This window comes from Bufo gargarizans, chromosome 1 (genome assembly GCF_014858855.1).
Source record: "Bufo gargarizans isolate SCDJY-AF-19 chromosome 1, ASM1485885v1, whole genome shotgun sequence".
NCBI lineage: Eukaryota > Metazoa > Chordata > Amphibia > Anura > Bufonidae > Bufo > Bufo gargarizans.
Genome location: NC_058080.1, coordinates 384,347,212 through 384,635,569, shown reverse-complemented (window position 1 = coordinate 384,635,569; position 288,358 = coordinate 384,347,212). Strand labels below are relative to the sequence as shown.

Here is a 288,358-nt window from a genome sequence, read left to right as displayed (position 1 = left end):
GGGACCCACATCCTCTCCTCAGGACCATACCCCTCCCAATGAACAAGGTACAGAAGAGAACCGCGGACAAGACGAGAATCCACAATCCTAGAGACCTGAAATTCAAGATTCCCATCAACCATAATCGGAGGAGGAGGCAAAGGCGAGGGTACAATGGGTTGAACATAAGGTTTCAATAAGGACTTATGAAAAACATTATGGATCTTCCAAGTCTGAGGAAGATCAAGACGGTATGCAACAGGATTGATGACAGACAGGATTTTGTAAGGCCCAATAAACCTAGGACCCAACTTCCAGGAGGGAACCTTCAATTTGATATTCTTGGTAGACAACCACACCAGATCACCAACATTCAGGTCCGGACCAAGCACACGTCTCTTATCTGCCACACGCTTATATCTCTCTCATGCTCTTTAGATTATCCTGAATCTTTTGCCAAATAGATGACAAAGAGGAGGAGAATCTGTCCTCATCAGGTAAACCAGAAGACCCCTCTCCCGAGAAAGTCCCAAACTGCGGATGAAACCCATATGCACCAAAAAATGGTGACTTATCAGAGGACTCCTGACGACGGTTATTTAAAGCAAACTCAGCAAGGGACAAAAACGAACACCAATCCTCTTGATTCTCCGCCACAAAACAGCGCAGATATGTCTCCAGATTCTGATTGACGCGCTCTGTCTGGCCATTCGACTGCGGGTGGAAAGCAGAAGAGAATGACAACCGAACCCCCAAGCGAGAACAGAAAGCCTTCCAGAATCTGGAAACAAACTGCGTGCCCCTATCAGAGACTATGTCTGAAGGAATACCGTGCAATTTGACAATGTGATCAATAAATGCCTGCGCCAGCGTCTTAGCATTGGGCAAACCAGGAAAAGGGATGAAATGCACCATTTTGCTAAAACGGTCCACCACCACCAGAATCACGGTCTTCCCCGAGGAACGAGGCAGGTCCGTTATGAAGTCCATGGACAGATGTGTCCAAGGACGGGAAGGAGAGGACCTGATGGCCGTGAATGAGGGACTTTGGCACGAGCGCAAGTCTCGCAGGCTGCCACAAAACCCTCAACCGACTTACGAAGCGCAGGCCACCAGAATCTCCGAGCGATGAGATCCAGTGTGGCTCTTACCCCTGGGTGCCCAGCAAGGACCGTATCGTGGTGTTCTTTAAAAATCTTGTGTCTTAAAGCGAGAGGCACAAACAACCTCCCAGGAGGACAAAGATCAGGAGCCTCTGACTGGGCTGCCTGCACCTCTGCCTCCAATTCAGGAAAAAGAGCAGAGACCACCACACCTTCAGCCAAAATGGGACCCGGGTCTTCAAAATTCCCGCCTCCCGGAAAACAACGTGACAGGGCATCTGCCTTCACATTCTTAACTCCAGGGCGGAACGTGACAACAAAATTAAACCTAGAAAAGAACAAAGACCATCTGGCCTGTCTCGGGTTCAGACGCTTGGCTGACTCCAAGTAGGCTAGATTTTTATGGTCAGTAAATACTGTAATAGGGTGTCTGGCTCCCTCTAGCCAATGGCGCCATTCCTCAAAAGCCAACTTGATGGCCAACAATTTCCTATCTCCCACATCGTAATTTCTCTCTGCGGAGGAGAGTTTTCTTGAGAAAAAGGCACACGGTCGCCAATTGGCAGGAGAGGAACCCTGAGACAAGACCGCACCCACGCCCACCTCAGAAGCATCAACCTCAACTATGAAGGGTAAAGAAACATCAGGTTGCACCAAGATGGGAGCGGAAGAAAAACTCTCCTTGATATCAGAAAAAGCCTTACGCGCCTCTACTGACCAAGAAGAAAAATCTACCCCCTTTCTGGTCATATCAGTGAGTGGTTTAACAATAGAAGAATAATTCAAAATGAACTTCCTGTAATAATTGGCAAAGCCCAAAAAACGCATCAGCGCCTTCTGATTCTCAGGAAGCTCCCACTCAAGCACAGCGCGGACCTTCTCGGGGTCCATGCGAAAACCAGAAGTGGAGAGAAGAAACCCCAGAAATTGAATTTCTGGAACCGCACACACATTTTTCCAGTTTCGCATATAATTTATTCTCCCGCAGGATGAGCAAGACCTGACGTAAATGTTCCTTATGAGTTTTGAAATCGGGAGAAAAAAATCAAAATGTCATCCAAATACACCAAAACAAATTTTCCCATCAAATGATAAAAAATGCTGTTCACGAAATGCTGAAAAACGGCTGGGGCATTCATCAAACCAAAAGGCATAACCAAATTTTCAAAATGGCCCTCAGGGGTATTGAAGGCCGTCTTCCATTCGTCTCCTTCTCTGACCCTGACCAGGTTGTATGCCCCTCTTAGATCTAACTTGGAAAAGACTTTAGCCCCAACAACCTGGTTAAACAGGTCCGGGATCAGAGGAAGCGGATAAGGGTCACGAATTGTGATATTGTTCAGCTCCCTGAAATCCAGACATGGTCTTAAAGAACCATCTTTTTTTTTAACAAAGAAAAAACCAGCGGCAACAGGTGACTTCGAGGGTCGTATGTGTCCCTTTCTCAGACTCTCAGAGATATAAGCACGCATAGCGATCCTCTCAGGTTGGGAAAGATTGTATAAACGAGATTTAGGCAGCTTGGCGCCTGGGATGAGATTAATAGGGCAATCGTACTCCCTGTGCGGGGGCAAATCCTGAACTCCACTCTCAGAGAAGACATCCGAAAATTCAGAGAAAAGATGGTACAGTCTTAGTAGCAACCTCAGAAACAGATGTCATGAGGCAATTCTCTCTGCAAAAGTCACTCCAACCATTTATTTGCCTCGCTTGCCAATCAATGGTGGGGTTATGCTTAGTGAGCCAGGGTAGCCCCAACACCAGAGGGGTGGGTAATCCGCTAAGGACGAAACATGACACATCCTCAACATGAGCATCACTCACAATTAAACGGATATTGTGAACTATGCCCTTTAATGATTTTTGAGAAAGTGGAGCGGAATCGATAGCAAAAACAGGAATATCCTTTCCCAAAGTGCAGGTGGGCTCTGAGTTTCCGGAGTCCACTCGTAGAGGGAGGGGTACTGTCACCGCCAGGTCTCTGAGAAGTTCTGACATACGTTCTTCAGTACCTCCTGCATGATGTTCTTTTGTTTTGGTTTCGCTTTGACATCTCTTCTCCCTCTTCCAGCTGTCATCTATTAGCAGTGATTGCCTCCCTTTATATCCCCTCCCATATTGCCTCACTTTGCGATTTATACTACTTCCTGGATTGTGCTCACTGCTGGAAGTTTGCTACTGCTGGTTTCTCAGATAAGTCTATCCCTTTATTTGTGTTTTCCTGTTGGCTTGATTCTAGGTGACCCTGACTCCCTCCGTATTAAGTGCAGGGAGCCGGTGGTCGTGTCCCCTCACTATTATAGGGTTTTCAGGTGTCACTCAGTCTTAGGTACGTGGACATGCAACTTTCTATCACAGAGATCTTTGCATGGGCTGAGCAGTCAAGGAGAGCTATAGAGCTTTAATAGGGCTCACCCTTTTGTTCCTTAGTTTGGGATCAAGTCAGTCAGATCTTTATTTGTTACTTCTTGTTTTCTGCAACACCATCTGTGGCAAAGTCTTTGAGTTTGCCACATCTTGCCACTGGGATTTTTGCCCATTCCTCCTTGCAAAACTGCTCCAGCTCCTTCAAGTTGGATGGTTTGCACTTGTAAACAGCAATCTTTAAGTCTGACCATAGATTTTCTATTGGATTGAGATCTGGGCTTTATTGAGGCCACTCCAACACATTTATATGTTTCCCCTTAAACCACTCAACTGCTGCTTTAGCAGTGTGTTTGGGGTCATTGTCCTGCTGGAAGATGAACCTCCGTCCTAGCCTCAAATCACGCAGTGAGTGGTACAGGTTTTGCTCAAGAATATCCTATTATTTAGCACCATCCATCTTTCCCTCAACTCTGACCAGTTTCTCAGTCCCGGCTGCTAAAAAACATCCCCACAGCATGATGCTGCCACCACCATGTTTCATTGTGGGGATGGTGTTCTTTGGGTGATGTGATGTGTTGGGTTTGCGCCAGACATAGCATTTTCTTTGATGGCCGAAAAGTTCAATTTTAGTCTCACCAGACCAGAGCACCTTCCTCCATACATTTTGGGAGTCTTCCACATGCCTTTTCGCAAACTCACAACATGCCTTATTATTTTTAGCTGAAAGTATTGGCTTTCTTCTGGCCACTCTGCCATAAAGCCTAACTCTATAAAGCATACGGCTTATTGTCGTCCTATGTACAGATACTCCAGTCTCTGCTGTGGAACTCTAGAACTGCTCCAGGGTTACCTTAGGTCTCTGTGCTGCCTCTCTGATTAATGCCCTCCTTGCCTGGTCCATGAGTTTTGTTGGGCGGCTGTCTCTTGGCAGGTTTGCTGTTGTGCCATGTTCTTTCCATTTGGTTATGATAAATTTGATGGTGCTCTTGGGAATCATCAAAGATTTGAGTATTTCTTTATATCCTAACCCTGACTTGTACTTCTCAACAATATTGTCCCTTACTTGTTTGGAGAGTTACTTGGTCTTCATGGCAGTGTTTGGTTAGTGATGCCTCCTGCTTAGGTGTTGCAGCCTGTGGGGCCTTTCGAAAAAAGGTGTGTATATGTAATGACATTTCATGTGACACTTAGATTGCACACAGGTGGACATCATTTGACTAATTATGTGACTTCTGAACGGAATTGGTTGCACCTGAGCTTTTTATGGGCTTCCTAACAAAGGGGGTAATTACATATGCACATGGCAATTTTACATTTTTTATTTCTAAACAATAGTTTTATTTATATATTTTTTTCATATTTCACTTCATCAACTTAGACTATTGTGTTCTGATCCATCACATAATAATCAGATTAACAAAACATTGAACTGAAGGCTGTAATGTAACAAAACACGAAAAAAGTCAAGGGGGGGGGTGAATACTTTTGTGAAATTACTTTAGTATTTCACTTCCTTGGGTTGATGCAATATATGCACTGTATACTAGAGAGAGTTTTCCCAATTTTTATGCCTAGGTATGTAATATGTGATGATACTGGTATCCATCCTCTGTCCAAATTCACCCAGAAACGTGGTGAAAGAGGCTTTTCTCATTGGGTTGATGCAATATCCTGAGGAAGCATCAAAATCTGATATAAATTGTAACACTTGTTGAAGGTCCTTTTGACAGTCGTTAAAAAATAAAAGGACATTGGGGGACATTTACTAAGCATGTTGCACCAGAATCATGGCGTAAAATGCACCAAAAAGAATGGCACTTTGATTTGCGCCAAATATATCAATATTTTTCTCCAGAATTTTTGCAATAAAGAATGCAGTATGGTAGAAATGAGTTATAAATGCCAGAGTGGGCGGGCCTATTAAATTGGCCCATATTACGCCTCATTTATCATCAGCTTATCAACAGAAATGGCTCAAATTGTTGCAGACAATTAAGCCAGCTTATGTGGTGGTGTTTTGTGTAAAAAGTCGCATTTATGGCATAAAGATGCTACTTTTTGTCAAAAAGTTGCATTTATGAAAAGAAAAACCAACTTGTCGTGGGAGCAAGTAATAAGTTAGTGTTAAAACAGGGTGCAGTTATTTTTACCTAATATAAATGAACTAAACAACAGGGTTCTGTCAGTAACCTGACAATCAACAAAAACAAAAAAATAACAAAAACATCCTGAGTCTGATACAAAAGTCGCAATTTAACCCTTGAAATGTTGCAAATATTCTTCAAAAGTCGCAAATATGCTTCAAAAATCCCCAATATGGTTCAAAAGTGTGGTCTGGCAGGTTTAAAATGTCGCAAATCAAGAGAAATAGGCAGATAAATAAGTTTATAATTAAAAAAAAGTCACATTTTAAAAGTGGGGTGAAACAAATCACCATTTTTGATTTGTAATGTTAGTATTTTTTGGTGTAAATTACACCATTATTGATAAATGTCCCGCATTGTCAGCAAACAGCGTGACTTTTATGCCCTTATATAAAGTAGATGATTCCAAGTAACGAGCTAGAGTTTCTATTGCCATATTAAATAATAAAGGTGAAAGCAGGCATCCCTGCCTCATGCCTTTATTTAAAGGGAAGGGGTAAGATAAGAAACCTTGAGTGTGGATCCCAGTTGTTGGATTAGTATAAAATGCTGATAAAAAGGTACAAAAAGGTCCCCTGATGCCCATTTTGTCCAGTACTTCTCCTATCCATGGCCATTTGACGTTGTCAAATCACTTTTCAGAATTTAGGGCAACTATGGTAGGCTGTTCATCAAGACCTGGGGAAGTATGCATCCTATCTAAGACAGCTGACACTTTTCTAAAGTTTGTTAAAGCCTACTTGAGCCTGTCCGATAAGGCTCGGGAGAAATAAGGCCCAGCGATCTGCCATAATCTTGCAGATCAATTTGAGATCTTAATCAATCAGTGAGATCATTCTATAAGAATTGGGATGTAGGCTATCTTTGCCCGGTTTCTGGAGCATTTTAATATAGGCTACTTTAGAGGCATCTGGGTTCCCTCCAGTGTTCAATGTGTCATTAAAGTAATCACATAGGGTCAGGGTAACTTGATTCACCAAGATCTTGTAAAATTCTCCCAGAAAACCATCTGGGCCTTGAGTTTTTGAATTATGAAGACTTGTAATGGTGGATTTGACCTCTTCCTCCATGATCTGCCAATTCAGCACAGATAACTCTTCCAAGGAAATAGTTGGTAGGACCATTCTGTTTAGGATGTTCAGCCCGTTGTGTGCAGAGTCAAAGAAGCAAAGACCTGTTGGAAGGTTTCATTTATCATATGGGGGTCTGATAGTAGGGTTCCCTTGGAAAACCAGTGTGTTTGTATATGAGAGGGAGGTTGTTTCCACTTGGTTAATCTCGCCAAGAGTTTCCCTGAGTTGTTATGAAAATAAAGGAGTTTCTCCTCCATGGATATCCTATAAAAATACTCCCTCCATTCTAGCCAAAGATTGCCCGCCACCCATCTATCTTTATTCTCAGGGTTAGGATATTTTAATTGCATTGTGCGTTTTATGGAGGTAACATAGGAGATCAATCTCCCTCTAAGTACCACTGTAGCAGCGGCCCAAAAAAAGGAAGGATTTTCCCAGTGAGCAACATTATCTCCTGCATACTGAGGCAACCATCCCTTAACCACTTCAACCCCCCTAGCTGAAACACCCTTAATGACCAGACTACTTTTTACACTTCTGCACTACACTACTTTCACCGTTTATTGCTCGGTCATGCAACTTACCACCCAAATGAATTTTACCTCCTTTTCTTCTCACTAATAGAGCTTTCATTCGGTGGTATTTCATTGCTGCTGACATTTTTACTTTTTTTGTTATTAATCGAAATTTAACGATTTTTTTGCTTACGTTGAAAAATTTTGCAAAACAAACGACATCCATATATAAATTTTTCGCTAAATGTATTGTTCTACATGTCTTTGATAAAAAAAAAAGGTTTGGGTAAAAGTTATAGCGTTTACAAACTATGGTACAAAAATGTGAATTTCCGCTTTTTGAAGCAGCTCTGACTTTCTGAGCACCTGTCATGTTTCCTGAGGTTCTACAATGCCTAGACAGTAGAAAACCCCCACAAATGACCCCATTTTGGAAAGTAGACACCCTAAGGTATTCGCTGATGGGCATAGTGAGTTCATAGAACTTTTTATTTTTTGTTACAAGTTAGCGCAAAATTATGATTTATTTATTTCTTTTTCTTTTTCTTACAAAGTCTCATATTCCACTAACTTGTGACAAAAAATAAAAACTTCCATGAACTCACTATGCCCATCACAAAATACCTTGGGGTGTCTTCTTTCCAAAATGGGGTCACTTGTGGGGTAGTTATACTGCCCTGGCATTTTAGGGGCCCAGATGTGTGAGAAGAAGTTTGAAATCAAAATCTGTAAAAAATGACCGGTGAAATCCGAAAGGTGCTCTTTGGAATGTGTGCCCCTTTGCCCACCTAGGCTGCAAAAAAGTGTCACACATGTGGTATCGCCGTACTCAGGAGAAGTTGGGGAATGTGTTTTGGGGTGTCATTTTACATATACCCATGCTGGGTGAGAGAAATATTTTGGCAAAAGACAACATTTCCCATTTTTTTTATACAAAGTTGGCATTTGACCAAGATATTTCTCTCACCCAGCATGGGTATATGTAAAATGACACCCCAAAACACATTCCCCAACTTCTCCTGAGTACGGCGATACCACATGTGTGACACTTTTTTGCAGCCAAGGTGGGCAAAGGGGCACACATTCCAAAGAGCACTTTTCGGATTTCACAGGCCATTTTTTACACATTTTGATTGCAAACTACTTCTCACGCATATGGGCCCCTAAAATGCCCAGGCAGTATAACTACCCCACAAGTGACCCCATTTTGGAAAGAAGGCACCCCAAGGTATTTCATGATGGGCATAGTGAGTTCATGGAAGTTTTTATTTTTTGTCACAAGTTAGTGGAATATGAGACTTTGTAAGAAAAAAAAAAGAAAAGAAAAAATAATAATTTTCCGCTAACTTGTGACAAAAAATAAAAAATTCTAGGAACTCGCCATGCCCCTCACAGAATACCTTGGGGTGTCTTCTTTCCAAAATGGGGTCACTTGTGGGGTATTTATACTGCCCTGGCATTTTAGGGGCCCATATGCGTGAGAAGTAGTTTGCAATCAAAATCTGTAAAAAATGACCGGTGAAATCCGAAAGGTGCTCTTTGGAATGTGTGCCCCTTTGCCCACCTAGGCTGCAAAAAAGTGTCACACATGTGGTATCGCCGTACTCAGGAGAAGTTGGGGAATGTGTTTTGGGGTGTCATTTTACATATACCCATGCTGGGTGAGAGAAATATCTTGGTCAAATGCCAACTTTGTATAAAAAAAATGGGAAATGTTGTCTTTTGCCAAAATATTTCTCTCACCCAGCATGGGTATATGTAAAATGACACCCCAAAACACATTCCCCAACTTCTCCTGAGTACGGCGATACCACATGTGTGACACTTTTTTGCAGCCTAGATGCACAAAGGTGCCCAAATTCCTTTTAGGAGGGCATTTTTAGACATTTGGATCCCAGACTTCTTCTCACGCTTTAGGGCCCCTAAAAAGCCAGGGCAGTATAAATACCCCACATGTGACCCCATTTTGGAAAGAAGACACCCCAAGGTATTCAATGAGGGGCCTGGCGAGTTCATAGAAAAAATTTGAGGAAATTGATTTCTTTTTTTTTTTTCTCACAAAGTCTCAATTTCCGCTAACTTGGGACAAAAATTTAAATCTTTCATGGAATTAATATGCCCCTCAGCGAATACCTTGGGGTGTCTTCTTTCCAAAATGGGGTCATTTGTGGGGTGTTTGTACTGCCCTGGCATTTGAGGGTCTCCGCAATTATTACATGTATGGCCAGCATTAGGAGTTTCTGCTATTCTCCTTAGGCCTCATGCACACGACCGTTGTGTGCATCCGCGGCCGTTGTTCCGTTTTCCGTCTTTTTTCGCGGACCCATTGACTTTCAATGGGTCCGTGAAAAATTCGGAAAATGCACCGTTTGGCTTCCGCGTCCGTCACCCGTTTTTCCAGTCCGTGAAAAAAATATGACCTGTCCTATTTTTTTCACGGATCACGGTTCGCGGACCCATTCAAGTCAATGGGTCCGTGAAAAAACACGGATGCACCTTATAAGCCTTCCGTGTGTCATCCGCGTCCGTTTTTTCTGCGGATTGGTTGCCGGGAAACCTATCTCCAAGTCATTTTGCACAAAAAAAAAAAAAAAGGAGACAGGAAGTTGAAAGTAGACGATTGGCAAGCCTTGTTTGTGAGGAGATTTACCTCAGACAAGAATTGTCATCAGGAAGTTTGGTGCAAGGTCACTATCAAACCGACAAAATGCCCAAATGGAATGTAGAAAAGTTGATAACTTTAGTACAAGAAAGGCCCGAGCTATGGGACACTCGCTCCTCCGCCTATCAGGACCGCGTACGGAAGGAGATCTCATGGGAGAAAGTGGCCCGTCGCCTCAAGCCACGCGAGTGGGAGAAAGAGGATAACAGAGGTCGTGCAGATCTAGGTACGTGCAAGCAATGTCGCAAAGAGGTTTGGTACTTGTGTAGTCCCTTAAGAAAAAGTAAATTACTTCAGAGAATTCCCAATCATGTCCCATAGGAGGCCTGGCTTAATTTTGTATTGCAGGGATGCTCAACATGTGGCCCTCCAGCTGTTGTTAAACAACACCTCCCACTAGGCCCTGCTGTACCTGAAGGCCTGCTGGGAGTTGTCATTTTGCAACAGCGGAAGGGACGCAGGGTGAGCATCCCTGCTCGCGTGGTATGTACATGTAGGGGCCCAGCTGTAGGCGAAGCAGGTGAAGCAGCTACATTGTGTCCATGAGCTTGAAAGGCCCTATCCGGGAAGAGGGGGGAGTAGATTAAAATACTTTGTCATGGACCCCTCCACAGTGTCTGCACAGTTAGATATACAGGAACAGTATAGGTAATCTAAAAAAGCTAGAAACAGCATCCTGAGAAAAGAGAGTGTTCATTACTAGCCACTGGACTCGAGTCGGCTTGTAAGGAAGGTGTTGCAAACAAATTACTGTGGTAGGGGGGCCATCTTTGACATTTGTCATTGTGGCCAGTCATTTATCTTTACGCCCCTGGGTATGTTTGTACTACTTTTCTAGTATTATTTTACGCCCCCTTCCTGTTTTAATGTCTGTTCCCACCTTACCTTCTGCCCACCGTTGTAATGTATTCTGTGGCTTTTTTGGGCAAGTTTGAACACATGTGCCATGTTGAACAGTATCTTTAATCTGCTCTCTCTTGGCAGTTACATGAAATAGTCTTTTGAAAAGCCAATATCCCCATATTTTCGCCATTCCTGAAATTGTCTACCATTCTCTTTCACCCACAAGTGGAGATGTGCATATTTTAAATTTGAATCATTCCATAAATTCAACGCGCTTTTCTTTTGAAATAAATAAATTTGAGTAATTCTCAGTTTATTCAACTTTGGATGCTTGTTTTGACAGTGAAAAATGTAAAGGTCCGCTGGAACAGCTGTAGGGACCAGTTCCGGAGGGAGCTAAACGAAAAGGGCCGCAGCGGAGAAGGGACGTCGCGCAAAAGGCCCTACATCTATACTCAGCAGCTGAGCTTCCTTCGTCCGGTGATGGAGTTGAGGCCGTAAGTTTTATTTGTTACCGTCATAAAAACATTTTGATTCAATTCATGTCCGAAAACACCATGCAAACATATATGTGTTATACCTTTAGGCTCGGTCTGCACGACGACATTTGGTGCGCATCAAAAAGTCAACCAACAGATAGGATGCAACAGTTGTGGGGCAACATTTTGATGCCATCATCTTGTGCGACAACTTTTAAAAAGGCAGTTTTTGTTGTTGCACTCTAGCATGCGACATTTGACGACTGCGATGTGTCTTTTGCTCTAAAATCAGTCGACAATGGATTTTAGGCGACAGTGGCGTTGCAATCGCAGCATGTCGCATGTTGCAGTGCGACACCCTTGACTGCCTGTAATGACCGGCGTCACACACAGGGAGGAAAACAGGGAAAGCCCTGGCCAACGGAGAGGGAAAGGTGGTGACCCCTAACTCACCTTGCGGCAGGCACCTGACGTCCCTACACGGGTTCCTCACCCGTGCGGCAATCACGTGGCTAAACCCTGGCTTTCACAGAATTGAGAACTAGATAGTGAACGGGCCAGTGGGATCGCTAGTCCTCACCACTGCACTAAGAGGGAAACACCAGGGAGAGGACAGTCAAATACAAACCAACACAAAACACCCAGGTGGACGACCACAGCAGTCCACAAAGGTCCAACAGGGATCCGGAGGGTAACGTTCTGAAACAACCATCCGTGAACGCAGCAACACAGCTCCAGTGGGTCAGGATAGATGTCCAGGCAGGAAGCTCTATCTCTGGCAACCAGAGAAGTGTGAGAGGGGAATATAAGGAGGTTGGGAGTGCTGGACAAGGAACAGCTGAGAGAAGGAGCTACGGATCCCTGAGTGAGCGAAAAGGGTTTTCATTGCTAACCCAGAAAGCTACCATAAGGAAAACAGCCCTATCTTACATAGAGCGCGCAGCCAACCGCTGCGACTTCCTGACCCCGGGTATAACGGAGTCAGGCGTGGTTCTTGACACCCTCGTGACACTGCCATTCTAAAAATTGATGCGCAACATTGGTGCTACAAAATGGCTCGCCACAAATGTCGTCGTGTAGACCTTGCCTTTCTCCAAGTGTGTGATGCAATTTTTGAAGTTGCAGGTTTTCTTCACACATAAGGGGGTTGCCTTTCCACAGGATCGCCAGAGCCACCAATGTATCCCTTACATTTGAGAGAAATCTCCCTTTTTGTTGTGTATTTTGAAAATGATGCCTACTCATTGTTGGTTTTTAGTGTAACCAACTTATTCAAAGTAAGTTACCTACCTCCTCAACTATGGGCATTTTGAGAGGATATGCGGCTATTGGCTTACAGCAAATCGTCTGTCCGATGGCAGTTGGAAAAAATTCACCAGCATACCCCTGATTGGGAAGGTGGACACATTGCTCTTGCGGCACATTTAAATATTTATGCAAAACCGAATGCCTAAATTTGCTGTGTGCATGTTCCTTGACTAGCATCTGACCAGTATAATATCCAAATTTGTATAACTTATATCATGATTTATAACGGATTGTCAGTACACCCTGGAACTCTATCAAGGGGTTCTCTTACCCCATTGTTCTTGGTTTACCAGAAATCAAAGTCCGGCCTGACCCTTGAGCTGGACGAGTAAATGTCGTCAGGCACATCCATACTGGTACACTCTGGCAACGTTAAAAATGCATCCACCAGCATCAGGGGAATATTTTCAGCTATTTGGACATTAGAACATGCTGGTAGTGAAATTTACAACCAGTTAAGGTGGCACATTTCTTCAGTACGGATGGCCGAGAAGGCCAGAATCTCTTCTGTTGGCTAAGGCAAAACCTGCAAGATTCTAATCTGGCTCCCAAACAACACCCCTTTGTTTAGTGGTTTAAACGTACGCTACTGAAACACTGTACATATCATATGTGCCCAAATGAGTAAAGTATGCAAAGTGTCATTTGTTTGAAAATCTCAAATAGATGGTTTATTAGACCTTTTGTGATATATGTTGCATGCACATACATATATTAGCCATATTCATTGTCCAAAAATAGTTTGGGATGTGGGATGTTGGATTGGCAACTTGAAAAATCTTTATTTATTTACATTTGTGTGATTTATATCTACAGAACTGTGGACAATCTGGAGGACAGTGACGAATCAGAGGAGGGCGGTGAAGAAACCCCTGCTGTATTTTCCCCGGATTCAAGCCCCCAACATTCCCCAGTGTTGGAAACCACTGAACCACCCATGGGAACCAGTGGTGGGGAACCTGAAAGGCCTGAAACAAGACCACAGCCCAGGAGGAGGAGGAGGAATGCCCCTCAGTCGTCCTCTGAGCTAGCGAATCGGGAAATGATAGATGCCCGAGTCATCCAGTTCCTAGCTCAGAGGAGGACTGATGGGCATGAAGAAACTATGCTTAGGGGGCTTGCGCCAATGTTGAAGCTCGTTCCCCAAGCGAGCCAGCAACAATGCATGGCCTCTCTTTTGTTGGTCCTTAAAATGTTCTCCCTGCCATACCAGGGAGACATTTTAGGGGATATCAATAATTTATTGAAGAAATACATGGTGGCTACGAATCAGCAGCCACCAACTTTTCAGCAGGCACCGCATCCTTTCCATGGACAGCAATCTGGGGGTCCCACTTTCCAGGGCTCCCAAGAGCAGAACCCTACCCTTGCCCAGTCCTTTAATGTGGGCATGTTTGCTGCTGCTCCCCCTCAACCAGCCCAGGTGCGTCCGGCGTCGTCGTACGCCCCTGGCTCGTTTTCCCGAGACTTATTTGAATTGTAAATTTTAGTTTATTTGGTTTGTGTGCTGCTATTGCTTGCATTATTAAGTGACAAAATTACTCTTTTTGAAATCAAAAAAAAGTTTTATTGTTTTTCAGTTAAAATATTTATCCAACAATCAATTGACTTATGTTTTTTCATTTATACAACACAGTGGAACACTTCAACCAGTTTTAGTCACAACAGATATTACCCAAAAAAAGCCCCAAACACACTTCATCTTGCAAGAGAATTTTTTGAATTAAAAATTGGTAAAGAGGTATTAGAAGGTTTGGGGATTCTAAGTTTAAAATCAAAATTCCTTGATGTTAGTCATCGCCCCAAAGAAAAACGGGAAAAAAATGCAAAGATTAGGAATTTTAAAAATAGAATTCTCCAAACCTCAGCCCGCAAGCCCACGTCAAGGGTCCTCAGTGTCTTGCGAGTCCCTACACTCAACTATACCACAGTAAATATTTGCAAACTAGCTACAAAATAAAAAAACACTAATGAGACCAGAAGATTTCAAAAACTGCCACGAATTGCGTCCCTCTGCCATGGCAAGGACCCCTCGGGGCTTGAAAAGTAGTCTGCATAGAGTTCCCGAACTGCAAGTCCAGCAGTCCCAAGTCGCCTATGCAGGGTCCGATCCAAACCCAATTCTGATGACGTCGGAAGGTCTTCCATGTCACCAGAAGAGGAAGCCTCATGAATCCTGGTGAAGTTGTGTAGAACAACACAAGCTTGAATCACCAGGGTAGCATTATCCGGATTCATCTGTATGGATGACAAAAACACCCTCCACTTGCTGGAGAGTATCCCGAAAGCGCACTCCACATACCGACGGGCACGAGTCAACCGGTAGTTGAAGATACGCCTCCTGACATCCAAACCACGCTTTGGGAAGGGCCGCATAACATGGGTAGTTAATGCAAACCCTTCATCCGCCACGATGACAAATGGAGCCGGCGGACCAGCAGATCCGGGCAGTCTTCTGGCCTCAGGCAGGGCAAGCTGGTTGGCACGAAGCCGCTCACCCATTCTAGAAGCACTAAAGATGCGAGCATCAGCAGTGCTTCCATAGGCCCCGATATCTACCATTATAAACCGGTAGTTACTGTCAGCAACAGCCATCAGTACTACCGAACAAAACTGTTTATAATTGAAGAATCGGGACCCTGAGTGAGGCGGCTTCTTCACACGGATGTGCTTGCCATCCATTGCCCCGATGCAGTTTGGAAACTGCGCAGAAATTTGGAAGCCCTCAGCAATCCGAAACCAATCGTCCGCCTTGGGCTGCGGCATCATCGTCTCTCGGAGTTGCTGCCAGATGACTTGACAAGTGTGACGGACTATCCGAGATATCGTCGAGGTTCCGAGTAGAAACTCAAAATGCAGGGATGCAAATGAGTTACCAGTAGCAAGGAATCTGTAGGCAAATGGAAAAGAAAGTTAAAATTCGACACAAAAACAAAGTGCACAGCAGATGCAGGAATCACATTTAATCTTTTAGATCCAAATAATTTTCAAAAAACAAGGGCAATGGAGTCCAACCTATGGCACGGACGCCAGAGGCAGCACTCTAGGGCCTGTCTTTGGCCACACGCTCACCCTTAAATCTCAATTGAAAAACCCAAATCAAATAACTTTGCATTTGCATACCATTCATCAGCAGAGGCCACACTAAGAACGGGACATACAGCACTGAATGTAGACAGTCTATTATAGTTGTGATGAATAATACATGGAATCAAAACGAATTCTGAAAGTCGAATATGTGGTAAGTTGTGGGTTAAATTTGGGGATCACATTGTTAACTAAACAGCTCCATCACACTACCTAATGGCCTTTGGTGAATAAGCCAAACCCCTTTAAACCCGTAGTAAAGGGCTAAGAGCCAAACAATACCAGCTATTGGGATGAGGCCAGTATTAACACAAGTGCACAACTGTGTTTGGAGCCTTGGAAATTATGACATTTTCATGCCACTTCAGAAGTATGTTAACATTGCACACAATTAGTATGGTACCTGAAAAACCCTTGAGTTTCATTGAACCAAAACTCACTCAAAATAACGTCCTGCACGGTATTTAGGCGACAAACTGGGGGATGCATGCATAAAGGGCTCCTGACTGAGGGCACCAACTCTTCAAGCCAATATAATAATACACAGCACTCGACAGTAGTTTGAAACCAAAAAGAGAGTTATTCACTCATACAGGCAGGTTACTGCCTGCTGGAACCTGGCTGACTGACGAAATAAATCAACTTTATACACAAACTACTGTCCAGTGCATTGGATTATTGCATTGTCTCTTAAACGTTACCTGAACACAGGTTGCAAACTTGCAGAAAGGTGGAATACTGAAAGTCAATTTAGAATGTCATATGACAGTGATTACCTGGATTTTAAAGCACAAATTAAATTTAGCAATCAGACAAATTAAGCTTACTTTAAGCAAACAGTAGCACATGTCTAGCAGCAGCCATTTTCTGGCACATGTTCCTCCAGATACAAGCACGGCACATTACTGGGGTTACTTTACAAGTACTATACTGCTTACCTCAACGTGACGATGAGCCTTTCCTCAGGTGAAATGCTGCGCCTCATAGTGGTGTCCATAAAGGTAAGGACAGTACGTAGAGACGACAGCAAGCGATCAAAGGTACCCACTGACATCCGACAGAAGGAATAGAACTTCTCAGGATGCAGCCGCAGATCTTTGTAGAGGGTATGGAAGTGTCCTTTCCGGTAACGTTGTGAAACAATCGGATGGACCCAAAATCGTCGCCTTCTACGCGGTTCCTCCTCCAACAAAGGAGTGCGCTGTCCCCAACGCCGAGAAACCAGCCAATGCAGCACGACCTCTTCCTCTGAATCCGACATGGTGATACAGCAAAGAGTAGCAGCCAAAATAACCTCTGTACTCTGGAAAGACTACAGAAAATGGCCACAAAACCAAACTCAGGTGCCCTTGATTTATACCAGTTTCTAGGGTGGAGTTAGTAAAAATTCATTTTTTTCAACAGACCATGATTTTGTACGGTCCGCAAAAAAAACGGACACGGAGACACACGGAAGCACAACGGATGAAAAAACGGACACGGATCACGGAACAACGGAGGCCCGTTTTGCGGACCTTAAAAAAAAACGGTCGTGTGCATGAGGCCTTATATTGATATTATTGAGCATACAGGTAATGAGATTTTTTTTTTCCGTTCAGCCTCTGGGCTGAAAGAAAAAAATGAACGGCACAGATTTCTTCATTCGCATCGATCAATGTGGATGAAAAAATCTCTGCCCCCCCAAAAAAAGGAGGGGAAAGGCGTCTGCCAGGACATAGGAGCTCCGCCCAACATCCATACCCACTTAGCTCGTATGCCCTGGCAAACCTGATTTCTCCATTCACATCAATCGATGTGGATGAATAAATCATTGCCAGGATTTCTTTTTATTTTTTATATACAAAGTGTTTGCCAAAGCATATGAACACCGCCACCTCCTCAGCGCATATGCCTCGGCAAACGTATCTTTTACTGCAGAGGAGAAATCTCGTCTTGCAGCGCCGCATACACCAACTTGTGTGTAATCTGACAGCAGCGCAAAGCTTCTGTCAGAATGCACATCAGTGCTGCAGCTAGTCGATCGGTTGGGCCACCTGGAAGGTAAAAAAAAAACTAAACAAAAAAGAAAAAACCAGGCCGCAACGCAATCAATTTTATTAACTTTATAATAACTTTAGAACAGAACATATAAACTTTATTTAACTTTTGAAACTGAACTTTAACTTTTTTGCTTACTGGTGTTTTTTTTTTTTTACCTTTTATAAGACAAACCTCTTCTTCCCCATGGGACAATGTGCAAAGCGCAAATCACCTAAAGATGTGGCGAAGTACATTATGCACTTTATCCCAGGTGAAAGGAGAGGTTTGCAGCAGCTCTGTGTGTATATGGGCCCTAATAGCCCTGTGTGCCTGTCCTCTGAGATGCAATCCCTATGCTAAGTGTACCTGTGTGTGGTACTTCCAGAAACACTCTCCAAAGCATAGGGCAGGGTGGTCAGGGCAGTCAGGACAGAAATAGCGGGTGTCACGCCTTTTCCACTCCTGCTACAGACACGACATCTTTTTCGGGGTGACGGTTGGGTTGAGGTACCAGGAACGACATTGGGGAAATGTCGCTCGTGTAGACGGCTAACTACACTGGTAGATGGGGCCACGGAACCTCCTGGGTACAGGAGGTTCTCGATGATCTCTTCCTGAAATTTGAGGAAGGATCCTGTTCTCCCAGCCTTACTGTAGAGAACAAAACTATTATACAGAGCCAATTGAATCAAATATACAGACACCTTCTTATACCAGCGTCTGGTGCGTCGGGAAACTAAATACGGAGACAACATCTGGTCATTGAAGTCCACTTCTCCCATGTGAAGGTTATAGTCATGGACTGAGAGGGGCTTTTCAATGACACGGGTTGCTCGCTAAATTTGTATTGTCGTGTCTGCGTGAATGGAGGAAAGCATGTAAACGTCACGCTTGTATCTCCATTTCACCGCGAGAAGTTCTTCGTTACACAAGGCAGCCCTCTCCCCCCTTGCAAGACGGGTGGTAACGAGCCGTTGGGGGAAGCCCGCGCAATCTGTTCTAGAAACAAATGCCTGAAGAGGGCCACACTTGTGTAGAAATTGTCCACATAAAGATGGTACCCCTTGCCAAATAAGGGTGACACCAAGTCCCAGACTGTCTTCCCACTGCTCCCCAGGTAGTCAGGGCAACTGACCGGCTCCAGGGTCTGATCTTTTCCCTCATAGATCCGAAATTTGTGGGTATAGCCTGTGGCCCTTTCACAGAGCTTATACAATTTGACCCCATACCGGGCGTGCTTGCTTGGGATGTATTGTTTGAAGCCAAGGCGCCCGGTAAAATGTATAAGGGACTCGTCTACGCAGATGTTTTGCTCAGGGGTATACAAATCTGCAAATTTCTGGTTGAAGTGGTGTCACGGCTGAGGATGGGGAAAACCCTCAGCCGTGCGATGCCCGAAGATGTTAAGCGCTGCTTGGCCAAGACGACAGTATTAGGGAGCAGGTCACCTCCTATCACGTCCCTAAACTGACCCTGACTCCTAACCATATGAGTCAACCCTGAAGGTGGGAGGACTCATACACCGGATGCCTTGGGGTCCCTGCTAGCCCTCAGGATTGCCCTGGAACAAGGAGCAGGGTAAGACCACCTGTTCTTCCTAGGTACGTAGGAACAGGAGTCTCACTAGCCAAGCTGCAAAGGGAAGAGAACATAAACGGCCTATGGATATGGCAGGAGGATGAAAAGCACTTCCACACCTACCTGCCACAGACACACAGACTGGATCCCGTGCAATACAGCAAGTGTCCACACCCAAACACCAGTGGACACAGCACACACACAAACACACAGGAACCCAGATCCATAGGTGCATAAGATCACAAAGGAAAACATCAACAGAACATCGTGTATAAAAATATATAACAATAATTTTTATGACCACAAGGGTGGCCCCCACTGGCAGGTGGAGTTACCAGGAGGGTGTCTCCAGCAAAGCATGGCTGAAGAACCCCTCAGCTACTGAACTCCAAAGAGGCTTAATAGCCCATAGTGGCGACACCCACACAGACACACAAGGAGAGGGAATTAACCCTTCCAACACTTACAGGGAGTGAAACCACTTAAAGGGGAAGTGTCCAAATGCACATCACACTGCGGCTGTAACCGCTGGCAACGACATGGGTGGCAACCATGTCCTGGGAGTCAGCCAGAAGGCCGAGACACTGCCACCACATGTACATCATACCAAACGTTGCCACGGGCAGCCACAGTGAAGGGAAGTGTCACAGTGCACACCTAACATAAGACCAAGTGCACACCATACATACAAAGTGCATAACATAAACACACACCTAACAGAGAGGTTGCTAGGTGTAACTGCATGCCATTGCAGCAAGCTGCCTAGCACCAGCTCAGGCTGCTATACTGCGACAATACAACACTTGTTGCCCGCGGCAACTACAAGTGAGGCAGCACACTAGCGGCCCTCACCTGTGGTTGAACAACCAAACCAAAACCGCAGGCAACCGCATGCGGATCAGGAGTCACGACCATGACCATGGCCGTGACACTCCCACCCCTCAAAGCCCCCCCCACCCAAAAAAAAAAGAAACTGGTGCGGGACCCAACAAGGGGATAGGAGAAAAGGAATCAGAGTCATATCATGCGCGTCTCCCCAGGACTGCTGCCGGCCCCTGGAACAACACACAGGAACCAGGAGCCGACTGCCAGGCTCCGGAACAACACACAGGAACCGGAGACCAGCAAAGAAACAGCTCGGGGAGAGCGCACTGACCCTGCGTCCCTTCTCCACTCACGTCTCCACTCCAGTCGCTGCCAGCAGACACCCCTAACCAGCACGCAGCCGGACCACTAACAGAATGCTGCCAGCAGACGACCAGAGATAGGAACATGGAGAGGGACGAGGGATCACCAACACGGACATGGAGGGTAAGGTGGCGGGGAATAAGCCACCAACCGCGCCGTTAATGGTGATCGCCAAAACGCTCTCCCTCCGGAGAACGCGCATGCAGGCTGAAAGTAAAAGGCGCTGCATGCTGCACCCTCTTTCGAAGGCCTGCAACCACACACCAAAAAACACCACGGTGAGGGAATAAAAATAAGGGGACGCCAAAACAGACAACGGTGAAGGAATGGCAGGGAATGCCACTCACCGCGCCTTCAGCGGTGAAACCCCCACAACGCTCTCCCTCCGGAGAACGCACATGCATCCCATCCGCAGATGGCGGTACATGCTTCACCCTCTTTCGAGGGAAGGCCATGTGAGGAACCCTTGTGGTCATACTGTCACGGCTGAGGATGGGGAAAACCCTCAGCCGTGCGATGCCCGTAGATGTTAAGCGCTGCTTGGCCAGGACGACAGTATTAGGGAGCAGGTGACCTCCTATCGTGTCCCTAAACTGACCCTGACTCCTAACCATATGAGTCAACCCTGAAGGTGGGAGGACTCATACACCGGATGCCTTGGGGTCCCTGCTAGCCCTCAGGATTGCCCTGGAACAAGGAGCAGGGTAAGACGACCTGTTCTTCCTAGGCACGGAGGAACAGGAGTCTCACTAGCCAAGCTGCAAAGGGAAGAGAACATAAACGGCCTATGGATATGGCAGGAGGATGAAAAGCACTTCCACACCTACCTGCCACAGACACACAGACTGGATCCCATGCAATACAGCAAGTGTCCACACCCAAACACCAGTAGACACAGCACACACACAAACACACAGGAACCCAGATCCATAGGTGCATAACATAAACACACACCTAACAGAGAGGTTGCTAGGTGTAACCGCATGCCATTGCAGCAAGCTGCCTAGCACCAGCTCAGGCTGCTATACTGCGACAATACAACACTTGTTGCCCGCGGCAACCACAAGTGAGGCAGCACACTAGCGGCCCTCACCTGTGGTTGAACAACCAAACCAAAACCGCAGGCAACCGCATGCGGATCAGGAGTCACGACCATGACCATGGCCGTGACAAGTGGTCTATGAGGGGCAGAATTTTGTGGAGCCGGTCAAAAGCTGGGTGGCCTCTGGGACGGGAGGTGGTGTTGTCGCTAAAGTGCAGGAAACGCAGGATGGCCTCAAAACGTGCCCTGGACATAGCAGCAGAGAACATGGGCATGTGACGAATTGGGTTCGTGGACCAATATGACCGCAATTCATGCTTTTTGGTTAGACCCATGTTGAGGAGAAGGCCCAGAAAAATTTTAATTTCAGAAACTTGGACTGGTTTCCACCGGAAAGGCTGGGCATAATAGCTTCCCGGGTTGGCGGATATAAATTGAGTGGCATACCGATTTGTTTCTGCCACAACTAAGTCCAAGAGCTCCGCAGTCAAGAACAGCTCAAAAAATCCCAGGGCCGAACCGATCTGAGCTGTCTCAACCCGAACTCCAGACTGGGCGGTGAAAGGGGGAACTACAGGTGCGGCTCAGGATTTGCCAGCACCTCAGGGATTCTAGGGGGTCTACGGGCCCGTCTGTGCGGTGGCTGCGACGGGGTAACTAATGCACGTGCCACCGTACCAGCTTCAACTGCCCTTCTGGTGCTCGCCACTTCACCATGTTGTACGGCAGTGCTGGTACTAGGTCCAGGGAGGGCTGCGCTGCTGGTGTATGCCTCACCACGTAATCCGACAGCGCCAGCCCCACTCTGCTGCCCTTGAAGCGGATCCTGCACAACCTGTGGTCTAGCGACACGGGTCGGGTACGCCTGGTGGTATCAGGGACCTCAACCTCCTCGTCCGAACTTTGGGTCAGACTGCAACTGCTTTCTACAGGTTCATATTCTGACCCGCTAGATTCATCAGATGAGGGTTCCCATTCCTCATCCGACTGGGTCAGAAGCCTGTAGGCCTCTTCAGAAGAATACCCCCTGTTTGACATTTGGGCAACTAAATTTAGGGGTATTCCCTGAGACTACCCAAGAAAAAAAGCAAGCCTGTCTTACAAATGGGAGGCAAAGTACAAAAGCTGATTAGCGATACGCTAATCAGCGAATAAGTGACTGCGGTGCGGGGCGCTAACTGATCGCTAAACTACCTAACCAAGGGGCCTAAACTATCCTAAAACCTAACAGTCAATACCAGTGAAAAAAAAAAGTGACAGTTTACACTGATCACTTTTTTCACTTTCACTAGTGATTGACAGGGGCAAGAAGGGGTGATCAAGGGGTTAATTGGGGTGCAGGGGGGTGATCTGGGGCTATGTGTAGTGTTTGGTGCTACTCACTGTGAAGCCTGCTCCTCTGCTGAGACCAACCGACGAAAAGGACCAGCAGAGGAGCAGGGAAGCCATTTAACACATCATATTTGCCGCCTCCGGAACGCGATTCTGCGTTAGGCGGTCCAGAGGCGGTTAAGCAGGTATTTTAAGACATCATCCTCTGCAAGACAAGCTGGAAAAGGCCATAATATGTCAGTCTCTTTGGGAATATTATCATATATGGTGAGTGAGATTGGGATGTGGTCCGAAATGACCATATCATGGATAGATCTGACAAACACATGGTGCAACAGCACTCTACAAACCAAAAGTAGAGTACAAAAGTATATTACATTGCAAATGCTATGCTAATAACTTAGAGATGCTTAGCAAATACATTTTGTACAAAATCATTTGAGCCCGTCTGCCGAACGCCAAGGCAATCTCTATAAGATGGGTCCTAACACTAAAGCTCACCTGTTGGGTGCCATAACAGCGACCATGAATCCAGGAAGTGCAGGTCCCACATGCATGGTGGGCCCCCTTGATTTTTGTCTATGTGGAGCCAAAATGGCCTTCATTGAATCCAGGGGCTACAAGTACCAGCATGCATGCTGAGCAGACTATGTACTCAATGTAATTAAAATCAGCCTGTGAGGCAGGAGAGGGGCAGAAGGGAGTGCACGACCCAGCATATAGGAGTCAGCCACTACTCCTATATATAATACTAGAAACACAAAAGGGGGGGTCAGCACATCCCAATACGCAGGTGCACGTTGCTTGTGGCTGCAAATATACATCTGACAAACACATGGTGCAACAGCACTCTACAAACCAAAAGTAGAGTACAAAAGTATATTACATTGCAAATGCTATGCTAATAACTTAGAGATGCTTAGCAAATACATTTTGTACAAAATCATTTGAGCCCGTCTGCCGAACGCCAAGAGCCCAAGTACTCCTCTTCCAGCATAAGTAACTGCCCACACCTGAACACTTTGCCGCTGCCCCCCCTTCCCGTTATGTCATTATTTGGATGTAACTACACCCACAGATTCCTTGCGTCCGCTCGATGAAATCTCATGCAGGCACAGCACCGTGGACTGCCTGCGCGATGTACAAGCTCCTGAGGGCAATAGCTTTAAATTTGTCACTGGGCTCGGCGATTCCTTGCATCACAGAGCGGACGCAAGGAATCTGTGGGTGTAGTTACATCCAAATAATGACATAGCTGAGGAGGGCGGGTGGCAAAGAGTTTGGGTGTGGGCAGTTACTTATGCTGGAAGAGGCGTGCTTGGGCTCTAAAGGAAGGCAGGCTGGGCACTGTAGGGGGGAGTTACTAGGCTCCAGAGAAGGATAACAAACGCCCCTCTGGGCACCTTGGACACTCATTTGCATAACAGAAAAAGTGTTTTTTATCGATAATGAAACCATGAAACAAAAAATTAAGACTACAGCAAGAAATAAGGTAATTTATTGTACATGGCAGTAGTAACACTTTAATATGCTCAAACCATGTGACAGATTCCCTTTAAGTACATGTCCGGGCCCATCTGAAATTTGCTAGAGAGCATTTGGATGATCCAGAAGAGGATTGGGAGAATGTCATATGGTCAGATGAAACCAAAGTAGAACTTTTTGGTAAAAATCAACTCCTCGTGTTTGGAGGAGAAAGAATGCTGAGTTGCATCCAAAGAACACCATACCTCCTGTGAAGCATGGTGGTGGAAACATCATGCTTTGGGGCTGTTTTTCTGCAAAGGGACCTGGACGACTGATTCGTGCAAAGGAAAGAATGAATGGGGCCATTTATCGTGAGATTTTGAGTGAAAACCTCCTTCCATCAGTAAGGGCATTGAAGATGAAACGTGGCTGGGTCTTTCAGCATGACAATGATCTCAAACACACCGCCCGGGCAACGAAGGAGTGGGTGCGGCCTGCACCTTGCATTCCTTGACATCCCCTTGGGCACCTTGTTTCTTTGAGTGACAGGTTAGTAAAACCAGTTTTTTAGCAAAATAAGGCTATGGATCACATTTAGAAGCCCACATTAGGAATCCTGATGAGGCCCTGAACATCAGCATATGTTTAGCTGACAGGGGTGAAACCTGGTGACAGAATCCCTTCACACATAATCCTGAGTTCTACAGTTGTTTTTCTTCGATTTGATTTCACCAAACGTTTAAGTGATCGCCAATCACGATCATTCAGGATTTTTTCCCCGCAACATTTCTTCCTCGAATACGGTGGGTCCCCACTATCCTTCCAGTTTTTAATAATGCGTTGGACAGTTCTTAACCCAATTTTAGTTGTTTCTGCAATCTCCTTAGATGTTTTCTCTGCTTGATGCATGCCAATGATTTGACCCTTCTCAAACAGACTAACATCTTTTCCACGACCACAAGATAGGTCTTTCGACATGGTTGTTTAAGAAATGAGAAGCAACGCATTGCACCAGTTGGGGTTAAATAACTTGCCAGCTGAAAGATAATCCCCATGCAGTAATTATCCAATAGGAGGCTCATAACTATTTGCTTAGTTAAATCCAGGTGGCGACTTTTTTTGGGGACAGGCAGTGTATATGTATATATATATATATATATATATATATATACACACACACAAGGGAGTAATTATATATATATATATATATGTATATATACTTTATATATACAGTGGATATAAAAAGTCTACACACCCTTGTTAAAAATGTCAGGTTTCTGTGTTGTAGAAAAATGAGACAAAGATAAACCATTTCAGATTTTTTTTCCACCTTTAATGTGACCAATAAACTGTACCACTCAATTGAAAAACAAACTGAAATCTTTTAGGTCGAGGGAACAAAACCAAAAAATCTAAAATAATGTGGTTGCATAAGTGTGCACAGCCTCTTATAACTGGGGATGTAGCTGTGTTCAGAATTAAGCAATCACATTTAAAATCATGTTAAATAGGAGTCAGCATACACCTGTCATCATTTAAAGTGCCTCTGATTAACCCCAAATAAAGTTCAGCTGCTCTAGTTGGTCTTTCCTGAAATTTTCTTAGTCACATCCCATAGCAAAAGCCATGGTCCACAGAACGCTTCCAAAGCATCAAAGGGACCTCATTGTTAAAAGGTACCAGTCAGGCGAAGGGTACAAAAGAATTTCCAAGGCATTAGATATACCATGGAACACAGTGAAGACAGTCATCATCAAGTGGAGAAAATATGGCACAACAGTGACATTCCAAGAGCTGGACGTCCCTCCAAAATTGCTGAAAAGACGAGAAGAAAACTGGTCTGGGAGGCTACCAAGAGGCCTACAGCAACATTAAAGGAGCTACAGGAATATCTGGCAAGTACTGGCTGTGTGTTACATGTGACAACAATCTCCCGTATTCTTCATATGTCTGGGCTATGGGGTAGATTGGCAAGTCGAAAGCCTTTTCTTACGAAGAAAAACATCCAAGCCAGGCGACATTTTGCAAAAACAAGTCTCCCAAAAGCATGTGGGAAAAAGGTGTTATGGTCTGATGAAACCAAGGTTGAACTTTTTGGCCATAATTCCAAAACGATATGTTTGGCGCAAAAACAACACTGCACATCACCAAAAGAACACCATACCCACAGTGAAGCATGGTGGTGGCAGCATCATGCTTTGGGGTTGTTTTTCTTCAGCCGGAACTGGGGCCTTAGTTAAGCTAGAGGGAATTATGAACAGTTTCAAATACCAGTCAATATTGGCACAAAACCTTCAGGCTTCTGGAATTCTGGGAGGGAAGGGATGCAAATGAGCTCTTAACAAGCTCTGCCTCTAATGCCACCAGATATAAGGCAGCTATCCTATAAGTCAATGTTCAGCTCAAAATGTTCAGCTCTTAAAATAAGCCTTGAGACATGACTTGGATATTAAATAAGCCAGCACCTTATCTGCAGACAGCTGTTTCAGGGTGATTGCCCCTCATCAGTGCAGAGCTCTTATTTTAAGAGCTGAACATTGACTTATAGGATCGCTGCCTTACATTTGCATTAGAGGCAGAGCTTGTTAAGAGCTCATTTGCATCCCTTCCCTCCCAGAATTCCAGAGGAGCATGTATGGCCTATGAGTTTAAGGCCTCATGCACACGACAGTATTTTTTCACTGTCCGCAAAACGGGGTTCCGTTGGTCCGTGATCCGTGACCGTTTTTTCATCCGTGGGTCTTCCTTGATTTTTGGAGGATCCACGGACATGAAAAAAAAGTTTTGGTGTCCGCCTGGCCGTGCGGAGCCAAACGGATCCGTCCTGAATTACAATGCAAGTCAATGGGGACGGATCCGTTTGACGTTGACACAATATGGTGCAATTGCAAACGGATCTGTCCCCCATTGACTTTCAATGTAAAGTCTGGAGTCCCTTTATACCATCTGATAGGAGTTTTCTCCAATCCGATGGTATATTTTAACTTGAAGCGTCCCCATCACCACGGGAACGCCTCTATGTTAGAATATACTGTCGGATATGAGTTACATCGTGAAAACTCATATCCGACAGTATATTCTAACACAGAGGCGTTCCCATGGTGATGGGGACGCTTCTAGTTAGAATATACTACAAACTGTGTACATGACTGCCCCCTGCTGCCTGGCAGCACCCGATCTCTTACAGGGGGCCGTGATCAGCACAATTAACCCCTCAGGTGCCGCTCCTGAAGGGGTTAATTGTGCGTATCTTAGCCCCCTGTAAGAGATCAGGGCTGCCAGGCAGCAGGGGGCAGACCCCCCCTCCCTAGTTTGAATATCATTGGTGGCCAGTGCGGCACCTGAGGGGTTAATTGTACGGATCACGGCCCCCTGTAAGAGATCGGGTGCTGCCAGGCAGCAGGGGTCAGTCATGTACACAGTTCGTTGTATATTCTAACTAGAAGCGTCCCCATCACCATGGGAACGCCTCTGTGTTAGAATATACTGTCGGATCTGAGCTTTCATGAAGTGAAAACTCAGCTCTGAAAAAGCTTTTATGCAGACGGATCTTCGGATCCGTCTGTATAAAAGTAACCTACGGCCACGGATCACGGACACGGATGCCAATCTTGTGTGCATCCGTGTTCTTTCACGGACCCATTGACTTGAATGGGTCCGTGAACCGTTGTCCGTCAAAAAAATAGGACAGGTCATATTTTTTTGACGGACAGGATACACGGATCACGGTCTCGGCTGCAAAACGGTGCATTTTCCGATTTTTTCACGGACCCATTGAAAGTCAATGGGTCCGCGAAAAAAAACTGAAAACGGCACAACGGCCACGGATGCACACAACGGTCGTGTGCATGAGACCTAAGGGTGTGCACACGTATGCAACCATATTATTTTAGTTTTATATTTTTTTTCCCCTCTACCTAAAAGACTTCTGTTTATTTTTCAATTGAGTTGTACAGTTTATAGGTCACATTAAAGGTGGAAAAAGTTCTGAAATTATTTATCTTTGTCTAATTTTTTTACATCACAAAAACATGACATTTTAACTGGGGTGTGTAGACTTTTATATCCACTTTTTATATCCACTGTGTATATATATATATATTTACTCTGTGTGTGTATATATATATATATATACTCTGTATATCCACTGTATAAATATATATATATATATATATATATATATACATACCGCACGGGTGATTAAAGGAGTTATTTTTTTATGATCCATTGGAGTGCTGTTCATTTTTCTGGACTATATCTATATATATATATATATATATATATATATATTTTTTTTTATATATATATATATATATACACATATACAGAGTGAGAGGGAGGGGGCCACTGACAATACAACACTAGGACTTTGGCAGTAACCATGAGGTCCATGACCTAGACTAAATGTACAGTCGTGGCCAAAAGTTTTGAGAATTACATAAATATTGGAAATAGGAAAAGTTGCTGCTTAAGTTTTTATAATAGCAATTTGCATATACTCCAGAATGTTATGAAGAGTGATCAGATGAATTGCATAGTCCTTCTTTGCCATGAAAATTAACTTAATCCCCCAAAAAACTTTCCACTGCATTTCATTGCTGTCATTAACCACCTCAGCTTAAACCCCCTTAATGACCAGACCACTTTTTACAATTCTGCACTACACTACTTTCACGGTTTATTGCTCGGTCATACAACTTACCACCCAAATGAATTTTACCTCCTTTTCTTCTCACTTATAGAGCTTTCATTTGGTGGTATTTCATTGCTGCTGACATTTTTACTTTTTTTGATATTAATCGAAAATGACCGAAATTTTAGCCAAAAAATGACATTTTTCACTTTCTGTTGTAAAATTTTTCTAATAAAACTACATTTCTATATACATTTTTCTCTAAATTTATTGTTCTAAATGTCTGATTAAAAAAATGCAATAAGTGTATATTTATTGGTTTGGGTAAAAGTTATAGCGTTTACAAACTATGGTGCAAAAAAATTTATTTACACACTTTGACTTTCTGAGCACCTGTCATGTTTCCTGAGGTTCTACAATGCCCAGACAGTAGAAACACCCAACAAATGACCCCATTTCGGAAAGTAGACACCCTAAGGTATTCACTGATGGGCATAGTGAGTTCATGGAAGTTTTTATTTTTTGTCACAAGTTAGCGGAAATGGAATTTCTTTTTATTTATTTATTTTTTTCTTACAAAGTCTCATATTCCACTAACTTGTGACAAAAAATAACATTTTACATGAACTCGCCATGCCCCTCACGAAATACCTTGGGGTGTCTTCTTTCCAAAATGGGGTCACTTGTGGGGTATTTATGCTGCCCTGGCATTTTAGGGGACCTAAAGCGTGAGAAGTAGTTTGGAATCCAAATGCGTAAAAAATGCCCTGTGAAATCGTAAAGGTACTCATTGGAATTTGGGCCCCTTTGCGCACCTAGGCTGCAAAAAAGTCGCTCATGTGGTATCGCCGTACTCAGGAGAAGTAGGGCAATGTGTTTCGGGGTGTATTTTTACATATACCCATGCTGGGTGAGATAAATATCTCTGTAAAAGACAACTTTTCCCATTTTTTTATACAAAGTTGTCATTTTACAGAGATATTTCTCTCACCCAGCATGGGTATATGTAAAAATACACCCCAAAACACATTGCCCTACTTCTCCTGAGTACGGCGATACCACATGTGTGACACTTTTTTGCAGCCAAGCTGCGCAAAGGGGCCCAAATTCCAATGAGTACCTTTAGGATTTCACAGGGCATTTTTACGCATTTGGATTCCGTGAGGGGTATGGTGAGTTCATGTAAGATTTTATTTTTTGTCACAAGTTAGTGGAATATGAGACTTTGTAAGAAAAAACAAAAAAACAAAAATTTATTTCCGCTAACTTGTGCCCAAAAAAATTCTTCTATGAACTTGCCATGCCCTTCAAAAGTGATCTTTATAGCGCCGCAGCAATTTTACGGTGTTTTTGCAGTGATCAGAAAAAAAATATTCTGTCATTGCGGTGGGGCGAAGTGTGCGCACAAGATCAGGCCTGATCGGGCGAACACTGCGTTTTTTGTAGAGCCTATAGAACATGTACTATTCTTGTCCGCAATTGCGGACAAGGAATGGCATTTTCTATATAGTTCTGGCAATGTACGGATCTGCAAAATGCGGGAAGCACATTGCCAGTGTCTGTATTTTGCGGATCCGTGGATCCGCAAAACACATACGGACATCTGAATGGAGCCTTACAGGGGGGTGATCAATGACATGGGGGTGATCAGGAGTCTATATGGGGTGATCAGGGGTTAATAAGTGACAGGGGGGGTGTAGTGTAGTGTGGTGATTGGTGCTACTTACAGAGCTGCCTGTGTCCTCTGGTGGTCGATCCAAGCAAAAGGGACCACCAGAGGTAGCAGGTATATGAGACGCTGTTAACAAAACAGCGTCTAATATACCTTTTTGGGGTTAAAAATAATCGCATCTACAGCCTGCCAGCGAATGATCGCTGCTGGCAAGCTGTAGATCAACTTCTCAGGTCAGCGTCACTGTAAACGCGAGCGCATGCGCGCGTTCACGCGAAATCTCGCCTCTCGCAAGATGACGCGCCGATGCATCTACAAAGAATAACCCGGCCGCCCGCAGGACGCATCCCTGCGTTAGGCGGTCGGGAGATGGTTAAAGGACCTGCTGAGATCATATCAGTAATCGTCTTGTTAACTCAGGTGAGAATGTTGACGAGCACAAGGCTGGAGATCATTATGTCAGGCTGATTGGGTTAAAATGGCAGACTTGACCTGTCAAAAGAAGGGTTATGCTTGAAATCATTGTTCTTCCATTCATGCAGCCATCATTGTGTTGCATAAAAATGGCTTCACAGGCAAGGATATTGTGGCTACTAAGATTGCACCTCAATCAACAATTTATAGGATCATCAAGAACTTCAAGGAAAGAGGTTCAATTCTTGTTAAGAAGGCTTCAGGGCGTCCAAGAAAGTCCAGCAAGCGCCAGGATAGTCTCCTAAAGAGGATTCAGCTGCGGGATCGGAGTGCCACTAGTGCAGAGCTTGCTCAGTTATGGCAGCAGACAGGTGTGAGCGCATCTGCACGCACAGTGAGGCGAAGACTTTTGGAAGATGGCCTGGTGTCAAGAAGGGCAGCAAAGAAGTAACTTCTCTCCAAAAAAAACATCAGGGACAGATTATTCTTCTGCAGAAAATATGGTGAATGGACTGCTGAGGACCGGGGCAAAGTCATATTCTCAGATGAAGCCTCTTTCCGATTGTTTGAGGCATCAGGAAAAAGGCTTGTCCGGAGAAGAAAAGGTGAGCGCTAGCATCAGTCCTGTGTCATGCCAACAGTAAAGCATCCTGAGACCATTCAAGGGAGTGAGTTCACTCACAATTTTGCCCAAAAACACAGCCATGAATAAAGAATGGTACCAAAACACCCTCCAACAGCAACTTCTTCCAACAATCCAACAACAGTTTGGTGAAGAACAATGCATTTTCCAGCACGATGGAGCACCGTGCCATAAGGCAAAAGTGATAACTAAGTGGCTCGGGGACCAAAACGTTGACATTTTGGGTCCATGGCATGGAAACTCCCCAGATCTTAATCCCATTAATCAATCCTCAAGAGGCAGGTGGACAAACTAATTCTGACAAACTCTAAGAAGTGATTATGAAAGAATGGGTTGCTATCAGTTAGGAATTTGCCCAGAAGTTGATTGAGAGCATGCCCAGTCGAATTGCAGAGGTCCTGAAAAAGAAGGGCCAACACTGCAAATACTGTCTCTTTGCATAAATGTCATGCAATTGTCGATAAAAGCCTTTGAAACGTATGAAGTGCGTGTAATTATATTTCACTACATCACAGAAACAACTGAAACAAAGATCTAAAAGCAGTTTAGCAGCAAACTTTGTGAAAACTAATATTTGTGTCATTTTCAAAACTTTTGTCCAGGACTGTACATTTCATTATATAATCAGACATCCCTTTGGAAGTGGGGTTTAAAGAGGACTGTTCATGTTTTTTTGTGTGTGTTTAAGGCCTCATGCACACGACCGTTGTGTGCACCCGTGGCCGTTGTTCTGTTTTCCGTGATTTTCTGCGGATCCATTGACTTTCAATGGGTCAGTTGAAAACTCGGAAAATGCACCGTTTGTCATCCGCCTCCGTGATCAGTGTATCCTGTCCGTCAAAAAAATAGGACCTGTCCTATTTTTTTGACGGACAACGGTTCACGGACCCATTCAAGTCAATGGGTCCGTGAAAAAACACGGATGCACACAAGATTGGCATCCGTGTCCGTGATCCATGGCCGTAGGTTACTTTCATACAGACAGATCCGAAGATCCGTCTGCATAAAAGCTTTTTCAGAGCTGAGTTTTCACTTCGTAAATACTCAGATCCAACAGTATACTCTAACACAGAGGCGTTCCCATAGTGATGGGGACGCTTCTAGTTAGAATATACTACGAACTGTGTACATGACTGCCCCCTGCTGCCTGGCAGCACCCGATCTCTTACAGGGGGCTGTGATCCGTACATTTAACCCCTCAGGTGCCGCACCTGAAGGGGTTAATTGTGCGTATCATAGCCCCCTGTAAGAGGTCCGGGGCTGCCAGGCAGCAGGGGGCAGACCCCCCTCCCTCCCCAGTTTCAATTTCATTGGTGGCCAGTGTGCGGCCCCCCTCCCCCCCCCTTTATTGTATTTATAACATTGGTGGCCAGTGTGTGCCCCCTCAGCCCCCCTCCCTCCCTCTATTGTATTTATAACATTGGTGGCCAGTGTGTGGCCCCCCCGGCCCCCCTCCCTCCCTCTATTGTATTTATAACATTGGTGGCACAGTGTGCGGCCTCCCCTCTCCCCCCCCCCCCCCCCGATCATTGGTGGCAGCGGAGTTCCGATCGGAGTCCCAGTTTAATCGCTGGGGCTCCGATCGGTAACCATGGCAACCAGGACGCTACTGCAGTCCTGGTTGCCATGGTTACTTAGCAATATTAGAAGCATCATACTTACCTGCTGGCTGCTGCACTGTCGTGACCGGCGGGGAGCTCCTCCTACTGGTAAGTGACAGGTCTGTGCGGCGCATTGCTTAATGATCTGTCACTTACCAGTAGGAGGAGCTCCCGGCCGGTCACAGACAGCGCAGCAGCCAGCAGGTAAGTATGTTGCTTCTAATATTGCTAAGTAACCATGGCAACTAGGACTGCAATAGCGTCCTGGTTGCCATGGTTACCGATCAGAGCCCCAGCGATTAAACTGGGACTCCGATCGGATCTCCGCTGCCACCAATGATCGGGGGGGGGGAGAGGGGAGGCCGCACACTGTGCCACCAATGTTATAAATACAATAGAGGGAGGGGGGCCGGGGGGGGCCGCACACTGGCCACCAATGTTATAAATACAATAGAGGGAGGGGGGCCGGGGGGGCCGCACACTGGCCACCAATGTTATAAATACAATAGAGGGAGGGGGGCCGGGGGGGCCGCACACTGGCCACCAATGTTATAAATACAATAGAGGGAGGGTGGGGGGTCGGGGGGGGGTCGCACACTGGCCACCAATGTTATAAATACAATAGAGGGAGGGAGGGGCCGCACACTGGCCACCAATGTTATAAATACAATAGAGGGAGGGGGGGGCCACACACTGGCCACCAATGTTATAAATACAATAGAGGGAGGGAGGGGGGGCCAAACACTGTGCCACCAATGATATTCAAACTGGGTGTCACTACCAGAGCTTTGAGACGTTCTCACAGCTCTGTTTCTCCACCCCTGTGATGATGTCACTACTAGAGCTTGGAGGAGTTCCCTCTGCCCTGTTTCTCCGCCCCTGTGATGAGGTCTTTATTTTCTGTTTCCTTCCTCCCAGCTGTCTCTCCTGTGTTTGATTTTGCTGCCTTTAAATCACCCCTCCTCCTTTGTAGAGGTGCGGATTATACTTTTCATTTGAGCTGTATCTCTCGCTTGAGTAACTTCACCTGTGTGATATCTTTTCACTGGATCTGTGTTCTGCTGAAGCAAGTACTGCGGATATTGTCTGCTGACTTCGGATCTGTTTTCACTGCAGCCGCAACTCCTTCAGTTAAGTGTTCATACTTTGTGTGTTTTTGTTTCTTTGCTGACTGGATCCGAGGCGACCCCGGTTCCGTCCATATACTGAGCAGGGCACCGGTGGCCGTGCCCCTTCCACTATTGTAGGGGTTTCAGTGGTCATCCGCCTAAGGTACGCGGGCATGTCTCGATCCACCATATGGATCCGGACATGTGCATAGCAGCTTAGGGAGAGCTTTTAGGGTCTGACAGGGGTCACCCTTTATCCTCCCTAGTTTGGGTCCGGTCAGTCGCTATTCACTGTGTGTTGCTCACTTACAGCCGTGACACTGGGGAGGGAGGGGGGTCTGCCCCCTGCTGCCTGGCAGCCCCTGATCTCTTACAGGGGGATATGATACGCACAATTAACCCCTTCAGGTGAGGCACCTGAGGGGTTAATTGTGCTGATCACAGCCCCCTGTAAGAGATCGGGTGCTGCCAGGCAGCAGGGGGCAGTCATGTACACAGTTTGTAGTATATTCTAACTAGAAGCATCCCCATCACCATGGGAACGCCTCTGTGTTAGAATATACTGTCGGATATGAGTTTAAACTATGTAACTCAAATCCGATGGTATATTCTAACATAGAGGCGTTCCCATGGTGATGGGGACGCTTCAAGTTAAAATATACCATCGGATTAGAGAAAACTCCGATCCGATGGTATAAAAGGGACTCCTGACTTTACATTGAAAGTCAATAGGGACGGATCCGTTTGCAATTGCACCATATTGTGTCAACGTCAAACGGATCCGTCCCCATTGACTTGCATTGTAATTCAGGATCGGATCCGTTTGTCTCCGCACGGCCAGGCAGACACCAAAACGACTTTTTTTTCATGTCCGTGGATCCTCCAAAAATCAAGGAAGGCCCACGGACGAAAAAACGGTCACGGATCACGGACCAACGGAACCCCGTTTTGCGGACCGTGAAAAAATACTGTCGTGTGCATGAGGCCTAACTGAGTACCTCTACAAGCAGAGTACCCTCCACTGATGCTGCCAGAATTTTTTATTTATTTTTTAAAGATCCCTCATCTGCCCCACTTGGTGCCTAATATGTTAATACTGAGCATCGGTACAGGGAGGAGGAGACGCCAGAATTTTTAAGTGGGCGTCTCTTTCTCCCCAGTTGTGATGCAGTCCACTGCCATTGGACTGCTCAGTATTAACATACTGGAAACCAAAACTTTGGGGGAGCACAGCGGGGCAGACGAGGGATCTTTAAAAAAAATCATAATAATAATTCTGGAAAATTCTGGCAGCATCAGTGGAAGGTACTCGGCATGTAAAGGTACTCCGTTAAACACAAAAAAAACTGTGAAGGGTTCTCTTCAAGGATCTGCTTGCATATAGTTATCTGTAAGACTGGGTGCAAATCAGCATTAGCCTTTCCATTCTTCTGCTCCGTTATTGGAGCAGGAGAACTGAAAGGACGGATTTGGCACATAACTTAGCCGAACGGAGCCTACGGACTCCATAGACTATAATGGGATCCATTATGTTTCCTGCATGCAGTACTTTTGTCTCAGCTACAAAATCAATCCCCTGAGCATAAGAACGAAAAGCAAGACAAACTAGCATTATTATATTAGGCTACTTTTACATATGCGTTTTTCTTTTCTGAATTTAAGATCTGGCATAGAATCTCAAAACCAGGGGAAAACACTCAAAACCATTTATTGTCAATGGGGGCAAAACTGAACAAACCGGAACGGAGTGCACCAGAATGCATTCTGTTCTGGTTTGTTGCATACCCATGCAGGACACAAGCAGCGGTTTTGTGTTCGGCATGGAAAAATGAACATCCGGCACCAAAAACCATGTAAGTCAATGGTGATGAATCTTTTTTTTCGGACCGAAAAACCCCCATTGACTTACAATGGTTTAGTACCGGATCCGGCATGTTCATTTTCGATATAATACAAGCAGATCCATTCTAAACAGACGCAGTCTGTTGTATTATTCAAATGGATGCGTTTTGCTGTGGTTTTGAGATCCCATGCCGGATCTCAAAACCAGACAACAAAAACACATAAGTGAAAGTAGCCTTATTTATGCACCTTTGAGTTGTCAGTATAAGGGTGCAAAAACACTTTGCTGAAACGCTGTGGCCTCTTTCACATGGTCAGTATTTGGTCAGTATTTTGAATCAGTATTTGATCAGTATTTGTAAGCCAAAACAGGAGTGGGTCCAAAACAAATATAAAATGTTATGGAAATATTTGGATCTCATCTGTGTTTTGAACCTACTCCTGCTGTTGGCTTACAAATTTTGATCAAATACTGATGCAAAATACTGACCTTGTGAGAGAAGCCTAAGTCTATGGGTAAAGACACAGAAAATCTGCTACATAAATTGACATGCACGTGCAGCTGGCGCCATGTCTGCCGGGTTTCTGCTGTTTAAAACACCAGACACCTGCTGCACATGAATGCGATCAGCTATAAGACTAATTGCATACATTTTCCCAAGCAGATGCCGTGGTCAAAATGTGACCACGGCATCTGATCAGTACGGAAGCGGAAGACGCGCACTCCCGCTCTGGTAACAGCATTCCTCGGCTGAGATCGGGGAACCTGTTACACTGATCTAATATCCGGAAGCTTCAAGCAGGCTTTGGAGGCTATTAGATGAATATACCAATACAGGCCACTAGGTGATAGCATTGTATTGTTATATTGAAAATGAATTGTTCACCCAGGGTTTATAACCACGTCCTGATCGCCCATTGACTATAAACATCCTGGGCGGTTGGGTTTATCTTTGAATGGACGTTTTGGAGCATCCATTCAGAGATTGCAGCTGCAAGCTAATCGTGCAGCTGCCGAGTGGGGGGGCCCTCTGTCAGTGACGGCAGGGCACCCCAGAGAGAAGGCAGGGACCGTTCATTTAGATCGCTCTGTACACAGCGCTGAAGGAGCGCTATGTATACAGATCATGAAGCGATCTGCTGCTTCCTGTCCTGGCCCGATGGTCATGCAGCAGCAGCTGCGGGGTCTTCCACAGATCTGGATCAGCCCTGCACTGAAGCTGTACAGCACAGTATTCTGCTGTACAGCCTCACTGGGGGGGTATTTCCCCTGTAACTGGAGCACCTACGTAAGCCCTAGTTACAGGAGAAATCAACATTGCACCAAAACAGATTTTTTTTTTTTGTTAGCTCACCTCCCAAAAAACATAATTTGAATCAATCCAAAAGTCGTATGTACCCCAAAATGATAGCAATAAAAACATAACCTCATCCCGCAAAAAATGAGCCCCCCACACAAGACCATAGCCAGAAAAAAAAATATGGCTCTAAGAAAATTGCAACACAAAAACATTATTATCTATAAAAATCCCCAAATAACAGTTTACGACCACAATTGGGGACTTACTGTATTCAGGAGAAAATATGTAGCAAATTGTGGGTGATTATTCTCCTGTTATCTTTTGTGAAAAATAAAGTTTGGGCCTAAAGCACCATTTTTTTGTAAAAAAAAAAAAATATTTTCTTCACACCCAAGTATTAAAAATTCTATGAAACACCTGTTGAGTGTAGTGCTCGCTACACCCCTTAAAAATTCCTCTGGTGGTGTAGTTTACAAACTGTGGTCACTTTTTGGGGGTTTTCACTGTGGGGATACCTTGGGGTCTCTTCAAATGCAACATGGTGCCCAAAGACCATTCCAGCAAAATATGCCCTCCAAAAATCATATGGTGCTCCTTGCCTTATGACCCCTGCCGTGTGCCCATACAGCGGTATACGACCACATATAGGGGTGTTTCTGTAAACTGCAGAATCAGGGTAATAAATATTAAAGATTGTTTTGTTGTTGACCCTTGGTGTGTTCCAGGAAAAAATTTATTAAAATGGAAAATCTGCAAAAAAATTGGAAATTTCACCTCTTTTTTGATTTAATTCCTGTGGAATACCTAAAGGGTTAATCAAATTTCTAAAAACAGGTTTGAATAATTTGAATAGTTTGAGGGGTGTTGTTTCCAAAATGGGGTCATTTATGGGTTGGTTATATTATGTAAGCCCCACAAAGTGACTTCAGAACAAATACGGTCCTTAAAACAGCTGACTCAAAAATTGCTTCTAAACCTTCTAACGTCCTAAAAAAATAAAATGACATTACCAAAATTATGTCAACATAAAGTAGACATGTGAAATTTTAATTAATTAATATTTTATGAGGTATCACTATCTGTCCTAAAAGCAGAGAGATTCAAATTTAGAAAACAGTGAATTTTTTCAAATTTTCGTTACCTTTTGGATAAAAAAATAAAATAAAGGTAACAAATATTGACTCAAATTTACCATTAAAATGAAGTACAATGTGTCACGAGAAAACAGTCTCTAAATGGCTTGGATAAGTAAAAGCGTTCCAAAGCTATTACCACATAAAGTGACACATGTCAGATTTGCAAAATTAGGCCTGGTCAGGAAGGGGGCAAATGGCCCGATCTGGAAGTGGTTAAAAATATTAAAAAAAAGTTCAAATCACCCCTTTCCTTAAAATAAAAATACTTAACCAACAAAAAAATAAACATCATGGGCATCGCCGCGTGTGAAAATGCCCATAGAATTAAAATATAACAATATTAATGTCATATAGAAAATGGTGTAACGGGAAAAAATAAAAACAGCCAATTTGCAATTTTTTGTTACTTCAACTGCCCACAATTTTTTTTATAAAAAGTGATCAAAAAGTCACACACACTTCAAAATGGTATCACTGAAAAGTAGAGATGCATACACATAACTACAAACAAGTTATGGGGGTCAGAATATGGTGGTAAAAAAAAATTCTCAAGGCTTTTTATTTTTTTTACAACTTGTCCCGCAAAAAATAAGCCCTCATAAGGCTATGTAAATAGAAAAATAAAAAAGTTAGGACTATGGGAAGGCAGGGAGTGAAAAATGAAAACGCAAAAATTGAAAATTGCAAGGTCCTCTAAGGGTTAAAGAACACATTTGGGGTGTTTTGGAATATCTACTAATAGCAAGCAAGGGACTGGATTATAATGCAGAAACATGTAAAGAGGCCCTCTGAACCTCCTTAAATAGCCTAATAAAGCAAAATACCACATGTATCGCCAATATAGTATGTATGATTTTATGTTTTGTGCAAATCACATACCACTTATCCAAACAGCACAAAGTTCAAAAGTCTCCACATAAAAAGTCCAAAAGTGCAATAGTCCGAAAGGGACAATTATGTCCAAAGTATATACTTATCAATCACGATGAAAGGAGACTATCCACATAGAAGTGGAGGGTCAGCGTTCCCATGCTGCTGACGTTTCGGGGACCACTCCCCCTTTCTTGAGCATGCATGGTATCAACACATATTCTATTTACTGTTTTATAACTAAAATAATAAACTGTTGCATACAAAACTATATACTATCTAATGGCACAAACATAATAAGTGATACAATCAGCATTTTAGTAGAGTGCCATCATCAGCCACCATACCTCCTCATCTGGGGAGAGAAGTTGCACTGTGTACAAACTACTGCTGGGTGTATTGTTGCTCTCATCTAGCATTTAGTAAAGAGAGACTTTTGTTATTTTACTTCTGGCTTGAATTCTTTATATCACCTTTTCAGTGCATAGATCACCAGGGAGCAATGGCCTGAGGGAGCACAGGGTGATACAACATCTCATTAGGGCCATTACCACTCTCATGCTCTGCTCCGGCTCCCCCAGGGGCTCACTGCATATGTGAATAGTCTCCTGGACTCAAATGAGTGAATTATCTTAGTAACAAAATAACCCATTTATTCTACCTTTCTAAATGCTTAATTGTATTTATTTATACTTGCATTATGCTATAACATGGTTTAATATTATACTAGCATTGTATAGCACACCATATACTATGAATTTGATATTCATGTTTTGGATTTTTTGTACGCAAAAAGAAGCAAATAACCAGTACCACAACATGGATAGTCACACCGCCAGCTCCCTTAATCCACTCCTGGACACAGAGTGACTGTTGCTCAGCGATGTAAAAGTCTGTATCTATACATAACATAAAGGAAATAAAGATTGCAGCACTCACCACTTAAAACTGCCTGTGGCAGGCCAGGAGGAGGTGCAGGAGCATGAAACAGCTGTTGCCTACTCCATACCTCGCGTCCTGTAGCACTATGGCAATTATTTTTTTTTTATTGTCTTTTTATTAAAGTATTATTTGCAAAACACAATACAATAGTGTTGTCATTTTTTGTATAGAAAACAAAAAAATAAACTGTGATATTCTAGTTAAGAACATTAAGCAAATAAGCACAAGTGATAGTATCAGCCTAACACACACATAAGATTGTACAGAACGCCCAGAAGTTGGAAGAGTATGTCTTGTGTCAATTTCCAGAATGGGAATTCCCCAAAAATGTGAGATCCCACACCCCTTTCCACACCTCCAACACCTGAAATATTGGGGTTGAGATGTCTCAACAATTGTGGAGAACGATACCAGAACATCAATATTTTATAAGAGTTCTCTCTATGAGTAGTGCAAATAGAAGTCAAGGCAGCTCTTCTCCAGATCAACCTTCACTCTTTGAAAGTAATAGTACGATCCAAGATGTGGAAGAGGAGATGGAAGAGAGAATAACATAAATCTCAGCGATAAGTCCCTTGGTCGAATCCGAAAGCCTGAACAATTTCCCAAACGATGTTGGAGTAGATACCTGCGGGGAATTAAATAAACTGGTGAGCAGGTGTTGTATTTGCAGGTATTGGTATCTGGAAGACCCCGGCAGCTGGAATGAGGATTTACGGGGTATCAAATGGCAACAGTTGCAGGGTTCTATAATCTCCCATATCTGCAAAGCGAAATATCTTATTAGAGAACCAAGGCCTAAAAAAGGAAGAGTGCATACCCGTAGGAAACAGTGGATTAAATAAAAAGGAAGTCATAGAAGACTTATCAGAGGCTAAAGAGAATCGCTGCCTAGACATCTGCCAAATGTTATATGTGAAGGACATTGGTCCCAGCAATTTCAGTATTAGCGTAGTTGGTACAGGAGACCATAGAAGAGAATTGGGATGTACAGGTGGCATCCATAATTTTTCTATTTCCATCCATCTAGAATACGCATAAAGGGTGGACCGCACTGGGAGCCGTCTAAGGTGTGTATCCCAGTAGTATCTGGTAACATCTGGGACCGCCAATCCCCCCTGTGTTTTAAGAGCTGTGAGGGTACTACATTCTATTCTATGTTGTTTCCCATTCCATATAAACCGTAATATAGAAGATTGAAGGGCTCGCAAGTCCTTTCCAAGCATTGGAACCGGAAGGGTTTCAAACATGTATAATAGTTTAGGAAAAATAGACATTTTAACCGTTGCTATACGGCCAAAAAGGGATATAGGTAAGGACATCCACCTATTTATAAGGGCTTCAAAGGGGTTTTCCCATCTCAGACAGCGATATGCCCCCATTGTCTGATAGGTGCGGATCCCACCGCTGGCACCCGCACCTACAATGGGGAAATGAACGGAGGCTCGGCTATTTCCGTCTGCCCCATAGAAATGAATGCGAGCAGGGGCCGCGTGTGCGCGGTGCGCTCCCATTCACTTCTATGGGAGCAGCGGGGAGCAGCGCTTGGTGGTGAACGGACCCCAGGAAATCTGGGTCCTCCAGCCACAGCTCTCCCCGCTCCATTCTCGTTGTAGGTGCGGGTTCTTGCAAGAGAGTTGGAACGTTTTGGGTGTACAGAGCAGAGTATGTCGAGGTTAATTGTACTTCTAGATAGCATAAGGTCTTAACACTCCATCGAAAGTGAAAATTGGTTCGTAGTACAGCTAATCTGTCAGGGGATAGGTTAAGTGGTAGGGCCTCTGTTTTTGTAGTATTTACTTTATACCCTGATAGCCTACCATATACTGCAGCGGACTACTGATGACATGGGCCAGGGGTCCCTTTAAGATGTTTTTTCGTGACGCCAGTTGCATTTCAGCGACGAGGAACTAGGTCCCCCTATGTAGAAGGTGATGGTGGAACCCAGGGGTAGGAATGCCAGAGTGGTGTAAGGGCTGTCTATAGTGTCCCTTTAGGTGTGGCTGCACGTGTCACGGTGCTCCTAAATGGATATCCTGGAACGCTAGGCGTTGTAGTCCGAAGCACTGCAAATAGGGTTGTGGATGAAGTGGGTGAAGAAATGAATTGAGTCAAGACTTGAAGTTCAACTTCAGCTTTACTTTGCATAAACTTGCACCAGGGAACAGTCTTCCATCCTTATCTTAGTTACCAGCAGGTTTTGGCATGAAGTTCTGACAGGCAAACACTTTTAGCACTCCTACATCTGTACTCCTTCAGCTCTGCTATGTTGGCTGGATTAAATAGGAACTTTTCCTTTGGCTGCTTTCTGCTGCAACTTAATCTTCTGTAGTCTGACTCTATCTTTATCTTGATCTGTATCTGGGTCCATGGGACCTTTCCTCCTGGTTTCTAGATCTTGTAGCATGGGCCCTTATGCCCAGCAGAGCAGACATTGCTCTTCTGGCTGGAACACTGCCTTGCCCTCGCAGGGACTGCTCTCAACTAACGCTAACTAACTCCAGAGAGGGAGCTAGAATGGAAGAAAGGCCCCATTCTAGTTAACACAGCTCTGCCAGAAGTGCCGCCATCTGCTGGTAGACCAGGTACATTGCACTTAAACTATTGCAAAATCATAAATACAGTTACATTATTATGTAGGACCTAGGAGTAAATACACATGATGTTACAGGATGCACCATTAAAGATAGTAATGGGGTTTATAGAGTGGTAATGCCCCCTTGCAAAAGAGGTTTGGAAGAGTAACATGCAGGTCCGTAAAATTAGAATTTAAAGTCTCTTTATTTGCAGATGACATTCTTCTACCTGATTGACTTTAACCACATGTATGTTAGGATGAGACCTAATAGCTGCAGCAAGGGGTTCCATGCATAGCACGAAAAAGAGAGGGGAGAGCGGACATCCTTGACATGTACCATTATAGATGGGAAATGTACTAGACTGAGCATGAAGCATTTTGATGGTGGCCGTAGGCTGGGTATAAAGTGTACGGAGTGCAGTGAGGAAAGGACCTGTAATGCCAAAAGCTTGCAGAGTGGAGAACATAAAAGGCCAACTCAAGAGATCAAATGCTTTTTCTGCGTCAAGGCTTAACAATAAAGCTTGATGGTTATGCTTATTAATAACATCTATCAGGTCTATGGTTCTGCTCGTATTATCTCGACCCTGACGAACCCATAACAAAACCTACTTGGTCCTTGTGTATTAATTGAGGGATCCAGTATGAGAGTCGATTAGCGAGGCTTTTAGTAAATATTTTTAGATCAGAATTGAGGAGGGCAATAGGTCGGTAATTTGAACAGTCCAGTGGGTCTTTACCGGGTTTTGGAATAAGGGTTATGTATGAATGTAAAATCAATGCAGGTATCGGAGATCCCTGTAAAAAGGAGTTAAATAATGTTAACATATACGGTAGAAGGATAGGGGAAAAGGTTTTATGGTAGAGGTAAGATAATCCATCCAGCCCAGGGGATTTGTTATTGGGAAGTTGATTTATCACCTCTTGAATTTCTTCTGCCGTAATCTGGGCATTGAGTGAGGATAAATCCTCTCTCGACACCTTTGGTAGGTTGCATTGAGTAAAAAACAATGTGAAGAGATTTTGGCATTCCGCCTGGTCGGATGGTACTTGCTGTGGGAGGGAATAAAGAGATGTATAAAACTCTTGAAAAAGTTTTCAATTGGGATTCTAAATCTTTCAACTGAGTAGTGATGGTAGCATGCTGCAGATCTTTTTTCAATCTGGAACGCAAAGCAATACAGTTGCCTCTAAAGACTGCTTTATGTGCCTCCCACAGTGTAGAAATAGAGGAAACAGAAAACTGGTTGAGAGAGAAATATTCGGAGAGAGTGTTATAGAGTTCTTGTAATGGCCTGGCAAGGAAAGTGTTATTTAATCACCAGTGGCATACTGTATTATGGTTTCCAGACGTTTTAATGGAAATGGAAATCGGAGCGTAGTCCGACCATGTGTCACGGAAGGTGTACAGGAAACAAGACAACACAAAATGAATATACAACTCACTGGATCCAAAACTAAGGAACAAAGAGGGAGACCCCTGCATCAGACCTGGCACTCTCCCTGACTGCTCAGCCTATGCAAAAATCCCAATGGTAGATGATCGCATAGCCTCGTACCTCGACTGTATAACACCTGAACCCCCTATAATAGTGAGGGGACACGACCACCGGCTCCCTACACTAGATACGGGGGTAGTCAGGGTCACCTGGGATCCAGCAAACAGTAAACACAAAAGAATGCACAACACTTATCTTGTAGAAGACTGGGAAGTAGGATCAGCATGCACACACACTCCAGGAAGAAATATAAACCGCACACTGATGCACTATGGGGAGGAATTTAAAGGGATGCAATCAGTACAACTACATGACAGCTGAGAGAGGCTAACGAGATGAGGAACTGAAAGCAAAACAAAGGAAGCTCAAGGAGGAGGTTCTGAAAGGCATCTGTCAGAGCTTCTCAGATGTCTGGTGGTGACACCATGTGATATTTCCCACCTCTGCTTCACTTAGCATTCGAAGGGTAGACATATTACCAGAAAAATAACCGATACGGGTATGCGTACGGTGTGGATAAGAATAAAAAGTGTAAGACTTAGATGTAGGGTAGTTTATCCTTCACAGGTCGTATAGTGAAAAATTCAGGATTAGATGTCTAGACGTGAGAGTCTGCGCTGGGAGTGTGAGGGTGCGACCCCAGTAAGGGAAATTCTATCCTGGTGTTCAGAGAAAGAGACATTGAAATTGTCCCCTATAATCACTGCCGCTGATAACTAAAGAGTTTCAAGAGTACCTTGTTCAAGAAGGGAATTTGGGCAGAGTTTGGAGCATAAATGTTACAGAGTATGAGTGGATTGCCATTAAGATTAGTTTTGAGGATAACAAATCTGCTATTTACATCAGAAACATAAGATTCAACTTGTAATGGGCAACTAGCAGACAAAAGAATAGCCACTCCTGCAGTTTTCTTGTCCACTGATGCAGAATATACTCGCGGAAATGATCTAGCTGCATATTTAAAAGAGCCACCTCGATCAAAATGGGTCTCCTGGAGGAAAACTATATCCGCCTTTTGAGAGCAGCATTCATTGAGGGCTAGTCTCCTTTTAGTATTGGAGTTGAGGCCCTTTACGTTCAATGAAATACATTTAATCATCCTGTAGGTATTGTGGGGATCCGCTCTGGTAGGCAGTGGTAGCGAGTGCAGTATAGAGGCAACACAGAATGGTCTTGGTGTAAAACACGATGCTTTGTTTATTCACACGGTGCATACAAGTGAAAGACGGTGCAGTTCATAGGGAGGGTGGTCACACACAACAGCAAAATAATAATTCAAACACAGCAAGTCCCTGCTGCCGGCTACTTGAGGCCTGTTTCAGTCACATAAAGCAAAGTCTATTTAAAGCCAGGAGTAATGTCACCTTTTTCTCCTTGGTGAAGTAAGTCCATGGGTCTTGCTTCTAGCCACAGGACACGGATCCCTCCTGGGTTCAGCTGCAGGATCCTGCACAGTCCTCCACAGGCCTCAGCACACAGCCCAGCTCACCTCCACTTCTCACTCTCACAGCCAGAGAACACAGAAGCTTCACATTGCACACCACACCCTTGTTGCTGGTCAGGTTTTAACCCTTCCCTGCAAAACCTGGCCTGGACCGTGGGGAGACAGGCACCCGCCCGCATATCTGCCTGCTCCCAATAAGAGCCGGCCCGGATCCGCTGTGTTAACAGCATAACCGCTGCAATATGCACTTTTCTGGCTCTTACTCCACTGGTGCCAGGACCCCCGGTGGCACGTACCTGCCGTCTATTACCACCCCAGGTACTCTCCTACATATCCCCCCCCTTTGTTCAACCCTGAAGGGTTGCACACCCTGTTCAATCCTGAGGGGTTGGACACATGTACAACAGTGTACCCGGGAAAGGGCATCGGCATTCCCCTGTAAGCGGCCTGCCCTGTGTTCAACACTGAACTTAAAATTCTGGAGGGACAAGAACCATCTGGTGACCCGGGCACTCCCCTCCTTGGCCCGGCTCATCCACTGGAGAGGGGAATGGTCGGTCACCAGACGGAACCTTCTCCCTAACAGATAGTACCTAAGGGACTCGAGGGCCCACTTAATGGCCAGGCATTCTCTCTCTACCACACTGTACCTGGTTTCCGCTGGGGTGAGTTTGCGACTCAGGAAGACAACAGGGTGTTCCTCCCCACTGATTTCCTGAGAGAGTACTGCCCCTAGGCCCACTCCAGAGGCGTCCGTCTGAACGACAAATTCCCGTGTGAAGTCGGGTGTCACCAAAACCGGGGACCCACACAGAGCCGACTTCAAATGGGAGAATGCCTCCTCCGCCTGCTCATCCCAGCGGACCATCACCGTCTTCCTCCCCTTTAAAAGTCTTGTCAATGGGGCCGCTACTGTGGCAAAGTTGGGGATAAAGCGCATGTAATATCCTATCATCCCTAGGAACGAACGTACTTGCTTGGTGGTAAGAGGTCTGGGCCAGCTCTTGATCGCCTCAACCTTGTCTACCTGGGGTTTGACAACTCCCCGCCCAATCACGTATCCCAGGTACCGGACCTCCTCGAACCCGAGCGAACACTTTTTTGGGTTGGCCGTCAGTCCAGCTTTTCTAAGTGAATCGACTACGGCCTGTACCTTGGGCAGGTGACTCTCCCAGTCCTGGCTAAACACGATGATGTCGTCCAGATATGCCGAAGCATATGGACGATGGGGCCGTAGGATGACGTCCATCAATCGCTGGAAGGTGGCTGGAGCACCATGTAGGCCAAAGGGCAAAACTTGATACTGAAATAACCCCTCGGGGGTGACAAAGCCAGTCTTCTCCTTTGCCGCCTCCGTGAGAGGCACCTGCCAATATCCTTTTGTGAGGTCGAGGACCGAGAAATAGCGAGCTTTCCCTAGCCGTTCTATGAGCTCGTCTACCCGGGGCATGGGGTAGGCATCGAATTTCGACACTTCGTTGAGCTTTCTAAAGTCATTGCAGAAGCGCAGAGTACCGTCAGGTTTTGGGATGAGGACTATGGGGCTGGCCCACTCGCTCCTTGACTCCTCAATCACCCCTAACCTCAACATGGACCTTACTTCTTCTGAAATGGCCTGTCGCCGGGCCTCCGGTACACGATACGGCTTTAACCGTACCCTGACGTGGGGCTCGGTGACGATGTCATGTCGGACTACCGAAGTTCGACCAGGAAGCTCAGAGAATACGTCCCTATTTCGACTCACCAACTCTTTGGCTTCCTGAGCTTGTTTAGTCGACAGACCACCCGCTATCTTTACTGCGGAGGTGCCCTCCCGGACCTCGGGTGGAGCTGGGATCTTCCCCGCAGACAAGACAGTGCTTGGGCTGTCCCCAATGAGACACTCCCTATCACTCCACGATTTCAGTAAATTTACATGATATACCTGTTCTGGCTTCCGCCGGCCTGGCTGGGATATCTTGTAATTCACTGACCCTACCTTCTCTTTCACCTCGTAGGGACCTTGCCACCGTGCCAAAAACTTACTGTCAATGGTGGGGACTAGCACCAGTACCCGGTCACCCGGGTTAAATGTCCGGACCTGGGCACTCCGGTTGTATACCCGGCTCTGTGCCAGTTGGGCGGCTTCCATGTGTTCCCGGACGATTGGTAGGACTATCTCTATACGGTCCTGCATCTTTTCTATGTGCTCTATAATACTCTTGTGGGGTGTGGGCTGTTGCTCCCACGCCTCTTTTGCGATGTCCAGCAACCCTCTTGGCCGTCGCCCGTATAATAGCTCGAAGGGCGAGAATCCCGTAGATGCCTGGGGCACTTCTCGCACTGCGAACAATACGTACGGCAGCAACAGGTCCCAATCCTTTCCGTCTTTGGCTACGGTTCTTTTAAGCATAGTTTTTAGGGTTTTGTTAAAGCGTTCCACTAGTCCGTCGGTCTGAGGATGGTATACGGACGTGTGCAACCGTTTAACCCCTAAAAGCTTGCAGAGCTCCCTCGTCACCTTAGACATGAAGGGCGTCCCCTGGTCGGTCAGGATCTCTTTTGGAATCCCCACCCTTGCGAACATACCCATGAGTTCTTTAGCTATGAGCTTAGCAGAAGTATGACGTAGTGGGATCGCTTCAGGATATCTGGTGGCATAGTCTAAGACCACCAAGATATGCTGGTGCCCTCTGGCCGACTTGTTTATGGGGCCTACCAGATCCATCCCTATTCTTTCTAAGGGAACCTCGATGATGGGCATGGGTACTAGGGGACTGCGATAGTGGGGCTGGGGGCTCGTCATCTGACACACTGGACAGGATTGGCAAAACCTTTTGACCTCCTCATAAACTCCGGGCCAATAGAACCTTTGCAGAATCCGCTCTTGGGTTTTTTTTACGCCCAAATGTCCTCCCAGCACGTGGGGGTGGGCCAAGTCCAGTACCACACGGCGGTATGGCTGGGGTACCACCAGCTGCTCCACTACCTCGTGCTGCACTTTGTCCACCCTATACAGCAGGTCCTGGTTAAAAGCCAGATGGGGAAACACAGAGTCGGCCCCTGGGTGCTGAGCCACCCCATTTACCACTGTCACCCCTTCCCTCGCCCGTAATAATGTCGGATCCTGGAGCTGGGCGGTCCCGAACGTGTCACGGGATACCTCCAGGTCTGGGATGGTCGGGGTTTCCACGGATTCGCCTGCCAACACCTCTAGGGGAAACCTATCGGGATGACACTCTACGGGTGATGTGGTGACCCCTACAGCTGGTATCCCTGCATCGGGATCCTCGGGCACTGGGCCCGATTGTCGTCTGTCCCTAAGGGAAGGCATATTGCTCTTCCACAGAGTCCAGAACAAAGGAAAATCCCTTCCCAGTATGGCGGCATAAGGGATTTGGCGTCCCACTCCGACGACATGCTGCACCTCTTTGCCCAACACGGACATGGTAACCCTGGCAGTGGGGTACTCCCGGCGGTCCCCATGGATACAGACAATGGACAGGGTTTGCTTCTCTGGGAGTGTCTCAGACACTAAGGACTCATGCACTAGGGTCACCAGGCTCCCAGAGTCCAGCAAAGCATTAATCAGATGCCCATCGACCAAGACTTGGCACAGAGGTGGCATATCGGTGGTCGGCCTGGCATCCGCGGTACATACAGGCCGGGCAAAGAAAGAGGACCGGCGAGCGAACCCGCAGTCCATGGGTTCAGGTGTTTGAGGACAGTTCGCTGCCCTATGTCCCAGGCCGTGGCAGTGCCAACATTGAATCCCCGTGGTCCCTCCCCGGTCTCTCTTCCCTGGAGTAGGACTAGCCTTCCCCCCCCTTTGTGGTTGGGTCCCTTTTTCCGGATCCCTAGCCTGAGAGGGAGCCCGACGGGATTCCTGCGCCTGCGTTGAGTCCCGCACCAAGTCCTGGGTTGCCACATACCTCTCGACAAGGCTTACTAACTGATCCAGGTTGCCGGGGTCTCCCTGACCAACCCAGCGCTGTATGGCCCTTGGCAGTGTGCGCACCAAACGATCAACCACCACCCGTTCCACCACCTGCGAGGGGCTCAATGTCTCAGGCTGCAGCCATTTTCTTACCAGGTGTAACAGGTCATAGGCCTGGGACCGAGCAGGCCGGGACTCGGAGAAGGTCCACCGGTAGACTCGATGTGCACGCACATAGGTATTAACCCCAAGACGAGCCAACACCTCCCCCTTCAGCCTCTTATAGCTTTTGGCTTCCTCCTGACTGAGGTCGAAGTAGGCCTTTTGTGCGTCTCCCACTAAAAATGGCGCCACTACTTCGGCCCACTGTTCTGCCGGTAACCTTTCCTGTTCCGCAGTGCGTTCGAAGACCATCAGGAACGCCTCGATATCCTCTTCGGGGCCCATCTTTCTTAACGCTGAGCGCACCTTATCCCGGGCAGCAGGTAGGATTGCGGTCCCCCCCGGGACGGCTTGTTGTTGTAACACCCGCATGGACTCCTGCATAGTCGCCAGTTGCTGGGCCAGTAGACTATTCAACTGCCGCTGGTCTCTCAGGGCTTCCTCATGTCTCTGAGTAGCCTCCTCATTACTTTGCACCAAGTGTCTAATAGCCTCCTCCATCTTGTCTGGAGCCACAAAACTTGCTGGCTTAATATATGACATACAGTCCAAACAGCACCATTTTCAGCCTCACTGCCGTTTGCCCGCTGAAGCCACCAATTGTAGGGATCCGCTCTGGTAGGCAGTGGTAGCGAGTGCAGTATAGAGGCAACACAGAATGGTCTTGGTGTAAAACACGATGCTTTGTTTATTCACACGGTGCATACAAGTGAAAGACGGTGCAGTTCATAGGGAGGGTGGTCACACACAACAGCAAAATAATAATTCAAACACAGCAAGTCCCTGCTGCCGGCTACTTGAGGCCTGTTTCAGTCACATAAAGCAAAGTCTATTTAAAGCCAGGAGTAATGTCACCTTTTTCTCCTTGGTGAAGTAAGTCCATGGGTCTTGCTTCTAGCCACAGGACACGGATCCCTCCTGGGTTCAGCTGCAGGATCCTGCACAGTCCTCCACAGGCCTCAGCGCACAGCCCAGCTCACCTCCACTTCTCACTCTCACAGCCAGAGAACACAGAAGCTTCACATTGCACACCACACCCTTGTTGCTGGTCAGGTTTTAACCCTTCCCTGCAAAACCTGGCCTGGACCGTGGGGAGACAGGCACCCGCCCGCATATCTGCCTGCTCCCAATAAGAGCCGCTGCAATATGCACTTTTCTGGCTCTTACTCCACCGGTGCCAGGACCCCCGGTGGCACGTACCTGCCGTCTATTACCACCCCAGGTACTCTCCTACAGTATATAAAAAGTACCATACTTGCTGTTAGATGTGTGCAGAGTGTCCCTCCATGAGAGCCAAGACCAAGGACGCAAACCAAATTTCAGGTGCAGACGAGGAAAACCCAAAATGCCTCGTGTTTAGAAAGGTGGGAGAACACACAAGGAGAAGGGGGAACACACAAGAATTCAGATACATAACACAAAACCACAGAACTTTCCAATCATTGGGCAACAGTGCCCAGGTAGGGAGCAATAGAGTACAACAAGCAAACCCAAAGTCACCCTGCGATTTTCCCCTATTTTCAAAGGAAACAGGGAACGAGAAAGGGCAGAGAAAAGAACCCCATCTATAGGGGTGTGACTGAGCGCCTTCAAAGGTGGAGCGCTTAGACAAAAAGAAAAAGGAAAAAAAAAGAATAAAAAAACAGCTAAACAGCTAAAGTGACGAGACAGTCTCTCCATACGTTAGAGATGCCGCTCAGTATTGTAACTCTGAACATGGGACAGTCAGTTGGGGGTCATCCCATGGCTGATTATTTTGATGGAGGCGCATCCCGGGGACCAGGTCCAGACAGTTCATCTTGTGGAGGAGAACGATGCCTCTTCTGTCGTACAGTACGCCATATCGAAACAGGAACAGGTGGCAGTTCAGGAACTTCCCAGTCATCAACGTGAGGAGCAGAAATGTCCAAGGCAGAACAGAACGCTGGCAGGTCCGCATGTGTTCACAGAACAGATGTCTTGCCATTCTTCAAAACTATTAATGCAAAGGGGAATCCCCAGCGATATGGTATTTTCTTGTCCCGTAAAAAGGTCAGTAGAGGTTGCAGTGACCTCCTTTTCTGGAGTGTCAGCCAGGAAAGATCTTGGTAAAGTTGTACAGCAGTACCATGAAAATTGATGGATCGCAGAGAGCGGGCTTTGGCCATGATGGTTTCTTTTAGCTGGAAATTATGCACTCAGCAGATCACATCATGAGATTGTGTGGAGGAATTTTTGTAATGCCCTGTAAGCTTGGTCCAGCTTAATAGCCTGAGGCTGTTGAGAGCCCAGCACTGCATTAAAAAGTTCTCCCAATAAGTCATGCAAATTCTCATCTGTCTCAGATTCAGGCAGGCCTCTGACTCAGATATTATTTCTGAGCCCTCGGTTATCAAATCTTCCAGGCGATGGGAATTGTCCCTGATAGTCCAGGAGTGACAGGTAATTATAGATTGTAAGTGAGCAATATATCTACGAGTATCATCATGAGTCAATGCGGGTGGACATCTGTTTAAAATCTTGACGCAGAGAGGATATTTCAGATTTACATGTGCTCCTCACCTCTGCTATTAAGGCCTTGAAGTCTTCTTTAGTAGGCAAATGCTGTAGGATCTGGTGAAGTATTATGGAAGCCTGGGAATGCGGTAGTGTACCTTCCTCTCCATCCTCCATCGAGTCTGAGAGCTGCTCCCAGTTAGCAATGTCCCCTTTATTCCGCTCCAGGGTCTGTGCTGGATCTATAGGGCCGCGGCGACGCTCAGATGGTGTTGCGGCTTGCCTAGCCTGTTTGGCTGCTGGCTTGGACGGCATGGCAGACGTCAGGAAGGCCTGATTATGGGGCCCTAACAATGCCTCTGCAAGGTCCCCTGAAGCGTGACTGGGAGGCTTGAGAATAAATTCCATTGCTGCTGGGGACAGAGGAGAGCGTGAGCTACTGCCTCTAGTAATCTTTAGAGGCTGAGGGCGTAAGTAGGCCACAAACAGAAGATGGAGAAGCAAGGCCCCGATTAAGGTACACGTCCAACGTTCAGCTCACCAGATTGGTGACCGGGGTGTTCCTGGGCTTTTTGGGGTTCAATTTCTTCCCCATGGGATGCATGGCCGGTGCTAATGGTTCTCTTTAATGAAGCGAAGTGACAGAGCTCAGCACTTACGCTGCCATCTCCTCAGACGTCCAGGCCATGCCCCCTAGCACTATGGCAATTTTGATTGTATCCAAGAATAAAAAAGCTGTTTTTAAGTGGTAAGTTCCGCAATCTTTATTTTCTTTATGTCATGTTTTTAATTTTGCTGTTTTTATTTTTTGCTACTTTGCTAATACAGGTCCTTCTAAAAAAATTAGCATATTGTGATAAAGTTCATTATTTTCTGTAATGTACTGATAAACATTAGACTTTCATATATTTTAGATTCATTACACACCAACTGAAGTAGTTCATCCTTTTATTGTTTTAATATTGATGATTTTGGCATACAGCTCATGAAAACCCCAAATTCCTATCTAAAAAAATTTGCATATCATGGAAAGGTTCTCTAAACGAGCTATTAACCTAATCATCTGAATCAACTAATTAACTCTAAACACCTGCAAAAGATTCCTGAGGCTTTTAAAAACTCCCAGCCTGGTTCATTACTCAAAACCGCAATCATGGGTAAGACTGCCGACCTGACTGCTGTCCAGAAGGCCATCATTGACACCCTCAAGCAAGAGGATAAGACACAGAAAAAAATTCTGAACGAATAGGCTGTTCCCAGAGTGCTGTATCAAGGCACCTCAGTGGGAAGTCTGTGGGAAGGAAAAAGTGTGGCAGAAAACGCTGCACAACGAGAAAAGGTGACCGGACCCTGAGGAAGATTGTGGAGAAGGACCGATTCCAGACCTTGGGGGACCTGCGGAAGCAGTGGACTGAGTCTTGAGTAGAAACATCCAGAGCCACCGTGTACAGGCGTGTGCAGGAAATGGGCTACAGGTGCCGCATTCCCCAGGTCAAGCCACTTTTGAACCAGAAACAGCGGCAGAAGCGCCTGACCTGGGCTACAGAGAAGCAGCACTGGACTGCTGCTCAGTGGTCCAAAGTACTTTTTTCGGATGAAAGCAAATTTTGCATGTCATTCGGAAATCAAGGTGCCAGAGTCTGGAGGAAGACTGGGGAGAGGGAAATGCCAAAATGCCTGAAGTCCAGTGTCAAGTACCCACAGTCAGTGATGGTCTGGGGTGCCATGTCAGCTGCTGGTGTTGGTCCACTAGTGTTTTATCAAGGGCAGGGTCAATGCAGCTAGCTATCAGGAGATTTTGGAGCACTTCATGCTTCCATCTGCTGAAAAGCTTTATGGAGATGAAGATGTCATTTTTCAGCACGACCTGGCACCTGCTCACAGTGCCAAAACCACTGGTAAATGGTTTACTGACCATGGTATTACTGTGCTCAATTGGCCTGCCAACTCTCCTGACCTGAACCCCATAGAGAATCTGTGAGATATTGGGAAGAGAAAGTTGAGAGACGCAAGACCCAACACTCTGGATGAGCTTAAGGCCGCTATCGAAGCATCCTGGGCCTCCATAACACCTCAGCAGTGCCACAGGCTGATTGCCTCCATGCCACGCCGCATTGAAGCAGTCATTTCTGCAAAAGGATTCCCGACCAAGTATTGAGTGCATAACTGAACATAATTATTTGAAGGTTGACTTTTTTTGTATTAAAAACACTTTTCTTTTATTGGTCGGATGAAATATGCTAATTTTTTTAGATAGGAAATTTGGGTTTTCATGAGCTGTATGCCAAAATCATCAATATTAAAACAATAAAAGGCTTGAACTACTTCAGTTGGTGTGTAATGAATCTAAAATATATGAAAGTCTAATGTTTATCAGTACATTACAGAAAATAATGAACTTTATCACAATATGCTAATTTTTTTAGAAGGACCTGTATGTACATATTTATTGTCAAAATAAATTATTATATAACCATTGGTCTTAAGGGTTTAGGACATAATTTGTGCACTCATACAACCATGTCCCAGAATTGTCCAGAAATTCCTGGACAGTACATAAAAATAGAAATCTTGTTTCCAGTGTTTGTTAAAAAAAAATAGACTTGTCTCTGATTTTTTGATGCTCGAGGTATGAGTAGGTCATTTTGATCATAATTATCATTATTTTATAGTTCGCAGTAAATGCTGGTAAGGAGTTCATATCAGTTTATTGAGCTATAGATATGCACTCTTTAGGGTCCTTTTACATGGACTGATTATAATCAGACAGATTATCAGGGATGAGCGTTGGTATAAATGCTCCTTCCTGATATTTGGCCTGTGTAAAAGGTGCCAGAGATCACCGGAAAACTCTTGTTTATTGGGTAATCTTGCTGTTCTGCCAGTACCAAAAACCATTGTTCCTGTAAAGCAGATTGTACTGTCTAAACAGGGATCTTCTCTGCCCAGGAACAATTTAGTTCTATGAAGACAAGCGATCACTCTATTGATCAATTATACAGTGGAGAGACTGCTGATAATCAGACAATTATTGGAAATGTCTGGATCATTCCCGATAATTGCTTGACACATCATTTTATGTAAAAGCACCCTTTTTAATTATGGTTTTCCAGTTTGTGTGCAAAAAATGTTGGCCATCTGTGATTTATTGATAATTTGCCCAGAGGAAAAATCTAAGGTTGGCAACATTGCCTTGTCCAAACAGTTGGTGAGCCAACCTAAAATAAGTACCCAACGTTTTGGACAGGGGTTCCTCGGGCCCACCAGAGGAAATTATTGCCAGGCCCAAACCCTATATCATCATTAAAGTCTAATAGGTACCATTGACAAAATCATGTTCACAAAGGGGAGAATATTCTATTCTATTTGACATGTTCTCCAGTGTGCATCTCCTCTAGTCTCTGCAATAACAGGTTTGTAAAGCATAGAAGAAAATCTATAGTTTAAATGTTATTCAAAATGCTGTCAGCATCAAGGGGTCATTGTAGCTGTAATTGACTTTCACACCTTTCTAGAGTCTTCTCATTGAATGCATTTTCATCCATTTATGCTGTTGTTTGTTTGGCCCCCACAGGGGAGATGTGCTGCATGAGTAATAGCACAAATCCCCATAGGGATTGTTTTGATTTCATACTAATAAAATAATGTTGGGGATAAAGTATGAAAGCGTCTATTTCTGTGAGTTTTCTTTGTCTAATAGAAGCATCTTGTGCTTTTTGATTTTTGTATTTTAACTGATTACAGTATACATTGTTCCACACAAAACAGATACAAACAGCACAACAATGCAAGCAAAATATAGACAAATGGGACAAAACAGTGATGGTGTAAAATGTTCCTTAATCCCTTGGCCCCCTAGTAACGTATATATAGGCTATAGAATGCTTTTAGTTAAAGGGGCTTTCGACAGAAGCTGTATTTATGTAAACACCATTGGAGCCCAGTGATCCAGGCTATTTACAGACGTGGACAAAATTGTTGGTACCCTTTGGTCAATGAAAGAAAAAGTCACAATGGTCACAGAAATAACTTTAATCTGACAAAAGTAATAATAAATTAAAATTCTATAAATGTTAACCAATGAAAGTCAGACATTGTTTTTCAACCATGCTTCAACAGAATTATGTAAAAAAATAAACTCATGAAACAGGCATGGACAAAAATGATGGTACCCCTAGAAAACACAGAACATAATGTGACCAAAGGGACATGTTAATTCAAGGTGTGTCCACTAATTAGCATCACAGGTGTCTACAACCTTGTAATCAGCCATTGGGCCTATATATATGGCTCCAGGTAATCACTGTGTTGTTTGGTGATATGGTGTGTACCACACTCGACATGGACCAGAGGAAGCAAAGGAAAGAGCTGTCTCAAGAGATCAGAAAGAAAATTATAGACAAGCATGTTAAAGGTAAAGGCTATAAGACCATCTCCAAGCAACTAGATGTTCCTGTGAGTACAGTTGCACATATTATTCATAAGTTTAAGATCCATGGGACTGTAGCCAACCTCCCTGGACGTGGCCGCAGGAGGAAAATTGATGACAAATCTAAGAGACGGATAATCCGAATGGTAACAAAAGAGCCTAGAAAGACTTCTAAAGAGATTCAAGGTGAACTTCATGCTCAAGGAACATCAGTGTCAGATCGCACCATCCGTCGTTGTTTGAGCCAAAGTGGACTACATGGGAGACGACCAAGGAGGACACCATTGTTGAAAACGAATCATAAAAAAGCAAGACTGGAATATGCCAAACTACATGTTGACAAGCCACAAAGCTTCTGGGAGAATGTCCTGTGGACAGATGAGACAAAAATCGAAGTTTTTGCCAAGGCACATCAGCTGTATGTTCACAGACGAAAAAATGAAGCATATCAAGAAAAGAACACTGTCCCTACTGTGAAACATGGAGGAGGCTCTGTTATGTTCTGGGGCTGCTTTGCTGCGTCTGGCACAGGGTGTCTTGAATCTGTGCAGGGTACAATGAAATCTCAAGACTATCAAGGAATTCTAGAGAGAAATGTACTAGCCAGTGTCAGAAAGCTTGGTCTCAGTCGCAGGTCATGGGTCTTGCAACAGGACAATGACCCAAAACACACCGCTAAAAACACCCAAGAATGGCTAAGAGGAAAAAATTGGACTATTCTAAAGTGGCCTTCTATGAGCCCTGACCTCAATCCTATTGAGCATCTTTGGAAGGAGCTGAAACATGCAGTCTGGAAAAGGCACCCTTCAAACCGGACACAACTGGAGCAGTTTGCTCATGAGGAGTGGGCCAAAATACCTGCTGAGAGGTGCAGATGTCTCATTGACAGTTACAGGAAGCGTTTGATTGCAGTGATTGCCTCAAAAGGTTGCGCAACAAAATATTAAGTTAGGGGTACCATCATTTTTGTCCATGCCTGTTTCATGAGTTTATTTTTTTACATAATTCTGTTGAAGCATGGTTGAAAAACAATGTCTGACTTTCATTGGTTAACATTTATAGAATTTTAATTTATTATTACTTTTGTCAGATTAAAGTTATTTCTGTGACCATTGTGACTTTTTCTTTCATTGACCAAAGGGTACCAACAATTTTGTCCACGTCTGTATCTCTTAAATGCCTAAAATGGCTTTCTTTGCCAGTCCATTGGCATCCGCAATGCAGCTGTCATTCATCTGGCAGGTGTTTCCATCACACGATGAAATGCAGGGGAAAAATTCAAAAACAATAGTAAATAAGTTTTTTTTGCATCTCCTCCAACCCCCCAGAAAATGGAGAAAGTAATAAATAAATGAAATATACTCCACAATTGTGCCAATTAAAACTTTATCCCATCCTGCAAAAAAACAAGCATACATTGACCAAAATCTATAGAAAGCTATGGCTCTTCTAATACAGTGAAACAAAAATGACTATTTTTCCATAAAACCTGATTTTAAATTGCAAAAGTGCTACATCTTTAAAAGGGGTTCCAGGACTTAGATATTGATGACCTCTCCTCGGGATAGGTTCTCAATAGCAGATTGGTGGGAGTCTGACATCTGTACCAATATTGATCAGCTGTTTTGGCTGCCGCCAGCGCCAGAAACTATACAGTGGAAGGATGGCTTGGTCAACTGTGTAGTTTTAGTTGCGTAGTGCAGCTCAGCATAGGCGCTGAGATGCAATACCTTGGCATGGCCACTATACAGTGGATTGGAATCTCTGTCCAATGTAAAGTACTGGCACTGGCAGCTACCTGAAACAGCTGATCAGTGTGCATGCCAGGTATTGGATCCTCACCAATCTGATATTGATGACCTATCCTGTGGGGGAAGAAAATGTCAGAATTTTATTCCTCCCATAAAAGCTAATCAATACATTATATGTACAGTACCACAATATGGTACCTCTGAAAAAACAATGGGGCTCACAATCTAAGGTCCAGTATGTCTTTGGAATGTTAGAGGAAACACAGGGAGAACATACCAACTCCATGCAGATGATGTTCTTGTTCGGATTTAAACCTAGGGCCCCAGCGCTGCAAGGCACCAGTGCTAACCACTGAGCCACTATGCTGCCCAGCTACGTTAATGGAAAAATGAAAAAAAAATTCACTTTTGCAATGTAACAATAAAAAAAAAAAACAATTGCTAGGTCCTTGAGGCCCAAAATAGGCCTGTCCTTATGGAGTTAATGTGTTGAAATGTAATTTGCAGTCTGCAGGGATTTCACCAATAGACCATTTAGAGGTAATGTATACAATTCGTCAATAACACTTAAATGACAACTTACATTAGTTTTGTATTATCTATGAAGTATAAGGATCAATTCTAGCCAAGCAATTTGGCAGCTAATAATATTTTTTATGTTATGGTAGTAGTAATTGAAGATGAATGAAAATGAGCCCCTATTCTCAGTGCTTACAAAATTGTCTCCAGATGGGAATTTATTAAGATGTTTGTATTGGCATTTGCTTCCTGTTTAGTCATGTGTTTAGAGCTACATTTGAAATTAACATAACTTGTAAATTGGTTTCCTGTAGAGAAACAGATTTCTATAAATTCATATCAACAATGATATCTTGTCTCTTATAACATAGAATGCACTTCATTTATCCCTTTTATATAACCATAAATCTGGCTAGTTGTAGATTATATTTGTAATCATACCAGAGTCATTTGAGGTCAATCTAATAGAAAAAGGACATCGGACGGCGGTGTACAATAACTTCTTTCATCTATATAAAGGCAATTCTGTATGCGGCTATGGTTTAGATACTACGTGATGCAATGCCAGTGCTGTTCCATGAGGATTAATTACATCTAAAGTAGTTTTTTTTCTGAAGGAACTGCATTCCAGTAACTATATTTGTCAAGAGTCATCACATTCCCATTATAGTTAAAGGGGTTGTGCAGCGATAGGTTATCAATATCTGATCTGTGTGGGTCTGACACCTGACAACCCCACCAATCAGCTGTTTGAAGAGGAAATGGGGCTCTATGCGAGTGTCGCTTCCTGTTCATTACACTGCACTTCATCTCGGAAGTGCAGTGTAATGACGAGTACTCGCTCCATTCACTTGTAATTACACTACACTGCTGCTCCACAGTAGACGACACCAGGGGGGCACCAACAATGAGGCGTGGTGAGGCGATTGCCTCAGGCAGCACAAGGTAGGGGCAGGAAGGGGGCAGCAGAAGAGGGATTATCTGTTTCTGCAGTATAGTATTGGGGTAGCACAGTGGGTACATAATGTGGCGTTGTATTACCCTGTATGTTTTGTAGCTCTGTATGTAATGTTTTCCAAGTATGTCTTTAACCCTTTCAGTACCGAGCCTTTTTTCACCTTAAATCCCATGCCAATTTTCTCTATGTGGTAATAACTTGGAACTCTGTCACTTATCCGAACCATTCTGAGACTGTTTTCTCGTGACACATTGTACTTCATGAAAGTGGTAAATTTGAGTTGATATATTTCACCTTTATTTATAAAATAATCCAAAATTTACCAAAAATTTGAAAAAATTCGCAATTTTCTAAATTTAAATTTTTCTACTTTTAAGACAGATGGTAAAACCTCATAAAATAGTTATCAATCAACATTCCCCATATGTATGCTTTATGTTGGCATAATTTTGTAAATGTCATTTTATTTTTTAAGGGCGTTAGAAGGCTTCGAATTTTAGAAGCAATTTTTCAAATTTTCAACAAAATTTCCATAACCATTTCAGTTATAAAGTGATTTTTAGCGGTTTACGTAATATAAACCATCCATAAATGACCCCATTTTAGAGACTACACCCCTAAAATTATTCAAAACTGATGTTACAAACTTTTTTGTTAATCAATTTTTTCTTGCAATACAGCAAAGGTTAACAGCAAAATAAACCTCAATATATATTACTCTGATTCTGCAGTTTACAGAAATACACCATATGTGGTGGTAAACTACTCTATGGGCACGTTACAGTGGTCAGAAGCAAAGTAGCGCCATATGGATTTTGGAGGCAGATTTTGCTAGAATGGTTTTTAGGCACCATTTTGTATTTGAAGAGAATCTGACATACCCCTACAGTGAAGACCCTCAAAAAGTGACCCTATTTTGGAAACTAAACCCCCTTAAAGAATATATTAAGAGGTGTACTGAGCACTTTGACCCCCTAAGCATTTTACAGATTTTAGAAACACTTGGATGTGAAAATGAAAAGTTTGATTTCTTCCAATAAAATTATGCTTTAGCCCCAAATTTTTCATTTTCACAAGGGGTAACAGGAGAAAAAGCACCCCATAATTTGTTACTCATTTTCTCCTGAATACGGCAACACCCCATATGTGGGCACATGGCAGGACTCAGAATAGAAGGAGCGCCATATGGCTTTTGAAGCAGATGGATTGGCTTACGGGTGCCATTGGTTTTTATTTTTTGAGTGATTGTCTTAGGCTACTTTCACACTAGCGTTCGGGTTTCCGTTCGTGAGCTCCGTTTGAAGGAGCTCACGAGCGGACCCGAACGCAGCCGTCCAGCCCTGATGCAGTCTGAATGGAGGCGGATCCGCTCAGACTGCATCAGTCTGGCGGCGTTCAGCCTCCGCTCCGCTCGCCTCCGCACGGACAGGCGGACAGCTGAACGCTGCTTGCAGCGTTCGGGTGTCCGCCTGGCCGTTCGGAGGCGTGCGGATCCGTGCGGATCCGTCCAGACTTTCAATGTAAGTCAATGGGGACGGATCCGTTTGAAGATGCCACAATGTGGCTCAATCTTCAAGCGGATCCGTCCCCCATTGACTTTACATTGAAAGTCTGAACGGATCCGCGCAGGCTACTTTCGCACTTGCGCACTTGCGAATTTTTTTAAAGTTATTAATGCAGACGGATCCGTACTGAACGGAGCCTCCGTCTGCATTAATATGAGCGGATCCGTTCAGAACGGATCCGCCCGAACGCTAGTGTGAAAGTAGCCTTATGTGGTAGCTCATATTTTATGGCATGAGGTGACGGATTGATTGGTACCATTTTGGGGTACATAAAACTTTTTGATTCCTTGGTGTTACACTTTGTGTGAGGCAAGGTGACAAAAAATGGCATAGTTTTATTTTATTTTTTTACAGCATTCACCTGAGGTCATCATGTGATATTTTTGTTTGTACAGCCCTATATATATTTTTTGGGGGGGGAGATTGTCTTAGGTAGGATCTAATTTTTTGTGTGGATGAGATGGTTTGATTGGTACCATTTGGGGATACATAAGACTTGGTATTACACTTTTGTGAGGTAAGGTGACCAGAAAAAGGCTGTTTTGGCACTGTTTTTATAATTTTTTTGATGGCATACATCCAGGGGCGTAGCTATAGGGGGTGCAGAGGTAGCAGTCGCTAACGGGCTCAGGAGCCTGAGGGGCCCAAAGACCCTTGTGCCACATAAGACACTGGCATTATAGAAAGTGCATGCTGGTCAATTTACACCTCTGGCTGGAGGGAAGGGGTTAGGTCAAGAATTTGGCATGAGGGGGTGCCCTTTCAATGTTTGCCTCAGGCAGCAACAAGGCTACGTGCTCCCCTGCCCCTTTCCAACAAGCACTGAGGGAAGGGGGGCCCAAGCTGAACTCTTGCACTAGTGCCCATGAGCTTTTAGCCACGCCCCTGCATACACCTGACGGGGTGGATCATGTAATATTTTTATAGAGCCGGTCGACACGCATGCGGCGATACCTAATTTGTATACTTTTCTTTTTTTCCCCATTTTTTACAATTTCTTTTAATTTTATTTTGGGAAAATGAAGCTTTTTTTTACTTGAAACTTAAAAAAATTTATTTGCAAAACTTTATTTTTTTTTACTTAATTTTGATTTCCACAATAACCTGCCCCCTTAACAGTGACCTTCACAGAGCTCTGTTCCCTTAAAATGAGACCTCTACAGCACTGCGCCCCTTAACACCGAGCTCCATAGCGGACCATCCCCTTAACTGTGACCTTCACCATTCCCTGCCCCCTTAACAGAGACCTCCACAGTGCCCGCCCATTAATACTGACCTCCGCAGCAGTCCACCCCTTTAACAGTGACCTCCACAGCATCCCGCCCCTTTAACAGTGACCTCCACAGCATCCCGCCCCTTTAACCGTGACCTACACAACGGTCGCCCCTTTATTAGTGACCTCCACAGTACCCCTTCTCTACAGCAATCTGCCCCTTAACACTGACCTCCATAGCGGACCCTCCCTTAACTGTGACCTCCACAGCAGCCTGCCCCTAGGGTGACCAGAGGTCCGGTTTTAAGCCTGACAGTCTGGCGCAGGGCCTGGACGGACACAGGGATGTCCTTTGTAACAGCCCATTTACAGACAGCAGCACAGTGCTGTCTGAGCGTGAGCTGCAGGGAGATAGTCATAGGCGCCGATGATGTAATTGAGCCTGGAAGTGGTATTCTTCTGTCCTGAAGCCAAGGGAACAGCAGCAGCAGAGCTATAGTGCAGGCACCAACTTTTGGAGACGCAGAAGACAGGGCAAGCAGAGATGTGTTGTGAGCACCAGGTCATAGCTATGGTGGTGCTCATAGTGCTTCTCGGAGCTCCAACCAAGTAATTAGCATGTATATAAAAGTAATGATTTCTCTGCATTAGTAATACATATACAATATACACTCATCTAAAGAATTATTCGGAACACCAGTTCTATTTCTCATTAATGCGATTATCTAGTCAACCAATCACATGGCAGTTGCTTCAATGCATGTAGGGTTGTGGTCCTGGTCAAGACAATCTCCTGAACTCCAAACTGAATGTCAGAATGGGAAAGAAAGGTGATTTAAGCAATTTTAAGCGTGGCATGGTTGTTGGTGCCAGACGGGCCGGTCTGAGTATTTCACAATCTGCTCAGTTACTGGGATTTTCACGCACAACCATTTCTAGGGTTTACAAAGAATGGTGTGAAAAGGGAAAAACATCCAGTATGCGGCAGTCCTGTGGGCGAAAAATGCCTTGTTGATGCTAGAGGTCAGAGGACAATGGGCCGACTGATTCAAGCTGATAGAAGAGCAACGTTGACTGAAATAACCACTCATTACAACCGAGGTATGCAGCAAAGCATTTGTGAAGCCACAACACGCACAACCTTGAGGCGGATGGGCTACAACAGCAGAAGACCCCACCCGGTACCACTCATCTCCACTACAAATAGGAAAAAGAGTCTACAATTTGCACGAGCTCACCAAAATTGGACTGTTGAAGACTGGAAAAATGTTGCCTGGTCTGATGAGTCTCGATTTCTGTTGAGACATTCAAATGGTAGAGTCCGAATTTGGCGTAAACAGAATGAGAACATGTATCCATCATGCCTTGTTACCACTGTGCAGGTGGTGGTGTAATGTTGTGGGGGATGTTTTCTGGGCACACTTTAGGCCCCTTAGTGCCAATTGGCCATCGTTTAAATGCCACGGGCTACCTGAGCATTGTTTATGACCATGTCCATCCCTTTATGACCACCATGTACCCATCCTCTGATGGCTACTTCCAGCAGGATAATGCACCATGTCACAAAGCTTGAATCATTTCAAATTGGTTTCTTGAACATGACAATGAGTTCACTGTACTAAAATGGCCCCCACAGTCACCAGATCTCAACCCAATAGAGCATCTTTGGGATGTGGTGGAACGGGAGCTTCATGCCCTGGATGTGCATCCCTCAAATCTCCATCAACTGCAAGATGCTATCCTATCAATATGGGCCAACATTTCTAAAGAATGCTATCAGCACCTTGTTGACTCAATGCAACGTAGAATTAAGGCAGTTCTGAAGGCAAAAGGGGGTCCAACACCGTATTAGTATAGTGTTCCTAATAATTCTTTAGGTGAGTGTATATATATCATTTTTATCAGCATGATTAACCCTACCATGCACTATGCTTGCTTTTGTAGGGTTGATTAGGCTCCATTCACACATCCGTGATGTGTTGCGGACCCGCAAATTGCGGGTCCGCAACACACCAGCCCGGCACCCCCAGCCCGGACCAGAATAGGACATGTTCTATCTTTTGCGGAGCTGCGCCCCACTGTTAATTTATTCACTCCTCTCCGGCCTTTTTTTTTTTCTCAGTGTGCCGTAATCCTGTGCATGTGCCGATCACACTCGAGGCTGCTGCCAGGACACCGCGCAGGCCCGGACATGTGTGACATCGGCGCATGCTCATTACGGCGCACTGAGAAAAAAAAAGGCCGGAGAGGAGTGAATAAATTAACAGCGGGGCGGAGCTGGGCTCAGAGATCAGTGGCGCGGCTGGGCACAAACGGCCGGTGGGACAGCCCCTTGGCCACGTTAAGAAGGTAATTACTATATACATAAAACCTATTTTTATCAAAAATGAAACGACAGGTGGGGGTAAAAGTAGTATATTTTTAATGAGATAATGGAGACTAATATGATAATACCAAAATCTCAGTATCGAAAATCCAGCTGACAGAATCCCTTTAATTTTGTGATAACATGTAACCTTTGCGGCCATATCTGTACAAAGGCGAAAATAAACATTTTAAAAAAAAATAATAGAGATTACTCATGTAAGAGTTGCCCAGACTGAAGGGACATCTGTAGTTCTATACACTTTGTTAATTACTGAGAACAAATCTGACCTTACTTGGTATCCTATTGGACCCACAAAAAGCAGTGCCCGGAAACTCTTTGCCAAATATCTTAGGCTACTTTCACATCTGCGCTTTGTATCCCAGTTTAGAGATCCAGCAGAGGATCCCAAAACCTGAGCAAATGGCTTCCGTTTTGTCCCCATGCATTGTCAATAGGGACAAAACAGATCAGGATGCATTCCGTTCTGGTTTGTTCCGTTCGGTGAACGGACTCAAACCCGCTGCAAGATGCTGTTTTGTGTCCAGTCTGCGAATGGGAACAAACAGGATCCAGCACTAAAAGCATTTTACTGACAGATATAGTTTGTTCAGTTTCGATTTAATACAACCGCATCTGAACTGAACGGATGCATCAGGATGTATGAAATCTTACAAAAGTGTTTTGCTCCAGTTTTGAGATCCTCTGCTGGATCTCAAAACTGGAATACAAAGCGCAGATTTGAAAGTAGCCTTAGCTCCTTATGGGAACTAAAATCAATGGAAACCCTAATGCAGAGGGGTGTGATATTGCTGGCATTGCAGAACAATTGTCACATCTGCGGTCTGTAAATGCAAACATTTCCATTCTCGGCTGCAGGAATGCTCACCTATCGCCAAAGGTGGACACCCACCATCATAGCTCTGCTCCTTCATGGAGGGTAGAGTACTATTGGGCCTGTTCACTCCATGCTGGGGCTGCAGCCTCTCACTTCTTACCTGCAGTACTTTATGCTCTTGCAAAGAAGCTTGGTGTCGTTTGATCTTATGTGACTGACCTCTGCCTGTTGACCATATTGTACTTGTTCCACCCACGCTGGCCTCTGCCTGTTTATCGTACTGACCTCGTGCTACCTGCCCCAAGCTTTAGCTGGTTTACCAGATTGAACAAATTCTGCTTACCTTGACCTTGGCTTGTCCACTGACTATGATTCTGCCTGTCCTCTTTGGTGCCACACACTGGTGTCTCTTCACCCACCCGCTGTCACTGAACAGAGACTACTCCGAGAAGTAAAAGCCTGGTGGTTCCCCTGCAGCAGAGACCATATTCCTGTATAAGGGTGAAAGGCTGAACACAAGGGGGACCACTTAGATAATGTTGTTAGGAGTAGCTTTGAAGGAGTTATTGGCTCCGGGAAACGGTTATTTTGTGTGTCAGCGGCAGCTAGTGCTTTTTTTCTTAGTGTGGCTGAAAAGCCGATCCGGGCCGGTTCTTATTGGGAGCAGCCAAAGAGCAGGGTGGGTGGCTGTTCCCTACGTCCAGGCCAGGTTTTGGGCTGGGTTTTAAAAAGTGATAGTGATAGTGGAGCTGGGGAATCTCTGTATTGGAATCTGAGGCTGTGTCTGTGTGTGAGACTTGTAGCTGGATGCATGCCTGTGACCTGTCTGGAAGGACAAGGGAATGACATCCAGGTCTGGGACTCTTTATGCGGTACCTGCAGCATGGTGCGAAGTGAACACCAGGACTTGACCTTCTATTGCGGTACCTGCAGCAAGGTGTGAATGGAACGCCAGGACTTAAACTAAGGTGACTTTGTTTATATTTTCTTTTCTGCCTTTTTGTGTGAATAAACACAGAACTTTTGCTTTTCAACCGTGGTTTTGCCTCTGTATTGTGTCCGCTTACCCTGCCTACTAGAGCAAATCCCTACAAAGGCTACATTTATGAATATGATATGGTCCTGTATGGTTATACAGAGATATTTGTCTGATGTCCTTAAATTCATAAGCACAAACCTTTGTCTACCAGAAGTTTTCTCTCCTGTCATAAGTCTTAGTTCTGACAAGTTCTGACACAGAATTTTAAAGTTTTCTCAACTGGAAACCACTCAACACACCTTTAGTTTCCCTTTACGTGCAGAGTTAAATGATGCAGATCTGTCAGAGTGGAAATTAATGTTCCTGCTAAAGGGCCCCAGGATAAATTTACTCGAATATGATCATGGCTTGATCATCTTAACAACTTGCAATTTGATGTTAAGTGAAGGTGGTGTGAATGTGCACCAGTCAAGAAATAAACACTGTTTGGTCGCTTCCGGAAAAACAGTTTGACTAGGCTATAATCATATATAACTATATATGTCCTGATCCACTTTTATTTCTTATTACATTAAGATATGAAAATCAAAATCAGAAAATGAATCAATCGGAGATAGACCTCCAGAGACAGTTAAAACTGCTAACATGACTGTTATAATTATTTTGTAGATGTATATCTTTATGCTTGTATGTCCCAATACTGTTGCAGCATACTCATCAAAGTCGGCAGTAGATATGTGAGAGCTGGCAGCATGATAATATACTGCTAGCTCCACTGTAGTACAGTATGTGGTTATTCTTTCTTTATTTGTAAATGGGGTAAGTATAAGAGATTATTTGCTAATCACCCTAATATTAAATAGAGATACTATAACAAAGGGGCTGCTAGTTTATGTCTTCACATCCACTCTAGCAGGTTAGACAAGTAGGAGAGGAAAGAAGAGGCAGGATAGCAGGGTGTTGGTATATATCTAGACACAATATAAGGCTACTTTCACACTAGCGTTCGGGTGTCCGCTTGTGAGTTCCGTTTGAAGGGGCTCACAAGCGGCCCCGAACAGATCCGTACTGCCCCAATGCATTCTGAGTGGATGCGGATCCGCTCAGAATGCATCAGTCTGGCACCATTTGTCTTCCGCTCCGCTCAGCAGGCGGACACCCGAACGCTGCTTGCAGTGTTCGGGTGTCCGCCTGGCCATGCAGAGGCAAACGGATCCGTCCAGACTTACAATGTAAGTCAATGGGGACGGATCCGTTTGAAGTTGACACAATATGGCTCAATTTTCAAACTGATCCGTCCCCATTGACTTTCAATGTAAAGTCTGGACGGATCGGTCTGAGCAACTTTCACACTTAGAATTTTTTCTAAACTATAATGCAGACGGATCCGTTGTGAACGGATCCCATCGTCCGCATTATAGGAGCAGATCCGTCTGTGCAGACACCAGACGGATCCGCTCTGAACACAAGTGTGAAAGTAGCCTAAAATATAACCTAAGGATCGTGTCAGTCAGAGAAATAGTCCCCTCATCTCAAAATATATTATGTTGGCGTATTAAAGGTGTGGTTTCTCATTTATTCAGCATGAAACATGTAACCACAAACCCTCCTCCTACGGCAGAAAAGAGGAGCTTGTGACTAGTAGCTGACTTAAAGAGCTGAGAATGCCACTACAGTATGTCAGCATGGAATCTTCCTTAGTAAGCTCTAATGTCCGCATGTAAAGAGGAGATTGTCATTATCAGTTTGTTTACCAATTTATGGAGAACAGCATCAGATGCTTTGCAAGTCAAGATATATGTCATCCAAAGATTAACCCATGTCTAGCCTAGAATATATCTCCTTATAGAAGCAGATTAGATAAGTTTTGCTGTACTGGTCCCTCATAAGCCCATGTTGATACAGAGTTCTACACTTATTTTCATTGGAATATCTCTTAGAAAACTTTCAAACTATTTACCTACAATAGAAGTTAACCATACAGGCTTATAGTTTCTGTGCTCACTTTTTGCTCACTTACATTCTTTCTTATAAGTGCTCCATCCTTACCTCCCTCTACCTCACTGACAAGCCTTACAACTCTCTTGCTACCTATGTTCTTTCTTTGATTTCCCAAAGAAGACTCCAATTGAGGATCTTCTGTGCTTGTTCTGTTTCTATTACCGAGGCATTTCCTCTCGCCAGCCTACACATTCCTTATCACTCTACCTCCTTATGATTTGCATGTCCTGTAACCTGCTCTAATAAAAAAATTGGGAATTAAATCTTCACTTCACATTCACCTTTGAGCAGAGAGATCACAAGACCTTTATCAGCAACAGATGCTAGATACAAACGTCTGGCCCATTAGTTTGTTTCCTTTCTAGCTGTTTGAGACTCATCCTTCTTGGGTAGAGTTAAGCGGACACCTGGATGTTCGGGTTCAACGAGTTTGGCGAACTTCACAAAAAAGATTGGGTTCGGAACCCGAACTTGACCCCGAACCTGAATCCCATTGAAGTCAATGGGGACCCGAACTTTTGGGCACTAAAAAGGCTCTAAAATAGTCCTGGAAAGGGCTAGAGGGCTGCAAAAGGCATCAAAATGTGCTTAAGAGCATGGTAACTGTTCTGCAAACAAATGTGGATAGGGAAATGACTTAAAATAACATAAAATACTGAAAAATAAAAAATAACAATCTGGAGTAGGAGTAGGAGTAGGAGGTTGAGGAGGCAGTGGATGGGTTGACGTGGCGGTGTAGGTTGACGTGGCGGTGTAGGTGGAAGCGGCGGTGAAGGAGGAATAGGTAGCCAACACTGATTTGTGTTATTTCTTTATTTTTAAATTGGGGTATCGCCCAAAATATTGGGACATATAACAAAATAAAACAAAGAATAAGTGCACTTGAGTACAAGAATGAATGGTTGAGGCTGGTATAAATGTCTATTCTGCACAAGGTACAGACAAGTCCTGTGGGATCCATGCCTGGTTCATTTTAATAAACGTAAGCTTGTCCACATTGACTGCGGCCTGTGATAATGCTCTCTGCTGTGCTAAACACACGTTCACACTATACACTTGCTTCAGGGCAGGTCAGCACCTCCAAGGCTGACAAAGCTTTTCCACATTTGGCCATGCTAACCCTGCCTTCTCAGGTGCTGGCGGTGCCCCAGCTGCGTTGACGACCTCTTCCTCCTCCTCTGCCTTCGCCGTGTGCTTCCACTGTGCCCCCGCTGTCAGGTGGGAATGCCATCAGCAGCATGCGCTTGTAGTCGCGCATCTTCCGATCAGTAACAGATGTTTTCACTAAATTTAGTTCCCTGTCAGCAATGCAGAGCAGGGGTTCATTCACGGCAAAAGGGGGTTCTTGTCACCCAGCAATAGAACAGAGGTTTTTGAGAGAATGAGGCCCATGTCACCCAGGCACAGCAGGGGTTCATTCACGGCAAAAGGGGGTTCATGTCACCCAGCAATAGAACAGAGGATTTTGAGAGATTTAGGCCCCTGTCACCCAGGCACAGCAGGGGTTCATTGACGGCAAAAGGGGGTTCATGTCACCCAGCAATAGAACAGAGGATTTTGAGAGAACGAGGCCCGTGTCACCCAGGCACAGCAGGGGTTCATTCATGGCAAAAGGGGGTTCATGTCACCCAGCAATAGAACAGAGGATTTTGAGAGATTTAGGCCCCTGTCACCCAGGCACAGCAGGTGTTCATTGACGGCAAAAGGGGGTTCATGTCACCCAGCAATAGAACAGAGGATTTTGAGAGAACGAGGCCCGTGTCACCCAGGCACAGCAGGGGTTCATTCAGGGCAAAAGGGGGTTCATGTCACCCAGCAATAGAACAGAGGATTTTGAGAGAACGAGGCCCGTGTTACCCAGGCACATCAGGGGTTTGTATATGCCAAAAATTGTAAAGTGTCACCCGACAATTGAAAATAAGAATATTTTCAATTTAGGGCACTAAAATTGCAACTTTTTTGCATTAAAATGGCTCTAAAATAGTCCTTGAAAAGGCTAGAGGGATGTAAAAGGCAGTAAAATTACAAATTATTAACCTGCAACTCAGAGAAGGAGGTGGATATGGAGTCGGAGATTGAGGAGGCAGTGAATGTGGTGTTGTAGGTTGAGGCAGCAATGGAGGAGGTAGCCAACAATGTTTTTTTTTTATTGGGGTAGGTAGCCCCCAAAATATTGGGACAAATAAAAAAAAAAAAAGAAAACAAAGAATCATTGCACTTGACTTGAGTACAAGAATGTATGTTTGATGGTGGAATAAATGTCTATTCTGCACAAGGTGCAGACAAGTGTTGTGGGATCCAAGCCTGGTTCATTTTAATGAACGTGAGCTTGTCCACGTTGGCTGTGGACAGGTTGCTGCGCTTGTCTGTGATGATGCCCCCTGCCGTGCTAAACACACGTTCAGATAATACACTGGCTGCAGAGCAGGCCAGCACCTCCAAGACGTAAAGGGCAAGCTCAGGCCATGTGCCCAATTTGGAGACCCAGAAGTTGAAGGGGGACAGACCCGTCATTTAGTACGTGTAGGAGTGTGCACACATACTGCTCCACCATGTTGGTGAAATGCTGCCTCCTGCTAAGATGTTCCATATCAGCTGGTGGTGCTGGTTGTTGTGGTGTGCTGACAAAGCTTTTCCACATTTCGGCCATGCTAACCCTGCCTTCTGAGGTGCTGGTGGTGCCCCGGCTGCGTTGGCGACCTCTTCCTCGTCCTCTGCCTTCGCCTTGTGCTTCCACTCTGTCCCCGCTGTCAGGTGGGAATGTCACCAGCAGCGCGTCTACCAGCGTGCGCTTTTACTTGCGCATCTTACGATCACGCTCCAGTGACGGAATTAAGGACGGTACGTTGTCCTTGTAACGGGGATCCAGAAGCGTGGCCACCCAGTAATCAGCACAAGTTAGAATGTGGGCAACTCGGCGGTCGTTGCGGAACACTGCAGCATGTAATCGCTCATGTGTGCCAGGCTGCCCAGAGGCAACGAAAAGCTGTCCTCTGTGGGAGGTGTATCGTCTGTGTCCTCTGTATACCCCCATCCACGCACCAGTGATGGCCATGAGCTGGTCTGGATGACACCCTGCTGTGAACATGGTTCCTCCTCCTGCATCTCCACCTCCTCATCCTCCAGAACTGTGCCCTGGCTGGACAATTCTGTACCTTGGGTTTGTGGGTGCAGGAACCCACCCTCGGAGCCACTTGGGAATGACTGGCCGGAAACCCTACGAAATTATCCCTCTTCCTCCTCCTGCTCCTGTGCCACATCCTCTTCCATCATCTCCATGAGCGTTTTTTCAAGGAGGCATAGAAGTCAGATAGTAACGCTGAGAACGCCGTTATCGGCACTGGCCATGTTGGTGGAGTACTCGAAACAGCTCAACAAGGAACACAGGTCTCGCATCCAGGCCCAGTCATTGGTGGTGAAGTGATGCTGTTCCGCCGAGCGACTTACCTGTGCGTGCTGCAGCTGAAACTCCACTATCACCTGCTGCTGCTCGCACAGTCTGGCCAGCATGTGCAAGGTGGAGTTCCACCTTGTGGGCACGTCACATATGAGGCGGTGAGCGGGAAGGCCGAAGTTACGCTGCAGCGAAAGCGCGCACAGACGGCCTGCACTTTATGCAGCAGCTCTCACATGTCGGGGTAATTTTTAAGGAATCTCTGCACCACCAAATTCAGCACATGCGCTAGGCAACGGATGTGCGTCAAACCGGCTAGTCCCAGAGCTGCTACGAGATTTCGCCCATTATCGCACACCACCAGGCCGGGCTTGAGGCTGACTGCCACAAACCACTCATCGGTCTGTTGTTCAAGGCCCGTCCACAGCTCCTGCGCGGTGTGGGGTTTGTCCTCTAAACAGATACGTTTTAAAACTGCCTGCCTGCTGCCCTGGCTGTGCTGAAGTTGGTGGTGAAGGTGTTACGCTGACCGGATGAGGAGCTGGTAGAGGATGAGGAAGCGGAGTAGGAGGAGGAAGCAACAGGAGGCAAACTGAAGCGCCCTGCAATCCTCGGTGGTGGAAGGACATGTGCCAAACTGCTATCCGCCGCAGGCCCAGCCGCCACTGCATTTACCCAGTGTGCTGTTATGGAGATATAATGGCCCTGACCGTGCTTACTGGTCCACGTATCTGTAGTCAGGTGCACCTTGCCACAGATGGCGTTGCGCAGTGCACACCTGATTTTGTCCCCTACTTGGTTGTGAAAGGGAAGGGATGGCTCACCTTGAAAGTAGTGGCGGCTGGGCACGACGTACTGTAGGACAGCCACCGCCATAAGGCCTTTAAAACTATCCGTCTCCACCAGACGGAATGACAGCATTTCAAAGGCAAGTAATATAGAAATGCTGGCATTCAGGGCTAGGGATCGCGGGTGGGTAGGGGGGTACTTCCTCTCCAGCGTTTGGGATATGGAGAGCTGAACGTTTCCATGTGACATTGTGGAGATGCTTGGTGACCCAGGTGTTGGTGTTGCTGGCAGATCCTCTGTTTGTGGGGTGCCAGGTGGCACTGTCACTCCAGAGGTGGATGAAGAGGCCGCGACTGCAGCAGAAGAGGAAGCAGGAGGAGCCAGAGACCTTTCTTGGTTTTTGAGGTGTCTACTCCACTGCAGCTTCTGCTTTGCACTTAAATGCCTGGTCATGCAGGTTGTGCTCAGGTTGAGAACGTTTATGCCTCGCTTCAGGCTTTGATTGCACAGCGTGCAAACCACTTGTGTCTTGTCGTCAACACATTGTCTGAAGAACTACCACGCCAGGGAACTCCTTGGAGCTGGCTTTGGTGTGCTCGGTCCCTTGCCGTGGTGGGCAGTAGGAGGCTTACTGTCTAGAGGACGGCCGCTCAGCTTTTACACCCTGCTCCCTCTTCTGCTATGCTGGTGGCTCATTGCGACCACCGCCTCTTCCTCCGAACTACATCGGTCACTCGCATGACCTTGATTCTATGTGGGGTCGAGGACCTCATCGTCCTCCACATCTCCCACCCAGTCTTCACCCCTGACTTCCTTGTTGGTCTGCACGCTTTCGAAAGCCCCAGCAGTTGGCACCTGTGTTTCGTCATCATCCGAGACGTGCTGCGATGGTCCTCCCATGTACTCATCTTGAAAAATAAGTGGTTGGGCATCGGTGCACTCAATCTCTTCCACTTCTGGGGCAGGGCTAGGTGGATGGCCCTGGGAAACCCTGCTTACAGAGTCATCAAAAAGCAGAAGAGATTGCTGCATGACTTGGGGTTCAGACTGCTTGGCTGATTTGCAAGGGGGTGAGGTGAAAGACTGATGGACGTCGGCTGCAGATGCCAACTGTAGTCTTTCAGCGGGAGACTGGGTGGGAGACAATGTGACAATGTGAAGGAACTGGATCCACTGTCAGCAACCCAATCTACTATCGCCTGTACTTGTTCAGGCCTCACCATTCGTAGAGCAGCATTAGGCCCGACCAAAAACCACTGCTGGTTTTGTCGCCTACTCTCACCTGAGGAAGGGGTTTCACTTGTGCGTGTAGCTGGCACAGATCGACCACATCCTGTCCCTGCAAGAGGAGCTCAACCAGCAGCACCACGACCTGGGCCACGTCCCTTATTTGACGCTCTCCTCATATTTTTTGAATTTAGGATCTTGCCCTAAATGGGTGTTTAATTAATAGTAAAAAATAACGAGAGTATGTAAAGGGTAAAACTCACACAGCCTGAACCAGACTAGGCCTCAATTAAAGATTTCTTTACACAAAATGGCTGCATTTCAAATGGCTGTATTTCAAATGGCTGAATCAAACCCCTGTATGTATAGGGGGGATCACACACGCCCTGAATCAGTGAAGGACTGAAGTAAATATATCTTTGCACAAAATGGCTATATTTGAAATGCCTGATTCAAACCCCTGTATGTATAGGGGGGATCTCACACGCCTTGAATCAGTGTAGGCCTGAAGTTAATATATCTTTGCACAAAAAGGCTGTATTTCAAATGACTGTATTTCATATGGCCTAATTCAAACCCCTGTATGTAGAGGTAGTATCTCAGAGGGCCTGAACCTCTGTAGGCCTGAAGTAAATATATCTTTGCACAAAAAGGCTGTATTTCAAATGCCTAATTCAAACCCCTGTATGTATAGTGGGGATCACAAACGCCCTGAATCGGTGTAGGCCTGAAGTAAGTATATCTTTGCACAAAAAGGCGGTATTTAAAATGGCTGTATTTCAAATGCCTAATTCAAACCCCTGTATGTATAGGGGGGATCTCACACGCCCTGAATCAGTGTATGTCACGGATGGTGTTGCAGAAAACTAGAAGACAACAAACGAAGATCCGACTGACTTGATCCCAAACTAAGGAACATAAGGGTGAGCCCTGTAAAAGCCCTAGCACTCTCCCTGACTTCTCAGCCCATGCAAAGATCTCTATGATAGATAATTGCATGCCCTCATGACTCGATTGTATGACACCTGAACACCCTATAATAGTGAGGGGACACGACCACTGGCTCCCTACACTTAATATGGAGGGAGTCAGGGTCACCTAAGATCAAGCAAACAGGAAAACACAAATAAATGAACAGACTTATCTGTAGAAGCATCAGTTGCAGCATCCAGCATGCACACACTTCAGGAAGTTGTATAAACCGCAAAGTGATGCAGTATGGGAGGGGATTTAAAGGGATGCAATCAGTGCAACTAGATGACAGCTGAGAGAGGGAAACGAGATGACTAAATGAAAGCAAAACAAAAGAACCTCAAGCAGGAGGTTCTGAAGAACGTCTGTCAGAGCTTCTCAGATATCTGGCGGTGACAGTGTAGGCCTGAAGTAAATATATCTTTGCACAAAAAGGCTGTATTTCAAATGACTGTATTTCATATGGTCTAATTCAAACCCCTGTATGTAGAGGTGGTATCTCAGCGGGCCTGAACCTCTCTAGGCCTGAAGTAAATATATCTTTGCACAAAAAGGCTGTATTTCATATGGCCTAATTCAAACCCCTGTATGTAGAGGTGGTATCTCAGAGGGCCTGAAGTAAATATATCTTTCCACAAAAAGGATGTATTTCAAATGACTAATTCAAACCCCTGTATGTATAGTGGGGATCACAAACGCCCTGAATCAGTGTAGGCCTGAAGTAAATATATCTTTGCACAAAAAGGCGGTATTTAACCACCTCAGCTCCCCTAGGTTAAACTCCCTTAATGACCAGACCACTTTTTACAATTCCGCACTATACTACTTTCACGGTTTATTGCTCGGTGATACAACTTACCACCCAAATGAATTTCACCTCCTTTTCTTCTCACTAGTAGATCTTTCATTTGGTGGTATTTCATTGCTGCTGACATTTTTACTTTTTTGTTATTAATCGAAATTTACCAAATTTTTAGCAAAAAATGAAATTTTCCACTTTTAGTTGTAAACTTTTTCAAATAAACCTACATTTCTATATATATTTTTCTCTAAATTTATTGTTCTACATGTCTTTTATAAAAAAAATGCAATACGTGTATATTTATTGGTTTGCGCAAAAGTTATAGCGTTTACAAACTATGGTACAAAAATGTGAATTTTCGCATTTTGAAGCAGCTCTGACTTTCTGAGCACCTGTCATGTTTCCTGAGGTTCTACAATGCCCAGATAGTAGAAACACCCCACAAATGACCCCATTTCGGAAAGTAGACACCCTAAGGTATTCGCTGATGGCATAGTGAGTTCATAGAAGTTTTTATTTTTTGTCACAAGTTAGCGGAAAATTATATTATTTTTTTAATTTTTTTTACAAAGTCTCATATTCCACTAATTTGTGACAAAAAATAAAAACTTCCATGAACTCACTATGCCCATCACGAAATACCTTGGGGTGTCTTCTTTCCAAAATGGGGTCAATTGTGGGGTATTTATACTGCTCTGGCATTTTAGGGGCCCTAATGCGTGGGAAGTCCAAATGTGTATAAAATGCCCTGTGAAATCCTAAAGGTGCTCTTTAGAATTTGGGCCCCTTTGCCCATCTAGGCTGCAAAAAAGTGTCACACGTGGTATCGCCGTACTCAGGAGAAGTAGGGCAATGTGTTTTGGGGTGTCTTTTTACATATACCCATGCTGGGTGAGAGAAATATCTCTCTAAAAGTCAACTTTTCTAAAAAAAAATATACAAAGTTATCATTTGACAGAGATATTTCTCTCACCCAACATGGGTATATGTAAAAAGACACCCCCAAACACATTGCTCAACTTTTCCTGAGTACGGCGATACCACATGTGTGACACTTTTTTGCAGCCTAGGAGGGCAAAGGGGCCCAAATTCTAAAGAGCACATTTAGGATTTCACAGGGCATTTTTTACACATTTGGATTTCAAACTACTTCTCATGCATTAGGGCCCCTAAAATGCCAGGGCAGTATAAATACCCCACAAGTGACCCCATTTTGGAAAGAAGACACCCCAGGGTATTCCATGAGGGGCATGACGAGTTTCTAGAATTATTATTTTTTTTGGCACAAGTTAGCGGAAAATGATTTTTTTCTTTTTTTTTCTTACAAAGTTTAATATTCCACTAACTTGTGACAAAAAATAAAATTTTACATGAACTCGCCATGCCCCTCACGAAATACCTTGGGGTGTCTTCTTTCCAAAATGGGGTCACTTGTGGGGTATTTATACTGCCCTGGCATTTTAGGGGCCCTAATGCGTGAGAAGTAGTTTGAAATACAAATGTGTAAAAAATGCCCTGTGAAATCCTAAAGGTGCTCTTTAGAATTTGGGCCCCTTTGCCCACCTAGGCTGCAAAAAATGTCACACATGTGGTATCGCTATACTCAGAAGCAGTAGGGCAATGTGTTTTGGGATGTATTTTTACATATACCCATGCTGGGTGAGAGAAATATCTCTCTAAAAGTCAACTTTTCCAATTTTTTTATGCAAAGTTGTCATTTTAGAGAGATATTTCTCTCACCCAGCATGGGTATATGTATAAGACACTCTAAAACACATTGCCCAACTTCTCCTGAGTACGGCGATACCACATGTGTGGCACTTTTTTGCAGCCTAGGTGCGCAAAGGGGCCCAAATTCCTTTTCGGAAGGCATTTTTAGACATTTGGATTCCAGACTTCTTCTCACGATTTAGGGCCCCTAAAATGCCAGGGCAGTATAAATACCCCACATGTGACCCCATTTTGGAAAGAAGACACCCCAAGGTATTCCATGTGGGGCATGGCGAGTTCATAGAAGATTATTTTTTTTTGGGCACAAGTTAGCGGAAATTGATTTTTTTTTGTTTTCTCACAGTCTCCCTTTCCGCTAACTTGGGAAAAAAAGTTAAATCTTTCATGGACTCAATATGCCCCTCAGCGAATACCTTGGGGTGTCTTCTTTTTCCAAAATGGGGTCATTTGTGGGGTGTTTGTACTGCCCTGGCATTTGAGGGTCTCCACAATCATTACATGTATGGCCAGCATTAGGAGTTTCTTCTATTCTCTTTATATTGAGCATACGGGTAATGAGATTTCATTTTTTCGTTCAGCCTCTGGGCTGAAAGAAAAAAGGAATGGCACAGATTTCTTCATTCGCATCGATCAATGTCAAAAAAAAAAAAGAGGGGAAAGGCGTCTGCCAGGACATAGGAGCTCCGCCCAACATCCAAACCCACTCAGCTCGTATGCCCTGGCAAACCCGATTTCTCCATTCACATCAATCGATGTGGATAAATAAATCATTGGCAGGATTTGTATTTTTTTACATACAAAGTGTTTGCCAAAGCATATGAACACCGCCCTCCGCTCATAAACAAACATATCTTTTTTACTGCAGAGGAGAAGTCTCGTCTTGCAGCTCCGCATACAGTGACTTTTGTGTAATCTGACAGCAGCGCAATGCTTCTGTCAGAATGCACATCAGTGCTGCAGCTGGTTCATCGGTTGGTCCACCTAGAAGGTAAAAAAACAAAACAAAAAAAACAAAACAGGCTGCAACGCAATAAATTTATTAACATTAACTTTATATAACATTTGAACAGAACATTAACTTTTATAAACTTTATTGAACTTTTGGAACAGAACATTAACTTTTTTGCTTACCAGTGATTTTTTTTTTTTTTTTTTTTACCTTTATAGGACAAACCTCTCCTTCCCCATGGGACAATGTGCAAAGCGCAAATCGCCCAGAGATGTGGCGAAGTACATTATGCACTTTGTCTCAGGTGAAAGGAAAGGTTTGCAGCAGCTGTGAGTGAAAGGGCCATAAGAGCCCTGTGTGCCTGTCCTGTGTCACGCAATCCCTATGCTAATAGTGTACCTGTGTGTGGTACTTCCGGAAACACTCCCCTAAGCATAGGGCAGGGTGGTCAGGGCAGTCAGGACAGAAATAGCGGGTATCACGCATTATTCCACTCCTGCTACAGACACAACATCTTTTTCGGGGCTGCGCTTGGGTTGAGGTACCAGCAACGACATTGGGGAAATGTCGCTCGTGTAGACGGCTCACTACATTGGTGGATGGGGCCACAGAACCTCCTGGATACAGGAGGTTCTCGATGATCTCTTACTGAAATTTGAGGAAGGATCCTGTTCTCCCAGCCTTACTGTAGAGAACAAAACTATTGTACATAGCCAATTGAATGAAATATACAGACACCTTCTTATACCAGCATCTGGTGTGGCGGAACACTAAATAAGGAGCCAACATCTGGTCATTGAAGTCCACCCCTCCCATGAGCAAATTATAGTCGTGGACCGAAGGGGCTTTTCAATTACACTGGTTGCTCGTTCTATTTGGATTGTCGTGTATGCGTGAATAGAGGAGAGCATATAAAAACGACTAGGTTGCGCGGTGCCACAGCAGCCAATCTGTTCTATAAACAAATGCCTGAAGAGGGGCACACTTGTGTAGAAATTGTCCACATAAAGATGGTACCCCTTGCCAAATAAGGGTGACACCAAGTCCCAGACTGTCTTCCCACTGCTCCCCAGGTAGTCAGAGCAACCGACCGGCTCCAGGGTCTGATCTTTACCCTCATAGACACAAAATTTGTGCGTATAGCCTGTGGCCCTTTCACAGAGCTTATACAATTTGACCCCATACCGGGCGCGCTTGCTTGGGATGTATTGTTTGAAGCCAAGGCGCCCGGTAAAATGTATAAGGGACTCGTCTATGCAGATGTTTTGCTCAGGGGTATACAAATCTGCAAATTTGGTGTTAAAGTGGTCTATGAGGGGCCGAATTTTGTGGAGCCTGTCAAAAGCTGGATGGCCTCTGTGACGAGAGGTGCTGTTGTTACTAAAGTGCAGGAAACGCAGGATGGTCTCAAATCGTGTCCTGGACATGGCAGCAGAGAACATGGGCATGTGATGAATTGGGTTCGTGGACCAATATGACCGCAATTCATGCTTTTTTGTCAGGCCCATGTTGAGGAGAAGGCCCAGAAAAGTTTTAAATTCGGAAACTTGGACATAAAAGCTTCCCGGGTTGGCGGCTATAAATTGAGTGGCATACCGATTTGTTTCTGCCATGACTAAGTCCAAGAGATCCGCAGTCAAGAATAGCTAAAAAAAAAACAGTGCCGATCCGATCTGAGCTGTCTCAACCCGAACTCCAGACTAGGCGGTGAAAGGGGGAACTAATGGTGCGGCTGAAGTTGGGGGCTGCCAATCAGGGTTTGCCAGCACCTCAGGGACTCTACGGGCCTGTCTGTGCGGTGGCTGCGACGGGGTAAGTAATGCACGTGCCACCGTACCAGCTTTAACTGCCCTTCTGGTGCTCGCCACTTCACCATGTTCTACGGCACTGCTGGTACTAGGTCCAGGATGGGCTGCGCTGCTGGTGTATGCCTCACCACGTAATCCGACAGCGCCAGCCACACTCTGTTGCCCTTGAAGCGGATCCTGCACAACCTGTGGTCTAGCAACACGGGGCCGGGTACGCCTGGTGGTATCAGGGACCTCAACCTCATCGTCCGAACTTTGGGTCAGACTGCCACTGCTTTCTACAGGTTCGTATTCTGACCCGCTGGATTCGTCAGATGAGGGTTCCCATTCCTCATCCGACTGGGTCAGAAGCCTGTAGGCCTCTTCAGAAGAATACCCCTTACTTGCCATTTGGTCAACTAAATTTAGGGGGTATTCCCTGAGACTACCCAAGAAAAAAAAGCAAGCCTGTCTTACAAATGGGAGGCTAGCGAAGTACCGGAAGCCGCTGCGATTGATAAAAAATATCAAAACTGTTTTTTTTTTTTTATCGCTGCAGTGCTTGTAAAGTAATTGTGCAGTGATAAATAAATAAAATAATTTTTGTCACTGCGGCGGGGCGGGTGTGGGTGAACGCACGTGTGGGCGACCGATCAGGCCTGATCGGGCAAACACTGCGTTTTGGGTGGAGGGCGAACTAAGGTGGCGCTAATACTATTATAGATCTGACTGTGATCAGTTCTGATCACTTACAGATACTATAAAAGTACCAATGCTGATTAGCGATACGCTAATCAGCGAATCAGTGACTGCGATGCGGTGGGCTGGGCACTAATCGACGCTAACTACCTAACAAAGGGGCCTAAACTAACCCAAAACCTGACCGTCAATACTAGTGAAAAAAAAAGTGACAGTTTACACTGATTTTTTCCCTTTCACTAGTAATTGACAGGGGTGATCAAGGGGTTAATTGGGGTGATGGGGGTGATCTGGGGCTATGTTTAGTGTTTGGTGTACTCACAGTGATGTGTGCTCCTCTGCTGGGACCAACCGACGAAAAGGACCAGCAGAGGAGCACAGAAGCCATTTAACACATTATATTTATATTTTGAAAATCACCAGCCTGCCAGCGATGATCATTGGCTGGCGACGAACTCCTCCTTTAACTTCTTTAGCGTCAAGGAGGAATGAATCTACCGCCTCCGGAACGCAATCCTGCGTTAGGCGGTCCGGAGGCGGTAAAATGGCTGTATTTCAAATGCCTAATTCAAACCCCTGTATGTAGAGGTGGTATCTTACAAGGCCTGAACCTCTGTAGGCCTGAATTCAATATTGGTGCACTAAATAGCGGTATTTAAAATCTCTGAGTGTAACCCAAATGTATCAAGGGTGTATCTCACAATGACATCTGCATCATAGGCTGCCAACTAAATTTTTTGGAGCCTAAACTACTGTTTGCTTAACAACTGAATTTGACAGCAGTATATAAGCCTGTAATTTCACACGTGCTGATGCTGCAAGGCCTCAAAATAGTGTTTTTTGTCAAATAAGTGTGTTTTTCAAACCCCAGCAAATGATGGGTGTATTTCTAGCTTAAATTGCACAGTGACTAATACAGATGTTGTAGATTGCCCAAAAAGTGTTTTCTTGCTAACAGAATATGAATGCTGTATATATTAAACTTGAATTTAACACTTGCAGATCTGGCAAATACTGTTTTTTGAAGAAAAAAATGTGTTTTTCAAACCCCAGAAAATGATGGGTGTATTTCTACCTTAAATTGCACACTGACTAATCCAGATGTTGTAGTTTGCCCCCCAAAAATTTAGATTTTCAATGTCCAAAAAGCTCAGATGCAGTGCTGGTGCACTGAGCATGCATAAAATGGCCGCCGCCGCCGCCACCCACCTAACTAACAGAATTCTAAAAGTTAGTATTTTTGGTCAATGAGCTCAGGGCAGGATAAAATGATAGTGCCCTGCACCCACCCAACTATTTGTTTGTAGATCGCTGAGTTAGATTCTCTCCTATGCTCTCTCTGAAATCACAAGTCCAGCAGCATCCTCTCCCTACACTTGTAACAGCAGAGTGACGTGCAGCGCTACGTGTCTCCAGCTTATATAGAGGCTGGGTCACATGCTGCTCTGGCTCTTGGGGCAAGTAGTATGACGCTTGTTGATTGGCTGATCAAAAAGCGCCAAGAAAGCGCCGAACACCGAACCCGAACTTTTACAAAAATGTTCGGGTTCGGGTCCGGGGTTAAAAAATCCTAAAGTTCGGCACGAACCCGAACTTTACAGTTCAGGTTCGCTCAACCCTATTCTTGGGAACCAGGAAAAGAGGTGACTTTTCCACCACTCTATATATTAGTAAGTTGGTATGAACACTCATTGATATGGCTAATGCTGAAAGGGTGTTCTTAGAGAGGTAGAGAAAAAATGACCCTCCTTCTAATACGCTGGAGCTCACCATTATATTAAAGTGGTTGTCTTGCTTCAGTAAGAAAGTGGACAATGCTGTGGAATAGCCTGCAATTAGAAATAGAGCATTACTTACCTTGCAGATCCAGAACCATCTCTCTAGTTCTCCTGGCCAGGCACTGTCTAGTATGTCACAAACTTACCTGTCCAGGCAACAGGGGAGAGGTCTCTAGCTTTGGCGCAACTGCACTGGGAGAGACACGCCGCTAAGCCACGCCCGCTGGTGATGCAACATCGTCACATGCTCTTTCTTCCCACAGGGGGTCTGTGCTGGAGGAGTCTAGCTGTGGGTTGATTGCTCAGCTGACTTATTCCTGTGTGCTAGTATTCTGACTAATAGAGCGCTGAGTCATGACCTATTAGGTTCTGATCCTGGAACTCGGTACTCTATTTAAACACCTTCCTGGCCATACACCAGTGCCAGTAATAGTCTCTGATGCACTAGCTGTGTTCCTGATTCCTAGTTGCGTATTTTCAATCACTAGTGTTTTGACCTGGGCTTATCCTTTTGACCACTCTCTGTCTAAAGTATTGGTACTGATTTTCACATCTAGTTCTGATGTTGGCTTGGCTATTTGACTACTTTGTTGTTCTCCTGGTTTTGACCCATTTCAGTACAACTCTGTCTCTGTGTCTTGTTTTTGTCCCTTGGTGTTGTTTTGTCTTGCACCTTAGCAGAGTATGGAACGTCAACCAGTTGCAGACTTGCTAATTAGAACTTGCACTGCAATTAGACAGGGAAAGCAGATGGGGTTCTAGTTAGAACTGTCTGTGTCCCTCCCTGCCTACTGAAAATACATAGTAATGCATACATCCACCTTATGAGCTGGTTGCACATGCACAGTACTATACTTCAATTGTCACCAGCTCTATCTGATAGCCATACTGAGCATCCACTGAGCTGCCTGTCTAAAGAGACTCTATAAGAGCAATTGCAGCAATGAATGGGGAATGTTAAGGATCCATGTAAGGTACAGGATTCGTTGTAGCTCTGTTAGAAAAAGATTGTCATATATTAAATTACTGTATGTCCATTTTATTTATATCAATCAATGCATAAACCCTTTAATCTCTTTTACTATGCTTTTTTTCTTCTGTTCTTTTCTTCCATCTCCTTTTCATCTTCATTTGCCTTCTATGTTTTATATAATATTTTTGCTTTTCTCTATATAGAAACAAACTTGTTCCCATCATGACAAACAAATGAAAATCACACATACTGTAAGATTTCCTCTGACTTTGCATGATAATTTTTAAATAATTGTGCAAGCAAAAACACAATGGTGTAAAACTGTTGCTTAGATCCATGAAATCCTTTTAATATATTTCACTTTTCCATATGGAAGCAAAAGAAAAGGTGACTGCTAAAGTTAAGATGTATTCACTGTGTGGAGAATACAAATTGTCTGTCATACTTTGTATCTGATCCAATGAGATTATTGCCTTAAAGTGTAGGAAATATGCCAGCAATCAAGAATTTCAGGGGTTTCCTAGGAGGTAAAAAAAATTCAAAAGGGATGGAAATGGTAAAACATAAATAAATTACTCACCCTTACTGAACCCTGTTGATACTGTTCTAACACTGCTCCAGTCCCCTCTACTCTCCACCTGGTCCTAGCTCAACACACAGGAAATAGCTTAGCTTAGAATGTCCATTCAGCCAATCAGTGTGGGTCAACACTGTGACCAGTAATTGGAGTCAATACCAAAAAGCAACCATAGATGCCCCTATTGCCAAAACTTAGTATATCAATAAATATTGTGGCTGGTAGAGGGTCCTACTAATCAAATAACCCGGTACAAGTGCAGAGTCCCACTAGTGTACGTGGGCAATGCAAAAGCCTGTTATGTCATATGTTTTATCATGCTGTATTTCATTCTCATGTGAAATCCCTGTTACCAAGCTGTTAGGTGCATTACACACATTCCACCACTAGATGGGGGTAGCACCACAGTATATATATATATATATATATATATATATACCACAGTTCAGGCCTAGTCAGGGAGTTGGAGGCAGAGTGTGGTAGTTGAAAGAGATAGAGCGAGGAGCAAGGGGGAAGGAGAGGACCCCTCTCCTCTTAGCTGTCTTGGGCTCCACGGCCCAGAGGAAGCCAATTCATGGGATCAGTGTCAAGCCAGGAAAATAGGCAGAGGTGAAGTCTGTATTCTACCGTCTACTCTTCCGGAGTGCCAAGTGGATTTTACTAAGTTTATTGTGGAAAGACAAAGGAAGGACAATAGCCATTATTCTAGGCTTTAGGCGCCTTTATAATAAGGTGAAGGTGTATTAGCTTCCGGCAGCCTCACCGTTACTTCAAGGACAGATCAGACATCTGTTACATCATTTGTGTGTAGAAGACAAAGACTTGAACTACCTTTACTGAGACTAAAGCAAGGCAAAGAGCTGAATATCAGTAAGTATACAACCTCCTACTATAGCCTAAGACATAACAACATGTACAGCCTGTTACTGGGATTTACCACATCCAACCTGCAGGTTTTATAGAGACTGTTTTATAACTGGATGTAAACTGCTGTCAAGTTCCTGGTTACAGTAAAGTTCTTAGTTGGATTCAACCCTGCCTCATTCTTCTATCTCCATATCACCACTACACTCATCATTTTGCACCATCAAGGTCGTCACGACATTACTTAAGTAAGGGGCCCAGCCGCACAAGCACCCAGAAAAGCCAATCACCATCAAGGGCACCTCGATCACCACCTGGCCGGTGTCCCCTGTAATAGAGTGTGCCCCGGAGAATCCAGTGCTGTTCTCCCCTTCACTGCACTGCTGGCCCAGGGAGGCACCTGCTAACCGTGAGTACCGATGAACTGTTGCACCCGTAGGCCCACGTGAACCAAACGCATTCTCCCCTGGGAACCAGCATGTTGCACAAGCTCCCGAGTATACAAAACAACTAAAACAAAGAATGGAGCACATATTACCCATATAAAAGTCATGATGTATAACAAAATATACCATTAAAAAGGGGAAAGTGGCAGAACAGACATCATCCCGGCAATACACAAACCACAAAAATATGTCATGTATAAGAATAAATAAATAAAAGTCAATGTCCCATACGTATAAATGGATGTTAGAAGTAGTTTACTAATAAAAGTTAACATTGGAGTGAGTCAATGATAGCAAGAGTCATAAACAATACAAAGTATGAGGATATTGGCAAACTGAACATATAAATGCGGACAAGTCCTGCAAAAATCTAGGCCAAAACTCCAAAAGGACAATAGCATAAGCACGACTCACCCAAGAAGCAGAGTGTGTATACCAGGATGGCGCTACCCCGACACGTATTTCAGCGTGCCTTCATCCGGGAGTAATGCCATCACTGTAGGATCAGGTATTTAACCTTATGCCCACCAATAGGATGCTGGAGTTAAAAATGATAATTTCAGTCAGAATGCCCGTGCTCCGCCCCCCTCCTGACCAGCGTCACGCCCACAAACACATGACACAAGTCATGTGATGCGGCGGGTACCGCGCGTGCCCACATCCCAGAGAGAAAACACCCACAAATACATACAGGGCTCCCTCTGCTTGTCCCATAAAGCCAATGCATAGAAACAGCATCAAGGAGCAACCGCAATCAATATCATTAATATTCAGAATATTCCATATATATTATATTATATACCAGTGATCAGCATGGTTAGAATATAAATATATACTATAGAAATAGGCTAAAAGAGAAGGGGAAATACCATTATCTAAAATACACAAAGTAACGTGAAAAACATTAAATTGAAGGATAGATGAATGTGAATAGCCTGCAAAAAAGCCACACAATATAGAAAAATGAAAAGAAGTGAATAAAATTGAGAGAGTAAAGTGCTATGTGCAAAAAATCTACATGTATAGGTAGTCTTGCTGCCTAAAAAAAAAATCAAACATATGATCAATGTATAAAAATCGTACACAGATAAAAAAAAACGTCCAAGGTAAGTTGCATCCAAAATAACACTGGATCAGAAGAGGAAACGAGTAAGAATGAAGCTCAGGACTTGCACTGTCAATAAACAGCATCCTATAAAAATCGGAAAGAAAGGAAAAAGTAAATGAGACTTAAATAGGGGTACTTTCACACTAGCGTTTTTCTTTTCCGGTATTGAGTTCCGTCCTATGATCAGTTTTATCATAATGCATTCTGAATGGAGAGCATTCCGTTCAGTATGCATCAGACTGCATCAGTTCAGTCCCTCTTACGTTTTTTTGGCCGGAGAAAATACTGCAGCATGCTGCATTTTTCTCTCCGGCCAAAAATCCTGAACACTTGCCTAAACCGGATCCAGCATTAATTTCCTTTGAAATGTATTAGTGCCGCATTGACGGATCCTTTTTTTCGGTCCGCGCATGCGCAGACCTTTAAAGATGTTAAAAAAAAATTACCGGATCCGTTTTTCCAGATGACAACTGGAAAGACGGATCCGGCATTGCAATGCATTTGTCAGACAGATGGGTTAATTTCTTTGATATATTTCCAGCTCTTAAATCAACCTTAATGCAGTCAATTCCTCTTACCTTTAAGAGTCTTGGATTGCATGCATGAAATTCCTTGAAGTGTTTGGCAATCGGTTTCAAGTCATTAGTCCTCTCTGTATACTTTGCAGAGATGATATCCTTCACATGTTCTCGTACCCGAATCTTAAATTCCCGAGTAGTTAAACCCACATATATTTTGGGGCACGATCAGGAAGAGTAATAAATCACCCTGGAACTTGAACAGGTGAGGTAGTGTTTGATTTTTTTTTTTTATTGTCGCCAAGAGTCCACAAAATTATATGCCCGCTCCATATTAGGGCAAGCAACGCATTTACCACAGGGTTTAAAACCCCATTGTGGTCTACTTTGTCCAGGAAAGATCTGTGGAGATATTGGTTCAAGGTAACTCCTCACCAAAGTGTCACGTAGAATGTTAGCTCTACGGGCCGTGGAGGTAAGAGTTTCTCCAAGGTTGGATCAGTTAAAAGAACAGACCAATGTTTGGCTAAAGACCTTCTCATCTCCTCCCACCGTGAATGGTAAGTGGTCACATACCTGATTTTATTATTCGAAATTCTATGTTTCTTTGGCTGTAACAAGTCTGATTGTTTCTGTGTCTTTGCACTCAGGTATGCCTTCTTGATAGACCGATGGCTATAGCCTTTTCTCAGAAAGCGACCTTTTAGGTCGTTGGCCTGTTTTTCAAAAGTTGTGTCGTCTGAACAGATTCTCCGTATACGTAAGAATTGACCAATGGGTATGGCATTTATGGTGCTTCTAGGGTGTAAAGAGGATGCATGTAACTATGCATTCACAGCAGTATCTTTCCGATAAACATTGGTTTGTACATGATCCCCTGTAGCTCTAATCACAGACACATCCAAAAACTAAATTTTGTCCCTGTGATATGCATAGGAGAGCTTAATGTTCCGAGCAGTGTTATTAAGAACACTAAAAAATCATGTAATTGTTCTTCTGTACCCTGCCAGAGCATAAAGACGTCATCAATGTACCACACCCAAAAAATGTCGCAGTCCATGATGACATGTCTGTCTGACAGGAATAGGTCCCTTTCCCACAGCCCCAGGAAAAGATTAGCATATAAGGGCGCACAAGCCGCCCCCATTGCAATTCCCTGGAGCTGTAGAAAAAAGGACCCATTGAAAGTAAAAAAAAATCTTCGTATGGACAAAATGTAACAACTGTAACAAAAATGAGGCCAACTCCTTCATCACATTGTTGGCTATAAGGAAGAATTCTACCGCCTGGAGACCATCAGAATGTTTAATACTAGTATACAGGTATTCTACGTCACACGTCACCAATAGGGTATCTTCCTCCAAACAAATCCCCTGTAATTTTTGTAATAAATCTTAAGAAATTTGGGTGATTGCTTTTAATTTTCCAAAAATGTTTTATTCTTTGACCTGTAGTGAAGGTAATTTTCTTACCAGCGACTGTATTTGTGAGTCAAAACCTCCCTTCTGTTCCTCTCTGTCATGTGAGTGACATTCTGACTTTCCAAATAAAGCTACATGCACAAGACCGTATGTGTTTTGCGGTCCGCAAAAAAAAGGATGACATCCTTATGCCATCAGTGTTTTTTTGTTTGGGCGGATCCATTGTAACAATGCCTAAAACGGACAAGAATAGGACATGTTCTATTTTATTTGCGGGGCTATGGATCGGACATACTGATGCGGACAGCACACGGTGTGCTGTCTGCATTTTTTGCGGACCCACTGAAATTAATGGGTCCGCATCCTATCTGCAAAAAAACGGAACGGACACGGAAACAAACAATGTTTGTGTGCATGTAGCTTTACACAGCATCTTATGTGTGGAGAAAAAGCCAATTTCTCAATGTATTCCCATGGGAGCCTCAATGTCAATGTCATTGGAATGAACAGAGAAGTAAATGACTTACCGTCTTGTGTCAGTTGGAGATAAGATTGTCAGTCACATGACACAGCTGAGGATCAGAATGGAGGTTATAACTCACAAATACAGTCACTGGTAAGAAAATTACATTCACTACAGTTTACATCATGTACCTTTCAAGCAGGTCAGAGAAAACATTTTTTGTGTGACTGCTTCTTTATTGTTATTTATAATGTTATTTCATTATTTGCTGGGTATTTGACTTTTTTATTTCAGCAAATGTTGTCTTTATTGCATGCTATATAGAACATCTGGAAAATGAGCTCAGTTTGCAGATTAGGAGATAACCAGATTTGCTCTTACATTTTGCTCAGATCACATGCCTTTTATCAAGAATACTGCTGCCTTCCCAGTGCTATGAATTGTACACAACTTGACCCTGACACTCTTTAGAAAATACAAATCCATTTCTTCCTCCAGGGATGGCTTCTCTGCATTGTAAAGCTTCAGTGACATACAAAACAGTGCTTCACAGAGAGGGAAGAATTGAAGCGGAGACCAGACTGCTCTTCATTAGTAACAATCACCTGAGAATGAAGCATCTAATATTAGAAAATATCATTATCTATCTCAATTAAATTTAATGAGCAGAGACAGCTGATATGTTTTACCATTAATAACTTTAAATTAGGTGTACTCCTTGTCCTCCGATTGAGTTTGGGTGAGCTGTAAAGCTGAGTTTACATGTTCAGGTTTTCTGATGTAGCCAAAACAAAAAGTAAATAAAAAAAAAGAGTTGAGGTAGTATGTGTCTTTTAAACTTATGCTGGGGCTAATCGTGACACTGGATATAATGATTGTCAATGGTGTTGCGGTGCAAAATGCAACAGACACAAAAAAAAGACATGATAGATTTTGTGTTGCAAGTGGCAAGTTACACGCAACCGTTAGGATGAGGCTACACAACGATATGTGTTGTGCAGCAGGAAGTTGCCGAAAATCTTGTATGCAACATGCAGTTGCTCTAATATTTTAGAGCTGTGATTTGGCTGTAAAAACACAACCTAGTCACAGAAAAGGCGCAGGTGAGTCATACGTCATATGCAACTTACATTAAAGACAATGAAGTAATGCTGAGGCTTTTGCAGTCGCAAAAAATCCAGACCTGATGGACTTTGTGTCTCAGGTCGCAAGTTGCAGGCAACTTTTACTCTATTGACTTTAATGTAAGTTGCGTTCGTCATGCGACTGGCCTGTGACTTTTCTGTGACTCCTCTGTGTTTTTACAGCCAAGTTACAACTCTAAAATAGTTCTGCAACAGCAAGTTGCTGTACCGCGACACATGTGGCCATGTAGCCCCAGCCTTACTCTTCCTGCATCAGTAAGCTTGGACGTGGAAACCCAGCCAAAGTCGGATTTATCTTCATGTACGCCAGTTTTATGGAGTAAAAGAAGCCAGAAATCTATGGCATCTCTGAGCTCTTATAGATTTCTGGTTAGGCACATGGACTGTAAGAGGATGAGCCTAATGTATGACAAGGCATGCGCCTTTCCATAAATTAGATGTCAAGACAAATCTCCCCTAGTGTGTTTAATTACTCTGTATCTGTGCTCTATTTTTTAAGGCTATGTCCATTGTGTTTTATAATGAAAAAAAAAAAAAACACAGTAGCTGAGTTTTTTAATATGAGAGGAAAGGACAAAAACTCTTCCAAATACAGTCCACAAGTACAGTGCCTTGAAAAAGTATTCAAACCACTAGAACTTTTCCCAAAAAATTTCCTGTTACACCCACAAATTAAATGTATTTTATTGGGATTTTAAGTGATAGGCCAACACAAAGTAGCAAGTATCTGTGAAGTAAAAAGAAAACTATACATGGTTTTCAAAATTTATTATAAATACAAAATCTGGAAAGTGCATTTGTATTCAATCCTTTGTAGGTCTAACTTTCCCTGCAATTACCGTTAAAAGTCTTTTGAGGTATGTCTTACTGGCTTTGCACATCTAGTTAGTGCTTTTCTTTCCTGGGCTGTCAGTTTAGGTGGACGGCCATGTCTTGGTAGGTTTGCAGTTGTGCCATACTCCTTCCATTTTAGGTTAATGGATTGAACAGTGCTCAGTGAGATGTTCAGAGCTTGGGATACTTTTTTATAACCTAACCATGCTTTACACTTCTCTACAACTTTATTCCTGACCTGTCTGGTGTGTTCCTTGGTTTTCATGATGCTGTTCGATCACTAATGTTCTTTAACAAACCTCTGAGGCCTTCACAGAACAGCTGTAGTTATACTGAGAATAAATTACACACAGGTGGACTATTTACTAATTAGGCGACTTCTGAAGGCAATTGGTCAAATTGGATTTTATTTAGTGGTATCAGAGTACAGGGGGCTGAGTACAAATGCACACCACACTTTTTCAGATTTTTATTAAAGAAAATTTTTGAAAACGATGTATGATTTTTTGTCATGTGACATATACTTGCTACTTTGTGTTGGTCTATCACATAAAATCCCACTAAAATAAAATACAAATAAGTTTGTGGGTGTAAAAAATGTGGAAATGTTCAAGGGGTATGAATACTTTTTCAAGGTACTGTATGCCAGTGAGTCCAATTCTGTAGGTATGGCCTTGATGGATAGAAATACCAAGGTAATAATTACATTGGCTGCATAGTTGAGTTCACCACTTAAAGGGGCTATCCCATTAATAATGTAAAAATCAGACATCATATAGTACATGCCATCCTTAGGGCAGGCATTCAATATCAGATTGGCAGGAATCTTACACCATGCATGCACACTTATCAGCTGTTGAGCTGATAAGCAGAGTTCTGGTGTGTTGGACCCCTGCCCATCTGATATTGACGGCCTGTCCTTTGGATAGCTATCAATATCCAAATACAGGAAAACCCCTTTAACTCTTAGAAGATTGGTATTCTCTAAGTTCCTTGGAGGCTATATAGACAGAACCAGAACTCACAAATGAATCAAAACACCAGCAGCCAGTGGATCCTTCCTCAAGATGTACTGTAATCTGGATGGTGGCTGACCTATTTTCTAAAATGGCTCACTTTGCATGTCTGTCCAGTCTTCTTTCTGCTAGTCAACTGGCCAACTTGTTCCTGTAACACATTTTTTGGCTACTCGGTTATGGCCTGACACATTGTATCTGATCGAGATCATTAATTTACTTCTGAATTCTGGAGGCAGATGGACTTTTCCTTGACTTATCAGTCACAAGCCAAATGGGCACATGGAACGTATTAACAAGACTTTAGTTAGTTGCTTCATTTCTTCATCTCTGCAAACCATGATGACTGGGTTTTGATCCTCCCTTGGGTGGCTTTCTCTTAAATAACTATCCCAGTGAGTCAAATGCAATATCTCCTTTTTTTGTCATCTATGGTCAAGATATATGTATTCCTCTTCCTATACCTGTCTCCTCCAGAAGTTGAAAATGCTGTCTGTCAGTCGTTACCTTCAGATATGGCAGGAGACTAAGACTTTTATCTTACAGGCTTCTGCTTGCACAAGGAGGTCCACTGATCGTAGACGCAGAACTCCACTGCAGTTTTCTCTGGGGGACATGATCTGGCTCTCCTCCAAAAACATCAGACTCAAGCTACCCTCGTACAAGTTGGCCTACCTTTCATTGGTCCTTTTGAACTTTTGAGATGGTAGAACCTGGTCAGTTACAAGTTACGTCTTCTTTCATCTCTGTGCATCCTTTATTCTTTTAAAGTTTCCCTTCTCAAACCAGTTGTGTTCAACAGTTACTCCAGATGTTGGATCCTGCTCTTACTCCTGTTTGCAGAGCGGATAGGTATGAAGTCAAGGTTTTTCTAGATATGAAAAAAGTCAGAGGTGAAACCTTGTTCCTGGTGGATTAGAAAGCTTTTGGCCCAGAGAAAAGATATTGGGAGCTGCCTGAAAACATGTCCTTCCCAAGATATTTCTACTGCAATGTGAACCAAAGTGGGTAGGGGGTACTGTAACAGCTGCGACTCGTGGCCACTGTTTTCTTGCTTACCAAATCCGACACATCAGATTCCGGCAGCCCAGACCTGCCTCTCACTCTCCTCTCCCTCCTAATGGGCCCGGCTGCTGAAGTAGCTCTGCCCCTCCATGCAAACTGCTGCTTGCTTGCTGCCAGCAAGGCCTCTCCTCCTATGCAATCAAGCTATGCTGTTTCTGAGATAGAGAAAAGACGTAGCCTTTTGTATTATACTGTTTCCATAGTTGCCATGCCATGCAATTGGAACTACAGAAACAGTGAGCGTCGGACCACTTCACTGTTTCCCAGCCACCTGGTGGTTGGGAATTAGTCTAATTTTTCCTTAGTAATGGCAAGATGAGATAACCACTTTCAAGCACCTCCCCTATGGTAGGTGCCAGAGCAAAAAGTTTTAGTTCGCTAGTATCCTGTACACCGGTTTCCGTTTGTTTGCCCATGTACCGACTTCTGCCTGTTGACCCTTCACTACCTAACCTCTGCCTAATCACCATACTGACCCAGAAGTGCCCAGCCAGACCTCGGATTGCTCATACTCTGCCTGCGCTGAGCTTATTCTGCCCCTAACTATGGTTTTGCTTGAGCCCTCGGTGCACTGTAATGAAGTCCAGATCTCTGTGAAGAGGTTAAAGGGTGAAAACTCGGGGGAACTGCCAGAATAACGACCTTAGGAGTAACACCAAGTTAAAAGTATTCAGTTGACACAATGGTTCCACACCAACTATCAATGTATTACTACTCCTATCTTCCTTTATGGCCTGTGGTCATATGACCATGCCCATGCAGTTCTTTCTTATTTCCTGCGCTGTTATGTTCATGGACGTGTCAAAGCAGCAACTGGGACAGTGATAGGGAAATTTCTATATAACTAGCTGGGTGTCGAAAGGGGCGGTGTTGGAGCTGTGGTAGAGAAAGGAGAAGTGCATCATGGGTTTGGTTGGATACAGCAACAGGAAGTGCTACATGTAGGATGCAAACAAGCCAAGTGAAACATGGTGAAAACGGGTCAGGAGAGTCCAAAATAAAAAAGAAAAAGCATGGGGAAGATGTACATGAGGTATGCAACTACATTAGCAGATATGTGTAGGGAACTGCTAATACTACTGAGATGTAGTGTATCTAGCCCCTGTTGCTTTGATTCAGAAACCCCAGAGATTCAGTACAAGGTTTGTTTTGTAAACACAGTGAGTCCGAGCCATGAGGGACAGAGCTGCAGTAAGGAGACATCTTATGTCTCCATAAGTCTAAGGCCCCTTTCATACGGGCGAGTTTTCTGCGCGGGTGCAATGCATGAGGTGAACGCATTGCACCCGCACTGAATCCGGACCCATTCATTTCTATTGGGCTGTGAACACGAGCGGTGATTTTCACATATCACTTGTGCGTTGCATGAAAATCGCAGCATGCTCCTCTTTGTGCGTTTTTCACGCAACTCAGGCCCCATAGAAGCAAGTGTGGATGCGGTGCGATTTTCACACACGGTTGCTAGGAGACGATCGGGATGAAGACCCGATCATTATTATTTTCCCTTATAACATGGTTATAAGGGAAAATAATAGCATTCTTAATACAGAATGCATAGTACAATAGGGCTGGAGGGGTTAAAAAAATTAAAATTAAAATTTAACTCACCTTAATCCAATTAATTGCGCAGCCCGGCTTCTCTTCTGTCTTCTCTTCTGTCTTCTTTCTTCAGTCACTACGCTCATCACATGGCCCGTCACATGATCCATCACCATGGTAAAAGATCATGTGACGGACCATGTGATGAGCGCAGTGACGTCACCAGAGGTCCTTTACCCAGGCCGGGCTGCGCGATCAATTGGATTAAGGTGAGTTAAATTATTATTATTATTTTTTTTAAACATTCTCTTTTTATTATGTTTGTCATCAACAAAAAGCGTATAAATACATATACACTAGATCTTTGGAAAAGACAGGACCAGTGCAACTGGTCAATAAAGCATTACATCGTAAGTCACAAGTATAACCTACATCATAATTAAGCAAAAGGATCTTCCGACCTAACTTATCTTGCATTGTGAATCTTGCGAATTCTTATACACTTATGATTCCAAAATTTGTAAAAAGGAAACAATAACATAAATAAAAGAAAAACATAAAACAAAAAGTCGAGTAAGTTCACTCCATTAGCGAGCTTTACATGAGCTTAAATCAAAATACTGCAGTATGTTATGTCTAATCTCACATCACTTTCACCTGATCAGAAACCTACAGGAATTGGTAGTAGGGTCTAGCAGGTTGACTCCTAGCTTGTCTTTTCTCAAGGTAATCTCGTGCCCCAACTCCCTAATTCCCAGTCGGGGGGTGGGGGGGGGGGGATCTCTGAACACTCTGATCGGGATAGTTGACCCTTCTCTGTTGTGTTTCAATATGTGACAACCATGGTTGCCAAATGTTCAAAAAGCTTTGCCTGTTATGAGTCTCCCAGCTTGCCAACTCCTCCATTCTACACAGGTGCTTCATCTTCTTGTACCACATGGATACGCTTGGCGGATCGGGAGTTCTCCAAAGCACTGGAATGAGTAACTTGGCAACCATAATCATATGTGTCTGTAAATTATTTTTATGGGGAGTGAATTTGCCTTCGGGCTTCCATAACAATACTAGTGGAGCAGTGAGTGTCAAGTGACCAGGGCATATCCTGTTCATGATGTCCTCCACAGTATCCCAAAACTGCCTAATTTTCGGGCAGGACCACCATATGTGGGAAAGGCTGCCCAGCCCCTCCAGACACCTCCAACAGTCACTTGATTTACCTAAGTGAATCTTGTATAGGAATTCAGGTGTGCAATACCATCTAGTGAGGGTTTTAAGTGAATTCTCTTGCACCCTGACGCACCTGGAGAATCCATGTGAATGTGACAGAATGAAGGCTCTACTAGATTCTTCCAGACTTATATCTAATTCCCTTTCCCATTCTCTCAGGTAAGAGGGAGGCGTATCATCTCTTTTCTATAAGATCTGCCTATATATCAGTGATAGGCCCTTAGGTGGTAATTTTGGTAATAAGACCATGGTCTCCAACCAAGAGGGATCTGTCATCGGGAGGTGTTTAGATGACTTAAACTTCCTGAATGTAACCTCAAAATCCCATTTTTGTATATCAGTACCCACTTTCGGTGGTTCACCTCGGAGGGATTTATAAAAATCAGAGGAGTTGGGCAACCTCAAGAGATCCCCCAATCTGAGATCAGAAACTGAGTCCTGTCAGAGAGAATATAAGGCAATGCATCAAGAGGAGTTACTGGGGATAAACAACCTTTACTGAGGATTAGCGCAGGTGACCTCTGGCACCCCTTAATCATGCTGTTGGTAATAACACTTATGAGCCCCAGGGAACCTGATGTAGGGGGTTTATGCCAAAGCAAATGTTCACCTTGTTTCCCCAGCACTTCTCTTTCCATGCGCACATGCAGGGAAGTATCCCTCGGTCTAGCTAAAGCTAACCATCTCTCTAAATGAATAGCCTGGACATATGCATATATGTCTGGTAGTGAGATCCCTCCATGTTTCCTCTTTCGTGTAAGTAGGGAATAAGGTAGTCTAGCTTTCTTGTTGGCCCATAGGTACTTTCCCATAATTGACCTCAATTTATCTAGAAAGTTTTAGGTATCGAGATTGGAAGGGAACCCAGTACATATAATAGTTGGAGAAGAATATATGAGGTTAACACATTTTTCCTACTTATCCAGGAAATCCTAGGTGTCAAGGATTTATTCAAGAACATTTTAACTTTTGCTATCAGGAGAGAGTAATTTCAGATGAAACATGCGGGCAAGGTTGGCTGATATCAAAACTCCCAGATATTTTATTGCTGTGGTGGGCCACTTAAAATGGGGACATACCTTTAATCCGTCTCAATTGGGTGGGGGTTAAAGAAACTCCGATGGCCTCGGACTTCTCAAGATTGATTTTAAAGTTGGAGATTTCCCCAAAGGTTCTGAAGGTGTCTAATATTCGCGTCATAGCTTCATTAGGGTTGGTGACCATAAGTAGCAAATCGTCAGCAAAAGCCGCCATCTTATGTGTATCACCCCTTAATTGAATTCCTCTGATGTCAGGATCCTGTCTAAATTTCAACAGTAATGTTTCTAGGACTAGTATGAACAGAGTTGGGGAGAGGGGACAACCCTGCCTAGTACCATTCCTAATACTAAAAGGGTCAGATAGGGAGCCATTTACCAAAATGCGGGCTGTGGAGCTGAATACAAGGAGAAAATAGCTGTTACGAATACCTCTGGGAAGCCAAACGCTAATAATGTGCTACGCATGTAAGATCATCCTACCCTGTCAAATGCCTTTTCGGCATCAGTCCCCAGTAAGATTAAAGGTATTTTTTTCTTCCTGGCATAACAGACCGCATTTACCACCTGGCTAATATTATGCCTACCTTCTCTGCCTGGCACAAATCCTACTTGCTCCTCCCCCATCAGTCCAGGTAACAAACTGGCCACACGGTGGCTTGGCAGTTTAGCCCACCATTTTAAATCTGTGTTAAGGAGTGAAATTGGACGATAACTGCCACACGCTTCTGGATCTTTCCCCTCTTTGGGAATAATAGTGATATTTGCCATCTAGGCCTGTGGAGGAAGAGCTGAACCACAAAATAGGGAGTTGCAAAGCTTAGTAAAATACGGTATCAGTACGTCCGCAAATTTTTTATAATAAACTATAGGGAGACCATCCGGTCCTGGGCTTTTCCCTGATGGAATGCTATGGAGAACTTTAGCAACTTCATCATCTCTGAACGGTTTTAGCAGATCCGTTTTATCATTGGCAGACAAGGTAGGCATAGCAATGGATTTTAAAAAGTAGTTAATGCGGGTTTGCAGGGGAATATTATCACTAGTATCACTAGTTTCAGTCCCACCTTCGTCCTCCAGATTATATAGAGAGGTGTAAAACCTACAGAATTCTTTCGCAATTGCCGGGGTAGCAGTCAATCTATGCCCTTCCTTAGATTTAATTACCGGGATAAAGGATTTATTCCTCTGGGTCAACATTAATTTGGAGCCTTTGTCCCCATGCGAGTAATATTTAAAACGCAGTGCCTGAAGTATTTCAGTTTATCCTTTAGTTGAGACATTAGGGATTTTAGTTGGTTCAAGTACCTCGTCGGTCTGGGCAGTTTTGTGTAATTTTTCCAATGTGGAAATTTGCAAGAGCAGGGAATTTATAATCTGTGTCCTTTGTCATTTGACTTTAGATCCTAAGCTAATAAATTCCCCCCTTACTACTGCCTTGTGGGCTTCCCACAAGATCGGGCTCGAAATCTGAGGGGTTTCGTTCAGACTAAAGTAATCTAAGAGTAATCTAAGAGTATTTTATTAACCCTTCACATTTTCCTCCAGTAAAGTGGAGTTCAACCTCCAGGACCAGGACTTCCCAGGCATGTCCCTAATTTGCAGCTTCATGCTCACAGGGGCATCGTGATAGACCCTATGGAGGCTTCCACAATCGCGGGTATAGCACTGTTAGATAGAAATATATCATCTAGGCACTGGTAAGTGCCGTGGACCTTAGAGAAAAAGGTAAAGACCTTAACCTCCGGGTGAAATAATCTCCACACATCAGTTAGACCCACGTCCGCCAGAGCCACTTAAAATCTACGTTTTTGTTTCTCTAAAAAAATAAGGGGTGGCAGACGTGGAGTCTACCACATGATCCAGTGTGAGATTAAAATCCCCACCTAATATTAAGATTCTTCAGCAAAAATTTTCAAGGATTCTAACATCTGAAGAAGCCATTTAATTTGTCCCTTATTTGGGGCATATATAGCGGCTAGGGTGACTAATGAGTTTAGGACTTTCCCCTTAACGAATATAAACCTGCCATTGGGATCTATCAATTTCGATGTCATCTGAAATGGGAGGTTTTTACTGAAACCAATGGAGACACCTCTTGATGCCGAGGAGTACGTGGCATGATGACATTCTGGAAAATGCTTACTAGTCATATTGGGAACATGGTCGTGTCTGTAATGCGTCTCTTGTAAAAACACAATATCAGGATTTTCTTTCCTAAGTGTATGGTACACCTGACTACGTTTCTGTGGTATATTCATTCCATTCACATTAAGTGAGTAAAGTGTGATGTGCGCCATATCAATGTATCTTAGTACCTGCACCAACCTCAAATCTGATGGCTGTGAACCATGTAACTCGACTCCGAAAAACTAAATAAAAAGACAATAAAACAGATATTAACAAGGTCAAAGGGCATAAAAGCCCCATAGGCACTACAAGGCGCAGTAGAGCCATGACATACTGAAGATAAGAGATTGGGGAGGGGACATAGGTAGAGACTTCTAGAAAAATCTAGATATTCCACTCGCCCGATCTCTTAGATAAAATCATGTAAGCTGACCAATTAACTTAAGCCATCTAAGCTTAGGAACTGACAGGCGGGATGTAGAGACAGGAATATTGCTATCCCACCATCTCCTTAAGGCATGAGGTGATGCTAAAACATCAAAACCGCTCTCTCAGTTCCAAGGCATGTCATTTTAAACATATGAGCGAAATGCTAGGAATGTCTGGGTTTGAACACTTATGACTGGAGCTAGAGACAGCAGTGAGGAAAGCTGAACCTGAACACGATAACTTCAGGAATAAGCAACTCAGTCCCCTGTCAGCGGCTTTTTCTTCAGATGCTTTTGCTTGGACATAGCTTGCCAAGGTGTCGGAGCAGTAAGCTTGGGTAGCTTCTCCATGTTGGCAGAAGGGAGCCACGAAGGGATATCCAGCGGGGAGATCTCAAGAGCCTCCCAAATTTTGGGAATTTCATCTGGATGGGAATAACTATCTGTCAGCCGTTGATTGTGGTGCTAAGACCAAAGGGGAAAAGCCACCTCATGGGCAGCCTCCTCTCCCTCAATTCAGCCGTAAGGGGTTTCAACACCTTGCGCTTAGCCAGGGTGCTGGCAGCCAAGTCCTGAAACAGCAGGATTTTTTTCCCTTCAAAGATTACTTCTTCCCTCTCTCTTGCTGCTTTGAGTACTGCAGCTGTATCAAGGTAATTCAAGAGGGCGCATATGGTATCTCTAGGTGGTTCACTTGTAGTAGGCTTAGGCCTAAGCGCTCTGTGCGCTCTTTCAATGGTGATGTTATCAGCCCGCTCTGCTCCCACAAGTATGGCGAATATCTGCCTTACACTGTCCATCAGTACTTCCGCCGCTACAGATTCGGGAGATGCCCCTTATCCTCACATTTTTTCTTCTCACCCTGTTCTCTTGGTCTTCCAGGTGGAGATAAACACTGTCCACTTGGGAACTGAGGGATGTCAATTGATTTTGAAGACCCTTGCTGTGTTGTATCACAGCTGTCTGAAAGACCTCCAGCGCCTCTACTCTTTGACCCAAATGCATTACCTCAGGTTTAATGGCCGCCAATTCTGTCAGCACCGGGGACAAGGCTTGAGCTAAAGACTGCTGCAGGGAATGTTGCAGAAAAGTTCTGGTAATCGGTGCAGGGTCCGGATCATCAGGCAGAACTGAAGGAGCACAGGAGCTGGCATCATTAGACTCAATATCTAGGGCAGCCGCGTTGTCCTCAGCCGCCGCCATCTTCCCTCTAACTGCCAGAGACGCTGCCTTCTTATTAAGGTATTTGTTCATGTCTCCATGAGTTTTCTTTGCTCTAGCCGCATGCCCGACATCTCCACTTCTCTCTTTGCTGAGTTTGCCCATATTTAAATCGGTCAGGGATTTGAAAAAGCTGTTAGATCGGGTGATATGGTGAGGAGCTCAGAGCTCACACGTCTTCCACCATGCTCAGTTGGCCCCGTCCCCCCATTATTATATTATTTTTTAACCCCTCCAGCCCTATTGTACTATGCATTCTGTATTAAGAATGCTATTATTTTCCCTTATAACCATGTTATAAGGGAAAATAATACAATCTACAGAACACCTAACCCAAACCCGCCGATTTTTCTCAAGCGCGTGCAAACGCATTACAATGTTTCGCACTCGTGCGGAAAAATTGCGCATTTTCCCACAACGCACCCGCATCTTATCCGGGCAAAAAACATGATGCCCGTGTGAAAGAGGCCTAAGGCAAGTGGCATGTGTAATCTTTATAACTAGGAGGAATAGATAAGCAGAGCTTTGAGTATCTATATCCTTAAGATCAGCTAGTGAGGCTGGAGTGTATAAGAATAGATTGCCACCTGCTTCTCTTTATCTCCTTCACACAGAGCCAGTATATATTCACAGAACTTAGCTAGTAATTGTAGTTAGGGATCAGTATATAGTTCAGGGTAGTGATAGGTTAGGTTTCCGATAGCCAACTAGATAGTTAGAGGCCCGGTTGCACTGGTAGATTAGTTGGCAGGTTAAGGACTCAGTGTTAGAGTAGTCAGGCCTGCATCTACTACTGTTCCTGCCCTGTTTGCTGCTTGGAAGAAATCCTTTCATCATCGTCATTGTCTTCTTCTGATTGGCTGTCTGTCATCTGAAAGTTTCCTGAATCTACAGTCATCTCGTGGTCGTGGAAAAGTAGTTAGTCTGTTTGAGAAGGGGCAAATCATTGGCATGCATCAAGCAGAGAAAACATCTAAGGAGATTGCAGAAACTACTAAAATTGGGTTAAGAACAGTCCAACGCATTATTAAAAACTGGAAGGATAGTGGGGACCCATCGTATTTGAGGAAAAAATGTGCTGGGAAAATAATCCTGAATGTGATCGCCGAAAACAACAGTAGAACTCAGGGCTATGTTTAAAGAGGACCCTTCACTCGTATACAAACTAAAAACTAACTCTATCTGTGGGCAGTGCGGCGCCCAGGGGTCCCCCTGCACTTACTAGTATGCCTGGGCGCCGCTCCGTTCGCCCGGTATAGGCTCCGGTGTCTCAACTCCGTCTGTTGTATTGGACAGATTTTTTTGTAGGAGGCGTGTCCCTTGCTGCAGTGCTGGCCAATCGCAGCACACAGCTCATAGACTGGCCATCATGCCTAGTGCCTACTGTACAAGCCTGTACAAGGTTATTCCATCAATAGATTATTTCTTCCCTGATGGCACGGGCATATTCCAAGATGACAATGCCAGGATTCATCGGGCTCAAATTGTGAAAGAGTGGTTCAAGGAGCATGAGACATCATTTTCACACATGGCTTGGCCACCACAGAGTGCAGACTTTAACCCCATTGAGAATCTTTGGGATGTGCTGGAGAAGGCTTTGTGCAGCAGTCAGACTCTACCATCATCTTCGTGAAAAATTAATGCAACACTGGATGGAAATAAATCTTGCGACATTGAAGAAGCTTATCAATACAATGCCGCAGCTAATGTGTGCCGTAATCAAAGCTAAAGGCGGTCCAACGAAATATTAGAGCGTGTGACCTTTTGTTTTTTGGGGGGGTGACTTTATTTTTTGGACAGGCAGTGTATATATGCCCGGGTATATAACTTAAGATTGTTGCAGGATCTCTGGTTATTGCAATAGTGCTGCGTTCTCAGTATACTGCATGTATGTATTATCATCATTCTTACCCTTATAACTGTTACTGTTATAACCTTATGTGGTATCTATACGTATTCTTCAGACTGTGAGATTAGTACAGTAATCCTTGTTAAGGCTGCTAACTTTACTTCATATGTAAGTCCCAGGAAGAGATCCTCCCTGTAATACAGAGGCTATAACCTGGGTGGAGGCACTGATATACTTTACCTATGTTCCCACTCTTCCATTCAGCGAAGGCTCTAGGTCCCATTATACACACAGGTCAGCGCCAGAGTCTGTTGTGGGAGGGATATTACTTCCCCCCCAAATAGGGATAGATATGTAAAAAAACAACAACATAGTAATCCCAGAAAAAACATTTAAAGTGTATAGAACCTTTAAACAAACTTTGTATTAACCAATACTAGCATATGTGTACATGAAGAATAAAAGTATTTCGGTATATTATATGGCGTTTGTTAGCAGCCTTCTAATCTGTATGCTACAGTATATCTCTAGTTTGCTGTTTTCCCACAACTGATGGGTGAATAGCTTTCATACACTACATACAGAAGGTAAAGGAGAATCTTCTTCCTAACTTTTTCTTACCTATATAAGCAGCCAAAGGATCATGTAGGACATTAAAGAGAATTACTGACCTGTAATGATGTGAAAAAAAGATCTCTAGCTGGTGCAGTTTTTTGTGTGTGTCTCTCCTGTCTTATTCAGCTCCTGCTTACTTGCCCCAGTAGACTTTTATTGACGTGTAACCTGATACTTTCGTGAGATGGTCTTTCTCTAAACAGATTCTGCAGAAAATGAATTTAAAATTTAGTTTAGGAAGGGGGGGGGGGCAGCTGATAATAGGAGAAATATTTTTATATACAAAGTTTCTTATAGTCACTTGTACTACTGATTTATGCAAAGTTGTGTGAAAAAGTTAGTGACCATTTAAACAGTTTATAATGTAATAAAATAATTTAATAAACAGTCTTTGATTGTCTATATAGTCCATAATATGAGAATAACAGTTCAAATGCGCAAACATGCAGAACATTCAATCATTACTTTAAGAAATTAAGTTGTCAATCTAGGAAATTACAGCAATTTTAAAGAGCAAAGTTGAAGCGGCAATAACTATAAAGCACTATGATAAATCAGAGCACTACATGAAAGGCATTGTGTTGCACAATGTAAGTTTATTACACTCGCCAGTCTCTGAAATGGCTTAATAACAGCACCTCAGATTAGCGGCCAAATAAATGCTTCACTAAATTTAAGAAGCCAATGTGTCTCAATGTGAATGATACAGAAGGTACATAATTTAGGCCATCGTGGCAGAATTGCCCCAAAGAAACAACGACTGAACCACTAAGAAGAAGACACTTGCTTGGGTCAAGGAACAGTGGAGCGCTGGAAATCCGTTCTTGGAGCTAATGATAAATTTGAGATTTGTGATGTCAGTCCGCATATCTTCATAAGCGTAGGAGATCAGATAATGTTGAGTTATGTGGTTCCAATGGTCAAGCAGGAAGGAGGTGTGATGATGTAAGGGTGCTTTGATGATGACACTGATTTATTTAGAACTATAGGCACACTTACACCCCTTACCAATTAGAAAGTCAGCCAAACCCACCAGAATTAGGGGGTTCATCTGTCATTTATCTAATGGTTATGACCACCTTAACATGGATTTAAGCATACTATGCTTCCCTATGTAAGGGTATCATATTATAGCTACATGTCTTTACTACTAGTAGTTAAAACTACATAAACAGATGTGTCGTTTGGCTACTAGCAGTGCTGAAAGAATACAGTAGACTCATAGTCTGAGTCTGGATGTACAGGGTGGTCCAAAAATATGGGGACACTTGAATAAATAGAAAACATTGGTTGGGAATGCAATCCTGTGTGTGGCTTGTTGCTAAGTAGAATGGGCAAATCTGTGAAGGGTGGTGTCCAACGTGGTGGCCATTTTGAAAGCTGCCATCTTGGAACCTAGTCGATATTTTCAAAAGGGAAGTGGTGCATGTGATATATGTATCTGACAGAGATTTTGATTAGTATGTGACACACTTGCTTCTCGATCAGATCGGGACAGCCATTTTTGGGATTGTAGGGGTCCAAGCAGTTGGACCACCATGATCCGTTAGTTATCCCCTATATGGGTTAACTTTAAAACTTGAAAAAAACAAAACTTTAAAACATAATGTCAATTACAATTTTTGCCATAATAGCAGCACTATGGTGATGTGACATAACATGGGATGAAGCCAATTGTATTTTTTTTATCATTTCTTATCTTAATATACAGTATTTCTTATGAAAACGTAATATATAATGTATAATATATGATAAATGAAACTATTGTACGGCACGCAGGGTGTATGGTGGTTCTCACCTCACTATGACACAGTGCCTCCACCCAAATCTTGCTTGGAGCTCTATGTCATATATCTTCTATATAAAAAGAATCTTCATATAAAAGAGAGGACAAAAAAACATAAAAATTATATTATCCTTCAGGCGGACATAAACACGCCTCTAAGTTCTTTTTATCAAGTATCTTAATTTGATTTGTGCAAGCAGTGAAACAAAGGGACAATTGTATATGCAAAAATATATAATCGTTTATTATAAAAACTAAGAATATAAAAACAATACAATTGCAAAACAAATGATGAAATTACAAAATAATACCCAAAATGTACCACACGGTGGTGTTAACACACCCCTATCTCACCAGCACAGTATGATTTAGTGATTTATGACAACCAGTGTCATACTTTTAACAACCAGACTCGTATACCAAGAGAAACTTAGGATCTTCTATTTATCAAACAGGCTATAACAGCAAAACACGGATATGCAGGAAAATAACTGTTATCCCTTGACTCTGTTTTCCTATAACCAATCAAAAATATATGATATTTATATAATAAAATATTCAGCTCGACAATCAGACTATGGAAAATACCTTTCCAAGGGTTTTAGTCCTCTTTTCAAATAATGTCAGATCTTCCATTAACAATATACATCTTTGCTAAGAGAATAATCAGCATTATGGAGGCACCTAACACTATATATTCCCACAGTATGGGAACTCTTGGCTATATACCGAGAGAAATATCTTATTCATATCACGAGTAGTAAAAAAAATATACGTTACCGGGTCAAAGGTAGACAGAGTTCAGATGGGACCAGTTCTGAAGAACTTTCCTAGTAATCCAAAAAAATAATCCAAGTTTCTTCTGGTAAAGTTTTCTTTTTGATTGAATGAATGGTTCAATGGCTTAATATGGATCAATATGGATCTCTCTTGCTACTCCGCACACAAGTAATTATCCCCCCCCCCCTTATCTAAGAATCATCCCCTTTAGATTAGGGATTCCCAATCAGGTAAGGTGGGTGTATTCGCATGCTAATAACACCATGATGTCATATTAACTCCTAATATGGTATAGAACAAATAATGAAATAATATAATATTGTCCATCTGCCTCCAGATGGCACTGCGGTACTGCAGATGAACATCACAACTTTTAGGCATTAAAATTAAATATCTAATAATACGTTCTCATGACCTGCTTGACCTTCTTAACCACTTCCCATCTGGGCCATTTGCCCCCTTCCTGACCAGGCCTAATTTTGCAAAACTGACATGTCTCACTTTATGTGGTAATAACTTTGGAACGCCTTTATTTATCCAAGTCATTCAGAGATTGTTTTCTCGTGACACATTGTACTTCATGATAGTCATAAATTTGAGTCAAAATATTTCACCTTTATTTATGAAAAAATCCCAAATTTACCCCAAAATTTGAAAAATTCGCAATTTTCTAAATTTCTATTTCTCTGCTTTTAAAACAGAAAGTGATACCTCATAAAATATTTATTACTTAACATTCCCCATATGTCTACTTTATGTTGGCATCATTATGGAAATGTCATTTTATTTTTTTAGGACGTTAGAAGGCTTAGAAGTTTAGAAGAAATTCTTCAAATTTTTAAGAAAATTGCCAAAACCCACTTTATAAGGACCAGTTCAGGTCTGAAGTCACTTTGTGGGGCCTACATAGTGGATACCCCCATAAATGACCCCATTGTAGAAACTACACCCCTCAAGGTATTCAAAACCGATTTTACAAACTTTGTTAACCCTTTAGACGCTCCGCAAGAATTAAAGGAAAATGGAGATCAAATTTTTAAATTTCACTTTTTGGGCAGATTTTCCATTTTAATCAAATTTTTTCTTTAACACATCGATGGTTAACAGCCAAACAAAACTCAATATTTATTACCCAGATTCTGCGGTTTACAGAAACACCCCACATGTGGTCATAAACTGCTGTATGGGCACACGGCAGGGCGCAGAAGAAAAGGAACTCCACATGGTTTTTAGATGCCATGTTCCATTTGAAGCCCCCTGATGCACCCTTACAGTAGAAACTCCCAAGAAGTGACCCCATTTTGGAAACTAGAGGATAAGGTGCCAGTTTTATTAGTACTATTTTTGGGTACATATGATTTTTTGATCATTCATTATAACACTTTATGGGGCAAGGTGACCAAAAAATTGGTTGTTTTAGCACAGTTTCTATTTATTTATTTTTACAGCGTTCACCTCAGGGGTTCAGTCAAGTGACATTTTTATAGAGCAGATTGTTACGGACGTGGCGATACCTAATATGTATACTTTTTCTCATTTATTAAAGTTTTACACAATAATAGCATTTTTGAAACAAAAAAATTATGTTTTAATGTGTCCATGTTCTGAGAGCTATAGTTTTTTTTTTTTTGAGAGATTTTCTTATGTAGGGGCTCATTTTTTGCGGGATGAGGTGACGGTTTTATTGGTACCATTTTGTGGGACATACGCATTTTTGATCACTTGGTGTTGCACCTTTTGTGATGCAAGGTGACAAAAATTGCTTGTTTTGACACAGTTTTTTTTTTTTTTTTTTACGGTGTTCATCTGAGGGGTTAGCTCATGTGATATTTTTATAGAGCTGGTTTTTACGGACGCGGCAATACCAAATATGTCTATTTTATTTTATTTTTTCTATTTTTAAATTTATATTTTTTATTCCTTACTTGGGGACCTTTTTTTTTTTACATGTGAAACTTTTTTTAATTTTATTTTTTCAACCCTTTATTTTTTTTAATTTTATTTTACACTTTTCGTCCCCCTCTGGGGGACATTTGCTTCACTTTTTCACTGTTGATTTCTCCTGTAACTGGGGCTGACATAGTAGCCCCAGTTACAGTGGAAATACACCCCCCAGAGAGGCTGTACAGCGCAATACTGAGCTGTACAGCCTCAGTGCAGGGCTGATCGAGGTCTGTGAGAGACCTCACAGAGCTCCTGCACTCTCTGGTCCCGGCGGTCACATGACCGCCGGGCCGGAACAGGAAGCGCATAGCGCTTTCTGCTCTGCATACACAGCGCTCGGTGAGCGCTGTGTCTGCAGCGATCTAGAAGGCAGGGACACCTGGGAACTGTCCCTGCCTTATCTCTGGGTTGCCCTGCTGTCACTGACAGCGGGCAACCCGATCAGCAGCTGCATGATTAGCGTGCAGCTGCTATTTCTGAAAGGACGTGCTTTCAGAAATAGAGGTCCACCCATAGGACGTTTATATCCTATGGGCGGACGTAAAGTGGTTAATATAAATCATTGAGGAAGGTCTTTTCCTGACCCTTTTAATTACCTATATCCTTGACTTGTTGGAGTTGGCTGTCTTCTCCTATCTTTTTGAAATATAGGTTGACTTGATGAAAATTTTATATAACGGCTTTGATGCTTGGCATCCGAACTTGTACATTTCACTTATCTACATCCATGAATAACTATTGTTTTGAAATAACATTTACTCTTCTCAGAAATCCAATTAACATAAACTTAGTTCAATGTTTCTGTACATTCTACAATACCTTCTAAATGATAAATACATGGTATAACATATATACACTCACCTAAAGAATTATTAGGAACACCTGTTCTATTTCTCATTAATGCGATTATCTAGTCAACCAATCACATGGCAGTTGCTTCAATGCATGTAGGGTTGTGGTCCTGGTCAAGACAATCTTCTGAACTCCAAACTGAATGTCAGAATGGGAAAGAAAGGTGATTTAAGCAATTTTGAGCGTGGCATGGTTGTTGGTGCCAGACGGGCCGGTCTGAGTATTTCACAATCTGCTCAGTTACTGGGATTTTCACGCACAACCATTTCTAGGGTTTACAAAGAATGGTGTGAAAAGGGAAAAACATCCAGTATGTGGCAGTCGTGTGGGCGAAAAATGCTTTGTTGATGCTAGAGGTCAGAGGAGAATGGGCCGACTGATTCAAGCTGATAGAAGAGCAACGTTGACTGAAATAACCACTCGTTACAACCGAGGTATGCAGCAAAGCATTTGTGAAGCCACAACACGCACAACCTTGAGGTGGATGGGCTACAACAGCAGAAGACCCCACCGGGTACCACTCATCTCCACTACAAATAGGAAAAAGAGGCTACAATTTGTACGAGCTCACCAAAATTGGACTGTTGAAGACTGGAAAAATGTTGCCTGGTCTGATAAGTCTCAATTTCTGTTGAGACATTCAAATGGTAGAGTCCCAATTTGGCGTAAACAGAATGAGAACATGTATTCATCATGCCTTGTTACCACTGTGAAGGCTGGTGGTGGTGGTGTAATGGTGTGGGGGATGTTTTCTGGGCACACTTTAGGCCCGTTAGTGCCAATTGGCCATCGTTTAAATGCCACGGGCTACCTGAGCATTGTTTCTGACCATGTCTTTCATGACCACCATGTACCCATCCTCTGATGGCTACTTCCAGCAGGATAATGCACCATGTCACAAAGCTCAAATCATTTCAAATTGGTTTCTTGAACATGACAATGAGTTCACTGTACTAAAATGGCCCCCACAGTCACCAGATCTCAACCCAGTATAGCATCTTTGGGATGTGGTGGAACGGGAGCTTTGTGCCCTGGATGTGCATCCCTCAAATTTCCATCAACTGCAAGATGCTATCCTATTCACCTTGTTGAATCAATGCCACGTAGAATTAAGGCAGTTCTGAAGGCAAAAGGGGGTCCAACACCGTATTAGTATGGTGTTCCTAATAATTCTTTAGGTGAGTGTATATGAAGAAAAAGGAAATTCAGCAGCTCTCACCTGCCCCTCCTTCAGCTGTGAGCACGGAAGGCCCGTGTCAGGTAACGCGCAGCAAATGCGAAAAGCGGTTGATTGAAATCCAGCTCCACTTGAATAAAGGAATCAGGGCTCCAGATGGCGACCAAAATGGTCGCCAAAGCGCCTTAAAATTTGCAGATGGCGACAAGACTTTTTAGTCTTGTCGCCATTTGCGACTGTACCGCCGCGATCCTGCGCAGCCCAAGTTCTCTTCAGTAGCGCAGCACAGTCAGTGGAGAAGGAAGGAGTCCCTCCCTCTCCACTGTGACGCGGCCGCCACTACCACCAATGGGGAGAGAGCAGGGAGGAGGAGGGGAGGAGCTGTCGCCACTGCGCCACCAATGAATGTAAAACATAAGTATAGGCAGCGGTATCACAGACCCGGCACCCGGCCTCAATAACAGGGCATGACGCGGCACCCCTCAGGTGCCACAGATCGCATGCCCTGTTATTGAGGCCGGGTGCCGGGTCTGTGATACCGCTGCAGACAATTGTATAAAGGAGTTAAAGAGGACCTTTCATGGGTCCAAAGAATATGAACTTAGTAGTAGGCTGCATAGAGCGGCGCCCAGGGATCTAAGTACACTTACTATTAGTCCTGGGCGCCGCTTCGTTCGTCCGCTGTGGCCCCCGGTATTTTCAACATTCAGAGCAAGGAGGAGGAGACGCCAGTGTCTCTCCTTCTCCCTGACAGCAGCGCTGACCAATCACAGCGCAGGGCTCAGATCGAGGGAGAAAAAAAACTGAGTGCACTTAGATCCCTGGGCGCCGCTCTATGCAGCCTACTACTAAGTTCATATTCTTTGGACCCACGAAAGGTCCTCTTTAATTACATTAATTGCTGATGCAGTGCGCCCTCCCCAAAGCCTCATCCCCCCCATTATCACTGGCCACAAGTCCCCCCCCCCCCCCATTGTATTATGGTGGCCACAGGGTCCCATCCCCTCCATTGGTGGCAGTGGCAGATTACACTGCTGGGGCTCAGATCGTTACCATGGCAGCCAGGACACTACTGAATCCCTGGCTGCCATGGTAACCTCCTTGCTGCTGTGTGCACAAAGCACAGGGAGATGTGAGATCCTATTCACCCTGATAGATCTCTGAATAGAATAGCACAAGGGATGAAAAGATCCAGTTTCGAATCCCTAAGGGTAGAAATGGTTATTAAATACAAAGTTAAAAAAAACTAAAAAAATACCAAAATACTAAAAGTTTAAATGGCCCCCTTCCCAGTTTTACATATAAAATTTACAAACAATAAAGAATAAACATATTACATATCGCCACGTCCCAAAAAGTGTGAGCTATTAAAATATAAAAAAATATTTCCGCTCGGTGAAGGCCGTAACAGAAAAAAAAAAAAAAAAACTCTAAACCACGCAATTCGCCATTTTTAGTCACCTTGTCCCCTAGAAGATGTCCCTGGATGTGAGAGCTCTGTGGTTTTCTCCTATATGTAGTGCTGGCTCACTACTGTGACCTGCGTCTCATCTTCTCAAAGTCCTTTTTCTTTAAAATTATATGCATTTTAAATTTGGCGACTAAAAAATGTAATTTGGCTCCTACATTTTTTAGTTTAGGAGCCAATGGCTCCTGGTCATTTTTTTTTGTCTGGAGCACTGGGAATGTAGATTTATTTTGCTTGCGGTAAAAACTCATCCATGAATTTCAAAAATAGCAGTCTTGTCTAAGCTTTTCGGGCTACCAGAGACAATTCCAGCCCTTCCTCATGTGTCATGAGGATTGGAAGGGCTGGAATTGTCTCTGATAGCCCGAAAAGCTTAGACAAGACTGCAATTTTTGTAATTCATGGATGAGTTTTTACCGCAAGCAAAATAAATCTACATTCCTTTATTCAAGTGGAGCTGGATTTCTTTCAACCTCTTTTCGCAACATATATATATAGATCGATACATTGTTACACATAGATAACACATTATATGAATTATTGATTAACATATGTTATAAACTAAATATACCATACAGAGATGTATATAATATAATTATGAATATATAAATTGAACCTCATACAGCAGGTGTGCCTCAAGGGTATGAATCTTTATCAAGTCATTACTTATCCACAAAATAACCTTGTTCCCTCCAGACAGACATGTCTTAGGAAGTTGGTATACTCCCCCTAGATAAAGCCATATCCTTAGCAATAACTTTTAAATACAATGTCCGTTTATGTTCACAATTATTTTTATATAAACTGAACTTGCCATGAACTCATCTTGGCTTCCTCAGCCACATAATAGAACTTTGGTTCAGGCTGATTTTATTCTTAAAGGCAATGAGATGAGCATTCATTTTGATTATAATGTCATTAGATAATATTGTATACGTATGAAAATGCACAACATCTATAGGGTAGCAGGAAGGTCTTCCTCTTATGCCAGCAGCCGACTTAGGAAACCCCTGCCCAGCTAAGTACACACTCACCCCAGGAAGGGGTTAACTGATCAACAGATTTATTTAGGAAATGGTGAACAATGGTGAAGAACATAAAGAGAATGCAATAAAAGGAACAAAGCGGATACGAAGATGACACAAATTACTCATATATGCATCATGGCAGCAAAACGATGCATTCTTAAAAATTGGTTACTCCAAGCTGTCCCATCAATCGGGGAGGTCGTTACCCAAATAAAATGGTGTCTAAATAGGGAAATCTTTGCAGCGGAGCAAGGCACGGAAATAGCTCTACAGAAACTGATGAACAGGTGGAGAGGATTTATCAGTAAGGTATTAGATCCATCAGAAATAAAGGCTATTATGGTCCCTTTGAAGCAGACGTCTTGGTATCTACTAGAACAAGTGAAGGGCACTCTAGGTAATTTGGAACAGTAGGGCCTGGGGGAATAAGTTTAGGGTTAAAGCAACGTCAAGGATGAACTAGGGAATAAAGGGAGTACTGGCACAGGTTACTATAGGGGTTACTTTTGGGGCTTATTCAAAGTAGGGTGGGAAGGGATGGGGGTGGGAAAGTATGTTTATGTATTTACACTTACCTAAGATGTTAAGCGTACAAGATCGGAATTTTGCCGTCTAATTCTACCAGTGTACGATGCAATGTGAATATTGGATATATGTATCTTGTACATGCTACGGATGATTGATGATCTAAATAAACGAATAAAAATTTGGTTAAAAAAAAAAAAAAAAAAAAGGAACAAACCGCAGATTGCAATTCTGTCTAAGAAAAACTCCAGGTGAAGGGAGTAGGCTATCTGTAACAGTGATGGTGGTCACACACTCTCCTTTAGAAGATATAGACAGTATGCACTTCCCAGCTATCTACTCCTAGCACTCAGCTTACTATACCCTACTGTCTAGCAATTAACCCAGTCCGAATGTTGGGGCCTGGTTGCAGAAAGTGTTGGCACGGTAATGTTGGTGCATGTACAATTGTCCTGCCTGGGAACCAGCTGGGGGTTGCAGCATTCAGAAGCCTGGATGGCAGTGAATTCGGGGGTAATATCCTCCAGGGATGCAGGCTGGGCTGTAGGTGTAATGCAGCAGCTGCGTTTTCTCTTCTCACACTGGAAACACAGGAGCTGTCAGGACTCAGGACTGTGCTGTAGGGTTAATGCAGCAGCTGAGCTTTCTCTTCTAACACTGGAAACACAGGAGCTGTTAGGACTCAGGACTGGGCTGTAGGGTTAATGCAGCAGCTGCGTTTTCTCTTCTCACACTGGAAACACAGGAGCTGTCAGGACTCAGGACTGGGCTGTAGGGTTAATGCAGCAGCTGAGCTTTCTCTTCTCACACTGGAAACACAGGAGCTGTTAGGACTCAGGACTGGGCTGTAGGGTTAATGCAGCAGCTGCGTTTTCTCTTCTCACACTGGAAACACAGGAGCTGTTAGGACTCAGGACTGGGCTGTAGGTGTAATGCAGCAGCTGCGTTTTCTCTTCTCACACTGGAAACACAGGAGGTGTCAGGACTCAGGACTGGGCTGTAGGGTTAATGCAGCAGCTGCGTTTTCTCTTCTCACACTGGAAACACAGGAGGTGTCAGGACTCAGGACTGGGCTGTAGGGTTAATGCAGCAGCTGCGTTTTCTCTTCTCACACTGGAAACACAGGAGCTGTCAGGACTCAGGACTGGGCTGTAGGGTTAATGCAGCAGCTGAGCTTTCTCTTCTAACACTGGAAACACAGGAGCTGTTAGGACTCAGGACTGGGCTGTAGGGTTAATGCAGCAGCTGCGTTTTCTCTTCTCACACTGGAAACACAGGAGCTGTCAGGACTCAGGACTGGGCTGTAGGGTTAATGCAGCAGCTGAGCTTTCTCTTCTCACACTGGAAACACAGGAGCTGTTAGGACTCAGGACTGGGCTGTAGGGTTAATGCAGCAGCTGCGTTTTCTCTTCTCACACTGGAAACACAGGAGCTGTTAGGACTCAGGACTGGGCTGTAGGTGTAATGCAGCAGCTGCGTTTTCTCTTCTCACACTGGAAACACAGGAGGTGTCAGGACTCAGGACTGGGCTGTAGGTGTAATGCAGCAGCTGCGTTTTCTCTTCTCACACTGGAAACACAGGAGCTGTCAGGACTCAGGACTGGGCTGTAGGTGTAATGCAGCAGCTGCGTTTTCTCTTCTCACACTGGAAACACAGGAGCTGTCAGGACTCAGGACTGGGCTGTAGGGTTAATGCAGCAGCTGCGTTTTCTCTTCTCACACTGGAAACACAGGAGCTGTCAGGACTCAGGACTGGGCTGTAGGTGTAATGCAGCAGCTGAGCTTTCTCTTCTCACACTGGAAACACAGGAGCTGTCAGGACTCAGGACTGGGCTGTAGGGTTAATGCAGCAGCTGAGCTTTCTCTTCTCACACTGGAAACACAGGAGCTGTCAGGACTCAGGACTGGGCTGTAGGGTTAATGCAGCAGCTGAGCTTTCTCTTCTCACACTGGAAACACAGGAGCTGTTAGGACTCAGGACTGGGCTGTAGGGTTAATGCAGCAGCTGCGTTTTCTCTTCTCACACTGGAAACACAGGAGCTGTTAGGACTCAGGACTGGGCTGTAGGGTTAATGCAGCAGCTGCGTTTTCTCTTCTAACACTGGAAACACAGGAGCTGTCAGGACTCAGGACTGGGCTGTAGGTGTAATGCAGCAGCTGCGTTTTCTCTTCTCACACTGGAAACACAGGAGCTGTCAGGACTCAGGACTGGGCTGTAGGTGTAATGCAGCAGCTGAGCTTTCTCTTCTCACACTGGAAACACAGGAGCTGTCAGGACTCAGGACTGGGCTGTAGGGTTAATGCAGCAGCTGCGTTTTCTCTTCTTACACTGGAAACACAGGAGCTGTCAGGACTCAGGACTGGGCTGTAGGGTTAATGCAGCAGCTGCGTTTTCTCTTCTTACACTGGAAACACAGGAGCTGTCAGGACTCAGGACTGGGCTGTAGGGTTAATGCAGCAGCTGAGCTTTCTCTTCTCACACTGGAAACACAGGAGCTGTTAGGACTCAGGACTGGGCTGTAGGGTTAATGCAGCAGCTGCGTTTTCTCTTCTCACACTGGAAACACAGGAGCTGTCAGGACTCAGGACTGGGCTGTAGGGTTAATGCAGCAGCTGAGCTTTCTCTTCTCACACTGGAAACACAGGAGCTGTCAGGACTCAGGACTGGGCTGTAGGTGTAATGCAGCAGCTGCGTTTTCTCTTCTCACACTGGAAACACAGGAGCTGTCAGGACTCAGGACTGGGCTGTAGGTGTAATGCAGCAGCTGCGTTTTCTCTTCTCACACTGGAAACACAGGAGCTGTTAGGACTCAGGACTGTGCTGTAGGGTTAATGCAGCAGCTGAGCTTTCTCTTCTAACACTGGAAACACAGGAGCTGTCAGGACTCAGGACTGGGCTGTAGGGTTAATGCAGCAGCTGCGTTTTCTCTTCTCACACTGGAAACACAGGAGCTGTCAGGACTCAGGACTGTGCTGTAGGGTTAATGCAGCAGCTGAGCTTTCTCTTCTCACACTGGAAACACAGGAGCTGTCAGGACTCAGGACTGGGCTGTAGGGTTAATGCAGCAGCTGCGTTTTCTCTTCTTACACTGGAAACACAGGAGCTGTCAGGACTCAGGACTGGGCTGTAGGGTTAATGCAGCAGCTGTGTTTTCTCGTCTCACACTGGAAACACAGGAGCTGTCAGGACTCAGGACTGGGCTGTAGGGTTAATGCAGCAGCTGAGCTTTCTCTTCTAACACTGGAAACACAGGAGCTGTCAGGACTCAGGACTGGGCTGTAGGGTTAATGCAGCAGCTGCGTTTTCTCTTCTCACACTGGAAACACAGGAGCTGTCAGGACTCAGGACTGTGCTGTAGGGTTAATGCAGCAGCTGAGCTTTCTCTTCTCACACTGGAAACACAGGAGCTGTCAGGACTCAGGACTGGGCTGTAGGGTTAATGCAGCAGCTGCGTTTTCTCTTCTTACACTGGAAACACAGGAGCTGTCAGGACTCAGGACTGGGCTGTAGGGTTAATGCAGCAGCTGCGTTTTCTCTTCTTACACTGGAAACACAGGAGCTGTCAGGACTCAGGACTGGGCTGTAGGGTTAATGCAGCAGCTGTGTTTTCTCGTCTCACACTGGAAACACAGGAGCTGTCAGGACTCAGGACTGGGCTGTAGGGTTAATGCAGCAGCTGAGCTTTCTCTTCTCACACTAGAAACACAGGAGCTGTCAGGACTCAGGACTGGGCTGTAGGGTTAATGCAGCAGCTGCGTTTTCTCTTCTTACACTGGAAACACAGGAGCTGTTAGGACTCAGGACTGGGCTGTAGGGTTAATGCAGCAGCTGTGTTTTCTCGTCTCACACTGGAAACACAGGAGCTGTCAGGACTCAGGACTGGGCTGTAGGGTTAATGCAGCAGCTGAGCTTTCTCTTCTCACACTAGAAACACAGGAGCTGTCAGGACTCAGGACTGGGCTGTAGGGTTAATGCAGCAGCTGCGTTTTCTCTTCTCACACTGGAAACACAGGAGCTGTCAGGACTCAGGACTGGGCTGTAGGGTTAATGCAGCAGCTGAGCTTTCCCTTTTCATTCAGGAGCTGTCAGGACTGTGCTGTAATGTCTGCACGGAAACAGGGCAAACTTCTGTGTGACTCTCAGTCTCTCTATTTGTTGGCCATGCTGATGTTTCTAAGATGGCTGCTGTTCCCCTTCCTTCCTTAGCCTTTCCCCTTGGTCCCCCTGCATTTGGCTGCAGGGAGTAGCAAGTGCTCATGGGATTTGTAGTCCACCACCTCAGAAGGATGAGCAGTAATGTCTTCTGCTGTGAGTCCCTGCTTGTAATTGACAGCAGCGGCATTCACTAGACTCACTGCTTTCTTTGCAGGGGTTACACTATTAACAAGCTTTTCTATGTTGTACATCTGCAAGACAATACAAGGCCTATATAAGTTACAAAATTAAGCAAAAAACCTAATTCCATTCTAAATTAACACAAGCCAATTATTGGGAACTGGCGTTCGTACTAACATTTCTTCCTGATAATTAGCCCAATCCTTGGCCAGTGCAAAAACGCCCTTTTACTCAGAACAATGATTGGGAGTGAGACGTTCATTCCTAATCATTGACCACTTCTCCTTCAGCTCCATTCACATGAAGCAAGTATCCCCCGTATATGGAGATAATAACTACTGTGATTGCTTGCCCCCGCACATATCCACTGTCAATAGCACATCCATGTTAATGCAGCAGAAGTGCTGCCCACCTAAAATGTTTTAGGTGCTGCATGAAAGATGCAATCACCCAAGGAACAGGCATTTTATTATTGTTCATTGTGTGATCAGCAGCAACTTTACATAGGACAATTATAAGGAATCATTTGTCCACAATAATTGGCCCGATCCTCACCCTATGAAACAATCCTTACTCTTAAAGGGAACCTGTCATCAACTTTATGCCGACCGCACTGAGGGCAGTATAAAGTAGTGACAGAAATGCTGATGTCAGCGGTGTGTCACTCATGAGCTAAAAGTAAGTGGTTGCTGAGAACCAACATCATAATCACTGCAGCCCAGGCCTGGAAAAGAGTCAAATCTACCTTACAGAGGGGTAAAGAACCTGATGGCAACCCATGCTCCTCCGAGACCTACAGGAGATAATCCATAAGCCAAAATCCACCCTTTTCTTAAGGTGGAAACAGCAAAACCTCTTGTTGTTGCCTTGATTCATTCTCGTCTTGACTACTGCAACGCATTACTAATCGGTCTCCCTCTCACTAAACTCTCCCGTCTAAATGCTGCAGCCAGGCTCATCTACCCATCCAACCGCTACACTGATGCTACTAGTCTGTGCCAGTCACTTCACTGGTTGCCTATCCACTACAGAATACAGTTCAAACCTCTCATCCACAAAGCTCTCCACGGTGCTGCACCTCCATACATATCCTCCCTCATTTCCGTCTACCACCCTACCAGGGGTCGGACTGACAACTCACGGGGCCTCCGGGCAATAGGAGATTATGGGGCTCCGTGTCCCGGCCCACCCTTAAAGCCACACCCACATATCGCTCTGCCCATATCACCTAAACTTGGTACAGAATTACTAATTTTAAAAAAATCATGCCCTCCACCACAACACAAGTGTATTGCATAGCTCCACAGCAATACAACTCACAGTAATGTGTGATGTGCAAGTACATCACAGATCACCTTAGCAATAAAATGCAAAGGAATGTGCAGTGTGTGAGTATATCATAGCCAACCCACTGCTTTCCCATAGGGAAGCATTGGGAGGCTATTGCGCATGCGTGGCTTCATAGAGATGCTTTGAATCAATGCATTTCTATGAGGAGTGTTTAGCGTAAATGTGCAACACTGGACTAGGAAGCACCTCTAGTGGCCATCTGATGAGTGGCCACCAGAGGTATTCCTTGGCAGTAATGTAAATACTGCCTTTTTTTCTGAAAAGGCAGTGTTTACATTAAAAAGCTTGCAGAGACATGCTATAGATACCAGAACTACTACGTTTAGCTGTTGTGGTTCCGGTGACTATAGTGTCCCTTAATATAGAGAAATAAATATTTCAGCACAAAAGTATCAAATAAAATGGCTGTAACATTATTCTAAAAAATTATAAAGCACAACTTCTGAAAAAATACAGTGGATATAAAAAGTCTACACACCCCTGTTAAAATGTCAGGTTTCTGTGCTGTAAAAAAATGAGACAAAGATAAATCATTTCAGAACTTTTTCCACCTTTAATGTGACCTATAAACTGTACAACTCAATTGAAAAACAAACTGAAATCTTTTAGGTGGAGGGAAGAAAACAAAAAAAAACCTAAAATAATGTGGTTGCATATATAGTGTGCACACCCCCCTTATAACTGGGGATGTAGCTGTGTTCAGAATTAAGCAATCACATTCAAAATCATGTAAAATAGGAGTCAGCATACACCTGCCATCATTTAAAGTGCCTCTGATTAACCCCAAATAAAGTTCAGCTGCTCTAGTTGGTCTTTCCTGAAATGTTCTTAGTCGCATCGCACAGCAAAAGCCATGGTCCACAGAACGCTTCCAAAGCATCAGAGATGTCATTGTATAAAGGTATCAGTCAGGAGAAGGGTACAAAAGAATTTCCAAGGCATTAGATATACCGAGGAACACAGTGAAGACAGTCATCATCAAGTGGAGAAAATATGGCAGTGACATTACCAAGAACTGGACGTCCCTCCAAAATTGATGAAAAGACGAGAAGAAAACAGGTCTGGGAGGCTACCAAGAGGCCTACAGCAACATTAAAGGAGCTGCAGGAATATCTGGCAAGTACTGGCTGTGTGGTACATGTGACAACAATCTCCCGTATTCTTCATATGTCTGAGCTATGGGGTAGAGTGGCAAGACGAAAGCCTTTTCTTACGAAGAAAAACATCCAGGCCAGGCTTCATTTTGCAGAAACACATTGGAAGTCTCCCAAAAGCATGTGGGAAAAGGTGTTATGGTCTGATGAAACCAAGGTTGAACTTTTTGGCCATAATTATAAAAGATATATTTGGTGCAAAAACAACACTGCACATCACCAAAAGAACACCATACCCACAGTGAAGCATGGTGGTGGCAGCATCATGCCAAGGGGCTGTTTTTCTTCAGCTGGAACTGGGGCCTTAGTTAAGCAAGAGGGAATTATGAACAGTTCCAAATACCAGTCAATATTGGCACAAAACCTTCAGGCTTCTGCTAGAAAGCTGAACATGAAGAGGAACTTCATCTTTCAGCATGACAACAACCCAAAGCATACATCCAAATCAACAAAGGAATGGCTTCACCAGAAGAAGATTAAAGTTTTGGAATGGCCCAGCCAAAGCCCAGACCTGAATCCGATTGAAAATCTGTGGGGTGATCTGAAGAGGGCTGTGCACAGGAGATGCCCTCGCAATCTGACAGATTAGGAGTGTTTTTGCAAAGAAGAGTAGGGCAAATCTTGCCAAGTCAAAATATGCCATGCTGATACTCATACCCAAAAAGACTGAGTGCTGTAATAAAATCAAAAGGTTCTTCAACAAAGTATTAGTGTAAGAGTGTGCACACTTATGCAACCATATTATTTTATTTTTTCTCCCCTCTACCTAAAAGATTTCAGTTTGTTTTTCAATTGAGTTGTACAGTTTATAGGTCACATTAAAGGTGGAAAAAATTCTGAAATGATTTATCTTTGTCTCTTTTTTTACAGCACAGAAACCTGTCATTTTAACAGGGGTGTGTAGACTTTTTATATCCACTGTATATAGTATTTTGCAGATTACTTTTTTTTTTTTTACACTGTGCAGATGGTACTGTACCCCTCCCTCCCCCTTCTCCAACCACCCAGCACCCTTACTCACATAAAACAAGTTATATATATATATATTCCATCTGTTCACACATTTCCATCTTCCTGGACCGCATACTCCGCACTTATGCCATCAATACAAAATCATATATCAGAGACACAGAGGATTTCTTGGAAAAGATCTCAACCGTGGTATTACCTGATGGATGTCTGGTGGCATCATTCGATGTCACCAGTCTTTACACCTCTATAGACCATGAACGTGGAGTCAATGCGGTCAGGAGATGTCTGGAAAGTAGTGATTACTCTGAAGATTGCCGTGAGTTTATTCTTCAACTATTGAACCTGGTACTCAGGCATAATTATTTTATGTTTGGGGAGCAGTTTTTTCTGCAATTACGGGGGACTGCGATGGGGTCCAACGTGGCCCCAACGTATGCAAATGTGTTTATGGCGTCACTCGAGGAGGACCTTGTCTATGTGTCCCACCACTTCAACAAAGTATTGGGGTGGTGGCGATACATAGACGACGTCTTCCTCGTTTGGCAAGGTGACACAGAGTCTCTAGAGCAATTTCACTGTTATCTCAATGAGATGGACAGTGATATTGCATTCACATTAACATACTCTAATGAACGGGTCCAGTTTCTCGACACAATGGTGACAATAGTTGGCAATATGTTGTCTACTGACATCTTCACCAAGCCCACTGACTGTAACACACTGCTGCGGTATGAAAGTTGCCACCCTAGACCCTGCATTGAGTCCCTACCGCTGCAGTCAATTACTGCGTGTGAGGAGAATCGTGCAGGATCCAGAAAAATTGCCTGTGAGATATGGACAGATGATCAACAAATTTAGACAACGAGGGTACCCACAAAAAAATCTTGAAAAACATCTAAGGAGGATACAGCTCCCGCAGGGTGAAGAGGGAAAGAAATCAAAAATGAGAGCTAAACAGATTCCATTTGTATCAACATATTCGGAACAGAGTAGTGATATAGCGAATATACTGAGAAAACATTGGCCTATTCTGCAGAGCAATTTTCCTAAGATCGAATTACTAGCTAGACCTCCGCTCTTTTCATATAGACGGCCAACTAACCTACGTGATAGGCTGGTGAAGGCCGATGTCCCTACCAAAAAGAAGACACAAACATTTCTCGGCACAAGGAGAACGGGATGTTTCCCGTGCCTGACGTGCGTGAATTGTACATACATGATGAAGGGCAATGTGTTTACACATCCAGATACTGGGGTCCAGTATGATATCCGCCATTATCTGACATGTGATAATTTGTCATATATGTGCTTAAATGCCCATGTGGCCTCCTCTATGTGGGGGAGACCACATGTGACATGAAAACGCGTCTGAACAATCACCGTTTCTCAATAAGACGTAAAAGATTGGATTTACCGGTTCCGAAACATTTTGTAGAACGTGGCCATACGGAAAAAGATCTGAAATGTATGATCATAGATCAGGTCCAAAGAGGCAGACGAGGGGGTGACCGCACATTGACCCTTAAACAACGGGAATTGCAATGGATTCATCGCCTACAGTCACTCAAACCACAGGGTCAAAATGTGGACTTTAAATGGAATATAATGTAGAATGTTGGAGAGTGTGTCTCTCTTATTTTTTCAATGTATATGAACCCCTGGGGTTTTCTTTCCCCTGACTCTTTTGGTTATGTGATCACCTTTAGTGTCTGGCATTTTACTAATTACTTTTCTATTTTCCCTTTTTTTCAGAAGGATTCAACTCTGAAAGGGATTCTATTATATTTCAAGTACATTGTGCGGCGGAGGAGGATGATGGCGAACGCTTAAAGAGGTCCCATAGGAGAATAGGGTTGGAACTATGACTTTACACTTAACAAAATGGATGAGTCGTGAATGGAGGAAATCATATGTTGTGGGGATGAGGGGGTGGATGCAGACCATAGGGGTGAAGGGTGTGGAAACACTTGGCACCAGGGATCTGCGGGTCTGCATGGAATATCACTTTGTGAGACGTCCATGTAGGCCACACCCCTTATTCTCCTTGATAAATACACCCTATACTAGGACTATATCCTCTGATATTTACGGCTTGATATCCTTATATTCATAACAATCACCTAGGAAGATTTGAATTCAGACTGATGCACAACCCGCTTGCTCCCTATATGTGGCCTCCGTTCCCCCTATATGTCTCACTGCCTGTTTCTCTCCGGCCCTGGAGATTGTGATAAGTGTGGGTGGGCGCTTCCCTGTTGCTAGGCTACGGCTACCATGACTAGTCATGTGACCCGGGGGCCGGACACGGAGGCGTCCTCTCGCATCGTCACGACTCAGGGGCGGGTCTTGGCGGCCGGTGCGAACGTCATGGCTGACGTCACTATGGAGCGCGGCCTGGGAGTTTGTGCTTGGTTGCCATGATATGGAGCATGCGCAGTGGAGAAAGGGGAACGCTGAGACGGCTGCCGCCATCATCTTACCTCTTGCTGTAAGTTTTAAATCACGCGGCCTGTTGACCGCATAATTAGCACATACAGGTGACCACATTGATTGAAAGCACGAGGCACTTTATTAATATGTTAATGTCTATATATATATTTATATATGACTTATGATATTCGACTATGTACAAAATTGCTGCTTCGGTATATGAAATTAAGTCAGGTTTCCACAGATGAATTTGAAAGGAATTTATATGTTATTTGTCTTTTTATATGAAATTGATCATGTTATTGTTAAATCACTCTGTTAATTGAACTCACTAAGGATTGTGGGTATATAAATATATGCTGTGACACTGATTGCTATGCTTGAAAAAGACTGCAAGGAGCAGTTGAAACGTTGCACAGGGGAAATTAAAGTGGGTCGTTTTTACCGAAATTCTGGAGTGCTGCCTCTTCTTTGAAAATTCTATATATATATATATATATATATATACAGTGCTGCCCATAATTATTCATATCCCTGGCAGACCAAGGAGGACGCCACTTCTCCAGATAAGGCACACAAAAGCTCGCTTGGCCTTTGCAAAAGCTCATCTGGACAAAGAAGAAGACTTCTGGTCTTCTATGTCATGGTCACATGAAACAAAAATTGAATTGTTTGGTCACAATGATGTTTCCTTCATTTGGCATAAAAAGGAGAAGCCTTCAACCCAAAGAACACCATCCCCACTGTCAAACATGGTGGTGGGAACCTAATGCTTTGGGGGTGTTTTTCAGCCAATGGACCAGGGAACCTAATCACAGTAAACGGCACCATGAAAAAAGAGCAATACATGAGGATTGTCAACGACAACATCAGGCAGTTTGCAGAGAAACTTGGCCTTGGGCACCAGTGGACATTTTAGCATGACAATGACCCAAAACACACAGCAAAAGTGGTGAAGAAATGGTTAGCAGACAACGACATTAACATTTTGGAGTGGCCCAGCCAGAGTCCAGACTTGAATCCAATTGAGAATCTGTGGAGGGAGCTAAAGATAAGGGTGATGGCAAGAAGACCCTCCAACCTGGAAGATTTGGAGCTCATTGCTAAAGAGGAATGGGCAAAAATACCTGTGGAGACATGCAAAAAGCTGGTCTGCAATTATAGGAAGCGTTTGATTGCTGTAATAGCCAATAAAGGCTTTTCTATTGATTATTGAGAAGGGTATGAATAATTTGGGGCTGGACACTTTTTGCTCAAATGTAAATAAAAGCTGACAAATGTTTTGTTCCCACAATAATGCCTCTTGTCCATCGTCTTATTATCTTTTGGGAGACACCTATGTCATTTCCCGTCAAAAAATTACTTGCTGGTTGAATAAAAGTAACTTTAAGTCAAAATTTGCCAGGGGTATGAATAATTATGGGCAGCACCATATATATATATATATATATATATATATATATAGTGTACAGTAAATTACTGTAAATACTTCCAGTTCTGAAGACTCCAGCAGGCTCAGGATCAGTGCTCTGGGCAGCTGGGCTCAGGGCTGGAAGTGGGCACCGCTCTGCAGTTCAGGAAGGAGACCTATAAGACGCACCTAGGTTTTGGAGGGGGACAATAGGAAAAAAAAAATTCATTACACCTCAGGTCAGACCACCAATCAGACCCCCAATGTTAATCAGACCTCAGCTGACAGTCCCAATCAGACCCCCAATGTTAATAAGACCCCAAATCAGACCCTCAATCAGACCTCAGCTCAGACCCCAGATGAGAGCCCCTTGCCTCTCATCACCCCCATGCCTCTCATTAGCCCCCGTTATCAGCCCCTATGCCTTTCATCAGCTCCCATTATGCCGCTCCCAGACCCAATTATGCCTCTCAGCCATCCCCCATTATGCCTCTCAGCCAGCCCCCATTATGCCTCTCAGCCAGCCCCCATTATGCCTCTCAGGCCCCCCATTATATCTCAGCCCCCAGCAGCCTGGCCATTATGCCCCCTGCAAAAATTATTAAAACACTTACCTCTCCTGCTCCTGGACTCCGCCACTCCTCACCGGCACCACGATATTCTTCATCCTGCTGACGGCTGGCGCGCACAGCGTGACGTCACAGAGCGACTCACGCTGTGCGCAGCCTAGGACCAGGAAGCGGTGAGTACCGATCCTTCACCGCTTCCTGGTCCTCCGGTACTAATTTACCATTTTGGAAGCGCTGATTAGTATCGGTCCATGCCCGAATGGTCAGTCCGCCCCTGCACCCTACTCGTGCTCTGCGTTCTGTTAGTGAGTGACCCAAGATTAACATCCTCCATAATTCGTACCTCTAACTCCCGTCTTCAAGGCTTTTCTCGAGCTGCACCTACTCTCTGGAATGCTCTGCGATGGAATATCAGTATAATTCACAACTCCTCCACCTTCAAACGTGCCTTAAAAACGCATCTTTTCAGGCAGGCTTATCAAGCTACCTAAAATGACTGTTTCTCAAGTAAACCCCTACCCCCACCAACTCCTCTGGCCTGAACTCGATCCTCTAGTAGTCCCAAACCCGAAGCAGATCGGCCTACACCACTGCTTTCAGTACAATAATGGCTTGAATCCTACTTATCACAGTCAACTACCTTATGTGTTACCCCAATTCCTCATAGATTGTCAGCTCTTGCGAGCAGGGCCCTGTCTCCTAGTGTTTCAGATGTATATTAGCCAGTTACTTTTGTTTTGTCCATAAACCCTATGAATTTGTAAAGCACTGCAGAATATGGTGGCGCTATATAAATAAATATTATTATTATTATTATTATCAGGGTGCCACAACCTGAAAATTCCTTGTGACAAAGTGGACGGCGAACACACTGACAAAAAATAAATTAGAGTGATATGCGCCTTTACATCCTGGATCTACAGCTGGAATTCTAAAAATTCCATATCTCGCCTAGCCACAAGACCCGGGCAAAAAGAGATGAGTGCGCAAAAAATCTGAGAACGTGAAGTGCATGAAAAGGTGCCATCACTCAGTGGGATACCACCGCCAGCGAGCCCAGGCACACCAGGGTCAACACTCCTGGGGCACATCTGGAGCTTTCAAACAGTCCATGGCTTCTATCTGGAGGGACCTAGAAGTAGCCATCGGCAGGGGCGTAACTAGAAGTGACTGGGCCCCACAGCAAATATTTGTAAGGGCCCCCCTCAGCGCGCTTCGCACCTCCCTCCTCCTGTGTAAACCCCACTCCTTTGGCACAGTGTAGCGGTATACTGTATATTGTGTGGCACAGTGTAGAGGTATACTATATATTGTGTGGCACAGTGTAGCGGTATACTGTATATTGTGTGGCACAGTGTAGCGGTATACTGTATATTGTGTGGCACAGTATAGAGGTATACTGTATATTGTGTGGCACAGTGTAGCGGTATACTGTATATTGTGTGGCACAGTATAGAGGTATACTGTATATTGTGTGGCACAGTGTAGCGGTATACTGTATATTGTGTGGCACAGTGTAGAGGTATATTGTGAGGCACAGTGTAGCGGTATACTGTATATTGTGTGGCACAGTGTTGAGGTATATTGTGAGGCACAGTGTAGCGGTATACTGTATATTGTGTGGCACAGTGTAGCGGTATATTGTGAGGCACAGTGTAGAGGTATACTGTATATTGTGTGGCACAGTGTAGCGGTATACTGTATATTGTGGGGCACAGTGTAGCGGTATACTGTACATTGTGAGGCACAGTATAGAGGTATACTGTATATTGTGTGGCACAGTGTAGCGGTATACTGTATATTGTGTGGCACAGTGTAGGCTATATGTGTATAACATAAACATACTCCACATGAACACTTACAGTTACATGGCTTGGTCCTTGGGGATCTCGGACACCACTTCCACACTTTGGCCGGGGGCTCGGCGGAGCTGATGTTGTGTTTTATCCTAATGAGAAAGATTTTATAATAAGGATTTGGAGAAGGGGCAGAGGGATAGCAGAGCAGGGAGAGGCTGGTGCCGCTACTAGGGGGTCATACCATGGGGCAGTAATAAAACCCACCATAATGCCCCCCCCCCCCAGTAGTAATAATTCTCCTTATAATGTGACAGTGCAAAAAATACCCCCTTGTAATGCCCCCAGTTGAGCTAATGTCCCCATAGTGCCCCAAAAAATGTGCCAGTATAAAATACCCCTATATAGTGCCCCCAGTAACTTCCCCCATAGTGCTCCTCTCCCCCCTTCCTGCTAGTGCCCCCCCAAAATGTACCAGTATAAAATGCCCCATATATAGTGCCCCAGTAGATGCCGCTCAGTGTCCGGCCTCTGATAGGCTGCCGGCCTAGTGTCCCCCATAATGCCCCCCAATAATGTGCCAGTAAGTGCCCCTATCATGTGCCAGTATCAAGTGCCTCTCCCCCCCCACATGTCCCAGTATCATAGTGCCATCTCCCCCCATGTGCCAGTATCAAGTGCCTCTCTCCTTCCCACCCCCCATGTGCCAGTATCAAGTGCCTCTCTCCTCCCCATGTCCCAGTATCATAGTGCCATCTCCCCCCCCCCCCCCACTAAAAAGTGCCAATATCAAGTGCCTCTCTCCCTCCCCCCTCCCTATGTGCCAGTATCAGGTGCCCCCCCCCCATGTGCCAGTATCAAGTGCCAACCCCCCCTCTCCCCTCCAGGTGCCAGTATCAGGTGCCTCCCCCCCCCCTATGTCCCAGTATCATAGTGCCATCTCCCCCCCCCCACCACCACCACAAAAAAAGTGCCAGTATCAAGTGCCTCTCTCCCTCCCCCCCCCAATGCCAGTATCAGGTGCCTCTCTCCCTCCCCCCCCCATGCCAGTATCAGGTGCCAACCCCACTCCCATGTGCCAGTATCAGGTGCCAACCCCCCCCCCCCCAGGTGCCAGTATCAGGTGCCAACCCCCCTCCCCCCATGTGCCAGTATCAGGTGCCTTCCGCTCCCCCATGGCAGTAACAGTCGGGTATTAAAAAAATAATAATAAACACTTCTACTTACCTCCATGTCAGCGATGCGATGCAGCCTCTTCCTGTGTCCCGCCTTGTATTCTGTCCCGCCCTGTATGCCCTTATATGGAGTCAGTGCTTGTATTTCAGAAAAGAATTCTGTCCCGCCCTGTATGCCCTTATATGGAGTCAGTGCTTGTATTTCAGAAAAGAGTCTGCTGGGATTCGAACCCAGGACCTTCTGCTTCAGAGGCAGAGCAGCTATCCACTAGACCATAAGAGCTGCCTTGAGGCTGAGTGAAAAAATATGAGACTTCTACTGTTATAGCTGGCTAAGTGTACATCTATACACATGGCAGCTGTTCATATATAGAGATGTAGCAGAGCTGAATGTGCAGGGACAGCTGTCATATACAGATATAGCAGTGCTAGGTGTGTTTGGGCAGCTGTCATGTGTATAGATGTATTTTTTTTTTTTTTTTTTTTTACAGTCAGTTGTAATGCAGCCTTTATGGCTGTGAGGGTAAATGCTTTGCCACTGATTCACTTATAGATTGGAGGTTGTGGGTTCGAATCCCAAACCAGGAGACTTCTAGCAGACAGTAAAATAAGATCACTCTAGCGGCTGTGAAGGGGCCCTGAACACGATATTTATCTAACTTGAAATAAACTGTCACACACGCTGCTTGGGGCGCCGGGCCCCCTTGGCAGCCCGGGCCCCGAAGCAGCTGCTTCCCCTGCTTCCCCGGTAGTTACGCCACTGGCCATCGGCTTCCTGCATGGGGTTCCGCATAAACTACCCCAATCACATGGATTGCTTGCAGAATGCTAAAAAAAAAAAAATAATCAGAAATCCAACTGGGTATAATAAAAACTGATTTTCTTTACTAAAAGACTAGATACTGTGTCACAGAGACCTGGCTGGAAATCCCAAACATCTCCCACTCTTCTTCCATCTACATTTCAGAGAAAGGATAAAAGCGGGGGTCAGTAAAAAGCCGACCCTTTAGCTGCCGGCAGAGGGAGACATGGAGCCTGGAAAGTGACTGGAAATAAAGTGAGGCGAGCAAGGCAATCTATGGCACGGGGCAGCTGGATGAGGGAGGACAACAAAGGGGAAAAGGCATCACTACAGGGATCTTTGGGCACTGCCAGGGCACCGCGACCCCCTGCTGGCTATCGTGCCAGCCTGGAATACACAGCAGCAGGGACGGCTGTGGCCGCTCGGGGGACATTTTAGCAGCGCCTCCTGGATTGGGTATGTCAGTCAGGGTCCTGCCCTGATGGATGCCACAGGAAAGTGACTGAAAGTTCTTGTGCCACACAAGGAGGCGGAGAAGGTGGCAGCTTCCCGGGCAGCAGCTGTGTCTGCTCAGTCCTGCTCGCTCAGCCCTTTGTGTCTGGAAAGAGAAAGGGCAGGGGGGGTGGCTATAAAGCAGCTAACGGGTCTGGGAAGTGGGACATTGACAGGAAATTTGGAGAGCATCCGGCACCACAGAGAGAGGGAAGAAGTGACCGGAGGCATGAGAGACACGGACATGGACACGGACCGCGCGTAAGTCACTGCATGTAATGGACGCGGCAGACATGAACGGGTTACCGGCTGTGTGCATGGCTGACAGGACGGGCATTCTGTTATCTCATGTGCTGGAGGTACTTGGTATTGTCACCTATCACTGCTACGGATGTTAACAGACATTATCTATCTATCTATCCATCCCCTATCTATCTATCTATCTATCTATCTATCTATCTATCCATCCCCTATCTATCTATCTATCTATCTATCTATCCATCCCCTATCTATCTATCTATCCATCCCCTATCTATCTAATATAATATCTATCTATCTATCTATCTATCTATCTATCTATCTATCTATCTATCTATCCCCTATCTATCTAATATAATATATATCTATTATCTATCTAATATAACATCTATCTAATACAATATCTATCTATATATCAATCATAATATCTATCTAATATTTATATCTATTATAATATCTATCTATCTTTATATATATAGAAAGTTCCTCAGCCTCTGAACTGCTGCCCTCCTCTACCCCTCATACACTGACAGCTGCACAAATATCCCAGAGTGCTGCACATACGGTATATACCACAGTCCTGCACATATATACCACAGTCCTTCACATATATACCACAGTCACCACAGTCCTGCACATATATACCACAGTCCTTCACATATATACCACAGTCACCACAGTCCTGCACATATATACCACAGTCCTGCACATACAGTATATGCCACAGTCCTGCACATATATACCACAGTCCTGCACATATATACCACAGTCCTGCACATACAGTATATGCCACAGTCCTGCACATATATACCACAGTACTTCACATATATACCACAGTCACCACAGTCCTGCACATATATACATATATACCACAGTCCTGCACATACAGTATATGCCACAGTCTGCACATATATACCACAGTCCTGCCATATATACCACAGTCCTGCACATACACGGTATATGCCACAGTCCTGCACATACGGTATATTACCACAGTCCTGCACATATTATCCACAGTCTCACTATATACCACAGTCACCACAGTCCTGCACATATATACCACAGTCCTGCACATACAGTATATGCCACAGTCCTGCACATATATACCACAGTCCTGCACATATATACCACAGTCCTGCACATATATACCACAGTCCTGCACATACGGTATATGCCACAGTCCTGCACATATATACCACAGTCCTGCACATATATACCACAGTCCTGTAATATGTTTATAGCCATTATCTGCCCACCCTTGTCTTATATCTGAGGTCATGATATGAATCATGATACCATTGCTTATACCTGGGTTTTGCTGTCAGTACTTTAGTATGCAGTCATGATGGGGTAACTGCTTTCTTTTAAATGGTTGGTTCATTACATGGCATCAAAGTTCCTTTTTAGACTTTAGAAGGGTACAGTCACACGGTCAGGTTTTCTGATGCAGTTTTGGAAGCCAAAATCAGGAGTGGTTTATAACTGGAGAGAAGTATAAAGGACAGATACGACTTCTCCTGGTTTTAGCTTCCAGAATTGCATGCAGAAGCCTGACCATATGGCCGTACCCCTGAAGAGCATCATTTATTAAGGTAGAACCTTTTAACAAATATGGGCACCTACATGAGATGACCTAGACCAGTCGTGGCAAACCTATGGCATGGGTGCCAGAAGTAGAACTTGGGGCCCTCTTTGTGGGCACCCGGACCCTGGAAAAAGTCTATGGTGTACCAATTTGCCTTAGACTTTTCCTGCCATTTATCAGCGCAGGGTGCACTATGTACAGCACAGGCAGTGCACTGAATGTAGGCAGGCTGTTATAGCTAAGTGATAAACTACATGGAAGATATACTATATTAGACTGCAGTATTCAGGTTATATTGCCGAGTTGTTTTTTTGTGATAAATAAGTGGGTTTTGGGTTGCAGTTTGGGCAGTCGGCCTGTCCTAGACCAGTGATAGGCAAACTGCGGCTCTCCAGCTGTTGCAAAACTACAACTCCCACCATGCCCTGCTGTAGGCTGAAAGCTGTAGGCAGTCTTTGCATGCTGGGAATTGTAGTTCTGCAACATCTGGAGAGCCGCAGTTTGCCTATCACTGACTTAGACCAATGTATGCATTAAACTAGACACCCTTCTTCCGAACCTTCAAAGGTTCGCCGAAACGCGCATCGGGGTTGTCGCCATCCCGGAGGAGGCAGACTATGGGTAATTGATTCTGTCCTGTATATTTTTTGGCTATACTTTCTTGCACTTTATTTAGGTTCTCACTTTGTTGGATTAGTATGAATTATTGCCATTGTGTCTTCTTCCGGTTGATGCCGCCATTTCCCTGCACTTGTTTTTAATATATGTATTTTACCTATATGAAATTCGCAAATAAAGTGTATGATTGATTTCATACGGTCTGGCAGTCTTCTCATAGGTATTTATATTGTTTATTTGCCATAGGCATGTGCTCACTTGAGCAATATATGGTAGTCGATTAGTGTGAGATCTTTTTCTCACCTTTTGTTATAAAGGGCTGAGCTTTCTAATGTTTGGTTTGTATAAGTGTCCATGAAGCCTAGCCCCCAGGATGGGTCTCATATACAACTGTCAACGTAAAACGGACATTTCTGATGCCTGTATTGTACTGCATTGAACCAGCGATCAGACCCTCAAAAGTGGAAGTCCTCTAGTGGGACTAAAATAAAAAGTAAAACATTTTTTTATTTATTGCAAGTTTCTAGTGCAAAGAAGCCTCCTTTCCCGCATCCACACGTTTACTTAGGGGTGGGCGATATAGGCTATATGCAATATAAATTTGTGCCACGATATGGATTTTGTGCATATCGCCTATATCGCCGGACCGCGATATGACCACGGAGCGGTAGTGAAGATCGGTTACCATGGCAGCCAGGAGTCACTCTACTGAAGTCCTGGCTGCCATGGTATGTTAGTGAGCAGCATTATACTCACGTGCGCCGTGGCCGCCGGTCGCTCCTTCTTCCGTCTGTGCTGTGCATTGCTAATGCTTATAGCATTAGCAATGCGCCGCACAGACCTATGAGAAGAAGGAGCGCTCGGCGAACACGGCGCACGTGAGTATTATGCTACTCACTAACATACCATGGCAGCCAGGACTTCAGTAGCGTCCTGGCTGCCATGGTAACCGATCGGAGCCCCAGCATTACACTGCTGGGACTCCGATCGGAACTGCCCACTGCCACCAATGATGGGGGGGGGGACCCTGTGGCCACTGCCACAAATGATTAATACCGGGGAGAGAGGGGGGGGTGGGTTTGAGTTACCAGAGGGGGCTGATAAGAGGGAGAGGCTGGGGGGCTGATCAGAGGCTGGGAGGCACATAAGAGGCTGGGGGGCTGATCAGAGCCTGGGGGGCACATGAGAGGCTGGGGGGCGGATCAGGGGCTAGGGGGCTGATCAGAGCCTGGGGGGCACATGAGAGGCTGGGGGGCACATGAGAGGCTGGCTGCCATGGTCAGCTCCCTGCTCTTGTGTGCACAAAGCACAGGGCAGCAGGGAGAGTGTAAAGTCCTATTCACCCTTATAGAGCTCTATTAGGGTGAATATGACAAGGTTTCTAGCCCTTAAGGAGGCTAATAGTTATTAAATAAAAAGTAAAAAAAAAAAAAAGTTTAATAAACCCCCCAAATATAGAAAACAATATATTGCGATATATATCGCATATTGCACATGCTTAAAATTATATCGCAATATAGATTTTAGGCCATATCGCCCACCCCTACGTTTACTATTGTAAAAAATAGACAAATTTGGTGTCGCCACCTCCGTAACGACCGGCACTGTAAAAATATCACATGATTACCCCATGAGGTTAATGTCGTAAAATAAATAAAAACTGTGCTAAAACACCCATTTTGGTCACCTCAGCTCCCACAAATCATATTAAAAAAATATGTACCACAAAATGGTATCAATGTAAGGCCTCATGCACATCGCCATTGTTTTGGTCCACATCCACTTCAATGGGACAGAACTCTGTGTGCTGTGCGCATCCATTGCTCCGTTCCGTGGTCCGCAAAAAAATTATAACCTGTCCTATTCTTGTCCGTGTTTTGCGGACAAGAATAGGCAGTAATATTAATGGCTGGGCGTGCCATTCCGCAAATTGCCATCGATGTTTGGCGGATCCGTGTTTTGCGGACCGCAAAACACACAACGGTCATGTGCATGAGGCCTTAATGTCATGTCAACTCATCCTGCAAAAAACGAGCACTCACAAAAAGAAAATTAGCTCTCGGAAAGTGGCGAAACAAAAACATGACTTTTTTGAACTGCTTTAATTATGTAAAAGTAGCAAAACTTAAAGGGAGCCTGTCATGTGGATATTTGATTATAATCTAACTATTTATATACAATCATTAACTACTAAAAAGTGCCTTAGATGTATTCACTTACTGGTGTGAAAGATGGTTACCTCATAATATACCGTATTTTTTGCCCTATAAGACGCACCGGCCCATAAGACGCACATAGGTTTTCGGGGAGAAAAATAAGAAAAAATATATTTTTAACCAAAAGGTGTGCTGTGTGTTTGGTGGGTTTGGAACTAATGGTGGACTGTGGATGGCACTATTACTGGGGATCTGTGGATGGCGGACACTGTTATGGGGGGGATCTGTGGATGACGGACACTGTTATGGGGATCTGTGGATGACGGACACTGTTATGGGGGATCTGTGGATGACGGACACTGTTATGGGGGGATCTGTGGATGACGGACACTGTTATGGGGGGATCTGTGGATGACGGACACTGTTATGGGGGGATCTGTGGATGACGGACACTGTTATGGGGGGATCTGTGGATGACGGACACTGTTATAGGGGGGATCTGTGGATGACGGACACTGTTATAGGGGGGATCTGTGGATGACGGACACTGTTATAGGGGGGATCTGTGGATGACGGACACTGTTATGGGGGGATCTGTGGATGACTGACACTGTTATGGGGGATCTGTGGATGACTGACACTGGTATGGGGGGGATCTGTGGATGACTGACACTGTTATGGGGGGATCTGTGGATGACTGACACTGTTATGGGGGGATCTGTGGCTTGCACTGTTACAGGGGGGGGGATCTGTGGCTGACACTGTTACAGGGGGGATCTGTGGATAGCACTGTTACAGGGGGGATCTGTGGATGGCACTGTTATGGGCTGGGGGGATCTGTGGGTGGCACTGTTATATATGTGCCATCCACAGACCCCCCAGCCCCTACCAGTGCCATGCACAGACCGGCCCCCCAGCCCATAACAGTGCCATTCACAGATCCCCCCCCTGTAACAGTGCCATCCACAGATCGCAATCCGAACCCCCCCTTCCCCGCCCGCCGCCGCCATACAAATATAAGATGTCATATTGAATTAATAGTTATTAAACATGCCCCCCAACTCCTATTACTACCTTACATCCTAATCGCTTCTGTAAAATTCAGGCCGGCCGGACGGACGGCCGGCGCATCTCACTGACGTCACTTGCCTGCGCCACCTACTTCATTCATAAAGTAGGCGGCGCAGGGTGACACGAGTTACGCTGCCGCCCACCCGGCCTGCCTGAATTCTACAGCAGCGATTAGGATGTAAGGTAGTAATAGCAGTTGGGGGGCATGTTTAATAACTATTACTTGAATATGAGATCTTATATTAGTATACTGGAGCGGCGGGGCGGTGCTATACTACACTGACTGCACCGCCCCGCCGCTATTGCCGATGTAAAACTGGCAGCATTCGCCCCATAAGACGCAGGGGCATTTCTCCCCCATTTTGCGTCTTATGGGGCGAAAAATACGGTACACACAAAGAGGCAGCATGCCGCATGCTAATGAGCTGATTTGAGTCCAGCGTGATGTCATTGAGTCCAGCGTATATTTAATTCAGATCTATAGCCACTCCCCTGCCCACCTGCTGCTGATTCATATGGAAAAGAACTGTCAATCAGCAGCAGGTGGGTGGGGAGAGTCAGGAGCTCATGAATATTCAGGACTCATCATTATGAGCTGCAGCTTTTCTATACAAGAAATTGGCAGATTGACTGGGTCAATTAAAGAAAGTGACCCAGCATTTTGCTAAGATAATCAGTCACTTATTTATGTTGCCCTTAGTTAGGATGCCATAAAACTGATGACAGGTTCCCTTTAAAAACTACGGTATATAAAATTGACCAGCAGAATAAAATACATTTTTTTCATATTTCTTGCACGGTGTATGCCACAATAATAAAAGCAATGGAAGAATTGCTGCCTTTTCTTTAGGATACTTTTACATGGCGACATGTGTACTGTCATGGGGGGATCTGTGGATGACTGACACTGTTATGGGGGATCTGTGGATGACTGACACTGGTATGGGGGGATCTGTGGATGACTGACACTGTTATGGGGGGATCTGTGGATGACTGACACTGTTATGGGGGGATCTGTGTCTTGCACTGTTACAGGGGGGGGGGATCTGTGGCTGACACTGTTACAGGGGGGATCTGTGGATAGCACTGTTACAGGGGGGATCTGTGGATGGCACTGTTATGGGCTGGGGGGATCTGTGGGTGGCACTGTTATATATGTGCCATCCACAGACCCCCCAGCCCCTACCAGTGCCATGCACAGACCGGCCCCCCAGCCCATAACAGTGCCATTCACAGATCCCCCCCCTGTAACAGTGCCATCCACAGATCGCAATCCGAACCCCCCCTTCCCCGCCCGCCGCCGCCGCCATACAAATATAAGATGTCATATTGAATTAATAGTTATTAAACATGCCCCCCAACTCCTATTACTACCTTACATCCTAATCGCTTCTGTAAAATTCAGGCCGGCCGGAAGGACGGCCGGCGCATCTCACTGACGTCACTTGCCTGCGCCACCTACTTCATTCATAAAGTAGGCGGCGCAGGGTGACACGAGTTACGCTGCCGCCCACCCGGCCTGCCTGAATTCTACAGCAGCGATTAGGATGTAAGGTAGTAATAGCAGTTGGGGGGCATGTTTAATAACTATTACTTGAATATGAGATCTTATATTAGTATACTGGAGCGGCGGGGCGGTGCTATACTACACTGACTGCACCGCCCCGCCGCTATTGCCGATGTAAAACTAGCAGCATTCGCCCCATAAGACGCAGGGGCATTTCTCCCCCATTTTGCGTCTTATGGGGCGAAAAATACGGTACACACAAAGAGGCAGCATGCCGCATGCTAATGAGCTGATTTGAGTCCAGCGTGATGTCATTGAGTCCAGCGTATATTTAATTCAGATCTATAGCCACTCCCCTGCCCACCTGCTGCTGATTCATATGGAAAAGAACTGTCAATCAGCAGCAGGTGGGTGGGGAGAGTCAGGAGCTCATGAATATTCAGGACTCATCATTATGAGCTGCAGCTTTTCTATACAAGAAATTGGCAGATTGACTGGGTCAATTAAAGAAAGTGACCCAGCATTTTGCTAAGATAATCAGTCACTTATTTATGTTGCCCTTAGTTAGGATGCCATAAAACTGATGACAGGTTCCCTTTAAAAACTACGGTATATAAAATTGACCAGCAGAATAAAATACATTTTTTTCATATTTCTTGCACGGTGTATGCCACAATAATAAAAGCAATGGAAGAATTGCTGCCTTTTCTTTAGGATACTTTTACATGGCGACATGTGTACTGTCATACTCATATAATGTCATTTTTTATTTCATGTCCCAATCTTAAAAAAATGATATGAAGCATCTGTGGGGTCAAGCCATTCACTTTTAACCTAGGTGAATCCCTTGAAGGGTTTAGTTCCCAAAGTGGGGTCACTGTTTCTGGATTTACACTGTACTGGTACCTCAGGGGCTCTACATTTGTGACATAGCACCAAGAATTATTCCAGCAAAATCTGCCCCCCAAAAACCAAATGGAGCTCTTTCCCTTCTGAGCCCTGCAGTGTGCCCATACAGCAGTTTGCAATCACATATGGGGTGTTGCCGTATTCAGGAGAAAATAAGTATCCAGTTGTGGGGTGATTTGGATAATCTCCAAAATGGGGTCACTTTTGGGGTGTTTTTCTCAGGGTCTCTTCAAATGCAACATGGCACCCAAAAACCATTCCAGCAAAATCTGCCCTCCAAAAACTGGTGCTCCTTCTTTTCTTAGCCCTACTGTGTATCCATACATAAGTTTGTGACCACATACCGTATGGGGAGTTTCTATAAACTTCAAAATCAGAGTGATAAATATTAAGGTTTGTTTTGCTGTTAAAGGATAACTGTCACACTTAGACCCTAATTTAAATTTTCATATATGTAGTTACTAATAACATGATATTCCAGAATCAGTTACTATTAGACTGACTTACCCCATATTTAATAAGATTCAGCCCTTAGCAACCAATCTGCATAAAACTGCATTTTCACTATTCAGTTAAGATGGCCGCCACTGCCCTTACCCTGAGGCTAATCCCGCCTGCCCTCACTAGCCAGTAACAATAGCCCCCCCAAAAGTGTCAGTAACCAGAGCCCTCCCCCCTAAAGGGTTAATCTCCTGCACAAAGGGGTCCTCTTACCACATGTTGCTTTCATTTATACACTGAGCAGATGGCAGATCTCCCTTCCCTCGTCTGCGCTGCTTCAGCTCTGCATTGTCCAGCTCTGCTCTCTCAGTCCCTGGCTGTCAGTAATCTGACCCTGCACGCTGCCTGCTTCTGTGTCCTCCGTCCTTCAACAGAAAGACGGACCATGCCTAGCAACCTTATTTTAAGCACAGGTAAAAGTAGGCAGTACAGGGAACAAAACTGTGGAATTAAGGGGTAATTAAATACACAGTGAAAAGTTGAAATGGGGCCACCAAGGTGATATTTATCACCACAATCCAATACTCCAAAAATATATATACGACAGTTATACTTTAACATTTGCTGTGTTGCAGGAAAAAAATGTATCAAAATGAAAAATCTGCACACACAAAAATGTATTTTTTTTATTTTTATTTTAACCCCCCCTTTCGCTATAATTCCTGTGGATCACCTAAATAATTTGAGGCGTATGGTTTCTAAAATAGGGTCATTTATTGTGGTTTGAGTTCAACTGAATTGGTCCATTTTGAATTAGAAAAATTGCTTCTGAAATTCTAAGCCTTCTAATATCCTAAAAAAATAAAATGACATTTACAAAATGATGCCAACATAAAGTAGACAAATGGGGAATATTAATTACTATTAACTATTTTGTGAGGTCTTAAAAGCAGAGAAATTCAAATTTAGAAAGTTGCAACTTTTTTTAATTTTCTGTAAATTTAGGATTTTTGTTTTAAAAATAATGGTAAGGCCTCTTGCACACAAAAGTGTGCTGGTCATGCCTGTGCTGCGGTCCGCAATGCACGTGCACCGCCTACGGGGATGCCGTATGCGGATCGCGACCCCATTCCCTTCAAGTGAATATATATATTTTTTTTTTGTAGAAATGACACTATTGATCTTTTACTTTCCATGTCTATCATATATCTTTCCGGGTAAGGTAAGAATATTGACACTATTTCTTTTATTCTCCAGGTGAGTATCTATTAGGCTACTTTCACACTAGCGTTTTTGCTAGATCCGGCAGGGTCCAGCAAAAACTCTTCCATTACTTATAATACAACCATCTGCATCCGTTTGAATGGATCCGGTTGTATTATCTTTAACTTATTTTTAACATTGCCAAAACAGATCCGTTTTGAACTCCATTGAAAGTCAATAAAGGACGGATCAGTTTTCTATTGTGACAGAGAAAACGGATCCGTCCCCATTGACTTGCATTGGGGGTCATGACGTTTTGCTCTGCACCCCAGGGACAGAAAGAAAAAAGCAGCATGCTGCGGTTTTCTCTCCAGTCTGGAAACTAAATGGAACGGAATGCATTTTGGAGCATTCCGTTCTGTTCAGTTCAGTTTTGTCCCCATTGACAATGAATGGGGACCAAACTGAAGCGTTTTTTTTCCGGTATTGAGCCCCTATGACTGATCTCAATATTGGAAAACTTTAACGCTAGTGTGAAAGTACCCTTAGTCTTACATTGCGTTCAAAGCAGCAGCATCTGGTCACTGTGTGAGTAGGTATTTTTTTTCTCCAGTCGGCTCTTTGAAGCTAAGTACTTCTGTCCTTTCTCTATAACAAGACTCCATGCAGCTCTGTACGTCATGCAATCTTAAAATGTCGCAGGACGTCTTTCTTTTTGGTGTATAATTTATGTTCCAGCAATTTACAGAACATATAATTTGCGGCACAGAGTTCTCTTTCCCATCAACATGGGTGTTATTGTATTTAATCTTCTTCCAGACTTTTTTTGTGGCACTCAGAGAGAAGTGTAGAACAGCATAGAAGCATGTAGGTTCAGAACATTTATAGTGGCACTCGAAAACTGTCACCAGCTTTTTGCATATGAAATAAACAGTAGGGTATGCAGGTCCTCCATACAAGGTTAGCTACATCTATAGGGGTGATGTAAGCTCTGAATCTTTTTTTTAAAGGGGTTCTCCGGGAATTAGGAAAATGAAAATACTTAAAAATTGCTTTAATATCAATATATTCCCAAATACCTTTCATTAGCTATAATGGTTCATTTTGTCTAGGGAGCAATCATTAGGAGAAATAAAATGGCCGCCATCCTATTAGTACACACAAAATCTGTCCTAATCAGTGATCACACAGCAGTACAAGTTACTTTACAACACTGAGCTGAAGAGCTGCTTCATCCTCCACTCTGCTTTGCTTGTCAAGGATTATGACCCTGAATAAAGATGATAAGATCTTCAGCTGACCTTTGTGGGAATGGAGTCCATAAGGAGACATGAAGTACAGAGAGGACAAACATGACAGACTGCGGTAACGGAGACTGCATACAAGTGCTTCTGCTCATTATCTACACCCCCACTATCCTCTCTGTACTTCATGTCTCCTCATGAACTCTAGTGAAAGGTATTTGGGAATATATTTATAATAAAGTAATATTTAGGTATTTGAATTTCTTCATTCCCGGAGAACCCCTTTAAGGAGTCCTGGGCACAGAGGAGCTCTGTTGTCCTTGTTATATGCAGCTTTTTATCTAGTCACCTGATGATTAGGGTTATTTGTCATGTGACTAAGAAGCTCCATGGCCACATGAGAATATCATGGGATGCTCAGACAGTGGGTGGTGGAAGTAGCAATGAGGTTGTGGTATTGTTTATTGTGGTTCTGTGTGGTTCCTTGTGTGTGACTCTTGCAAGCTATGGATTTGGGACTATCCATTGTAAGGCAGTTTATAAAATGAATGAAGTATATCTAGGACCTTTGCACTCTGCTATCTTTGATTTAGGGTGGTGGAAGGTCCTCTTTAACCGCCTCAGGACCACCGCACGCAGGATTGCGTCCTGGCGGCGGCCCTGTTATTCCCCTTGGACCCGCCGGCGCATGATCTCGCGAGAGGCGAGATTTCCTGTGAACGCGCGCACACAGGAGCGCGCGTTTACAGGATCTGGAGGTAAACGAGTGCATCTACAGCCTGCTAGAGGCGATCATTCGTTGGCAGGCTGTAGATGCGATTTTTTTTAACCCTTGAAAGGTATATCAGACGCTGTTTTGTTAACAGCGTCTGATATACCTGCTACCTGGTCCTCTGGTGGTCCCTTTTGCTTGGATCGACCACCAGAAGAGACAGGCAGCTCTGTAATAAGTAGCACCAAGCACCACACTACACTACACTACACCCCCCTGTCACTTATTAACCACTGATCACCCCCCTGTCATTGATCACCCCCCATTCAGACGTTCGTATGAGTTTTGCGGATCCGCAAAACACGGACACCGCGGATCTGCAAAACACGGACACCGGCAATGTGCTTTGCGCATTTTGCGGATCGGCACATTGCCAGAACTATATAGAAAATGCCTTTTCTTGTCCGCAATTGCGGACAAGAATAGGACATGTTCTATAGGCTCTACAAAAAACGCAGTGTTCGCCAGATCAGGCCTGATCTTGTGCGCACACTTGCGTTCAGTCCGCCCCACCGCAGTGACAGAAAATGTTTTTTTATGATCACTGCAAAAACACAGTAAAATCGCTGCGGCGCTATAAAAATCACTTTTGAGGGACATTGCGAGTTAACAGATTTTTTTTGTTTTTTCTTTTTTTCTTACAAAGTCTCATATTCCACTTACTTTTGACAAAAAATAAAATCTCACATGAAATCACCATACTCCTCACGGAATCCAAATGGGTAAAATTTTTTAGACATTTATGTTCCAGACTTCTTCTCACGCTTTAAGGCCCCTAAAATGCCAGGGCAGTATAAATACCCCATAAGTGATCCCATTTTGGAAAGAAGACACCCCAAGGTATTCCGTGAGGGGCATGGCGAGTTCCTAGAATATATATTTTTTGGCACAAGTTAGCGTAAAATTATTATTTTATTTTATTTTTTTTCTCTTATAAAATCATTTTCCGCTAACTTGTGCAAAAAAAAATAATATTCTAGGAACTCGCTATGCCCCTCACGGAATACCTTGGGGTGTCTTCTTTCCAAAATGGGGTCACTTGTGGGGTATTTATACTGCCCTGGCATTTTAGGGGCCCTAAAGCATGAGAAGAAGTCTGGAATCCAAATGCCTAAAAATGCTCTCCTAAAAGATACTCATTGGAATTTGGGCCCTTTGCGCACCTAGGCTGCCAAAAAGTGTCACACATGTGGTATCGCCGTACTGAGGAGAAGTAGCGCAATGTGTTTTGGGGTGTCTATTCACATATACCCATGCTGGGTGAGAGAAATATCTCTGTCAAATGACAACTTTGTATAAAAAAATGGGAAAAGTTTGTCACTGGGCTCGGCGCATGCCCAGTGACACATTTGAAGCTGTTGCCCTCAGGAGCTTCTACATCGCACAGGCAGTCCACGGTACTGCCCCTGCGTGAGATTTCACATAGCAGAGGGAGGCGGCGGCAAAGAGTTCAGGTGTGGGCAGTTACTTATGCTGGAAGAGGCGTACTTGGGCTCTAAATGAAGGCGGGCTGGGCACTGTAGGGGGGAGTTCCTGGGCTCCAGAGTAGGATAATAACGCCCCTCTGGGCACCTTGAACACTCATTTGCATAACATAAAAAGTGGATTTTATCGTTAATGGAACCATGAAACAAAAAATGAAGACTACAGCAAGAAATAAGGTATTTTATCGTACATGGCAGTAGTAACACCAAGGTGCTCAAACCAGGTGACAGATTCCCTTTAAGGACTATTGTTGTGTGTGGCAGCAATATATTTTTTTAGCGCAACCTGCCCTAAATTGCGTGTGATTAGAGACCCAAAAGTCCTTTTAAGGACTATTGTTGTATCTGGCGGCAATATATATTATTAGCACAACCTGTGCTAAATAGGTTGCAATTGTTTGGCCTCTGCAGACAGCGACATTATCTGCGCTACATCTCCTGTATAACGTTTGCGCATCCTTAAAATATCTGTGACATCCAGTGTACTTTTTCTGTAGACGCTGCAGACAGCGACATTACCTGCGCTACATCTCATGTATAACCTGTGCGCATCCTAAAAATATCTGTGATATCCAGTGTACTTTTTCTGTAGACGCTGCAGACAGCGACATTACCTGCGCTACATCTCATGTATAACCTGTGCGCATCCTAAAAATATCTGTGATATCCAGTGTACTTTTTCCATAGACGTTGCAGACAGCGACATTTTCTGCGCTAAATCTCCTGTGTAAAGTGTGCGCATACTAAAAATATCTGTGACATCCAGTGTACTTTTTACATAGACTGTGTCCGCTGCGGACAGTGACATTACCTGCGCTACATCTCCTGTATAACGTTTGCGCATCATAAATATCAGTGATATTCCCTGTCATTTTTTATTAGCCACTGGTGACAGCGATATTGCCTGACCTGTGGTACCTCTCCTGTATAACGTTTGCGCATCATAAATATCAGTGATATTCCCTGTCATTTTTTATTAGCCACTGGTGACAGCGATATTGCCTGACCTGTGGTACCTCTCCTGTATAACGTTTGCGCATCATAAATATCATTGACATCCTGTTTAATTTTTTTGCTGCTGGTGACAGCGACATTACCTGCTCTACATCTCCTGTATAACGTTTGCGCATCATAAATGTCAGTGATATTCCCTGTAATTTTTTATTAGCCGCTGGTGACAGCAGCGACATTACCTGTGCTACATCTCCTGTATAACGTTTGTGCATCATAAATATCAGTGATATTCCCTGTAATATTTTATTAGCCGCTGGTGGCAGCGACATTACCTGCGCTACATCTCCTGTATAACGTTTGCACATCATAAATATCAGTGATATTCCCTGTAATTTTTTATTATCCGCTGGTGACAGCAGCGACAGTACCTGCGCTACATCTCCTGTATCACTTTTGTGCATCATAAATAATGAGCAGGGTCGTGAACACTAGCAACCTCACCACCACCAGCATGATTCGCCACATGGCATCAAAGCACCCTAATAGGTGGGCCGAACGCCTGGCTCCACAATTAATGTCTACGGGTCACACCACTGCCTCCTCTTCCCCTGTGTTACGTGCTGGCCAATCCCCTGTACAAGACGCAGACCCGGATGCCTCCCGCCCTTCATCTGCACCATCGCAAGCACCATCAGCTAGCACATCCACTTTTGTGCCCCAGCGCAGCGTACAAATGTCCATACCCCAGGCATTTGAACAAAAGCGCAAATACCCAGCCACCCACCCACAGGCCATAGCACTAAATGTGCAGCCTGATGGCGGCGGCGGTTCCTCGATACTCAGTCCCCAGCCGCCAGTATTTTTTTCCGGTGTGCTGTCCCCGCCTTACACCAGCATGTGTCCCGTAACATCAGCCCTGCCCTGACCAACTTAGTTATTGGGAAGGTCCACTTAACGACTGACACATGGACAAGTGCTTGTGGCCAGGGATGCTACATTTCCCTGACGGCACACTGGGTGAACGTTGTGGAGCGAGTTGTACCCTGGGATGACACAGGTGCTACCGACGCCAAGAATCAGTCAGTAGCTGGCAGCAGTGTAGCACTGTAGTGGGGAAGCGGCAACAGGCTGTGCTTAAACTATTATGTTTAGTTGACAAACAGCACACCGCCGCAGAGCTGTGGCAGGGTATAAGGGACCAGACTAAGCTGTGGCTCTCGCCACTCAACCTACAACCAGACATGGTTGTGTCTGATAACTTGGTGGCAGCTTTGGAGCTTGGCAAGCTCACACACATACAATGCCTAGCCCACATGTTCAACTTAGTGGTTCAGCGTTTTTTCCAAAACCTACCCCAATTTGCCTGAGCTACTGTACTGGTGAAGGTGCGCCGCTTGTGTACCCATTTCCGAAAGTCATCTACAGCTGCCGCCGGTCTGGCAACGCTGCAGCAGCACTTGCAATTGCCAGCTCACCGACTGTTGTGCGACGTGAGTACGCGCTGGAACTCCACATTCCACATGTTGGCCAGGTTTTGTGAGCAGCAGAGGGCAGTAGTGGAATAACAGCTGCAACATGGTCGTTGCCTTTCCAGTCAGCTTCCGCTCTGTGAGGTTTTACGCAACTTTGAGGAATCAACACAGATGGTGAGAGGCGATGCCGCTATTATCAGTGTAACCATCCCACTTCTGTGTCTACTGAAACGCTCGCTGCTCACAATGAAGGAGGACGCTTTGCATGTGGAAGAGGTGGAAATGGGGGAAGACAGTACACAGGGTGATAGCCAGACCACCCTCCGTTCATCTTCTCAGCGTGAATTGGATGATGAGGAGGAGCAGGAGACGGTTGCCTCTGCTACAGAGGGTAGTACCCACAGCAGGTTTATTCCATCTGTTCATCGTGGATGGGCCGAAGAGGAGGATGAGGAAATTGAGAGTCATCCTCCTGATGAGGACAGCGAAGTCTTGTCTGTTGGGACTCGTGGCTGACTTTATGTTATGCTCCATTTCCCGTGACCCTCGCATTATACACTGATTACTGGTTGTTCACCCTTCTCGACCCCCGCTGCAAAGAGAACTTCTTATCTCTCATTCCTGTGGTGGAGAGGACTAGCAAAATGGTGCAATACCAGAAGGTCCTTCTGGAAAAATTAATCCAAAAGTTTCCAGCTGACAACGCTGGCAGCAGAGTATGTAGTTCCTTGGGCAACTGAGGAGGGGAGACAAGGGTAGCACAGCAGTTCCAACAGAGGCAAGGTAACACTCTCCAAGGCCTGGGACAGTTTCATGACACCCCGCCAGCACCCTCACGGCCTAGTGTCACAAGGAGAGAAATTTTTGGGAAGATGATGAAGGAGTACGTAGCAGACCGTGTCAGCGTCCTCAATGATCCCTCTGTGCATACAACTATTGGGTGTCCAAGCTGGACACGTGGTACGAACTCTACTCTACACCTTGGAGGTGCTGGCCTACCCTACCGCCAGCGTTTTGTCAGAGCAGGTATTTAGTGCTGCTGGGGATATAATAACTGATAAGTGCATCCGACTGTTAACTGAAAATGCTGACAGGTTGACTCTTATCAAAACGAACAAGTCCTGGATTGCCCCTGACTTCTCTATGCCACCAGAGGAAAGCGGCTGAACATAAAGGCACTTTAAATGTGGCTTTTATGGTGTATTGAATACACTGTATTCCAATGCACCCCTTCCACCACAAAAAAGGGTATATGGTTCAATCTTTATTTTCTCGTCCTCCTCCTCCATCATATCAACATGCTTATTAGGCTGCCCTCACTCCTAATGTTTTAGAAGGTCAGCTCAGCAGCAGGCCCTCGCCCATAATTTTTTCCATGGTTAGATCAGCAGCAAGCCCTCGCCCCTAATGTTTTAGAGAGTCAGCTCACCAGCAGATTCTCAACCATAATTTTTTAGATGGTCTGATCAGCAGCAGGCCCTCGCCCCTAATGTTTTAGAGGGTCACCAGCAGGCCCTTGCTCCTAATGTTTTTGAGGGTCACCAGCAGGCCATCAATCTTAATTTTTCAAGGGTGTGTATGATGCCCTTCTTTATGTGTAATAAAGGGTGTATTGGAGTGCCGGTTCCTTGTAATTTTTGGCAGCCCTTTCACTTAGTGCATAGGCTTTGTGGGTGTAGGAGTCCCACTACCTGAACAATTGTACCACAATGTAAATGAGGACACAGACATTTTCTCGTTTTTGTGTAGTTGTGTTTCCATAGCAGTATGAGGGTTTGTATTATTGTGGGCCAAATTGTATTTTTAGTGACACCATTTTGGGGTACATAAAGCTCTTTGATCAAATTTTATTACCTTTACTGGGATGGTAATGGAAAAAAACAAGCAATTCCACCATTGCTTTTTGCTGTTTAAATATATGATGTTCATCATGCAGCATAACTATCAAGCTCATTTTATTCCATGGGTCAGTACGATTGCCGGAATACCAAATAAGTGTGTATCTTTTTATTTGGTTTTTTTTTTACTACTTTTGCACAATATTAGCATATCTCACAGCATATGTTTTTTATGTGGATGCATTTAAAGAGCCATAACGTATTAATTTTTCCGCTCACCAGTCACTTCCATCCACCTTTTGAATGCCACTCTTCCACCACTAAATCTCCCATCCCCACTCCCTCTGGTCCCCTGCTGACCAGAAGTGATTAAGTCTCATCCATGGTACCTGGAATGCTTCATTCGCTGCTGTATCCACGAGTGGTCAACATGACCACAGAGAGGATATCATCATTTCTGGTCCATCGGGCCAGGGAGGAGCAAGGGTGCGTCAACCTATGTCAACCTCTATAGAGGATATTACCCTTGCGTTATCAATATCGCGATTAGTACAGTGGTTAACATAAACTATCACAGGGTAAATATATATAGGTATACCGACCATGTTGAAGCTTTTCCCCTGAAGAAGCATTTAGTGGCGAAACACGCGGGGTGCATTCACACATAGGCCTCTTTCACACGGGCGTCCTGTATTTGCTCCTGATGCGTCGCGTGTGCATTGCGGGAAAACCACGCGAGTAGGCACGCAATTGCAGTCAGTTTTGACTGCGATTGCGTTCCGACGTTCAGTTTTTACCGCCCGAGTGCAATGCGTTTTGCACGCGCGTGATAAAAAACTGACTGTGGTACGCAGACCCGAACCCGGACTTCTTCACTGAAGTTCGGGTTTGGGTTAGGTGTTCTATTCATTTTATTATTTCCCTTATAACATGGTTATAAGGGAAAATAATAGCATTCTGAATACATAATGCTTAATAAACTGTTGGTTGAGGGGCTAAAAAATAAATGAACTAACCTCATTAACTTGTTCGCGCAGCTGGCATCTTCTTCTTTCAGGACCTGCAAAAGGACCTTTGATGATGTAATCGTGCTCACTGTGAGGTGACGTCAGCGCAGCTCCTGCTGAATGAAGATAGAAGATCCTTCTATCTTCATTCAGCAGGACCTGTGCTGATGTCACCGCCCTCACCAGGTGGTGAGTGCAATTACGTCATCAAAGGTCCTTTTGCAGGTCCTGAAAGATGAAGAAAGAAGACGATGCTGGCTGCGCGAACAAGTGGATGAGGTGAGTTAATTATTATAATTTTTTTTAACCCCTCAAGCAACATTTTAGTAAGCATTATGTATTAAGAATGCTATTGTTTTCCTTTAAAACCATGTAATAAGGGAAAATAATACAGTAAATTGACTTTTATCAATTTATTAACATCTTCTCCTAGCAACCATGCGTGAAAATTGCATTGCATCTGCACTTGCTTGTGGATGCTTGCGATTTTCACGCAGCCCCTTTCATTTCTGTGAGGCCTGCGTTGCGTGAAAATTGCAGAATATAGAGCATGCTGCGAATTTCATGCAATGCACAAGTGATGCGTGAAAATCACCGCTCATCTGAACAGCCCCATTGAAGTGAATGGGTCTGGATTAAGTGCGGGTGCGTTCACCTCACTCATTGCACCCGCGCGGAATTCTTGCCCGTGTGAAAGGGGCCGTAGGTTTTTTTGGAGCCATTTTTGCACCTGCATTTTTAGTGCAATTTTGGCATTAAAATCCTCATTAGATGTTAGCTGTAAGTCTATGGAAAACATGAAATGCAGGACACACAGAGGGCAGCATGCTAAAACCTTTAACAGTTTTTCTCATGTTTTTAAATCTCCTTCGCTATTGAAAAAAAAAAAAAAACGCAGAAAGAAATGGGGTTTCATACAGTCATTTAGAAAAACCGCTGCTACAAAAAAAGGCATATAATGGTCATGCAGTATGGAGACCAGGGCAGGTGTGTAGGGAAACTAAGACAGTCTGCTTCCCATGATTTTCCTGATGTCTCATTATCGAGATCACTTGGAAAGGGATAGCCTCATATGAGGGAATTTATAGTCATGTCACTCCCTCATACTCTATACTAAAGTGGTTTTAATCCACAGTATAGCTGCACTGACAAGTGAGCTTTACCTTCACATTGCTCGTTACCAATGCTCAGAATTGGATTGTAAAGTGTCATGTGAGAATGTTGTTAAATTTGTGTCGAATTTAAGAGATCTTTTCCATTGATATCAGTGGAGTTGTAGTCTTTCATCAACTACAAAGAATTCAGCTGGTGAAGCAAGTTTAATACTTTGTAGCCAGACGAGACCTTGTGACTGGAGCCATTTCCCTGAACCCTCAGCAATCAGATACAGTTTCTCCTTACAATCTGGTTTGGATTATGTTTAAACAATGAGCAGATGTAAGAGCTCTTGCAGTTGGATGTAATAAATCTGAAGACCAAAAGCAGATTTTCATCTATGCAGTAATAGGTCATACAGTCTGCATTCCATTATGCATCATCCTCTTTTAAAGGGACAGTAAGTATGTAGTATCTATTTCTTCTGCATATACATGCTATCAACCATGTCTGATTAGGGAAGGTTGTAGTGTTTCACAATAGGTTTACAGACAGAAAGTCAATGAAAATTAGTAACACGGTCAGTGCCATTGTGACAAAGTCAAGGACGGCTGATGGTGTCCCGTGTGGATATTTGAGGTCTATCACAGGATATGACATACATTTCCATTTCTGGGACCCCACACCTATCTCAAGAACTGGGGCACCACCGTGAATAGAGATGACACAGCAAATGCATAGCTTTCTCAATTCATTGCTATGGGACTTCCAAAAATAGCCTAGTAAATGCACTGGGCTATTTTCGGATGTCCCATAGCTGTTAATGGAGAAAGCTGCACATGTGTGGTTGCCTTCTCCATTGAAGACGGGACCACGTTCTTGAGAAAGGAGCGGGTCTCAGATGTGCCTGTGCCTACTGGACAATATCATATCCTGTGAACAGGCCATAAATGTTTAGATGGGACAGCACTTTTAAGAGTGGTGAAAAGATCACCATGCAACTAGCGTCCGGTAAATTTGAAGGTATTATAAAATATGAGCTGCAAAAGTATATGGTGGCGAATAAATGAATAACTGATAACCAGCATGGGTTCATACAAAATAGATTTTTCCTAACCCTAACTAACATGCTGGGTTTCTATGACGAAGTAACTGTAAATCTGGATGATGGTCATGGTGCAGATGTGATATATCTGAATTTTTTTAAATCGTTGGATACTGTACCACACCACAACCTTGTGCCAGTGGTGTACCTCCAATGGAGGCAGACCACACAGCTGCTATGAGGCTCATGGTAGAAGGGTGTAGACAAAAGGCTCTGCCCCCTAACTACACTTAATACATGCTCCCATCGAGTCCATGCTTGGGCCCTGGGCTCTGCCTTCTGGCTCCCTGCTTCCTCTGTTCTGTTCTCACCCCAATTTACCCAGCAAATCAGTGGCTAGCTGCCTAAGCCTAAGGGTCTATTCACACATCCACAATTCCATTCTGCATTTTGCGGAGCGGAATTGCGGACCCATACATTTCTATGATCCGGAATTGCAGAACGCACATTGCCGCTGTCTGTGTTTTGCGGATCCGCAGATCCGATCCGGAATTGCGTAACGCACATTGCCGCTGTCTGTGTTTTGCGGATCCGCGGATGTGTGAATGGACCTTTAGTCTGTCTTGTCTGTTAGGCAGCGGACTGGCTAATCAGCATCAGTATTAGCAGTGCTAGCACAGTCTGCTGCTAATTGGCTTGCCTAGCACCTAGCAGAAAAACCTAAGGGCTCTTTCACACTTGTGTTGTCCGGATCCGTCGTGTACTCCATTTGCCGGAATTACACGCCGGATCCGGAAAAACGCAAGTGAACTGAAAGCATTTGAAGACGGATCCGTCTTCAAAATGCGTTCAGTGTTACTATGGTAGCCAGGACGCTATTAAAATCCTGGTTGCCATAGTAGTAGTGGGGAGCGGGGGAGCAGTATACTTACCGTCCGTGCGGCTCCCGGGGCGCTCCAGAATGACGTCAGAGCGCCCCATGCGCATGGATGACGTGTCCATGCGATCACGTCATCCATGCGCGTGGGGCGTCCTGACGTCACTCTGAAGTGCCCCGGGAGCAGCACGGACGGTAAGTATACTGCTCCCCCGCTCCCCATGACACTTTACCATGGCAAACAGGACTTTAGCGTCCTGGCAGCCATGGTAACCATTCAGAAAAAGCTAAACATCGGTAATGCGCCGAAACGACATTTAGCTTAAGGCCGGATCCGGATAAATGCCTTTCAATGGGCATTAATTCCGGATCCGGCCTTGCGGCAAGTGTTCAGGATTTTTGGCCGGAGCAAAAAGCGCAGCATGCTGCGGTATTTTCTCCGGCCAAAAAACATTCCGGTCCGGAACTGAAGACATCCTGATGCATCCTGAATGGAATTTCTCTCCATTCAGAATGCATGGGGATAATCCTGATCAGGATTCTTCCAGCATAGAGCCCCGACGACGGAACTCTATGCCGGAACAGAAGAACGCAAGTGTGAAAGAGCCCTTAGTGAGCTGAGCCATGCCACAGGAGTCCGGCCTTAATTCCTCTGCCAGCAAGCGATGTCAGCACTGTCTGTTGCAGCATCACCCGTCTGGCAAATGCTGTGAATATCTGCCCCAGGCCCTGACTGCTGCACTTTGAGATGGCCAGCACACTGTAAAAAACGTTAGCACAAAATAAAAGTTCATAGTGGCTGGGGCCCAAGGCTGTCGATGGGAGGGTGACAGTCCACCCACACTGTATTAAATAGCAGCAACAGCAGCATGCACAGTTCATAGGGGGGGCGTTATGGTGAAATATAATATAACTAAGCAGCAGCCGGCAGTGTTCATGGGGCGGTATGGTGCACTATATAATAAGCAGTAGCAGACACAGTTCATAGGGAGTATAGTACACTATATAATAAGCAGTAGCAGACACAGTTCATCGGGGGTGTGGTGCACTATATAATAAGCAGTAGCAGACACAGTTCATGGGGGTAAGGTGCACTATATAATAAGCAGTAGCAGACACAGTTCATGGGGGTAAGGTGCACTATATAAAAAGGCAGTAGCAGACACAGTTCATGGGGGGTATGGTGCACTATATAATAAGCAGTAGCAGACACAGTTCATGGGGGGTATGGTGCACTATATAATAAGCAGTAGCAGACACAGTTCATGGGGGGTAAGGTGCACTATATAATAAGCAGTAGCAGACACAGTTCATGGGGGTATGGTGCACTATATAATAAGCAGTAGCAGACACAGTTCATGGGGGGTAAGGTGCACTATATAATAAGCAATAGCAGGCACAGTTAACTGGGGTATGGTACACTATATAATAAGTGGTGTTGCGTGAAGTGAACTTCGGCTCCTAGATCCAAAGTCGATTCGCTCCAAACTTCATTTTAATGCTGCACGGACCCCCGCCTCCGTACAGCATTCACCCTTTCTACCCTGGAGTTTTTTTTTTCCGTTCACATAGTCGTGTGATCTTCATTCTCCAGGTCAGTACAAATCCAGCGATACCGCATATGTTTACTTTTCCTTTGCATTTTGATGCTGAAAAAATAATTGGGAATGGCATAGAAACGAAGAGTCGTTGTGCACAGTACATACTCAAAATGGGCTAAAGTCAACTTCCTGGTACCACTAGGATGTGTATTCGGTCCAATTCTCTTTATCAATGATCTTGTGAAAGTAACGTTGTTGTTTTTCTGATGACACAAAACTTTGTATTACAGAAACATTTTAGGGTGTATAAAAGAGAGAAAAAACTGTGATCCCAATGTACTATTAGACCTTTATAAATCCCTTGTAAGGCCACATCTTCAATATGGGATTCAGTTTTGGGCTTCATATACTGTAAAGAATATAGGAGAGCTAGAAAGGGTTCAGAGACAGGCAACCAGATTATTAAATGGGATGGAAGGTCTCTCTCATAATGAGAGGCTTAAAAAAAATTGAACTTGTTCGGCTTGGAAAGAAGACAACCTCCTTTATATATATATAAATGTAAGTGATCAGTACAAAGAACTGAAACATGATTTATTCATTCCAAGGATTTTACAATTACATTCATTACATGTGGAGGAGGAAAGGTGATTTAGACATCAGTACAGGAAAGGATTCTTTACAGTTAAACTGTGGAATGCTGTACCCCAAGAGCTGGTAATGGCAGATACCGAGTCAGCATTTAATAAAGGGCTAAATGCTCATCTAATAGCAAACAGCATTGAGAGTTTATAATTAATCTAACAAATAATGTTGTATAATTGATCTGAGAAAGATTGAACTTAAAGGGGTTCTGCAGTTTTTTCCTCCGGATAGATCATTAGCATCTGATCAGTGGGGGTCCGACACCCATGAACAGAGCTTAGCCGCACCCAGGCCAGTTGATACTAGTCGTGACGTCACTGGGCCTGCGGTAAACAGTGAGAAGGCCGCAGTGCTTCTGGAGCGCCGCTGCCTTCTCAAACAGCTGATCGGCGGGGGTCCCGGGTGTTGGACTCCCGCCGATCAGATGCTGATGATCTATTCAGAGGATAGATCATCAGTTTAAACAAACTGCAGAACCCCTTCAATGGACCTGTCTTTTTCAACCTATGTAACTATGAAATATCTGCCCCAATGATTACTGTGTTTTCTCACATATGTCAAGTTCTTAGACCCTAAGGCCCCTTTCACACGAGCGAGTTTTCTGCGCGGGTGCAATGCGTGACATGAACGCATAGCACCCGCACTGAATCCGGACCCATGCATTTCAATGGAACTGTGTACATAGGCAATGTTTTTCACGCATCACGTTCTATAGAACATATCGCAGCATGTTCTATATTCTATATTGCATACGGATGCACTGTGTTGTGTTGCGTTTTTCACGCAAGTAACTTGATAGGAAGACAGGAAGTAGGAGTTTCTCTGCGTCTGGCTTGAGGCAGCACATAAGTTGAGCCAGAAGTTTGCTGCACCATTTTACTGCCCTTGCGGAGCCAAAAAAATCCAAAATGCCAAAGACACCACGGCAATGGACGTGAAGAGGCTCATTGTCCTCGTGCAGGACAGGCCCTGCTTCTGGGATCTTCGTTCTGGGGAGTACCAGGACCACTATAAGAAAGATGCGGCCTGGGTGGAGGTAATCCAGGATCTATTTTCCACCATTTGGGAGAAAACCCTAAGGCCAAAGTCGGAAGAATTTGAGTAAGTAGACAATGTATACATGTTTGATCCTTGCTGTCCTCCCTAGTATATATGTATGTCATATGTTATCCTTCCTAGTATATAGGCCATGTCATATGTTATCCTCCCTAGTATATAGACCATGTCATGTTATCCTCTCTAGTACATAGGCTATGTCATATGTTATCCTCCCTAGTGTATAGGCCATATCATACGTTATCCTCCCTAGTATATAGGCCATGTGATATGTTATCCTCCCTAGTATATAGGCCATGTCCTATGTTATCCTCCCTAGTATATAGGCCATGTCCTATGTTATCCTCCCTAGTATATAGGCCATGTCATATGTTATCCCCCTAGTATATAGACCATGTCATACATTATCCTCCCTAGTATATAGGCCATGTCATACATTATCCTCCCTAGTATATAGGCCATGTCATACATTATCCTCCCTAGTATATAGGCCATGTCATATGTTATCCTCCCTGGTATATATGCTATGTCATATGTTATCCTCCTTGGTATATAGGCCATGTCATATGTTATTCTCCCTAGTATATATGCCATGTGATATGTTATCCTCCCTAGTATATAGGCCATTTCATTCGTTATCCTCCCTAGTATATAGGCCATGTCATATGTTATCCTCCCTAGTATATAGGCTATATCATATGTTATCCTTTGTAGAATTATATATTTGCCTACATTTTCCTTTCTTGTCTTTTTATTACAAGTTGAAGAGGTGAATAATCGTTGGCGGAGCTGCCGGGACCAATTCAGAAAAGAAATTAAGCACCATGGGTGGAGTGGTTACGACCCACCCAAGAAAAGGCCCTATATATTCAAGAAGCAGCTGATGTTCCTCCGTGATGTCATGAAGCTGCGTCCATAAGTACATTCTACACACTGACCACTACATGTTAAGCAATACACACTGTATGTAGACTGGTTAGGTATTCTGATTGGTAACAATTGTTAAATGTGAAATGTCATAGTTGCCGATAGCAACCATTCCCATTCCTCCTTTCTTTAGCAAAAGTAGGTGAAGAACATGACAAGTGGAATAGGAATTGTTGGTATGGCCACCTATAACACTTATAATTTACCCAATGTAGCTAAATGACCACATATGTCATATGTAGTTTAAGTCATGTGGTACTATGTGACAAATATATTTTGCTCATGATAGGAATATGTTAAATTCTTATTTTGAATTCTAAATAGTGTTCATATAGTTATATTTTTTGTAGAACGAAGGACAACCTACAGGAGGAAGGGGAAGAGTCAGATGGAGAGTGTGGCAGGACCGAGCACTGCAACATCCAGGCCTCCAGCTGCATCGGGAGGCGATTGCCCCCCCCCCCCCCATTTGGCTCTACCCAGCAGGGCCAGGCGATGAGCAATGCCTCCTGCCAAAGCAAATATAAATACGCAAGTTCTAGATTATTTTAATATTATTATCTAGAGCCCGGCAGGAGAATCATCGCGATCTGTTTGCTTGGAGTCTGGCCCATTATTTGCGTCTGCTGCCTCCAGAACGATTACTGAGAACCAGATCAACTCTAGAAATCGTTCTGGAGACAGCCACTCCCCCCATGACCCTACTGAGATGTTTTCCACCCTGGAAAATTGGCGCCTCCATAGGCACATATTTTGCCCCCGGCCAATGCAAATGTCTCAGGCCTTACAGGGTCCCCACCAATTCGCTCCTCCAAGGGATCATTATGGGCCACCTATGCCGCCATATGGGCCCCAGTATCAGGGGGAATCTAGCTATGGCCAGTATGTCCCCTTCTTATCTCAAGCTGGGCCATACCAGTACACTGGGCCCCCTTCCCAAACAGCCTACCCTGTCCCTCAGTATCAGGGCCCCCCTTGCTATCTAGGCATTTTGTAAATTTATATATTTTTTCATTTTCTGAGTATTTTATTTTATTACATTAAAAACAAAATATAGTCTAGTGTAAATAAACAGAGTTTCTTGTTCAACTGTTTTTTATTGTTTGTTCCCTTTATTATATACAATGCATAATTGCTTTATTAGACATACATACATAACATGTTAGAAATAATATAATGTCCTTTAAGCACACAATAGTCAAAACATTACAGATGGAGTTTTATCGTCATGACACATGTAGTGATAGTTTTTATTACATGAGAATGAGCCCCACTACAACTTTATTAATGATGATGGGAAAACATGTATACATTTCAGGCAAAATTGTACACATTCTATGAATGAGGTATTAGTACATATTTCACCTACCGTGTTTTAAACAATATCTGTAAGCAAAATATGTAAGATTGCAACCCACGTCAAGGGTCCTCATTATCTTGCGAGTCCATAACTAAAAATTCACAGTAGAGAAAAAATATATATGATGTAGGAATATAATCTGTATATCACTGAATAATTATCCTACTTAAAACTTAACTTTTAGTCATTATTAATTAAAATAAGTCCCACAAAAGAAGTATATTATTGATAGCTGCATAAATCAGATACAATGGATTTATGTACAATAAGACACAGGGTAAATGTACAGGATCAAGAGCTCGGATTTGGACCATGTAGTCCCACTCACGGTTTGATGGTTATTCTGTTTATGGAGATGGATCATACCACAGCAGGAAGGAACGTTGTGGGAGGGTCCACCGGAATCTTGATGAAAAGGTAAACGGCTCTTCTTAAACAGGACAGTAAAAAAGTGTCCTGTTTAAGAAGAGCCGTTTACCTTTTCATCAAGATTCCGGTGGACCCTCCCACAACGTTCCTTCCTGCTGTGGTATGATCCATCTCCATAAACAGAATAACCATCAAACCGTGAGTGGGACTACATGGTCCAAATCCGAGCTCTTGATCCTGTACATTTACCCTGTGTCTTATTGTACATAAATCCATTGTATCTGATTTATGCAGCTATCAATAATATACTTCTTTTGTGGGACTTATTTTAATTAATAATGACTAAAAGTTAAGTTTTAAGTAGGATAATTATTCAGTGATATTGCGAGTCCATAACTAATTAAAAAAATAACCATCAAGGTAAAAAAAAAAAAAAATGGCAAACATAAACTTCCATGAGTTGAGTACTACTGCTGAAAAGGGAATATTCCGAAAATAAGTCCCTCACTCTCAGTCCAGCAGATCCAGATTTTCCAAGTTGGAAAGTGTCTCTTCCTGATGGCGGACTGTGGCCTTATAGGTGCGTATGTAGTTGTTCCGCACTACACACGCTTTGATGACCACATTGACATTTAACTGGGGCCAGCTGGATGGGCGAAAGAAAAGCTCGCCATTTATTAGAAAAAATCCCAAAGGTACACTCCACAAACCTTCTGGCCCTACTTAACCGATAATGAAAAGTTTGCATCCAAATCTCGCCTAGAAAAGGGACGCATCAGGTGGGTAGAAAGGGCAATACCCTCGTCCCCTACAACCACATAAGGCGCTGGTGGCCCAGTAGAGCCAGTAAGGTTTGCTAGCTGTGGTACGTCCAGTTGGTTGGACTGAAGCCAGCGACCCATTCTGGAAGCCCTGAAGATGTGAGTACTGCAGTACTTCCATAGGACCCAATATCTATCTATCGCATACTAAACTGACAGCACTCGCAAGCAAAATCGCACGATTTTCCCTGAACGCACCCGCAACACATCCGAACCAAATCCGTGACGCCCGTGTGAAAGAGGCCTAAAGACATTTTTCAGTTCATACACGTGTATGATAATAGCAGCACATTTATAATTAATGCTTTACATGTCTTATGACCTTTTACTGGGCTTAGTTTTAAGAGGATATTATAACAACGCCAACAGCACTGAAAGTGCCTTATAACACTAAAATGCTTTTTATCAAGAGGGTGTATGGCTGTTTAAATTGGCCAGCACGTCATGTGCAGAGATTCATCACGTATGTATATTTATAGGTGGTCTTGTGTGACCTCATGTCACTTACTTTATGCATTCTTATGGTATCAGAATACCCCTGCTTGGCACTTGTGAAACGCTGCAGTCAACGTTCCTGGCAAAATGACAGCTCAGAACTTTGCAGAGGACAACAACTCGGTTTAATAGCTGTGGTAACGTGACTCTGCTCTCTGAGAACATTGCTTTGCAGAGAGATTAAAGGTGGATTGATTGTCGCTATGTATGGTTTTAGTACAGTAAACCTTTACATGAATATATTACTGTTTGTTAACTACACTGTAAAATCACATAGTTATGTTCCTTTTAGTACTAAAATTAAATGGGTTCTCTGGGCTTTTCATAAAATCCTGGCTTCTTCCGTCCTGTGTAGGAAAGATACAGTCCTGATCAAAAGTTTAAGACCACTTGAAAAATGGCAAAAAATCATATTTAGCATGGCTGGATCTTAACAAGGTTCCAAGTAGAGATTCAACATGCAACAAGTAGAAATGGGAGTGAGACAAAACATTTTTTGAGCATTCAATTTAATGAAAACAACGAATAAACTGAAACAGGCTGTTTTTCAGCTGATCAAAAGTTTAGGACCACATGCCTTTAAAAGGCCAAATCTGTGCAAAGATGTGGATTCATTGTCATTTTCTGTCAGGTAGTCATACGTTGTGATGGCAAAGGCAAAAAAACTCTCCCTTTTTGAACGTGGTCGGGTTGTTGAACTGCATAAGCAGGGTCTCTCACAGCGCGCCATCGCTGCTGAGGTGGGACGCAGTAAGACAGTCATTTGGAATTTCTTAAATGATCCTGAGGGTTATGGAACAAAAAAGTCAAGTGGAAGACCCCAAAAAAATTTCATCAGCACTGAACCGGAGAATCCAATTATCTGTCAAGACACTGGACGATCCTTGACCCAAAATAAGGCCCTTACTGGTTCTGACTGCAGCCCCATAACCATTAGACGGCATCTGAGACTGAAGGGCTTCAAAAACAAAAAAGGTCTTCAAAAACCTCATCTCCTTGAACGCCACAGAACTGTTCGTTTGGACTTTGCAAGAGAGCACCAAACATGGGACATTCAAAGGCGGAAGAAAGTTTTATTCTCTGATTTGAAAAAATGTAACCTTGATGGTCCTGATGGTTTCCAACATTACTGGCATGACAAGCAGATCCCACCTAAGATGTTTTCTACACGTCACAGTGGAGGGGGCGCCATAATAGTCTGGAATGCTTTTTCCTTCAGTGGAACAATGGAGCTTTAGGAAGTGCAGGGGCGTCAAACGTCCGCTGGCTATGTCCAGATGTTGCAGAGAGCATTCCTCATGACTGAGGGCCCTCGTCTGTGTGATAACGACTGGGTTTTTCAACAGGACAACGCTACAGTACACAATGCCCGCAGGACAAGGGACTTCTTCCAGGAGAATAACATCACTCTTTTGGCCCATCCTGCGTGTTCCCCTGATCTAAATCCAATTGAGAACCTTTGGAGATGGATGGCAAGGGAAGTTTACAAAAATGGACAACAGTTCCAGACAGTAGATGGCCTTCGTGTGGCCTTCTTCACCACTTGGAGAAATGTTCCCACTCACCTCATGGAAACGCATCAAGCATGCCGAAATTAATTTTTGAAGTGATAAACAATAACGGCGGAACTACTCATTACTGAGTTCATGTTTGGAAGTTGGATTTCTGTTTTGGGGGGGGTTATTATTTTTTTTGAAGGTGTGGTCCTAAACTTTTGATCAGCTGAAAAACAGCCTGTTTCAGTTTATTCGTTGTTTTCATTAAATTGAATGCTCAAATATTTTTTTGTCTCACTCCCATTTCTTCTTGTTGCATGTTGAAGCTCTACTTGGAACCTTGTTAAGATCCAGCCATGCTAAATATAATTTTTGCCGTTTTTCAAGTGGTCTTAAACTTTTGATCAGGACTGTAGTTTAGTCAGTACTTACACATCCAACACCGCTCCAATTAAACTGGTTGTGGGCAGTGATGGTCAGTTTACATTGTTCGCCAGCGAACACATGCGGGCTGCCATCTTTAGTGAGGTAGACTCACCCATCCGGCGATGCACAGGTAAGCCCTTACCTGTGCCTGTGCCAGGAGCCAGTCTGAAATCAAATGCAGTCACCCGGAGCAGGCAGTTGCGAGAACAGCCGCTGGGGCCTTCATCGGGCTGTTCTCGGAACTGCCTGCTCCCGGTGACTGCATTTGATTTCAGACCGGCACAAGAACAGGTAAGGGCTTACCTGTGCATCGCCGGACGGGTGAGTCTACCTTACTAAAGATGGCAGCCCTCATGTTTTCGCTGGCGAACACTGCAAACTGACCATCACTGGTTGTGGGCTCTTCCACTATATAGTTGCAAGAAAAGGTATGTGAACCCTTTGGAATGATATGGATTTCTGCACAAATTGGTCATAAAATGTGATATGATCTTCATCTAAGTCACAACAATAGACAATCACAGTCTGCTTAAACTAATAACACACAAAGAATAACATTTGACCATGTTTTTATTGAACACACCATGTAAACATTCACATTGTAGGTGGAAAAAGTATGTTAACTAGACTAATGACATCTACAAGAGCTAATTGGAGTGAGGTGTCAGCCAACTGGAGTCCAATCAATGAGATGAGATTGGAGGTGTTGGTTACAGCTCCCCTGCCCTATAATATACACACACCAGTTCTGGGTTTGCCTTTCACAAGAAGAATTGCCTGATGTGAATAATGCCTCGCATAAAAGAGCTCTCAGAAGACCTACGATTAAGATTTGCTGACTTGCATAAAGCTGGAACGGGTTATAAAAGTATCTCCAAAAGCCTTGCTGTTCATCAGTCCACGGTAAGACAAATTGTCTAAAAATGGAGAAAGTTCAGCACTGCAGCTACTCTCAATAGGAGTGGCCGTCCTGTAAAGATGACTGCAAGAGCACAGCGCAGACTGCTCAATGAGGTAAAGAAGAATCCTAGAGTGTCATCTAAAGACTTACAAAAGTCTCTGGCATATGCTATCTACGATACGTAAAACACTAAACAAGAATGGATTTCATGGGAGGAAGCCACTGCTGTCCAAAAAATACATTGCTGCACGTTTACAGTTTGCACAAGAGCACCTGGATGTTCCACAGCAGTACTGGCAAAATATTCTATGGACAGATGAAACCAAAGTTGAGTTTTTTGGAAGAAACACACAACACTATGTGTGGAGAAAAAGAGGCACAGCACACCAACATCAAAACCTCATCCCAACTGTGAAGTATGGTGGTGGGGGCATCATGGTTTGGGGCTGCTTTGCTGCATCAGGGCCTGGACGGATTGCTATCATCAAAGGAAAAATGAATTCCCAAGTTTATCAAGACATTTTGCAGGAGAACTTAAGGCCATCTGTCCATCAGCTGAAGCTGAACAGAAGATGGGTGTTGCAACAGGACAATGACCAAAGCATAGAAGTAAATCAACAACAGAATGGCTTAAACAGAAGAAAATACGCCTTCTGGAGTGGCCCAGTCAGAGTCCTGACCTCAACCTGATTCAGATGCTGTGGCATGACCTCAAGAATCGGTCTGCTATCAGAAAGCAGGATATACCAGAGGGTATAAGCAAAATCACAGAAGAAAAGAATAACCCTCCCTAAAATGTTACCTTTATTAATGACATTTAAAATAGGTAGTGCCTAATCATGGGAATTCTAAAATTGATTGAAAGATAACAGTAGTGTGCCCTTGGCCCACTAGGTAAACCATAACCCCTTGAGGATGTGTTCTGGAAGGTAACACCTATATGAGAGTCGGGCAGGTAAGGAGGTATCCCTGCCTTTCCTTACCTAAAGCTGAATAGCTGCCCTGATAAAAGCCATCCAACTGTCTTCGAAGGTGGGCCTGGGAAACCCTGACCTAGCAAACAGATGGTAGGAGACTAATGAGATGCTTAACTGGAGGGTGACATGGCAGATGGAGCCAGCAGTATAGGGGATGTAATAGTATGTTGTAGGGAGAAAGATGTGTATAAGGCCCCAGGGTCTCGTATATCCAGATCCAATCAACCAAGAGTAACCTTGAAGTGGATAACCCCCCACTCTGCTGTGTGGTGGAGAGATCCGACCCAATAGGCCCTACTGGAGCGGTACAGCCGTCCTAGGTAATGACCCCCACTAGTTAGAGATACGGTCAGGAAACCCTGACTAATTCTCAATCAGGTGAAAAATAGTGGAGAACCTTAATACCCCCTGAGTAGGGTCAGGAAAGTCTAAAATTGTAGATAGTTATATTGTACTCTAATGATATGACCGGTTCATCAGGGGCTTGTGCCAGAGTGACAAAATAAAAAGAGTACTGTTGATAACTATTCCAAAGATAACTTAGTAGTCAAAAATCTACCCAATGTGTCTAGTTGCCTATATATCTGTATATATATAGCATTACAATGAAGGGCTTTTGAAGATCCTGCCCATTCATGTATCCTTAAGATGAGCTAAAATGCAAAGGACAAGATACAAGGATGTGGCGACCATATTTAGTGCAAACTTTTAACCCAGTGTGATAATGGGTAAATGTTAAGTGCATACCAAAAGTCACTATTGTGCTAAGGTATGCATTCATATGGGAGACACAGCAGTCAGTACACAATATATAGCAGGCAGCGCAAAAGCAAGTAATAGAGTTGTAATGTGTCTGTCTGTTTGACTGGGCGTGTCCAAAAGGGTTTAAATGTAGGCAGTCATGAGCCATGATATAATGAATAATGGCACTAACCTTACAGTATAAAGGTAGATAAAGGAGCAGTATAGGATAGTGCCATAAAGATAAACACAATACACAGTACATGTGTAGATCATTTCTAGACCACCAATACTTCTCCTATCAGAGGAGATGTGGTGTCGATCCAGGGTTGCCCAGAGAGGTGCTCGACTCAGGGGGAGGAGCTAACTTCCATCGTCGGATACAAACTGCATGAAAAAAATAAATCACAAAAAACAGATAATAACACACTAATACAATAGATTCAAACATAATATATGGACTAAGCCCTCACTCTGATATGATAAAATCCGAGACTCAGCCAATATATTTTGATGAACTCACATCTTTGCCCGCCTACCCGCGCCAAGGTGGTCTCAGTCAGACATTCAGGAGCGCAGACCCTGCACATATAGTGTGCTGCTCCTAGTCACCACTATGTGCATCCAGCAACAAATGAGAGGAAGAGCACACACACCTATATGTACCACCTAATCAAGGTCGCCTGTTAAATAGGAGGGGCAAAAGTGCACAGGAATGCTACGCCCAGGATAAAATAGAAGCTCACTCACACTTGAAGGTGCCACTCCCTCAAGGGTATACTACAAACTAGTCAAAAATTACTGAGAAAAGAAAAAAAAAAACAATAATAGAAACATCCTGCACGATATGATAAATAAATATGCGGATGTCCATGGCTACATTTATGGGAAAAAAATGAAAATCACAGAAAACAGATAATAACTAATACAATAGATGGAATGTGTTGGCTGCTGATGAGCTGATACTCTTTATGTCAGCCCTCTACAACCCTGTCTTTTCTTGTTTTCAGACCTTCATATCTTGTACTTTGTGGCTAATCACGTTCTATATCTTTCTTCTTGATGCTGGAAAGATATATTTACATATGTAGCCATTTAGAAAGTTGCAGATTATGTTAAAATATATTCACATATACTTTTTAGTGCAGCCATTCTACCAACTTTTTTCTTAAAGGGGTTGTCTGACCTGTGACCTCTTCAGCCAGTCACTGGCCTTGGTGGTCGCATGTGCTTGAATGGCAGATCACTAGCAAGTCACTAGCAGCGATGTGCTGTGCAGGCACATCTGACCTCAGAGGTCAGTGATTAGTTATCATAGGACCTTTTTCGGTCTGAAGAATAGAGTAGCAGCACTGTAACTGGCAAACCGTCTATTTTTAATGGCTGTTTTTTTACTGAAGCTTTTCTGAAAAACGGACATTAAAAACAGCTCCCTTCAATTGAATGGGGGCTGTCGGCCCGTGAAAAGACATAAAGTAGGACATATCCTACTTTTTGTATTTTCAGAATGCAGAAGCATTTTTTTAATTCTGGTATCTTAACTATCTTTGCTGTTATGATTCAATAAGGCCTCATACACACAACTGTTGTTTTGGTCCGTATCCGAGCCGCAGTTTTGGAAGCTTGGATGCGGACCCATTCACTTCAATGAGGCAGCAAAAGATGCGGACAGCACTCCTGTGCTGTCCGCATCCGTTGCTCCGTTCCGTGGTCCACCCACAAAATATAACATGTCCTATTCTTGTCCATTTTGCGGACAAGTATAGGCAGTTATATCAATGGCTGTCCGTGCCATTCCGCAAATGGCGGAACGCACACGGACGCCATCCGTGTTTTGCAAAACACACAACGGTCGTGTGCATGAGGCCTAAAGCAGATGATAAGATATTACTGTGTATTTAATCAATGGTCCCACTGTTGTAATGGAGTCTCAATCACTTTTTCCCATTCATCAGATGTTAAAAAGCCCATTTTTGGTGGGAGACCTGTTCTTATTCTCTTATGGTGTTGATGATCTCACATTCAGGAGCATTATGGCAGGGAAGTGGTCTTAGATGCTGAACGTTACATTTGCGTCAGACTAGAATTCAACTACTAGCCCCATTTGTTAGACTTTTTGATGTATGACAGTAACGTGTCATACATTAAAAAGCCACATTGAGCCTGTGCCGCACATTGAAGCTCCTTAGAGGGCAGTTCAGGGAATTCTTTTAACTGTCTTATATTTAATGTACAGATGTACAGTATATAAAGGTAAAAATGACAGGGAAATGTAGTACACTCATTGACAAAAAATGAATGCTCTAGAAGAAGTTGGAATGGAATGAGACTTTCTATGTGTGAATGGAATGATGGTATATATACACTACGTGCAGAATTATTAGGCAAATGAGTATTTTGACCACATGATCCTCTTTATGCATGTTGTCTTACTCCAAGCTGTATGGGCTCGAAAACCTACTACCAATTAAGCATATTAGGTGATGTGCATCTCTGTAATGAGAAGGGGTGTGGTCTAATGACATCAACACCCTATATCAGGTGTGCATAATTATTAGGCAACTTCCTTTCCTTTGGCAAAATGGGTCAAAAGAAGGACTTGACAGGCTCAGAAAAGTCAAAAATAGTGAGATATCTTGCAGAGGGATGCAGCACTCTTAAAATTGCAAAGCTTCTGAAGCATGATCATCGAACAATCAAGCGTTTCATTCAAAATAGTCAACAGGGTCGCAAGAAGCGTGTGGAAAAACCAAGGCGCAAAATAACTGCCCATGAACTGAGAAAAGTCAAGCGTGCAGCTGCCAAGATGCCACTTGCCACCAGTTTGGCCATATTTCAGAGCTGCAACATCACTGGAGTGCCCAAAAGCGCAAGGTGTGCAATACTCAGAGACATGGCCAAGGTAAGAAAGGCTGAAAGACGACCACCACTGAACAAGACACACAAGCTGAAACGTCAAGACTGGACCAAGAAATATCTCAAGACTGATTTTTCTAAGGTTTTATGGACTGATGAAATGAGAGTGAGTCTTGATGGGCCAGATGGCTGGATTGGTAAAGGGCAGAGAGCTCCAGTCCGACTCAGACGCCAGCAAGGTGGAGGTGAAGTACTGGTTTGGGCTGGTATCATCAAAGATGAGCTTGTGGGGCCTTTTTAGGTTGAGGATGGAGTCAAGCTCAACTCCCAGTCCTACTGCCAGTTTCTGGAAGACACCTTCTTCAAGCAGTGGTACAGGAAGAAGTCTGCAAGGTAAGAAAAACATGATTTTCATGCAGGACAATGCTCCATCACACGCGTCCAAGTACTCCACAACGTGGCTGGCAAGAAAGGGTATAAAATAAGAAAATCTAATGACATGGCCTCCTTGTTCACCTGATCTGAACCCCATTGAGAACCTGTGGTCCATCATCAAATGTGAGATTTACAAGGAGGGAAAACAGTACACCTCTCTGAACAGTGTCTGGGAGGCTGTGGTTGCTGCTGCACGCAATATTGATGGTGAACAGATCAAAACACTGACAGAATCCATGGATGGCAGGCTTTTGAGTGTCCTTGCAAAGAAAGGTGGCTATATTGGTCACTGATTTGTTTTTGTTTTGTTTTTGAATGTCAGAAATGTATATTTGTGAATGTTGAGATGTTATATTGGTTTCACTGGTAAAAATAAATAATTGAAATGGGTATATATTTGTTTTTTGTTAAGTTGCCTAATAATTATGTACAGTAATAGTCACCTGCACACACAGATATCCCCCTAAAATAGCTAAAACTAAAAACAAACTAAAAACTACTTCCAAAAATATTCAGCTTTGATATTAATGAGTTTTTTGGGTTCATTGAGAACATGGTTGTTGTTCAATAATAAAATTAATCCTCAAAAATACAACTTGCCTAATAATTCTGCACTCCCTGTATGTTATATATTATAGAGAAAGGATAATTTATTGGGAATAACTGTGCTATTGAATGGAGGATGTAGTTCCCTGTTTGGCCTCCTCCAGCCTGGATACAAGATGAGATACGGTGGGCATGGAGACATACAGGTTCCTTATGGTATCCAGAAGCACATTCACCCACAGATGTTGCAGCTGGATCCTGAACACTTGTAGGTTGGTGAAGCTGGAGTCCTAATGGTCCCATAAATAGTATTTTGGTGATAAATCTGGTGATCGGGCAGGCCTAGGAAGTGTTGTGATCTGGCGGAGACATTCCTGGGAAGCCCTTGCTGTGTGTGGGCAAACATTATCCTGCTGAAAAATGCCATTTGGAAGCCCTGTCATGAAATAGACATTTCTATGTGGGTTTTGTCAATGAGTGTATTATGACATTTTTACCTTAGGTATGGGTACGGCCACATAGTTAGGTGTCTGCATGCAGTTTTGGAAGCCAAAACCTGGAGTGAATAAAAAAAAAAAGAGAAGTCGTATCTGTCCTTTATACTTTGTCTCCTTTTATGATCCACTCCTGATTTTGGCTTCCAAAACTGCATCCAGAAGCCTTACAGTGTGGCCGTACCCTAATACTGCAATACGCGTGGAAGAAAATGCGTAAAAACTGTACATTTGGGCTCTTTTCAAAGGCAGTGCTGCCCCGACGGTCACATTGCTCACTAGCTCTATTTTGTATTTATTCGCTTTGAGAAGAGGTTTTATTTTTTACCTCTGTGGTTCAGTACGCCAGGATGGAAAATTATTCAGAACACTCATTGTGACTTTAGAAGAAAACACAACCAAATGAATAGGGCAAATATTGTATATTAGCATTTGTAACTGTATGTCTCTTAGGTGGTAAGATTTTGACTTTCCTCAGTTCAGCATCACTTTCCCACTTCTGCCTTGCTAATAACTGTTAGAAGATAGTGAAATATTTAAATTTAAGCGGTGTGAAAGAGAGGTGTAATGTGTCCTTAAATGAATCACACGACGTTTCTGCTGACTTTCCTTGGCTGTTTGTTTTCCATAAGCACTGCAAGCAGCCACTGAATTACCACGTGGCATCTGTCAGTTGTTTAACAGCAACCATTTATTAGGCTACTTTCACCCGGCAGGGAACAGCCTGCAGGATCTCTCTACATTCCAACATTTATCGGAAGTGAAAGCGTCACCATTCGGTCCCATTAACTTTAATGGAGACCGGTGGAGATCCAGATGCAACCCGGCAAATATGCTGAGAATCGGCTGAACAAAAACCGTTAACACAATGATTTTGAGTTGCTTTTTACTGGATCCGGCATTAAAACATTTCAATTAAAAAATTATAGATCATGTCCTATTCTTGTCCATTTTGCGGACAAGAATAGGCATTTCTATAATGGGCCACCTGTTCCGTCCTGCAAATTGCGGATCTGCAATTTGCGGACCGCAAAACACGGTACGTTTGTGTGCAAGAGGTCTTAAGGGAAAGATGTGCCCCTGTTCTGTGTTTAGAGACGCAATCACTGATGCTAAACACTGGCTATATGAAAGTCGCTTTAGGCCTTGTTCACATTTCCGTGTCAGTTTGACATAGGTGAAAAAATGTGTCGGTGTTGCATCCGTGAAGATTACTGTGAAGGATCCTTGTTTGGTCCGTGTGTCCATTTTTACCCTCCCTGTCTCATCTGTATTCCACGGACACTGCTCAGCTGAAAGTTTATTCCCAAAGCATCTCCTATCGGTCTTCATTGAAAAAAGGATGCAACATGGATGACATCCGTGTTGTGTCTGTGATTTTCACGGACCCATAGACGGTCGTGTTTAGTCCACTTCACGGACCAAAGTAGTGCATGTCTCCCAGATTTTTTTACTGACCCAAGGTCAGTTAAAAAATACTAATGTGTGCACAGACACATTCAAATAAATGGGTACGTGTGCTGTCTGTGAAAAATGCGGACAGTACACGTTAGTGAAAAAAGGAATTGTGAATGAGTAAAATTGTGTAAAAAAAATACAAGGAATTGTGTAAAAAAAATACATGCAATTGCGGTAAAAATGCATGACTTTTTCATTTTTAAATGTGTTTTCCATGCATTTTCAAAATGCAACACAAAAGAAATGTGTAAACTTACCAAAATGAAGTCTGCCAGCTCCATACTGCCCCTGTCATTTCTCTGCTTGGTAGAGGACATGGATAGTTCTACAAACAGAACTTTGTGTCCATTGATAGAGGTTCAGTGACAAGATGAAGTCAGATCCGACATGCAGATGACCAGCTCTCCAAGCATGGCTCCTCCTTGGTGCTTATTGAAAGCTCCCACACTGCTTAGCCCTGCAGAGAAATCTTCTGATTTGTGATCCTGTAGTGCGTGTGTGCAGATCGTGATCGAGCTATCTGTTTGCAGCAGTGGTGCATACTACATTGTAAGGTTTGGTCTTCCCTGGGGCAACAATGCAGTGGTCACAGCTTCGTCCATCCATGGTGGCTGGTGGTTGCACAAATCAGTTAGTAAATGACCTCCTTTGTCTACTAGTTTGGTAGTTGAAAGGTTGAGATTAGGGATGAGCAAATCAACTTCGGATGAAACATCCAAAGTCGGTCCGCATAAAACTTTGTTTGAATACTGTACGGAGCGAGCGCTCCGTACAGTATTAGAATATATTGGCTCCGATGAGCTGAAATTATTGCTTTGCGAAGTCTCATGAGACTTTGTGTAATAACGTCAGAAAGGTATTTCTACAGTAAATTTTTTTTTACCGAAGTGGTACCTTGAAACTGAATCTGAGTTAATGGTAAATGTTTTTTTACAGTAGTAATTAATTTCTCAAGTTATTACGCGAAGTATCGCGAGACTTCGCTAAGCAATAACTTTGGCTAATCAGAGCCAATACATTCTAATACTGTATGGAGTTTGGTGCGAAGTTAAGATCTAGAACATTGCCTACATCATGCAGCTTCTTCAAGCGCAACGCCAGGAAGTGTATGTGTTGTAAATATGACAAAAAACTAAACAATTTATTCCACACAATATTAAATAATTCCTAAATTGCAACACCACACATATTGTTTATGTAATTCACTGCATTACCTGCAATTTAATCTTGCAGCGCTGGGGTCCTAGGTTCGAGTCCGACCAAGGACAACATCTGCATGGAGTTTGTATGTTCTTCCTGTGTTTGCGTGGGTTTCCTCCAGTTTCCTCCCACACTCCAAAGACACACTGAGAGGGACCTTAGAGTGTGAGACCCATTGGGGACAGTAGGATGCTAATGTCTGTAAAGTGATGTGGAATATAGTAGTGCTATATAAGTGCATAAAATAAATAAATACTATCAAGATACCAATAAGCTCAGAATCCATCAAATGTATCAAAGAACTTCCTGCAGTCACAAGCAGGAGCTCTTTCAGGCCTTACTTTCTTGAAATTGAGAGGGTTAATCGCCCTACACGTGGTGGTGACTCAAGAGCAGCCTTATTAAATCATGAAATTTACTGTTAACATTGCATATAGTTAAAGGGAACCTGTCACCGGGATTTTGTGTATAGAGCTGAGGACATGGGTTGCTAGATGGCCGCTAGCACATCCGCAATACCCAGTTCCCATAGCTCTGTGTGCTTTTATTGTGTAGAAAAACTGCTTTGATAGATATGCAAATTACCCTGAGATGAGTCCTGTCCCTGACTCATCTCACCTACAGGACTCATCTCAGGTTAATTTGCATATCTATCAAAGCAGTTTTTCTACACAATAAAAGCACACAGAGCTATGGGAACTGGGTATTGCAGATGTGCTAGCGGCCATCTAGCAACCCATGTCCTCAGCTCTATACCCAAAATCCCGGTGACAGGTTCCCTTTAAATCTGAGAATTTACAGTATTAATGTTATTCTGTGATTTTCATGTTTGCTGATATGTTTTTAATAACTAATCTGCATATTACTGGTGTATTTTAGCAGAATGCAATGGATTGGGGGAGAAGTTTTTCGCCCATATGTGTATTTATTCCCCAATGTCTGGCAGTTTAACCCCTTAAAGACTGGGCCTATTTTCCTTTTTGTATTTATGATTTTTTTTCCCTCCACATTCCAGTTTTTTGCGGGACAAGATGCATTTTTTATTGGCACCATTTAATTTACCATGTCTTGCATTGGATAACGGGAAAAACATTCTTGACATCATGATGTCCTTAGTCTGACGCTCAATACGATTACAGCGATAGCAAACTTGTATAGTTTTTATTTTGTTTTATAGCTTTTTAAAAATATATTAATATTTCAGACATTTTTGAACGTGGCAATACCTGATATGTTACATTTTTTATTGTTTTTGTGTACAGCTTAGCAGAGAGGTTACTAAGACAGCCCTGGGAAGCCTCAGCAGGCCCAGGCTGTTATGGTAACCAGTTTCACTGTGGGTCTCAGACTGGAAGGCAGAGGGAGCTCACTGCAGCAGCCCACTCGATGCAATTGCGGACGCGTAGTACTGTGCATGTACAGCATTATGCATTAAAGGGTTAAGCAGGTTATGAGTAGAGTAGCAGATGATTGTCGGGAAGAAAGCATTCGTTCCCAAAAACTGCCTGCTTGTTAGTGGAGGTGAAGCACTCAATCACCTGCACAGTATGGGTGCGAGCGATCGCTTCTGCTATCGCTAATCCTCATACAACGGCATTGTTCTTGGGGAGCAGAGTGCTGTTTAGTCAGCATGATCTGCTGCCCAGAGATGATGATTGAGGTGTTCACACCTCAGAACATTTCACCCGATCAACAAACGTTTTGCCCGTTCTCCAGGTGATCTGCGGCACCTTTAGACAGCCAGATTATCGAGAACAAGCGTTCCTAGGAACATTTGTTCCCGATGATCAGGCCAAACATTGGGCCATGTAAATTCAGCTTAAGAATCAGAACCTGATCCGAAAGGCGTCACGCTGAGTGTGGTTTCTACATCGGTTCTGCATGGCTGCTGTTTTCATCTTACTACTGGTGAGATGATATTTTTAATTATGGATTAATAAAGAACCTTCTTTTATGCACATGGCATATTGTGCTGAGTCTCCGTTACAAGCCTGTTAACCACTTAGGCTATTGTTTGAAAAGCCTCTAATTGCCAGCATGTAATCTCTTGTATGCCACAATTATTACTGATCTGATTTATAGGGGCAGAGACAGATGAGACCCTCTCTATGTCAGTGGGGTTACTATCAAGGGTTAAAGGAGTTGTGTCATCGGACATAATCCTTCTAATAAGCCATGCTGGGTTTACATGTTGCAGTAGTGTGCTGCGCAACCATGTTAAAAAATAAATAAAAATAAGTGTGTCACTTGTAAAAAGTACACAACCAAATCCAGCCAAGGGAGTGGCAAAATGAATGAGATTTCAACCACAACAATTTTCCTGATGCTGTTTTAGAAGCCAAAACCAGGAGTGGATCATAAAAAGGGCTAAAGTATAGTGGACAGATATTACTTTTTTGAATCCACTGCTAGTTTCAGTTTCAAAAACTACATCAGAAAATTTGAACATGTGGCTCTACCCTAAGGCCCCTTTCACACGGGCGAGATTTCCACGCGGGTGCAATGCATGAGGTGAACGCATTGCACCTGCACTGAATCCGGACCCATTCATTTCTATTGGGTTGTGCACATGAGCGGTGATTTTCACGCATCACTTGTGCGTTGCGTGAAAATCGCAGCATGTTCTATATTGTGCGTTTTCACGCAACGCAGGCCCCATAGAAGTGAATGGGGCTGTGTGAAAATCGCAAGCATCCGCAAGCAAGTGCAGATGTGGTGCGATTTTCACACATGGTTGCTAGGAGACGATCGGGATGGGGACCCGATCATTATTATTTTCCCTTATAACATGGTTATAAGATAAAATAATAGCATTCTGAATACAGAATGCATAGTACAATAGGGCTGGAGTGGTTAAAAAAAAAAAATAATAATTTAACCACTTCAGCCCCGCTAGGTGAAACCCCCTTCATGACCAGAGCACTTTTTACACTTCGGCACTACACTACTTTCACCGTTTATCGCTCGGTCATGCAACTTACCATACAAATGAATTTTACCTCCTTTTCTTCTCACTAATAGAGCTTTCATTTGGTGGTATTTCATTGCTGCTGGCATTTTTACTTTTTTTGTTATTAATCAAAATGTAACGATTTTTTTGCAAAAAAATGTCATTTTTCACTTTCAGCTGTAAAATTTTGCAAAAAAAACGACATCCATATATAAATTTTTCGCCAAATTTATTGTTCTACATGTCTTTGATTAAAAAAAAATGTTTGGGCAAAAAAAAAATATGGTTTGGGTAAAAGTTATAGCATTTACAAACTATGGTACAAAAATGTGAATTTCCGCTTTTTGAAGCAGCTCTGACTTTCTGAGCACCTGTCATGTTTCCTGAGGTTCTACAATGCCCAGACAGTAGAAAACCCCCACAAATGACCCCATTTCGGAAAGTAGACACCCTAAGGTATTCGCTGATGGGCATAGTGAGTTCATAGAACTTTTTATTTTTTGTCACAAGTTAGCGGAAAATGATGATGATTTTATTTTTTTTATTTTTTCTTACAAAGTCTCATATTCCACTAACTTGCGACAAAAAATAAAAAATTCTAGGAACTCACCATGCCCCTCACAGAATACCTTGGGGTGTCTTCTTTCCAAAATGGGGTCACTTGTGGGGTAGTTATACTGCCCTGGCAATTTAGGGGCCCAAATGTGTGAGAAGAACTTTGCAATCAAAATGTGTAAAAAATGACCGGTGAAATCCAAAAGGTGCACTTTGGAATATGTGCCCCTTTGCCCACCTTGGCAGCAAAAAAGTGTGACACATCTGGTATCGCCGTACTCAGGAGAAGTTGGGGAATGTGTTTTGGGGTGTCATTTTACATATACCCATGCTGGGTGAGAAAAATATCTTGGTCAAATGCCAACTTTGTATAAAAAAATGGGAAAAGTTGTCTTTTGCCAAGATATTTCTCTCATCCAGCATGGGTATATGTAAAATGACACCCCAAAACACATTCCCCAACTTCTCCTGAGTACGGCGATACCAGATGTGTCACACTTTTTTGCTGCCAAGGTGGGCAAAGGGGCACATATTCCAAAGTGCACCTTTCAGATTTTGCAGGCCATTTTTTACACATTTTGATTGCAAGGTACTTCTTACACATATGGGCCCCTAAATTGCCAGGGCAGTATAACTACGCCACAAGTGACCCCATTTTGGAAAGAAGACACCCCAAGGTATTCCGTGAGGGGCACGGCGAGTTCCTAGAATTTTTTATTTCTCGCCCATATTCATTGGGGGACACAGAGACCTTGGGTATAGCTATGTCCTCTAGGAGGCGTTGACACTAGATAAAGCTGTTAGCTCCTCCCCTGGCAGCTATACCCCCTCCAGCCTGGAGAGAGAGCTTCAGTTTTCTCTAGTGTCAATAGGAGGCAAGACCTCCCTGCTCTGCAGGGATCTCCTGAAGATTTTATTTTTTTCCTTCCTTTTCAGATGGGACAACAGTGGTCGCCTCGCCTCCCTGTTCTCCCGGGGTCGAGTTGCGCCAGTGCCGATTCCGCACTGCTGCCTCCCCCACAGAAGACTCTGCTCTCCCATAGGGTACAGGATTGCCATATGCACTAGTTTTCACCGTGGGTATTAACCCCCCTTCCTGGTGGGGTGTCTGCCTGTGGCACCAGTTTGGATACGGTCCGGCTGTCGCACTATCCTTCCTTAGGCGGAGTGTTGCGCGTCATTGTGCTTACTACTTGCCTTACTCTCTTTCGCTAGTGATCACTAGCGGGGGGAGTATCTGTACATCTTCAGGTTCTGCAATTCAACTGCGCCACGGCTCTAGGTGCCTGCGCTTATTTCATTGGGGGCGTGGCGACAGTCGGTACTTGACGGTGCTCGGTACGCTTACTCTAGTACTATATGAGTTCCGCCAGTACATACGGTGGCTATTCCTCATTGTGTTCCTTTGGAGCTGGGTTTGGGCAGGATTATAACTCCTGCCCAAAACCACTTGTGTCCTAGAGACTCCCATCTCTATGGGTTTCCATTGTCCCAGTCGGTAACGGTATTGTCCGCATCGTAGTGGTGCGTACACCATTGCACATATATGGTTTACGTGCCAACAGGGCCAAGTGTTACACTGACTCCTTACTCTCTTCCACCATTCCTGATGTGGGAAGTGTTTGGGTTGGCACTCTGGTTTAGCTTTGCAGCCTGTTCAGCCTGTGCGGGTACTAGCGTTCGCAGTCGCTACAGTGGGGCATTCTAACAGGTAGGGGTTCTACCCTGACGCTTGCTGGGCAGTTGTTCCTGTTCAGCGCCCTTCCCGGGTGGAGCGTTTTAAAGTTAGCTCTCCTTCCCTGGGGCTGTATGGTACCGTGGCTTCTACCGGATTCCTCTACGGTATGGGGGTCCTGTGGTAGCCATTGCGTAATCTGGCTCCTCCTGTACGGCTCCTTCGTCAGTTGACGGATTCTTCTGTCTCCGTATTCGGTGGCGTACGCTGCATAGGCTCCTCTTTTGGCGGAGTATGGCATCCCTGCTTTCATCCGGTGGCTACTTCTGTATACTGCTGGTCTCGGATGGGAAACGGGCTTCGTCCTTCCCCCTTTCTCTTTCCGTTCTTCCTTCTCTGGCTCGGGGTTCACGGCCATTCCGCAAACCTTGGTGGTTCCTCTGTTGCTACTCCCCCTCATCTATGTGATGCAGGGTTTTTGGTTCTGTGGTTTTTTCTTTTTCTTTCGGTCTCGTTCCGGACCGACTGTTGGCCTGTGACGTTCCTGTATTCCTCCTTCTACAGGTGACTCCTACCGTTGGTCCTGGGCGCGCTTTTTTTTTTTAGGTTATCTGATGCAGTTTTGAAGTTAAAACCAGTTGTGTAAAGTGAGAGAAGGTACTAAAGGGGTTTTCTGAGTCTTAGATATGGATTGCCTGTCCTCAGGATAGATCATTAATGTTTGATACCCAGCATCCTTACCGATTAGCTGACGGATCCGGAAGCAGAAGGTTCCGTCCACTGTTTAGTTTCTGGTGGTGGCTTACTGCAGCTCGGTTCTCATTCACATGAATGGGAGCTAATCTGAACTATGGAATTGTCACCGATCTGATATTGATGGTCTATCCTGAAGATAGATCATCAATATCTAAGTACTGGAAAACCTTTTAAGGCCAGCAACCGCTGTTGCTCTTTTTTTTTTATCCACTCTTGGTTTTAAATTCCAAACTGCACCAGAAAACATGATCAAAACCCAAACGTGTGCAGGCAACCTGAGGGGCCGTTCACACAGTGAGTTATATCAGGGCCTGGACAGCTGCGTCGAAATTTCACCACTATTCTGCCGGCATCCCGGTACTTTATGCCTCCCATTTATTTCCTCCGCTGAGATGTGTCTTAAAGCAACAGACGTTCCTTCTCACGCTGGGTTCACACCTGAGCGTTCGCGATGGAGCGCTCTGTATGCGCGATTGTACGGGCGTTTGCAATCTCGCATACAGAGACAAGCGAACGCCCATTGTTGCGCGTTCCCGAAAGTCTATATACGGGAACGCGCGACAAGACGCCCCAAAGAAGCTCATGTACTTCTCGGGGCGTCGGGCGTTTTACAGCGCGATCGTACGCGCTGTAAAACGCCCAGGTGAGAACCATGCCGATAGGGAAGCATTGGTTCCTCCTTGTTGAGCGTTTTAGGCTACTTTCACACTTGCGTTCAGAGCGGATCCGTCTGAGACGGATCCGCTCATATAATGCAGACGGTGGCTTCGTTCAGAACGGATCCGTCTGCATTATATTGTTAAAAAAAATTCTAAGTGTGAAAGTAGCCTGAACGGATCCGTCCAGACTTTACATTGAAAGTCAATGGGGGACGGATCCGTTTGAAGATTGACCCATATTGTGTCATCTTCAAACGGATCCGTCCCCATTGACTTACATTGTAAGTCTGGACAGATCCGCACGCCTCCGCACGGCCAGGCGGACACCCGAACGCTGCAAGCAGTGTTCAGGTGTCCGCCAGGCTGAGCGCTGCCAGACTGATGCATTCTGAGCGGATCTGCGTCCACTCAGAATGCATTAGGGCAGTACGGATGCGTTCGGGGCCGCTTGTGAGAGCCTTCAAACGGAGCTCACAAGCGGACACCCGAACGCTAGTGTGAAAGTAGCCTTACAGCGCGTAGGAACGCGCTGTAAAACGCTCAGGTGTGAACCCAGCCTCAGTGCTGCCACGAGCCTCAGAAAAAAAATCTGCATGAGTGCCTGCACCAAAGTTGCATGGCACAAGAGGCCATGTGAACGTACCATAAGGAGCATCAGGAGTTTACCCAATTGAAATCCTGTGCATAGCTGTGCTGGGAGGGTTGCCATGCTGACCAGTCAGACCTATCAGTGAGACAGGAAGCAGAGCCAATCAGTTCCCTGGCTCAGCGTCCAATCCTGGAGCTAGGAGGGGTATTTCAGTCTGCTATTTAGTCATTGCCGTGCTAATGAATCAGTATACTAGATTTGTTTATGCCACATTACTGTGAACCTGAACCATGACTAGTTTCTGGATTAACCTCCTTATTGGCTTCTACTGATTCTCCAGGTATTCTGGCTGTGGCTTGTTTCTGGTTTAACCCTTCATGTGCGGTTTGAGCCATCTCTGTCTCCTGTGCTTCTGGCCCTGCTTGTATGCTACTCCTTGCACCCTGATCATTCTAATTGGTCTTTTAGCAAATTCACACCAGTTTTGAACTAAAATACTGTAATCTGGGTCCCTAGTAGCCAAGTCCATTTGTCCTTGCAGCAGGCTTTGGTGAAGAACCTAGGGGCAGCCTTACCTTCCCACCACCTTGAGAAGACTAGTATCAGTTTCTGAGTTTACTGGTTGTGGTTCCTGACAGTGACCTTAGTATCTCCCTACACTGAGGCTACCTGCACACGTGGGAAAAACTTAGCATAGTACAGTACCAGTAAAGTGTATAAGATTAAACAAATCACATGTACACTTTGCGGATGTTTTCTGTGTGGAAATCCAGAGCATGTCAATCATGTTTTTGGTTTGAACTGTGGATTTGATCCTTTTAAGGCCCCTTTCACATGACCGTGTGGCTTTTTCAGTGTTTTGCAGTCTGTTTTTCATGGATTTTCAATAGATTGTTCTGCAAAAATAGAACGGATATGGAAGACCTACTGATGCATTTCCGTATTTGTTTTTTTTTTTTTCAGAACCATTGAAATGAATGGTTCCGTATACGAAACGCAAAAAACGGCCCATAAATGGGGGGGGGGGGAAACGATTGTGTGAAAGAAGCCTAAAAAGAAGGGTGAGATAAGAAGCAAAACTGAATCAAATCTGCACCCAAAAAACGCAGTTATAGGCCTCATGCACACGGCCCATGTTGTGGTCCGCATCCGAGCCGCATTTTTTTTGCAGCTCTGGGGCGGACCCATTCACTTCAATGGGCCCGCAAAAGATGCGGACAGCACTCTGTGTGCTCTCCGCATCCGTTGCTCCGTTCCGTGGCCCCGCCAAATTTTTTTGCATGTCCTATTCTTGTCCGTTTTGCGGACAAGAATAGGCATTTCTACAGTGGGCCGACCGTTCCGCAAAGTGCGGAAGGCACACGGGCGGATTCCGTATTTTGCGGACCGCAAAAAAATGAACTGTTGTGTGCATGAGGCCATATAGTGTGCTTTTTGGTGTAGTTTGGGCGAGAAGGCACACATAAATCCGCATGGAAATTTATGTGCATCTTCTACATGTTCACCCGCAAAATCTGTTCCATTCACCTGAATGGGGCTTACAGAAATGCATGTGCATCCGGCCAAAACAACCCCATTCAAATAAATGGAACGGATTTTTTGCTGCAGACATTTCTGTAACCTAATCTGTTGCATGTGAAGGCACCCTAAGGCCCCTTGCAGACGAGCGTTCCTCATGCAGCGAGTCCGCATGGCAGCACTCATCCTGACCTCCCATGGCTGCCGGGGGTCACACAGCATATAGTGATTTATGATGCTATGTAACCCTTACAGTTCTGGAATGTATTGGATAACACTGGCAGCATTATGTCAGTGTTGTCCAATACATTCCAGAACTGTAAGGGTTACATAGCATCATAAATCAATATAATGCTGTGTGACCCCCGGCAGCCATGGGAGGTCAGGAAGAGTGCTGCCATGCGGACTCGCTGCATGAGGAACGCTCGTTGTAAGGGACGTTAGGGCATGGTACACAGTTTTTGGACGAGGTTTTGAGGCAGATCTGCATGCAGCATATTCTGATAAATCCAGAAGTGGATTAAGAGAGAATCTGAAAAATAAAGGAGGAAATTACCGTATTCTCCTTCCTGGTGGATCCACTTCTGTCCAAAAACTGTGTGGCTGTACCCTTAGGGGATTCAGCAATGTGGAGAATTTTGTGAGTGAGAGCTAAAACATTCAATTAAATTCTAAAGTGATCAGACAACCAATGCAGGGACTGACATAAGGTAGAGGCATTGGTATGGATGATTGCTTGAATACCACCCCATGTGGCTGCACCCTTAGGCCCCTTGCAGACGAGCGTGAGCGGATTAGGTCCGGATGCGTTCAGTGAAAAATGCGCGACTTTGCAAGCAAGTTCAGTCAGTTTTGCCTGCGATCGCGTTCAGTTTCTATCGGGCAGGTGCAATGCGATTTCATGCGTTTTGCACGCGCATTATAAAAAACTTAAGGTATACAAACATCTCTTAGCAACTCTATTCATAATAAATTGGTCAGGATTCCGTGCGGGCGCAATGCTTTCGCATCACGCATTGCACCTGCGCGGAATACCCTCTTGTGTGAAAGGGGCCTTATAGTTTGTCCAGTACAGGCTATGTAGAGAGAAAAGACCCAAGACTGAACCACGAGGAATCCAAGCAGCAAGGGAAAGAGCAAATGTGATTGATCCGAGAGTAGGAATAACAAAACGAGCAGGGTAATTCCCATTTCAGACATTTGTGGGATAGTCACAGGATATGCCATAAATGTCTGCTAGACAAAGGCTCCATCTCTGGGAAGCGTAGCACACAGCTTGGCACTCTCCATAATCCCTTCCACTTTTGGCCAAAGCGTCCATCTTGTCTTGATCATCTTCTGATATATCCTTTACTACTCACTGTGGCCATTTTATGTAATATAACACTTTGCTTAGGTGTTTGCGTAGGAACCTGGTCATCTACTCAGATTCTGGTCTTCTATCTGATCTTCAACTGACAATTTTTTTGTTGATTTTTATTTTTATATACTTTATACATGATCTCCTCCTCTCCTCCCCGTGTTTCCACCCTGGTTCAGAACTACTGTCCCCCATGGGTTCACAGAAGAGATCACCATGGGCAGACGTAGAGAATCATATTGTACATCTATGGAGTGGAGGAGAATATTTGAATGGGTTCATTGAGGAAAGGTGAAGCACCAAGAATATGAAGGACCTTTTAAAACTAGATTATATTAGGTAGCGTGATTTTTATTTTTTACCAAAAATGTAGTTGTTTATCAGGAGGTGGTTTGATTTCTCATCCCTAAAATGTTACACACAGTACATAATGCCCAGTAATTCATAGTTAACTAGTGAGATCTTGGTGATATTTTGGAGCAGGGTCATGGTAACACTCCTAATCACTTATACATAGGCACATGTGGGAGAATTGCTCAAGACTTGTACTCCAGAATTATGGCTGCAAAAAGTTACAAAAACAGAGATTTTTAGACTTTTTGGGCTTATTTGCTCAAAATATTTTGCTACAGTTTGCATTTTTACACCACTCTTTCCAGTTTTTACAAATAGATGAGAAAGTGGGCATGGTTAGCGGTACAGCGCTGGCCGGAACTTTTAAACCGCAGACACCTAATGTCCGCGACCAGCGGTAATGCAAATCGCTGACTTTTTAACCCTTCAAAAGCCCTGTGCAAATGTGACCAGATCTGTACTAGCAAAAACTCGGAAGCACGTACTTCCAGGTGTGCTCCGCCTCCACATCGAGGATTGCGGGATCCACAGTGTACGGCAGCCTCTGTCCTCCAGAGTGACAAGAGGCTGCCACACATCAGTTCCTATGGAGCCCCTGCCTGTAGCAGGACTCCATAGCAATACAGTGTATTTCTCATACACTCTAAGGCTACTTTCACACTTGCGGCAGAGTGATCCGGCAAGCAGTTCCGTTGCCGGAACTGCCTGCCAGATCAGGCAATATGCATTGAAATGCACAGCATCCGGATGCGGATCCGTCTCACAAATGCATTGCAAGAATGGATCCATCTCTCAGTTTGTCATATGGAGAGACGGATCCGTTTCTATTTATTTATTTTTCAAATTTTTACCGGTCTGCGCAACTGATCCGGAATTTTGGATGGGTGCAGCATTTCCTCTGTTCAAAACGCTGTTCAGTGACTGAACTGAAGACATCCTGATGCATCCTGAACAAATTTCTCTCCATTCAGAATGCATGGGGATACAACTGATCAGTCATTTTCCAGTATAGAGCCCCTATGACGGAACTCGGTGCCGGAAAATCAAAACGCTAGTCTGAAAGTACCTTTAGGCCTCTTTCACACGACCGTATGGCTTTTTCAGTGTTTGTTTTTGCAGTCTGTTTTTCACGGATCCGTTGGTCTGTTTTTTTTTTTTTTTGTTTTTTTTCAGTTTTTCCAGATGGCATAAACTCTATTCACATATCTGCAATTCTGTTCTGCATTTTGCGGAACGGAATTGCGGACCCATTCACTTCTATGGGGCCACTCTATGCGCTGTTCGGATCTGGAAATGCGGATTCGCACTTCCAGGTCCGCAATTCCATTCCCAGAAAAAATAGAACATGTCCTATTCTTGTCCACAATTGCGGACAAGATTAGGCATTTTCTATTGTAGTTCCGGCGATGTGCGGTCCGCAAAATGCGGAACGCACATTGCCGATGTCTGTGTTTTGTGGATCCGCAAAGCACAAACGGATGTGTGAATGGACCCATATACAGTATACAGTAATTACATCGAAAAAATAGGGCTGGGCATAAAACTTTCAATAGATGGTTCCACAAAAACGGAACGGATACGGAAGACATACGAATGCATTTCCGTATGTGTTCCTTTTTTTGCGGACCCGTTGAAATGAATGGTTCCGTAAACGGGGGGGAAAAAAGTTTGTGTGCATGAGGCCTAATGCTAATGCATTGGAGTGTATGAGAGAAGCAATCTGATGATTGCTTGTTATGATTCCCAATGGGCACTATAAAAATATTTAAAATGTTTTAAAAAATATATATAAAAATGAGACAATAAAAAATACATATCATGGGCATCATTGCGCCCGTACTATTAAAATAGTCACTTAACCTCCCATAAAAAACTAAATAAGTGATCAAAAAGTCATACACACCTCAAAATGTTATCAATAAAAAGTAAAGATCGCCCCGCAAAAAATGAGCCCTCACACAGCTCCGTACAAATAAGTACAAAAAAGATATAGGGGTCAGAATATGGCGACCAAAAAAAAAAAAAAAAAAGTTTTTATTTTTTTCTGTATTAAAACACAAGAAAACCTGTATGTGGTATCGCTGTAATCCTACTGACCCAGAGAATAAAAGCAACAGGTCAGTTTTACCTTTATAGAGTGCTGTAAAAACACATACAACTGTAGTGGAATTGTGTTTATTCCAATTTCACCCCATTTGGAAATTTTTTCAGCTCCCCACTACATCGTATGCAATATAAAATGTTGGAATTAGTGCAAAAAACAAGCCCTGATACAGCTATGTGAACAAAAAAATTTAAGTTATGGCAGAGAGTGAAAAAAACATCTCCAGGGCCGAAAGGGTTAAGACAGATTTATCAACTTTGACTATTGTTTCAATCTTACTCCAGTGGCTTAGAAAGTGCAGTAACATCTAATGACAAAAGTGTTAGATGGCACGCGGGAACCCCGTTGATCAGCCGTTTCAGAAGGTACCAGTACTGCAAGCACAGTGAGTTACATTGTATTGCGGCTGTGCCTAGTATCGCAGCTCAGCCCCTTTCACTTCAATGGTGCTGAGCTGTGCCTAGGCCATGTGACTGATGACCGTGACGTCACTGGCCTAGGCTTAGCAGCGAGAAGGCCACATTGCTGCGGACACTGCTGGTGCCTTCCCAGGACCCCCACCGATCAGTATAAAAGTTTCAGAAAACCCTTCTAAATTACGGCAATGCAGACCCCTGCAAAACTGACTATAAAAATTCCCCTAAAGTTAAATCTTCCATAATTCACATTTTTACAGATTTCTAGAGATCCATATAGAACAATGTGCCTTGTGATGACCACCAGTAACCTGCTCTACTCCTCATCAGCTCCGCCCATGGATGTAAGCAGCGAACAGCAGGGCAAAGTAGGTGTGTGGTCATACTGCTTGCCTGGAAATTGGGTCTTTACTTGTATGCATTAATCATCTGGACATTTGCATAGAGAAAAAGAACCTTTGTGTTCCCTGTAGGCATCTTGAAGCGGACCTGTAGCCTCTCCTCGTATCTATATTTTATAACTACTTGCATTCCCCATGTAATAATTCTGGAGCCTCCATTTTTATGACTCTATGTTGTGTCATTCCTTTTATTATTTCTACTAGAAGTTATATATGAATTACTAGCAGTTTGCAGTGAAGGTTCATCTGGTTGTTACAAGTTGAGGGAGGGGTTTCCCTGCACAGTTTGATGTTATCCATTCAGTGTTTCCAGTGTCTAAGCAAGGACACCCCCAACTGGTAACATCCAGATGGACTGGTGAGTGATGTGGCCTTTTCCTAAGTCAGTGATGTCACATTCATTGGTCACTTGGCCTATTTGCAACCCAGTCCCAGCATAAGAGCCTTGGCTCCAATACCAAGTACAGCCAACATACAATGTATGGCGCTGTGAGGGGGCCATAGAGCTTCATGGAGCGCCGCAGCCTCTTCAAACAGCTAATTGGAGCTGAGCTGCAATACCAAGCACAGCCGATATCCAATGAACTGTCTGGTATGCTCACTGGAGCGCCACCGCGTCTTCAAGCAGCTGATCGGCGGGGGTGCTGGGTGTTGGACCTCCACTGATCAGATGCTGATGACCAAGGCCTCGTGCACACGACCGTTGTTTTGGTCCGCATCTTCAATGGGGCCGCAAAAGATGCGGACAGCACTCCGTGTGCTGTCTGCATCCATTGCTCCGTTCCGTGTTCTGCAAAAATTTAACCTGTCCTATTCTTGTCCGTTTTGGGGACAAGAATAGGCAGTTATATCAATGGCTGTCTGTGCCGTTCCCCCAAATTGCGGAATGCACACGGACGCCATCTATTTTGCGGTCCGAAAATTGCTGATCCGCAAAACACACAATGGTTGTGTGCATGAGGCCCTATACTGAGGACAGCTCAACAGTGTTGAACTCATGGAAAACCTTTCATGTAGATGGCTCTGCAAACCCATGGGGACTGTTTAGTAACAGAGGCTAGCACAGAACTAGCCCAGGAATTAGAGGGGCTGTGGTTGCTCTTGGTCTGAAGGGGCCGGTGCAGCCCTAAAACGCGTCACTTAGGAAGAGATTAACACAATACTTATTGTTCATCACATTGTGATCTGGAACTTGCCTGGTTGCGCGGCCGCCAATCCCGATTCCTCTGTCAGTCTGCACATCAAGGCAGACAGTGAGTGAAGAGCGGTTCTAATCTGCTGTCAGCCGCTATAACCTTTACCAAGGAAGCCCCTGCTATGCTACTGATGAATGTTTTATTAGTAGAGGGATCAAACACAGTATTTTCTAAGCTTTCCTCATTTATCAAAACTGCTTTATAGCAACTGCCCATAGCAACCAATTAGAGCTCAGCTTTCACTTTCTTCAGAGCCCTTTAGGAATTGAAAGCTGAGCTCTGATTGGTTGCTATGGGCAACTAAGCTTTGCCGGTAGACAGGCCCTAGGTTTCTTAGCTTTGCATGTTTATAGCTAGAGATCTCTTGCATCAAAGACCAGACATACTGCAGTTATTTTCTAGAGCAGCATGGAGCGTGTATGGATTTCCTGAAGGCTTGTTGGTGTATCTTCTTCCTTCCAAATAGTCTGTGAGCCCCGCTGAGGACAGAGAAATCGCCACAAACTGCAGGAGGTAACGGTGCTATATAACATGTAATTCAGTCCAACCAGAATTCCCTAGTGTTTGTACAAATAGTGTGAACATTACGACAGTCTGCACTATATAAACACTAATTTGCCAAGCAAACATCAACATCATGTCCCAAGATCAGTAGCGTGCATGAGAAGTAAGGACCCCATAGCAGGGATCAAACTGGGCCCCCCCACACAGGACAGAAGGGTTTTCGCCTAAGCCCTTTTCAATGACCCTTGGGCCATTTTTTTTTTCATTGCCTCATTTGCCAAGTTGTTCCTTTAGGGGGCATTCACACATCCGTATGTGTTTTGCGGACCGCACATCGCCGGCACTCATAGAAAATGCCTTTTCTTGTCCACAATGAATGGGTCTGCACCTGTTCCGCAAAATTGCGGAATGGATGTGGAAGTGGGAATGGACCCTTAAAGGGTAGAGTCCTGACCAAGTTTTCACCTCCAGTAGAAGAGGAGATAATCCCAGCTAAGACTGGGCCCCCTCTTGCCCTGGGCCCCATAGCAGTCGCATAGTCTGCCGCTATGGTAGTTACGCCCCTGTTCGAGATTAAAGGGGAACTGGAATCTGGATAAATCTGGATTCCCTGCCATGCTTTCATTGGCTGAGTTGGTTATACTGCATATAGACTCTGGTATAGTCTTCAGCGATGGCAAAACTGTATTCTCCGGAGTCACCTCTCGCGGTTATTAACTGCATTGCCTGTGAACTACATACTATCTCACACAATATTAGAATATTTATTCTAATACAGGTCCTTCTAAAAAAAAATTAGCATATTGTGATAAAGTTCATTATTTTCTGTAATGTACTGATAAACATTAGACTTTCATATATTTTAGATTCATTACACACCAACTGAAGTAGTTCAAGCCTTTTATTGTTTTAATATTGATGATTTTGGCATACAGCTCATGAAAACCCAAATTTCCTATCTAAAAAAATTAGCATATTTCATCCGACCAATAAAAGAAAAGCGTTTTTAATACAAAAAAAGTCAACCTTCAAATAATTATGTTAGGTTATGCACTCAATACTTGGTCAGGAATCCTTTTGCAGAAATGACTGCTTCAATGCGGCGTGGCATGGAGGCAATCAGCCTGTGGCACTGCTGAGGTGTTATGGAGGCCCAGGATGCTTCGATAGCGGCCTTAAGCTCATCCAGAGTGTTGGGTCTTGCGTCTCTCAACTTTCTCTTCCCAATATCCCACAGATTCTCTATGGGGTTCAGGTCAGGAGAGTTGGCAGGCCAATTGAGCACAGTAATACCATGGTCAGTAAACCATTTACCAGTGGTTTTGGCACTGTGAGCAGGTGCCAGGTCGTGCTGAAAAATGACATCTTCATCTCCATAAAGCTTTTCAGCAGATGGAAGCATGAAGTGCTCCAAAATCTCCTGATAGCTAGCTGCATTGACCCTGCCCTTGATAAAACACAGTGGACCAACACCAGCAGCTGACATGGCACCCCAGACCATCACTGACTGTGGGTACTTGACACTGGACTTCAGGCATTTTGGCATTTCCCTCTCCCCAGTCTTCCTCCAGACTCTGGCACCTTGATTTCTGAATGACATGCAACAGTCCAGTGCTGCTTCTCTGTAGCCCAGGTCAGGCGCTTCTGCCGCTGTTTCTGGTTCAAAAGTGGCTTGACCTGGGGAATGCGGCACCTGTAGCCCATTTCCTGCACACGCCTGTACACGGGGGCTCTGGATGTTTCTACTCCAGACTCAGTCCACTGCTTCCGCAGGTCCCCCCAGGTCTGGAATCGGTCCTTCTCCACAATCTTCCTCAGGGTCCGGTCACCTCTTCTCGTTGTGCAGCGTTTTCTGCCACACTTTTTCCTTCCCACAGACTTCCCACTGAGGTGCCTTGATACAGCACTCTGGGAACAGCCTATTTGTTCAGAAATTTCTTTCTGTGCCTTACCCTCTTGCTTGAGGGTGTCAATGATGGCCTTCTGGACAGCAGTCAGGTCGGCAGTCTTACCCATGATTGCGGTTTTGAGTAATGAACCAGGCTGGGAGTTTTTAAAAGCCTCAGGAATCTTTTGCAGGTGTTTAGAGTTAATTAGTTGATTCAGATGATTAGGTTAATAGCTTGTTTAGAGAACCTTTTCATGATATGCTAATTTTTTTAGATGGAAATTTGGGGTTTTCATGAGCTGTATGCCAAAATCATCAATATTAAAACAATAAAAGGCTTGAACTACCATATATACTCGAGTATAAGACGAGTTTTTTGGCACATATTTTTGTGCTCAAAAAGCCCCCTCGTCTTATACTCGAGTCTAGGTCTTGATTGCGAAAATTCGCAAAAACAAATCTCATTCAAATTTTCGCATAAAAATTTGCATGAACTGGTATTTTCCCAAAAATCGAATATTCGCTTTAGTTGGTTTTTGTACTGTTAAAGTTATTGTTGATACCATATTGTTTTTCTCTGAAATAAATATTCAAAAACCTTTAACCTACTGATGCCTCAATTAATGTAATTTTATTGGTACGGTATCTATTTTTATTTTTGAAATTTACCAGTAGCTGCTGTATTTCCCACCCTAGTCTTATACTCGAGTCAATAATTTTTCCCATTTTTTGGGGGGTAAAATTAGGGGCCTCGGCTTATATTCGGGTCGGCTTATACTCGAGTATATACGGTACTTCAGTTGGTGTGTAATGAATCTAAAATATATGAAAGTCTAATGTTTCAGTACATTACCGAAAATAATGAACTTTATCACAATATGCTAATTTTTTTAGAAGGTCCTGTATATCAGCTGGTATACCTCTAATCTGCGGGTGCACTATACGGCTGTGTTCACATGTGCTTAGGAGACTCCACGAGGAGTCAAAATAGCCAGTCAAAATGTAGTTTAACATGCTGCTCTACTTTGTCCGGTTGGAAATCCAGCAGACCCTGATGTAGTCACTCGGGTCTGTTGGGCAAAATTTGTGACCGATCTGATGCATTTTTATTGTTCTGTTCCTATAATGGAGCAGAATAAGGCTACATGCACGCGACCGTATGTGTTTTGCGGTCCGCAAATTGCGGATCTGCAAAAAAGGATGAAATTCCGTATGGCATCCTTTTTTTTTTTTTTTTTTTTTTTTTTTTTTTTTTTTTTTTTTTTGTGTGGATCCATTGAAATTAATGGGTCCGGATCCTATCCGCAAAAAAAAGGAAGAGACACGGAAGCAAACAACGTTCGTGTGCATGTAGCCCAACAGAAATGTCAACGTGCATGTGAACACAGCCTTAAGAATACATCTTTCATTCAGGAATGTCCATTTATAAGCTAAGGCTGATTAGAGACCACATACAGTAGGCACGTAGGACACTTGGTCCAGCATCTGGACAGGACTTTTACTATTGTTACTGTGCCTGAACTCTGTAATTTTGGACCAAAATTGGGAGCTTTTTCAGCTCAAGTCTTGTTACACAAAGTTATGATGCAAGTAACTAAAAAAAATACTGTTTCACCTGCCAAGGGAGTGTGGTTTAACAAGAAAGGAGACATAGCTTAAGGTGTACCATGTGGTGCCAAAGTTTGGCCACAGAATTCTGGCGCAAAGGAAGCCAACCAGTATCCAATGTATTATCCAGCCTGAGGCACTGATAAATTGGCACATCTTTAGATTTATATAATGTATCAATCCAGTTGGTGTGAATAAAATCTCATGTGTTTCCTACAAGCAGAGGATATGTGGGTTGAATCTCCTGACTGCAGAAAACACCATGGCTCGCTTCCTAGCAGCACCCAATCCCCTGACGTTCCATGACATTACACGTATTTCTGATATGTTGATCTGATATAAAAGGCCTCAGACACCTCCACTTCTCCCCACCACTTTGCAGTATGACTGATACAGCACAGAATACATAACATTTGAACCGACAGGTACAGCCTGACACATACTACAAGTGCCTGCATGGTGTAACCTTGAACCATTCGCAACACACTTGTCGCACAAAGAAAAGAAAACAATAAACCTTGTCTGTTAGGTGGCACTTCAGGTAAACTGGGTGTGCTTATGGTAATTAACCAGTAGCACCATAAATCTTACAACTTGTATAGAAGTGATTCTTAACACAACCAGGGACCTAATCCCCAACTTCTGATGGGACCCCGGGACCGAACATGAACATCTGGGCCAACGAGGACTCTCTTTAGTGAACTGGGCAACATATGAGCCACTCAATACCTCCCAACATGTGTGACGACCTCCTACCCAGATTATTATCTACCCATCACATTTGAACACTTATGGCAGACCATGAGCTGATGTGGTCTGGCACACCAAAGAATCAAAGCAGACAGGCATTAATCAAACTCCTGAACGTTCAACTGATCGTATACTTAGTCAGTCCAGATGTTACCGTTGGCCCCAACGTCCAGCCCCTGGGGTCCCGTCTCCTCGCGCAAACAATGACACAAAAAAGGGGGGGGAAATATGCACACTGTTATCTTGGGGCTCTTGCGTTTCTTCCCCTGCCAGCCAGCCAGTTAGTGGCCGCCTCAGGATTATTAAACCGGCTCGCATCACCATCCACTACTCTCAGACGGGCTGGATACACCATAGAATATGGCAAATTCTTCTCCCGTATCCTCCGTTTCACCACGCTAAACATGGCTCTGCGTTTCTGCAATTCGGATGAAAAGTCCGGAAAAATCATAATAGTGCTATTTTCTAACTTTAACTCCTGTTTGGTGCGTGCCATCCGTAGCACATGATCTCTGTCAATAGAGTTCAGCAGCCTCGCAAGCAAGGGTCTCGGAGGAGCCCCCGGTGGAAGGGGTTTGGCGGGAATGCGATGCGCTCGTTCAATGATGAATGCCACCGAGAATGCCGCATCTGGAAAGGAATCCCGGAGCCAGGTAGTGACAAACGCACACGGATCATTGCCCTCTGCTTTTTCAGGCATACCGATTATCTGCAAGTTATTGTGCCATGTACGGTTCTCCTAGTTGTCACACTTCTGTTGCCAAAAATTGACTTTCTGCTCCAATTCCTGAATCTTTGCGGGAAGTGGCTGCAGGCGGTCTTCCACGTCAGAGATCCTGGTCTCTGTCTCTTTAACGCGTTCCCGGATGGCCTGCATGTCATGGCGGAGCAGGCCAATATCCACCTTCACCTCCAATTTGCCCACCATGGACGTGCAACAGATATCGCTTGCAATAACTGTTAAGTAACCTGCTTGAGAGAAGGCTCGGCAGCCGAGTGTTCCGCCTCTCCAGACATAGGCTCCTCCCTCGTCCTCTCTACAGACAACGATCGAGAGCCCGCGCCATCTTGGTCTTCCACGCGGGCAAACTCTCGGAGCCGGTCCGCTGCAGATTGCGCTCTATTTCGGGCCATATTCGGGTTGGGGGTTTTTCCCGACCAGACCGGTTCTAGAGGTAATGTTTGTGGCGGTAAATTATCAGGATAATGCAGAAGTTAGGGCAATTGGGTCCGGAGCTCCTCTACATGCGTCCGCTCATATCAACTTCCGGCCACGCCCCCTCCTTGAGCACCAGATTTACTCTCCTCTCTTTTAGCTTTTTCCATAGCTTGAGGAGAATATCCCCATATTCATAACCTTAGTTCTATTCTAATACATTCCAGAATGTTATATTGGATGACGTCTCCTCAAATATCAGGAATCGTGTTTGTTTTTATTTTTTGGACTATCGGATCGAGAACACGGTGTACAAGCCATATGCAGATTATTCTCTGATACAGTCAGTCTAGAAGTATGGTTGCGTATTTTCACAAACACGCTGAACATTCTTGGATGGCATGACATTAACAGCTTGTAGGTAATCAGTGTAGCTTGGCTTGTGCATTGTGACAGAGAGCAGATCATATGTTCAGTTGTATCACTATCCGCACCACAAGTTTTGGAATGTAGGAAGAAGTTTATGTCAAAGCAACTATATATATTTTACTTATCTAGTACTTTGAGGCAATATGTTCTTTTAAATTATCAAGTAGCTGCCGACTTAAAGGGGTAGTCCCACAAAAAAATTCTAGTTTTCAAACCAGCACCTGGATCAAATTTTTTTTTGTCATTGCATGTAATAAAACATTTTGCATAGCCACTGAGTTATTCAATAGAATGTATCTATGGATCCATGTGAGGTACAGGGCTGGTTCTAACTTTGTTAGAAAGAGATTGTTATGTATTATATAGTATCTGATTTTCTCTTTTTACATTAATCATGGGATAACCCCTTTTAAAGTGTAACTGTCATTCATAATTTTATTTTTATTTTTTGTAATACGTAGAGGTAGTAACACATACCATTTTTTGTAATATACTTTAATAACTTAAATTGAACCGTTCTATTATAAAATTGGCTCTAAAGTGGCCCATTTTGAGCCTTAGCTACGCTCCTCTGTCTTTTTACATAACTTTGGAGACCTGCTAGCACTGACTGTTATGTAAACAGAAGACAGAGGAGCGTTGCTAAGACTCAAAATGGGCCACTTTAGAGCTAATTTTCTAATAGAAATGTATGATTTCACTAAAGTATATTACAAAAATGGTCAGTATCACTGCCCCTATACATTACAAAAATAAAGAAAAGGATGACAGTTACACTTTAAGGATAACAACTGCATAGACTTTTCATGTTCTCCCCGTGTTTGTATGGCATACTGATAGGGAATTCAGATTGAGCCCCACTAAGTATGGGGAGTGATGATGTCTGTAATGTGCTGTGGAATATGTTGGTGCTATATAAGCAAGAGGAATAAGTGTAGCTGAAAGGAGAGTCTGGGAGTTTAGTTGCATAAAAGACATGGATATGACCTGTATTGTAACATGTCTTTGCTTTTTTTTTTTTTTTTTCTGTCTAATGCATAAAGAGCATTGACAATTTTAACACATCATGGCTGCATGGTATAACATCAGTAAGAACTGGCTGATGTTGGAAGCTGGAAACGTCGTTCTATTTCTCGTCAAAGGTCTTCAGTGCAGCCCAGTCATGTTTCTCACCAAACGCATCATTTTTTGATAGATTTTGTTGTGTATCAATGCTTTGCCAGGTTGAAAAAGCAAAGGGCTGTTCTGAAACTGTTTGCATAAGTAAAATCGGACATCATATAGTACATGACAATCTCTTTCTAACAAAGCTAGAACCAGCCCTCTACCTCACATGGATCCAGAGATCTCACCATTCATTGTTCGCTAAATTTATTTTCGACTGGCAGCTAAAGGGGTGTGTCCTTTATGCTGCAGCTCTCCTTGTCACATCTCAGGGGTGTGTCCCTTCCCATTGACAGCTTCTAACAGTACATCTGGCTGGTGGCAGTTGAAGGATAGAACTGAGCATTTGCATCCACCTCAGCAAGGCGGGTGGAGAAATAAGGAAAAGAACAAACAGCAGGTGGTGCTATACAGATACATTGTATTGAATAACTCGGTGTCTATACAACATTTTGAATTACATGCAAAAGTATTTAGATCCAGGGGCTGGTTTGAAAAATGGGACAACCCTGTTAAGACCTCCAAACTAAATGAGGAAAAACTGTTATTCTTGCAGCAGAGTGATCCGACAAGCAGTTCAGAATTTTCAATGCTTTTGCCTGGTATCGACCTCAATACCAGGATTTGCCTCTTTTCAATACTAGGCTTCGCTATTGCGCAGTCTAGTATCGGAGAACAAGGAGCGTGCTGCTCTCAGCGTGCTCTGTGTTCTCCTCAGCAGCACAGGGGAGAAGGAAGCACTATCTCCCTCCCCCTGTGCCGCTGCCACCAATGAGGGGAGAGGGGTGGACGTACTGCGCCATCAATGAAAGTAAATGTTTAATACAAATCCCAGAGGCGGGTGCTGGCGGGGAGCTGCGATCAGCCGCACCCGTCTCCTGTATTAAATGTTAATTATATGATCATTTGTGCAGTGCGCCCCCCCCTCCCCAGTATTAAAATCATTGGTGCAGTGCGCCCTAAACCCCCAATATTAAAATCATTGGTGGAACAGTGCACCCCCCAGTATTAAAATAATTTGTGGCAGTGGCCACAGGGTCCCCTCCTCCTCATTGGTGGCAGTTGCGATCGGAGTCCCAGCAGTGTAATCCTAGGGCTCCGATCGGTTACCATGGCAGCCAGGACGCTACTGAAGCCTTCCATGGTAAGCTCCCTGCTGCTGTGTGTACTATGCACAGGGCAGCAGGGAGAGTGTGAAGTCCTATTCACCCTGATAGAGATCTACTAGGGTGAATAGGACAAGGGATTAAAAGATTCCAGGTTCTAGCCCTCCAAGGGGGAAAATAATTATTAAATTAAAAGTTTAAAAAAAGTTTAAAAAAGCATCAAAAGATTAAGTATAAATCACCCCCTTTCTGATTTTCAGCCTTCATCTCCGAACTGAGCCTATGGACCCCATAGACTATAATGGGGTCCGTTAGGTTCCCGCCCAGAGGAAGATTTTTGAAGCGGAGATAAAAATCCTGCATGCACTACTTTTATCTCCGCTCCAAAATAATCTTCTGAATTAGTCTATGGGGTCCGTAGGCTCCGTTCGGCTCGGTTATGTGCCGAATCCATCCTTTCCGTTTTTCCTGCCCCCATGACTGAGTAGGAAAATGGACAGGCTGAACGCTGATGTGAACGAAGCCTAAGTGACAAATGATGCAATACCAACATGGATAACCTGGAATAAAAAGCAATGTCTGCTGTATTATGATCCTATGGTACCATGTGAGGAGGACTTTTCCACGCGTATCACCGGAAAAACATCTCCATAAGAGGTGATATCCCCTAAAGTGTTGTCTGTTTATATGGTTTCAAGGCTTATTTGCAGAACATGAATACAAATTATACCTGTACAGCCATAAGTCCTAACCTATGGCTCTCCATCTGTTGCAAAACTACAACTCCCTTCATTCCCTGACAATCTGCAGCTATCATTGCATGACGGCAGTTGCAGCTTTGCAACAGCTGGAGAGATCACTGGCCACATGGTCAAAACCAGGAGTGACTTAAAAAGAGAAGTCGAATCCTTTATACTTTCTCTCCTTTTAAGATCCACTCCTGATTCTTGCTTCCAAAACTGCACCTAAAAACCTGACCGTGTGACCATACTCTTAAAGAGGCTCTGACATCATTCTGCTCCAGACCCAAATAGAACAGGTGGAACCATCTCCCAGCATGGTGCATGTGTATCCTGACGTTTGGTCATGAACAAAATGAACTGGACACTGCACATGCCCCATCAGCCCAAAAAATGTGAGTTTTTGGCATGTCTACCTTCTTGTATTAAATTGCATGTATATCCACACAATTTAAATGCATGTGCAGTTACAAGTATCTTGGGGAAAAAAAAAAGTTATTCACATCTTAAACAGATGTATGGTAAAAGTATCTTGCGTTGGCGGACCTAAGTTCCAGATTTATCAAACAGTTTTGTGTAAACTATAATAGTATTGGCATATACAATGTATGCACGACAGAAGCAACCATATTATATTCATAAAACACCCAAAATGTGTCAATTAAAAATAAATGATGAATACAGTAGTAGTCCTGAGGATGCAGATATCGTTGAATGCAATCGTGAAGCAGGGAGTTGTCTGCTGCCTACTGATTTGATTCAACGTTATTGTCATTACACATGTATAAATGCTGAGTAACGAAATACAGTTTGCATCTAAGGCTACTTTCACACTGGCGTTTTGGCTTTCTGTTTGTGGGATCCGCTCAGGACTCTTACAAGCGGTCCAAAACGGATCAGTTTTGCCCTAATGCATTCTGAATGGATAAGGATCCGCTCAGAATGCATCAGTTTGGCTCCGTTCTGCTTTAGAGGCGTTTTGGTGTCCGTCTGACAAAACTTAGCCAAATGGATCTGTCCTGGCACACAATGTAAGTCAATGGGGACGGATCCGTTTTCTATGACACAATCTGGCACAATAGAAAACGGATCCGTCTTCCATTGACTTTCAATGGTGTTCAAGACTGATCCGTCTTGAACATGTTAAAGATAATACAAACGGATCCGTTCTGAACAGATGCAGACGGTTGTATTATCTGAACGGATCCGTCTGTGCAGATACATGACAGACTCGCACCAAACGAGAGTGTGAAAGTAGCCTAATCAGTGCAAAGAGCAGCAAGTGCAATAAACGGGTTATATACAGATAATGGTAGTGTAGACGGTAGGAATAGTTAAGTATACAGGTGTTTATATTGCTATAGAGGGCAAATATACAGATGTACTATGGACAAATATACAGATGTACTGATGTATACATATATGCAGATGTGCTAATGTATACGTATATAACAGACTTATGCTATAACGGTCTCCCAAAGTATAGCAGCAACCAATGTGGACATAAAGTGAATATTGAGAATAAATGACAGTCATGGTCATGGGAGGGATGGAGAGGAGGAGTGTAGGGGGTTAAATGAGGGTGGATGGAAAGATTCAGCGGGGGACTGAGTTCAGTAGAGTGACAGCTGTGGGACAAAGCTGTTCCTAAACCTGCTGGTTTTAGTCTGGAGGGTCCTGTAGCGCCTTCTGGAGGGGAGGAGCTGGAAGAGTTTATTGGCAGGATGAGAGGGGTCCCTAAGAATGATGCATGCCCGGCGTAGACATCTCTTCTTGTGAACATCCTCAATGGCAGGAAGTGGAGTCCTTGTGATGCGTTGGGTGGTTTTCACCACCCGCTGCAGTGCCTTACGGTCAGCCACAGAGAAATTCCCATACCAAACTGTAACACAGTAGGTCAGGATGCTCTCTATCCTACAGCGGTAGAAGTTACCCAGTATGTCAGCAGACAGGTGGTTTTTCTTAAGTGTCCTCAAGAAAAAGAGGCGCTGGTGTGCCTTCTTCACCAGGCTGGAGATGTTGGTTGACCAGGACAGATTCTCAGATGTGGGTCCCCAGGAACTTGAAACTGGAGACCCATTGAACAGCCGTGCCATTTATGTGGATGGGGTCATGGGTGTCTTCTCCTTCCTGAAGTAGACAATGAGCTTTTGTTTTGCTAGTATTCAGGAGCAGGTTATAGTCAGTGCACCACACAGCTAGGTGCTTTACCTCCTCCCTGTAGTCACTCATCGTTGTCACTGAGACTAATCACTGTGGTGTAATCTGCAAACTTGATGATTGAGTTGGATCCATACCTAGGCCTGCAGTCATAGGTGAAAAGGGAGGAGAGGAACAGGCTCAGCACACAGCCCTGTGGAGTACCAGTCTTGAGTATGATGGTGGTGGAGCAGTTATTTCCTGATCTAGCTTGCTGGGGTCTGTTGGTCAGAAAGTCCATTATCTAGTTACAGATAGTTACTGATTCCAAGATCCACAAGTTTAGTGATCAACTTGGAAGGAATGACTGTATTGAATGCTGAGCTGAAGTCAACAAACAGCATTCTTGCAGAAGTATTCTTGTTGTCCAGGTGTGAGTGTACACAGTAAAGTACTGTGGATACCGCATCCTCTGTGCTCCTCTTGCTTCAATAGGCAAATTGGTGAGGCTCCAGTGTGGGGTGCAAACATAACTTGCTTTAGTTATTAATTGATGTAGTAGTTTACACAAATTATACTATTGTGTATCACCACATAGACAATTGTCATCCTAATTTGGTATTACATGTTGTGCATGTAGTGTATTTGCATTATGCACACATATCACATTGGTGTGTCTCTTCTAAAATATCATTGCCCTCTAAGCAGGATAGATAATATGTGGCTATTCCTGTTTTATGTTCCTCTCCACTTTTCGTATTTTTCTTCCCGCCTTGTTGTCTGTCCTTTCGTGTCTTTCTTTTTGCTTCGTGGGTGGTGCATTTACACATCTGAATTTGCATTTAAAACTTGCCTAATTGTGGTGCTATATATGTATGGGATGGTGATCTATACCCTAATTGTATTGGGGTTGAGACTTGGTAAAATAATCCCATTGTCCACACTGATAGTAATCGCCAATCCAGATTGCCCTCACCTAATATGGTGGTTGCGGCGCTTCTGACGGTCTGCGCATGTGCCGGACTCGGGCCCCGCCCGCCGCTCCTGGATGACGATCGTCGCGCAGTAATTGCGTGACTCTCCTCCTCCGGACCGGCTGGGCGTGGCTGCGAGCTCAGCATCCATGGCAAAGTGTCGGGCACCATATAATGAGCATTCACCACTTGATATTATCGAGGTGAGTTGAAATGGATGGACGACAGGCCAGCCAATAATATTGGCAGGTTTACATTAATTCCCTTATCAGCAAACACGGTATAGCTACTCCACCTATTTTAAGAGACCATCCTCACTACACCAGCCAGCACCCCTTGAAAAAGCTAAATGCGAAACGTGCGTTGGGGAGTGGATCGGTGGTGTTAGTGTGTGGTATACTAGGTTGGTTGGTCAGTATTTTCTATGTGCTTATTACATTTTTGTTGCCCTATTGCCTCAGTCAGCCTTGGTATCTGTTGTATAAATATGCATATGGATTTTATTGTGCTATGTATTTTGAAGCCATAGTGGTTTGGTGTAATATACCTCTCTACTAGTGACCAATCAAATTTTTTTGCACTTTATAAATATATACCAGCAGTCCACCATCGGTCCTCTTGGTTTTTAATACCTTTATGTATTGTGACCTGTGTTAAATGTGTTTTGGGACTTGTGTCAATTATGTCTTGTTGTGATTCTCAAATAAAATCATGTTGTTTTTTTATTACCTCAGTATAAGTGTTTTTGTACTCAATTGACCCATTCCTTTTGGTTGGTTTTCATAACTTGAGGTGTGCCATGACCAGTCGCTGCAAGCACTTCATACCTATAGGCGTGAGTGCTTCAGGGCGATAGTCATTCAGGCACGTTGGTGATGAGTGTTTCGGCACTGGCACAATGGAGGTGATCTTGAAGCACGCTGGTACTACTGCCTGGGCAAGCGACGGGTTGAATATGTCAGTAAAAACCCCTGCAAGCTGCTCAGCACATGTCCAGGAATGCTATCAGGGCCAGCAGCCTTGCAAGTGTTGATGCTGCTCAGTGCGTTATGGACATCTGTGATGGTGAGAGTGAGGGTATGGCAGTCGGAGGGTACGGTTTTGGCAGACTTTTCTTTGTTGTCCTTGTCAAAACTAGCGTAGAAGTCATTTAGCTCATTAAGGAAGGACGTATTCCCTGGCGTGTGCACTCCCCAGCAGCAGGCGCGGTGCAGTGATGTCATTGCACCTGCTGGGCTGAGTAGGACAGCACACAAGCTGGGGATCATTGTCACTAGGGGGCAACATCATTGTGGGAGGGCAGCACTGCTGTGTGGGGGCACTAAGGGGACATTCTACTGTGTGGGGGCACTAACTCAAGAAGCATAATTGTGGGAACACTAATAGGGCATTATTACTATGAGGGGGCATTCTTACTGTGATGGAGGCACAAAGAGTATAATTACTGTGTGAGAGCACTAAGGGGGCATAACTATGGGGCCACTAACGGGACGCTTACTGTAAGGGGGTACTAAGAGCATAACTACTGTGTGGGGGCACAAAGAGGGCAAAACTACTGTTAAAGGGCAGTAAGGGGAATAACAATTGTGTGGGGTCTCTAAGGGTACTGGATGGGTATAGCTTGTCACTGGGCGGAGGTAGAGGTGTGGCTTAGTATTTAAAGAAAACTGCAGAGGCGATGTACATGCTGCAACAAGCTCCTATATAGATACGTTGCTGTGTTCCTGTGGGATCTTGTAGCCATCATGATTGGTTTATTTCTCAGTCGTATAACTTTAGATTTATACCCTTGAAGCTGTAAACCCATCTTTCAGTGCCTGTAGTCAATTCTGAAAAAGCTGCTAAGAGCACTGCAAAGATACTGAATGACATGGTTACCGTAACTTCGTATTGGGCATGCGCGGGATCTCCGAAGTGAATTCTAATGAGATGGGCGTGTCTAAGGATCCGGCAGTTGGGGCGCGGCTGGGCACAAATGCGGCGCAAAGAACTCCCCTTGGGCATAAAGGACAGTTGATTGACAGGTGATTATAAAGATTATTTTTCACATTTTACAATGCGCCCAGGAATAAAACTTATATGAATTGGAAACTTATTGCAAGACCTAGGAGGGCATATAAAGATCTAGTTATGCTCAGAAGGCCTGACCATGTCCCTTTAAAAGGGGTTATCCCATGAATAATGTAAAAAATTAAAATGAGATATTATATACTACATGACAATCACTTTCTAACAAAGCTAGAACCAGCCTTGTACCTCACATGGATCCAGAGATCTCCATGTTCATTGCTCTGTTAGGTTTATATAAAGCTGGCAGCTCAAGGGGAGTGTCTTTTCTGCTGTAGCTAAGCGGGCGTGTCCATGTTCTCTCTATCACAGCTGAGGGGGGCGTGTCCATGCTATCCATATCACAGCTCAGGAGGCAGTTGAAGGATGAAACTAAGCATGTGCGGCCTTCTCAGTGAGCAGGTCAAAGAAATAAGAAGAAAAAACTGCAGGTGGCGCTATACAGATATTTAACTGAATAACTCAGTGGCTATACTAAATTTTTATTACATGTACCAATTCAGGACCCGACGGCAAGTCCTCCACGTCTCCCACCATCACACTTAGCTTGGTTGTCTCCCCCTCTCCCACCGAAGTGGCGGTCACCTCTAACGCTGGCCCTTCGGTCTCGGGTTCCCAAGGTTCTGGTCTCCCACCTGAGCCAGCCCACTCTACTGCTAGGCTTACCCCTGTCTCATGGGTGTCAGTCACTCTCATAGCAGGCCACAGTGCCAGGAAGCCCGGGAAGTCTCTCCCTATTATGAGTTCCTAATGTATATTTGTGGCATCAGCCACCTCCTGGTTCCATCTACCGGCCACCGTGGTTAGACACCCCAGCGCAGTGAGGTAGTCTTTTAAGTCTCCGTGGATGCACATCACCCCGGCCAGTATACCCAGCGGACCGCACCAGGGTAGCCCTTACTAGGTTCACCAGACTCCCTGAGACCAGCAGAGCCTCCGCTGGAGGGTTTCCCACTTAACCTGGCACAAGTGATCTAGAGACTCTGGGGTACCTGTTGCACACAGCCTCCTGGCGTATAGCAGTGGGTAATAAGCAGATGGCTCACTCTGAATTGTCACAGTTGGTGCATAGGTTCAAGAAGACACACCCCTAATTCTGTGCTGTATAAATATGTAAAATGGCACTGGGGAGAGGAGGACTTTTCCAGGCAGCAGGGAGCGCGCTCTAAAACACATAATTGATAGAAATATAAGTGGAGCTACGCCATACCTCTGTGATAACACTAACACAGGTGGGACTTTAAGAATTTCACCGGACTGCCAACTTTACTTAGGTGATACACTCAGAACCTTGAGAGAACCATATCAGAGGACTGGTGCATTATATAGTGCGAATTGTTACTTGAAGGCTATATTGTATACCTGCTGCAGTGACTACTCACACAGCCATCTGCTTCAAACTGTCAACTTGTAAGGAGCCACACAAATAGCCCTACAAATAGGTCGCTCTGCCATAGATGACTGCGATTCATCAGTCCCACTAAACAAGTGTGATACGGATGCAGCGACATATGGTATAGCGAACCTACAGGGCAGCACAGTAGCAACTCCTCTTTGATTATTGAAAGCCTCGAATTGAATGCGTGCATCAGTACATTATTTTTATGTTTTTATATTTTATTTAAGAAGTGCACAAAGAGTATATTATTTAATAAAAGTTTTATAAGTTTAAAACAATCCCACGTGTATTCCGATTGTTTGAGTGCCGGTTCCTGGCGTATAGCGACTGACGGTAGCCATAGTTGGTGTCCATGGGCTAAACCCGATGGGGGACAGTCGGCCCTTACATGGCCAGGCTCCTGACACCGCCAGCAGACTATCGGAGCCAGGTCTGCCATGGGTACATCCTGAGTGGGTTTTATGGGCTCGAATCTCTGGCCCTGGGTGGAGATTTCCAGGGTTTGCTTTGGACAGAACCCTCCTTTAGATTCCTGGTAGCTTCATAGTGTTCCACCAGGTCAACCATCTCAAGGGCTTTGCCAGGAGACACCTGGCCAATCCAGTGCTGGAGAGGGTATGGCAAAGCCCTCCAGAACATATCTGCTAACAGATAATCTACAATAGCAGTGGGACTAAGCACCTCAGGCTGTAGCCATTTATGCAAGAGGTGAAGTAAGTTTTATAATACTTGCAGGCTCAGCCGGGTTGAACCCCCACTGATGCAGCCGCCTGGCCCGGACCAACACATTCACCCCCAGTCTTGCAGAATCTCACCCTTGACTTTCCGGTAGTCGGCCGCTTGATCGTCTAGCAAGTTGAAATACACCTGCTGGGAATTGGATGCCAGGAATGGCGCGTCGACCTCAGCCCACTGGTTACGGGGTAGCTTTTCCCTGATGGGCACTTTCTCGTACATTGCTAGGTAGGTTTCGATGTCGTCTGCGGGGGGTCATCTTAGGAATCGCGGTACTGACTGCTTTTCGGGCATTGTGGACGCTCTGGTTGCTCCTGCTGTCTGCAAAGCCATCACATGTTGTAGCAGCAACTGGTTAGTTTCCTGCTGCTCCAGATTAGCCTCCATGAGGGCGTTCACAACCGCCTCCATTTTGTCGTGGGGCACTGGTTGTAATACAGCTGGTTTAATGTACGACATACAACCATTCCTGAAAAATGCAGAAACCAAAAATATCGGCGTTCACGCCAGCCTTACTGCTTATGCCCGCATCCTCCACCAATTGGGGGGTTTCACTCTGGTAGACAGGATTAGCGTACGCAGTATGGAGGCAACAATAAGTTCTTTGGATCAAACAGTTCAGTGTTTTAGTCACACTTTAGGCAAGTGACAAAACAAGCAGTCATAATCAAGAAAGTCACCTTGCATTGTTGGTGGTAATTCACACCATGTGGCAAAACTGCCTCAGAGTCCTTGAGCATAGCAGCGCCAACCTGTTTTCATGCCAAACAGGTAGCAAGCCTCCATCCAGACACAAGGCTTCCAGATCCCAACACAGAGACATGGCTTCTGCGCCCAGCTGCCTATTTAAGGACAGCCAGGTGCTGCCAAAACCCGGACCGGCACTTAAAGTACGGTATTTGACCTCACCTGGCTGTAAATCGGCCCAGCAGCACATGCTGGGAGGAAAATACAATTTTTTTTCCCCCTGACCAAACCTCTCACTGTGTCACACTATGTAGATAACATGGTGAAAATACCTTTTAATATACCATATATAAAAACGAAACCTTTTAAAATATAACAAAATTCCTTGATTAAAAATGCAAGAAGTTGTTAGTAAAACAGTTTTAGCCAATATTCGTGTATCTTTATATTGGTTTTGAATCTGATAAAGGGACCTGTTTGGCTCCCGAAACGAGTTATTCCATACCAATTTATTAAATAAACAAGTTTATACTTGCCTACTGGAAACTTGAGTGTGCTGGTTCTTTGCTACTGTACTCACGTTTCCAATAATTGCCGTGTGTAAATGATCTATCGATCACTCTAAAAATAAGCAAAAGTCGTCTGTCGGGTGAGCTGGTCAATTATGTGGCACATAATATCATTTGTCGGCACGGATGTGCCCTCGGCAGACAATGTATCTGTATTGAGATGTATTAGCAATTGTTCATCCTGAGGGTCTGATTGTGTCTTGTAAATGCAGCTCCCACCAGTGGGCAGTGATTGGGAACAAATCATGGCCCTTTGTATTGGCCTGTGTAAGTGGGCCCTCACTTTCCAGACCTTGGGAAGTCCTCAAACATTCTGTGCATATAAGACAAGCAAAGACTATTTCTCAGCTGAAGATGTTCTGCCAGGAAGAAGAAATTGATTGGGCCGATGTGTTATCCCACTGTTTTGTCTGTGTGCCCTTCCTACACACTGTCCATGAACCAGATGGGTTAGGATAAACATGTATTGTGACCTAAGCCCTGATGGCATGTCATACCCCTCAGTAGACCCCAGGATGGAAATAATCATCCTGTCTGACTTTGGTGGGGATTAATCGGTCATCTGTGCCTGAGTGCTATCTGGTAGATTGTGAGTTAAATGCTGAATGGGGTCAGTAACTGGATTTACTCAGAAGTAGCGAGTGAAGGAAGAGTAACTGCACATCAGAGAATCATAGCACAGGAGAGCAGCCATGCGAGGGGGAAAAAGACGGGAGCCATCAGGAGGGAGGAGTGAAGATCCAATTTGCAAATCCTGATTTAACCTTTCTTTTGCTATATGTATTTGCAGTATGATAGAGGACCCCTGGCAAAGCTTGTTATTGAAGATGACTCCAGGGACACAGCATGTCATACATACTCTTCAGTAGGAATGAGAATGTGTCAGTGTACCTTCTCACCGCGGCTAGTAGAATATACTGTTCCGAAATACATCTGCAATCAGCGGCGGTGCAGATAGAAAGAGCGCAGAGTTAGCAGCAGAATGGGAATCCCGCAGCATTAATAATGGATGGGGAAATGTTTGAAGAAATTCACGCTGGGCTGCAACTACAGCTTGCTGTTCCTTAGAGCAGTCGTATCCATGCCCAAAAAATGTATTCTGTGCTTACATATTGAGCTATTTTTCTATGTTTTAAGCTCCACCCATTTCTGTGAAATATTTATTTTTTGCACTTATATAGCGCTACTATATTCCGCAGGGCTTTACAGACATTAGCATCAAACTGTCCCCAATGTTTGTGTGTTTACAAGTCTTTAATGTGTTGCTGTACAGGGAGTGCAGAATTATTAGGCAAATGAGTATTTTGACCACATCATCCTCTTTATGCATGTTGTCTTACTCCAAGCTGTATAGGCTCGAAAGCCTACTACCAATTAAGCATATTAGGTGATGTGCATCTCTGTAATGAGAAGGGGTGTGGTCTAATGACATCAACACCCTATATCAGGTGTGCATAATTATTAGGCAACTTCCTTTCCTTTGGCAAAATGGGTCAAAAGAAGGACTTGACAGGCTCAGAAAAGTCAAAAATAGTGAGATATCTTGCAGAGGGATGCAGCACTCTTAAAATTGCAAAGCTTCTGAAGCGTGATCATCGAACAATCAAGCGTTTCATTCAAAATGGTCAACAGGGTCGAAAGAAGCGTGTGGAAAAACCAAGGCGCAAAATAACTGCCCATGAACTGAGAAAAGTCAAGCGTGCAGCTGCCAAGATGCCACTTGCCACCAGTTTGGCCATATTTCAGAGCTGCAACATCACTGGAGTGCCCAAAAGCACAAGGTGTGCAATACTCAGAGACATGGCCAAGGTAGGAAAGGCTGAAAGACGACCACCACTGAACAAGACACACAAGCTGAAACGTCAAGACTGGGCCAAGAAATATCTCAAGACTGATTTTTTTTTTTTTTTTTTTCTAAGGTTTTATGGACTGATGAAATGAGAGTCTTGATGGGCTGGATTGGTAAAGGGCAGAGAGCTCCAGTCCGACTCAGACGCCAGCAAGGCGGAGGTGGAGTACTGGTTTGGGCTGGTATCATCAAAGATGAGCTTGTGGGGCCTTTTTGGGTTGAGGATGGAGTCAAGCTCAACTCGCAGTCCTACTGCCAGTTTCTGGAAGACACCTTCTTCAAGCAGTGGTACAGGAAGAAGTCTGCATCCTTCAAGAAAAACATGATTTTCATGCAGGACAATGCTCCATCACACGCGTCCAAGTACTCCACAGCGTGGCTGGCAAGAAAGGGTATAAAAGAAGAAAATCTAATGACATGGCCTCCTTGTTCACCTGATCTGAACCCCATTGAGAACCTGTGGTCCATCATCAAATGTGAGATTTACAAGGAGGGAAAACAGTACACCTCTCTGAACAGTGTCTGGGAGGCTGTGGTTGCTGCTGCACGCAATGTTGATGGTGAACAGATCAAAACACTGACAGAATCCATGGATGGCAGGCTTTTGAGTGTCCTTGCAAAGAAAGGTGGCTATATTGGTCACTGATTTTGTTTTGTTTTTGAATGTCAGAAATGTATATTTGTGAATGTTGAGATGTTATATTGGTTTCACTGGTAAAAATAAATAATTGAAATGGGTATATATTTGTTTTTTGTTAAGTTGCCTAATAATTATGCACAGTAATAGTCACCTGCACACACAGATATCCCCCTAAAATAGCTAAAACTAAAAACAAACTAAAAACTACTTCCAAAAATATTCAGCTTTGATATTAATTGGGTTCATTGAGAACATGGTGGTTGTTCAATAATAAAATTAATCCTCAAAAATACAACTTGCCTAATAATTCTGCACTCCTTGTATATGCATGTGTATGCATTTCTTAAATGTTAGGATCCACACATTTTCATAGGAGTCGATTTATGTGCCGATTTTAAAGGGGTTATCCAATTTCTCAACTAGGCCCCATGCTCTTTCCAAAGCTGTAAGGAATTTCTGGCCTTCTCTGTGGAGTTATGGTTTGGCCCCTCTTCTTTTTCAAAGGTGCACTCCGACACCCAGGACTCCTGCTGATCAGCTGTTTGAGAGGGAGTGACATGGCCTTCTACCAGTGATGTCACGGACTCCAACCTATCAGATACTGATTACGTATTCTGAAGATAGGTCATCCGTTTAAAAATAGTTTCTCTGAAATTCCCATGGCACAGAATTGCGAGCAAGCCTCATAAGGACTAGCCTCCACTCAATTTAACACTTTGGGACTACTGGAAACAGCTGAGCCAGCACTCGGCTATTTTGGAACTCCCATAGCAGTGAATGGGCGGTGGTTATGCTTGCACAGCTGCAGGGGCCCTGTTCTGGAAATAGGAGCGGGTCCCAGAGGTGAGACCTACACTTAAATAAGATTTGTAGCAAATATTAGCAATATTCCACAAATCTTGAGATGGGGAAAACCCATATGGTCTTTACATACAGAATGTACTAGTACCTACAGACTAAGCTCTATACACCAATACATTTGATGTTTTTGTTTTGTTTTTTTTTGTTTACGGATAACAGCAAAAGTATAATTTATTTAGCAGTACGCAGTATACCACTGTCAATGGGGACAAAACTGAACGAAATGGAGTGCACCAGAATGCGTTCCATTTGGTTGCATCCCCATCACGGACAGAATAACACTAAGTATACGGATCCGTTCCTAATGGATGCAGCCGGTTGTATTATCGCCTCTTCATTCGTTTGACGGATCCACTGCCAGCTATAGGGGTTAAGACCGGCATCTAACACGTCAGTCCTAATAAATGACCCCCTTAGTTTTTAAATCCCTTCATGACATAGATGGGTATGTATTCTTATGCACCCAATCTCTTATCTTTTACTGCTTATCTGGTATTTCCTTTCATCACAACGTATCTTGCTATTTTTTTTTCTTTGCTTTGTTTCATTGTTTGTACAGACAGAAAACCTTGAAACTGTACCAGTTTTTTTTCAAATCCTAAAATAAAGTTTACTGTTAGAGCAAATTAAATTGTAGATGTTCCGTTGGAAAAAAAAAGCCTTGGCCCTTAATGTCCTTTACATTGTAACGGAAGTAAATCTTTATGTATCGATATCGGACTGACCAGTGTATAGAATTTTTATAAGCTGTTGATGGGCAACCCTTTATGTGATTAAAATGATTGTTTTTTTTTTTTGTTCTTGTTTTTGTTTTTTTTCCGTTTGCTTTAATGCAGCATGCCAGCAGAAATGGCTTTAAGGCTACTTTCACACTAGCGTTCATAGGTCCGTTCGTGAGCTCCGTTTGAAGGAGCTCACGAGCGGACCCGAACGCCTCCGTCCAGCCCTGATGCAGTCTGAATGGATGCGGATCCGCTCAGACTGCATCAGTCTGGCGGCGTTCAGCTGCTTGCAGCGTTCAGCTGTCTGCCTGGCCGTGCGGAGGCGTGCGGATCCGTTCAGACTTACAATGTAAGTCAATGGGAACGGATCCGCTTGAAGATGTCACCATATGGCTCAATCTTCAAGCGGATCCGTCCCCCATTGACTTTACATTGAAAGTCTGAACGGATCCGCTCAGGCTACTTTCACACTAGCGTTCATAGGTCCGTTCGTGAGCTCCGTTTGAAGGGGCTCACGAGCGGACCTGAACGCCTCCGTCCAGCCCTGATGCAGTCTGAATGGAGCTGAACTGCTCAGACTGCATCAGTCTGGCGGCGTTCAGCCTCCGCTCCGCTCGCCTCCGCACGGACAGGCGGACAGCTGAACGCTGCTTGCAGCATTCAGCTGTCCGCCTGGCCGTGCGGAGGCGAGCGGATCCGTCCAGACTTATAATGGAAGTCAATGGGGACGGATCCGCTTGAAGATGTCACCATATGGCTCAATCTTCAAGCGGATCCGTCCCCCATTGACTTTACATTGAAAGTCTGAACGGATCCGCTCAGGCTACTTTCACACTTAGAATTTTTTCTAAGTTATTAATGCAGATGGATCCATACTGAACGGAGCCTCCGTCTGCATTAATATGATCGGATCCGATCGAACGCTAGTGTGAAAGTAGCCTAAAATGTCGATTTACAAATTGGTAACTTGAAAGTTGGACTTTACAGTATATGGCATTGCAATGTTAGTGTTATGGAGATGTGAAAGGTTGAATAGTTTAAATGAGTTGTCCAGCAAATAAAAATACTTGTAAACCATCTCCCAATGGTGTATGAATATAAAAAACCCTACTCACTGTTACTGATTCCCTGCCTTTCTAGAGTCCCCAGCTGCTCTCTGCTTCTTGGTCCCTCACAAAGTACAGGAAATAGTTTAGCCAGTCACTGGCTGATACAGGTCCCCACTGCAGCCAGTGTTTGACTGAGCAGCGACTGAACAGGAGCAGCGAGGGATCAGTGATGTGAGTTTTTATTTTTACTTTTGTACATTAGCATGAGCTTGTTCAAAAGTAATTTTTTGCCTTACCAGCCCTTTATAGTTGACATACAAATACATTATTTAGTCAACATGCTACTTCTAAAATCCATACCCTTAACATCCTGTGAATGTCTATGATTTTCACAGTAAAACGAGAAGGGCTCAGATAAATTGCTTGCCAGCTGGTCAGACGTTCACACATGGGACTGACCGTCAAACGCAGCAGAAACTAAATACTTGTTGACTAGGCTGGTGCAGTGACCTTTGGTCAGACACTGCTTCCTTTAGGGTCCCTGAATGATAATTGCAAATGGCTGAAAAGATCATGGTAGGTAGGTCTTATTAAAACCTTAGACTAATCAACATGCTGAGTTTGATTCTTATAGAACCAAAGAAGAAAAGCCTCACTATAATACTATAAGGTAGGGCAGACTGAAAACCAACCGTATAAACCTAAAAATGTTGCTATATAAACAACCAGAGAATGCCCAATGTACTCAAAAATATATACTTTATTACATCATTAATAGATCATGATTATACAAATATGAAAGATGACACAAAAAAAGTTTTGAAAAAATCAGCAGCGGACCCGGATACCGTAGTTCCCCGGCCAGTGTCTCTGTAGCCCGCCAAAAAGATTGAACACGTGTCAGTCGTATGTATGCTATGCAGTGGGGTGATTCACAGAAAAGGGGTATATGGTACTAACCACTAGAATAATATCTGATCATCACTCCACTGTATAGCCACTAGACGAGTATATCTATGTTGGATCCTTAATAATACACATAGCAGCAACAATAAGTAGATGTCTATCTAAAGTGCTCCAGTAAACAGGTCCCCATACATCAAGCCATCTAATATAGGCTAAAACCAAAGCTCGCCTGTGGGTATCTGGTGGAAAATTATAACATACCGTGTGACATGATGGAGGGCAGAAACAGCAGGCACTAGGACAGGCTGAAAACACCCCGACACGCGTTTCGCGTGCATAATCAAGCAGGAACGCTCGATAAGTAAGCATCAGCTGCTATATTTAATTAGTCTGTCTCGAGGCTACATGGGGGGTATATAGAGGGGTCTATGGCCACACTTCACTAACCTCCTGACAAAGCTGAGGCGAAACGCTCCGGAGCCGCGATTGTAAACGCGCATACAATCGCGCATAAAGAGCGCTCCATCCCGAACGCTCAGGTCTGAACCCAGCCTTAGAGCAGGCATCCTCAAACTGAAGCCCTCCAGCTGTTGCAAAACTACAACTTCCAGCATGCCCGAACAGCCTACAGCAGGGCATTGTGGGAGTTGTAGTTTTACGACAGCTGGAGGGCTGCAGTTTGAGGATGCCTGCTTCAGAGGGTAGAGTCCTGACTAAGTTTTCACCTCCAGTAGAAAATCCCAACTAAGACTGGGCCCCATAGCAGTCGCATGGTCTGCCGCTATGGTAGTTACGCCCCTGTTGCCTACCCCTTACTATATAGGAAACTCCCCAGCAGCCATTTTCTGCTGTTTTTTTGCAGTTCTGGGAGATAGCAGTGTCATTGCTGTGCTCTGTGCTTTGTCTGAGTCATTTGGATCCTTAGTTATTTACATTAGATAGGGTACTTTCTCACTAGCGTTTTTCTTTTCCGGCTTTGAGTTCCATCATAGGGGCTCAATACCGGAAAAAAACTGATCAGTTTCATCCCCATGCATTCTGAATGGAGAGAAATCTGTTCAGGATGTCTTCAGTTCAGTCACTGGTGTTTTGGACAGAGGAAATACCACAGCATTGAAATGTATTAGTGCCGGATCTGGCATTAAAAATACTGCAATGCCGGATCTGTCCTTCCGGTCTGTGCATGCGTAGACCGGTAAAAATGTGAAAAATATATATATAACTGATCAGTTTGCATGCAGATTGCCGGATCACTCTGCTGTAAGTGTGAAAGTAGCCTTAGTTAGTGTGTGTATGTATATGTGTGTGTGTGTGTGTGTGTGTGTGTGTGTGTGTGTATATATAGATATAGATATAGAGAGAGAATGAATGAATAAATAGTTAGTGGAAGATAGTGATCTAGTGTAGCTGATGGGTTCCAGTGTTGGGTAGTGTGATAGGAATTACTGTGCTGTGATGGGGATTAGTGTCTGTCTTTTGTCTTTGAAAAAAATAAAGTAATTTGCTGTCGGTTTTTCTGTGCTGTGATAAAAAATGTAGCAAAAGTGAGCCGTGATCGCATATTACATTGCCGATTTTCGTAATCAAGAAAATAATGACCAGAGATCACAAATTCTAGAATTCGTGAATTTATGGCGAATATTAGGCCAAAAATTTGTGAAACATCACAAAAACAAATATTACCTATGCTGCTCATCACTACTTTTGAGTGCTATGACCTGCCCTGGTTGTGCAATCATGTCTTTTCTTTCTATGTTTTCTGTTTCCTTGACCTGGTCATTGACAATGTGAAAGTCTTGTGCTTCCTTCTGTTGAGATGTCTTGACCACTGCCGTCCAGAATCCGCTATGTATGTCTGGGTTCCAGAAGTCCCTTCCTGAAGTCTCTGTGACCAAATTCCTGAAGTCTATGGGGAAGATTTATCAAAGGGTGTAAAGGAAAACTGGCTTAGGCCACTTTCACACTTGCGTTGTTGTTTTCCAGTATTGAGATCCAGCAAAGGATCTCAATACTGGAAAAAACGTTTCCGTTTTTGTCCACATGCATTCTGAATGCCAAGAGATCCATTCAGGATACATCAGGATGTCTTCCATTCCGGCAGCATTCCATTTTATGACCGGACACAACTGTTGCAACCTGTGGCTTTGTGTCTGGTCATGAAAAGAGAAAAAAATGGATCAGTCACTGAAAAACAATGTAAGTCAATGGTGATGGATTCTTTTTGACTTTCAATGTATTTAGTGATCATTTTTTTTACGTTTTTGTTTTCACACAACCGCATCCTAACGGTACTGATGCATCTTGATGTGCAAAATCAAAATGGATCAGTTTAATTTCCGGTATTGAGAGCCTCTGCTGGATCTCAATACTGGAGTTAACAACGCAAGTGTGAAAGTAGCCTTAGGTGCCTATAGCAACCAATCATGTTGCACCTTTCCAAAGTAGTTTTGAAAAATAAAAACATAGAATAGTTTTCATAAATCTACCCATATATGGCTAACTCTTGTGCATTCTGGGTCTACTCGCCAGTTTCCCTTGCTCTTAGAGTGTGAAGGGTTCCTGCAGCTCTTTCCAAGTGTTATCATGTTTTTGCAGCACCAATGTATGACCGGGTTCCTGCTTCTGTCTGCATGGGTTCCTAATCTGTGTCAGTCAGTGATTCATGGTTTGTGCCATGCCTGTGTCTCTGGTATTTTCACCATTGTCTCTGACCTTAGTAAGGCTACTTGCACACTAGCGTTTGGGTGTCCGCTTGCGAGTTCCGTTTGAAGGGGCTCACAAGCGGCCCCGAACGCATCCGTACTGCCCTAATGCATTCTGAGTGGACGCGGATCCGCTCAGAATGCATCAGTCTGGCGGCGTTCAGCCTCCGCTCCGCTCAGCAGGCGGACACCTGAACGCTGCTTGCAGCGTTCGGGTGTCCGCCTGGCCGTGCAGAGGCAAGCGGATCCGTCCAGACTTACAATGTAAGCCAATGGGGACGGATCCGTTTGAAAATGACACAATATGGCTCAATCTTCAAAATGATCCCCCCCATGTTTTTGTCTCAGACGGATCCGCTCTGAACGCAAGTGTGAAAGTAGCCTAAGTCAGCTGCCAAGTACATACGAGGAGGTAGCAGTCTGGTTGCTAATCCGCAGTGAAGTCCACATCCCTGTACAGGGATTAAGGGGTGACTACCAGGGAGGCGCGAGAATAATGTCATTAGGGTTTGGCCCAAAGTCAAACCAGTTAAGCTACTTTCACACTCGCGTTTGGTGTGGATCCGTGATGGATCCGTTCAGATAATACAACCGTGTGCATCCGTTCAGAATGGATCCGTTTGTGTTCTCTTTAATATAGCCAAGACGGATCCGTCTTGAACCCCATTGAAAGTCAATATTGGACTGATCCGTTTTCTATTGTGCCAGATTGTGTCAGAGAAAACAGATCCATCCCCGTTGACTTACATTGTGTGTCAGAACGGATCCGTTTAGTCAGATGGACACAAACGCTGCAAGCAGCGTTTTGGTGTCCGCCTCCAAAGCGGAATGGAGAGGGAACGGAACCAAACTGATGCATTCTGAGCGGATCCTTATCCATTCAGAATGCAATAGGGCAAAACTGATCCGTTTTGGACCGCCTGTGAGAGCCCTGAACAGATCCCACAAACTGAAAACCAAAACGCCAGTGTGAAAGTAGCCTTACTTGGCACATTGGTACCACAACCATTGTCTGTACATATGCCTGTAACATGTACAATAAGAACTATATTTACACTGAAGGTTCCTATGTAAAGCCTGTCAATCATAGCGTATGCTGCTATTTTCTATGTCTGGTTTTCCTACTTTGTATACTGTTTGTACTGTGAGCACATCAGGCTCTTCTGAAGCTATTGCATCCTGAATGCCACATTTATGAGGCTACCAGCTCATTTTTTTTCAACATATGGCTAGCCATTAATATAACTGCCTGGTCTTGTCTGCAAAACGGACAAGAATAGGACAGTGTGTATGTGTGTGTGTGTGTGTGTGTATATATATATATATATTATATGCCACAGAACGGAGCAATGGATGCGGACAGCACACTGAGTGCAAAATGAAACTACTCCCTATTGCCTCTTGTATGTTTATACCTGTGATATTTCTTCAGACATTGAACCTCCTAAAATGCTTGTGTCTTGGAATTATTAGAACATTTACAGTCTGCCCTAATGTGGATTATGTGAGGTCGGTGTAAGTAGGTGCCAGGGCTTCTTGCTTTTTTTAGCGTAGACAAATGACATCTGTTTCCTATCTCTTCAGGAAATGAATAATTTGGGCTCTGGGAAGGCCAGGCATTGCCCTTGTGGAGCCTAAGGAAGGAGCTATTGTAATATATGCTGTGTGCACATCTGTCAAGGAAACGGCGACATCTCTCTTACCTTCTTCTTTGTCATTATTCTTCCATAACCTTTTCTTCACAAATGTCTTCTACTACTAACAGGTATGTTTTTTTTTTTTTCCCTTCACTCCTTCCCTGTAAAATTATACACCAGTACTGCTCTCCACTATATCGGAATATATGATTCACTGTGCCGCTGTTACTGACAAAAATACATTTTATTATTTCCACCAATATATCCTGCAGCAATCTAGAAAACTATTAGAAAGGTCTAAATGGCATTTATGATAATATGATGATACAAAAGTTTACAGTTGCATGGCACATTATCCGAAACTTACCAGGGGAGGACATACTATATATTCAGCTTATACAGCTGCAGAGGGGTCCAGTATATAAGATGACACACTGCCACCTTAAAGGGGTTCCCTGGCTTCCTGATATTGATGGCCTATCTCAGGGTAGGTCATTAATTTCGGATTGGCAGGGGTCCAACTCTTGGAATCTAACACTGTGCAGACAGAAGCAGAAGGCTCTGTACGTTTCTGGTGCCGGCATACTGAAGCGGTGCGCCCATTCACCGCCACGGCTACAGCAGTGTATGGAGCAGTCTCCATACACTGTATAGTGCCCAGTATTGCAGCAGCTTGAAACAGCTGGTTGGTGGGTGTGCCGGGTGTTGGACCCCCACCAATTTGATATTGATGACCTGTCTCTTGGATATGACTTCAATATCTGTAGCCCAGAGAACCCCATTCCGTGTCTCGCAAACACCCCTGGATTCTTAGGGAGAAGGGGGTGCTCTCTGCTGATGTATTGGAGCCCATATGCTGTTTTCGCACAGGGACCCCTTGCTATCTGTGTCCTTGGCTTCTTTTAGTTGGTTGGTGGCTCTTCTTTTTTTTTTTTTTTTTTTTTTTTTAGTTTTATTTATGTCTTTGTATTATGCAGGAGTCAGTAAATAAAGCATCACGTTGTATCAGGTTTTAGTCTGTCTCCAGTGAATTAAGTACATTGTTTTATCCAATATTGCATAATCCAGGAATGCAGAGACTCTGTTCTCTCCCCTGTTCTATTCTCTGCCTGCTGTCTTAGATAACCATATGAAACTATACAAATTACAGCCTGTGGATTGTAACAAGCTATTCAGCTTTTCAGATTTCTTTTGTTTTGCTGGAATATATAGTTTTGTACTTTAGTATCTCTCCCTGTCCAAGGCATGATTAACCAAGGGTAAGTATGTGCTTCTCACTTGGAAATTCTCCAAGACCCAATTAAGAGGAGCTTTGGTTTGGGTCAGATTAATCATCTGTCACTTCAACTAGGTCATACAATGCAAAGGTAAAAATGTTAATGCCCGCACCTCTCCACCCTCTGGGAAAAAGGCTAATAATTGGAAAGTGAGTAATTAGTCAAACAATGTATACTTTTTTATTAATTTTTTTATTTTTATGGTATGATATTCACTCCTAGGCTTGACCTAATGATTGGCATTTTAACGCAATGCTTTTCTGTGTTATCACACTTTGGGGAAGATGTCAGTACTTTACTACAGTATGGTTAACTTGCCACATAATGCCCTGCTAGACAGAAACCTGCTGATCACCTGCCTGTGCACCCAGGACTGTCTTTTCCAACCATCACAACCAGGAACCTTAATGTCCCTACCTCCAAATACCTGTGTGATGACAAGTGCCACTCGGCACACAATCAATGCTTTAATTTCCTTCAGAAGAAAGTGCTCACTGCTTAGTACAAGATGTAGTACAGGCTATATCTGTGTCACTGGAGAAAAGTGAGCATTATCATTCAATAGGCAGAAGGGCAGTCAAAGAGAGGGCATAAAATACATTATTATTGCTGGTCCGCCATTTATAAATCGTATCAACAGGGTGCCCCCTATTGTGCCAGCAGTGTGGTCCACAGAAGTACACCACATTGTATAATTAAAGTGCTGGAAACCAGTGGCATAGTAATGAAACAGGCACAGAAGCTGTGTCCATGCAGTATGGCTGTGGATGATCAGCCTTCCTATTTTAAGTAGCTTAAAGAGAGATGTATCATAGACCAGCATTTTACACTCCCCTGCACTGCCAGAAGACTCAAACCTTGTCATAAATTATTTGCAGCTCCGGCCGTCCGTGCACTTAGACTGAAATCTATGCCAAGCCCTGCCTGGTGTAGATTTCAGTCTTTTACACCAGAAAACTGGTGTAAAAGAAGATGAATATGATGGCCCCGCCTCATCGCGCCCTATTTTCAGGAAAATGTCAAGGGCGTTGGGGGAAACATGGTGGGGAAGATTTATCAAAACTGGTGTAAAGGAAAACTGGCTTAGTTTCTCATAGCAACCAATCAGAATCTACCTTTTATTTTTCAGAGCTCCTTTGGAAAATAAATGTTGGAATTTGATTGGTTGCTGTAGGAAACTAAGCCAGTTTTGATAAATCTCCCCTGGTGTTCGCAACTTTTTTCTGCCAGACAACTGGTATAGGAGGAATGATACATTTCCTCTAAAGTGTCACTGGATTTTCAAAAAACGTTTGTCATAGTGACTCCACTGATGGCTAAAAGGAGAATAGAGAAGTGCTATATATTGTGCTCTCTCCCCTCTATGCAGGAGATGGGCTCAATAGAAGGTCTATAGGCCCATCTTGACTTTATCTCCTGTCCGGAGAAGAGAGATCATGCTATCTGAGCGCTTCTCTCTCCTCCTTCTAGCGATCGGTGAGGGTCTGAGCACTCGGACCCCCAATGATCAAAACCTTTGATATATCACTGACATAGCAAAAAAAATTATTTTAAGTTCTGTGTCCCATGAATTAGAACAATGGACCCTTCAGATCAAAAAAGGTTGTGCACCCTGATCTACACTAAGGGCTGTTTCACACGAGCAGATGCCGTGTGTGACATCCGCTGCGCGAATGACAGCCAAGACCCGATGCGGACAGCAGAAGCACGGAGCATTAACATGATTGATAATGCTCCGCGCCTCTCTGTGATCTTTTTACTACAAAATCACAGTGACAACTTTATCTCACTGTGATTTCGTAGTAAAGAGATCACCGAGAGGCACGGAGCATTATCAATCATGTTAGTGCTCCGTGCTTCTGCTGTCCGCATCGGGTCTTGGCTGTCATTCACGGAGCGGATGTCACGCACGGCATCCGCTCGTGTAAAACAGCCCTTAAAGGTGTCCATACACATTAGATGATTGTCAGCCAAAACTGCCAATTTTGATGGCGCCAGGCAGTCATCTAACATGTATGACTCTCTCATCATGGCAGATGTTGAGACAGTGAAATTCAAGATGGCCAAATATGCTCGGCTAAGCTTAGCACGCATGTGCTTAGGGGTCGGGAGGAATAGCTGAACGAGTGTTTGTCCAACTTAATATACTAAATAGAACAGAGGGATCTCTAATTGACTTATGTCAGATTCATGCTGTGAGAGGGACAGGGCAGCTGATTAGTCTGAGCACACAGTGCAACGTGCATGTCACTATCAGTGGGGGGGGGGGGGACTCCACACTGAACACAGGAGGGAAGGGGAGCAGTAACTGGGCCTGCAAACTAGGAAAGAAACAGGTCACCTCCTAGACAAACCTAATCCGGACCCTGACTACCGATCAATATGAATAGACCTTGAAGGTAGGAATATTCATATGCAGGATACCTAGGCCTTTATATCCCTATTAGGCCCTGGAAAAGGTTAGGACCAGAGACAACTCATTCCTCCCAAGATGGATGAATGGAAGTCTGTCTCAGGCCCAGATACAAACAGGGAATATAACAAACACAAACAAACGTGACACTTAACTTCAGAAGAGACAGACAAGCAGGAACACCAGAGACAAACTCACACCAGCTCAGCCAAACCCAAATGAAGCTATCTACCGCATAGTCAGAAGGGTTGGGTCAGACTATAAAGGGTAGAAGTGATGAACACTGAGCACTAGCTGAGAAAGGGGAAGTGGTCATTAACCCTATCAACACCGAATCAAGAGAAATCAAGGAGGCTGTTAGATGCCTCCACGCTCTGCCAATCTCTTTGATTTCCTGACATCAGTCACCTGAGGGACCGTGACAGTGCTGCTGTTTGCAGAAATTGATCTTGGCTGAGAAATGTTGTGCCTCAAGAGTGAGCTATGACTTTGGTATGATGCTCTGTGCTGAGCAGGAAGTCAGTGTTACGCACATGTATTCTTGACTTCCACTCAAGGACAGAACTTTGTGTCTTATCATGTCACTTGGTGAAGGGTTTGCAGTGGTACACAAGCCTTATGGCTTAGGAGGCTCAAAGGCCCCTTTTACACACAAGCAAACACATGTAATGAGGATGGAGTCTAGTACACATTTTTAGAAGTATAAAGGACAGAGGCTACTTTTTTTTTTTTCTTTCAAAATGATCGGGCAGAATGCCACTCACGTTAGAATGATATTTCCCAGCCACAGTTGCCCAGTACGGAAACATCTTCCTGTTTTTGAACTTCAATGAGGAATGGAGAAATATAGCATCTATAGGGATAAGGTGTGTAGCAAAAAGAGCCCCTACAGTGGGTAAAAAAAATTAGTCCGAGCCTATTCAAGGAGAATTTTCCCAGAATAAGCACCTGGCCGAAAACTAACGGGAACTACAAATGTGGCAGCAAAAAATGTATTTGCTTTCGACATATGTTTATCTCAAAAGAGATTACATCTACAGCCAACAACAAAAAACATATGCTAAAACAGTACATAAACTGTAATACAGACCACGTAGTATATGTTATAACATGTAGAACATGCAGTCTACAATACGTAGGCTGCACCACAAATGATCTGAAGGTACGCATAAGAAAGCAGCAAAGTGATGTCCCTCATTTTATGTCCCGAAATGTTTCAGCGGCAACAATACATTTTGCCACTGTTCACAAGGGCGATAGCTCTGCGTTTTCTGTGCAGGGGGTGGAGGTTATTTCAGCACCTATCAGGGGAGGTGATCGCAAACAAAAGCTTTTGAGTAGAGAAACATATTAGATGTTTATTCTGGAAACTTGTATACCAAAGGGTCTAAACAGAAAATATGATTTAACTTTGCAGTTTATGTAGTTCATCAGTATATGATCCTGAATGTATAACACTGAATTGCTGCTTCCCGGCCCATGTGTTCCTGGGTGGATTTCCTAATCCTGGAGCACCTGGGCCTGGAATGCAACCTCTATCCAATTAGAGAAGGAGGAGGAACCCATTTATGTTGTATATAAGTACTTGTTTTTAGCACACTATGTATTGTCTTGATGAAGGGCTCAATACTATAGCCCGAAGCGCGTCACAATTACTCTGTCTCTCCATGTGATATATATGTTGGATCTTAAACTTTGAAGGCCGAATAAAGAACATATTATTTTATACGTCAGAAGCTGGAATCGACCCTTTTGTTTTTGGACATAGTATTTCAATAGTTGCAAATATTACAAAGCTCTGTATGGTAATTAATGCACAGCAAAATAATGTAGTACTACAAAGGGATTTAAAGTTGAAAGCATGGGCGGACCACTGGCTAATGTAAGGATAAGCACGTAGGTCAGGATAATTTTGGTAACGCAGTAAAATAGCCGCCAAGAAACAAATAAAATCTTGGGATGCATTAAAACAGACATAGACGTCCATTACAAAGAATATAGAGGTAGATTTAACATTGCAAATGCACCAGAATTATGCACAAGGTAATGAAAGGAATGGGTGGCTTAAAGTACAAAGACAAGTTAAAAGGGTTCTCCGGGCTTTTAATATTGATGACCTATCCTCAGGATAGGTCATCAATATCGGATCGGCGGGGGTTCGACACACGGTACACCCGCCGATCAGCTGTATGAAGGGAAGGCGTGCACAGTGCGCGCATGTCGTCTCCCTTCTCTCTTCCTGCTCACTGCTGCTATGTCTGTGGCATACAGCTGATTGGCAGGGGTGCTGGGTGTCGGACCCCCACCGATTTTGATATGGAGGAGCTATCCTGAGAATAGTGAAATAACTTCTATATAGAGCAGAACTTCTGTACCTTAGTAACTCCTATTTGGAGGTATGCAACAGCCCGTCTGTGACTCCTGATCCATGATAGTCCACAAATAGAAGTTCAAATAGTAGATGACGGCAGCACATTCTTCAAAAAATTCTTTATTAGTAGTATTCCATGAGAAAATGTACAAAAAGGCCAATAAAAGCAGCAACGTTTCGATTACGCAGTAGTGGAAGAATATGCTGCCGTCATCTACTATTTGAACTTCTATCCTGAGAATAGGTCATCAATATTAAAAGCCCGGGGAACCCCTTTAACAAATTTAAAGTTATTAACCACCTCAGCCCCCCTAGCTTAAACCCCCTTAATGACCAGACCACTTTTTACAATTCTGCACTACACTACTTTCACAGTTTATTGCTCGGTCATACAACTTACCACCCAAATGAATTTTACCTCCTTTTCTTCTCACTAATAGAGCTTTCATTTAGTGGTATTTCATTGCTGCTGACATTTTTACTTTTTTGGATATTAATCGAAAATGACTGAAATTTTTGCAAAAAATGACATTTTTCACTTTCTGTTGTAAAATTTTTCAAATAAAACTACATTTCTATATACATTTTTCTCTAAATTTATTGTTCTACATGTCTTTAAAATAAAAAATGCAATAAGTGTATATTGGTTTGGGTAAAAGTTATAGCGTTTACAAAGTATGGTGCAAAAAAAAATTGATTTACGCACTTTGACTTTCTGAGCACCTGTCATGTTTCCTGAGGTTCTACAATTCCCAGACAGTAGAAACACCCCACAAATGACCCTATTTCGCAAAGTAGACACCCTAAGGTATTCGCTGAAGGGCATAGTGAGTTCATGGAAGTTTTTATTTTTTGTCACAAGTTAGCGGAAATGGATTTTTATTTTTATTTTTTTCTTACAAAGTCTCATATTCCACTAACTTGTGACAAAAAATAAAATTTTACATGAACTCTCCATACCCCTCACGGAATACCTTGGGGTGTCTTCTTTCGAAAATGGGGTCACTTGTGGGGTATTTATACTGACCTTGCATTTTAGGGGCCCTAAAGCGTGAAAAGTAGTTTGGAATCCAAATGCGTAAAATTGCCCTATGAAATCCTAAAGGTACTCATTGCAATTTGGGCCCCTTTGCGCACCTAGGCTGCAAAAAAGTGTCACACATGTGGTATCGCCGTACTCGGGAGAAGTAGGGCAATGGGTTTCGGGGTGTATTTTTACATATACCCATACTTTGTGTGAGAAATATCTCTGTAAATTACAACTTTTAACATATTTTTTTTATTTTTTTTTTATATACAAAGTTGTCAATTTACAGAGATATTTCTCTCACCCAGCATGGGTATATGTAAAAATAAACCCCACATTGCCCTACGTCTCCTGAGTACGGCGATACCACATGTGACACTTTTTTTGAAGCCAAGATGCGCAAAGGGGCCCAAATTCCAATGAGTACCTTTAGTATTTCACAGGGCATTTTTACGCATTTGGATTCTGTGAGGGGTATGGTGAGTTCATGTAAGATTTTATTTTTTGTCACAAGTTAGTGGAATATGAGACTTCCTAAGAAAAAAAAAAATCTATTTCCGCTAACTTGTGCCAAAAAAACTTGTGCCCCTCAAAAGTGATCTTTATAGCGCTGCAGTGATTTTACGGTGTTTTTGCAGTGATCCGAATTTTTTTTTTCTAGCACTGCGGTGGGGCAGACTGAACGCAAGTGTGCGCACAAGATCAGGCCTGATCGGGCGAACACTGCGTTTTTTGTAGAGCCTATAGAACATGTCCTATTCTTGTCCGCAATTGCAGACAAGAAAAGGCATTTTCTATATAGTTCTGGCAATATGCGGATCAGCAAAATGCGGAAAGCACATTACCGGTGTCCGTGTTTTGTGGATCCGCAAAACACATACGGACGTCTGAATGGAGCCTTACAGGGGGGTGATCAATGACAGGGGGGTGATCAGGGAGTCTATATGGGGTGATCAGGGGTTAATAAGTGACAGGGGGGGTGTAGTGTGGTGATTGGTGCTACTTACAGAGCTGCCTGTGTCCTCTGGTGGTCGATCCAAGCAAAAGGGACCACCAGAGGACCAGGTAGCAGGTATATTAGACGCTGTTAACAAAACAGCGTCTAATATACCTTTTTGGGGTAAAAAAAAAAATCGCATCTACAGCCTGCCAGCGAATGATCGCTGCTGGCAGGCTGTACATCAACTTCTCAGCTGCGCGAGATGACGCATCGATGCGTCCAGGAGGAATAACCCGGCTGCCCGCAGGACGCATCCCTGCATTAGGCAGTCGGGAGGAGGTTAAAGAGGACCTGTCATCACTCCTGACATGTCTGTTTTAACCACTTAAGGACCACAGGTTTATACCCCCCTAGTGACCAGGCCCTTTTTTACAAATCGGCACTCCACAACCTTAGCGGTTTATTGCTCGGTCATGCAACTTACCACCCAAATGAATTTTACCTCCTTTTCTTCTCACTAATAGAGCTTTCATTTGGTGGTATTTCATTGCTGCTGACATTTTAACTTTTTTTTGTTATTAATCGAAATTTTACACTTTCAGTTGTAAAATTTTGCAAAAAAACCCGACATCCATATATAAATTTTTCGCTAAATTTATTGTTCAACATGTCTTTAATAAAAAAAAAGTTTGGGTAAAAAAAAATGGTTTGGGTAAAAGTTATAGCGTTTACAAACTATGGTACAAAAATGTGAATTTCCGCTTTTTGAAGCAGCTCTGACTTTCTGAGCACCTGTCATGTTTCCTGAGGTTCTACAATGCCCAGACAGTAGAAAACCCTAGTAGTAAAAACAAATGACCCCATTTCGGAAAGTAGACACCCTAAGGTATTCGCTGATGGGCATAGAGTTCTTAGAACTTTTTATTTTTGTCACAAGTTAGCGGAAAATGATTTATATTTTTTTATTTTTTATTTTTCTTACAAAGTCTCATTCCACTAACTTGTGACAAAATACAAAAACTTCCATGAACTCACTATGCCCATCACAAAATACCTTGGGGTGTCTTCTTTCCAAAATGGGGTCTCTTGTGGGGTAGTTATACTGCCCTGGCATTTAAGGGGCCCAGATGCGTGAGAAGAAGTTTGAAATCAAAATCTGTAAAAAATGACCAGTGAAATCCGAAAGGTGCTCTTTGGAATGTGTGCCCCTTTGCCCACCTAGGCTGCAAAAAAGTGTCACACATGCGGTATCGCCGTACTCAGGAGAAGTTGGGAATGTGTTTTGGGGTGTCATTTTACATATACCCATGCTGGGTAAGATAAATATCTTGGTCAAATGCCAACTTTGTATAAAAAAAAAAATGGGAAAAGTTGTCTTTTGCAGAGATATTTCCCCACAAGTGACCCCATTTTGGAAAGAAGACACCCCAAGGTATTCCGTGAGGGGTATGGTGAGTTCCTAGAATTTTTTTATTTTTTGTCCCAAGTTAGCGGAAACTGATGTGTGTTTTTTTTTTTTTTTTTTTTTTTTTCTTACAAAGTCTCATATTCCACTAACTTGTGACAAAAAATAAAAAATTCCATAAACTCACCATACCCCTCACGAAATACCTTAGGGTGTCTTCTTTCCAAAATGGGGTCACTTGTGGGGTAGTTATGCTGCCCTGGCATTCTAGAGGCCCAAATGTGTGGTAAGTAGTTTGAAATCAAAATCTGTAAAAAAATGGCCGGTGAAATCCTAAAGGTGCTCTTTGGAATGTGGGCCCATTTGCCCACCTAGGCTGCAAAAAAGTGTCACACATCTGGTATCGCCATACTCAGGAGAAGTTGGGAATGTGTTTTGGGGTGTCATTTTACATATACCCATGCTGGGTGAGATAAATATCTTGGTCAAATGCCAACTTTGTATAAAAAAAATGGGAAAAGTTGTCTTTTGACGAGATATTTATCTCACCCAGCATGGGTATATGTAAAATGACACCCCAAAACACATTGCCCAACTTCTCCTGAGTACGGCGATACCACATGTGTGACACTTTTTTGCAGCCTAGATGCGCAAAGGGGCCCAAATTCCTTTTAGGAGGGCATTTTTTGACATTTGGATCCCAGACTTCTTCTCACGCTTTCGGGCCCCTAAAAAGCCAGGGCAGTATAAATACCCCCACATGTGACCACATTTTGGAAAGAAGACACCTCAAGGTATTCAATGAGGGGCATGGCGAGTTCATATAAATTTTTTATTTTTTTTTGGGCACAAGTTAGCGGAAATATTTTATTTATTTTTTTCTCACAAAGTCTCCCTTTCCGCTAACTTGGGACAAAAATGTCAATCTTTCATGGACTCAATATGCCCCTCACGGAATACCTTGGGGTGTCTTCTTTCCGAAATGGGGTCACGTGTGGGGTATTTATACTGCCCTGGGATTTTAGGGGCCCTAAAGCGTGAGAAGAAGTCTGGAATATAAATGTCTAAAAAAATGTTACGCATTTGGATTCTGTGAGGGGTATGGTGAGTTCATGTGAGATTTTATTTTTTGACACAAGTTAGTGGAATATGAGACTTTGTAAGAAAAAAAAAACAAAAAAAAAAAATTTCCGCTAACGTGGGCCAAAAAAATGTCTGAATGGAGCCTTACAGGGGGGTGATCAATGACAGGGGGTGATCAGGGAGTGTATATGGGGTGATCATCCCCCTGTAAGGCTCCATTCAGACGTCCGTATGTGTTTTGCGGATCCGATCCATAGATGCGTGGATCCGTAAAACACATACAGACGTCTGAATGGAGCCTTACAGGGGGGTGATCATCCCATATAGACTCCCTGATCACCCCCCTGTAAGGCTCCATTCAGACATCCGTATGCGTTTTGCGGATCCGATCCATGGATCCGTAAAACACATACGGGCGTCTGAATGGAGCCTTACAGGGGGGTGATTAATGACTGAGGATGATCAGGGAGTGTATATGGGGTGATCACCCCCCTGTCACTGATCACCCCCCTGTAAGGCTCCATTCAGACGTCCGTATGTGTTTTGTGGCTCCGTAAAACACATACGGGCGTCTGAATGGAGCTTGACAGGGGGGTGATCAATGACAGGGAAGTGATCAGGGGGAGTCTATATGGGCTGATAACCCCCCTGTCACTGATCACCCCCCTGTAAGGCTCCATTCAGACGTCCGTATGTGTTTTGCGGATCCGATCCATGGATGCGTGGATCCGTAAAACACATACGGGCGTCTGAATGGAGCCTTACAGGGGGGTGATGAATGACAGGGGGTGATCAGGGAGTGTATATGAGGTGATCACCCCCCTGTCATTGATCACCCCCCTGTAAGGCTTCATTCAGACGTCCGTATGCGTTTTGCGGATCCGATCCATGTATCCGTGGATCCGTAAAACACATCGGAATGGAGCATCTGAATGGAGCCTTACAGGGGGAGGGGGGGTGATCAATGACAGGGGGGTGATCAGGGAGTCTATATGGAGTGATCAGGGGTTCATAAGGGGTTAATAAGTGACGGGGGGGGGGGGGGTGTTTTGGTGCTACTTTACACAGCTACCTGTGTCCTCTGGTGGTCGATCCAAACAAGAGACCACCAGAGGACCAGGTAGCAGGTATATTAGACGCTGTTATCAAAACAGCGTCTAATATACCTGTTAGGGGTTAAAAAAAATTGCATCTCCAGCCTGCCAGCGAACGATCGCCGCTGGCAGGCTGGAGATCCACTCGCTTACCTTCCGTTCCTGTGAACGTGCGCGCCTGTGTGCGCGCGTTCACAGGAAATCTCTGCTCACGCGAGATGACTCCAATCGGCGTTAGTGTGACCTGGGAGAGCCGCCGCAATGACTCCTTTCGGCGTTAGCGTGGCGGCAAGCGGTTAATAGCTTCATGCATTCCCCATGTAATAACAATTCTGGAGCATCCAGTCTTATGGCTCTATGTTGTGCCATTCCTTCATTCATAACTTCTAGTAGAAATAATAAATTGCTAGCAGTCTGCAGTAAGGGTACTGAGGGGTGGTAACCAGTTGGGGGGGTGTACCTGCACAGACTGACTCTATCAAATCAGTGCTGCCATTTTCAGACTGTGCAGGGACACCCCCAACTGGTTACCACCCCTCAGTACCCTTACTGCAGACTGCGAGCAATTTATTATTTCTACTAGAAGTTATGAATGAAGGAATGGCACAACATACAGACATAAGAATAGATGCTCCAGAATTATTACATGGGCAATGCATGAAGCGATTAAAACGGGCATGTCAGGAGAGGGGACAGCGGTCCTCTTTAAGTTTGAATAAGACTCATTAGGCTGGGTGCACGTATATCAGTTGTGCCCGGCACAACTGATAGATGTGTCTGTGCATTTTACTGACCAGGTCTGGTGTCTATAGACTAAAGCGCTGGATAGAAAAACGTAGCATGTCATGTTTTTCCATCCAGTGCTATTTGACATCCGACATCACAATTGACGTGCCAGATGAATATGAACAATCCTATAGATGTCTATGGAATCGGTTCTATCCTCAGTTTCTCTCCGGCATGGTGTAGAAAATGGGATCGGAAGGGATATGTGAAAGGGCCCTTAGGGGCGATTTAATTACAGTGTACAAATACGTTACATGAAAGGTCAATGCAGAGAGCTTTCTACTGCTCTTTTTAAACCTTAGCTTACAGCCATGACAAGGGAGCATCCTCTACGTCTGAGTAAAGAGGATTTCACCATGGACAAGGCTTCTTCACCATAAATGAATCTGTGGAATAGTCTACCTCAGGAGGTGGTCGCAGCAGGAACAGTTGATGATTTGGATGAATTCTTAGACCTAAATAACATTAATGCTTATAAAAATGGGTAGCGTACCCCTATCCTTAATTCACATCCCCTCCCATCTCTTGTTTGAACTTGTTTTTTTTTTTCCAGCTGTGCTATGTAACCATCTACCATAAGATTTACTATGGAACTCTCTGCCACAGGATGTTCTGATGGTTGAGCCAAGTTCAAGAGGGGCCTGGATGCCTTTCTTGAATGTAATAATGTAATACGTTTTCTGGAGAGATGATGGTGATCCAGGGATTTAATCCAATTAACATATTTGAAGTCAGAAGGAATTTGGGACCACCTCATAAGGGATTGTGCCTTTCTCTGGGTCATCAAATTAGACAGTTTCGACTTGAAGGACCAGTGCCTTTTTTTCTCACCACAGCTTTATGGTAGCTTAGAATTAAGCATTTCCAGGTGGATATGTATAATATAGACCTTATCCCGGTTGCCATATCTAATGACTATGGTCCCTCTATTTTCCCCCCAAGCATACCTCTTTACAGAATTGTCACACTGCATAAGCAAATATCAGTAGTATTTTTGCATCTTTATTACCACTTGTGTGGCCAGCTCATACATGACTTTTTCACTATGTTTTACTCAGTTTAAAAAATGTTTTGTGAAGAAAAAATGACACCCGGGTATTAGGCCATTGTGGGCCAATAAGTTCATACTTGGAAAACTGGTACATAAAAATGCCTCCAAGCAGAATGTAGCTACCTAGACCTGCACCTCATTGTATTACAAGTATGCCTGCTTGTCAGGGCATGATAGAGGACATTGAACTCTGCCTATATACAGTGTAAAAGCTTTCAGGTTCTGTGTTCTGTTTTCTATGGTCTGTTCTGAGATCCTAGAAGTGTGTGAGGAACATCAACATTATAGTACATCTCGCATTCTTCCCTCTTTACCATATCTCTTGCTCTTATTTTACATGTGTGACCAACAGATGTGAGGTCTGATTCACACATAAGTGATTCCCATCTGTGCTCTGTCTGTGCTCTCCATGAACAGCACACAGATGCATATTAAGAGGTCCATATTTTTCTGTGGGAAAAACAGTTGCTTGTACGATTTTGGTCTGTTATGTGGACAAAACATGCCCATTCCATTCAATAGGCCAGTGAAAACTACGTACAGCACACCGATGCCATCCATGTTTGGTAAGTTTTTCTCTGATCCATTGTATAGAAAATTGATAAAAAGTTTGTAAAAGAAAAAATGGTTGATTCAAAAAATACTTTGATGCGTCCTGGACATTTGTGGATGCAGATTTTGAATGGAAAATGGACACTGATGAGTGAATACCGTATTTTTCGCCCTATAAGACGCACCGGCCCATAAGACGTAGCTAGGTTTTTGGGGAGGAATATAAGAAAATAAATATTTTTAACCAAAAGTTGGGTTTGGAACTAATGGTGGTCTGTGGATGGCACTATTACTGGGGATCTGTGGATGACTGGCACTGTTATGGGGGGATCTGTGGATGACGGGCACTGTTATGGGGGATCTGTGGATGACGGGCACTGTTATGGGGGGATCTGTGGATGACTGGCACTATTATGGGGGGATCTGTGGATGACGGACACTGATGTGGGGGGGATCTGTGGATGACGGACACTGATGTGGGGGGGATCTGTGGATGACGGACACTGTTACAGGGGGGATCTGTGGATGATGGACACTGTTACAGGGGGGATCTGTGGATGATGGACACTGTTACAGGGGGGATCTGTGGATGATGGACACTGTTACAGGGGGGATCTGTGGATGATGGACACTGTTACAGGGGGGATCTGTGGCTGGCAGACACTGTTACAGGGGGGATCTGTGGATGATGGACACTGTTACAGGGGGGATCTGTGGCTGGCAGACACTGTTACAGGGGGGATCTGTGGATGATGGACACTGTTACAGGGGGGATCTGTGGCTGGCACTGTTACAGGGGGGATCTGTGGAATCTGTGGATGATGGACACTGTTACAGGGGGGATCTGTGGATGATGGACACTGTTACAGGGGGGATCTGTGGCTGGCACTGTTACAGGGGGGATCTGTGGCTGGCACTGTTACAGGGGGGATCTGTGGCTGGCACTGTTACAGGGGGGATCTGTGGCTGGCACTGTTACAGGGGGGATCTGTGGCTGGCACTGTTACAGGGGGGATCTGTGGCTGGCACTGTTACAGGGGGGATCTGTGGCTGGCACTGTTACAGGGGGGATCTGTGGCTGGCACTGTTACAGGGGGGATCTGTGGCTGGCACTGTTACAGGGGGGATCTGTGGCTGGCACTGTTACAGGGGGGATCTGTGGCTGGCACTGTTACAGGGGGGATCTGTGGCTGGCACTGTTACAGGGGGGATCTGTGGCTGGCACTGTTACAGGGGGGATCTGTGGCTGGCACTGTTACAGGGGGGATCTGTGGCTGGCACTGTTACAGGGGGGATCTGTGGCTGGCACTGTTACAGGGGGGATCTGTGGCTGGCACTGTTACAGGGGGGATCTGTGGCTGGCACTGTTACAGGGGGGATCTGTGGCTGGCACTGTTACAGGGGGGATCTGGCTGGCACTGTTACAGGGGGATCTGTGGCTGGCACTGTTACAGGGGGGATCTGTGGCTGGCACTGTTACAGGGGGGATCTGTGGCTGGCACTGTTACAGGGGGGATCTGTGGCTGGCACTGTTATATGTGTGCCATCCACAGACCCCCACCCCTTAACTGTGCCATCCACGGATGTTATCCACAGATCCCCCGCCGCCACTCCTGCCGGCATTCTACTGAAGCTGTTAGGATGTACAGTACTATAGGGAGTGAGGGGCATGTGTAATCACTTTTAATTGAATAAGACATTTTATATTTGTGCAGCACTGGAGCGGCGGGGCTATAGTACAGTGACTGCACCGCCCCGCCGCTATTGCCGACCCCCAGCTCCTCCCAGTCCCTCCCCCTCTCGCTCGTACATCGCAGACTGCAATGTTAAATTGTCAGCATTCGCCCCATAAGACGCAGGGGCATTTTCTCCCCATTTTTTGGGGGGGAAAAGTGCGTCTTATGGGGCGAAAAATATGGTACATCCTTAAAGGAGTTTTCCAGATTTTTGATGTTGATGGCCTATCCGAAAGATGGGTCATCTATATTACATCAGTGGGGTCCGATATTCAAGTGCATGGGAGCTGAGTTGTAATATGCTGTAATGGTCGCTAAACTATGGGTGGGTGGAGCGTCTGCTTCAAGAGTCTCCCACTTTTTAGTTTCTGGTGCCAGCAACTGCCCAAACAGCTGAACGGTTGGGGTGTCGGCCCCCAACAATCTGATATTGATGGCCTATCTGGAGGACAGATCATCGGTATCTGAAAGCGGGAATACCCTTTTTACACAGATATTGTTACGTTAATGTTTGTAGAAGAATTATAATAAAACATACTTCTCCATCTTTTTTTTTTTTTTTTTTTTCTCTAGGGAACAGCCCATTTTTAGCACCCGAGCCCATGTTTTTCAAATTGATCCCGTCACCAAAAAGAACTGGATCCCAGCCAGCAAACATGCCGCTACGGTATCATACTTCTTTGATGCCACAAGAAATGTGTATCGGATCATTAGTGTGGGCGGCACCAAGGTAATGCACCCTGGGACATGTTTTGGAGAATGTAGAGTTTGTTTTTTCTGATTGTGACCAAATTTATTTCACAGGCTATTATCAACAGCACTATTACTCCAAACATGACCTTTACAAAGACGTCGCAGAAATTTGGACAGTGGGCTGACAGCCGAGCAAACACAGTATATGGCTTGGGCTTTGCCTCTGAACAGAACTTGACACAGGTAAATGAAGAGTACCCAAAAAATTACATATGATGTCTGCAAATCAGTAAAAGCAGGCATATAGAATTATCAGAATTTCTAGTAACCTATAATTTGTTACTTACACTTTATTGTACATGAATCTACAAAAATAGGCATAGATCCTACCTCAGTGGTGTACTAACAAAATGGAAGAACATACTAATTTTACTGTGCTACATTATTATGTATATGGTAAAGTTAACAGGGATCCTTAGTGTCTTCTGGGTCACGTGAAGTATTCCTCTATGCAGTGATGTCTTTGGAGCAGATTGGTTGCAGTATAGAGAGCCAATGACCTATTCAGATATACAAATCTGAAATGAATATAAAACCACTAAGACCCATTTTTCTGTATGTGTTATAAGGGTGACCTCACACATTGCCTTAAACAAAAAAGCTGCAAGCGGCAGTTTTTTGGACCACAGTCAGAAGTGGATACTGCTGTAAGGAGAAGTAGAAGTCCTTCCTTTTGTATTTCTCATTCACTTCCGATCCACCTCTGGTTGTAGCTCAAACATCAAAAACTGCCACAAAAAGCTGTAAGTGACACCAGCCTAAGGGTGGAGTCATACACAGCTTTTTGTAGTAAAAATAAAAATGCCAGGGCACAAATTGTGTGTAAAGGAACCCTAAGGAATCCCAAACTATTTAGGTAAGACCACACAGCGAGGTTGTATCGTACAAGCTGTAGCGGGCTTAAAGTGTAACTGTGATTCCTTTTTTTATTTTTGTAATGTATAGGGGCAGTGATATTGACCATTTTTGTTATATACTTTAATAACTGAAATCGTACATTTCTATTAGAAAAATAGCTCTAAAGTGGGCCATTTTGAGCCTTGGCAACTCTCCTCCGTCTTCTGTTTTACATAAGTCACTCGGTGAGGCGCAAGTCTCCACAGTTATGTAAACAGAAGACGGGGGCGTTACTAAGGCTCAACATTTTTCTAATACAAATGTACAATTTCAGTAATTCAAGTATATTACAAAAATGGTCAGTATCACAACCCATGTACATTACAAAAAGAAAAAAAAGAATGACAGTTACACTTTAAATTAAACTAATTAGAACCGCACAGTTCAGTCGGTCTGTATTGTTAATGGCCCTGCATTACCCACAACACTGCTAAGCAGACTAAGCAGCGTGGTCCTAATTAGTTTAATGAGAGCCCACTGAAACCTGCACGCCGCGCAGTACTCTACCACACCACTGTTGTTGTACCCCAAGACTAAATTGAATTTACTTTTTTATTGCAAGAAAAAGCATTGTAGAAAGTGATTGTGAATCTGTAGGGTTTCATCAGCCATGGTCTCCTGTCTGTAGTTTGCAGAGAAGTTCCAGGAAGTGAGAGAGGCTGCCCGACTGGCAAGAGAGAAATCTCAGGACAAAACCGAACTGACAAATCCAGCTCTCAATATCACCGCACAGCAGGTAAGGCCATGTTCAGATCAGCTCTAGTCATTCACATAGTCAGAGGAGCACAACAATGAAAACAGCGGAAGGGCCTGCTTCCCATCACTGAAATGATGGGAGATGAATAGACCTGGTCGGGTGTTTACTTTTATAGTGGGGGAAAAATTTAAGTCCTCAATTAAGTCCGCTCGTTTTGGCAGAATCTGCAACAGAGGTCCCTAACGGAGCTTCCAATGCAGATGTGAACAAGTTCTAAAGCAGCCTGAGTAGGACAAGTTTAAATCAAGTTAAGGGTTGACCATGTAATACATGGTCTCCAGAGAATTAGACAGACACCCTACTGATTTCAGTGGGCATTGTTAAAGGGAATCAGAGGACTGTGTAAATCATGTCCCATGATCATGTGCGACTCGTGTAAATTGTTCAGGAAAAAAATTTAATTATAGATTATTTTATTTTTTTTGTCTGTTTATCTTTCATGTTATGCTCTTGGCATGGAAATTATTGCCTACCGTGGAGCACCATTTCACATAGGGTGTTTTCTAATAGTGACGTGTTATTTTTATTTATTTTTTTCAGTCTATGATTGCATGATAAATGCAAAGATTGGGCTTGGCAAACCTAACACAATTGTTAATCATGTCAAACTCCTCCTGTGTTTATGGCACTTTAACCTTAGGGTTTATCTTATTTCCACATGCTGCTATAGTTCACGGTTTCATTTTGGCTTGTGTAGAAGCTGAATTGTTTGTATGATTATTGCTTCAGAATACTTGCATACATAAAATTGTATGATACAGTAGTAGAGCGACAAGCAACACTTAGCTTTTTTTATGGGTAACATTAAAAGGGTTTTCCAAGATTTTATAATCCTCTAGATAGGTCATCTGTATCTGATCAGTGGGGTTCTGACACCCAGGACCCCTGCCGATCAGCTGTTTGACAAGGCACTGGTGCTACTGTGAGTGCCACAGCCTTCTCCATGCTCACCATTGTTAATATGAATAATGACGAAAAATGATGATGGTATAGCAGCTCAGCCCCAATCACTTCTATCAAACAGCTGATCGACGGGGGACCCACACTGATGAGATACTGTGACCCATCCTGAAGATAGGTCATCAGGATAAAGTCTCAGAAAACTCCTTCAACAATATACACTATATGGACAAAGTATTGGGAAACCTGCACATTAAACTTACAGAATTTTATGGATCATTTCATTCTAAAGCTATAGGTGTTAATATGGCGTTAGTCCCCACTTTGCAGGTAAAACATATTCCACTGGGAAGGCTTTCTACAAAATGTTGTTGTGTCTGTGGGAATTTTTGCCCATTCGTCCAGAAGAGTGTTTGTAAAGTCAGACACTCATGTTGGACAATAAGGCCTGGCTTGCACTCTCCATTCTATTTCATCCCAGAGGTGTACGATAGGGTTGAGATCGGGGCTCTGTGCAGGCCAGTCAAGCTCTTCTGCACCAAACTCACCCAACCATGCCTTTATGGACCTTGCTTTGCGCACTGGGGAATGGCTATTCTGGAACAGAAAAGGACCTTCCCCATACTGTTCTCTTCAAGTTAGAAGCATTAAGATTTCCATTGGCTGGGACTATGTGGTCTAGGCCAACCCCTGAAAAATAACCCCATACTGTTATCTGTCCTCCATCAAACTTTACAGTTGGCACAATGCAGTCAGTTAACATTCTCTTAGCATTTGCCCATCCGATAGAGAAGTGTGATTGATCTCTCCACAGAACACATTTCCACTGCTCCAGAGTCCAGTGGCAGCGTGCTTTACACCACTTCATCTGACACTTGGTGATGTAAGGCTTGCATGCGGTTGCTTTGCCATGGAAACCCATGCCCAACCCAAGTCAGCAGATTGTTGGTGTTTCTTACGCACTATGCGCATCAACTCTGACTTTACGTGGTCTGTCACTATATCATACCGCCCAACTTTGTAAATGAACAAAGAGGGACACATTGGGACAATTTTTTTATTTATTTTTTGCACTATGCCATGCCTCTAACTCCGCCCAAAACATAACTATATACCGAATCCCACCCAGTACCCTTAATGCCCCACATAGTAATTATTCCCCCTTCGTGCCACCGCACAGTATTTATGCCCACATTGTGCCTCCTTCACAAATTGTGCCCACATTGTGCCACCCAGAATTGTGCCCACATTGTGCCCCTCACAGAATGTAAAAAAAAAATAAAGTAAGGAAATTGACATGCACTCTATATTTGGTTTTTAAAGATATTTATTGTTGGATATTATACAGAGTTTTTATTCAATAAAGATTTTTTTTAAAATGTTAGGGTTTTTGTTTCATTTGTTGGTATTGGAATTAGGGTATTGAAAGGTGTGATCTGAAAAGATTATTAAAGTGTGGGGGGCTTGGTGTTGGTATTATCACCCAAAATAGTGAGGTAGGGATGTGATGGAAATATTGATAATTAGTTGTTAGTTGATAATTAGGAGTAAAATGATCGATAGGTATGTGAATTTATAATCGATGGAAAATATAATCGATGTGATATAGATGATGGGAAGAGATGAACAATGAGTTCGTAGGTTGAAAAAGATAATGAAGGATATAACAATGTAGATCTTAAGGGTATAAAAAAAAATGGTAGTGGAAGTGAAAAAATATATGGTATATACGTATAGAATATATAAGGGTAGAGGTCCAATGGTGTCTGAGAAATTTAATGTCTAGGAATGTCCAAGGAATAGTGTCCAAGAAATATACGGAAATTGTCCCAAAAATATAAGGAGGTTGTCCCAAAAATATAAAAATAATGTGTATTTAAAAATTAAAACAGAGCTGGGAAAGGATTTGAAGTTAGTCCAGTATTGATAGTCTTTGCAGGTGTTATGGCGAGCATAAATATAGGGAATACTTATCTGCCGTCAGGGAGTGTTCACTTTGTTTTATTGCTGGTGGCGTCCCACACAGCAAATAATTGTACTCGCCCTGCGGTCCGAGTTTGATACCTGTTTCGGTGGAGCAATAGTCGGTATGGTCTTCCTGGTGGTTGGTTTTGTCCACACTGTGTGTTGCGCGCTCTTTCCTCCTCGATCAGTGTCTCACGTGATCTACCACGTGGTAGTTAGCCGTTCGGTTGGTGAATTTTTCTTCGTATCCCAAACTTCAAAAATTCGCAAAGAGTTTCCTATGTAGTTGCGATGATCTGGGGTCCTTTTAGCAAGGCGTGGGTATTGGTGGGTAGTTTCAAAATATAATGCCAAGTTGCCACCAGGGAGTAATCTGGGAGAGCCACTATTACTTCTGTAAAAAAAAAAAAAATGCCACATACGTATCTTGTTCCTAGCAGCAGCAGGACATCGGCTGCTCTAGCCTGTTGAGGAGGAGCCGAGGCTAACTGTTAGCCGGCCCCGCCCACCACACAGACCAGAGGTGTGGAGAGCCGGCAGGAATGATGAAGCGGCTCTCGGCTTCCTATGGAAGCAGGGACAGCTGCCAGAAAGCGGGACATACCTCCCCTGTAACGGGGCAGCCACTGTCCCGAGGTATGCTACATGAGTTATTTGGGTTCCTAAACACTTCCACTTTGCAGTAATACCACCCATGGTGTAATATCTAGGGGGAAGAAATAATTGTTCTAACAGTAGCTTCCTATTACAGGACCACTCTGGAATTCAATGAGCTCTTTAGAATGAGCCGTTCTTTCACAAATGTCTGTAAAGGCAGACTGCATTCCTAGGGGCTGGATTTTATACACCTGTGGCAATGGGACTGAATAAGACAATGATTAAGGTGTTTGTCCCAATACTTTTGTCTTTTATAGGGTATGATCTTTATTTTGATTTGGTTTCATACATTTCCATTTTTTTGTGAGTTTGCTGTATGGGTTTGACCACACGGGGAGTATTTTCCACAACAAAATTTCCGCTGTGGACTTGGCTGCATACTTGTTGAAATCTATGCTGTAGATTTGCTGTGCAAAGGGTGAAATTCAGGGTGAGTATCGACAGCATAATAAAATCCATACAACAGTTCAATTTATGCTGCAGTATGTGGATGAGATTTAAGACCTCAGCCACTTTGCTGGTACTATAAAATGATGCAGATTTACCGCATTCAAATTCAGTGTATCTGTGCAGCATCAACGTACTCTATTACTATACTCCCTCTCATCCTAAGGCCTTATTCACACAGTCAGTGTTTGGTCAGTGATTGTGAACCAAAACAATGGATTGGAGGCTACCCAGACGTAAGGTATAAGGGAAAGTTCTGCTCCTGTTCTGTTTCTGACCTGCACCTGGTTTTGGCTCTAAATCACTGATGGAAATCACTGACCGAACACTGACTATGCGAGTAAGGTCTAACTCATGGTTATTTCCTTCCTCCTGTTGAATTGTGTCTGCGTGTACTTCCTACACCCACCTAAAGGCTTACTATAACCCGATGGACACTGGCAGTACCACAGGCAGACTGGCAGTGTAATATCCTGGCATTCAGTCATCATACGATGTGCCAGACGCTGGAGTAGCCTACTGGATTAACCACTGCCATCTCGGGGCATTGAACAGATGGAAGAAAAACTGTTGGTTTTAGACAAGCTGTTACATGATTATTGCCTTGGAACCTCAGATCCGCACAAAGCTAAATGAACAGGAAACATGATGTTTAAACAAATGTCATTATTCATCTGAAATATTATATCTGAAACATTTATATTTGTAGTGTGTACCTAGGCAATGTAAGGAGTAGTGTTAGGGCATTTATGGGTCACCACAAAACTGGGCAGTGGAGGCAGAGCTGGCGACAATACTGTACATGGTGGACTATTAATCACAATTATAATTATCTCCTAATTATTTCTGCTTACGGACTTGCATGTTATTATAAGGAAGGTTATGTGTAATAGAAATGGCTAGCAAATATCATCTTTCATGAAGTGAGAAGATGTCACGTTGCTGCTGCCATGAGTGTGGGGGGAAGTATGGGGAAGCATCCATCTTTTACATATTTAAGTACACAGACTAATCAATTTCTCACAGCCTTGCCTGTCAATTCCTTTCCCTAATGTCTTTGGCTCAGCTGTGAAGTCCACGTGAAGCTCTTAATTTAGCCTCTCTCTGCCTGCAGCCACTTACCAGTGTTGACTGGGTTAACTATTAAGGCTATTTCCAGAGAAAGCTCTTAAAGGGAATGTATCACTGACTTTTGAAACCAGATAGCGACACACATCCTTATTTTCCAGTCACTTTTTATGTTCTGATTGTAGATTCTTTTATTTCTTGAACATGATTTTGGGGCGGCCATCTTTCCTGAACGGTTATAAACATCACGTAAAGGTACACTTTACAGTAGCCATATGGGCTACAGACACAATGGACAGGAGCTGAATCATTGACTTCTATGGGAGCGTTTTCCAGGCATGGTCGCTATGTGTTCATACAACTGTGTGTGTGTATATACTGTATGTGAATGTATATATGTGTGTGTGTGTAATATATATATGTATATAATATTTTAATCATTTCTTGTCACTCTAATCCTGCCTGCAATGATAAGCAGATAACTGTGGTAAAATAATCTGCATTAGGCTTAGTGGCCAGTGCAAAAACTGTAGGATTTTACGTTTTTTAATACAAATATTGACATAGAAAATAAAAAAATGGCATCATCAAAAAAATTTAAATTATATGTAACATAAAAATATGATTTAAGCAATAGGTCATTTTCTGATACATATCAACTTATCAAGAGATTCATGTTATGGTAAGACTGACAGATTTTCATATTACAGAGATCTGTGTTTGTACTCTGAAAACCATTGGCGTTCCAGATAAAGCATAGTTTGAAAGGGAGCTGGGCACAAGTGTCCACTGGATGGCTTCCTGCCAGCTTCCTCCCACCTGGTGTCTCCCTGTTGGCGTATAGGGGCACACCTGTCAATCAAGTCAATCTGGGCATGGGGGAGCTACCCTAAGGACACATCTCTCCCTACCCAAACTTGGGCTGCAGCATGTCAGAGTAAGGGCTCATTCACACGACCGCATGAATGGGTCTGCATCCGTAGTTCCGTTCTGCGTTCCTCGCAAAAAAGAGAAATCATGTCCTATTGTCCGCAATTACGGACAAGAATATGTATTTTTTGACATGTGCAATTTGCAGACCGCAAAAACACTACGGTCGTGTAAATGCGCCCTAATAAAGATTCAAAGGTGACATGACAGGGCATCAAAGTTTGCGGACACGGATCCGCAAAAATATGGATTGCATACGGAAGGCATTTTGTGTGCAGTACGTATTTTTGCGGAACAATAGACTTGAATGGGGCCAAGGACCACATTTTGCAGACAATTATAGGACCTGTTCTATCTTTTATGAAGACATACAGAACGGACATACAGAATGGGATTTTGCAGTCCCATAGAAAAGAATGGGTCTGCATCTGATCTGCAAAAATGCGGATCGAATGCAGGAAGAAAAATATGGTTGTGTGAATAGCCCTAATTCGTATATCTTTGTAATGAGGGAGCCTGTGGCTATGAATGCGTGATTCTCCTGCCAGGTTCTGTTTAACTGCCTGCTTCTTCCACCTCATGCACTGTAGAGTTTCTGCCACAGTGGCTGCCTGAAACTGCTGTTCGTGGGGGGGGGGGGGGTGTTGAGTGTCAGCCCCCAATATCTTTAGCCCAGAGAACCTCTTTAAATATCTTTAACCTAAAATGCTGCTGCATTATGGCTGTGTGAAACTGACCTAAATACAAGTATATCAGACCTACATGAGGAAAACTGAATGAGATGGCATCTTTTTAGGCCTATGTTATATTTTCTATGCTGCCCAGACACACAGCAGAACAATATTGACGTCATGTGTTCACTAGGGCATTGTAATGCCAGTTAAATGCCATCTTATCAGCATATATGAAGATGTGAGTTTTGTGGTTAAAAAGTCATTTCCAGTGTGTCAGGAATTTTTATATCCTTTTTTTTGACGAGGAGTTAAAAGGTCTTTAGTTCAACATCTTTTTTTTGCTCTCTAGATAGTACCTTCTCCGATCATTAATAACAATGGACCAGGAGATGAGAAGCTCTTCAGGAGCCAGAGTGCAGAGATGGAGTTCAGTACAGAACGAGAACGGGTGAAGAAGATGTTGTCAGAAGGGTAAATACCATATATATACATATTTCAGTATCTTGTCCGAGGATAAGAAGTATGCTAACATTACAATTGTGTTCTTTATAAAGAAAGCTATAGCTGCTCATTAAGTATCAGACAGACAGAATGTGTGTTCTGGGATACCATGCATGTTCCAGCAAACACAGTCCATGCTCACTAAATTAGGCTACTTTCACACTGGCGTTTCTGGGTCCGATTGTGAGATCCATTTCAGGGTTCTCACAAGCAGCCCAAAACGGATCAGTTTAGCCCCAATGCATTCTGAATGGATAAGGATCCATTCAGAATGCATCAGTTCGCCTCCATTCCGCTCTGGAGGCGGAGACCAAAACGCTGCATGCAGCGGAGCCAAACGGATCCGTCCTGACTTACAATGTAAGTCAATGGGGATGGATCCGTTTTCACGGACACAATATGGTGCAATTGAAAACTGATCCGCCTCCCATTGACTTTCAGTGTAAGTCAAAACAGATCCGTTTGCATTAGCTATTTATTTTTGTTCATGGTAATGCAAACAGATCCGTTCTTAACAGATACAATCGTTTGCATTATAGGTGCGGATCCATCTGTGCAGATACCAGACGGATCCGCACCTAACGCAGGTGTGACAGTAGCTTTATGTGTTGTCCAGTAGCAGTTTCAGGGAGTTTGCCATGTAAGCTCCGTGAAACTGCTCCTGGACAACACATAAGTCTACTTTCACACCTGCGTTAGGTACTCTTTTAGGTTCAAAAATTCTATAGCTTCATATTCTTTTAAAGCCCTTAGCAAAATATAGAAAACAGTACAACATTTGCTGCTTTATTTTTTATTTTTTTATTTTTTAGGTCAGTGGCTTTTTTCAAAATGCAGAATGCTCTGGGTTCTGCCAACTTTCCCCACAAGCTTCTTTTACAGGACTTCCACAATGCTAATAAAATGTGTACATGTTACAAAGCAAAAGAAATGCCACTAAAAACACTTGCAACTTAAAGGGGTTATCCGACCCCTGAAATGCGCTGCCATATGGCCAAGTCCCTCACATACAATGTACTTACCTGGCACCTGTGATGCTGCCGCTGCTTCTCACCGTGCGTGGATGAAAACATTCGGGGGGCAGGGGGGGGTTGGGCAGCCAATAGCAGGCGGTGATGGGGACGAGCCTCCCTGGCTCTCCTTACTCTCTCCCCCCCCCCCCCCAGATGTTTTCATCCGCACCTAGGAAGAGGCAGCAGTGGCCATGTGGGGAACAGGAGCAACATGGGTGCCATGATACCATGTAAGTAAATTTTGTGCGAGGAGCCCCCATATTGGGGTCATTTCAGGGGTCGGATAACCCCTTCAAAGTTGTTTTAAAATTCTGACAAAGGTCCGACACCCAGCACCCCCACTTATCAGCTATTTTTAGCCACCAGTGTCAGACCTCCACCGATCTGATATTGATGACCTATCTGGAAGATGGGACATCAGTATCTAAAAGGTGGAAATCCCCTTTAAAGTGCTCATAGGTTTAGTTTAAAAAAAAAAAAAAAAAAAAAACACTCTGTAAAAGAGGGATGATTTCTTAGATTTTATGGATAAGAGAATAAGGGAAACATTATACTGATACTTTATAGGGAGACTGTAGTCAAAAGTTAAAACTTCACTGAAGTTACATACACTCTATACGTACATAGGCTTCTTTCACACTAGCATTAGGCTTGTCCGGCAGGCTGTTCCAGCACGCTGTGTTTTTTGTCTGGCCGTCAATCGGCATGTTTGCCATGCTGCGGCCACATCTCCCAGATGTCCCCTATATTGTGAATGGGGCCGGGACGGACTTCGGCAGCAGATGTGCGCAAGCGTTAGTATGGATACGGCAGGCTGTTCCCCTGCCGGACAAGCCTAAAGCTATTGTGAAAGAAGCCTTAGTTTGAAATACATGACATCAGTGGTTCCAAAATCCCCTCTGTGCTTTTATATGCTAAAGCTGAAGTTTATCAGAGGATTTTCCTATGCAGACTTCCAGGTGCACATGACAATGCCTCACAAAAGTCGGACTATTGTGGCAGACATCACCAGGAACTGCAGCACACAGCGGTTTGTGTCCAGCCGATCCTCCACATTGTCTGCTGGAATGCCGCCAGATATACTTAATGAGACCGGCGGGCATTCCGTCGGCATTCGGCAGTGCCGGATCTGGTGAATTCGGGCAGGCTGTTCTCCACCGGAACAGCCTGCCGAAATTCACACCGCAGGTGTGAAACCAACCTAATGGCTTAACAGCCCAGCCTAAAAAAGCTAGAAAAGAATTCTTTCACTGTACTTAAGATCTAGCATAGAAGCTATATACTATAGACAGCTTTGACCTTCCTAACCCAGACTAGGCAATCTCAAACTGCGTCAGATTTATGACAGTGTTTGCTGGGTGATAATTCTGGTACAACTTTACATCACCTATTTGGCTTAATTTACAAAAAAAAAATAATAATAAATCTGCCAAATTGTTTCTGCGTTTTTCACACGCATGATGTTGCATTTAAGCCACACCTCATTTCCCACAAGGCTATGCTACTTTCCAGTAAGCCGCACACCTTGATGGAGGAGGCAAAAAAAAAAAATTTATGATGAATAAATTAAGTTGGGTGTTGCCATTCTCCTCAGTGAGTCCCTTCACACTTGACACTGTCCATTCAGTGTTTTCAGACTGTGAAGGGGCATATATTATTGAATACAAGCATTTACTAAAAATATGTTTGGAGAGCTGCAGGTCCCTTTAAAGAGAATAAGTAGTCACAAAATGATGTACAAAATCCCGGTGGCAGGTTCCCTTTAAAAGATATGTAAAATTCTGCAGTTCTCATACTGGCCACTAGGTCTAGTAATATGTCAAGATTTCCTGTTACATGGGCCCTCAGAGTCCAACAGAGCAGGCAATTATTGGGGACTATCTGTTTGTTCCCAATAATTGCCTGCTTGTCAGAGGAGGTGAAAGCTGCATATGTAGCAATTACTTCCATTGCATGGGGATGAGGGATCGGTACTGCAACTGCTGGGCAGCAGATCTCAGTTTAGACAGCACGATCTCCTGCCTAGAAACAGTCTAGGTGACTGCATCAGCAATGCTTTCACTGCGTTTGCTCGTTCATCAGGTAATTGCCAGCACCTTTACACATTGCAAATATCAGTAATGAGCATTCATAGGTATGCTCCTTCCTGATACTTGCCCCATGTAAAGGGCCTTTAACTTTTCAGTAGCTATCATTTTATTACCACAGGCAGCATTACGACGACTGATATCGCCCCTGTTTACACTCCCATAAAAGTTAATGAATCAACTCCTGTCCATCGTGTCTATAGCTCATGTGGTTGCTCTCAAAGAACAGGAAGTATTGACATATTTAAGGTTAGTGATGGAGGAAAATCTGCCGGGACAGTTTGCGAACGCAATCTAATGTTTGCTAACCGCAAGTTCGTGGCGGGTCCCATTCATTTTAATGGCAGGCGAACGTGAAAAACCTTCAGCTCATATTTGCAGCCAAGAGATAATTACTAAAAGTGCACAAATAGTCCCACAACATGGACAGTGACCTACCAGATGTATTATTCGAATTTGCGATCTCCATCGATTATTTTTTTTAAATGCAAAATATCGGCAATGTAATTTTCGCGCATGCGCAAATGCACTATACAGTACCCAAATGCACTATAAAGAAAGTATATTGGTATAGAACACCCCGCTTCAATCAGTTTTTTTGGGAGGGCAACTGGTATATCACACCAGTAGATATTATTTGTTCCAATAACTCTGAACAAGGGACTGAATACTAGATGACAGCTTTCCACGATCTTAAAGGGAACCGGTCACCGGGATTTTGGGTATAGAGCTGAGGACATGGGTTGCTAGATGGCCACTAGCACATCCGCAATACCCAGTCCCCATAGCTCTCTGCGCTTTTATTGTGTAAATTTTTTTTTGATACATATGCAAATGAACCTGAGATGAGTCCTGTATGTGACTCATCTCAGGGACAGGACTCATCTCAGATTGATTTGCATATGTATCAAATCGTTTTTTTGATACAATAAAAGCACACAGAGCTATGGGGACTGGGTATTGCGGATGTGCTAGTGGCCATCTAGCAACCCATGTCCTTAGCTCTAAACACAAAATCCCAGTGACAGGTTCCCTTTAAGATGCTTACTTACCCCCCCCCCCCCGCCCCCTTGGCCTCACGCGCCTTTTTTTGAGTTTAAATAACTGCCACATGTGAATGTGGCTTTATGTTGTATATTGTCCTGATGAAAGGGGGCCTTCCGCCGCTGAAACGCGTTGACTGAAAATAAAAAAGTATTGTGTTAACAATACCTACCTGTCTCTGACTCCTGCTGACAGCACCATCAAAAAGGTTCATTCTATTTCTTCTCTACAATAGAACAGCCTTTTGCTCTTCAGCCAGAATCGGAGGTAGCTCCATGTCCAACTGTTAACCCTTTGATTGCTGCAGCCTGTGCCCACAGCATAATCATAGTGTATTTCCCCTCTGATTGGGTAAGTCAGCAGTCAGCCGTGGGGACTTAGAAAGGACCCGGTACTGTAAATTCAGTAATCCTGTGGTTAGGACACCCTGTGCCATAGAGAAACAGCATAATGCATAATGTATTAGCAAGGAGTATGCCAATACATTACATGTAGTGATGAGCGAGTTTACACTTGTGAGAGAGCGTCCCCACAGCTCTGGACACTCCCTCTGCCAGCAGATTACTGTGGCCACACATCTCATGCGGCCTTGGTAACGGTGCATGCGCAAGATTACCAAGTATCAGTGCATGCGTGATGTCAAAATGAATCCACATCAACAAATATGCACAATCACTGATTCGGATTACCAGGCAGATCATTTGTGCAAGCGCCGATACTCGAACTTACAGCTCATGTATGAGAATTCGTGGCTGCATGACGTGTGCGGCCATGTTAATCTGCCGGCACCATCGCAGACAAACAAATCTATTCACTCAACCCTATTTGTACAGGAAGTATAAAATAATTTTGTAACAGTAATTACTTAATAGGATTTTAAAAAACAATAAATATTGTACATACATTACGTAAAAGCAAAAACAAAGAAACTTGTGTACAGTATAAAGTAAAAAAAAAGCCATGTCAAAAATTGTCTTTTCTATATTTGACTCAAAAAAGTCTATAAATTCTAAAGGAATTTATTTATACACTCAAACAGCACCAAAAAAAACTAATTTCTACTGTATAAATGCCTCATACAGCCATGTTGGTGAAAAAATATTCAAAAGTTATTGCTGCTTTAAACATGGTGAGGCAAAAGCTGAAAAAAAAATCTGCTGGTCATGAAGGGGTTGAATATAGATAGGGATATAGAAATGTAAAAAAAATAAATCAAGTTCTAAAAATAAAAAATAATAATCTGTTTAGCATAGAAACTTTATTTTCTGATGACAGATTCCTGTCTTGTATTTCCTTTTTGACTTTGTATCCATTTTGATGCTCTGTGGCTTTTCTTATAAGTATATATATTCCATTTTGTTCATACATATGTGATAGTTCTAATATTACGATTTATTTTCAGAATGTTCATGGATATGTGTTGTATGGAAGATAATGAAAGTGTTTTATTGTCCTTTGTATTCATTCCTTCAGGGACACTTTTGGAGATAGTGGAGGTTGAGGCTATAAATCAGTGCAGCAATTCTAGGAAAAAGCACAGCAAAGTTGTCCTACAAGGACATGGAAAGAAAGGCCATCCTCCTCTGTATAGTGCTATACTTTACTGGCAGCTTATGCTAACCTACAATACATTCCATGCCTATATACACTCGCCTAAAGAATTATTAGGAACACCTGTTCTATTTCTCATTAATGTGATTATCTAGTCAACCAATCACATGGCAGTTGCTTCAATGCATGTAGGGTTGTGGTCCTGGTCAAGACAATCTCCTGAACTCCAAACTGAATGTCAGAATGGGAAAGAAAGATGGGCTACAACAGCAGAAGACCCCACCGGGTACCACTCATCTCCACTACAAATAGGAAAAAGAGGCTACAATTTGCACGAGCTCACCAAAATGGGACTGTTAAGACTGGAAAAATGTTGCCTGGTCTGAGTCTCGATTTCTGTTGAGACATTCAAATGGTAGAGTCCGAATTTGGCGTAAACAGAATGGGAACATGTATCCATCATGCCTTGTTACCACTGTGCAGGCTGGTGGTGGTGGTGTAATGGTGTGGGGGATGTTTTCTGGGCACAATTTAGGCCCCTTAGTGCCAATTGGCCATCGTTTAAATGCCACGGGCTACCTGAGCATTGTTTCTGACCATGTCCATCCCTTCATGACCACCATGTACCCACCCTCTGATGGCTACTTCCAGCAGGATAATGCACCATGTCACAAAGCTCGAATCATTTCAAATTGGTTTCTTGAACATGACAATGAGTTCACTGTACTAAAATGGCCCCCACAGTCACCAGATCTCAACCCAATAGAGCATCTTTGGGATGTGGTGGAACGGGAGCTTCGTGCCCTGGATGTGCATCCCTCAAATCTCCATCAACTGCAAGATGCTATCCTATCAATATGGGCCAACATTTCTAAAGAATGCTATCAGCACCTTGTTGAATCAATGCCACGCAGAATTAAGGCAGTTCTGAAGGCAAAAGGGGGTCCAACACCGTATTAGTATGGTGTTCCTAATAATTCTTTAGGTGAATGTATATTTATATAATGTATAGAGAGAGATTTGGGGCAGCTATGGCCACAGTACACAAACATGTGTGCATTGACGCAGCTAGCGGGGGTGGGGAGGGGGCAGTGCACACGGAACATATGCCCGGGGTTCCTGCTGGTTTATTTTCAGGATATCTTATAACCTCCAGGCCCAGTTTTTTTAGTGTTCTTTATAAACACTGTGGTGTAGGACGATATTAGTATGATGGGGTTAAAGGCGTTGTCACAAAACGTATTCTACATTTTCCACACCAGCAATACTTTTGTAATTGCATGTAATAAAAAAAGTAGCATAGCCACTGAGTTATTCAATAAAATGTATCTGTATAGCGCCACCTGCTGTTTCTTTTCCTTATTTTATTTTTTTGTCAAGTTTCTGGTTGAACGTGCTCAGTTTAAATCTTCAACTGTCATGAGCCATATGTTCTGTTAGAAGCTGTGACAGTTACAGGGAGAGAGATGCAGCAGAAAGGACACACCCTTTAAGCTGGCAGTCTGAAGAGAATCTAGCAGAGCACCCATGTGAGGTACAGGGCTGATTCTAGCTTTGTTAGAAAGAGATTGTCATGTGCTATATGATGGCTTATATTAATTTTTTACATCAAGAAAAAGGTTTTCTACCGTGTAAGCCAGTAGTAAGAAGTCTTGATGCTCAAGAAGAGAAACGATATAAAATATGGCTAACTAAAATAAATATTATAAGGAAAGCTTTTGAGGCTCCTTGTTTCTGGCCTAAAAAAGGGACCTCAGTCTTGAGAGCTTGCCTTGTATCATCTATTTTAGTTAGCCATTAAAAGGTATCAAACTACAATATTTTATATTGTTTCTCTTTTTGAGTGTTAAGATTCATTTATTTTATTTTACTTTTTTACATCGGTCATGGCATAATCCCTTTAAGGTGCCCTTACACTTTAGATAGCTGTCAAATGAATGCTTTCCATGTTATGTCTGTATATTGGATCCTCTTTTCTTTTATAGCATTGTACATTGCAGTTAGAGAGCTCAGAAAGGGGGGGATATGACCTAAGGGTGCGCCCACACGAGCTGGCATTGATGTAGCTCTGATTCAGCCGCTGTGCTTTTCTAATGGATTGTTAAATGGCTATTATTATTATTATTATATATATTTTATAATTTTTTTTTAAAGGAAAAACTGCAGTTTTTTGTGACTGAAACATCTGCTACCCTGCAAAACCATATCAATCATTTAAAAAAAAAAAAAAACGCATTGTCAATACCGCCCCATGTGCTCTCAACCTTAGAGCTGCTTGACCTGTCTGTTTTTGTTGGCCATATTATATGGGTGTGATGGACAGACTGCAGGATTACCTGACCCGAACTCGCAGCATGATGGCTATGCATTTGTCTTTTCAGCATACTTCAGATTAAGCATTGAAATGATTATCCATAGATTTACAGTCACACTTATAAAATTACTGAAAATGTGTTAGTGTAACCCAGATTTAAGGCTTAGTTTCACTACCATCTGCCACAAACCAATTAAAATACCCAGTAATTATAGAGGACTCGGTGACACACTTCGGCGCACTCATATCTTAAAACGCTATGCTCTGAATATTAACCCATTTAAGCTTTACAATAGGGGTGATGGTAAAGCAGACTCCACATGCCTACTGTCTTGTAGTGTTAGATCGTTGGGATACAGAGAGCTCAATCACGTGCATTTATGGAAAAGATAGAAAGCCTGATCATTCTCTATTTTCGTTTCCAGGGGGGTAATATTTGGTTATTGCCTTCTCTACATAAATATATGAACTATCCTTTGATCAAAAATGTGATTTCTGCTCCAGGGCTTAACCCTATATTGTTATATTTATTATTTTGTTCTAAGGTTCATCAGACTTGTAGATCTTGGCAGAATGACTGGTCAGTGTATTGAAGCTACATATTCATAAAGCTGTGTATTAAATGATGTGGACACTAGTACTATTTATGGATAATGTACAGTATGTAGTAGTATTCATTGGACTCTGATTTCATTGCATTGGTACTGTGATTATTTTACATCATTATTAATATGACTGATATATTATGCACTGTAGTATGGGGCTAGTCATTTAATTTCATGATTATTAATTTGATTGTTCCTGGCGTTTTTTTTTTATTCCATATTTAAAGGGAATCTGTCATCGGCGACAACTTTATCCAACTGTTTGCAAAGTCACAATAATAATAAAAGCTTTTGCTTTTGTTGATCTGAGGCTCCGTTACAAGTTAGGATACTTCTTAATATGTAAATTAGTGCATTGGGGGCATCACCATTGCTCCTGTTGTACCTAAACTCCACTCATTTGTGTGTTTAGCACCTCCCTTGCTGTTTTGAATGACAGAACCAGGCAGTGGCAAAGCAGTAGAGGGGCTGGTCAAAGAAAGGATTGGCACTTAGGTGCAACAAGAGGTATGGTAATGCCCTCATTGCACCAAAGGCCTAATTGGCATATTAATAAGTATAAGTTATGAACAGAGCCTCAGATAAACAAAAGAAAAATAGCATTTTAATCAGAACGACAGCTATGTGTCTATGCAAACAGCTGGATAGGGAGGTCACTGTTGACAGATTCCCTTTTAAATTCTGGATCCACCAGTGAAGTGACCATGCATTCCTATATTTAAAATTGTAGCTTCATTGGTTTACAATGCCAGCTCTCCAGTTTAGAACTGATGAGGAGATGCCGCAGTGGAGGCAGAACTGCTTGGCAAGCAACTGTTGGAAACGGAAGTCTCACCTATAAAGCTCCTTTGCTACGATGGGCACCACCTTGCAGATGTGGCTCCGGTGTAACAGTTACCATAGAACCTGATCTTCCTCTTGTAAACTTTGAAGAAGCAGATAAGTCAATGCAGCTACAATTTTAGTGACAACCCGACACTGGTCACAAAACTGTCGCGGCCAGGATCGCAGAGCCATCACATTATAGCGATGGTCGCGTAGAAATGCTGTTTGGAATTTTTGCAAACATGGTCACAGCAAACATGCGTATCGTGCTGCAGCTCCATTCATTTTTATGGGATCACTGTTACACTGCAATACCCCTGTGATCCTGCCCAGTACAACTGTTGTGCGGCCATTGTCGTCACATAGCCATAGCTTACAAAGTATTCTTACAGTGTCTCAGACACTACTGGTTGTAACTCGCCATACATGCTCCTTGTAGGAGATTGCGATAAATCAGAAATGCCTTATTTCAAACAAGATGACAAGTTCTTGTCATCCTGTGATGCTCTTCATAGTCACTGGGTAAGCTTTACTAAACTAAGTGTCATGTGCCAGATTTGGGGGTCCATTCACACGTCCATGAATGTGTCTGCACCCGTTCCGCAATTCTGCAGAACGGGTGCGACCCATTCATTCTCTATGGGGCAGGAATAGATGCGGACAGCACACAGTGTGCTGTCTGCATCCACATTTCCGGATCGCGCCCCTGATCTTCCGGTCCGCGGCTCCGGAAAAAAATAGAACATGTCCTATTCTTGTCCGCAGTTGCGGACAAGAATAGGCAGTTCTATGGGGGTGCTGGTCGGGTGTACTGCAGATCCGCAATACACTACGGATGTGTAAATGGACCCTTATGATGTGTATTAGACATGTTTTAATGCCTCACTAGATAGTTTTGAAAAGAAAAGGGTTCAAGGTTCAAAAATGTTATGCTGTATATTGGTATAAAGTAAACCAACCAAGAAAAGTGTTTAACCCCTTCCCAACACATGACGTACTATTACGTCATAGAAGTCAGTGTGTTCCCGCATCTTGACGTAATAGTACGTCATGGTTAACGCTGGTCACCGCGCAATGGTATGGTGCTGCAGGGGGGCTTGGCTACATCAGCCCATGTCACCTCCTAGGTCAGGGAGGGACACCAGACACTGGTGTCCCCTCCCAGCGCTGCGATTGGCTGGAACAACGCTCCAGCCAATGGCAGCACTATGCAGCTGAAAGAACAGTTGGTGCCTCTCTGCAGGCAGCCATTCTAGCTTGGTGACTGCTTACAGAGAGGACCTGTGCCCTTCTGTGCTGCTGGTTGTTGGCTGGGACTTGTGGTACTACCACATAAATCGGTGCTTTTTACTAAAGAAGATCTGGAACAGCTGCAGTGACTTTTGGCTCATCTGCAGCAGTTTCAGAATTTTTAAACATGTGACATGGCACCTAAAATCTACAGTTGCAAGAAAAAGTATGTGAACCCTTTGGAATGATATGGATTTCTGCATAAATTGATCATAAAATGTGATCTGATCTTCATCTAAGTCACAACAATAGACAATCACAGTCTGCTTAAACTAATAACACACAAAGAAATAAATGTTACCATGTTTTTATTGAACACACCATGTAAACATTCGCAGCGCAGGTGGAAAAAGTATGTGAACCCTTGGATTTAATAACTGGTTAAACCTCCTTTGGCAGCAATAACTTCAACCAAACGTTTCCTGTAGTTTCAGATCAGACGTGCACAACGGTCAGGAGTAATTCTTGACCATTCCTCTTTACAGAACTGTTTCAGTTCAGCAATATTCTTGGGATGTCTGGTGTGAATCGCTTTCTTGAGGTCATGCCACAGCATCTCGATCAGGTTGAGGTCAGGACTCTGACTGGCCACTCCAGAAGGCGTATTTTCTTCTGTTTAAGCCATTCTGTTGTTGATTTACTTCTATGCTTTGGGTCGTTGTCCTGTTGCAACACACATCTTCTGTTGAGCTTCAGCTGGACAGATGGCCTTAAGGTCTCCTGCAAAATGTCTTGATAAACTTGGGAATTCATTTTTCCTTCGATGATAGCAATCCGTCCAGGCCCTGACGCAGCAAAGCAGCCCCAAACCATGATGCCCCACCACCATACTTCACAATTGGGATGAGGTTTTGATGTTGGTGTGCTGTGCCTCGCTTTCTCCACAGATAGTGTTGTGTGTTTCTTCCAAACTGAACTTTGGTTTCATCTGTCCACAGAATATTTTGCCAGTACTGCTGTGGAACATCCAGGTGCTCTTGTGCAAACTGTAAACGTGCAGCAATGTTTCTTTTTGGACAGCAGTGGCTTCCTCTGTGGTATCCTCACATGAAATCCATTCTTGTTTAGTGTTTTACGTATCGTAGATTCGCTAACAGGGATGTTAGCATATGCCAGGGACTTTTGTAAGTCTTTAGCTGACACTCTAGGATTCTTCTTCACCTCATTGAGCAGTCTGCGCTGTGCTCTTGAAGTCATCTTTACAGGACGGCCACTCCTAGGGAGAGTAGCAGCAGTGATGAACTTTCTCCATTTATAGACAATTTGTCTTACCGTAGACTGATGAACAGCAAGGCTTTTGGCGATACTTTTATAACCCTTTCCAGCTTTATGCAAGTCAACAATTCTTAATCATAGGTCTTCGGAGAGCTCTTTTGTGCAAGGCATCATTCACATCCGGCAATGTTTCTTGTGAAAAGCAAACCCAGAACTGGTGTGTGTTTTTTATAGGGCAGGGCAGCTGTAACCAACACCTCCAATCTCATCTCATTGATTGGACTCCAGTTAACTACTAGGCCAAATATGGATCCCAATATAGGCCAAACAACAATGGGCCAAATAACATCATAAATCTACCCTAAATTTATCCATCAGGCCATAGAATAAAGATTGTGACCAACAACTATACAAGTAGAGCAACTCACTATCATTTGGCATATACAAGAATTAAGATATAGATCATACAAGAACTAGGACATGAGTCCAGTGGATGATGGTACAATCAAAATAGGGACATACATCCAGATAAACCCTATCCATCTATCCAGACACTTCTATTTAAAACGAATACCATTGATAGTAATATTTAATACTAATAGTATTGTGAGTGACTAGTAGTATGGGAAACACTAGAATCAAGCAATCATATTAGAGACAATGAAGAGGGACATTAAGCCCAGCCATGGGAGTTTGGGAGTCTAGGGAACTATCAGAAGGAACTATATATAGAAGGAATATAGAAGTAGTCTGAAATCTGGATTAGCCCTTAGATTGACATCAACACTCTAGGGGTCCATCTAGATAGGAAGATGCACGTCAAGGTGCCTGAGTGTTTGGATAAGCGCAGAACGAGTTTGTCTAAATATAGAAGGCAAATAGGATAGTATGAGGAGATGTACAAATGTAGAACTAACGTATAAGGTCACAATAATTATAATGATGTGTCCTGTATATAGATCACTTACACAAGTGGAATAGTAAGGATAGATGGGGGAACCATGATTGATAATGCCAGTGACAAAGTCCCAGAACGTGCGCCATGGCAAACGTAGGATGCGGAATCGGAGCGCAGAGGAATGAAGTTGATGGTTTGCGCAGTAATCGGCTCCAAGAACACTCTATGTTCCAGAGCATGCGCTATCGGCATGATGAATCCTACACACCGTGAACAAAGTCTAGAGACATGCGCAGTAGGGTAAATCGGCGAAAACGTAAGTCCACAACACAGGCGCGGCGCAACCCCATGACGTCATGAAAACTAGGGGTCAAATGTAGATAGGCGTAGCCGGTGGGAGGAACCAGGTCTGGCAGGATAGCAATCAGAGCTCAACCAAAGGTCCCAATCACGCCCACAGGCGGAACACACATCGATGACATCATAAACAAAGGTCTTATAAACCATCCGGGAAGAGACACGCTCACATTCTGCCCTAACCCCTGAAGACGCCGGCAACGGCGAAACATGTCGGGGGGCAGCGTGAAGTTTCAATTTTAATACAGTGCAGTTTGCAGCCCCAAACAGCATAAGGGGAATCACTCAACTGAACAAATAGCGTGCTGGCAGCGCGCAGCCAGCGGCATCAGTAGAATCTAGCAGTGACCTGTACCCTATATTAATAGGGGATGCTGTGTAACACTATAGTGATTGAAATAGAATAGTGAGGACTGCGACGCATTGGAATTTTAACAATTAGTAAGTTAGCAATAGAGTTTTATTAGCATATCAATAAAAGCTAAGTATTAGGAATTTTTGAGTAGGTGCTGGATTAACAGGTGTAAACTAGTCCTCCGGACATCAGTAATTATTATTTTTGACTCCAGTTGGCTGACGCCTTACTCCAATTAGCCATTAGTCTAGGGGTTCATATACTTTTTCCACCTGCACGTTGAATGTTTACATGGTTTGTTCAATAAAAACATAGTAACATTTAATTATTTGTGTGTTATTAGTTTAAGCAGACTGTGATTGTCTATTGTTACTTAGATGAAGATCAGATCACATTTTATGACCAATTTGTGCAGAAATCCATATCATTCCAGTTTGCCTCTAGAACCCTGCTGTGCGCCCATACAGCAGGCTACAAGCACATACGGGGTGTTTCCAGAATGGGGAGAAAATGGGTAACATACTGGGGTACATTTTCTCCTCTTACCCCTTGTGAAAGTAAAAAATTGGGGTCTGGTTGTATTTTTTCACTTTCACAGCCCAGTGCTTTTAAATCCTTTTGACAAGTGTTTCTGCCTTCTGTGAGACACCAGTTTGCTGAAAAGTACCATTTCCACCTCTTGAAATGTTTGTAAAGGGGTGCACTTTCCAAAATGAGGTCACTTCTTCGGGTTTTTAATTTCTGGGGACCTCAGGAAATTTTAAAAATGCGACATGGCACCTAAGATCCATGTCTGTTTATTCAGGCCTGCAAAATCCATATTTTGCAGTTTCCCTGCTGTGCGCCTATACAGCAGGCTACAAGCACATGTGTTTTCAGAACAGGGATAAAATGGGTGACACATACTGGTGTGCATTTTCTCCTCTTACCCCTTGTGAAAGTGAAACATTGGGGTCTGGTTGTATTTTTTTAACTTTCACAGCAAAGTGCGTTTAAATCCTTTGACAAGGGTTTCTGCCTTCTGTGAGACGCCTGTTTGCTGAAAAGTATCCTTTCCACCCCTTAAAATGTTCGTTCAGGGGTGTACTTTCCAAAATGGGGTAACTTCGTGGGGTTTTTAATTTCTGGGGAACTCAGAAATTTTTTGAATGCAACATTGTACCTAAAATCCATGCCTGCCAATTCAGGCCTGCAAAATTCATATTTTGCAGTTTAAATCTAGAGCCCTGCTGTGCACCCATACAGCAGTCTACACGCACATGTGGGGTGTTGCCGTATTCAGGGGAAAATGGGTTACAAAATGTGTGGTGCATTTTGTCCTGTTCCTTTTGTGAAAGGGAAAATTGTGGGTGTAAATTTTTCATTTTCACAGCCAAGTGTTTCCTAATTCTGTGAAATGCCTGATGGGTCAAAGTGCTCACTACACACCTTGACATATTTATTGAGGGGTGTAGTTTCCAGAATGGGGTCACTTTTTGGACGTACATCAAGATGTGATCAATTAAGAGTTGGTGCCTGTCAATTATTCTGGAGAAATCTGCCTTCCAGAAGCCATTTGGTGCTCCTTTCCTTCTGACCCCTGTGGTTCGCTCATATAGAAGTATACAAGCACATATGGGGTATTGCTGTAATCAGGAGAAAATGGACAACAAATTAGGGGGTGCACTTTCTCCATTTCCCCTTATGAATGTAAAAAATTATTTGGTCCTAAAATCCATTTTTCTGCAAAAACATTTACATTTTTTATTTTTTACAGCCAATTCCATGAATCGCCTTTGAGGACAAAGTGCTCAAAATTTCTTGAGGGGTGTAGTTTCCAGAATGGGGTCACTTTTTGAGATTTATTACTGTATAGGGTGCATCAGGGTGTCTTTAATAGTGACATGGCGCCTGAAAATTATTCCAGTGAAATCTGCGCTCCAAAATCCATATATTGCTCCTTGCACCCTGTGCCCTGCCAGTTTTGAATAACTTGAGTAGTGTATTTTCTAAAATGGGTTCATATATTGTCAATTTATATCATGTAAACCCCTAAAAGTGACTTAATAACTGAATTGGTTCGTTAAAAAAAAATAGGTTTTGGAAAATTTCGGTAAAATCTAAAATTTGCATCTAAATTTCAAAGCCATCTGACATCCTAAAAAAAAAGGACATTTACAAAAAGATGCCAACATAAAGTAGACATATGGGGAATGATGAATGATAACTATTTTATTAGGTATTACTATCTATCTGTCTTAAATGTAAAACATTTCAAAAATAGTGAATTTTTCCGAATTTTCTGTAAATTTTGATGTTGTTCCAAAATAAAGGAAAAAAATATTGACTCAAATTTATCACTTACATAAAGTACGACGTGTCACGAAAAAACAATAAGTAAAAGCATTCCAAAGTTATTACAATTTAAAGTGACACAGGTCAGATTTGCAAAAATAGGCCTGGACAGGAAGGTAAAAAACATGCCTAGGGTAAAAAGGGTTAATGTGTCCAGAAAGATGCACCAGATCCAGCGTGAGTCACTGTGATAAATTGGGAGCATCCTATTCCTAAGTTTTAAGCTATCTACATGATCGCTGCAGCCAATCACTGGTTACAGCAGTAAACAGTCACCCTTGCGGCATGTGACCCAATGAAATTCCACATGGGTGACAGGTCACCACTGTGGCCAGTGATTAGCAACAGACATGTGCACCCAGAGGATATTGATGCCAAGATTGACAGAAGCTGCAGAGGTGGTGGTTGAGCAATGGAGCTGGAACCTAGTGACAAGGACCAGGTAACTATGATCAGCACAGTGGGTCTGGCCACTCTCTGAGGTCCAAAAATAAGTTGGATAACCCATTTAACATACAATACCTCAGACAGTGCTGATCTGTAGTTAATGTTATTGACTGGAAGATCCAACCAGTCAACATGGCCATTTCACTGGTAAAACACCTGTATTGGCTCTCTAGTAGCACCTCGTACAGTGCGCTACAACATGTTCTCTATGCTCTTTACCTGTGCCAGGATGAACTGCTCCCTTGGACACCAGATGAGGGCAGCCTAATTTTAGTTTTCTGCACTGTGTGCATTTTATCGGACCCTGAAGAAGTTTCTATCCTCTACATAAACAGCGATTTAAGGTCCCTTTACTTGGGACTATTAATGGGCAGATTATTGGGACCGAATATTTGTATGAACACTCGTTCCCGATAATTGGCCCACGTAGAGATGCTGACAATCATTAGTTTCCAGTACCTATTTTTGACGTTTATATGCAACATGCTTAGTCATGTGCCAAATTTCCTTTCTTCCTAATCGTATCTGGTTTTAGGGCTTTATTTTGGGACTTTGAAACCAATTACCAGTTTTTCCTACAGTTATGTCTCAGGTTTCAGTGGTTTCAACTTACAATAGTCATCCTGGAACCAATTAGTATTGTATCTTGAGGGACTGCTTTATGGGTTTGTGAGAGCTGATGAACCTTTGACATCCTAAAACATAAGACATCACTTGTAGGAGACATTATCATGACTGCATTTGAAGTCACCAGCAGTCAGTTTCTTACCATACCAGCTACATGTTATGTTTGGAAGTCATGGTAAAGTCCACGATACTAAATATGTGACAGTTCATGTGATTCTCCAATGGACTTGTATTGACACTCCTGATTTGACTTGTGCATATGGAAGTAGACAATAAAAATGCCTTTACTGAGCATGTTATACACACAACTGCATATGATGCATACAGCTTGATTTCTGAATGAATGTCTTCACCAGATCAGTGTGTGAGGTGCAGTGGGAAGCCGAGTTCTTCAGTCTTCAGGACAACAACAATAAGTTGGTAGCTGCTTTGCGGGAAGCAAATGCCAATGTGGAGAAGTGGAAGAAGCAGCTGGCCGGATATCAGGAGGAGGCAGAAAAACTACGGCAAAGGGTATGGACATCAAGCGTTTACATTATATCAATTATGCTGCAAAGTGACTCAAGGGTCCCCTCTCTTCCGTTTTAAGTACCCTCATAAAAGTGGTGACTATTTAAGACCAGGTTATGTCTGCAGGGAGTGTAGGTGTAAAATACAGGCTGTACTTTGAAAAGTGTTCATAAATCAGTCAAAATGACAGTGTGGTAGGAGAGAACGGGTAAATCTAGGCTAATCAAGCGGCAAGAACTCTAAGCTGGGGACCTCTGCAGGATGTCAGTGACACTTTCTGATTTTTTTTTTTTCAATGGCATATCTTAAAAAGGACAGAATGTGCTTAACACTAGAGGCTATACAATGTTATTTTTATTTTCATACTGAGGTTTGATGAGAAAAACTGAAATTTACAGAAAAAAAATGTACTAAATGGGAGCTGAGCAGATAGTTTATGCATGATTTACATACCACATGCAAAAAAATAATGGTGGCGCTTCATGGAACTAATTCTTGCTAGACATTCCTGCCCAGGATTTACATGAATACATTTCTGTAGGTTTTTTACATTACTCTGTAAAGTATTTTACAATTCTTCCATAATCGAATATTACTGTATATTAACTTATTTTCTTAATTTGGTGAGTTACTCAAAAACATCACTTTATCTCACTGTTGTGCAGGTTACGGAGCTGGAGAGCCAGTCTACAACGGTGCCTGACACAGACCAGGAAAACGAACTTTCTGAACGCCTAAGAGAGCTCGAGATGCAGCTTACCAACAAAGATGAGGTGATTAAAGGGTTGTGTAACAAAATGATTTTTAGAATTACATTTAATATTTTCATAGCAATGCTTATTTATTCATAGGACATAAGTGCATCTGTGGGACTGCCGGAGATAAGCATGCGCTGCTATCTTCTCAGCTTCTATTTGACATGGACAGTGGATGGAGCGGCAGCACACATGCTCAGCCATTGCTCCAGTCAAGGTCTTCTTTAGTGGGGGAAGTTGCAGTGAGGAGGGAAAGGAACATGAGACTCCCATTCTGATCGGTGGGGGTCACAATGCTGTGGACAGGCGATACATGTCAACCCCTTTTGATTTCTTTCTTTAATAATTGTGAAAACAAATTATATCATAAATAGTATATAAATGCTAGCAACTACTTGACAGACTAAAACTGGAAAAACATTGCCAAAAATGTTTTTTTTTTTTTTTTTGTAGATTTTGAATTTGTCTGAAGTAAATCTATTTGGTGCACAACTCGGGTGACTAAAATACATTTTAACTCCTTATTGACATAACTGATTTTAGCCTTAAAGGATAACTGTCACATTTAGACCCTAATTTCAATTTTCATATATGTAGTTACTAATAACATGATATTCCAGAATCAGTTACTATCAGACTGACTTACCCCATATTTAATAAGATTCAGCCCTTAGCAACCAGTCTGCATAAAACTGCAATTTCTCTATTCAGTTAAGATGGCCGCCACTGCCCTCACCCTGAGGCTAATCCCGCCTGCCCTCACTAGCCAGTAACAATAGCCCCCCAAAAGTGTCAGTAACCAGAGCCCTCCCTCCTAAAGGGTTAATCTCCTGCAGCACAAATGGGTCCTCTTACCACATGTTGCTTTCATTTATACACTGAGCAGACGGCAGATCTCCCTTCCCTGGTCTGCGCTGATTTCACTCTGCATTCTCTCAGTCTGCTGAGTGAGGGAGCGTCTGCCAAGCGCAGGGACAGGGAGAAGTGCACACAGGCCAGGCACTGTTATCAGCTGCTGGGGAGGACCTGGCTTTAATCATTTACTTACAGTCCCTGGCTGTCAGTAATCTGACCCTGCACGCTGCGTGCTTCTGTGTCCTCCGTCCTCCAACACATAGACGGACCATGCCTAGCAACCCTATTTTAAGCACAGGTAAAAGTAGGCAGTACAGGGAACAAAAATGTGGAATTAAGGGGTAATTGAACACACAGTGAAAAGTTGAAATAGGTCCACCAAGGAGATATTAATCACCACAATTCAATACTACAAAATATAAAAAATGCTACAGTTATACTTTAAAGGGTTTCTGTCACCAGAATTAACCCTATTACACTGGCTGACATTAGCGATGTGCTAATGTCAGCAGACCCTAACTCTACTATTCTTATGCTTATTGATGCGCCCCTTACTGCACAATTTTAACTTTGATATGCAAATTAGCCTCTAGGAGCAGCGGGGCTCCTAGAGGCTCCGTTCTCCCAGCTCATGTCACGCCCTGCCATCCTCGATTGACAGAGCCAGCGTTCGTCTTCTCCTCCTTCCGGCCCTGTGGGCTGGATAAATCTTGCCTCTGCGCAGTGCCGTTTACCCAGTACACAGGGCCGGGAGGAGAAGACGAACGCTGCCTGGCCCTGTCAATAAACGATGGCAGGGTGTGACATGACCTGCTCCTAGAGGCTAATTTGCATATCATAAAAGTTAAAAATTGTGCAGTAAGGGTCGCATCAATAAGCATAAGAATATTAGAGTTAGGGTCTGCTGACATTAGCACATCGGTAATGTCAGCCAGTTTAATGGGGTTAATTCTGGTGACAGAAACCCTTTAAGGACCCGTAATACATTTCCCCTTCAATGTTGCAGCAGTCATAACTTTTCTTTATTTCTTCTTCAATTTAGCTGTATATGGTTGGTGAAGTAAGACAACCCCTTTAACACAGGGTGTTTGACACCAATGGTTTGCTCATTCTTTGAGTTTAGAGGAATCCTTTTATTTTATTTTATTTTTTTAAATCCTGTCATTTTAACCACCTCCCATCCACACGTTGACTATAAATGTCCGGGAGGTGGTTCTCCATCTCTGAATGGACGTTTTGAATGTCCATTCAGAGATCGCAGCTGCACGCTAATTGTGCAGCTGCAAATCGGGTTGCCCACGGTCAGTGACAGCAGGGCAGCCCTTAGAGAAGGCAGGGACAGTTCTCAGGTGTCCCTGCCTTCTAGATCGCTTTATACACAGCGCTCGCCAGAGCGACCGCCAGAGCCGGGTGAGTGCAGGAGCTGTCGGGTCTTTCACAGACCTCGATTAGCCCTGCACTGAGGCTGTACAGCGCAGTATACTGCTGTACAGCCTCTCTGGGGGGTGTATTTCCCCTGTAACTGGGGCTACGATGTCAGCCCCAGTTAAAGGGGAGATCAATTGTGAAAAAAAGTCCCCCTTATGGGGGACTAAAAGTGTAAAATAAAAAAAGGTTTTACATGTAAAAAAAAATTACAAATTCCCCAAGTAAGGAATTAAAAAAGTAAATAAAATAGACCTATTTGGTATTGCTGCATCTGTGACGGTTGTCTCTAAATATATCACATGATCCACCCAGTCCGATAAACACAATATAAAAATGGTGTAAAAAAAAGCCACCAAGCAACACCAAGTGATCAAAAAGCCGTATGTCCCACAAAATGGTACCAATAAAACAGTCAAAAATGAGCCCCTACATAAGAAAATTGCTAAAGAAAAAACTATAGCTCTCAGAAAATTTTGATCAAAAATGCTATTGTATAAAACTTAAATTAGAAAAAGTACAGTATACATATTGGGTATCGCCATGTCCGTAATGATCTGCTCTATACAAATGTCACATGACCTAACACCTCAGCTGAACGCTGTAAAAATAAATAAATAAATAAAGACTCTGCTAAAACAACCAATTTTTTGGTCCCCTTGCCCCATAAAGTGTTATAAAGAATCAAAAAATCATATGTACCCAAAAATAGTACCAATAAAACTGGCACCTTATCCCCTAGTTTCCAAAATGGGGTCACTTTTTGGGAGTTTCTACTGTAAACGGTGCATCAGGGGGGCTTCAAATGGGACATGGCATCTAAAAACCAGTTCAGCAAAATCTGCCTTCCAAAAACCATGTGGCATTCCTTTCCTTCTGTGCCCTGCTGTGTGCCCATACAGCAGTTTATAACCACATGTGGGTTGTTGCTGTAAACCGCAGAATCAGGGTAATAAATATCGAGTTTTGTTTGGCTGTTAACCCTCTGTGTTAAAAAAAAAAATGTTTAAAATTGAAAATCTGCCAAAAAAGTGAAATTTTAAAATTTGATCTCAATTTTTCTTTAATTCTTGTGGAACGCTTAAAGGGTTAACAAAGTTTGTAAAATCAGTTTTAAGTAACTTGAGGGGTGTAGTTTCTACAATGGGGTCATTTATGAGGGTATTCACTATGCAAGCCACACAAAGTGACATCAGACCTGAACTGGTCCTTTAAAAAGTGGGTTTTGGCAATTTTCTTAAAAATTTTAAGAATTGCTTCAAAAATTCTAAGCCTTCGAACGTCCTAAAACAATAAAATGACATTTCCAAAATGATGCCAACATAAAGTAGACATATGGGGAATGTTAAGTAATAAATATTTAGAAGTATCACTTTCTGTTTTAAAAGCAGAGAAATCGAAATTTTGAAAATTGCTAATTTTTCCAAATTTTGGGTAAATTTGGGATCTTTTTCATAAAGGTGAAATATATTGACTGAAATTTATGACCATCATTAAGTACAATCTCTGGCCTGGGTAAGTAAGTGTTCCAAAGTTATTACCATATAAAGTGAGATGTCAGATTTGCTAAATTAGGCCTGGTCAGGAAGGGGGCAAATGGCTCGGATGTGAAGTGGTTAAAAAAAAAAAAAAAAAAAAAAAGCCAACAGATGTAATTGAATGAGCTCTTGTGGAGGAGCAAATAACTACAAGATGGACAAGAGCTTATCTTATTCTTTTCTGGAGAAAAAAGTCCGCCCCCTCCATATGTGATGTCAGAGATCAAGTATGCTCTTTGGGGGGGGGGGGGGGAGAGATTAATAACATTCACTGAAATCCATGTAATCCTCCACCTGGTGTCGTGTACAAACACACAGGGAAAAAGATGCTCGGTCTCTCCTCTTTTCTCTGCAGCCTGTTTGCAGATCCGCCACTGGTTCCGCCTTCTCCTCCTCCAAGCTGGCTGAGATCACATCACAGCTGGCTAAAGAGGGGAGTGCTTCTTTAACCAGTAATATCTCGGCTACATATGAGCTAGATCCATTAATTTGGCCTTTGTTTTTAATGCTGACAATCTAACAGTTTATAGGGAGATAGGATCTGTGGCTGTCCTCTTCTCCCTGCAGTCTGTCAGTCCATCCCCCACTGCCCCCCTCCTCCTCCAGGCTGGCTAAGATCACAGCCAGCTGAAGGGGAAGGGTTGCTTTAACCTTTACCATCTCAGGATCCAGCTAGGATCCTGGTGCTACCTGTGATAAAGCCGGAAATACAGGCTTTAGATTTTGGGCTGGTAGTCAGAGCTACAGGTTTATGCAGCTCTCACTGGGAACCGTTTCTAACGGCTGTATCTCCTGTTTTATGGCATTTAGCACCCCAATTCTGGGCTTATTTTAAATCGTAAATTACAGGTTTCCAATTTTTTTTTATTGTAATAGCTTTAGTGCATTATGATGAGGTATGCACTTGCACTGTATAAGGGATTACGCACTACAGTATAATAATCAAGCGCTACTTCCTCATTATTACACTGCTCGGTCTCCTTGGAAGTGCAGTGTAATCACAAGTACTTGCTTTGTTCACTTGAATGGAGAGAGTACTTATAATTACACTATGCCACTGCTACAGGGGAGACAATGCGTAGTGTAATAAAGAGGAAGCAGTGCTCACATGGAGTGCTGCATCATCTTCAAACAGCTGATATGCAGGGGTGCCGGTGTTCCGTCAAATTTCCCTACCCTTGTCACTTCCTGTTGTGACGCTGCCACACCAAACATGGCGTTCCCAGCTTTGGAAGGAGGTGTGCCGCGCATGTGCACAATGACGGGGTTGGGAAATTTCACACCAGAGTTGGGGAGAAGGGGCCACCTAATGCGCTTGCGCCTTACCTCTCAGCTGGATACTGTCCGACACTGCGCAGGCATCGGGAGCCTCAGCAGCGGTTAGAGGGTAGGGAAATATTACGGGCCAGTGCCCAAGCACGCTAACTACTCCTGTCGGGATACACCACACGTGCGCACCAGCTGACAGGGAGATCTTATACCGAGCTTCCATCCGATCACCGCGCCTGCGCAGTGTGGAGGTAGAGAGATCTGATGGCCATTTTGTTCTGTTAAATCTCCCTACCACTCACTGCGCACGTGCAGTGTCTGATCTGGAGCCAGCTGAGAGGTAAGGCGCAAGCACATTAGGTGGCCCCTTCTCCCCAACTCTGGTGTGAAATTTCCCTACCCAGTTGTTGTGCGCCTGCGCGGCACACCTCCTTCCAAAGCTGGGAACGTCGCGCCCGATGCAGCCGCGTCACAACAGGAAGTGGCGAGGGTAGGGAAATTTCACGGAACACTGGTTTGCGGCCCCCCACCATTTAGATATTGATGACCTATCCTGAGGACAGGTCTTTAATATAAACAGTCTGCACAACCTCTTTACCATAAAAATGTGATTTAAACAATAGATTGTTTTCTGATGACACATTGCCTTTTGCAGAGAAATCACTTTGTAGTGACCACATATTACCGTAATAGTACAAGAAGCAAAACAAAAACCTTTACCAGTTACACCAACATATTTATGGGTTTATTTTTTCCTTTGTCTATAGGAGATCCTTCAGTTGAAAGGACAAAGACCTGACCTTACAGAGCTGGAGAGTGAAAGGGATGAGCTACTACAGAAACTCCAAGTAAGAAAATGTTCAATTATGATGAACTCTTAGGCTGCATTTAACTCTCGTGTTTGGTTCAATACAGCTGTCCCATTAGTGGTGTTGTTTATGAGAGAAATCATATAGTTACTAGACCATTCATTCAAAACTAAAACAAGGGGAGGAATTTATCATGATATGAATTTTTAAAGTCAGGTTTGCTTGAGTCTGCATTTCCATCATTGGCCCCAAATTTATCAAATGTTGCACGTTGTTTGGTGCATCTTTAATATGTCTAGAGATGTTACTCCTGTTTTTATGCTACGCTGCCCCTCACCACTGGAGTAAGCTCGCGAGATTCATGCAGCCCCCCTTCCTGCCAGACCTGTGGAGGGAAACATGCTTACCTGCCCAGTGACATCCCGCTTGGCTGACTTGTCACCACTGCAGCCAGGTATTGGCTGCAGTGGCACACATGACCACCCAGGAATTTGACAAGCACAAAACCAAAGCAAACCACAAAGACTTTCAAAGGTGGACAACCCTTTTAATTACCAGTTTAAGACTGGGCTATTTATACCCCCCCCCCCCCCTTCACACACACACCTTTTATTTCTGACCGGATGCATTTTTATTTTTTTTACTTTGTGAGCCATAACATTTGGTGATACATGGGGCGTTTTAATTTTAGGTCCTTTTTTATTTTAGCATTTTTGATACCCGGGAAAATGTAAAAAGGTTGTTTTTTCATATTTTTCATTGTTTTATTAGCGCAAACTACAGCTAGACTACTTTAAGGCTACTTTCACACTTGCGTTTTATGCGAATCCGTCATGGACTGATCCGTTCAGATAATACAACCGTCTGTATTCATTCAGAATGGATCCGTTTGTATTATCTGTAACATAGCCAAGACGGATCCGTCTTCAACACCATTTAAAGTCAATGGAGGACGGATCCGTTTTCTATTGTGCCAGATTGTGTCAGTGAAAACGGACCCGTCCCCATTGACTTACATTGTGTGCGAAGACGGATCCGTTTGGCTCAGTTTCATCAGACGAACACCAAAACGCTGCAAGCAGCGTTTTGGTGTCCGTCTCCAAAGAGGAATGGAGACTGAACTGATGTAAACTGATGCATCCTGAGCAGATCCTTTCCAAAACTGATCCGTTTTGGACCGCTTGTGAAAGCCCTGAACGGATCTCACAAACGGAAAGCCAAAACGCGAGTGTGAAAGTAGACTGAATTGTCTCCCATTTTTGTAACAGTTATTTTGATTATAGGGGGATACGGATGCTGGGGACCGGTCTAGAAGTGGTGGGGTTGTTAATTTTTTATTTTTTTTTCTGTCTATTTCTTTTTTTTATCACACTTTGTGCCCTCATAAGGTCATACTTCATTGATTTCTCCTATAAATGGGGCCAATACTGTATATTAGCCCCAGTTACAGTTGGAATACAGCCCTCAGATGTTGTACATAGCTGTTCAGCCTTGCTGCAGAACCAATCTGAGTCTGCTAAGACCCAGCAGATTGTGCAGTCATGGGCCCTCAGCAGTCACATGATTGCTAGCGCCAGAGCTTCCTGATCTGGATATACAGCACTACAAGGACATTCAGAAATATCCTTACAGAGTTAAGTGCGGACCACCCAGACATTTATAGTCAATGGGCAGTTTGGAAGTTGTTAAAGGGAACCTGTCATAGTGAAAATGCAGTGTAAAATCTGCCAGTGGCATGGTACAGAGCATGAGGAGCTGTGCAGAATGATACATAGTTTTGTTGGAATAGATTCTATATCCGTTCTATTTCATTCATTTACTTTCCTGCTCATTTTTGCCTTTGATGTCAAGGAGGTGGTCCTATCAGTGACTGACAGCTATCTCTGTATGCATAGTCATAGAGGGAAGGATGTCAGTCACTAATAGGATGACCTCCCTGACTTCAAAGACCAGAAAAAGCAGGACATTTTATGAATAAATTTAACTGAATACGCTTATACAGAATTTTTTCCTATAAAACCATACAGTGCTGTGAAAAAGTATTTGCCCCCTTACAGATTTATTTTTGTTTTAGCACATTTGTCACACAAATGTTTCAGATTATCAAACAAATTAAACCTGAGTAAATATAAAAATCTGTTTTCAAATGTATCTAAACCAACCTGGTCCTATATAAAAAAAAAAAAAAATTATTGCACCATGAATTAACTGTTATTAACCACAGTTTTTAGAAAGCTGGGTTAAATTTCACTAGCCACACAGGCCTTATTACTGCAAGATCTTTAGAAACAAGAAATCCCTTAAATAAAACTTGCCTGACAACATGAAGTAGGCTAAAAGCTCCCAAAAACGCAACACATAAAGCCCCAATCTGAAGAAGTTCAAGATGAGAAAGTCATTGACATCCATCAGTCTGGAAAAGGTTGAAAGCAATTTCTAAGGCTTTGGGACTCCAGCGAACCACAGTGAGAGCTATTATCCACAAATGGAGAAAAGATAGAACGGTGGTGACCCTTCCCAGGAGTGGCCGGCCTACCAAAATGACTCCAAGAGCACATCGACTCATCCAGGAGGTGACAAAAGAACCCAGAGCAACATCTAAAGCACTGCAGGACTCCCTTGTCTCAGTTTAAGGTCGATGTTCATGATTCAAAAATCTGAAAGTGACTGTGTTCTTTTTGGTCAGCAGTGGTTTTCGCCTTGTAACTCTCCCATGGATACTATTTTTGGCAAAGGCCCATCTCACGTTTGCCAAAAAACATCTTGATAATCCCCCAAGCCTTTTGGTAAAATATTCTGTGGACTGACAAGACAAAAGTAGAACTTTTTTGAAGGTGTGCGTCCTATTACATCTGGTGAAAAACTAACACAGCATTTCAGAAAAGGAACATCATACTGACAGTCAAACATGGGGGTGCTAGTGTGATTGGGGCTACTTTGCTGCTTCAGGACCTGGACGACTTTCTATAATTGATGGAACCATGAATTCTTCTCTCCACTAGAAAATCCTGATGGGGAATGTCCAGCCATCAGTTTGTGACCTTAAAGGGGTTCTCCGGGAATTAAGAAAATTGAAATTCTTATTTTATTATAAATATATTGCCAAATGCCTTTCATTAACTATAATGGCTCATTTTGTCTAGGCAGCAATCATTAGGAGAAATAAAATGGCCACCATCCTATTAGTACACACAAAATCTGTCCACACTGGGAGACAAGTTACTTTAGAACAATGTATTGATACTAAAGTAATATTTAAGTATTTTCATTTTCCTAATTCCCAGAGAACCTCTTTATGCTCAAGCGTACTTGGGTTCTGGAGTAGGACAATGATCCAAAGCACACCAGCAAGTCCACCTCTGAATGGCTGAAAACCCCCAAAAATGAAGGTTTTGGAGTGGCCTAGTCAAAGACCGGACTTGAATCTGATTGAGATGCTGTGGCATGACCTTAAACAGGCGGTTCATGCTAGAAAACCCTCCAAAGTGGCCGAATTAAAACAATTCTGCAAAGAGTGGGCCAAAATTCCTCCACAGAGATGTGAAGAACTATTTGATATGCAAATTAGTTTGATAATATGAAACGTTGAAGTGTAACAAATGTGCAAAACCAAAATAAATCTGTGGGGGGGGGGGGGGGGCAAATGTTTTTTGTTTTTTTTTACAGCTCTTATAACATGCTCCCTGAAGCCCTGACATGACAGGTTCCCTTTTACTTCTTAAACAAATCAAAACCTTTGTGTAGAAAACCATGTTTTCTAATATAGTCCTGATCAAAAGTTTAAGACCACTTGAGAAACAGGCTGTTTTTCAGCTGATCAAAAGTTTAGGACCACACCTCCCCAAAAAACTAACCCCCCCCCCCCCCCCAAACCAGCAATCCAACTTCCAAACATGAACTCCGTAATGAGTAGCTCCGCCGTTAATGTTTATCACTTCAAAAATTTGTTTTGGCATGCTTGATGCAAGCGTTTCCATAAGGTGAGTGGGAACATTTCTCCAAATGCTGAAGACGGCCGCATGAAGGCCATCTACTGTCTGGAACTGTTGTCCATTTTTGTAAACTTCCCTTGCCATCCATCCCCAAAGGTTCTCAATTGGATTTAGATCAGGGGAACACACAGGATGGGCCAAAAAAGTGATGTTCTCCTGAAAAGTAGTCCCTTGTCCTGCGGGCATTGTGTACTGTAGCGTTGTCCTGTTTAAAAACCCAGTCGTTACCACACAGACGAGGGCCCTCAGTCATGAGGAATGCTCTCTGCAACATCTGGACATATCCAGCAGCCGTTTGACGCCCCTGCACTTCCTGAAGCTCCACTGTTCCACTGAAGGAAAAAGCACCCCAGACCATTATGGCGCCCCCTCCACTGTGGCGCGTAGAAAACATCTCAGGTGGGATCTGCTTGTCATGCCAGTAACGTTGGAAACCATCAGGACCATCAAGGTTCATTTTTTTTTCTAATCGGAGAATAAAACTTTCTTCCACCTTTGAATGTCCCATGTTTGGTGCTCTCTTGCAAAGTCCAAACGGGCAGTTCTGTGACGTTCAAGGAGACTAGGTCTTTGAATCCGTTTTTTGTTTCTTTGAAGCCCTTCAGTCACAGATGCCTTCTGATGGTTATTGGGCTGCATTAAGCACCAGTAAGGGCCTTAATTTGGGTCGAGGATCGTCCAGTGTCTTGACCGACAGCCAATTGGATCCTCCGGCTCAGTGCTGATGACATTTTTTGGGGTCTTCCACTTGACTTTTTTGTTCCATAACCCTCAGGATCATTTAAGAAATTCCAAATGACTGTCTTACTGCGTCCCACCTCAGCAGCGATGGCGCGCGGTGAGAGACCCTGCTTATGCAGTTCAACAACCCGACCACGTTCAAAAAGGGAGAGTTTTTTTGCCTTTGCCATCACAACGTGTGACTACCTGACAGAAGATGACAATTAATCCACATCTTTGCACAGATTTGGCCTTTTAAAAGGTATGTGGTCCTAAAATTTGGATCAGCTGAAAAACAGCCTGTTTCAGTTTAATCGTTATTTCCAATTAATTGAATGTTCAAAAAATGTTTCGTCTCACTCATTTCTTCTTGTTGCATGTTGAAGCTCTACTTGGAATCTTGTTAAGATCAGCCATGCTAAATATGATTTTTTTTGCCATTTTTCAAGTGTTCTTAAACTTTTGATCAGGACTTTATATTGCAATTCCTCTCATGTATAGCTGGTTAATATTCTTGGTGTTAGAAATCACTAATCTGATCAGGTCACCACTATGATGGTCCTTCTTACCATAAACAGACTGGAGCCTGCACTTACTGCCAAAATTACCAGTAGTCACCCAGTAAAATAAATTCCATAATAACATGGACACGTCCACCTCTGTGTTCAGAGGCAGACTGTGAATATAAAGCAGCCCTGGAAAATAAAACAGTTAAGTGGCCCCCATGCTGTTGACAGGTCCACATTGAAAGAAACAGCTGTCTGTGGATGGATAACTGGCTTAGGTCTTCCCTGTCACATCCTTAAAGTTTGTAAAAGAGCTGGATCTTGACATAGGGGCCACTTAATATGGTGGATTTGGTGATCTCTGTAATGGAGACACCCCTTTGCTCGGTTTTCCTTCCTTTGAAGGATATCTGACTTTCTGTGTTGAAGACCCATAACTGGGGCTCCAGTTATTTTGTATCTCACATTGAAAGAAGGAAGTGCAATGCAAGTAGATGGGGCCAACACAAGTAGGTGGGGTCAGCAATACTAGTGCAGCACAAAATTCTGTCCCAGCAAAACCAAATGCCACAGTGAGGTATAAAATACCTCCCCAGAAGCTGTCGTTCTGTTGTCTCTCAATAGCTGCCACTTTCTGTCCTTCTCCAGTTGTCTCTACTTAAAATATGGAGCAGAGGGCTTAGGAGATGTGATGAAGGCCTCGGCTGTGCATGCTGCCTGGACTTCCCCTAGTAATGACCAGTAGTATGCTGCCCAAGAAAAAAATTAAACACCTGAGTCCGATTCTAAGTCGCCATCTCCGATGCAGGCCATAGATCTTAAGTCACTGGCACTGCCTCTTTTCTATACACAGCACTCATTGAGCACCGTATATGAGAAACTAGAGAAGACAGAAGTAGTGAAAACCCAACATTTGGCTTCCAGATTGCTTGTGCAAGCAGTTAAGGCCACCCTGTAAATATACTATTGTTCAGACTTTCAAAACCTGGACTAAATGCCATATATATACCAGTCCTTAACCGGTTATTGAATTACTTACATACCATCTAGGGATGAGTAAACCGATTCATACGAATCGGATTTTGTTAAAATAAAAAAATCAGCCTCCTTGAGCAGTGAGGGGATGGCGCTGCTGCTCAAGACAAGAGCCTCCCCTTTCCTGTTCATTGACAGGACCAGACATCTCCCCTGGCCCTGTCAATCTTGCACTTATGCCGCTGCTCTGAGTAACAACGCAAGCGCAGAGCCTCTTCTGCTGCCACCTTAGCAGCACAGATGTTGACGCTCACATCTGGGTACGCCGGGAAGTGTTGTGCATGCACAGTTGTCATCTGTGCTGCTCAGATAGTAGCAGTAGAGCCACTGCACTTGCGCTACTGCCCGGAGCAATGGTATAGGCATGAGATTGACAGGGCCAGGCAAGATGTCTGTCTGGCCCTGTCAATGAAAGTATACAATAAAAATGAAAATGTCAGTCCTGTGTCCCAAAACACGGACACTTATCTGCGCTGCTGGTTCCGGTGTAGTGTGATGGGTATTCACACTGAAAGTCAAGTAGTTAAAGGTTTGAAACCGCGCTGCTAATGGTTCAGTCAGACGCTGCACAAGTGACAGAAATAGGGTATTAGCCTTCATCCTCCTCTCTCAAGGATTCGATCCTCCTCAGACCACCTCCTCTGTAGGATTAAATGACCAGCATATAGTGAAGTACCCTCTTAGTTGTTAATAAAAAAGGTTTTATTCTACTCACAAACAATGGTAGATCATAGGCATATCACAATTAGTGAAAACAACTTGAAGTTCCTCCCGACCCGGGTTTCGCTCTCTGGCTTCCTCAGGGGCGACAACTGGGCCCTTTAACCGCCTCCGGACCACCTAACGCAGATCTGCGGTCCGGAGGCGTAATCTCGCGAGAGCCGTGACTTCCTGTGAACGCGCGCACACAGGCGCGCGCGTTCACAAGAACGGAAGGTAAGAGACAGGATCTCCAGCCTGCCAGCGGCGATCGTTCGCTGGCAGGCTGGAGATGTGATTATTTTTTTTTAACCCCTAACAGGTATATTAGACGCTGTTTTGATAACAGCGTCTAATATACCTGCTACCTAGTCCTCTGGTGGTCCCTTTTGTTTGGATCGACCACCAGAGGACACAGGTAGCTGTGTAAAGTAGCACCAAACACCACTACACTACACCCCCCCCCCTGTCACTTATTAACCCCTTATGAACCCCTGATCACCCCATATAGACTCCCTGATCACCCCCCTGTCATTGATCACCCCCCTGTCATTGATCACCCCCCTGTCAGGCTACGTTCAGACGTCCGTATGATTTTTACGGATCCACGGATACATGGATCGGATCCGCAAAACACATACGGACGTCTGAATGGAGCCTTACAGGGGGGTGATCAATGACAGGGGGGTGATCGCCTCATATACACTCCCTGATCACCCCCTGTCATTGATCACCCCCCTGTAAGGCTCCATTCAGACGTCCGTATGATTTTTATGGATCCACGGATACATGGATCGGATCCGCAAAACACATACGGACGTCTGAATGGAGCCTTACAGGGGGGTGATCAATGACAGGGGGGTGATCGCCTCATATACACTCCCTGATCACCCCCCTGTCATTGATCACCCCCCTGTAAGGCTCCATTCAGACGTCCGTATGATTTTTACGGATCCACTGATCGGATCCGCAAAACACATACGGACGTCTGAATGGAGCCTTACAGGGGGGTGATCACCTCATATACACTCCCTGATCACCCCCTGTAAGGCTCCATTTAGACATTTTTTTGGCACAAGTTAGCGGAAATAGATATTTTATTTTTATTTTGTTTTTCTTACAAAGTCTCATATTCCACTAACTTGTGTCAAAAAATCAAATCTCACATGAACTCGCCATACCCCTCACTGAATCCAAATGCATAAAAATGTTTAGACATTTATATTCCAGACTACTTCTCACGCTTTTGGGCCCCTAAAATGCCAGGGCAGTATAAATTCCCCACATGTGACCCCATTTCGGAAAGAAGACACCCCAAGGTATTCCGTGAGGGGCATATTGAGTCCATGAAAGAAGTTAGCGGAATGGGAGACTTTGTGAGAAAATACAAAAAAAAAATCAATTTCCGCTAACTTGTGCCCAAAAAAAAAAAAATTCTATGAACTCGCCATGCCCCTCATTGAATACCTTGGGGTGTCTTCTTTCCAAAGTGGGGTCACATGTGGGGTATTTATACTGCCCTGGCTTTTTAGGGGCCCGAAAGCGTGAGAAGAAGTCTGGGATCCAAATGTCTAAAAATGCCCTCCTAAAAGGAATTTGGGCCGCTTTGCGCATCTAGGCTGCAAAAAAGTGTCACACATCTGGTATCGCCGTACTCAGGAGAAGTTGGGCAATGTGTTTTGGGGTGTCATTTTACATATACCCATGCTGGGTGAGAGAAATATCTTGGTCAAATGCCAACTTTGTATAAAAAAATGGGAAAAGTTGTGTTTTGCCAAGATATTTCTCTCACCCAGCATGGGTATATGTAAAATGACACCCGAAAACACATTCCCCAACTTCTCCTGAGTACGGCGATACCAGATGTGTGACACTTTTTTGCCGCCTAGGTGGGCAAAGGGGCACACATTCCAAAGAGCACCTTTAGGATTTCACAGGTCATTTTTTTTACACATTTTGATTTCAAACTACTTCGCACACATTAGGGCCCCTAGAATGCCAGGGCAGTATAACTACCCCACAAGTGACCCCATTTTGGAAAGAAGACACCTCAGGGTATTCTGTGAGGGGCATGGCGAGTTACGCGAATTTTTTATTTTTTGTCACAAGTTGGTGGAATATGAGACTTTGTAAGAAAAAAATAAAATAAAAAATAATCATTTTTCCGCTAACTTGTGACAAAAAATAAAACGTTCTATGAACTCACTATGCCCATCAGTGAATACCTTAGGGTGTCTACTTTCCGAAATGGGGTAATTTGTGGGGTGTTTGTACTGTCTGGGCATTGTAGAACCTCAGGAAACATGACAGGTGCTCAGAAAGTCAGAGCTGTTTCAAAAAGCGGAAATTCACATTTTTGTACCATAGTTTGTAAACGCTATAACTTTTACCCAAACCATTTTTTTTTTTAATCAAAGACATGTAGAACAATAAATTTAGTGAAAAATTTATATATGATGTCGTTTTATTTGCAAAATTTTACAACTTAAAGTGAAAAATGTCATTTTTTTGCAAAACGTTAAATTTCGATTAATAACAAAAAAAGTAAAAATGTCAGCAGCAATGAAATACCACCAAATGAAAGCTCTATTAGTGAGAAGAAAAGGTGGTAAAATTCATTTGGGCGGTAAGTTGCATGACCGAGCAATAAACAGTGAAAGTAGTGTAGTGCAGAAGTGTAAAAAGTGGCCTGGTCATTAAGGGGGTTTTAGCTAGCGGGGTTGAAGTGGTTAAATAGCCCAGTCTCCCATTATCAGACCGTGGGAATCGCTCCCAATCAAAAACTTATTTTTATTTTTTTAAATACATGATAAAAGCAGTATTCATAACATATCCTTAATAGGAACATTCATATCCTTATAAAACAATATCAGCCATACACCAAATTGTATCAAAAATATAGAAAATATCTTAAATATACAATATACTTTTCCATATATCTCACATAGCTGTGCCGCAGCTTTATCTTATATACAACCTTGTCACCATATTTCAACTTATCCCCTTTCTTACTCAACCGCATTTAGTAGTACTTCAAGCCCCGCGGGTTCTTGCCATGCATCAGCTTGAAGTGGGCTGATACACTATGACTCATCAGTCCTCTCTTGATATTTCCTATATGCTCCTGGATCCTCACTTTTAATTTCCTCACTGTTCTACCTACGTATTGGAGTCCACAAGGGCAATCCAATACGTAGATAATACCCTCATTTTCACAGGAACATTTTCCCTTTATTTTAAATTCCTCTCCATTCTTTTTAGATACAATACAGTCAAGTGTTCTCATTCTCCCTTTTGTATTCCGATTCTTGCACCCAATACAAAATCCACACCATGTGAACTTCCCTCCCTCCCTACCCCGTTTATCTACTGGGGGAATGGCACTATGTACCAGCTTAGTTCTGATACTTGGAGCCTTTTTAAAGGTGAACATCGGATTCTCAGGAATAGCCTTTCCTAATATGGGGTCATTTTTAAGTGTTCCCCAATTTTTTCTAACAGCCTTTTTAACAATATCGGACATTGAGCTATATCTTGTAACAAAGGAAAATCTATAGTCTCTCATCTTTTTTTATTTTTACTTTCCCCTTTTTTCTCTTCTTCTACAGTCTGGATATATTCTTCCAGGCTCCCTTCTTCATATCCTCGTTCCAGGAATCGATCTTTCAACACCTTACATTGTAGTCTATAGTCCTCCACTGTAGTGCAGTTCCGGGCCATTCTTTTAAATTGCCCTTTTGGTATACCTCCAAGCCATGGTTGATAGTGGCAGCTTTTCATGTCAATATATGAATTGACATCTGTCTCTTTAAAAAAGGAACTGGTTTTATATCTGCCGTCCTCAATTTTTATGCACAAGTCCAGAAAGTTAATAGCGACATTACTAATCTCCCCCACAAACCGCAAGTTCCATGTATTATTGTTGAGCTGATGGATGAAGGTCTCAGTCCCTCCCTCTCTCCTTCCCACACTAGGAGACAGTCATCGATGTATCTCCTCCAGAGGGTTAACCTACCTCTGGAGGTGACCGCTCCTAGTGTGGGAAGGATGGTGGCCTCTTCCCATGCCCCCATAAAAATATTGGCGAAACTGGGGGCGAATTTCAAAAGAATGGCCCGGAACTGCACTACAGTGGAGGACTATAGATTGCAATGTAAGGTGTTGAAAGATCGATTCCTGGAACGAGGATATGAAGAAGGGAGCCTGGAAGAATATATCCAGACTGTAGAAGAAGAGAAAAAAGGGGAAAGTAAAAATAAAAAAAGATGAGACTATAGATTTTCCTTTGTTACAAGATATAGCTCAATGTCCGATATTGTTAAAAAGGCTGTTAGAAAAAATTGGGGAACACTTAAAAATGACCCCATATTAGGAAAGGCTATTCCTGAGAATCCGATGTTCACCTTTAAAAAGGCTCCAAGTATCAGAACTAAGCTGGTACATAGTGCCATTCCCCCAGTAGATAAAAAACGGGGTAGGGAGGGAGGGAAGTTCACATGGTGTGGATTTTGTATTGGGTGCAAGAATCGGAATACAAAAGGGAGAATGAGAACACTTGACTGTATTGTATCTAAAAAGAATGGAGAGGAATTTAAAATAAAGGGAAAATGTTCCTGTGAAAATGAGGGTATTATCTACGTATTGGAGTGCCCTTGTGGACTCCAATACGTAGGTAGAACAGTGAGGAAATTAAAAGTGAGGATCCAGGAGCATATAGGAAATATCAAGAGAGGACTGATGAGTCATAGTGTATCAGCCCACTTCAAGCTGATGCATGGCAAGAACCCGCGGGGCTTGAAGTACTACTAAATGCGGTTGAGTAAGAAAGGGGATAAGTTGAAATATGGTGACAAGGTTGTATATAAGATAAAGCTGCGGCACAGCTATGTGAGATATATGGAAAAGTATATTGTATATTTAAGATATTTTCTATATTTTTGATACAATTTGGTGTATGGCTGATATGTTTTATAAGGATATGAATGTTCCTATTAAGGATATGTTATGAATACTGCTTTTATCATGTATTTAAAAAAATATATATAATTTTGATTGGGAGCGATTCCCACGGTCTGATAATGGGAGACTGGGCTATTTAAAGGGCCCAGCTGTGGACATGCACAGTTGTCGCCCCTGAGGAAGCCAGAGAGCGAAACCCGGGTCGGGCAGGATTTCAAGCTGTTTTCACGAATTGTGATATGCCTATGATCTACCATTGTTTGAGTAGAATAAAAACTTTTTTTATTAACAACTAAGAGGGTACTTCACTATATGCTGGTCATTTAATCCTACAGAGGAGGTGGTCTGAGGAGGATCGAACCCTTGAGAGAGGAGGACGAAGGCTAATACCCTATTTCTGTCACTTGTGCAGCGTCTGACTGAACCATTAGCAGCGCGGTTTCAAACCTTTAACTACCTGTCAATGAAAGGATAGGGCCAGTCCCTCACTGCTCATGGAGGCTTTTTTTTTTTTTTACAAATTCGATTTGTCCAAATGGATTTTCTCATCTAATACACTGATATATCTCCATATATAGCCCTGTGAGAAAGTCAGTAGATATGTATAATTACATGCATGCACACGCTCTGTGTGGGTATTTTTCAGAGTGGATTCTTTTTGTCGGCGTTCGGCAGGTTGCCATGGAAATGCTTTGCCCTGGTGCTTTGTTTGAAGGATACACAGTTGACTCTGTTGTTCTAGCTTGTTGTGAGGGAAAAGTCATTGGAAGAGGGGGGAGCAGTTTACTGTAGTCTCTCTGCACCACAGTACTGCTCAAGACTCTGATATGAGAACCCAGTTTTTTTCCTACTTTTGCTGTTCATATTTTTTTTTTTTATGAGCAAAAAACTCCAGATAAAACTTGTGGATGTAGGGGCTAAAAGGGTGCTGTCACTCAACTTTTTGTGGCCAGAAGTGGGTTGAAAGGAAAGGAGAGGTGTAGTCCTCCTTCCTGCTGGATCAACTTCTGGCTTTGGCTCAAAGAACTGCCACAAAAAGTTGTGTGAGACACCACTCTTTTAGCCCACTGTCACACCAAATACTGACCGTGTAAAAAGTGGCCTTCAAGGTATGTCCACATGGGATGTAAATCCAGAAGAAAAAAAAAAATCTGCTCTGGATTTTGACGCGAGTAGGCAAAAATTGCTGTGAATCTGCATCAAAATCCACAAGTTGTATTGGGGATTTGTTGTAAAATTTTACTGCAGATTTTGCCTATTTGGCAAAATGTCAACCACTTTGCTGGTTATGTAATATGCTGTTTATTTTCCAACTGCAGTTCTGAAACACAAAATCTGTAGCATATCTGCCTTGTGTGAACATACCCTAACAGTAGCTCCATATTCAGGAGGTTTCAGATACATGGCTTATATGAATTTTGGCACATCATTCTGATGTAAAGTAAGACAACTAAATAGGTAGCAATAGTTTCTCCCCATTCACTTTGCATCTGCCTGTGTCGCCAATTCACATATTTATCGTCTGCCTGAACATCAGGCAGTCTAATAGGGCCCTAAATTTACACTAAGTATTGGACAGGATTAGTAAAGTCTGCCCCAGTGTTCTATATGTCCTGTGTTTGAAGCTATGGAATTACTGCTGACCTTGAGCAGTTGCTATTGAACAAACACAGAAGATGTGATTTGTCTCAGTTAACATGGTTAATAGAGTGCATCAGCATGAAGAGCAGTCGCTCACCCCTATCCATATAATTCAGCAGTGCGTGCTGATCATTTACGTCATTGCAGCTAGGAAATAGTTTCTTGCCACAAAACTGCCAGTTTACCGTTACTGTAGCGCAAACAGTAGGTTAAGGCTGGGTTCACATGACGTTTATATCATCCGCTTAGCAGATCCTCAATACAAGTAAAGCAAATAGATGCCAACAGCACTGGCATTGACATGAATGAGGGCAGTGCTGCAGTTGAGTGCTATCCACTACAAGGTGCTGTATAGTTTTAGCTCTGATTTCTGGTGACAAAGCTACACAGAACAGCTGATCAGAGGGAGTGAAGGGTGTCAGACCTCCGCGGATCAGCTAGTGATGCCATATTCTCAAACCAGTCTTAATAGCAAATCCCTTTGCATGTGATGCACCAGAGAAAAATAAATCTACATCAACAAGGGAGCTGGCATATATTTCTAGTCTAATAGTTTTGTTAGATGAGTCAAGTTGCTGAGCTCCTTTCCCACATCACACCTTTTTGCCCTTTTTCCAGGGCAATTTGTCACAAAACAGCAGTTACGACAAATATTGCTAATTTTATACACCAGAACAATGGCGTACAAACTTGATAGATTCAACCCTTGATTCTTTTTTTTTTTTTACTAGATCTAACTGTATTGAGCACCCAATTTCTGATATACGGTAGGTTAGGCTAGGTTCAGATCTGGGGCAAAATTCATTTTTTCTGTTCCGGTATAGGAACAAAATAATGGAATTGCTGGATCCAGCATTAACTAGTAGATGCCATTGCATGCAATACACTACAGTATACAACAGGGGTCAGCAACCTTCGGCACTCCAGCTGTTGTGAAACTACAACTCCCAGAATCCTGTGAGAGCTACAAGAATGATCAATTAAGTGTACATGCTGGGCGTTGTAGCTGCACAGTAGCTGGAACGCAGAAGGTTGCTAATCCTTGGTATACTAACTGTGCAGTGTTGATCTGGGAATCATTTAGGGTAGGGTTGTCACGATAACAAAATTTTGATTCGATTTTGATACCATAAAAAAGTATTGCAATACTCTATAGCATGCGGGAAAAAAATGCCAAAAAAGCTGCGTGCATTCAGCATTTTATGGAACGTCCGTTTTTCTTTTTGTTTGTTTTTTTTCAGCATTCACCACATAGGAGATTTTTTTTTTTTTTAATAGTTTGGACTTTTTAGGATGCTCTGATACACTTTTTTTATGTTTATTTTTTCATTGTTTATATATTTTTATATGTAAAATTGGGAAAGAGGATGTTTTAAACTTTTAATATTTTGGTGATTTTATTTTATTTAATAACTATTAGCCACCTTAGGGGGCTAGAACCCTTGTCCTGTTCACCCTAATAGAGATCTATTAGGGTGAATAGGATTTTTCACTGTCCCTGCTGCTGCTGCTGCTGCTGTGCTTTGTGCACACATCAGCAGGGAGCTTACCATGGCAGCCATGGATGGCTTCAATAGCATCTTGGCTCCCGTGGTAACCGACCGGAGCCCCACAATTTCACTGCTGGGGCTCCAATCTGAAGCTGTCGTGACCACTGCCACCAATGAAAATAATACTGGGGGAAGGGGGAGGCCACTGCGCCACCAATGAAAATAATGAACCCCCTAAATACAAATGTAGACTGGCTTAAAAATATACATACTCGATAGACAGAAGTGTTGGGACAGCTACACATTACACCTACAGGAACTGTTATGTTATCCCATTCTAATCCCATAGGCATTAGTATAGAGTTGGTCCCCACTTTGCAGGTAAAACAGCTTCCACTCTTCTGGGAAGGCTTTCTACATACTATTTATCCAGAAGAGCATTTGTGAAGACGGGATGAGAGGGTCTGGCTTGCAATCCCTATTCTAGTTCATCACAAAGGTGTTTTGATTGGGTTATGGTCAGGCCTCTGTTTGGTCCAGGCAGGTTCTTCCAGACCAAATTCACCCAACCATGCTTTTATGGACCTTGCTTTGTGCACTGGGGCAAAGTCACGCTAGAAAAGAAAAAGGCCTTTCCCAAACTGTTCCCACTGAGTTGTAAGCATAAAATGGTCCAAAATGTCTTGGTAAGCTGAAGTATTAACATTTCCCATCACTGGAACACACTGATCCCGAACTTATGTGAAGAAGTTTGGGTACCAAACATGTTGCTTTTTCTCACGCTCGTGCAAAACGCATTAAAACGCTTTGCACTTGTGTGGAAAAATCGCGCATTTTCCGCAACGCACCCGCATCCTATCCAGCCTTCGCACGCGACGCCCGTGTGAAAGAGGCCTTATTTGAATTAATCAAGGCAACAAGAGTTTTTGCTGTTTCCACTGTAAGAAAAGGGTGGATTTTGGGGATGTTCTTGAGGTGCAGATGACTAGAGCATGCAAGTGATTGGATATGGGGAACAAAGGAAAGATCAGAGTCAAATGTGGCCCCAAAACAGTGGGCATGCTGTGCAGGAGTTATGCCAAGTTTAGGTGGGTTAGTAGATGGGAGAGGGGGCTTTGTTTTTGAGAGGTTCAGTTTTAGATACAGAGAGGACATAATGTTAGCGACAGCTGCCAGACAATTACTGGTGGAGTAAAGCAGGGGTGATGTCAGGGTATGCAGTGTATAGTTGGGTGTTGTCAGCATATACATGGTACTTAAAGAGGACCTTTCACTACTCTACAAACTAAAAACTAACTATACCTGTGGGCAGAGCGGCGCCCAGGGGTCCCCCTGCACTTACTAGCAAGTCTGGGCGCCGCTCCGTTCGCCCAGTATAGGCTCCGGTGCCTGCGCTCCCTCTGACTGTTTTCTTGTAGGAGGCGTGTCCCTTGCTGCACTTTTGGCCAATCGCAGCGCACAGCTCATAGCCAGGCTATGAGCTGTGCGCTGCGATTGGCCAGCAGTGCAGCAAGGGATACGCCTCCTACAAGAAAACAGTCAGAGGGAGCGCAGGCACCGGAGCCTATACCGGGCGAACGGAGCGGCACCCAGACTTACTAGTAAGTGCAGGGGGACCCCTGGGCGCCGCTCTGCCCACAGGTATAGTTAGTTTTTCGTTTGTAGAGTAGTGAAAGGTCCTCTTTAAAGCCAAATCTACTGCTACTCGTCCAAGGGGGGCTGTGTAGAGGGAGAAGAGTAGAGGACCTAGGACTGAACCCTGAGAAATGCCAACATCAGGAGGAGAAGTAGAACCAGCGAACCATGGTTACCAACTCCACCACAGGGGATGACCTCAAGCTGCGTATTGGTCATGCAGCGTAGGTTGGGTGCTAGCTTCCTAATTGGCCTTTACTCATTCCTAATCCTCCATTGTAGGCCATCTGTCTTGTTTTTAAACTATGTATTGCTATGCTAGTTCATAGACTTTCTGCATATGGCGGCTCTCTCCCTGATAGGCTGAGTACAAGGTCAGTGATGGCCTCTGACAGGGCAGAGGAGAACTACAACCAGCCTGAGACAACCCTAATCCCTCTTATTTACTACAGTGACTAAATAAATTTGTGTGCATATTTAATTCAAGTTTTAAAGTTGTTTTTTTACATCCAAATACCCTCCTCTCTCTAGTGACTAGATGTAATAGGACCTGTCTGTGCCTGTTGTTGGTAGCCAGAAGTAGGTGGTGGCCCTACCATATGGTACCACCAGATGATGTTGGAAGCATACCACTGTAATTCAGCATCTGATGGAAGGTGCCTTGATTAATACAGAATCCTTATGAAAATTGGGTGCATATGGGGGATACAGGAGAATCTCATAACCTTTTATCTGTGCTGTACTATAGCTCTGTCTTTATTTTTAGAAAGTGATTTTTTTGGGGGGTTAAACCGTTGCCTGTTTTCCAGAGTAGAAAGTCTGAATGCACAACCTCACATCATGACATTAAAGATACATCACTCCTAAAGCTATGTTCACATGTGAATGCTGCATATTGGGGTGGAGACGCTTTAAGATTTTTATTATTCGGTGTACATTGATTATAGGTTGAAGTAGGCATGTGTCTTTTTTTTTTTCCAACCTTCCTGTGTTACTATGCAAGTCAAGCACAATTTAATTTTCCTGTGTGGTTTGGCAGGAGCTGGAGGATCGAAACCAAGAACTGGAGAAAGAGCTGCAGAAGGCAGAGCAGAGTTTGAACGATACACACTTGGAAAGAGACAGGATACGGGATGAAATCAGCAGAGCTGGGGATGAGCTGGATATAAAAATCTGTCAGCTTAATGAATTGCGTTTGGGGCTTTCCCAACTCCTTGAAGGAAACTGAAGACTGGAAGGATGGCTTCTGACTAAACTGCTGATTATGATTGTATATCTAGTGGGATTTGGGATGGCAGCTGGACCATTCCTAACTCCTAGTAAGAGACAGATGATCCTGGAGTACAATAGTCACCACTTGTTAATCTACAGTATTTACTGGCTTCATGTCTGTAAATGTTAGCTGTCTCGCTCAGACAGCTGTAGAGGTAGAAAACCAGGTCCAAGTCCAGCCTATTTACTTGCTATTACCTATACTTCTGCTGCAATTCTAATTGAAAATAGAAGTTTCCCTTTCTCTGCAGTTTGTACTAATTTCTAACCAGGAACAAAAGCCATGAAACAAAACCAAAAGGAATATCTGGACTGCACACCAGAGTAGATGTATGCCCATGTAATACAATTACTATTCCCTCTGGTGAGAGATATCAACAGAATATATTCACTGTGCATTTCCACATGATAAACCAGCTTTATAAGGTCAAAAACAACGTAAAACCCCACAAAATCCGGGACCAGCTATGTCAATGCCTTAAATATATAACTGGACTGTTACCATTCTCTGACAAGGGGGACATACATAGACACAGGTATTGTATTCTAGCCAGTTTCATTAAAGGTACTTATCAAATGGTAAAGGATAATGATATTGCCTACGCTATAATCAGACACACATCTCAGTGGATTTGACTTTCAGGGATAATCCGTTTTAGCTATAATATGAAATGCAGTGAAGAGAATTGAAAATGATCATACCGACGTTTTGGAATATTTGCATAGCACATGGCATCACTTCTGGCTAGAACGCAGTTTACATACATTACAACCTACAGGGTGGGTGATTTCAGGTAATACAGCTCCATTGGCGGTGGGAGCATGCAAGATACAGTTTCAACGTCACAGCAGATACAGGCACTGAGCCGCTGTTGGACACTGTGAATGCAAAACTCATCTCGAAGACACACATGGACTGAAGTAGGAAAATACATGTAAATGGATAGTCTAACTGCCACCATAAAATATTCATCTCATGCACCTTTTTAGGAGCTTTTGTCATAGGGGCACAAAGTCAACTAATTATGACTCAATACCCCTCTATTTCTTGCCTTTAATACCTGGCCAAAGTACAAGTAACCTTAAAATAAAAAGGTGCCTGTGCACTGTAGATGTGCATCAATCAGGAGATTACCTAGAGTGAGCCGTACGAATACAGCCTGTCACAACGTTATTTTAGCCATTTCTGTGATGATATAAAGAGATGTACTAGAGCTTAGCGAGTATGTGTGTTTTATAGCCTTAAAAATCCTTTAAGACATTCAAGTAATCACTAGTGAAGAAAGTGTTGTGAGAACTAGCCATTTGTGCCAACATTCTGCTTCACTGCAGTTATTTTATTATCTACTGCACCATACACCCAGCATATAAGGATGTGGGCATGCACCTCTGGCTGGCAGCTACAGTATCTGGTCAGAACCCTATTGAAAAGCTCCCTATACATTAAAAGCCGGGGACACATTTAAATGCATTTTTTGCAGTACGGTATTGTACTTATTTTGCACCAAGACATTTTGCAACCATTTGTCTTCTGCTGCCTGCACTGTTTAACATATAATGCAGGCTGTTCTGCCCTTTACAGTAAAATGCGCCAGAGACGCTGTCTGATGGAACGGTCAGTAACTCTTGTGTTTGAGCCTGAAGGAGTGCAAAGACATTTCAGATGAATTGTTATCAATTTACTGAGCGATCAGGTTACTGCTGCAGCCCACAGAGGTCTTGAGGAGAAAAGCCTATATTCAAATGGAACCAGTCGGAATTCTGTTATCATAACCTCATAGTATACTCCATAAATACTGGACAAGGAAGACCAGCACCGATTTATTGCATATTTAGCATCAAAACGGTGTCATGCTTCAGCTAAATCTGAGAAAATGCCTCTATTTTAATGCTAAGTATACAAGAAGTACCAATTTTCCTTCTAAAATTAGATAACGCCTGAAAATCCTTCTTCCTTCACCCAAACAGTGTGACTGACAAATTTTTATGCGGGTAGAACTGAAAATTACTGTGCGGTTGGACAAAAAGGACTCACAGGCTTTCTATAGAAGCCCCGGCAGCATTTTAACAGCTTAGTACATACTGACTAGAACCATAAGTAACACATATTCCCATCATATTCAGCATCTCCTCCTCTATCTAAAACTAATTTATGCGGATAAATCTCTGGAGTGACTGTATTGACATCCTATTCATAGTTGGAAATAGGACATTCATTTTTTAGGTATTTGTTGTAGGCAGTGCCAGATTTTGTGAAATGATCGGTCATTTGTGGATAGTCCATATGCATAATCCAAAGACAATATAACTGGTGGCATGCAGCCACCAAATACCCACCATTTATGGAAGCAGAGTCTGTCATTGTTCTTATCAGCAAGAACCACAGGTACTTGTAGTAATGGAATAACTTGAAAAAAAAGGTGAAACACCATTGTTGACCAAACCTGGCTATGTAGTCAGCAAATTCTCTAACTTTTTGTAAATCTGAATATCCTGACACTATCTGGAAATGCCCAGTATGCTGCTACTGGTGGCTCCTTTAACCTTCATATCGTGTATCTGTTTAATGTGTAATGCTATGACTGGGGTTTGGGTCTGATTGACTCATTGAATAAACAGAGTGGGGTATACAGATCCTCTAGACAAAACTGGTTACCTCATTTTATACTTTTCAGTACAAGGAGATCTATAGGGAATTATGATCTAAGGGTCCATAGCAGAGACGTACTAGTACACGTCATGTAATTTTTTTTTTCTTCTCTTTTAGACAGGGTTTCTTATTTATTGTGTTCAGCTAAAAACTGGTTTTGTAAAATAAGAACTAATAGGCCTTACTGAATTCTATAGAGGACCTGCACACCTCAATTTTATGTCCCTTCAGCATTTTAAAGCCAGAACCTATCAGGATCATGACATCAATGCAGACAGGCTCTCTGGTTACCCACAATTACATTTTAAAGTGAAGAGCTGTGATGTTTCATGGAAAGCATAGCTTAAAACGTTCCAGGAACGTTAAGAGTCACAGGCAGCCCCCTCCAGCTTAACCCCAATTGGGGAGTTCTTCCCCCTATTGGTGTACACCAAGAGACCCGTCAGCCAAGCTAAGCCTGGCAGGCCCCTTTTGACTATTTTCCCCCTTCTCTGGCTCATTCATTTTAGGGTTTGACTACGTGGTACTAGGTCGTGTAACAGTTGTTGTGCCTCAAGAATCGCAGTGTAGAAGTGCTAGCGTAGAAATAAATGGGGTCGCAGTGCAAGTCACACGTTTGCCACAACCCCAGAATCACAAAACCAGTGTTGGATGTTTTGCAACTCTAAGGTTGCAGCAGTGACATGCCGAGTTGTGCTGTAACCCCATTCATTTCTTCACTAGCACCACTACACTGCGACCAAGATGGGCATGTAGCCTACAGCCATAAGATCTAAAAGCAGAAGCTAGCCTGCCTCCTAGCATTTGTTTCCTATGCCAGTCCATAGTACCCATGTGCAGCATTCCAATAGTATCAAAATTAGGACACTAACTTCTGGCCTCAGCATCTCAGGAATGCAAAGACATACTGGGAAAGACACTACTAGTTAGGAGATTAATTACAGTAAGACATGGTTTGTTTCACCTTCACTTCTGTCCGGAACCGTCCGTCAGGAGAAAAGATACATTGACATTGTACCATCAGTTTACTAGGTTGATTTTATCAAAAGCACAACCTTCATTCGCCATTTCCCTTTTTCCTCACATATCAGTAGAACACAATAACAATTGTTATATTTAAACTGTTTAGACATTTTGATGCTTTTCTCAATTTTAATAAAGCTTTGCAGCTTTGAATAACAGTACTTGTGTGTTTTGTTTATGAACCTCCTATTCCGCCTACAGCTTAGATGAACAAGCCTCATGAACAAATGTTGAATTGCTTCAAAGAGCGCAAACTGGCTAGAAAAATAAGCAGAAGATAGAGAAGCTGCACTGAAGAAAATGATAAGCATATCTGAGTCTACCATTTAAAAAACAGACATCTAACAGGACTGGAGTGCGGGTAAAAAAAAAAAAAAAAAAAAAAAAAAAAAGGAATTAACAGCGGTTTTCAGCTTTCTCTGGCAAGGCTGCTTGTCCACACAGCAGTGGTAGAAGAAATTTAACCACTTCAGCCCCGCTAGGTGAAACCCCCTTCATGACCAGAGCACTTTTTACACTTCGGCACTACACTACTTTCACAGTTTATCGCTCGGTCATGCAACTTACCATACAAATGAATTTTACCTCCTTTTCTTCTCACTAATGGAGCTTTCATTTGGTGGTATTTTATTGCTGCTGGCATTTTTACTTTTTTTGTTATTAATCAAAATGTAACTATTTTTTTGCAAAAAAAATGACATTTTTCACTTTCAGCTGTAAAATTTTGCAAAAAAAACGACATCCATATATAAATTTTTCGCCAAATTTATTGTTCTACATGTCTTTGATAAAAAAAAAAAAGTTTGGGCAAAAAAAAATGGTTTGGGTAAAAGTTATAGCATTTACAAACTATGGTACAAAAATGTGAATTTCCGCTTTTTGAAGCAGCTCTGACTTTCTGAGCACCTGTCATGATTCCTGAGGTTCTACAATGCCCAAACAGTAGAAAAACCCCACAAATGACCCCATTTCGGAAAGTAGACACCCTAAGGTATTCGCTGATGGGCATAGTGAGTTCATAGAACTTTTTATTTTTTGTCACAAGTTAGCGGAAAATGATGATGATTTTATTTTTTTTATTTTTTTCTTACAAAGTCTCATATTCCACTAACTTGCGACAAAAAATAAAAAATTCTAGGAACTCACCATGCCCCTCACAGAATACCTTGGGGTGTCTTCTTTCCAAAATGGGGTCACTTGTGGGGTAGTTATACTGCCCTGGCAATTTAGGGGACCAAATGTGTGAGAAGTACTTTGCAATCAAAATGTGTAAAAAATGACCGGTGAAATCCAAAAGGTGCACTTTGGAATATGTGCCCCTTTGCCCACCTTGGCAGCAAAAAAGTGTGACACATCTGGTATCGCCGTACTCAGGAGAAGTTGGGCAATGTGTTTTGGGGTGTCATTTTACATATACCCATGCTGGGTGAGAAAAATATCTTGGTCAAATGCCAACTTTGTATAAAAAAATGGGAAAAGTTGTCTTTTGCCAAGATATTTCTCTCATCCAGCATGGGTATATGTAAAATGACCCCCCCAAAACACATTCCCCAACTTCTCCTGAGTACGGTGATACCAGATGTGTCACACTTTTTTGCTGCCAAGGTGGGCAAAGGGGCACATATTCCAAAGTGCACCTTTCAGATTTTGCAGGCCATTTTTTACACATTTTGATTGCAAGGTACTTCTCACACATTTGGGCCCCTAAATTACCAGGGCAGTATAACTACGCCACAAGTGACCCCATTTTGGAAAGAAGACACCCCAAGGTATTCCGTGAGGGGCATGGCGAGTTCCTAGAATTTTTTATTTTTTGTCACAAGTTAGCGGAAAATGATGATTTTTTTTTTCTCTTTTTTCCTTACAAAGTCTCATATTCCACTAACTTGCGACAAAAAATAAAAAATTCTAGGAACTCGCCATGCCCCTCACGGAATACCTTGGGGTGTCTTCTTTCCAAAATGGGGTCACTTGTGGCGTAGTTATACTGCCCTGGCAATTTAGGGGCCCAAATGTGTAAGAAGTACCTTGCAATCAAAATGTGTAAAAAATGGCCTGCGAAATCCGAAAGGTGCCCCTTTGCCCACCTTGGCTGCAAAAAAGTGTCACACATGTGGTATCGCCGTACTCAGGAGAAGTTGGGCAATGTGTTTTGGGGGGTCATTTTACATATACCCATGCTGGGTGAGAGAAATATCTTGGCAAAAGACAACTTTTCCCATTTTTTTATACAAAGTTGGCATTTGACCAAGATATTTTTCTCACCCAGCATGGGTATATGTAAAATGACACCCCAAAACACATTCCCCAACTTCTCCTGAGTACGGCGATACCACATGTGTGACACTTTTTTGCAGCCTAGATGCGCAAAGGGGCCCAAATTCCTTTTAGGAGGGCATTTTTAGACATTTGGATCCCAGACTTCTTCTCACACTTTCGGGCCCCTAAAAAGCCAGGGCAGTATAAATACCCCACATGTGACCCCACTTTGGAAAGAAGACACCCCAAGGTATTCAATGAGGGGCATGGCGAGTTCCTAGAATTTTTTTTTTTTTTTGCATAAGTTAGCGGATATTGATTTTTTTTGCTCACAAAGTCTCACTTTCCGCTAACTTAGGACAAAAATTTCAATCTTTCATGGACTCAATATGCCCCTCACGGAATACCTTGGGGTGTCTTCTTTCCGAAATGGGGTCACATGTGGGGTATTTATACTGCCCTGGCTTTTTAGGGGCCCTAAAGCGTGAGAAGAAGTCTGGAATATAAATGTCTAAAAATGTTTACGCATTTGGATTCCGTGAGGGGTATGGCGAGTCCATGTGAGATTTTATTTTTTGACACAAGTTAGTAGAATATGAGACTTTGTAAGAAAAAACAAAAACAGAAAAAAACAAAAAATTTCCGCTAACTTGTGCCAAAAAAAATGTCTGAATGGAGCCTTACCAGAGGGGGGTGATCAATGACAGGGGGGTGATCACCCATATAGACTCCCTGATCACCCCCCTGTCATTGATCACCCCCCTGTAAGGCTCCATTCAGACGTCCGTATAATTTTTACGGATCCATGGATCGGATCCACAAAACACATGCGGACGTCTGAATGGAGCCTTACAGGGGGGTTATCAATGACAGGGGGTGATCAGGGTGATCACCCCCCCTGTCAATGATCACCCCCCCCTGTAAGGTTCCATTCAGACATCCGCATGATTTTTTACGGATCCGTGGATACATGGATCGGATCCACAAAACACATGCGGACGTCTGAATGGAGCCTTACAGGGGGGTTATCAATGACAGGGGGTGATCAGGGTGATCACCCCCCTGTCAATGATCACCCCCCCCTGTAAGGCTCCATTCAGACATCCGCATGATTTTTTACGGATCCATGGATACATGGATCGGATCCACAAAACACATGCGGACGTCTGAATGGAGCCTTACAGGGGGGTTATCAATGACAGGGGGTGATCAGGGTGATCACCCCCCTGTCAATGATCACCCCCCCTGTAAGGCTCCATTCAGACATCCGCATGATTTTTTACGGATACATGGATCGGATCCACAAAACACATGCGGACGTCTGAATGGAGCCTTACAGGGGGGTTATCAATGACAGGGGGTGATCAGGGAGTGTATATGGGTGATCACCCGCCTGTCATTGATCACCCCCTGTAAGGCTCCATTCAGACGTCCGCATGTGTTTTGCGGATCCGATCCATGTATCCATGGATCCGTAAAAATCATGCGGACGTCTGAATGGAGCCTTACAGGGGGGTGATCAATGACAGGGGGTGATCAGGGAGTGTATATGGGTGATCACCCGCCTATGGGTGTAGTGTAGTGTGGCGTTTGGTGCGACTGTACTGACCTACCTGAGTCCTCTGGTGGTCGATCCTAACAAAAGGGACCACCAGAGGACCAGGTAGGAGGTATATTAGACGCTGTTATGAAAACAGCGTCTAATATACCTGTTAGGGGTTAAAAAATTTGGATCTCCAGCCTGCCAGCGAGCGATCGCCGCTGGCAGGCTGGAGATCCACTCGCTTACCTTCCGTTCCTGTGAGCGTGCGCGCGTTCACAGGAAATCTCGCGTCTCGCGAGATGACGCATATATGCGTGACTGTGCGCAGGGCTGCCACCTCCGGAACGCACATCTGCGTTAGGCGGTCCGGAGGTGGTTAATAGAGAACTTAACCCTTTCTACCCCGGGTCAGTTTTCACCTTCCTGCCCAGGCCATTTTTTGCAAATCTGACATGTCACTTTATGTGGTAATAACTTTGGAACACTTTTACTTATCCAGGCCATTCTGAGACTGTTTTCGCGTGACACATTGTACAGTGGTAAATTTGAGTCAATATATTTTTCCTTTTATTCATAAAAAAAATCCCAAATTTGAAAACATTCACAATTTTAAATTTTTTTATTTCTCTACTTTTAAGACAGATAGTAATGCCTAATAAAATAGTTATCAGTCATCATTCCCCATAGGTCTAGTTTATGTTGGCATCATTTTTTAAATGTCATTTTTTTAGGACGTTAGAA

The 288,358-nt window shown here is 43.6% G+C and overlaps 2 protein-coding genes across 7 annotated transcripts; both read left to right on the top strand.

Annotated features, from left to right (window-relative positions):
• The first annotated feature begins 9,888 nt into the window (after window positions 1-9,888).
• On the top strand, window positions 9,889-14,036 carry LOC122927419. The gene is made up of 3 exons (XM_044279246.1): window positions 9,889-10,095; window positions 10,999-11,183; window positions 13,290-14,036. The coding sequence occupies exons 1-3, from the start codon at window positions 9,889-9,891 to the stop codon at window positions 13,954-13,956; spliced, it is 1,059 nt and encodes a 352-aa protein (XP_044135181.1). The 3' UTR covers window positions 13,957-14,036.
• Window positions 14,037-129,485: 115,449 nt separating this feature from the next.
• HOMER3 (homer scaffold protein 3) lies at window positions 129,486-283,973 on the top strand. Of its 6 annotated transcripts, none has more exons than XM_044270475.1 (10): window positions 129,487-129,953; window positions 212,734-212,914; window positions 229,095-229,251; window positions 229,326-229,457; window positions 230,800-230,907; window positions 237,919-238,040; window positions 255,389-255,545; window positions 256,208-256,315; window positions 262,152-262,232; window positions 279,910-283,973. In XM_044270475.1, exons 2-10 carry the CDS (start codon window positions 212,808-212,810, stop codon window positions 280,096-280,098), a joined length of 1,161 nt encoding a protein of 386 aa, XP_044126410.1. In that variant the 5' UTR covers window positions 129,487-129,953; window positions 212,734-212,807; the 3' UTR covers window positions 280,099-283,973. The 6 variants fall into 6 exon arrangements, with proteins under 6 accessions (XP_044126443.1, XP_044126410.1, XP_044126418.1 ...); XM_044270483.1 differs by having other exon boundaries at window positions 129,930-130,051; XM_044270500.1 differs by lacking the exon at window positions 129,487-129,953 and adding an exon at window positions 131,468-131,542.
• The last annotated feature ends 4,385 nt before the right edge of the window (window positions 283,974-288,358 follow it).

What these genes read in the sequence shown, in the direction of transcription:
- LOC122927419 (XM_044279246.1), top strand. Translation starts at nt 9,889, where the DNA reads ATGCCCAAATGGAATGTAGAAAAGTTGATAACTTTAGTACAAGAAAGG. An exon ending in GCAAGCAATGTCGCAAAGAG is followed by an intron (nt 10,096 to 10,998) that starts GTTTGGTACTTG and finishes AGTAATTCTCAG; the next exon opens with TTTATTCAACTTTGGATGCT. An exon ending in CCGGTGATGGAGTTGAGGCC is followed by an intron (nt 11,184 to 13,289) that starts GTAAGTTTTATT and finishes TTATATCTACAG; the next exon opens with AACTGTGGACAATCTGGAGG.
- HOMER3 (XM_044270475.1), top strand. Translation starts at nt 212,808, where the DNA reads ATGCTGTGTGCACATCTGTCAAGGAAACGGCGACATCTCTCTTACCTT. An exon ending in TTAGTGTGGGCGGCACCAAG is followed by an intron (nt 229,252 to 229,325) that starts GTAATGCACCCT and finishes TTTATTTCACAG; the next exon opens with GCTATTATCAACAGCACTAT. An exon ending in AGCTTACCAACAAAGATGAG is followed by an intron (nt 256,316 to 262,151) that starts GTGATTAAAGGG and finishes CTTTGTCTATAG; the next exon opens with GAGATCCTTCAGTTGAAAGG.